At 41.1% G+C, this 288,358-nt stretch overlaps 2 protein-coding genes, 1 non-coding gene and 1 pseudogene across 3 annotated transcripts; 3 read left to right on the top strand and 1 right to left on the bottom strand.

Annotated features, from left to right (window-relative positions):
• Nucleotides 1-15,265: 15,265 nt before the first annotated feature.
• Nucleotides 15,266-21,760, top strand: DHRS9 (dehydrogenase/reductase 9). Its single transcript, XM_068969563.1, has 4 exons — nucleotides 15,266-15,623; nucleotides 16,822-17,080; nucleotides 18,949-19,112; nucleotides 21,537-21,760. The coding sequence occupies exons 1-4, from the start codon at nucleotides 15,311-15,313 to the stop codon at nucleotides 21,758-21,760; spliced, it is 960 nt and encodes a 319-aa protein (XP_068825664.1). The 5' UTR covers nucleotides 15,266-15,310.
• Nucleotides 21,761-24,579: 2,819 nt separating this feature from the next.
• LOC138076871 (solute carrier family 66 member 2 pseudogene) lies at nucleotides 24,580-25,535 on the top strand (annotated as a pseudogene).
• A 1,770-nt stretch (nucleotides 25,536-27,305) lies between these two features.
• TRNAG-CCC (transfer RNA glycine (anticodon CCC)) lies at nucleotides 27,306-27,377 on the top strand. Its single transcript has one exon. It is a non-coding gene; the product is annotated as a tRNA-Gly (tRNA).
• Nucleotides 27,378-60,781: 33,404 nt separating this feature from the next.
• LRP2 (LDL receptor related protein 2) lies at nucleotides 60,782-206,823 on the bottom strand. Its single transcript, XM_068968453.1, has 79 exons — nucleotides 206,730-206,823; nucleotides 205,602-205,709; nucleotides 203,461-203,583; nucleotides 200,368-200,484; nucleotides 188,601-188,711; nucleotides 188,186-188,296; nucleotides 187,367-187,486; nucleotides 186,111-186,263; nucleotides 184,712-184,831; nucleotides 180,372-180,500; nucleotides 178,630-178,799; nucleotides 177,412-177,635; nucleotides 175,444-175,650; nucleotides 173,451-173,653; nucleotides 171,530-171,670; nucleotides 169,965-170,168; nucleotides 161,091-161,283; nucleotides 159,447-159,572; nucleotides 158,271-158,401; nucleotides 156,002-156,136; nucleotides 155,351-155,632; nucleotides 154,167-154,409; nucleotides 152,992-153,111; nucleotides 152,273-152,389; nucleotides 149,883-150,260; nucleotides 148,494-148,742; nucleotides 147,206-147,414; nucleotides 146,142-146,326; nucleotides 144,912-145,140; nucleotides 144,106-144,280; nucleotides 142,399-142,521; nucleotides 137,696-137,862; nucleotides 136,842-136,985; nucleotides 133,619-133,728; nucleotides 131,177-131,354; nucleotides 128,964-129,177; nucleotides 127,947-128,183; nucleotides 126,730-126,918; nucleotides 124,839-125,759; nucleotides 124,540-124,705; nucleotides 124,009-124,167; nucleotides 122,665-122,951; nucleotides 121,530-121,733; nucleotides 120,716-120,955; nucleotides 117,688-117,813; nucleotides 116,498-116,617; nucleotides 113,812-113,943; nucleotides 106,171-106,378; nucleotides 105,237-105,532; nucleotides 103,103-103,619; nucleotides 100,161-100,313; nucleotides 99,485-99,655; nucleotides 97,986-98,212; nucleotides 96,523-96,700; nucleotides 95,283-95,479; nucleotides 94,133-94,378; nucleotides 93,167-93,295; nucleotides 92,032-92,151; nucleotides 91,345-91,461; nucleotides 90,660-90,776; nucleotides 89,674-89,811; nucleotides 87,148-87,270; nucleotides 85,586-85,714; nucleotides 82,315-82,446; nucleotides 81,295-81,426; nucleotides 79,596-79,739; nucleotides 77,925-78,090; nucleotides 76,222-76,350; nucleotides 74,753-74,973; nucleotides 73,659-73,835; nucleotides 72,048-72,167; nucleotides 70,433-70,523; nucleotides 69,475-69,542; nucleotides 69,169-69,286; nucleotides 68,552-68,678; nucleotides 66,985-67,086; nucleotides 65,512-65,616; nucleotides 61,119-61,190; nucleotides 60,782-60,943 (listed from the first exon to the last, which is right to left on the bottom strand). Exons 1-79 carry the CDS (start codon nucleotides 206,821-206,823, stop codon nucleotides 60,782-60,784), a joined length of 13,956 nt encoding a protein of 4,651 aa, XP_068824554.1.
• Nucleotides 206,824-288,358: the final 81,535 nt, after the last annotated feature.

Raw genomic sequence — 288,358 nt, 5'->3', positions numbered from 1 at the left:
TCATAACATGCAAATCAGTCAAAACATCTGATTGTTTTAAAAGTCTATTTGGAAAGTTTTTAAAATGGGGCTGCACTAAACAAGATGACTGAGTCAATAAAACCTACTACTAGTGTTTTCTTGGTCCTTCTTGAGTCTCTACCTCATTACCACCCAGGTGCCTATGGCTGTCTCCACCTCTCAGTAACAGTAACTTGCTCTCATCAAGGGTCAGATGTTAATTGGTTGTATCTTTCTTCATGTGGATGTAAGTCAATGTACTATCTCTCAAAAAAGTTTCCAATTTAAGGCCTACTCTGACTTATGGAATGTCAAAGGGGAAGAACTATATTTGGACATTTTGGACACTCTAAATCTTTCAGTTCAGTTCAGCCACTCAGTTGTGTCCAACTCTTTGCAACCCCATGGACTGCAGCACGCCAGGCTTCCCTGTCCATCACCAACTCCCGGAGCTTACTCAAACTCATGTCCATTGCGTCGGTGATGCCATCCAACCAACTCATCCTCTGTCATCCCCCTCTCCTCCTGCTTTCAATCTTACTCCCAGCATCAGGGTCTTTTCCAGTGAGTCAGTTCTTCACATCAGGTGGCCAATGTACTGGAGTTTCAGCTTCAGCATCAGTCTTCCAATGAATATTCAGGACTGATTTCCTTTAAGACTGATTGGTTGGATCTCCTTGCACTCCAAGGGACTCTCAAGAGTCTTCTCCAACACCACAGTTCAAAACCATCAGTTCTTTGGTGCTCAGCTTTCTTTATGAGTCCAACTCTCATATCCATACATGACTATTGGAAAAACCATAGCTTTGCCTAGACTGACCTTTGTTGGCAAAGTCATGTCTCTGCTTTTAATATCCTGTCTAGGTTGGTCATAGCTTTTCTTCCAAGGAGCAAGTGTCTTAATTTCATGGCTGCAGTCACCATCTACAGTTATTTTGGAGTCCCCCAAAATAGTCTCTCACTGTTTCCATCGTTTCCCCGTCTATTTGCCATGAAGTGATGGCAAAACTTTACCTAAGTAAATTTCAGTTTTAATGTTTGTTCACTTGGAGAAAAAAGGTCCCTGTGTAATCTGAAGAGTGATAGCAGTTATCTAGACTCTACCTAGACAAGTAAGTTCATTCATCCACCCAGCCCAATCACAAGAAACTGCCCTTTTCGAAGAAGGAACACAGAAGCTTGGGGAATCTGAGACATGTAGCAATAAAGTAGTATGTAAAGGGACTGAAACTAAACAATCAGAGGCGTTTGTACCAGCCTGTGTGCCTAAGATATAGGTGGTCAGCTTCGGGGGCAGGGGAGAGGAGGTGGTGGTACATATTAGCACCTGCAGCCTCAGCACTTCCCACTGCATTTCAGGATAGGCCAGGTCAGTTGTGATCGTTTCTAAAATAGACCAATGCTGGGAAAGAAGGGGCATCCTTTCCCATTCCCAGTGGTCTCAGTATCTCCTTGAAAGTGAAAGTGAAATTATTCAATCGTGTCTTACTCTTTGCTACCCCATGACCAGGCTCCTCCATCCATGGGATTTTCCAGGCAAGAGTACTGGAGTGGGTTTCCATTTCCTTCTCCAGGGGATCTTCCCGACCCAGGGATTGAACCCAGGTCTCCCACATTGTAGGCAGACATTTTACCATCTGAGCCACCAGGGTCAGTATCTCCTTGTCGTACCTTAAAATACAAATTAAGACTTATAAGTCCACTCTCTCATTACACTAGTTTTGATCTTCTTGGTTATCAGGGTGTTTTTTTAGGTGGTAAAAAGAGCCATCAGGGACTGATTCCCCCTACCTAGTCTCTTAGAAAGGAAGGAGTACTATTAACAGGATGAAAAAAATAACTAGAGATTATGAACAATCATCATAACTCAAAAGTTAAATAATTAAAACAATGTATCAGGCAATTTACAAAATGTCTCCATGTTAATTATTTCAGTACTCACAATGAAAAAGCTGTCACTGATCATTTTTAAGTCTCTTCTAAAAGTTACTACATTTTATTTGCTAAAGATACTGCAGATTCCTTTGGTAACACATGACCCAGAGCTTCTTGGCTTCCTCCATCTGAAGAAGACAAATTTAGTCATCAACCCTGGTCACAGTGACTCACAGAGCGAGGAGGGAACCTGCAGACTCCTCACACACTTAAGTACTTTGAGCTTGACGGAAGCCCAGGCATCTCTACCTTAAGAGGATCTGCGAGGTCAGGGTGACACAATCCTTCCTTCCCCCAGCACAGCGGCCAGATCAGGCAGACTACAAGCAGCCCAGCAAGGTCTCAACAGCTTCTGTGTCCCAGTTCATCTTAAATAAGGTAACCGTTGATGGAGTTCTGCCACTCACTCCTTCATTTCTCATGTCAGTCTTCAAACTGTCTTGATTTTCCTCACTCTTACATAATAAATCAAATTGCCTTTCATGCTGTGGTCAGCAGTTGCTATTTTTTTTTTTTTTAATGATATGTTAGGAGGCTGTGATGGCCACTGGGTTCATCTCATCACAGAAAAAAGCTCAATGCCACCAGAAACCTTGCCTTGAACTTCCTTCCCCAGGTTTCTCTTTGAATGTTCTCTGTCACCCTAGAGTTACAATTAGATCTCCCTCTAGTTCATCTTTCTGTACCTATCTGACACCATCTATGAATCTTATAATTAATTGGAAACTGGAGTGGGGAAGAGCTCTAAAAAGAGTGGGAATCTCAGCTGAGTTCCTGGTTGGAACAACAGATTTGCTACCAACTGCAGGTCAGGTCTGTTTGTCTACCTGCTTTACCAACACTTTCAGAGGGCAATTTAGGCAAATATACACACACACACTAAGCTGAGTGAGAAAGATGCTGTTTAGTCCAGAAGAAAGCAGGGATATTCCTCAATGCACATTTGATTCCTGGACACTGGGATGACAATAAGTCTGCTTCAGATATTCACTCTGTTTTATTATTCATGGGTTGGAATTTTACCTGAAACTTCCAACGTCCAAATAACAGAGGGAGGAAGTCAGTTTAGTGTCTTCAAGGGCAATCCTTGTTAAAGGCTTTACGATCCAAGTGGTGGTGCGATCTTTCTCAATGGGTTGATTTTTAACAGTTGGGGAAAAAGTTTTTTAAAAAACACATTTTTAAATTAAAATTCAATATAAGTTTGAACAAACAGTTCTGAAATGTCCTGCTATACTCTTAGTTCCAGGGTAAGGACTGTGCTTTATTTAGCTTAGTAGGTGCCCTAAAAATATCCTTGGCTAGACACTGCATAAAATAGAATTAAATGTTGTATCATCTTTGCTTTATTTGTGATATTTGAAAAGTGTCCCCAATTTTTAGAACAAAGTTCAATATCTGAATTCAAGGAAAATTTATTATTTCATATATCAAATGGAAAATAATGGGAACTGGATTTAAAACTCTTAAATTGAATGTCACTTTCTCAAGGTGTTGCCATTAAAAACTGCTCAAAGATAACTGAGATGAAAAGAAATATACTGAAGATTTGAACACACTTTCTGCAACTCTACATAACATTCTCTCTATATTGCAAGCCTCCTTGAAGCTTTGCATAACTGTAAGCTATAATAACATTTAATATATCATGTCTTCCAGTTAGCAGTGCTTACTCAGCAACATAAATAAGGTAACCATGGCTTTAGCAATAATTCTTAACCTGCCAATAATATCAGAAAGCGTACTGGCAAAATAATAAACCTAGAAAAGACTGAGAATATTAAGTATTATTGCAGATGATTTGATGAATTATAATTTTAAAGTTTTGAGAGAAGTCAAAAGAAAATCGGAGATAGGTTTTTTCCTCAGAACTAAAAATGCAAAACATAAACTCATCAGGTCTTCCCTACAAAAGAGTGGGCTGGCACACCTCCAGGCTCAGCCAGGAGACTGAAAGAGCCTGCAAAAGAGGCACTCCCCCCCACACACACACACTTCAGTGTCCCATTACACAAGGCACACTGGGTCCTGAGGGTCACCTCCCTCCTGCAAGAAGCAGGATTCAAGAGGAACGTAACTAATGAAGGAGCTTCTTCATTACACTGTCTGAGGGAACTTACAAGGATGAATATCACCTCAACGATCTCATTGGGACACCATAATCATTCTTATTATTTTAATCTGATGCTCATGTAAGACTGTTTTAGGTGAGATCCCTTGGCTCCATTTAAAATTTTTTTAGATTTCTGGGTGACCAACATGAAGACTTTCTTCACAAAAAATATCATTCATTAGTCATATGCTTAGTTTGTATCATTAGGCACAAATGTCATTTTTCTTAAAGAAATGTGTCACAAAAATCTCAGAATGGCCAGTTAGGTTAAATAGTGACAGAATTTCTTGATTCAATGAAAAGATAAAAATAAAAAGGAGTCTGGCATCAGTTAACCAGGTTTATAATATTTATTTATTTATGTGGCTGTGTCAAGTCAGTTTCAATTTGTGGGATTTTGGTTGCATCATGCAGGGTCTTTCATTGTGGTGTTTGGACTTTGTGTGCAGATAAAAGAGAAAACTAGTTCTTTTTTTATTTCCTTTGTGTTTTGTGGCGTGGTGGAGAATTTTGATAACATATTTTCATTTTCCTATTGACTGGTTGTGGTATACGGGCTCAATTGTTGCACAATGTGGGCTTAATCGCTCTGCAGTATGTGGGATCTTAGTTCCATGACCAGGAATTGAACCCACGTCTCCTGCATTGCAAGGTAGACTCCTAACCACTGGACTACCAGAGAAATCCCAGGTTTACAAGATTTAAATGGACAAGGGACATACATGTCCAAGGAGACTGCTGTCAACCTTAAGAAAGCTTGTGCAAGAGAAACTCAGAAGGAAAATATTTAGAAACCTTTTTGATAAATGTTCTCTATTTGATGTGTTTTGATTTTAAAAGCTTAATTGTTAATTCACCTCAGGTCACACTTGCATCAAATTGAAAAAAATAAAAATAAAGATTCAATAAATACCCTAGCAGACAGTGTGATTGACTAGATTCAGTATTGCTTTCTCTTTGTGAAGTTTTGTGGAAATAAAACCAACTTGATTGGGAGGAAGCAACTACATAGAACTCTACCTCTCTTATAAAAAGTATACCTCATAATGACTCTGAAACATGGAGACATTATTTTTTATCTTATTTTTTTTTAAGAATCTCTCATTTATTTTTAAAGGGTGGAGGAAGATGAATAAGAGAAGTGAAATCAAAGGATCTTATTTTAGATATTTTAACCAAGAAGAGAAACCCAGGAAGAGAAAATTAAAAGAAGCAGAAGTGGACAAGGACAGCAATTGAGTTGTAATATTTTCCAATAGCTGAAGTTACTCTTCAGCCCTTCAAATACAGATCAAAGAGAAACCTAGTTCTCCTTTTTTGAGTCTTTGTGGCGTCATGGAGAATTTTGATAATATATTTTAATTTTTCCTATTGATTAATAATGTGTTCATCTCTTTCTAGTTCCACTTTTCTTTCTCTCTCTGACTTTTTTTTTTTTTTTAAACACAGTTTAGGAGCTCAGAGATGAAATTTTTAGTTCTAGCCACTCTCTGGCAAATGATCTTATGTCTGACACTAACCCTACTTAGCTCACAGAAGTATTTTGATAATTTAATGGGATAAATTTTATAGGAACTTTTTTCAGTAATGTTCAAAGTTATCTAAATGGGAAGTGTGACTATCTGATGACAAGCAGGAGAAGGAGAAGAGGATGCCCTGATGATTCAAAGGGCTCAAAAACCAATCCAGTTATCGCTAGACGCCTGGTGCTCAAGTGAAACTTTCTTCTCTTTCTTTCTTCTTTCCTTCTACATGTATTTACTTAGTATCAAGTATCATTAGGCATGGTGGTATAGAGAAGTGTACACACAGTCCAGACTCCCAGAGTTGAGTGGGAATCCCAGTAACGGTGGAGCAGACAATTAAAGGATGGATGTTGGGACTGAGTGGCCTGAAACAACACAATTCTATCTTGAGCCCATTAACATGCATTTCTGAATTTGTTTCCTCATCCAGAAAATAGAGATTATTTTACTGTAAGGTTTGAATGAGATAAATATTTCTAGATCTTAGCAGAGGGCCTAGACTGTGGTGAAGTGAAGTGAAATTCACTCAGTCGTGTCCAACTCTTTGCGACCCCATGGACTGTATGGTCCATGGAATTCTCCAGGCCAAATGCAGGAGTAGGTAGCCTTTCCCTTCTCCAGGGAATCTTCCCAATCCAGGGATCAAACCCAGGTCTCCCGCACTGCAGGCAGATTCTTTACCAGCTGAGCCACTCAAGAGATCATAGAGTTACTATCATTCCTACCTGGCTTGGTCAACTGGGAATCCCAAGGACCATGGCTTTCTCAGAGCATTCTTTGAATTCTGTAGTCAGTGGTACTCATCTGAAGGGCACCCCAGAGGAGTTCATAGTGGTCCAAACTCAAAAGGCTCAGCTGGAATTTAGGCCTCATAAATGCTGTGAGTGCTCATTCGGTAATTTCCAAATTCACAAATGGTAACATACATAGATTTGGCTTTGCTCACTGCCTCCTATCTTCCTGATGACAAAAAGGCAATTTTCAAAATATGTATATTCATTTATTTTATTTATTTGGCTGCCTCGGCTCTTAGTTGCAGCATGTGAGATCCCTGTGGTGTGATGCACAAACTCTCCAGTTGTATTGCGTGGACTCAAATACACAAGCTCAGTAGTTGCAGTCCATGGGCTTAGTTGCTCCACACAGCATGTGGTATCTTAGTTCCCCAAACAGTGATTGAACCTGAGTGTCCTGCATTTAAAGGCAGATTCTTAACCACTAGACCACCAGCAAGGTTCCTAGGAAACTTTTTAAAATCATAGATATTAATGCTTACTGCAGCAGGCTATGAATTTATTGTTGTTCAATTGCTAAGTCATGTCTGTCTCTTCACAACCAGATAGACTGTGGCACTCCAGGCTTCCCTGTCCTTCACTATCTCCACGAGTTTGCTCAGACTCATGTCCATTGAGCTGATGATGCCATCCAGTATTTATAAATAATAAAAATTTTCTGGTAAGACCATAAAAAATATAAACTTTCATCAATGCGTCACTACTAAGGAAACAAAGACTGAATTTCCAGTCTGGGTTTTCAGCAGTTTCCAGCAGTTCTGAATACTGTACCATTCTGGACCTCTGAGACAAGGAAACACTAGACCAGCAGCTCTCTACTGGGAGGAATTTTATTCCTAGGGGAACATCTGGCAATGTCTGGAGAATTTTCGGTTGTCACAACTGAGGAAGAGGACTACTGGCATCTAAGTGTCAGAGGCCAGGGTGGTGCTAAACATCCTGTAATACACAGGAGAGACCCCCCACGATAAAGAATTATCTGGCCAAAACTGCAAAAATACTGAGGCTGAGAACCCCATGCTAAGACTTGAGCAATGCATACAGCAGCCAATCCTGCCACATGACAAGGGTCTTCCTGTGTGCCCGTCATTTCATTTCACCAGGTACTCTTCAAGGTGGGCTTCCCCGGTGGCTCAGTGGTAAAGAATCTATCTGCCAGTGCAGAATATGCAGGAGACATGAGTCCAATTCCTAGGTCTGGAAGATCCCTTGGAGGAGGAAATGGCAACCCACTTCAGTATTCTTGCCTGGAGAATCCCATGGACAGAAGAGCCTGGCGGGCTATAGTTCATACAGTCATGAGGAGTTGGATAAGACTTAGCGACTAAATAACGACATTCTTCAAGGTAGAAGTTATCTCTACTTTACAGACAGAAAATGGAAATAAAAGTAATATAACAATTCACCCAAAGGCCCTCTGATGGTAGAGGAACTGAACCTGAAACTTGATCTGCCTGATTCCAAGGCTTCAGCACCTAAACCCTGATTTAATGTCTCTTGTGTATGTGTGTGTGTGTGACCTTGGTCCTTGCTTTCTAAATTTTTACTGGCAAATTGGCTAGTGTTGATTTTGGCTGAAGAAAACACTCCATGACCTGTTCAGAGGACGTACGCTCAGAACTGCACCCCACCTCATGCACTGAGCTATAGGGGCTGAAGATCTGCTTTCTCTTACTCTGTTCTTGGCCTTGATGAGTCAATAAGCTCACAGTCCCTGGGTGCTAGAGGGACTCTGACAGACCTAGACACTTCTTGCTGAGAGATTTGTACGCCTACTAAGCAGGGAGATAAATTAGAAATACAATTTCCAATAAATGCTGTGAGATAAATTGGAAAACACACAGAGATGCCAACAACCCAAGCAACCAAAGTCAATGCCCTGACTGAATTGCTGGCACCAAGGACCCATATGGAGGTGACCACAGCTGGCAGAATAAGGCTGATGCGGCCCTGTGAGTTGCTGTTACTCATTTACTTCCCAGTGGTCAATGAACCAATCAACCATCAATCAGCTTCTGTGTACAGGTCATGTTCTCAGCAACTCTGACTGACCGAGGGTTATTACTCAAAGGTGGCACCTTGGCTAAAATTAGAGGACAAAGGTATGTGTTGGTTTGTGGCTGACTTGGTCCAATGACCTAGAGGTGTGTGAGCCTTAGGGACTGAAGAAGAAGCAGTATTTTTGCATGGTAATCTTTGGGGAAAGGGCAGACTTTGCAAAGCTCTAGGTCAAGACTGACAGTCCTTGAATTCAGGCTGCAGGCCGGGACACCAGCATCTGAAATAACCCTCAGCCCAAAGGAGTAACTAATGAGGACAACACATTTTAATGTGAGCCCATCCCTAACAACTGAAACCTCCTCTCTGTTTGTTTGTCACCCGGGAAAAATTGATTTGGCTAGGGAAGGAGGAAGTTGAGGGGGAAGATGGATAAGATGAGGAGGGAGAGGGAGTCTGACTGATTTGGTCTGAGTTTTTGCTTTCCTCCAGTGGTTATGAAGGTGAACTTCCCAAAGAGAAGAAGGTAGAAAACTTGGTGTCCAAGGTCACTAGACTCTGAAGTTCTGGATATGAAACTTCTCACCTATCCTGTGCATGGAACTCAAAGCAGTCAAATGAACACTTTTCTCATTAAAAAAAAAAAAAATCATTTTCCTTTGCCAAATTTTGAACTTTTTGGTTTGAATTAATTTCAAATTTATGGAAAAGTGGAAAGAATAGCACAACCCAGAATCCCCAGATACTGTACCACGCTTACATTCTTATTCTCTCTTTAGAGAATGTACATATTCTTAATGTTTGCTTATATACATATTTTTATTATTTCCTAAACCATTTAAGAGTAAGCTGGAGACATGGTGCTACTTAATCCTTAAATACTTCCATGTGTATTTCCTAAAAAGTAGGACATTTTCTACATAATCATAGAAGTGATCAAAACTGAGAATTTGATATTCATGTAATATTTATTGTTTATCAGATCTACAGAGCTTACTCAAATTTCACCTGTCAACCTAAAAATGTTCTTTTTGACAAAAGAAAAAATGATTTTCCGGTACAGGATCGAAAGTTGCTATTGTCTCCTTCATTTATTTCTGCTCTGATCTTTATGATTTCTTCCCTTGTACAAACTTTAGGGTTTCTTGTTCTTCTTTTTCTAGTTGCTTTAGGTGTAAGGTTAGGTTGCTTATTCAGTGTTTTTCTTGATTCCTAAGGGAGGTTTGTATTGGTATAAGCTTCCCACTTAGCTCTACTTTTAGTGCCTCCTGTAGGTTTTGAATTGTTGTTGTTTTCATTGTCATTTGTTTCTAAGTATACCTGGATTTCTTTTTTGACTTCTTCAATAATACGTTGGTCACTCAGAAGTGTATTGTTTAGTCTCCACGTGTTTGTGTTCTTGGTAGTTTTTTACCCCTGTAGCTGATATCTAGTCTTATAGCGTTGTGGTTGGAAAAGATGATTGAAATGATTTCAATTTTTTAAAATTTACCAAGGCTTGATTTGTGACCCAAAATGTGCTCTATCTTGGAGAAAGTTCCATGTGTGCTTGAGAAAAAGTGAAAGCTGCTGTTTTTGCATAAAAAGCCCTATAAATATCGGTTAGGTCCAACTGATATAATGTATCATTTAAGGCTTGTGTTTTCTTATTAATTTTCTGTCTGGTAGATCTGTCTATTGGTATTAATGGAGTATTAAAGACCTGCACTATTATTGTGTTACTGTCAATTTGCCCTTTAATAGTTATTAGCATTTGCCTTAGTAATGAGGTGCTCCTATGTTAGATGCATATAATTTATAATTTTTATATCTTCTTCTTGGATTGATTCCTGGATCATCATGTAGTGTCCTTCCTTGTCTCTTATAACAGTCTTTATTTTAAAGTTTATTTTATCTGATATGACAATTGCTATTCCTGCTTTCTTTTGATTTCCATCTGCATGGAATATGATATTTCCAGCTCCTCACTTTGAGTCTGTGTGTCCCTAGGTCTGAGGTGGGTCTCTTGTAGACAGCATACATAAGGGTCTTGTTTTTGTATCCATTGTATCTTTTAATTGGAGCATTTAGTCAATTTACATTTAACATAATGATTGATATATACGATATGTATGGGGCTTCCCTGGTGGCTCAGACAGTAAAGAATCTGCCTGCAATGCAGGAGACCTAGATTCAATCCCTGGGTCAGGAAGAGCCCCTGGAGAAGAAAATGGCTATCCACTCCAATATTCTTGCCTGAGGAATTCCATGGACAGAGGAGCCTGGTGGGCTACAGTTCATGGGGTCACAAAGAGTTGGACACGACTGAGCGACTAACACTAATTAACTAATGATCCTATTACTATTTACTTTATTCTTTTGGGTTTGTTTTTGTAGGTCTTTTCTTTCTCTTGTGTTTCCAGCTTAGAGAAGTTTCTTTAGCATTTGTTGTGAAGCTGGTTTGGTGACGCTGAATTCTCTTATCTTTTTTTTTTTTTTTTGCTTATCCATAAAGCTTTTGAATTCTCCTTTGAATCTGAATGAGATCCTTACTAGATAGAGTAATCTTTGTTGTAATTTTGTTTCTTTCATCACTTTGAGTATACCTCGTCACTCCCTTCTGGCCAGAGTTTCTGTTGAAAGATTAGCTGTTAGCCTTATGAGAATCCCCTTGTGTGTTATTTGCTGCTTTTCCCTTGCTGCTTTTAATATTTGTTCTTTGTGTTTAATTTTCATTAGTTTGATTAATATGTGTCTTGGTGTATTTCTCCTTGGGTTTATCCTGTATTGGACTCTGGGCTTCCTGGATTTGGATGGTTATTTCCTTTCCCAAGTTAAGGATATTTTTTGCTATTATCTCCTCAAATATTTTCTCATGCCTTTTTTTCCCCTCTTCTTCTGAGATCCTTATAATTCATATGTTATTGTGCTTAATGTTGGTCCAGAGGTCTCTGAGACTGTCCTCATTTCTTCCTTTTTTTTTTCTTTATTCTGCTCTGCTTCAGTTCTTTCCACCATTCTGTCTTCCAGATCACTTACCCATTTTTCTGCCTCCAATAGTCTGCTATTGGTTCCTTCCCTTACTGTAGCACCAAGACTTCACAGGGATCACAGCACAGAAGACAAAACCTCAAGACTAATGGTGAAAACAACACTCAATTGCCAAGAGCACTCAGAGAAACTCACACATTTACAAAAGGAAGAGAGAAAAAAGAGAATGAAAAAAAGGAAGAAAATGAGAAATATATGAAAAAGAAAAAAGGGGGGGAAAGATTAAAAGGATATAAAAGGGGAAAGGGGGGAGAGAGGGGAAAAGAGGGGAAAGGGGAAAAAAAGAAAAAAAATGCATATAGAGAGCAGTAGCTCCACCTCCACCTCCTAGGAAGCCCTCCTACACTGCACTGTTCTTTGGACATAGCCTCTACTCCTATGTGTACTTGCCTCCAATGTCCACAGTTGCCAGAGCTAGGGTTTTTTTCTTTTATGTGTTTTTTCTTTTTTTCTTTCTCTTATTGTCCTTTTATATATTCCATAGGCACAGAGTCTACCTAGTTGGTTGTGTGGATTTAATCTGCAGCTTGTACAGCTGGTGGAGAGATTTTCAATCCTCTTCCTTAGCCGCTCTGCCCCTGGAGCTCAATTGGGGTTTTATCCCCACCACTGCATGCAGGTTCTCCATGGGAGTTCACTCCTGAGGCTGCCCTGGAGGACTTGGGTCTGCCCCAATGAGGACCAAGAGTGGAGGTATTGCAGCTGCTTGAATTGTGGGGACCCTGGCAGCACCACGCATGCAGGGGAGGCGGCAGCCACAGGAGCAGGAGGTACGGCTCTAGTGAGGCTTTTGCCTTCTAGCCTCTGGCAGCTCTGCACCAGTGAGGACTGGGCATGGAGGTGGCACAGCCGTTCAGAGTGTGGGGAACCTGGAGGGGCCAAAAGTGTAGGGAAGCCGGTGGCCATGGGCATAGGAGATAAAGTGCTATTTGACTCTTTTTCAGGGGCTTCCCAGGTGGTGCTAGTGATAAAGAACCCACCTGCTAATGCAGGAGACATAAGAGACATGGGTTTGATCCTTGGGCTGGGAAGAGCCCCCAGGAGGAGGCATGGCAACCCATTCCAATATTTTTGCTTGGAGAATCCCATGGACAGAGGAGGTTGGCAGGGTGCAGTTCACAGGGTCGCACAGAGTGGGACATAACTGAAGCAATTTAGCACAGACATAGAGTCTTTTTCTAGCCTCTGGAAGCTGGCATTCAAAGGACTTCCCTAGCTGGTCCTTCTTTGTTGCTTGGTGAAGCAGGTGCTCAAAGGGCCCTCCTGGCTCTGATCTTTCTCTGTTGTTTGGTGCATCAGGCCCCCCAAGGACCACCATCTCTGGGGTCTTGCTCTACTGGTCAGCTGCTGGCTCTGGCCTGTGGGGAGAGAGAGAGGCTACAGTGGTGGCTCCACCCCCTGCACATGCTTCAGCAGTAGGGCCCTGCCTCCGTGGCTGCCCAGCTCTCCTTCAAGGGCACTCCCACCGTGATCGCCTCCGTCACATCCCTTCAGGCCATCTCCTGCAGTCACCAGCAGTCCTCACTTCGGGATTGCTCTCTAATCCCAACGGTCCAGCTCCCAGCGACTGCGCGTACAGAGGGACCTGTGTCCTGGACAGGTAGGGCTGTGGTTCTCTGCTCCATTCAGAATGTCACAGATCAATTGATTCACTCTCCAACAGCCTCAAATGCCTCCTCTCTGTCCCTAACTATTGCTCCGGTGTGGGAATCTCACCCCTGCTTTAGTTCCTTCACCCCGAGTGCAGATCCAGTCCTACTCACTCTCCTAATTTTCCCTTCCTTCCTTCCTTCCTTCCTCTTACTGAGTTTTGTGTGGATCCATATTCCTTTCCGGTGGTCAGGCACTCCTGCCAACTCTCAGCTGGTGCTCTGTGAGATCGTTGGATCTGAAGATATATCCCTGATGCATCCATGGAGAGAGAAGTACTCCATGTCCAGCTACTCCTCTGCATTTTGTCATCTCTGTAGCGTTCACTTTTATCACTTGGTTCAAGCAGTATCCGTCAGATTTCTCCACTGTGAGATTACTATTGCTCTCTTTTTGATTAGTACGAGCCTTATGCAGAAATTCTTTGAGATTCTATAGTTACTGTTTCTCATCGGTATTTCCCCCACTAGTTTAGAATTGCCTGGGACAGCTGTTACTTTGTCAGCTGCCACATGATGATTTGCTAATTCCAATTTTCCTTTTACATTTATTAATTGGCATATTAATTATCCTATAAAATGAGGCAAGTAATGAGCCCTTTCTAACTGAAAAGGCTATGAAGAGGATCTAGTGAGACCTATATGCAAAAGTGAAAGGCAGAACGCTTTACGGAAGTAAGCCATTGTTTTACTATTGCTCCCTTAGGCCTGCCTGCCAGCAGCAAAACCCTACAACACAGAGTTTCCACTCGCAGCTCTGCTGCTGCTGCTGCTGCTAAGTCACTTCAGTCATATCCGACTCTGTGCAACCCCATACACAGCAGCCCACCAGGCTCCCCCATCCCTGGGATTCTCTAGGCAAGAACACTGGAGTGGGTTGCCATTTCCTTCTCCAATGCATGAAAGTGAAAAGTGAAAGTGAAGTAGTTCAGTCATGTCTGACTCTTCACAACCCCATGGACTGCAGCCTACCAGGCTCCTCCATCCATGGGATTTTCCAGGCACGAGTACTGGAGTGGGGTGCCATTACCTTCTCTGACTCTCAGCTCTAGGGCACATTAAACCCCATGAATATCTGCAGTTTTCACATAATTCCCTTGGGAGTTTGGATTACCACAAAGGTTACAGAATCCATTTGGTGAATATAGTCAACGTTTAGTTATTCAACAATTTTTTATCAAGACCTAGGCTTGAGCAAAACGCTATACTAATTGAATGTATAAACATGAAATTTCCTTAAAATGTCTAAATATGAAATTTTGCAAGAGTTGGTTACACCACTCCACCCCTCAAAATTATATATTTTAAATGTATTTATTTATTTGAAAAGGGGAAATCTTGCTACATAGACATTGACTTGCAACAAATCAATAATTCCTACAGAGGGAAGATTTGGAAAAACTATACCAAATTTTTAAGTCACAATAGTCTAAAAACCTGACTGCTTTAGAAATAGTCACAGCTATACCACAAGAACCAACTAGTTTGCACAAACCTTCCTTTTACCTCTGACTTATTTTTATTACCCATTTTTTCCTTCTTTAGCTATAGATCTTTCAGCAGGAAAAAAAGATGAAAGCAGAGTCCAAATTTTCCACGATAAGTGAAAATATATTGAATTATTTTTTATCTGAAACAATCTATTCCTTGTAAAATAACAGAAATAGTGTTGTGTGTCTGTGTGCACGAGTGTGTATCATTCTATCTGTGTTTATGTTCATATTCCTTATTAAGCAAAGAAATATTTGCATATATATAGAGAGAAAAAAAGTAAAATCAACCCAATGACCCACGTCAATTTTGCCAGTTACTTTCTCTGCCACTTGGGAAACCCTTGTGGCTTAGTGGTAAAGAATCTGCCTGCAATGCAGGAGACACAGGTTTGATCCCTAAGTCGGGAAGATCCTTTAGAGGAAGAAATGGCAACCCACTCCAGTGTTTTTGCCTGGAATCCCATGGACAGAGGAGCCCGGAGAAAAACAGTCCATGCGGGTCACAAAGAATCAGACACAACTGAGCACACATACGCACATATGATAGGTGTAGTTTAACACTTAAATGGCCATCTTCCCAACCAAACAAGAGTTATTGTATTTTTAACCATCTATGTATCCATCCAAATGCATTAAGATATCTTAAGTTCATCAGTCTGGGTTATTATGCCCTAATGGTTCTAATTTTAATTTTCTTTCTAATGTTGAACACTCAGGACGCCATCTTCTATTGTTCAAGAAAGAAGTGTCCTTGTCATACAACAGGGAAAAAATGCTCTTTTGGCTGTTAGCCCTTCTGATCCTTTGTGGTTTTCTGTGGAATTATAAAAGACAGCTAAAGATCGCAAATATCACTGATAAGTACATTTTCATCACTGGATGTGATACTGGCTTTGGAAACTTGGCAGCCAGAACTTTTGATAAGAAAGGATTTCATGTGATTGCTGCCTGTCTGACTGAATCAGGATCAACAGCTTTAAAGGCAGAAACTTCAGAGAGGCTTCATACCGTGCTTCTGGATGTAACTGACCCAGAAAATGTCAAGAGGGCTGCCCAGTGGGTGAAAAACCAAGTTGGGGAGAAAGGTGAGTGATGTGAAAATGAGGGGAATGGAGGGGGTGTTGAGAAGTAAGCAAAGCTAAATGAAAGTAAATAGTCTGATTTTAAATGGTCTTTCCAAAAAAAAAAATTGTCTGCTAAATACCAGTTGTGTACTGGAGAAGATGGGAGAAAGTTTAGGTTAGCCCTGAATATTTCTACATTGCAAGCTCTCTACATGCATGAGAGACACAGCCCATGTTATCTTCTCATATGTTCACAAGGGTGAATTTAGAACTGAGATGATTGTGTTAACTGATCTTTTTCTGTGAAGTGCTACTCTAGCCACTTACATAGCAAACTTGGGGCCAAAAGCTACAGTAGATCCTGAGGGCAACCCTTGAATTGCCATCTGGATATCCAGGACCATCTTCTGACTGCAAAATGGTTCCAGAGCTCACACAATGTCACTGGGAAAGGAAGAAAATAGTCTGGCGATCTGAGCAAATGTGTCTTAGGCAGTCGTGGTAGAATAGGGAGTCATCGGACCTCATTCTGCATTAGATTCTGCAAAGATAGGAGCACTCTGAACTAGAAGACTTTTTATTTTATTTCCTTGAATGAAGTTTGAAATACTCTCATGGATGAAGATATTTGAATCCACAAAGGAAAAAACAAACAGATATGATTTTTCTTTATCACATCTTCATTATATAGTTGAGACTCTAAACCTCAAAAGCAGTGGTTTGATAAGGCTCCAAATAATATTTTAATGCTTGAATGCCAAACACTTTTAACAATGTTAAATGTTTCCCGTCATAAAATAAGACAGGTGAATGATTGGATTTTTACCAAAAAATAAATGTGAAATAGATCGATGTTGTTCTTTGTCTATAAAAACAGTTCATAAGTATTCTCTGGCTATGCCATCCAGCATGATAGGAAAAATAGAGCAATCTCCTCACATCTGAGATGAGAAAGTCTCACTCAGATAGTGTTTGACATTCTAAGCAGAAACAGAAAAATTGTGAGGTTGGTTTCCAGTAACAAAAGTTCAGCCGTTTCAGTTTAACCTCCCACCCACTGTACTATCACTTCCCCAAACTGCAAGTATTCAAAGCAGGAAGGAATGTGACTGGAAGGAGGAAATGGCACCATCAGATAAGGCAGAGCTGTATTTCCATCAAGGATGCCTATATAAATGTCACCTTGTGCCACACCTCCTTCCCTTCCGCTCTGTTCTAGGTCTCTGGGGTCTGATCAACAACGCTGGCATTCTTGGTGTGCTGGCACCCAACGACTGGCTGACGGTCGAGGACTACAGAGAACCTGTTGAAGTGAACCTGTTTGGACTCATCAGTGTCACGTTAAACATGCTTCCCTTGGTCAAAAAGGCTCGAGGGAGAATTATCAATGTCTCCAGCATTGGGGGTCGGCTTGCATTTGGTGGAGGGGGCTATTCTCCATCTAAATATGCAGTAGAAGGCTTCAATGACAGCTTAAGGTAAAGCAAACATGGGCATCTTAGCAAATAATAACCACTAACACTCACTGAACATTTATCAACCAGACACTCTATTTAGTGCTTTAAACTATTCCCAATTTATGATACTGAAAGTCAGCCCTTGACACAAGGGTTTGAAGCAAAAAATAAGGAAAAAAAAATTCTTTAAGTGAGAAATAAAATATAAATGATACCACTGAAGCTAAGAAAGATGAGATAACTCCCCCAAGGTCACCCAGCTGTCAAGTGGTAGAATAGGATTTGAACCTAAATCTTTTAAAGTCTTTTCTCCTTTTTGCATTAATGCATATGTGAATAGTGGTGGCAAATTTGTATTCAACAGATTAGCTTGTTTAATAGTTAGGGAATCACAGAGAGGAACTAAATCAGGTCTTTCTGTTGGTATTACTGTCAGATGCAGACACAACAGTGATATCTTATTTAAAACCCTCAGTAGAAAATTATCTGATAAAGTAATGACTTAGCGATGCAACATTTTTTCCCGCTTGTTGCAAGTTCTGGACTCAAATTTCACACACTATAGCTGAGTGAATGGTAACCGTCCCACCTCTACCCTAAGGACAAGAAAGACAGCTTTCCTCTGATGCTTCTATTTCCAAATAAAACTTAGAAGCTTGCTACCCTGGAGAAGGGAATGGCAACCCACTCTATTATTCTTGCCTGGAGAATCCCATAGACAGAGGAGCCTGGCGAGCTATAGTCCGTGGGGTGGCAAAGAGTCGGACAAGACTGAGTGACTCACACACACACACACACACACACACACACAAGCTTGCTAATCTAATGTGAAGATTTTGCTACCACAAGAAAGCACTGACTACCTCTTTTTGCTATGGGTCACCAGAGAACTCCAGAGCATAAAACCATTAAGGGACCAATTTAACAAATCCTTCAATTCAGTGCCCCAGGCATTAGTTTGTTTCAGTTTATGATGTCTGAGGTTCACTCTTTGGGTTTATGATGTCTGAGGTTCACTGGGCTTCTCCAATCTGTAGCTTTATGCCTTTTCACATATCTGAGGAGGTTTCAGCCATTGTTTCTCCAAACATTTTTTATCTACAATCCACTCTTTCTCTTCCTTCTGGGATTCTAACACAAATATTAGACCTTTTGATTTTGTCCCACAGATTCCTATGGTTCTGTTCACTTTGTCAATCATTGTTCTCTCTGCTGTTCAAATTAGGAAATTTCTAGTGATCTATCTTCAAATTCATTGACTTTCCTTCATCTTCTTCATTTTACTAATGAGTCTAGCCAGTAAATATTTTATTTTGGTTAATGCATTTTTCAAGTGTAAAATTTTCACTTGGTTCTTCTTTATCTTTTCTCTCTTTTCTGAAGCTTTCTAAATTCCCATTTACTTCAGGAGTATCTCTCTCTTGGAGCATGTCTGTAACAAGCACGTTAAAGACTTTGATAATTCCAACATCTGTGTTACTTCAGCCTTGCTAAACACTTGGTACAGCATGAAACTATGAGTCTTATTAAATTCTGGGGAGAATGTTGATAGGTTTCTGTTGTTATTGTTGTTTTTAGCAGATAATTGACCAGCTTGTGTTCAGGTCACAACTTCCAACCAAACTTCTGTGGTTTGTTCCCAATGTTTGTTCACTTTCAAAGACTTTTCTGTGCTATTCAGATGTGTCCCACATGTATACTGCATAGTAGCCAGTCTGGAATGTGGAAGATGATCCATCCCATAGTTCAGTTCCTCATCTGCAAACTGAGATGGTAGAATACGATGCTCTTTCCTGGGCACACCATTCTGTGATTCCATGAAAATATTTATAAGCAAACATTATTCAAATAAGCCTGAATTAAATGTCTTCAACTGGCTCTTTTCACAGGAGGGACATGAAAGCTTTTGGCGTGCATGTCGCTTGCATTGAACCAGGATTGTTCAAAACCAATTTGTCAGATCCAGAAAAGGCTGCTGAAAAAAAACTTGCCATTTGGAAGCATCTGTCTCCAGACATCAAACAACAATATGGAGAAAGCTACATCAAGAAAAGTGAGGTTTGGGGTGGACCCAGGGTCCTATGGGATTCATTGTCCTAGACAGCTTGAAAGAGACTCGAACAGAAAGGAAAAAATAAGGTTATCATGGTAATACACCAGTAGAGATCTCAAATATAGATCAGGAGTCCCTATTAATTAGTGTCATCTCTTGCTCATGTTTATAAACACTTACTGCGCATTTACTAAGTGGTAAGTTCCATACTAAATGCCTTATGAATTGTATCATTTATTCCTCAAAAGAACTATAGCAGCAAGCAGAGGCTTGGAAAGGGGAAATGCCCTACCCAAGTTTATACAGCTCCTCAGAGCAATGCCTGGACTGGAGCCCATGGCCATTACATCTACACAAACCACCTGTTTTTGGTGATCACCTACCACTCATTCAAAGACTCAGACTCTGACTAACTTACAATCCAGGTGACAACAGAAAGTAACCAGATGACTCTGAACACTGAGATTTACAACATGCAAGAAACTCAATCCTTTATTTCTGAGACACAACCCAACAGCCTAGAAGGAGTGCTAGATAGTACAGTCTCTAACTGCTCAAGAAATTCAGCACAGGATCAAAGCATTTCTGGCTAAGAAACCTTTATAGGAAAGGTCAGGTTTGAACATGACCTAAACAGGAAGAAATTATTAATATTTGGGTGGAAGCTTTCCGCAGCAGGAATGCATGGCAGTGGAGATGGAAGGAGAAATAAGGTAAGTCAGACTGAGTCAAGGCTGGAGGAATAATCATAAAGGTTAGATAACAATGAGTAACACATAGTAAATATTCACTATATACTTGTCACCATTCTAAGCACTTTACACAAACTCTTTCATTTAAAACACCCAAACAAACCCTCTGGATCTTACAGAAGCAGAAGCACAGGGACGTAACTTGCCCAAAGTAGCACAGCTAGTAAGTGGAAGAGCTGGATTTGAACCCAGATGGCCTGACTTGGCCATCTATTCTCTGCCATGCACTGTAATGGGAATGAGGCTTTGAGGAACTGCTGGAACTTCCTGTACTGGGGCTCTTGCCTCCATATCAGTCTTCCCGGCCCTATTAACATTTACTCACTAGTCCTCAAACACTTACTAAGCTCCTGCTTTGAGCCAGGAGCTCCACCTGACGTGGTGTCACCCTAACCCCAGCTGTGATCCTGCCTCTTCTTTGGCGGGCTTAGGTAAGACAGCCAGCTGTGGCAAGGTTCGAGGCCAGGAGTATTCAAGGTGGAGCCAAGCCTAGTCACATCTACTGGGGGAGAATGACTGACTTCTGCAACTACCCCACTGCACACACACACACACACACAGAGACACATGCATACAGGTACATATATGTCAAGTAGAACGTCTGGTTTGACAAACCTCGCAGTGCTGACATGTCACGACATATCAGGTCATGACCACTGCCACTAAATGCTGTTGCTCACTCACCGACTCCGAAGCCTCTAAGTTCGAGAACAAAATCCCTCATTGAAAAGAGCTTTCCCTGTTTGATGTTGAAATTGATATTTTCTAGGTGCCTGAGAATATATCATCAACTTCTATCTCAAATTTTTTTGACTTGTTCTCTGGGTCAGGGGTCCTTTCTCAGAATTACGAAAGGCTTAGAGCCCGATTTTGTCCTGGTTGCTCTTATTAGAGTTCTCCATGCCAAGACTTTGAGATCAGCGAGACTCACAGTTCCAAAGCAGACCACAAATTTAAGCTCACTTTGCTTCGTTTCCCAGACTGGAGTCGTAGGAGTATAAAATAGACTTAAGACTTCTGACCTAACCTCAGTTAGGCTCTTGGAACAGCTTGTGGCTACTGGGAGCTGAAGTCAAAAGATTTAACACAGTAGATTTTCCCTTGAGGATACACAATTTAAAATATGTTTTAAGAGCGTAGGAGGAATGCTTCAAGCCATCACCAGTCACTGCCTCTTTAAAGCTATCTTGGCTCATTACTCAAACAATTCATTTGCTGAGAACCAGGATACCTTTAGCTTCCTGAGTCAGGGCTTTAGTGAATGAGTCTCTCTTTATTCACTGAATTATAGAGGCACATGCTATATTAGTGCACACATACATGCGCAAGCATGTGCACACACATTTCCTATATCAGATTTGTTTTAAGAAGTACTGTGTTTATACTACTACTACCATGTTTATACAAACTACTAACTTCCTGGGTTCTGGCTTCGAACAAGCTCTCTAGGAGATTCTGCTGCTCACTCAAGTCTGAGAGCCAACAATCTAAAGAAATCACTGCTGCTTCCTTTTCTGAGGAATAGATAAAAACCCACCACAAGCGGACCCAGTTATAATGGCAAATTCAAAATAAATTCCCTCACTGCGTCCTCCCCTTTGCAACCTAGCTTCACACTCCCCTACTCCCCTTCTTCCACAGGGTAAATGTGCTTCTGTCTCTTTTTTTACAGGCCTAGAACAATTGAAAGGCACCGCATCCTTTGTGAACGTGGATCTGTCCCTGGTGGTGGAGTGCATGGATCATGCTCTCACAAGTCTCTTCCCTAAAACCCGTTATGCTGCTGGAAAAGATGCCAAAACTTTCTGGATCCCTCTGTCTCACATGCCAGCAGTTTTGCAAGACTTTTTATTGTTGAAACAGAAAGTAGAGCTGGCTAATCCCAAGGCAGTATGACTCAGCTGATGACAAATACCTGCCCCAGGCTGTGAAATTGGCTGATTTCTAGGACACGTCTCCTCATTCTCATTCTTTACCTAATCCAAACAGGACTCATTTAGATCAAACTCCTTTTGGTAAAAAGACGGGCTGCCACCATCACCTTTGAGGTCCCAGGGTCCCTCCTTAAATTTTTCTTGAGAAGATGGGCAGGGATGGCACCTGCCCGATATTTAGTCTTTGCCTGCTGGTTATAATTTTGGAAAGTGGACAGGCTTTCCCATCCAAAATGATTTTTCACCCGTGCCTGTCCCATGCTTCTAATCCATATCACTTAGAGTGACTCCTGAATGTTAAATATTTGTTTCTGATCAAAATATTAAGAGATAAGTAAAATAATTTCTTAAATGGGGATTGGATGTACTATCTTGCTGAGAATAAGATTCTGAAGGACTGGAACCCGGTTCTGTGAGCGTCAATGGGGGCAGGAGAAGAAAGGGTAATGGGGCCTTGTGAAGCTAAGGGGCAGCAGAAAAATACTAGGTAAGAGTGCAAGTAGGAGGGAAGGAAAATGAGAGAAGTAATAAGAGGACTGAAAAAGAGAAACAGGTATAAAAGTGTAGGTAGAGAGATTCCAGGACCACCATCTGCGGATAGATGGTAACAGCAGAGGAACTTGTCATTCCAAAAGAAGAAAAATGTAGAGCCTGTGTGTTTGTCCTGAGGCTTGTAAATGTAACGAGACATAGACTCTTTTACAACTTACACTTGAGATGGTTGGGAAATCCAGTATGTGAGGTGTCTCTAAAGCCCCATGAAAATACAGAGCTAAATTCAGAGACTCTCTTTTACCAGCAGTTACGGTGAGAGCAGGCCTGCTGCTGGCTCGTTTAAGGGTTCTAAACTGGGTTGACTCTGAACCCACACCCCATCCAAAAGAAACTGCCTAAACAGATGCTTCCCCAAACCCCGGCACCCAGTATCACTCACAAAGGTTGGTTAAATATTTATATGAAAAAACCCAAAGTGTCAAATTTTAATATCTGTTGCAGGATAATATGGGCTTCCCTGGTGGCTAAGATGGTAAAGAATCTACCTCTTTGCAGAAGACTGGGATTCAGTCCCTGGATTTGGAAGATCCCCTGGAAAAGGAAATGGCAACCCTCTCCAGTATTCATGCCTGGAGAATCCCATAGACAGAGGAGTCTGTCGGGCTACAGTCCAAGGGGTCGCAAAGAGTCAGGCACAACTGTGCAACTAACATACTTGGGCAACCACAGAATAACACAGAGTGAAAGAGTTGGGGAAATTATCTAGTGTGTATATTTGTGCATGCATGTGCATGCACACACACACACACACACACACACACACTGAATTTACTGTGAAGAAAATATTTAATATCTGCTGCTTAAAACCATGTTCTTTTGAAGATGTCAGTAATCCTATTCATTTTTACTCACCTTTCTGGAAACATCTGCCTATGAAGGAGTTTCCTCCTTTGACATTTACAACATATTGATGACTTTCAAAAACAAATTTCCAATGGTATCAGGTCCATATGTTTCATTATTTTGAGAAAAGATACACTCATCCTTTTTACATGAAAATGAAGACAGTCACAGCAAGAATCATATAGAAAAATTCTAAAAAAAAAAAAAAAGAAAAATTCTCAAGCAAAGTTATCTCAACTATCCTCACTACCTATCAGTGGACTCATCTCCATCTTGGTCCTACAAGGCCCAGAGACCATTCCACCTGTACATCCCTGATTTCTTCTGGTTGGAATTAACACTAGGCAACTGTCACTCATCTTGTCCTTGGAGATGAAGTTCATCCACATCGTTTGCTGAGGCTTCTCTTTCTCACCTTGAATTCCTAGATCTTGGGTTCATTTCATTGCTTTAAAAATATCTAACCTGGGACTTCCCTGGTGGTTCAGTGGCTAAGGCTCCATGCTCTCAATTCAGGTGAGCCTGGGTTTGATGCTTGGTCAGGGAACTGGATCCCACATGGCACAGCTAAAGATCCCACATGCCCACAACTACAACCTGATGCAGCCAAGTAAATAAATATTGTAAAACAAATCTAGCCTGCTGCTCCCCAACCTTCCAGGCCCCTAGGGCTGCCCAGACTTTTAGAATCTTCCAGAACCTCCCTTGCTGAACTTTCCACTGTGTAGTTGAGCTCGTGTGCGTGCATGCTCGGTCATGTGTGACTTAGTGTGACCCCATGGACTGTAGCCCGCCAGGCTCCTCTGTCCTTGGAATTCTCCAGGCAAGAATCCTGGAGTGGGTTGCCATTTCCTTCTCTAGGGGATCTTCCTGACCCAGGAATAGAACCTGGGTCTCCTGCAAGAATCTCTGGCAGATTCTTTACTGTCTGAGCCACCTGGGAAGTCCTGAACTTTCCTAATGGTTATTGCCTTTGTTTTGCATAGACCTGACTTCTTTACTCATTTCTCCATGTAGTTACAATTGATAACTCCCTGTTTCATCCAACTGAAAAAAAATGCTATAGTTAAATAAATGCTGCCAAATTATGGTATCACTTCAAAATAAAACCAAATATATTCACCCAAGCAACTTTTAAAGCTTTTTCAACTAAATGAGGAGATGAGGGTATTTGAAGTAGAAAGGCATAGTCTCAACAAAAGCACATGACCTAGACTGACAGAGGACAGACTGCGGGGATCCGGCCGGAGGGGCCCGCGGCGGAGGATGGTCCCGGGCGGCGGCGGCACGTGGGGGTGACAGCGCGCGCCGGGAGCCCGGGAGCGCGGAGGGCGCGCGGGCCGGGTGGACGTCAGTCAGCCGGCAGGCCGCCGGGCGAGCGGGATGGAAGCGGAAGGTTTGGGCTGGCTTCTGGTCCCGCTGCACCAGCTGGTTTCCTGGGGCGCAGCTGGTGCCATGGTCTTCGGAGGCGTGGTGCCATACATCCCGCAGTACCGGGACATCCGGCGGACTCAGAACGCCGAGGGCTTCTCCACCTACGTGTGTCTGGTGCTCCTGGTGGCCAATATCTTACGGATACTCTTCTGACTTCGACCCCCACCACTTCTGGCACTGGAGCAGCTTTGCAGACTACGTGCAGTGTGTCCTGGCCTTCACTGGCGTGGCGGGCTACATCACCTACCTGTCCATTGAATCGGCCCTCTTTGTGGAGACCCTGGGCTTCCTGGCCGTGCTGACCGAGGCCATGCTGGGTGTGCCGCAGCTCTACCGCAACCACCGCCACCAGTCCACGGAGGGCATGAGCATCAAGATGGTCCTCATGTGGACGAGTGGCGACACCTTCAAGACGGCCTACTTCCTGCTGAACGGGGCGCCCCTGCAGTTCTCAGTGTGTGGGCTGCTGCAGGTACTGGTGGACCTGGCCATCCTGGGGCAGGCCTACGTGTTCACCCGCTACCCTCTGAAGCCAGCCCCCCATGCGGCCCACCCCGCCAGTGCCAAGGCCCTCTGAGGTGGCCAGAGGATGAGGACGCGGGACCAGGGCTTCTGGCCCGGCCACCTGTGCCCCACATGGGCAGTGGGCACCGCAGCCCCAAGATAGGCCCGGCCGTGGGAGACTCGCCTGGCCTCTGGCTCTTGGGTATGGTGGGGCCTGGGGGCCAACGCTGTGCTCTGCCGCCCAGGACTCCACAAGCAGGTCTCCCCAGGTGGGGCTGCTGCACTCTCAAGCTAACGGAAAGCAGGCCTCTCTTCCACTTCAGCTCAGGACACAACTGGGGAACCTGGGGCACCCTGCAGGACCCGGGACCTCTGGGAACCTCCAGGTCTCGGGCCCCGGGGCCCTGATGTGGCAGGTGGGGGGGCTTGCAGCCAGGCCAGGGGGTCTCAGGAGGGGCGAGACGAGGTGGGAGTGAGAAACAGCATTGGGGAGCCCGGGTCCCTGCCCGAGGGGCCTGCGGTCTCAGGCCGGCTGGGGTGATGCACCGCAGCGTCGGGCTCAGCCATGTGGGACGCAGGGCTCCGGCTTCCTCACTCCAGGTTGGCACCTTTCCAGGCCCTGGTGGCCTTGCTGCTCCACCAGCCCCTTCTGGTGAGGCTTCTGTGGACTCAATCGCATCTGGCCAGGCTGTGGCTGGCGTGGGCCCGGGGTGTTGGGAGGGGGGCCTGGGTGCTGGTGGGCCCAAGGCGCACCCAGGAAGGCTGGGGGCCCAGGTCCGGGGTTGGGCTGCCCCAGGCATCCCTTCCCTCTGGGAACTGTGCCCTTGCAGACACAGCCCAAGGCGTCCGTCTTCCAGGCCTGGAGGCGCCTGTGGGTCAGGGCAGGGGGCGGCAGGGCAGGCTTCTCAATGCTGTGCAGAGGCCCCGCTGCTGCCCCCACCTTCTGCGCAGCCCTCTGCGTCTGCTGTGTCTGACATTGGCCCTCTTCAATCTACACAGGCATCTCAGCCTCCCAGGCGAGTGTTCTAGACACTTCTGCAGGCTTCCCACAGGCACTTCCCCTCCTGCTGGGCGGAGGGCCTGTGGCGTCCACGTTCCCTGGGCTGCTACCAAAGCACCCGCGTTTGTGTGGTTGGTGGAAGGCATGCGTAGCCGTCTCCTCCTCCTGACTTTTCCTCAAAAGCTCCTGAATGTTTGAGGATCCCGTGCAGCTCTCTGGCCTGCAAAATGCTCTGAAAATGTTTATTTTTTAAAATGAAAGGAGATGTCTGTCACCGGGTGCGGCGGTGCCGTGCGTGCCCCTTGTGGGAGCCCTGTGGTCCTGTCAGGGTGACTTTAACTCAATAAACTGCTGCGGATCCAAAAAAAAAAAAAAAAAAAAGCACATGACCTAGGAGGAAGGGAGGGAGGGTCACTGCACCAAAGTTCTGAAGTATAGGTTTCTAGACTTCTCCCCATCTCGCCATTGCTTCTTATATTCTGTGCTCTTGGGAAAATATAATATATTTATCAATAATATTTTGGTGGACATATGTGCTGGGCTTTCTGCTAAGCCCTGGCCAACAGTCAAGAAAAAGACATAGTTAGTCCCTTTCTTAACAGAGCTTAAGGTAAACCAGAAGTGGAAGAAACTGGAGCCTATTATACAGAGTGAAGTAAGTCAGAAAGAAAAACACCAATACAGTATATTAATGCATATATATGGAATTTAGAAAGATGGTAATGATGACCCTATATACGAGATAGCAAAAGAGACACAGATGTAAAGAACAGACTTTTGGACTCTGTGGGAAAAGGCAAGGGTGGGATGATTTGAGAGAATAGCATTGAAACATGTACATTACCCTATGTGAAACAGATCGCCAGTCCAAGTTCAGTGCATGAGACAGTGTGCTCAGGGCTGGTGCACTGGGATGACCCTGAGGGATGGGATGGGGAGGGAGGTGGGAAGGAGGTTTAGGATGGTGAACGCATATACATCCATGGTTGATTCATGTCAATGTATGGCAAAAACCACTACAATATTGTATAGTAATTAGCCTCCAATTAAAATTAATAAATTAAATTTTTTTTAAAAAAAAAAAAAAGGTAAACCAAAGACTGAGGCCACTGCTCAGGATACCTTAGAGGGGCTTCTCCAGGAATCCCTGGTCAAGATGAATTGAGGAACTTCCCTGGTGGTTCAGTGGCTAAGACTCTGCACTCCCAATGCAGGGGCCTGGGTTCAATCCCTGGTTAGGGAACTAGATCCCACATGCCACAACTAAGACTTGGCACAGCCAAATAAATTTTTTTAAAAAAGATGAATTGAGAGATCATCTTCTACCACTTCAAGCTAGGGAGGTCCCTCCCCACTTAGTTTAGAGGGATCACGAAAGTGTTCCAGATCTTTCCCTTGATCTGATCTAAAAAGCCAGCTCTGTCTGATGCAGCTCTATGTGAACAATACATTCAAACCTGGAGTTTCTATCTCCCTCACTCCACCAGCTCTTTCTGGGTCCAGCACCAAGTACCATCAATGCTATCTCCTAACTGCAAAGAGACCAACCAGTCCATTCTAAAGGAGATCAGCCCTGGGTGTTCTTTGGAAGGACTGATGCTGAAGCTGAAACTCCAGTACATTGGCCACCTCGTGTGAAGAGTTGACTCACTGGAAAAGACTCTGATGCTGGGAGAGATTGGGGGCAGGAGGAGGAGGAGGGGATGACGGAGGATGAGATGGCTGGATGGCATCACCGACTTGATGGATGTTGATTTGAGTAAACTCTGGGAGTTGGTGATGGACAGGGAGGCCTGGTGTGCTGCGATTCATGGGGTCGCAAAGAGTCAGACACGACTGAGCTACTGAACTGAAGTGAACTGAACTGAAGGAGATCTCGGGTCCATCTACTCCTCTTGACCTCTAGGGCAACCATCTGTCCAAGCTTCTGTCATCTCTTACCTCAACGACAGCATATTTACTCTGCGTGCCTTCGATGGTTTCTCCTCACTGCAGTCAGATTGCTCAAAATTAAAGTCTGATCTTGCTCCTTTTCTCCCCGCTTCCACTCCCCCAAACTCTTCAGTGTGTTCCCATTGCCCTTTGACTAAGATTAAAATACATGACATAAACCACATTGTCCCAGCACACTTCACAAACCTTCATTTTAGGCTACTGTCTTCATTTTGCCACCTGAGGACCTTTGCCCATGCTTCTCCCTAGAACGTTCCCATTTTACCTGCTTGCCTAGTTTCTTCATCCTACAGACTCCTTCTCGGGCAAGCCCATACAATTCCAAATTCCTACCGCCATCTCTTCATTCCAACGACATTCCCATCTTATACATTCTTACCGCAGTCTGTAATTTACTTCAAGGAGCTTATAACACTCTGTAATTATGTATTTGTGTGACAGGTAAGTTAGGTAATATTGGCCTTTCTTATCAAAATTTATAAGTTTCATGAAATCAGGACCCCCGTTGGTTTGCTTATTCCTTTGTCTAGCAGAGTGCTGGCATATAGACCAGTGTTCAGTAAATATGTGTTGAATAAATGCAGAAATAAGCCTGTGTTAATCCTTCCAAGGTGCAGTCTAGCACTTAAGATCAAGCTTGCCAGCTGCATTACATGTGCTGTCAGTGTGTCTTTTCAGACAAAATCCTGTAACTTCCTCAAGCCTTTGAGTATTTCTGCAAGGGGCTCCCTCATGCTGGTTTGTTGCCATAGAGATTTCTCATGACCTGTTGGTCCAGAGACACTGTGAAGGAGCCTGTGTCTAAGTTGAGACTTAGGGTTCAGTGGTCACAGAAAAAGGGGGCATCAGACCTCATTTTGTCCATTTTTCTGCCTGTAGGCAGGGCATGTCTACATCATCCAGGCTGAAGAGAATCCCTTTCTATTTAAAATCTCCCCAGAAACTCTGAAACTTCTGTGGGAAACCCAGCCCAACATTTAATGAGGGAAATTTCCAGGAGCGTCTAAGAAAAATTATCAGTTTCAGTGCTTCTCCATTCTATTAATCCCCAAAATTCTCAAGAACACAAGATATCTCAGTCTCATCAGTGTGGAGGGAAGAGCTAAACATTTTCAAAATTAAAAGTTTTTTTTAATATTTATGAATTATTTGTGACAACTTAATCTACACCACTGTTTATAAAGATAATACTGGCCAACACTTTCATAAGTTTTTGCATGTTGAAAAATAAGACAATTCTGCTGATACACTGCTGGCATTCTTCAACTCTGTGATTCACTTCTTTTTAAAAAATATATAAATTTATTTATTTTAATTGGAGGCTAATTACTTTACAATATTGTATTGGTTTTGCCATACATCAACATGATTCACTTCTTAAAACAAAATATGAGTAAATCCATTCTTCTATATGAGGGATTAAAATTACTAGGGTTCTAACAAAGCTAGTGTAGGTGATGGAATTCCAGTTGAGCTCTTTCAAATCCTGAAAGATGATGCTGTGAAAGTGCTGCACTCAATATGCCAGCACATTTGGAAAACTCAGCAGTGGCCACAGGACTGGAAAAGGTCAGTTTTCATTCCAATCCCAAAGAAAGGCAATAACAAAGAATGCTCAAACTACCGCACAATTGCACTCATCTTACATGCTAGTAAAGTAATGCTCAAAATTCTCCAAGCCAGACTTCAGCAATACATGAACCATGAACTCCCTGATGTTCAAGCTGGTTTTAGAAAAGGCAGAGGAACCAGAGATCAAATTGCCAACATCCGCTGGCATGGAAAAAGCAAGAGAGTTCCAGAAAAACATCTATTTCTGCTTTATTGACTATGCCAAAGCCTTTGACTGTGTGGATCACAAGAAACTGTGGAAAATTCTTCAAGAGATGGAAATAGCAGACCACCTGACCTGCCTCTTGAGAAATCTGTATGAAGGTCAGGAAGCAACAGTTAGAATTGGACATGGAACAACAGACTGGCTCCAAATAGGAAAAGGAGTATGTCAAGGCTATATATTGTCACCCTGCTTATTTAACTTATATGCAAGCTGGAATCAAGATTGCTGGGAGAAATATCAATAACCTCAGATATGCAGATGATACCACCCTGATGGCAGAAAGTGAAGAGGAACTAAAAAGCCTCTTGATGAAAGTGAAAGTGGAGAGTGAAAAAGCTTCCCTAAAGCTCAACATTCAGAAAACGAAGATCATGGCATCTGGTCCCATCACTTCATGGGAAATAGATGGGGAAACAGTGGAAACAGTGTCAGACTTTATTTTTTGGGCTCCAAAATCACTGCAGATGGTGACTGCAGCCATGAAATTAAAAGATGCTTACTCCTTGGAAGAAAAGTTATGACCAACCTAGATAGCATATTCAAAAGCAGAGACATTACTTTGCCGACTAAGGTCCGTCTAGTCAAGGCTATGGTTTTTCCTGTGGTCATGTATGGATTTGAGAGTTGGATTGTGAAGAAGGCTGAGCGCTGAAGAATTGATGCTTTTGAACTGTGGTGTTGGAGAAGACTCTTGAGAGTCCCTTCGACTGCAAGGAGATCCAACCAGTCCATTCTGAAGGAGATCAATCCTGGGATTTCTTTGGAAGGAATGATGCTAAAGCTGAAACTCCAGTACTTTGGCCACCTCATGCGAAGAGTTGACTCATTGGAAAAGACTCTGATGCTGGGAGGGATTTGGGTCAGGAGGAGAAGGGGACGACAGAGGATGAGATGGCTGGATGGCATCACTGACTCAATGGACGTGAGTCTGAGTGAACTCCGGGAGTTGGTGATGGACAGGGAGGCCTGGCATGCTGCGATTCATGGGGTCGCAAAGAGTTGGACACAACTGAGCGACTGAACTGAACTGAGCTGAATGCAGATTCTGGTTTAACAAGCTTTCTAAGCTCATTTTGCACATAGCATCTGCCCAGGAAAGAGCCAGATCACAGCTCTTGCCTGATTCGTCCCTGGAAATAAATAGTGCCCTAGTCTGAAACAGGTCTTGCAAAGCAACACAGCATCCTGTCACACTGTATACCAGCAACTGCCCTGAACAGTTTCATTTCAGCTCCTTTTGAGAAACTGGAGATGGAAAGCAGTCTTTATAGCTGCACAGCATAAGCTCTGACCAAAGCCAACCAGTCAAACACCTAAGTTAAATATTTACTCTCAATCCTCTAGGTCTGTTTTCCCCTCTGATTTATGGTGACTAGAACTTAAGCATGATGCCACCCAACTAATGATGGTAACTTGGATCAAGTAATCCAAGCAACCTGGGTTCCCACTGGTATAATAAAAATATAATAATGGTTATTTAACCCTGAGTGCATGTCAGGTTCTTAAAGCATTTGTACATTGCATGAATGATTTTACCTAACCCTAACCATCTGGATTCCGCCTTACCTGATTTGCTTCCCTGGTGGCTTAGATGGTAAAGAATCCACCTTCAATGTGGGAGACCTGGGTTTAATCCATGGGTTGGGAAGATCCCCTGGAGGAGGGCATGGCAACCCATTTCAGTATTCTTGCCTGGAGAGTCCCCATGGACAGAGGAGCCTGGTGGGCTACGGTCCATGAAGTCTCAAAGAGTCAGACACGACTGAGCGACTAAGCACACAACCATCTCTTAGATACAGGCTTTTGGTGGGTTGTTTTTCTGTGTTTGGTTTTTTTTTTTTTTTTTTTTTTTTGCTTTTCATTTGTTTTTAATGTGGTAAGAACACAACATAAAATCCCCCTTCTTAACAAATGAAGTATACAATACAATATTGTAAACTTAGGCATGATGTTATACAACAGATCTCAGGAGCTCAATCATCTTGCATAAATGAAATTTTATACCAGTTGAAGAACAGCTTCCCATTGCCCAATCCCCTCAGTCCCTGGCAACCCCCATTCTACTCCTGGCTTCTATGAGTTTGACTATTTTATACACCTCATCTAAGTATTAACATGCAATATCTGTCCTTCTGTGACTGGCTTATTTCACTTAGAGTAATGTCTTTTAAGTTCATCCAAGTTGAGGCATATAGAATTCTCTTCTTTTTTAATGCTGAATAATATTGTACTGTGTGTATATACCACATTTTCTTTAATCCATTCATCTACAGGTGAATATTTCATTTGTTTCTCCACATTTTGGCTATTTTAAACAGTGTTACAATAAACATGGAAGCACAAATATCTCTTCATGATTCTGATTTCACTCCTTTTGGATTAAATGCCCAGAAGTGGGACTGCTGGATCATTTTTAATTTTTTGAGGAAACTTTATAGTGTTTTCCAAAGCAACTGTACCATACTACATTCCCATCAACAACGCTTAAGCATTTCAGTTTCTCTACATCCTCACCAACACCTATCTTTTGCCTTCTTGACAACAGCCACCCTAACAGGTGTAAGGTGAAACTTCATTACGGTTTTAATTCACCTTATTTGATGATTAGTGATATTAAGCATCTTTTAAAGTACCTGTAAGTCATTTGAATATCTTCTTCAAAGAAATGTCTATTCAAGTCTTTTGCCCATTTTTAAAATCAGGTTATTTGGTTTTTGGCTATTAGGTTGGAATGGTTCCTTATATATTTTGGAGGTATGTTTTTGGAGACAGTGAAATGAAGTCACAGAGGGGTGAACAATTTGCCCAGGTGTGGGCCAGTGTTCAAACCCAGGCAGGCTGATGCCAGAATTCATGCTCAGAACCACTGTAATTATATAGAAATTGCATCTTACAGAGTAGTTTTCTAAACTTTAATACTGGATCTACAGAAGCAAAATCTCTATTAAATTAATCTAACATGAGTATTGCCTAGCCAATAATGACTGTGCATAGAGAAATGCATAGTTTTTAGCATATATAAATACACACTGTTTTGTTTTCCTAGATTCTATTTAAAAAATTTTCTCACTTATGGTAAAATAACAAAAGCACTTGTACGTCATTCCTCAGGTGCTTGAAATCTTCTATCTAACTGTATTTTGTTCTTTCTTTTTTATTTTTTGTTGTTGATTTTATTTATTGTTGTTGTTTCATATATTTATGTGTAAATAATTTTCACTAATCTTAATAAAGGCCTTAGATGATCTGTTCTGACCCAAGATCAACTCTTTGAATCTCTAGGCTTTTAAGATCAGAAAAAGGAAAAAGGAACGGCAGAGTAAGACCCTGTGAATCCTGTTTCCCTATGGCTGTATTTTTTGCAATGCAGAGAAATAATCCTCTTAATATCACTTGGGGGTAATGGGGTGGACAGTGATCCTGCTGATCCTAGTCACTGTGGCTGCCACTAGCCCTGGAAATACTAATGAGAGAAATGAGGGGATCTTAGCTGGGCCAACGTAGCACCTGGACCTCCTACCACTAACGCACTGAAGATATTACTAGGAATGTAGCTGGACACTCCAACTTGGCTGAGCAGAACATGTAGCTTAGACTGTCTCACAGAGTAATTTCCACTAACAACATTCCCAGTAGGACAAGTTTCTGCTCCAGTACCTCTGAAAAATGGGAAGATCTCCACCTCCAATTACCTTGTTGACTAGCTCTAGTTAATAGAATGTTCTTCATTATTTTTGAGCCAAAAATGATCAGTGTAGAGGAGGGGGGGGGAAAAACAGCCACTGTTTCTACAGCCATCATGATAATAATAGTGTGTCCACTGAGCCTTTCAAATGAGTCAGGGTTCACCCAGAGGACTGTTCCTGCATTTTCTCACCTAATCTTTACAAATATTACACAACAGTCGCTTTTACTGACCCATCTTACAAAAGAGGATCCTAACGTCCAAGTCGCTTTTAACCCTAACAGTTCCTACATTTCCTCTTCAAAAAAAAGAAGAAGAAGAAGAGAGTGAGAGAGAAAAATTAACAGTGGACTTTAATCCCAAAATGTTTTCTTCAAGTTTTTTTCTGGAAAACTCTATAGCCATCCTAAATGAAAAGTGCTAAAGTTCTGAGTACAGAAAGCATAAGGCTGCCTCCTGGCCAGTGAATCCCCTGGCTCCTTCTCCATGTTCTTGAACCCTTGAGGGAAATGCAAGCTCTTCTGATTTTCCTACTTACTCTCTACCACTGCTGCTAATACCCTTCTAAGATGCTTGGGGCTGGTGCACTGAGATGACCCAGAGGGATGGTATGGGGAGGGAAGTGGAAGGGGGTTCAGGATTCACACTGTATACACGTGTATACCTGTGGCGGATTCATGCTGATGCATGGCAAAACCAATACAATATTGTAAAGTAATTAGCTTCCAATTAAAATAAATAAATTTATATTAAAAAATAAAAAAGAAATTCAACTTGTTTTCAAAAGCAGAAATACGGTTATCTCCACACTTTACAAATTTCAGTGCTCATTCTGGATATAAGGGAGTCAGGTCAGAAAACTCTCAAGGGACTTCTCTGGTGGTCCATTGGTTAAGAATTCCAGAGTAGGGAATGCAGTTTCGATCCCGGGCTAAGGAACTAAGATCACACATGCCTTGTACCACAGCTAGATAAGCCTGTGCACCTCAATGGAGAGCCTGTGTGCTTCAAGGAAGGTCAAGTGGAAAAAAGGACAAACACTCCCCAAACACTCAAGTCTTCTTCATGCCCCTCCCTCCACTGGCATGCCTTCCCTTCTAAAGGGAACAGAATCTGACCCAAGTTCTGCCCCAGAGAGAAGCGCTTTTACCATCAACTTAGATGAAGAGATTCGTCAGCCCACCAGAGGAAAACCATAGAACAGAATCTGGGTCCAGAATGCGTCTGTGCGTTTTAACCACGGACTAGCAAGACAAACCGATAAAGAGGAGGAAGCAGGGCCTCACTATGGTTCCAATAAAGCAAGCACGGGACTCAGAGCCACGTCGTGGAAGTGACTGGGGCATTTCATGTAACATCAGCTCAAAGTGAGGCAACAGTGTGACGTAATGATGTGATGATGTAAAAGCCCTCCTCCACCGTCCCTCACAAGGAAGAAAAATGTAAATGATGTTTCAATCTTGGTTTAAACTTTACATTTACAACATAGAGAGTAAGGTTGATGATGGCTGTGTCTCCTCCCGACTGCTCAGAGAGCTAGTAAAACTGAGCCTTCACTGACCTGAACCCCACTCTTGTGTGGCCACAGATATTCTGAAGAGGGGGGCCGGGAAATCGAGTAGGAGCTGGAGCAGAGCTGAAAACTCTCGTGTTGTTTACTTGGAAGGAGAGCCTGAGGGAGGACAACCCACCTGAAGGAGTCTCCCTGTGAAACAAGAATTAAACTCATTTCCAGATGGCAAAGAGAAAGGTCCAGGGTCATGGGTGAAAGTCACATGAAATTCAAGTTCAGCATCATATAAGGAGGTGTTTTCTGCCAGTAAAAGCTTGCCTGAAGCTAAGCACAGCTGGTGGGTGAGCACAGGAAGGACAGCGCTTGCCGGGGAAATGCTGGAGAAGGGATTCAAGTAACAGGGGGTTGGGGCGGCTGACTTGGTTGACGTTTGCAGACTCACAAGCCTAAGAATCTGTGACTGGGGCAAGGGGCTTTCCTCAGATATAGCATATACCAGTAAAGACAGCAAAGAATTCCCAGTCTCCAAAGCCTGAGGAAGCCATAGGGCAAATGTCTCTCACCCAGCTTCTCACAAGGTCTGGAGTACTATTTCTTCAAGCCTTGAAAGCTGTCTTAGCCTCTGACAAGGGGAAAGAAGGGGGGTCGTGCTCAAAGAGGCGCTCACAGACCTCAAGATGAACTGCTGCTGAACTTCATACCATGCCCAGAGCCCGGAAGGATTCTTCGAGGTTCCAAGGAGCTTGAAATGTCCATGGTTTTGAATAGTTCAAATACTCCACTTTCAGGAAGAGATGGAAAGAGAGGGAGAGCTAAGCTATAGTAGGAAAATCACAAGAAGGAGGGACATTCCCTATGGAATATATATTTATCTAGTAACTTTTTAATTGAAGTAGAGTTGATTTACAATGTTGTATTAGTTTCTGCTGCACGACAGTGATATGAGATACATATATATATATTTAATATTATTTTCCTTATGGCTTATCATAGGATAGGGAATATAATTTTCTGTATACAGTAGGACATTGTTGCTTATTTGTTCTTTATATAATAGCTCACATCTGGTAAGCCCAACCTCCCAATCCATCTCTCCCCTAACTCCCCCACCCCACCTTAGCAACCAGAAGTGTGTGCAATTATCCAAAACATGGACTTGCTTTTTATCAATGGATGAAGTTTAAATAAATTAAAGCATTCAGTGTGTATAGTAGAAACCTAGTTTTCTTCCCACCAGGCCTCTAGTAGCTATGGATATAGAGTCCTCCCTGCACCCGTTTTTACACAATGGCAGCAGTGCTGGACTCCACACTCTTTCCTCCACAACACATTCAAACATTAATGAACAAGAGTGCAGAAGCCTTTAAAACAAGCTTTCAGTTTCCTGTGTAAATCTGACCCAGGCTTAGGCAACAGGCAGCTGTGAAGTCAGCATTTCATTTCTTCAGCCTTAAATCAACACATGAATTCATTAAATCATGGTGCTGTGACTGTTTCATTAATACATCTTAAAGTTTGTATTCCCTACAGCCTGGTTTCCTCTCTAATTTAGTTGTAGCAGTGCTCTTTATTTTGAATGAAATAAGAAAGGAGATGATAGTGTTAGTTGTAAATAGTTCTTAAGAACGCTGCTTACCAACATGAGCAGTTCCAAGTGGAATCACCAACACATTAATAAATGGTGCTGAAGGTAAAGTGTTCCTCTACCAGAGGCTAATTAACTCTTTAAGGAAACCAGTTTGAAAACAATACATTCTCTTGGGGGATATCTAATTCCTAAATAGCGTTTGATACACTGAGAGTTCATTCCATTTCAGCAACAGCCAAGGGTTCTAAGGTTAGACACTGACTGAATCCTTCCTTTTCTTCTTTTTTTCTTACTTTTGTAGATGAGAATCTAGAAGTCAGCTAATTGGATTATTGACTAACAGTAGCAAATGAGGCATTAACAAAGTTACTCCACTTGACTCCAAGGCCTGCCGGAGAGTTCCTGTTAAAGTAAACTGCCCCCTTGCTGATTATTACTTCAGAATGACAAAGGGGAGATGTTATGGCATTGAATTAGGTTCCCCTGCAAAAAAGATATGATGGAGTCATAACCTCTGGTACCTCCCAATGTGACCGCATTTAGAGATAAGGTCTTTACAGAGGAAATCAAGTTACAGTGAGGTCATTAGAGTGGGCCCTCATCCAGTATGGCTGATATCCTTATAAATAGGGAAGGTTGGACATAGACCCACACAGAGAGAGAGAAAACAACATAACGTGAAAAGACTCAGGGAGAAGGGCATCTGTAAGCCAAGGGGTGGAGCCTGGAACAGATCCTTCCCTCACAGCCTTTAGAAGGAGACAACCCTGACTCCTGGCCTCTAGAACTCCTGGAAAGACAATACATTTCTGTTGTCTAAGCCATCCAATAGAGCTCACAGTCAGTGCTTAGTCACTCAGTCACATCTAATTCCTTGCGACCCATAGACTGTAGCCTGCCAGGCTCCTCTGTCCATGGAATTCTCCAGGCAAGAATACTGGAGTAGGCTGCCATTCCCTTCTCCAGCGGATCTTCCTGGCCCAGGGATTGAACCCGGTCTCTCACATTTGCAGGCGGATTATTTAGCACTGTGCCAAAGCTACCACCATGGGCTACTTTATTCCAGAACCATGGGATATTCTCAACATGGCATTGGTTTGGCAGAATCTTGGGGTGAAAGTAATATGTAGGCACTCACCTGGTCCACCTTCTTCCCTTTAAGCATCTTTCCCAAGGGAGTACCTTTACAAAATTGTCATAAATCTGTTCAGAAGTGCTTCACAACTGGTTGAGAACAAGGACTCTTGGATCAAGCTGCTGGAGTTAAAACTAAGCTCCAGCCTTCACACTAGATTCACCCTGAGCAGGAACACAGTTTCTCAACCTTAAATTCCTCACCTATAGACTGTCCCTCAGATGGTTATAAGAATTAGTGAATGCATATCAAAGATGATTAGCACAATCCTCAATAAATGTCAGTGATTGTGATTGTTCATTCTGTTCATTTAAAATCTTCTCAAATCAGCCTTGGTTTATGGCAGAACTTAATGTAGGTCAGCCCCCCTCTCAGCCTGTTTGGATCACTGGCCAAAGGCAAGATCGGTGACTTTTGTTTTCCCCAGTTGTTTAAGTTAAGTGTAATAAGAAGGGATTGAAACTACAGCAGAGCCCTCAGAGTAATGAAAGGGGAAAGAAATAAGACATGAGAAAACACACACACACACACACACACAATATCCATTGGTCACTGTTTTCCCAGCACACACCCCATGGAGAGTCCTCGCCAAGGTGCTGGGACTCTAGAGGAAGGCAGTCCAAGGTGCAGGATGGACCTGGCAAAGCTTCAGTTACTAGAAGAGTGTTCCAACAGAGAGAGCAGAGCTTCTAGGCCCTTCAGATCTCTGATCTATTGTCTAAGTTCAAAGAAAAGGGAACAGATGCCCTGAAAGATGAGAAGACTTGAGCAACATTTTCTGTCAGAGTAACCACAGAATGAGGCTCCGATAAGAAATAGGCTGCTTCTCCTGTGAGAAAGATGGGACACCCCAAAGCAGGACTCAATAGAAATCTAAGATCCCTGACTCCAGAAGAGTTGCAGAAACAAGATAGCGATGATAATATTGACGATGATGATGACATCCGTAATGCTGGTACCATATATTGAGCAGCTACTCCACTCACAGCAAGCACTGTTTGCTATGCAAAACTACCTCGTTCATTTCTCACACAACCACCTTGCAATGTGGTTACAAAGAAGATGAGAGCTCAGAAAAGGATTCTCAACTTACGCAGCACCTAGAGCAGCTGGGTAGCAGTGAGGACCATCAGCTTGTATGTAGGACACCTCTTAGACGCAGGCCCCAGCAACAGATGCTGCCAAAGGCCCTTCTCGCTCAAGGAGCATATATTTTTAAATTATCCAAGCCACAGCACTAAATTATATCTCTTACCAGTGAAATCAATCTGCTTGGTCTTCCATACAGAGTTTTGAACTGTGAAAATCATATCAGAAACAACCACCACATTCATCTTGGAAGAATGGGCTCTCAGACAAAATCTTCAGTGGCATTTGGATCTGGTGTTGATTGCTTCTGCACTATCAGAAAACTGCTGAAATCATCGCTTTTCTCCTGGGTAACATAACACCATTTCCTCTTGTACTTTTCTAATACAGTGTAATGAAATGCAGTGGAAACCACAGGAAATGCTGTGGTTGGTTATTGAACCTGAGCCATCATGATCAACTCCAACACTCTGACAAGGGCACTGTGGAAAAAAGTAAGGTGAAAGTGGGCTATGTAACATGATCAGGAGGTCCTGTCTGTTTTTAAGGGACAAGAGAAACATCATTTAGGGGACATGACTTAAAAGTCTTGGTTACAAATATCCATTTAAACCCAAACTAAGTACAAACCAAGGGGACACCACTTGGGACACCCTCCCAGGAGACTTATGCTAGACAGAGGGTATATGAGGGGGTGCCTGCACTTGGCATATTTCCTAGTAAGCATTGTACTGGCTCCAGTTTAGGTGACAAGCGTTTCCTGAGCATCTTCTGGTTTCAGCGCCAAGTTGGGAGCTGGCAGAATGTCCCATTGCAGAAATACAGACCCCTCTCTGTATTTCATCCCTTGTGGTTCAGTTACTAAGTCATGTTTGACTCTTTGTGACCCCAGGGACTAGCCCTTCAGGCTCCTCTATCCAGGGGATTCACCAGGCAAGAATACTGGAGTGGGTTGCCATTTCTTCCCCAGGGGATCTTCCCATCACAGGGATCAAACCAGCATCTCTCATGTCTCCTGCATGGCAGGCAGAGTCTTTACCACTGAGTTACCTGGGAAGCCCCTAGAAGGTTAAAATAACAATTGCCCTTCCATTTCAGCAGGAAGTGAAGTAAGACCACCTGTACTTCTGTAAATTGCCAAGGAAGTTTCCAAAGGTACCAGATGAACCCAAAATCAGTTAAAGGAGAAAGAAAGTGAATGAATAATAGTCCATTAAAAATAGTGGACACACTATTAAACACTTTTTATGTGACTGTGGACTGTAATGCATTATCAGATATAATCTCAACATTATGATAAGTGCTATTAAGATGCCTTAATTTACAGGTGAGAACACTAGAGATTTGGGAGAGGTTGGCTCTCATGCCCAAGGACCCTACATACGCACTCGCACATACACCTCTGACTGGCCCGGACAAGCAGATACTTGCATGTCTCCACGTCTGCTGCTCCTTTCCACACACATGACCAGTTTCCACAATGACCTAGTCATGCGTTCTACTTAATCCTCGTTCAAGTAGTTAAGGCCACAGTCAGACAAGCTATTCTGTGCAGTCTGTAAAGAATTCCCCTCTTACCTTGCCTGTCTAGGCAATCAGTAATCTCCCTTTCTTCCCTCCACAGTGAAAATGGAAGGCAGAAAAGCGTTTTGTGATTAAATCCCAACTCCTCTGTGACAGAAAAGCTGTCCCAAATGAATGACGATAGGAGGAAAACTAGAAGCGAAAAAGACTTGGTATTTGTTGCGAAGATATTCTGATATTACATTAGACTGGGTCACTAGGAAGATCTATTCATGACTTCTAGTGAAGCCGGAAGAAACACATCACCAAGACGAGAGTTTGCTGTCTGGAGGTCCTGGTGCCTCCATGATGGCCATTAATGGATTTCCTCACTGGCCAACAGGCAGGGCATGCCTGAAGGCTCAGCTGTGTCTCATAATTGTCTAAGTGCAATGGCCACATCTCAGATGGAAATGGTCGCATGAGCTACTTTAGGGTCAAATTTAAGTGAGACCGACTTTTAAATAAGGGTTTGGGAAAGAGGTTTAGGGAAAGGGGAGAACCAGGGGTGAGAGAGCCAGGGAGCAGGCGTTTTTCTTTTTTTTAATATTTATTTACTTGGCTGCAGCAAGTGGGACCTTTGTTGCATGGGGGTGGGGGGGGGGTGGTTTTAGTAGTAACACGCTAGGCCTAGTTTCCTAACTAGGGATGGAACCCAGGCGCCCTGCATGGAGAATGCAGAGTCTTAACTGCTGGACCGCCAGGAATGTCTCAAGACCACTTTTTAAAATCAATTAAAGCAGCAAACCTGGTGGCTCGGGTGGTAAAGAATCTGCCTGCCATGCAGGAACCTGGGTTTGATCCCTGGGTTGGGAAGATTTCCTGGAGAAGGTGATGGCACCCCACTCTGGTACTCTTGCCTGGAAAATCCCATGGGTGGAGGAGCCTGGTGGGCTGCAGTCCATGGGGTCATGAAGAGTCGGACACAGCTGAGCAACATCACTTTCACTTTTCACTTTCATGCATCGGAGAAGGAAATGGCAACCCATTCCAGTGTTCTTGCCTGGAGAATCCCAGGGCAGGGGAGCCTGTGGGGCTGCAGTCTATGAGGTCACACAGAGTTGGACACGACTGAAGCGACTTAGCAGCAGCAGCAGCCAATATTCTTGCCTGGAGAATTCCATGGACAGAGGAGCCTGGCAGGCTACAGTCCACGGGGTGGAAACAGCTGGACATGACTGAGCAGCTAACACACAAAGCTACAAAAAACAAAAACCCACAAACCTTTATAATATTTTTATAAAGAAATAGTATATGCATGAAGCCAGCCCACATAGCCAGCCAGCTATGTGTCAAGTGAATTGGACCCAGGGAGCTGTTTCAAATTTGGGATGAGGGACAGGCATGAGGCAAAGGGTGCTGGGGTTTACTGAGAGGCAGCAGGCATTTTGTTGGCATTTATTCCTATCACCATTCTGAAAGTGACTCCATCCAAAAGATTAAGTGTTTAGTCCAAGAAGTTAGGAGTTGAGCTCTAGTCTCTATAATTCCCAAAGTCGATGTCATTCCACTGCGCAGACCTGGTCCCCTCATGTTGATTCTCAGTAAGGATACAGTCAGTCCTTTGTCCAAGTGGTGTGGTGCAGGACACTGGCTTCCCGGTCAGGCGACTGGACAAGCCACTTATTGCAGCCAGCCCCATCCCTGCCTCTACTCCCCGCAACAGCTCTGGCCCCAGGAAACAAATGGAGGCACATTGAGATTCCGCTCCTGACTCCTCACACCTGTGCCCCATGTTGGTCAGGAACAAAGCAAGCAAGGCCAGTACTGCCATTTGGCCACCAGTGGGCGCCAGATACTCATAAAATCCCTGAGATTCCCAGAAAGGACCCTGTTTAAACTGATTGAAAAGGAATACAATCTCTCTACCCCTGAGAAATATCACTTCCAACGGATTAAAATCTCCCGTTTCAAGACGAACTCACTTCTTCGTTTCATAGATTTTCCTACTGAAGAATTCCTCCTTGTAGACTATCTAAATCCGATATGCTGCAGTTCTGTGCTGTGAGAACACCGTAAAAAACAGATTCCCTCTGTCGGACAGAAAAGTACCTTTCTCCCAGCCCCCTATTGCTAGCTTCTAGGATAACCCAGAAGCTTCTAGGGCTTTCCTTGTGGCTCAGATGGTAAAAAATCCACCTGCAATGTGGGAGACCTGAGTTCAATCCCTGAGTCGGGAAGATCCCCTGGAGAAGGGAAAGGCTATCCACTCCAGCATTCTTGCCTGGAGAATCCCATGGACAGAGGAGCCTGACCGGCTACAGTTCACGGGGTCACAAAGAGTCCGACATGATTGAGTGACTAACACTCACTCCCAGGATAACCCAGAATAACACAGAAAACATCCAATGATGGTGATCAAAAACACTACAAGGCATACAGGAAAAACACCTGTCATCTCCAAAGTCCTGTGCCTCTCTGGTGCCCCCAGCTCACGCGCTTACGTGTCTTTAGGAAGAAAGGAGCGTGGACAGGTGAAGTCTGCTCCTTGGAGAAGGTGTCTTTCATTTCACCCGGGGAAGACCAGAGAACCAGCAGAGAAGCGGAGGGAAGGGCAGGGTGCTCTCCCTCCTTAAGCCTCTCACAGCAGCCCCAGGTGCCTCCGACATCCTCAGGCCTTTCAGGGCTGGGCTCTTGGCAACAAGCCTTTGAAATAACCAAGTGCTGGCAACACAGGTTTGACATGAATATGCAAATCAGAATATTCAAGTCTCCCGCTTCGTGCTTTTGGATCTTTTTAAAAATCCAGCCACTAACCGTGACTAACAAGAAAGAAAGAAGAAAGAGAAAGTAGTCTGACCTTCTCTTGGCCTCTCCCACTGACCTCCTTGTGCTGGAGCCAAAGCTCTTTCCAGACCAGAGAGAAAGATGGCTCGAGTCTTGACAAGAGGCCGGGACCACTGCTGTACTAAAGGCATTTGCCTCCCCTTCTCACGCAAGCTTGGGAATGCATAAACGGGCCCTATGAGGTGCTGCCAATCAACCTCAGTGCTCTATTGTTGTCACTCCCAAGATGGATCGGAAGCTAAAGTCTGCTGCAAAGCCCCCATCAGCGTATTAGGGGAAATCTTAACGAGTAGCGTCTGTAGGCTTGCCAGGCTGCTAATTGTGCATATCATTTCTTCACAGTCCCTCCATCCTGTCACTTTGGTCCCAGTAATGACTTGGCTCCCGTGTTTCTTCCTTTGTTTGCCTGCTCCCCAGAGTTGCACCTGGAGGGGGCCCCTCCAGAGCAGGCACGTCTCTGTAACAAGATGTGACAATGAATTTGGGGAATTCTCTGGCTAAGCATAATTATAAACAAGAATCCAGCATCATTATCCACTGCTTTGCAGAGACCCAGAGTGAGTGCTAAGTTTCTCTTGCTCCTCCCTCTCTGAGGTCTGGGCTCACAGCAGGTGATGCGTGATTAACTCAGGGGCAAGTCCACCCTGCCTGTGGGGGAAGACATATTTAGATAAAGCTGGAATCGGCTGTCAAACCAAACCTAATATAAACAGCTGCATGGTGCGGAAACAACAACAAAAACTTCCATTCCTAGAAGATGAATTATACCCACGTTCAAAATTCCTGGCACTCTTTGAAAGGAATCAGAGTTTGTAGATATTTCTTTGCCTTGGTATCCTTGGGAAGCAAGGGAATTCTGTTGTAGGAGATGTAGGGCAGAGACCAGGCAAAGACTATGTTGTATCTGCTAGTGCAGAACCAGGGCTTCCCAGGTGGTGCTCCTGGTAAAGAACCCGTCCACCAATGCCGGAGACATAAGAGACATAGGTTCAATCCCTGGGTCAGGAAGATCCCCCACAGGAGAGCACGGCTATCACTCCAGTATTCTTGCCTGGAGAATCCCATGGACAGAGGAGCCTGGCGGACTACAGTCCATGGGGTCGCAAAGAGTCGGATGCGACTTTCATGCCCTTGCCTTTGGTGTGAAATGCAAACCTTGTGCACCTCCTGCTGCTGGGGCCACCGCCCCTCTGTGGAAACCTTCTCCAAGGCCTTAACACCTTTTAACATTTCTTGGGTTTTAGCTCCTTATTGAGATGGGGGCGGGTATTAGGAGTCACATTTTTTAAGGGCCGGGGGGGTGGGTGGAGGAGGCCCAGGGACTGGGAATGACCTTCCAGAGGCGGCCCAGAGCGGCACAGCAGCCCTGGAGAGTCAGGATCTCCTGGCAGCCCAGTGGGCGTCTTCTGATTGAGCAGACATGCTCCTCTGCTCACTACCTTTGGCCTTTGGCCATCCCCCACCTCCAGTAAGCCATCTGAGGCCCCTTGGGGCCCTCGAGCCCTCGCTGGGCAGGGACAGAAAACAGCCGTTTTCTGACCATTCCCCGTGATGAAGTGATGCCAGGTGAGTTTGGTGAAAACCACCTGCCTAGATTGGGTTTAGGAATTACCTTTTAACATCTCTCAGGCAATGTTTTTTCCCCCTCTGCCTTCCTTCTTGAGGATAATTGGAACATGCTGGCAGGTTTTTTGAAGCTAATCAAATAGTTTATGATCTGTGGAAAGAACTGCAACACTGCCTGGTCAATATCTGGTGTTTGTTTCGTTGCTTGCCATCCTTTGGCAACAATCCCTAGCATTCTTGCTGAGGGCGGGGAGGGGGGTGGAGGCAGTGGGAATGATCTGGCTGCTCTTCGGGTGTGTTAGTCTTTCAGTCGTGTCCGACTCTGCACTCCATGGACTACAGCCCACCAGGCTCCTCTGTCCATGGAATTCTCCAGGCAAGAATACTGGGGTGGGTTGCCATTCCCTTCTCCAGGGGATCTTCCTGACCCAGGGATCAAACCCTGGTCTCCTGCATTGCAGATGGATTCATTACTGTCTGAGCCACCAGGGTTAAATCGGTTTGCCGCACTAACGAGGCAAGGCCGGGAACTCCCTGGAAACAGTTCTATCTTACGTATTATGTTTGGTCCATTAGCATTGGAGCCATCTGGCTGGCTCCTCAAACTCCTCCTCTCTCTTTCTCAGTAGGTGGGAGAAGACCCCCAAACTGAGATCCATTATAGTAAGTCCCCAAATTTCAAAAGTCATGTAATCCGGAAGTGTCTTTATACAGGTAGCTCCAGTTCTGACGGTAGCCAAGGTTATATCCAGGCAGGGTGGGTGAGGTTCAGGGTCCTTCTGGGTGCCAGGAGGCTGTGGGCACCCACAGCCCTGCCAACTGCCCTGTTCCCAGCACTCCCCTTCTCTCAGGTGACCCGCTCAGCCCTTGGATGGTGTAGAAGGATTTGTCATCTTCCCATCTACCCCCACAATGTAACATGGCCTGGTCACTGCTCGCCCAGGAGAAGACCCCTCCCACCAGCACAATCAATCTTTGAGAGCTACTTAAGAAAGGACTTCTCTTTCTGGGCTTCCTTAACACCCCTAGTGTTGCACATCTTACTGTGGCCTTCTGTGCTCGTTTCATAAGTATCTTTCCCAGGACATGTGGCCAGAGCGCCCTTGGGAACATGCCTGGGAGAAAATATGAACACTTTGATGGCCCATCTCACAATGTTCCTTGAAACTCAGCCAAGCTTTGGGCCAGCTGGCGCATGGCCGCCTCTTCAAGTGAAGTTCTTCCCCTGCTAGACCACTTCCTAGCACGTCAAGGAGGTGAAAGCTCTTTGGCCTCCAGTTTGCAATTGGAAACCAACTGGAGACCCTCCGATGTATTCAAGAATTCAAGAATTTTCTGCGCTGGAACCGACTGTCGGCCCAAGAGTGTGCTTCCATTCTGCTTGGGGGTCTGTGAGGTCTCTAGTATGCAAGCAGAACTCCCCAGTGGCCCCACCAAAATCAAGCCCTGATGTGTCTGGACTCCCGAACAGAGCACAGAACGGGTTTCATTCTGAGACCAATGCCATTCATTATCTGCCGGGAACTGAGAATGAATTCCCCATAGAAACAAGGTGCCAGCTGGTGGTCCAAGTCCCTCTCTAGCGAGCAAGAGCCCATGGGCCCAAAATGTGGCTCAGCTATAGAATTAACTGGACTAGGCTCCGTTCTGGGAGAGAGAAGAATACAGAAAAGGGAAAAAGGACTTTCTGCTTTCCTGGCAAATTTCCTAAAACAAACAGCACATATTGTCTTTTGGCTCCCTGCCATTCCACCCCCTCCCCCCAACTCCTCCTCCTCTCCAGCACCTAACAGCCACTCTTCCAGCATTCCAGGATTCTCGCCCTTTGAAATCCCCAACCCCCACCCCTCTGCAGGCACCAGGCAAGAACACTGGAATCTGCCACCACAATCCCACGGTCCCTCTCATAGGTCTGCCATCTGCTGAGTCATCAAAGGAACCCAGCCAGTCAATTCTCGACCAAGTGCGCCTGGGCCCTCCCGTGAGTGTGCACAAGAATGCCTGGCACACGTTGTGACCTGGAAGCAGCAGGCTGGAGGGAGACATTCCCAGCAGAGTAACAGCAGCTGTGTTGCTATGAGCACTGGCTGTAACCCAGGCCGTGTGCTGTGATTGGTCAGTTATTTCAGTGCCAAGAGTGAGCCTTGGGACTACAGCCCCACAATGAACAAATGCCCCTGTCCTCACGAAGCTCGCATTCCTGTCGTCTCAGTTCGTTTTCATGATAACCTAGGAGCCTGCTACTATCACACTGTTTCACTAAGTTAAAAAGAAACAAAAGAATAAAACAAAAATGAAACAAGCCTGAGGTACCTGGAGATTAAATCATGCTCTGCAGGAATACGCTGGGTAAGTAATTAAACCCGGACTCCAGGCCAGGCTTGCTGCAATGCCTGAATCTGTGTCTTCAGCACTGGGCTTGGTGGTCTGGGAACTACAGTTCCTCACCAATATAGATGGGCTCCAAAACCCCGGTTTGATGGCCCGGGCTGTTCACACTTCTGTCTGCCCCTCTTCCTTGTCTTCTGAGCTCACAGACTCGTAAGGGGTCCCGCTTTTCCCACAAGCTGAGGGGTGAGTGTGTTTGTGCTTAGTCACTCAGTCATGTCCGACTCTCTGCAAGCGCATGGACCGTAGCCCACCAGGCTCCTCTGTCTGTGAGATTCTCCGGGCAAGAGTGCTAGAGTGGGTTGCCATTTCCTCCTCCATGGGATCTTCCCGCCCCAGAGATTGAACCTGAGTCTCTTGCGTCTCTTGCATTGGTAGACAGAATGTACCACTAGCACCACCTGCCCTAAGGGGAGAGTAGGGGTGACTGGAAGGCTGGGAGCCCTGGCTCATACGTCAACAAGGTAGGGGTGGGGAGGCTGTCTTTATGACCACGACCTCGTGGATCTAATTAGAGGTTTTCTCAAGCCTCCTTGAAGCCGCAGGAAGCCATAATTATCAAAGGGGTAAGTCGTGTTGTAGATCACTCCATTTCCAATAAAGCATTAGGATAATAGATTCATTCAAAAGCTGTTACCTGGCATCTGAAGCACTGGTATATTTTACGGAAAAAAAAATTAGAAAATGTAAATTTCCTTTGTAATCCAGTATGAAACATGCACACTCACTAGTCAAAGAGCTAAAAACGCAAGTGGACACATAGAGGGACCAAGCTCCCAGCGAGGTCACTAAGTCAAGAACAGTCTCAACCTCAGGAGAAGTAAGAGATGCAGGTTCTATCCCTGGGTTGGGAAGATCCCCTGGAGGAAGGCATGGCAACCCACAAGCAGAATCTCATGGACAGAGGAGCCTGGTGGACTACAGTCCATTGGGTCGCATGGAGTCGGACACGACTGAAGCTACTTAGCAGCAGCAGTAGCAGAACTTCCTAGAACTGAATTTCTGTTTACTTCTTTAGGGTGATTCATTGCTCTCCAAAGACGAAAACAAACAAACAAGCCCAGGACACACCTCTGCTAATACATGGTCTCAGGGAAATACTCTTTAATCTACAAGATCAAAATTCCACTCTTTCAAAAGATAGAATGTTTGGTGCCCACTATGGCAACCCACTCCAGTATTCTTGCCTGGATTGCTCCATGGACAGAGGAGCCTGGCGGGCTACAGTTCATGGAGTTGCAGAGTCGGACACAGCTGAAGCGACTCAGCAGCAGCAGCTCAGTTTTACGTGCTGTATCTCGGAAGGTAGCTGGGCACGTGTGTCATTCTGTCAGCAAAAGGGTTCTGACCCAGAAAGAGGACTCCCACTCCCTTCCCTGCCCCCTAACCTGGAAGGGCAAGCCCCTCCCTGTCCCCTCAACCTCCTTCTCTAAGGACTAACCTCATGCCCATCAAAGGCTGCCACGGACAACTTAGCTGGAAATAAAACTAACAGAGAAGGGGGGAAGGGAAGGTCAGAAGGTGAGGCCAGAGGGAGAGGCGGTTAGGAACCTTCCTCTGGAGATTATTCTTGTGTTGGCTGCCCTGCCAGGAGGTCTGGCAAACGGAGGACCAGGCCATCCTTGTTTCCAGGTTGATTCCTTGTTTGCTGAGCGCAACACAGTCCTGGCAGGGGAAATTGTTTTATCCTATTCCATTCTAACAAATCAAGTATGCTATAGGATATGGTGACAGATGAAAGTTCCCAATCCCCACTAGGGGCCTCTGCACCCACCCCCCAGATGCCGAGGGCCCAGGACTATGGCCTCTGATGGACTTGCCCGCAGCCATTGAGCTGCCTCAGCCAAGGATACGGAGGTGTGATGGAGACTGAATGTTTGTGTTAGGGGACCCCTGACCCCAGTGTGATGGTATCTGGAGGCGTGGCCTTTGAAAGGTGATTAGGTCGTGAGGGTGGAGCCTTCATGAGTGAGACTGCGCTCCTATAAAAGAGACCTCAGAGAATTTTATTCCTTCTGCCGTGTGAGGAGGCAGTGAGAAGACGGCCTCTGTCTGTGAAGCAAGAAGTGGGCTCTCACCAGACACTGAGTGTGCGAGTGCCTTGATCTTGAACTTCCCAGCCTCCAGAACTGAAGCAAGTCAATTTCTATTGTTTGTATGCCACTCGGTCTATGGTGTTCTGTTACAGTGGCCCGAATAGACTAACACAGGGTGGTAGGTGACCAATGCCTGGCTGATGAAGAGACCAAAGGCTTGGCCCCAGCCTCAGTGAAGGCTGACTCGGAAGGACCATTCCCAGCTCCAGAGCATCCTGTGCCATTGGCTGAGGCCTCCACGGCAACTGCATCTGAGCTGAGCTTCTCCCTCTGCCCAGCCTGCCTTCGTCCACCCATCCTTATGACCGTACACATGGCTTTTCCACGACATTCATGAGGTCCCATAATATTAATATGTAGTTTCTTAAAGGGATAGATCCAAGCATCTTTCATATATATATATGAGAGGATAAAGGGAGTCTTTTTCCCAGTTCCTTCAACTTACACATTAAGTGTGTAAAGGAAAAAAAGTGTGTGAGTGGAAAGGGTATAGGTTTCCTATCAGTTTGGATCTTTAAAGAACTTCTACTACCATAAACATCTCTGCACCATGAATACAGTTATGCTACGTCACCTGGCCTTGGGGTGACCCTGCTTGCAGACAGATGGGTATGGCAGGTGGCTCCAGAGTGTTCGCTACTTCACTTGAATTGGGAGAAAGACACCCCCCTGTCCAGTCTTTGGTGAATCTCTCCAGTCATCTTTTCAAGGGAAATCCACTGGGTTGTGAAATTTCAGCAGATGGGAGTTTAGAGGTCATTCCACCCAGCAATATCAAACCCAGAGCCTATAGACTTTTACAGAGCAAAAATGGAGCTCTTCAAGTTATTTTCAATACCTTTAAAGCCATATTACATGGCTTACCCTTCAATAGCCTCAGCTAACAGGCTTGCCAATACCAATAAGTCAGCTTACTCATGAGCCCCAAAACTCATCAAGCACCTGCTAGATGTTAGACCCTGAGGACACAGAGGAGAATAAGGCAGATAAATTGCTGGCCCAGACAGATGAAACCGAGTAAACAGACTTATTGCATAGAAAATGGTGGCTAAGACTAAGAAAAATAATCCGTGGTGGGACACAGGAAAAGAGAAGGTGGAAACTAGGTGACATGGACAAGCAGAACCTCACTGAAACTGAGAGTCTGATTTGACTGGATTAATAAAACGTGGGAAGCAAGGTAACTGTTACTCAATAAATATAATTCTTCTTACAAATAATACATTCAAAGCATGGACCCCATGGAATTAATTAAGGAGGATCTTCTTTTATGAAAGGCTTTAATGTGGTAATGTTCTTTAGAAAATAAAACATTTTTCATTTCTTTATTAAAGTACAATATTTCAGGTGTACAGCAAAGTGAATCAGAGACATATGCAATCTTTTTCACACTCTGTTCCATTTCAGGTTTTTACAAGATACTGAACACAGCTCTGTGTACTATAGAGTAAATACTTGTTTATTTTATGTATAGTGGTTTGTATCTGTTAATCCTGTACTCCCCATTTACCCCTACCCCACTTTTCCCTTTGTAACCTAAGGTAACCTAAGAAAGCACAAGTTTGTTTTCTATGTCTGTGGGTCTGTTTCTGTTGTGTAAATAAGTTCACATGTATTGTATTTTAGATTCTGCACGTAAGTAATTTCATGTGGTATCTGTCTTTGTCTGACTTAGTTCACTTAGTGTGATAATCTCTAGATCCATCCATGTTGCTGCAATGGCATTATTTCATTCTTTTTATGGCTGAGACTGCAAGGAGATCCAACCAGTACATTCTAAAGGAGACCAGTCCTGGGTGTTCTTTGGAAGGAACGATGCTGAAGCTGAAACTCCAGTACTTTGGCCACCTCGTGTGAAGAGTTGACTCATTGGAAAAGACTCTGATGCTGGGAGGGATTGGGGGCAGGAGGAGAAGGGAACGACAGAGGATGAGATGGCTGCATGGCATCACCGACTCGATGGACGTGAGTCTGAGTGAACTCCAGGAGTTGGTGATGGACAGGGAGGCCTGGCGTGCTGCAATTCATGGGGTCACAAAGAGTCGGACACGACTGAGTAACTGAACTGAACTGAATGTTTCACTGTATACATATACCATACCTCCTTAGTCCATTCAACTGTCAATGGACATTTAGGTTGTAAAGCAGTGATCTTCTATCCCCTTTTAAGAAACAACAAAAAGCAGGCAACTTTCTAAGATCACATTGCTAAATTTTGACCAGCTTGGAATAAGACTTGGGTCTCCTCCTGCCTGGAACAGGAGTCTTTCCATTACACTTTGTTTTAGGTAGAGATGAACTGGAAAAAACTCCCGACCAAGGTTAGAGATGTGGCTCTGGGTTGAAGCTCCTGGGTTCAGAGGTTGGCTTTGCCACTACCTAGCTGAGCCATCCTGAGCTGCAGTTTTAATTTTATAACTCAGTTTCCTCCTCCGTAAAATGGGGATGCTAATAACAGTACCTCCCTCAGCTTGGTGTACCCCCTAAACAAGAGCCTGTGTGCAGAACAGATCTTGCTAACTGTTCTGCAGACCCCAGCTATCACAGGCCTGGGGTCCTAGCCAGCATAGGCTCAAAACGCCAGACATCCAGGCTGGTTTTGTGAGTGGCTCTCTGCACCACTGTCCTGTGCAGAACACTGAAGTTTTACAGCGTGAGTGGCATGAGAGGGGTGGAGCCTTCCTACCTACATAAAGGTGAGCTTTCAGTGATGGCTCATTCCCTCTCAGTCATCTTTCTGGAAGAGCATGAGCTTAATTCTTCAGATGTCTTTTACACAACATTTAACCATTCTGTTCAATGAAAAGCCTTTGTGAGTCCTAGGAGCTCAGAAGAAAAAAGTCAAGACACAAATTTAAATGGCACTTGATCGTGACCAACTAACCTCACACGCATGAACCCTGAACCACCCAGCGAAGTAGGCCAAAGACAGACGTGTTTGTAAGAGCACTCTCCTTCCACTGGAGGTTCAGGATTTGATGGATTTCTTTCTTGCCGTAGCCCTTAGGGTTTTTTTTTTCCATTTATTTCCTTAGCTAACATTTGCGTGTGTGCTTAGTCATTCAGTCATGTCCGGCCCTTTGCGACCCCATGGACTGGAGTCGGCTGGCCTCCTCTGTCCATGGGGATTCTCCAGGCAAGAATACTGGAGTGGGTTGCCATGCTCTTCTCCAGGGGATCTTCCCAACCCAGGGATCAAACCCGGGTCTCCTGCATTGCAGGTGGATTCTTTACATCTGAGCCACCATGAAAGCTCACCTAACATTTATTCAGCATTCATTACATGCCAGGTGCTATGTTAGGAGCTATGGATAGAGAAGTGAAAGCTGGTCATGGTCCCTGGGACACTGACATGGGGTTGGAGAGAGAGAGAAATAAGAAAAAGGATTATTAAATGTGCACCAGGACTAGAATGGAGGTGAGCTTAGAAGGTCCTGTGAAGGCAGAAAAAGGGTGTGCATCTTGCTTGATTAAAGAAAGACACACACACGCACACACACCATTCCTCCCTGCCCAGAAAATTACAAATAACAAATAACAATTAGGGTAGGGTTAGCTGTCTGAGCTGTTTGACTCTACCACACATTTGAGGCAGAGCTCAGAAAAATCATTTAGGCTGCTTTTCACATTTTTCTGCCTCTTTTGTTTCTCAGAAACAAGAGCCTTGCCGGGTCAGACACAGCAGGAGACGCACCAGGAATATTGAGCCTGTCCTGGCAGATTTATTTCTCCACAGAATAAATCGAGGCATTGGTTCGTTCTATATTTAAATACTAATGACTGCGTGAAGAAAAGGTTACTGCTGGTGGGCACAGCTGGGCTAGGCCGGTGTGGCCCTTCACAGAGGGAGAAGCCAGCATTGAGCTAGGGAAGGAGTCCAGGAGCCAGCCCAGCACAGGGAGGCCCCTCGTGGGACCTCTCCTCCGGGGGCTCTTATTAAATCACAGTTTCATTACCTGAAGCCAGAATACTAACCCACAGGGGTCAGAGAGCACTGACCTGAATCCAGTAGCATACGAGTCACTGAAGGCTTCCTTTGAACTGGTAGTTTAGACAGGCTTTAGGAAAGGTTTTTAAAAGTAGAAGCTGTTGGGCAGTCAGCGCAGAGTAGGACGGGGATCGAGAGGGACCTAGCTGGGGGTGGAGTGGGGCAGGGTATTTCCTCGCCAGCCTGTGGGAGGACTCAATGAGGCCACAGGGGTGTGGAGTGTGGACTCAGGGGCTGGACTGAGGTAGGGTCTCAGATCCAACACGTAATACCTCTAAGACTTTGTGCAAGTTATTTAACCTCTCTTAGCTCAGTTTCCTCATCTATAAAATGGGGATGATAACCTACTTCATAGAGTTGCTGGGAGGATTATATGAGTTAATGCTTGGAAAGAGCTTAGAAAATGTCCTGGAAACATAGGAAACCTTCAGGAAATACCTGCTCTTATAGTTGTTGGGCTTCCCTTGTGGCTCAGCGGGTAAAGAATCTGCCTGCAATGCTGGAGACCTGGGTTCAGTCCCTGGGTTGGGAAGATCCCCTGGAGAAGGGAAAGGCTGCCCACTCCAGTATTCTGGCCTGGAGAGTTCCATGGAGTGTGTAGCCCACGCAAAGAGTCGGACACGGCTGAGTGACTTTCGCTTTCACTTTCACACAGTTGTCGTTGCTGGACAGTACAGGTCACTAACAATCTACAGAAATAAAATGGAGGAAGTAAAGGAAAATTTTTCCTAGGTCATGATCTTGTGTCAGAGCTTGTTGTTTTGTGCTTTATCATTTACACAAAATCACTGAATTATTTTATAACTATAATTACCAAAATATAATTTTCTAATTTTTTATTAAAAATAAAAAAGCAGCTTGCTATCTGTGGTTTTAGCTGTCTATCTACCCCTCTGTTTTCTGGTCTGTAAAATAGTGAAATAGTACTTTCAGTATAAGGCTTCCAGAATCAAATGAGATACTTTACATAAAGCGCTCTGGAAATGTTAGCTATTACTATTTGATACCATTCCATGGTACCTAGTAGATGCTTGTTCAACATTTGTAGAATGAATAAATAAATACTGTCCTCTTGGTGTCCCTATGGAATTTATCTTCTTTTTTTTTTTTAAGTTAAGAAACAGAAATTTGGAGGAACTCAACAGGTTTTACAAGGTCAGCCAGCTAGTTAGGGAAACAGTCCTGGCTCCAACTTTACTTCACCTTTCCAGATAAGCCAATGCGGCGATTTGCTTAAGTTATTAAGTGGTAGCTTTGCTCTCTGAACACTGCAGCCCAGCCCCTTCTGAGAAGTAATTCCCATGTCTCTCATAGGAGACTAGGGCATTTCCTGTTGGCCTGGACTGAGCTGAGCTCTGGTTTCTGACCTCTTTTCATGGGCCCTGACACAGTCAGAATATCAGAAGGAATACCATGCCTCAGTGATTTTCAAAGCCATTACAGGAAGCCTTCTAAGGCCATCTTGGGGAAAAAAAACAAAAACAAAAACAGCTCCCGATGTCAGATAGATGACTAAAAATCCAAATTTAAAATTTTACGTTATATATATCTTACCACCATTAAAAAGTAAATTCAGGTTTAACATGCAAAGAATTGAAAATCAGAGTTAATTTATTTTACTCCTAGGTTCACCTGTTCTTTCATCCAGAGCCCATTTAAGGGCCTCGCATCTCATCAAAAGTCTGCACGATGCCAGTGGCTCGTCAGAGGTGACTTCCTGGTCCTCCAGCCAGCCTTACTCTCTGACTAGGGTCCCTTCATACACCTTAGGAAACACTCCGTGGGCCTGGGATCCCATGAAAGACCCCCGCGGCCTTGGCTCTACAAAGGATGTTTGCAGGAGTTTCCTGCAAAAATAAATCCCTGGTGGCAACTTTCAGGCCTGAACCTTATCGGCAGGCTTTCAGATACTTCAGAAAAAGAAAAGATTTTCTAAAATGTATCTCTTTGATAGCTCACCTAGAGAGAGACAGCATTTGAGGATAAAAACTAAGAAGCTATAATTGAAGCTGTCTTCTTTGAAGTTGATGTAACAGGCTTAGAACTTACTGAAACAGCGGCAGTGATTTTGAATTGAACCAAATTCCAAATTAAGACTGAAGTAGAGAGAAGTCATTGAACTTGAAAACCAAAGAACTTAGCAATAAACTTGTCCAACCACTTCACTTTCCAGATAGTTACTAACCATCTGGGAGGTGAAACAACTGATCCAAGGTCCCATGGCCACTCAGAGGTTCCCTTTCTCTCAGAGAGGGGTTCCTTGCCCGTATGAGTGTTGTCTGTTTTCGCGAGGCCCTGAGTGAAGGCCAATGACAGGTAAATGGACTTCCTGAGCCCAGAGTCCAAGCACCACCTCCATAATGTGGGGAACATTTCTGTGCAGCAAATGGTAGCATCTCCGTTGACCTCCACTGAATGAATCCAGTCCCTTGAAAATTTGGAAAACAGCGGCAAAGCACTTTTGCCAAGAACAGCTCAAGATTGCTTATCCTTTAAATTTCAAATTTGCAAAAAAAAAAAAAAAAAATCTCGACAAATGAAAACTTAGAAGCAATAAATATACAGTTGCACTCTTGGAAATAGACTGTATCCCACTCATCGTGAGGTAAAAGTCTCTAATGTCAAGAAGACTCAGGATGTTCTCATCTCCTCTTCTCTGGCGCCCAAAAGGCCTCTTGAGGAATCGCAGCCACAGCAGAGTTTAGGGAAACTAAGAGAGCATAATTAAAGTCCTCTGGAGTCTGGAAACATGGGAAGAGATAGAAGAATAGGCTTTAAATATGTTCTATCAAATTCCTACATCAACCTGTTCTTTAATTCAGCGAAAGCCTGGATATGGGGCACCGGGAAAACCTGGGCCATGTTCCCCAGCCTGTGATGGGAGTATGAACTCACCCTTTCTCAGCCTCGGGATCCCCATCTTTCACACCCAGGGCTCTTTACTGCCTTCCCATTACTCTTGCATGACAGTAAAATGAGACTCTACATTTTATCATCTACACTCCAGCCTCATTACATACAAGATCTATGCATTCTTCCACAGGCCCCGGAGAAATTCTTGACCACCCCTATAACATCCATCATTAGAAAAAAGATTAGCGACTTCTATTTAGATTAGTACTTCTATCCTTGGCTTCATGTTAAAATCCCCAAGGAGCTTGTAAAGATACATTTCCCGGAGAACTTCCTGGCTGTCTACGAGTTAGGCCTCTGCACTTGCAGGAGGCACAAGTTCGATCCCTGGTCAGGGAACAAAGATGCCATGTGCTGCGTAGTGTGGCCAAAAGTAATTAATTAATTAAACATGAAATCGCATTCTGCAAAGATTTGAAAAATACGTTTCTATTTTAAAAATTGATGTTATTTATTTGCTCGTTTTGGCCGTGCTGGGTCTTCATTGTCATGTAGGCTTTCCTCTAGTTGTGGTGAACAGGGGCTACTCTCTGGTTGCGGCGCAAGGACTTCTCTTTGCAGTGTCTTCTCTTGCTGCTGAGCGCAGGGTCTAGGGTACCCAGGGTTCAGCAGCTGCAGTTCCTGGGCCCCAGAGCGCAGGCTCAGTAGGTGTGGTGCACAGGCCTAGCCACTCTGCAGCCTGTGGGATCTTCCCAGACCAGGGATTGACCCCATATCCCCTGCATTGGCAGGCAGGTTCTTTACCACTTATGCTACCTGGGAAGCCCAAAGTACATTTCTTCATTAAAAAAAAAAAAAAAAAAAACTCTTCCCTTCTCTTCCATTTAATAATGATCAAAATCATGGCTACTGGGGATTCAGGGCTTGGTGCTAGGCAGTGGGCTGCATATACTCTCTACATATTGATGTATTTTCGCACTGAACTCTCATAGTCCCCATCTCTGTTTTCCACAGAAGCAGCAGCTAAGGCTCAGTGATTAGCAGCAGGAAGATGGCCTAGCCCCTGTGATGGAAGTAATTGGTTGGAAAAGTGTGCTCTTAGCAAATGACGATCATTGGGGGATGCTAATTATCAGAGGAGCAGAAATATGAGCCCTTCCTCTCTAGTCTGCATAAGATGGGACAGCATTCGATGACTATATTGTTAGCTAGTGGACTCAGTGATGTCAGATAATTTCTGGAGACCTGTTTGCTTTGTCTCCTGTAGTTTATTCCAGAATATTATGGACACAAAGTGAATGCAGACACGTGGTTGATTTTCAAACAAAATATTCTGAATTCACTTCCAGGAAGAGGCACATAATTGGTGGGATTAAATGTTCTCCACAAAGCTGGTAACTTTCAGGAGTTGACAAGCCTAGTGATTTTTGTTGATCCTCACCTTGAGATGGCCATGGTTAGGACCACTGGAGGCATGAGGCAATGCTCTCCAGAGCTGGCCTTCCTCTCCCAGATTTTAGACACCTTCCATGTATGTCCAAATTCTTTTCACTGTAAATCAAATATACTCCAAGATAAAATTAGAATTTTTAAAAAAGATGAAACATATAATCATATGTCATCTTCAGTATGACTTATGGCTTCTGACTTTGATGAATGCAAAGGGGAAGACTGAAAAGAGGCTGAGAGTTCAAGGGCAACCCAAGGCTCCAGGCTGTGGGGCCAGGCCTCTTTCCAGAATGTATATCTATAACCAGTTTCCTCAGACCCCTCCCTCACCCCAGGGCCTAACTAGTTCTCATTTTTGAGCCAGCCTAATGTACTCTATCTCAAAAATCAAATATTAGTGATCTTTTCCTAATTCAGGGAAAAAAAAAAAGCTGAGAATTAATGGATGGAATTCCCCACTAAAAGCTGTCCTCTCACACATTTTCCTTAAACTCATAGTTAAGTTTGAGTTTGCAACTGAATGCTGGTAAGAACATAGGCAAGTGAGTGAGTAAGGGATAGTAAAAAAAAAAAAAAATCAATGGGAAGCTCTAGACAGATGACCAGTGTGATCCAACAGCTTCCCATGGACAAACCTTCTCGTGGTTGTGATTTTACACTGTGCAATAGCACATTTCTGCTGGTAAAATTGTTTCCACTTCATGTGATTGTTGTTCAGTCACTAAGCCATGTCTGACTCTTTGTGAACCTATAGACTGCAGCATGCCAGGCTTCCTTGTCTTTCTCTATCTCCTGGAGCTTGCTCAAACTCATGTCCATTGAGTCAGTGATGCCGTTCAACCATCTCATCCTCTGTCACCCCTTTCTCTTTCTGCCGTCAATCTTTCCCAGGATCAGGGTCTTTTCCAATGAGTCAGCTCTTCACATCAGGTGGCCAAAGTATTGGAACTTAAGCTTGAGCATCAGTCTTTCCAATGAACATTCAGGGTTGATTTCCTTTAGGATGGACCTGGCTTCATGTGATGTGATACTGAGTCACATCAGCTTTTCCATCCTCTAAACAGCACCCTGTTTCCCAATCTCCCCCTCCCCCGCCACACACACGCCTGGCATAACTTCTCACCAGGAGAGAATAAAGCAGGGGCAGGACCCCAGCTGGGAGAGCCAACCAAGGAGGGATGAACCACCCACTGACGGTCAGCCGCAAGTACCAGCTCACATGGCTGAGAACAGACACGCAGCAGCATGCTTTCTAGGTCCTTCCGAGGGAGCCCCAGAAATGAAGCTAAGCAGGAAATTAATTCATTTTTTAAATTCCCCAGATTATTTCTTATTGAGCTTAAGGCCTAAGGCAAATACCAAAGCTGGAAATCACAATCGTTTTGAACTCCCTTTGACTCTGACTTTGGGCTGGTATGGCTCACACACCCCATTGGAGCCCAAATGGCAAGCTGAACAAAATCCTCTCCAGCTGTGACCTTGCTGCTGCCTTCCCATCCCCATCAGATCCAAAGTGGGAAACTGGCTGGGGTCCTAGGTTGTGAGGAAGGAAAGGGGAGGGGGATTGGATGATTCTTTAAGGCAACTGAGGGGGCTGCCTGCCCAGAGTTCAGGTGGAAACCTACACTTTATCCTCCTGTGTTCACTCCCACCCCCCAGGCCAGTTTCGGGGCTACATGACCTGTGGATTCCTCTTCCTTCTCCTCCCTTCTTGAACCCCGGGAAATCCTGGTTCCCTGATGCCTAGCCCTCAAAGTCCCAAGCTCCACGCACAGCAAAATACAATCAATTCATAACCTGGATTTATAAAGCACACAGCAGAAGTCTGATAAAATACACCTTTATTAGAAATTTTTCAGCAGCATCATTTCCATTCGCTTTTCTAATCAAAGTACATTTCAAAATAATTACAATAAGCACTCAAAATATGAGCAAAAAATATTTTGAGAACTCGGGAATAAAATCACCAGTAGTACATGTTTCATTCATCCATCTCTCCACTCATACACTCATTCATTCATTGTTGTAAAATGTGCATTATTAGCACAGAGAACCGGGAATGCTACCTAGTGTGGAAACTGTATTCCTGCCACAGTTCCGGCTGTGGAGACTAGAGTCTAGATTCAGGAGGAAGGCTAGACCCTGCAATACATTCTGATACAAACGTATGATTTTGCTAAAGAATCTAAGCCAGGCTCAATAAGAATGGTTTCCCTTTCTATTCATGTTCAATTGAGAAAATAAATAGTCGTTACAAGGAAAATTTTCACACAGAGAAACACAAAATCCAGCTGAGGCTTTGCTCTGCTGGTATTTGCTTCGCACCCTCCTTTCTGAAGACAGATTTGCTTCTCATTCATTCAGCTCCAGTTTCTAGAGTAGGTGACCACCTGAGATGCCAGGAAAGGGTGTCGATCACCCCACGGTCCATCACATGAAAGTTCAGGTGACTAGATTACAAACTCTTTGCAGGATACTTAGACTTAAGGACATGAGCTTTTTCTCAGACATTAACATAAACATGTTGACTTGGTAGCTAGGGAGATAATAGGAACCAGAGTTCTGATTGGATAATGCCAACAGGCAGAAGGATGAAACTGAATAGTTTTTTCAACCTTCTGTATCATCTGCATCTCTAGGGATATACTATTCATCAGGTCAAATTGAACACTAAGTGCTGATGAGTGAAAACAGACCTAAGAGTGGGGCCTGGATTCCCTTCCTTAATAATGCTATAGGGTCTTAGGGTAGTGCCTCTTCTGACATTGCTAAAGGCCCCGAGTCAATTCCTTTCTTCAGTGGATCATTGAATGTAATGATCACCAACCAATTCAGCAGATACTTTCATTAGCAAATTTAATGATGTGATAATCTTTCCAAAATTTACAAATGTACAATATATTTATAGCATTACCTTCAGAGAGTTTCAGTGCAAAGATATACATATAGTACAAGGTGGTAATTAGTTGTAAAAATATGAGATGAGTAAAAAAGACACACAAGGCATTGTTTCCACAAACAGTACCAACTACAGGAGTACAGGGGGGAAAATATATTCTTTTAATAAAGTACTGAATGTTAATTTTTTTCATCTGTTTGTAAAAAAAAAAAATGTGCAAAAGTGTGTTTCTAATTATTCCCTAAATAGCCAGCACAGTTATGCCTCTGAGTCTTCTCTAACAAGATTTGCAGTGTCTTTAAATGTGTCTTCTGTTGCACTGTAGCCTGGAGTTGAGCCTTTTTTCCAAGAAACCGTAGCAGGAGGAGAAGGTGATGGAGGTGGGGTCACAGCAGCACTGACCTTTGGTTCATTCTCCATCTAAAACCACAAAGAAACAAGAATCTGTCACTTACTTCCAACACGATGGAAAATGGCTTTGTGTGGAGAAGACAAATTGTGGCCAATCTGCTCAGAATAATCTGAGTGCATGCCTGATTTAGCAAGTTAATGCTAAGAAAGAATGCCTGGGCTGAGAAAAATTGTTAACAATTACCTCGGAATAGAATGGATTTTCAAAGTTGGTATTTTGTCTCGGTTTTCGTTTGAAGATATTCCATTTTGTTGGCTAAACGAAAAAGAGGGGAACAGAAAACTTTTGGTAATGGAATTTTTTGTTTCTTCCTCCCAGCCTAGGTTTTTAAATTTCTTCCTACAGAGGGAAAAAGCAATTTGGAACTTGGGACCACATGACCTGGCCCATGCAGGAAATTGTTCAATTCTCCCATGGGTGGGCCCTGAAGAGTCACTGAAGAGTCACTGAAACTCTGGGCTCTTGTCATCTAATAATTTCAAAACACTTGCTTGATCTGAAATGTATAGTTCACAGAATCTGTGCCCGAGAATCTGGAAGTTTTGACAGAGACAGGCAAGAGCTTTCTTCAGGGGCTGCCTGAAACTTTAAGGGACAAGCCAGACTGTAACCCTCATCTCGTATCGATCCTTGGTCGACTCCATCATATTCTGTATCCTGTCACCATTTCCACCTGCCATTGTGATGATAACGAAAACAACTAACAGGGGCTTCCCTGGCGGCCCAGCTGTTAAGACGCTGCGCCTCCAAGCAGGGGCTTGGGTGTGATCCCTGATCGGGGAACTCAGATCCCTCATGCCAACTGATCTCAGAACAAAGAGTACATAAAACCAACAATTAACAGCCAAAGTATAAACTACAGTAACACAAAACAACACAAAAATGCAGCCACTTGGAAAGTGATATGCAGATGACACCACCCTTATGGCAAGAAGAACTAAAGAGCCTCTTGATGAAAGAGAAAGAGGAGAGTGAAAAAGTTGGCTTAAAGCTCAACATTCAGAAAACTAAGATCATGGCATCCAGTCCCATCACTTCATGGCAAATAGACGGGGAAACAGTGGAAACAGTGGCTGACTTTATTTTGGGGGGCTCCAAAATCACTGCAGATGGTGACTGCAGCCATGAAATTAAAAGACGCTTACTCCCTGGAAGGAAAGTTATGACCAACCTAGACATATTAAAAAGCAGAGACATTACTTTGTCTACAAAGGTCTGTCTAGTCAAGGCTATGGTTTTTCCAGTGGTCATGTCTGGATGTGAGAGTTGGACTATAAAGAAAGCTGAGTCCTGAAGAATTGATGCTTTTGAACTGTGGTGTTGGAGAAGACTCTTGAGAGTCCCTTGGACTGCAAGGAGATGCAACCAGTCCATCCTAAAGGAGATCAGTCTTGGGTGTTCAGAATTGGAAGGACTGATGTTGAAGCTGAAACTCCAATACTTTGGCTACCCAATGTGAAGAGCTGACTTATTTGAAAAGACCCTGATGCTGGGAAAGATTGAGGGCAGGAGGAGAAGGGGATGACAGAGTATGAGATGGTTGGATGGCATCACTGACTCAATGGACATGAGTTTGGGTGGACTCATGTCCATTGAGGGAGGCTTGGCATGCTGCGGTTCATGGGGTCGCAAAGAATTGGACATGACTGCGTGACTGAACTAAACTGAACATTGATTGAGTGCTTACTATGTGTCAGGGACTATTCTAAGAGCCTTGCACGCTTCTGATTTAATCTTCCCAATGACTCTGCAAGGCAAAGGCTCTGATTATATCTATTTTGCAGATGAGGAAAGGGGGTCTCAGCAAAATCACTGAACTAAATTGTAGGCAGAGGAGCAGACAATGCCTCTAGGATTCAGAGGCCTCAAAGAACCCAGAGAGAAGTCGCCCTGGACTGTGATGAACGGCCCCTGTCTTACAGAAACGCTGCCCATGGTAGAGAGCTGGCCGCAGTTCTGGCTGCCAGCTGGAAGGAGATGAGAGCACAGGAGACCAGGAAACAGACCACGCCCTCCTGCAGGCAGCTAAGGCAGCACGTGTGCTTTGTGAAGTGCCTTCTGCTCTCTGAAAGTAGGGGCCAACAGGTGAAGGGCTAGAGAGCATTTGAATACAGAAGTAGAAGAAGGCATTCACTCACATTTAACTGAGCACCTACTCAGCACACAGCCACCACCAAGAGGAAGATGGAGATACTCAGGTCAAAGCCCGGCCTCTAGAAACCTATCCTTGATGAGGAAGGCCCAAACTCGTTGCTTCAGTGCAGAATGGCCCCATGGACTTGAGTAATCACTAACAAGAGAAGCAGTGATGATTTTCACTGTTCTCTTCTTGGGAAGTCCAATGCACGTCAACACAACTTTTGAAAATGACAGAACTAAACCACAGGAGCTCATGTTTTTCGAGTCCTTTGAGCAGATTTATTGATGAAAGAGAAAAATGTAAGCCTCTCTGGCACATTAATGTCAACCTAAGGTCATCCTACCCAAGGGCTTCTACTGCTTTAAGCCACTCTGGCTGTTATCTCAGTTCCCAGGAGGCAAAGGTCATAGACAAATCCGTGGACTTACCATGGAGGACAGACCTTAGAGCTCAGCCTCAACTGATTAAAAAAAGAAAAAAGTAAGAAGAACCAGTGTATTGCAAAGATGGAGATGAGAAAGAAAAGGTCTGCAATTGGTAAAGGTCTGCTCTACTTGAGAGAGGCTCTCAGTGTTTCTGATGACTGTCATGCAGGGCAGAGGTTGCAGAATCCCCATCATGTTCCCCTTCCTGCTCAGCTGGGAGAGAGCTCTGTCCAAAGAAGGGGATCACTGGACTTGAGAACAGAATGTAGATCTGGCACTGCCGCGAGGCCGAGTCAGACTTGGGGAACCAACACGTGACATTTAGGTATTCTGGTGTCTGTGGAAAAGTAGTCTGCAAAATAAACTTCTCACTGTAGCTTAAAGAAAAATATGCAATCCTTTGAAAATATGAAATATCAAAAATATGAAACTGGAAATTCCTAAGACTAGATTTGTGTGTGCACGCGCGCGTGTGTGTGTGTATAGGAAGAAATTAGTAAATGAAAGATGAAAAGGTGGACAAAGGCACCTTTGTTATAAGCTCTCCTCATTAGCATCAATTTAGTTCAACTTTTATTTTGACCTGAACGAGCAGAACAGGAACCAGTGTGAAGTGCTGAGAATCCAACATGACTTTGCAGACACTAATTTTGTTTATAGATTCTGCAATTTGAGAACAGGGGTTATTCTATAAAATGGTAAGGTTTCTAACTACCCTTGGGCTTTTGTTCCTTTATATTACTTCACAAAAGTCATAGAACCTTAGAACATCCCAGATCCTACTGTTTTCAATGGGGAGTGTATGTTTAGGGGCTGAGGGGAGGGGAGGGATCACAGTGCTCTGGAGAAACTACTGGCACTCGGTGGACAGGGGCCAGAAATACTAGAATGTCCAGCAATGTGTAGCATCGTTTTGTGCCACAAAGGACTGCCCAACCCAAGATGCCAATAGTGCTCCCAGTGAGTAATAGTAAGGACTCTAGTGCCCAGAGGTAAAATAGTTGCCCAGAATCAAACAGCTATATCTGAAATAGCTTCTTCCTATGTGTCTATTAACGGAGAAAGCGATGGCACCCTACTCCAGTACTCTTTCCTGGAAAATCCCATGGATGGAGGAGCCTGGTAGGCTGCAGTCCATGGGGTCGCGAAGAGTTGGACACAACTGAGCGACTTCCCTTTCACTTTTCACTTTCATGCATTGGAGAAGGAAATGGCAACCCACTCCAGTGTTCTTTCCTGGAGAATCCCAGGGACGGGGGATCCTGGTGGGCTGCCGTCTATGGAGTCACACAGAGTCAGACACAACTGAAGTGACTTAGCAACATGTGTCTATTAAAACTAATGATATATTATCCATTCATGTAAAGCTTTGTATCACATTTATTGAATTTCTCTTTGTAGACCACATAGTTTACAAATTTCAAAGGGTCTGCAGACAAGATAGAGAAGCTCCATCTAGTGTTTTTTTTTTTTTCTTTTACTCTTCAGTGTTAAACACTGTGCCTGGCACATTGAGGACAATGATGTTAGATGGAAAGATCAAGCGAGTGTAGATTAGCGCCATCAAGTGGTGAACGTCGGTAACAACAGTAGAGCAAAAGCAACATGCATTATTAAGGGAACAAAGACATACACAGCCGAAAAACTGCAGTGCACAGGAAAGGAAAAGCTTCTCTATATGTATTATTGACACAGTGAGGTCTTTATTCATTTTAAGTTGTTATCTCAAATTAAACGCCTCTGATTTGAAGAGGCTGGGTTCAGAAGTATGCCACCCTTCTTTCCTGCTTTGTCTCCCGTGTCACAAGGAACATCATTCCCAACTCAATGTTAGAATGTAGCTTTACTCAGTAGAATGTTTTCAATTTATTATTTTTAAAATCATCTTTACTAATTGCCTACACATCTTGGGATCTGTGAGCCTATCACGGTCTCTCTAGTTGGCCTAGGATTAATAAACCCAGCAATTCCAAAGTCCTTCCCAAATCCCATATCATTCAGTCACTGTTACCTGAGTTTCATCACTTGAGGAAGTTGGCTTTGTGTCTGTAACTAGTTCAGCAGGGTTTATGGGGCTTCCATAGTTTTTGTTATACACTGTTCCAGATTCAGTTACCTGCGTGCATATTGAAGGCCATTACTCAGGTTTGAAAGATTTTTTTTGCTGTAAAGTTTATCAACTCTTTGATTCTGCTTACCACCTTGCTCCCCTACAAATATGATCAGGCACCATTTTCATTGCATGAAAACAACCCTGTGGTCCAGGAATAAACATCACTCTCATCTCCCCCAAATCAGGAGCGCCAATGACTAAGCTGCCTATCTCATGCCTGATTCTCCCAGGAATCAGGCATGAGATAGAATATTCTTGGGACCATTCATTACTGGTCACACTCTATTTCTGTCATACTAAAATGTACTATATCTCCTGATGCAAAAGCAGTTTAGCTTTAGTGGTTCTGACAAGAGGAAGACAGGCTAACTGACAATTGACAGGTACTGGCAGTGGCATTGGGACTACTGATCCGGACCTAATGAAGAAACGTACCTCCATCCATCTGTCTAATTTATCTCTCTGTTCCTCTTAAAGATAAGTGAGTAACAGGACCGTACCAAAGGAAGTTTTGGTACCTGTCTACCAACCTCAGAGACCTCTGCATTTTCCAGAAAAGTATGAGAAAGGCGAGCAGGGAAGTCACCTCAAATTATACCCTCATGAGCACTGAAGAATTAATGCTTTTGAACTGTGGTGTTGGAGAAGACTCTTGAGAGTCCCTTGGACTGAAAGGAGATCCAACCAGTCCATTCTGAAGGAGATCAGCCCTGGGATTGCTTTGGAAGGAATGATGCTAAAGCTGAAACTCTAGTACTTGGCCACCTCATGCAAAGAGTTGACTCATTGGAAAAGACTCTGATGCTGGGAGGGATTGGGGGCAGGAGGAGGAGGATGAGATGGCTGGATGGCATCACGGACTTGATGGACATGAATCTGAGTGAACTCTGGGAGTTGGTGATGGACAGGGAGGCCTGGCGTGCTGCAATTCATGGGGTCGCAAAGAGCTGGACACGACTGAGTGACTGAACTGAACTGAACTGATACCAGTAAGGACCAGACACAGTGTGTGCCCAGTCCCCCAGGCCTCTGCATAACGGCCTGAGGACTGTCCACTCACTCAGCTCACAGATATTTACAAAGCACCTGCTTGTGCCAGGCACCATGTCCGCCACTGAATGCGCTCAGACCTCTTGCTCTATCACTCAGGATGAAACTGCTCTTGGCTGGCACCCCCAGGATTCTGATTGTTTTCAGGCCTTCTGTCCTTGGGCCAGTCCTGTGACTGCGGAGCATGAAGCTGAGGAAGGGACCACCGTGCTTCCTTCCATGGAGAGAAGTGTGGGAGGATGCTAAAGGCACATTATTCCAAAGAACAAGACTCAACAGCAGCAGCACCTGACAGAAAGGACTGTGGTTTCTCACCGGGGCTGTTGTTGGCTGAGCCACTGTGATAGCAGCATCCTTGGAGGAGTATGTCGGGTTCTCAAATATTATGGGCGGCTTCCCGAAGTCTGTGGCAAAATGTTCATTCTGATGAAGGAAAAAAAGGATTATACCATGCAAACCTGGTTCACACACAGCAGAAGATGCACTCCTTATAGGAGGTATGTGAGGTGCTTTGCCGAACTGACCCCCAAAGAAGAAAAGAAAAGCCAGCAGAGACACAAGACCTCCATACGGCACACACTGCGACATAAATGCCCTAACTCATCAGCTCAGGGAAACAAAAACGCTCTTCCCATTTCTGAGCACTCTATGGGTCCTTAAGGCAAAGCCACTTGGGGGTTGGCTTTGGACATAGAAGGGTGGGAGGTGGAAGAGAAGCAAAGAGAAGAGGCAGAAGGGGAAAGAAGAATGGATAACACTGCGCTTTTAGGCAGGGATGAAAAAGAAAGAAAGATTTGGCGGGGAGAATGGCTTCCCATCACCGAATGTAAACACTGCATGGATCCTAGTCCTCTCATAAAGTGTTTGGTCCTCACAGGGGGGATCACTCTCCAGGTGGGGACAGAAAGTTCAAGCTCCACGCTTCTATCACTTACTTAGAAGCTGGCAGAGCTGGGATTTGAACCAACCACTGACTTAAGGGCTTCCCTGCTGGCTCAGAGGTTAAAGTGGCTGCCTCCAATGTGAGTAGACCCAGGTTCAATCCCTGGGTCGGGAAGATCCCCTGGAGAAGGAAATGGTAACCCACTCCAGTATTCTTGCCTGGAGAATCCCATGGATGGAGAAGCCTGGTAGAGCTACAGTCCACGGGGTCGCAAAGAGTCGGACACGACTGAGCGACTTCACCTTCACCGACTCAAAAACCATGTTTATCCCAACATTACATCGGTGGGAAAATATATGAGACTTGGCAACATGTATCTCCCTGCCTCTTCCTTTAACATATAAAACGTCATCAAATAAAGACGTAATGTCATGGTCCCTCTCCCCTGTTTCCCCCAAACATAGATTGTTTTAAGATTTCAATTAAACTTAAAACTGGGCAAGATTCCAGGTCAACAGTGTGACTTACTTTTAGCTCAGGGGTTCATTTCAGTTTCATTACGAATGTTTTTAGGCACATTTCTGCAACAAGCTCAGAGTTTCCTAACTTTGTAGAGTGAAGATTTTCTTCTGAGGGGCATACTGAATTTCTTTTTTTTTTTTTCAGTAGCTGAATTTTATTCTTTATATAAAGGGTTTCTTGGGCCTTCCCAGGTGGTCCAGCAGTTAAGAATCCACCTTGTGAGGCAAGGAATAGGTTCAATCCCTAATTGGGGAACTAAGATCCACGTGCAGCAGGGCAACTAAGCCCAGGTACCTCAACTACTGAGCCCATGGGCCTCAACTAGAGAGTCCATGTGCCACAGTGAAGATCCCGCATGCTGCAACTAAGACTCGATGCACCCAAATAAATAAATAAATAAATAAATAAATTTTTCTTAAGTATTTCTTTGATAAAACAGTAAAAATGTTAACCTTCAAATAGCCATTTTGTAACCACACTCACCATTGCCAGCGATTTGTCAATAGCAGACTCAGGCCCAAAACCAGTTACTCCAATATCCATGTTCACATCTTCCCCTGATCTGAAGGTCACCCCATTTCCATTTTCAGAGGATTTAAGATGGCTTAAGCTGAAAAGAAATAATCAAACAGTGTCTTGTTTTTTTTTTTTTTTAACCTTTTGCAATAATTGTCTAGCTAGTTTCCTAGCTAACTCTTACTTAATTGAAAGGCTTCAATCCCACTTTTGAATTTACACATCATGTATAGGTGTAAATTCCCTTGGTCACCCGGAAGTGTTCAAGCACATTCCTGAATGCTTAAGAACCAGGAGAGGGCCGGCCCGGCACTAGGGGAAAGCAAGCCTGGCCCCTCAACACAGCCGACATTGTTCTCCAGTATAACCTGGTAGACACAACCATTGGCACTCTAAAATGTGATTTGTACTCAGGCTTTAAAGAAGCAATCAAAGAAGTGACTGCTTTCAGTTCAGCATCTTTTGTTTCTGCAGAGTAGGTGAACACTCTAGGATGATTTTTAATTTAAAACAGAACTAAGTCATTCATGTGGTTACAGATCATCCAGATTTCTAAAATCAACATTCCACATAATGAAACTGACCTTGACAGCTTGGGCAGAGAAGGCAAAATGGAGCCAGTTTTCCGATAGTGGAAAAATCCTAAAGCGGCTAAAGCGGCAATTACGATGATCAAGATGATTGTCAACAGCACGGACGCCGCTGCCGAAGAGGGAAGAAGAAGAAAATGCATGAGCGTGAGAAGAAGGAAAAGAGCGAGCTAGCTGAGCAGCAGGGGCTGGCGGCTAGAACCTTTACTTCTTCCAAAACTGCGTTAAACAGATTATAGACAGCACTCAACTGAGGGGGCATGATGCACTCCCAGATCCCTCACTATCCTTAAAACTTACTTGTTCCTGGAGGAACGCCTTGTGAAAGCCCCATTTCACAATATTCTCCCAGGTAGCCACCAGAACACCTGAAAGGAAAGGAAGAACCATTCATGAGCTGTTGCTTCCTTAGGTTTTGGCTGTAATCTGACCATGGAAATTCACTCTCACAGGGAACAGCTGTGCCATCTACGGAGTCAGACTCTTCAAATTGACCTATTGGTGTCTTCTCTAATCTATGGAATTCTTCCTTGGAGAGTAAACCCGGAAACCTTCATCGTGTTCTTCCCTCGGACATGCTTTCATGAAAATCTCTGTGCACCATGTGAAGACCTTTCTTGATAATTTTCTGCTTTCCAAACCTTTAGCCCAGTCTCTTCCTCTGGAGAGCTCGGAACTGAAGCAGCTCTGCTAATGGCTGCTCTCCCAGTTAAAACTGGCAATTCCAGGTGAGGAGGAAAATTGGGTTGTCATTTCTCTAACTCCTTGCTCCCCAAAATGGGGCACACAATTCTGTGGCATCCCCCCAGGGGCGGGGCTTCCCTGGTAGCTCAGCTGGTAAAGAACCCGCCTACAATGCAGGAAACCCCAGTTCGATTCCTGGGTCTGGAAGATCCCCTGGAGAAGGGATAGGCTATCCACTCCAGTATTCTGGCCTAGAGTATTCCATGGACTGTATAGTCCATGGGGTCACAGAGAGTCAGACACAACGGAGAGACTTTCACTTTCTTTCCCCCCAGGAGTTAGAAATGCAGGATCACTGTGAATGAGATGGGCATTTTTTTCCAAAACCCCAGGTGATTCTAATGCACATGATACACTGAGAAGTACTTCCTTAGTTCTCTGTGGACTCCCCCACTGGAGGGCAAGCTGCTTATGATATGAAAACTGACAAGGCTCTCGTGCTTGTTGTTAAGGGTCTCAACTTCCCCCCAGAAGGGATAAGACCTACAGCTCAGACCTCAACATTCAGACTTACTTGCATTTGGGGAGGTTATTCTCATCAAAATAGCAGTTTCCTCCGTTCATACACCTGCATGGCGGGGGCATGGTGACAGCACCTACAATGGCTGCAGAAAGAAAGAGTCACATATGTGTGAGTTAGCCACACTCAGCAGAGCACCTCCCCAACCTGCAAACTTGTTTCAGCCTAAGCTGGAGTAGGGAGTGAATGGAGTGGGGCTGCTGATTATCCTCTCTATCAAAATGATACCTTGCCCTTAAGTCAGATGAATTCCTTTATCAAGAAGGTCTTGGCAACTAACATATACTTGATAGGGGAAAAAAAAGGCAGTTTATAGCAGCCCTCACCACCCCCCTCAAATAGTGGAGCGATACTAGACTCCCGAAAATACACACTAATAGTTAAAAAGAACATTGTGGTAAATCTCTTAGGACATTCACATTTCATTTGAAGTTTTCAGAATGCTTCTTTTCGAACCCAGTAAAATCAAGAGCTCAATCTAGGCACACCCTGAAACATCCACTGAAGACTTTGAAGCATCAGCAATCCATTGATCAATAAACAGACACACAGATACAGATCAACAGATACTGGATAGACAGCTGACTGGAGATCTCATTTTTTAAGACCTTCAAATTACCTTTGCTAACAATCATAATCTTGCAAATACTTCCCCAGCAGCACTGGGACACAGTGGGGATAGAGAGAGCAGAAGGGGCGGTAACTTGCTGAGTTCTTTCTCTAAACCTGCAACTTTTCAGCCTGATTGGGAAGAGTCAACAGGTGGGGCCTTGCTTCACTGCTTGCTCCCCCTGGTGGCAGAACATGGTTATGCTCTTCATTTCCCCAGAATGTGAGCCATAAAATGGGTGGCTAGTGAACAGGATGATGTTCCTATCATCCTTATCAAGCACTGGATACTAGTTAGGGACACTAACTAGTTACTACCTATGGCTTTTTAATTCCTTAATAAAGTCACTGAAGAAAGGTCTTGCCAAGAATAGGTGATCTATAGCATTTGGGATGAGAATTAAACCACTGCTTACTTATTTCAGCTTCCATCTGTCAATAGCATAAAGTACATTTTAAAACGTGGCCTTTTTTCAGTTGTCAGAACTTTGAAATAAGCAAATGGGAAAAAGAGTGAACTCTCTCTGTGTCTCCCCTCCGTACAGGATAAGCATCACCCCACAACCTCTGGAGCCTGGTTCTCCACTTTGAGGAACTCCCAGTAAGGCTGAATAGATTCTGGGGTGACTGGGATCCAGTATGGGGCAGATTGAGGAGGATGAGGCCTTATAGAAAAGTCACTCTTCAAAATGTCTTTATAAGACAACCTAACAGTCAATTTAGGGGCACTGGATGTAAATCTCTACAGATTTTGGCAAACAATTCTCAGAAATCACAGGGACACAAGTTCCGTTTGGCCCCTTCAGTCCCACTCAGCTCTGTTCATAGTTCCCAGATCTCCCATCCTTCCTTCCAGCCACCCCCACTCTCTTCTGCAAGAGACCAGTACCCAGGGATTCTTCAGGCTCCTGAAAAAGGTGAAGCCTAGGTAAGGGAATCTACTAAAGAGGGCAAAGGAGCTCCCCCCGAGCCCCCACGGCTGCCCAGGCAGCGTCCCTACCTGCATCACACACTGTGACGCTCCCTTCTAGAAATCTGGAGCCTTGGGGACAGGCGCAGGTGTATCCCTTAGGTCTCAGAAGGCACAAGTGGCTGCAGACATTCTTACAGCGGTTGGGCACTGGAAAGCAGATGAGAACAGCAATTAGTTGCTGAGGGAATGAACGCTCCCGCCAGGGACATGTCCATCCGCTGAGTTGTGGCCAGGCGACATCTGAGCTCAGGCAGCATCCTGATACCTTTAGGCCACGTGACACCTGACAACTCACCCCCTTTACACTCCCCTTCCCTGCTACCTCACCAACACGGCATTGTCCCTCCCTGTGCCCTCCACCCCACTTCTGTGCCCCTCACATTTTCTAGTGGCATCGCCTATCTCCCCTATGGCCCTGGCAAGTCTGGATGGTGGGTGTCTGTCTGGCTCACTGCATGACTGCAAAAGTCCATCAGCACTAAGTAATCTGAGATATTTCAAAAGGTCAGTAAGACCCCACTATCATATCAAGATGCGTCAATATCCAAATCTGGACAGATCCAGAAGTGTATTGCAGCCAAAGCACACAGTGGATGCGGCTTTTCACCCCTGCTCTCCAAAGAGAAGTCTTTCTTCTGGGCTTCAGTTTCACTATTTGCAAGGCTAGGGAGTTTAGAGCTCTGATTATCAGCATCGCCTTTATTACAATTACTGAGGCCCTGTCACAGAAATCCAGACTTAAATCGAATTGGGATGGAGCTCACACACAGCCAAAGAATTCAAGCCGGAGCTGGGTTTACTGACAACTGGACCAGAATAGAAAGATGCTGAGCTTTGGGTTGAATGAAATAGAGTTTAAAAATCATCTCTGGGTTTAAAGCTTGTCTACTGCTTGGATGACTTGGGCAGATTTCTAGTTCCTTTCCTCACTTCAAAAATGTCCTTTCCCTTTCACATTACTCCACACAACGATGAAGGATGAATTAGAACACATCCCCCTGGCTCTGCCTGCAATGCAGGAGATGGGTTCGATCCCTGGGTCGGGAAGATCTCTTTGAGAAGGAAATGGCACCCCACTCCAGTATTCTTGCCCTGGGAAATCCCATGGCCAGAGGAGCCCGACGGGGTACAGTCCATGGGGCCACAAAGAGTCAGACACAACTTAGCAACAAAACAACCACCACCACCACCTGAAGAAGCAAGGACCCAGAACTAAGAAAAGAAGAAGGGAGAATGTAAAAAGGCATCCTTCAAGCTTTAAGCTAAGGCTTGCCTAGCTCAGGATGACTTGACTAGCCTGACCTTACAGTTAAGAGTGGGTAAGACTTCTGATGTCCATGAAACCTATTATTATGTGACTTGTCAACCCCACTTACATTTATCAGGGGTCTAACCCATCTTGGATTCTGTGGCCTAAGAAGACATTCCCACACTGCAAGCAACAACAAGGACTGAAGGATTTTTACTTCATATCTGCATCATTTCATTTTGTCTCCAATTTTATCTTCCTCTCATCAAAAGGATTAAAATACACATACACACACACACGTTTCAGGCACAGGGAGGTCAGCTATTATTATCCACCGCCATTTTCCAGAAAGACCATAGCCATTGATTTGAAATAAGGTTTGTGACTACCTGAATGATTATATTTCCGTTGATGGAAGACTCGAACTTGAGTAAGCCAAGGGTTCACTGTCAGCAATTTCTCTTTCTTGTTTCGCCCAAATTTATCTTGGATCCACACTTCCCCCTTATCCTTAGATGTCCAGTATAACTGGCTCTCAAAGATGTCTAGACTATAAGGGTTCACCGCTGTTCACCCACAGGGAAAAAGCAAAAACAAAACAAGGTTATCGAAAAGAAGATACCCAAGCTCCACTCCTAGGTTGGAAGTTAAGCTGCTCAGATCAATCTCTAAGGCAACACCTTAAAATTCCAGCAACATCCATAGACTCTCTGTACACATGGCCGTGAAAGCGTGCCACGCCAGGAGACCAAGATAACAGAAATTAAACTGGACCAGTGCCTACAGGCTGACACCAATCATAGGGGACTTGCTCACTTTCAAGTTGCTGATTTTATTTTACTTTTATTTATTTTTGTTAATATAAATTTATTTATTTTAATTGGAGGTTAATTACTTTACAATATTGTATTGATTTTGCCATACATCAACATGAATCCGCCACAGGTACACACGTGTTCAAAACAATTTGTATGGCAGAGAAATTTTTTTCCTTAAACATAAGATACTACTTATCAGGAAAACTTGATAAGTGCTGGATTTTTCAGGTCTGTAGAATTTAGGCAAGAAAACAAAATGCTACTCTCCTAAATGTTTCCAGTCTTGCATAAAAAGCAATTTAGCATGTTAAAAATGAATGTATCTAGAAGGAATTTAGACCTGGATATAACCACTGTAACACAGGATCATCACCTCTATCAGGGCAACCTAACAAGAAATGGTTATTTTAACATCTGATGCCAAGAGCAGTTTTTTGTTTTGTTTTGTTTTTTTTTTTATGATACAAAAAAGACTTTTATGGTACAAGAAAGAACTCCTAACAGGTTCATTTGCATTTGAATCAGCAGCTGGGATCTGGGCAGAATGGTATCTAAGAAACTATATAAACCGTCTCCTAAGATTAGGATTCCTTCTTGGGAAAAAGGGGGCAAAGAGACTGGAAACACATTAATTAATATATGAAATTGAAAGTGAAATTTCTAACCTGAAGTTACCACAATTCTCCTATCGGTTCCATCATATTTGATGGTTTCAACAATGTTGTCCTTGAGGTCACTCCAGTAGATCCGGTCATCATTCATATAATCTATACAGAGGCCTGTTGGCCAACCAAGATCCTCCTGAACCAAGACTTTCCGACGCTCCCCATCCATCCAAGCGGACTCGATTTTAGGGTTTTCGCCCCAGTCAGTCCAGTACATAAACCTGTAACAGAAGGTTTCCTCGTGGCAGCATTTCATCAGGTGGAAAAACCAACTGATTTTCAAAGAGGCCTGGGTCCTAAAGGATGCTGCTTTTATACCTCCACGGGACAGGGACAGACAGGCGGGAGCTGGCGCATCTGTGAGCTCTCCTTCATGAGAACTGCACATTCCAAATACAACCTGGACAGTCCTGTCCTAGGATATATATTCAGACCCTTCAATATATATAATCATAAAGGCTGTTTCTTGAATGCCCACTGTATAAGAAGGCACGATTCTGTGTTTGGAATGTATCTGAGAAAAAAAAAAAAGATTCCTTTCCTCATCCTAACTCTTTGAAACTGTATTCTTTTGCATCCAATTAATACTTGATTGTAGAAGAACAGAGTAAACCAAGGATTGCACCACGTTAAGTACCGAGAAAGGATCAGGCAAGCAAGATAAATGGATGGTGCAGGGCAGCTGTGAATGCAGAGTGATGGGCAAACACCACATTAAGCCAAGCCCTAGCCTAAGAGTTCCAGGCAATGCTGCACCAAGGAAGGCATATCCACATATGGTTAACAGTTATTCTGATTTTTCAAACCAGAAATACAAATATTTTTTAAAAATTTTAATGTTATCAGGACTTTCCTGGTGGTCCAGTGGTTAAGAACCCACCTTCCAATGCAGGGGACTTGGACTCCATCTGTGGCTGGAGAACTAAGATCCCAAATACTTCAGAGGGGCTACGCCTGTGACTCGCAACTATAAAGAAACCCTCACATTGCAACAAAGAGCCCACATGCTGAAACTAAGACCTGATGCAGCCAATAAATAAATAAATCATCTTTTAAATATGTAATGCTACCAACTACATTTACGTAAAGCTCTGAAGTTCAAGTCCAATAAGTATACGGGCCATATTTAGCCCATCGGCCACCACTTTGCAATCTCGAGTCTAAACCAATCATCCGGTGTTGCTCAATCCCTAAATTCTACTGAGAAATGTGTGGATTTTAGATAAACTGCGGTGTCGAAAAATGTGGCTAAACCCTTCCCCATATGCAGTATTTGTCTACTGAAGCCTGTTTGGTCCTAAATGATCTTTAGGGCATATTATAGTTCTTGAAAACAGTCATAGCTGCCACTCAAAAAAGTGCAAGGACAACTTCAGTACAATTGGGAATAATTGAAAATTATTGAAAATAATTTTTTTTGAGAACCCAGAGGAAAATATTGCACATTAAGGACTCCTTCAAGTACTTACCCTAGTTTGGGATTCACAACTATTGCAGCTGGTTGACCCAGTTCAGTGGAAATCAGCCACTTTCTGTACCTTCCATCAAGTTCAGCCACTTCAATCCGTTGCCTCCTGGCATCTGACCAGTAAATATGCCTGAATTTAGAGAGACAAAGTTAAACAACTGAAAAGTCTAGATTGGACTTCCAGGGTAGAGGTGTGAAGACCAGAGCATTTAGTTTGGAAGTTCTGGCCAGCAAGACAGCTACTCAGACACCAGTGATGAGAGCACAGCCTCTGTCTCTCAGGAATGCCCCAGTCTCTTCAGCCAGGGGACATCTGAGGGAAGTTACAAGTGATGGGGTGTGGGATGAAGGGGTATTCAGTGAAGCAGCTGTATCAGCCAGGACGGGTAATGATGGTGACCCTCACACCTGGCATGATTATGAGACAACTGCTTCTAGGTAGGAGTCGTAAGGCTCTGTGGGCCTTTCATTCTGACTGCCTGTGAGTCAGCTTCTTCCTCAGCCAAGAGTCCACCAGAATCGTTAGGAATCTGGCATCAGCTTCAAGGATGAGTGGAAATAGCCACTCAAAATAGCAAACTCAGCAAAGCCACCCTGCCCTTATTCCTCAGGCTTCAGGTGTCAGTCTCAAGCAGAAAGAGCTGCAGTACTTTCTTAAATTCACTCATTCATTAAGGCTGAGAAAGAGGGAAAACTTCAAACAAGAAGAAAGATCTGCCATTGCCAGGCTGGTTTTCAGAAGGAGGTGCTAAAGTCTAGAGGTGCCATTCGTGACTCTCCGAGGTCTTGTTTCCTGATAGGAGTTGCTGAAATGAGTCTCCGGTTAGCCTGCAGGTACAGTGGGGCTTGCCTAACTTCTGCAAAGATGCTCAAGTCTTCCAGGAGCACTAGAGAAGTGTGCGAAGAGGTGAAAATTAATACGACAGCTGACTCTCTGCTGTCTCAGAGGGCAGCAAACATTTTCCACTACTACTTCATTAGAAGGACATAATGGTTCTACAAATGATTGAGTTCTGACTGTACTGTAGTCACTTTCCTGTAAATGTTATTCCAACCCAGGGCTCTTCCTTGAAGAAGGCTTTTTCCACATCAGTTTGGATCTCCTGAATCTATCGGATGATAAGCCCACTTAAGGTTCTTATTTAGACATCATTTAAACTGGTTCTGGTTCCTGAAGTTCTAGAAGAGCACCCCTATTAGCTCAAACCCAAACCTTAAACAGGAAAGTCAAACTTCCAATATGTTCAGCCAACACAGCCTGCCAGGAACACAACGTGTGGACTGCTCCCCCTCAAAATAATCAGCATCAAGGAAAGTGTTTCATCTCAACTGCTTTGGTGGTAGAATGCCAGGCTGTCCCTTTCTTCACCAAATGAGCAGTGCTGCCATTCTGAAAGTTCATTTTGGAATCCAGAATTCTGTTGACAAAAATGCTCTCCTAGATAGAATATAAAATCTTGACCTTGGGGCTTTCCTCACATTTTTGAGGCACACAGAAAACAGGAAGTGATAAAGTTTACCCCATTACCCCACTGGGTAAGCAGAGGTAGGTGCTGGGACGGGAGTAAGTCCAGGTATCACTCAGCTGCCCCGAGGCTGAGTGCACCCATAATCTGGGTCAATTCAATTCATGTGCCAAGCTGAGCAGAGGGGAGCTCTGGCCAGAAAAGTAGAATAGGCAGAAGGAAATGAAGCTAAACTTACCTTCCAACCCAGTCCACTGCTAGCCCATCAGGCTGCACTATGTATTTCAGGTCCAGGTTAATTTCCATCACGGGATTATTGTTTCCAGATTCAAAGTTGGGAATGTAGGCACGTTTGATAGCACCGGAATTAGAGCGCTCCCCTAGCACAGTGTAATAGACAACACCTGCAGAGGTGAGACACAGAGATCAGGCGCGTGTAACCAGCATCAGGTAAGGGAAGAACTGGAGTCTAATCAGGTGAAGCGCTGTTCATTCATTCATGTCTCTGCCTCCTCAGTGTTCCTGTAATACTAATAGATCAATGAAACCACTATGATCAAACCTCAAAATCTATCGTACTTGAGATATTAGCTATAAAAGCTTCAATGATAACCTACTGATAATTAGTCATCTCTATTTAACGGTAATTCATTAAAATATATTTCAGCCAAGAGCCTGTTTACCCTCATTAAGATCATGTTCTAGTTTCGAAAAAAGAATATATAGATTAACTAGGGGCAAATTGTTAACAGTTTAAGTCCATACTGGCAATAATGAAGCTGTGTAGAAGAGAAGTCTTATTTTATGTATATACTAAAAGATATTGGATAGCAGGCACTTTAAACAGCACAGGAAGGGACTTTCCTATGGTCCAGCAATTAAGACTCCACCTTCCAAGAAGGCGAACAGGGGTTCGATCCCTGGTCAGGGAACTAAGATCCCACATGTCACATACTGTGGCCAAAAAAAATAAAATTTTCTTTTTAAAAGCATAGGAAGACTGTGCCTTTCAGGGCACACACTTCCCTAGGTAGGAACCATTCTTGAAAAGTTTACTGCCCTGTATGATGAAATGTGAAATAAATCTTACATAGTTAGTTTGCAAAGCATGTTCATATCTATCATCTCATTTGACTTTCAAAACAACTCTTAGAGGGAGCCAGGCTGAGCAAGATTACTGCTCTTATTTTACAGATAAGAAATAGAGATCCAGAGAGTTGTTACAATTATTTAAGGTCATAAAGCCAGTAGACGAGGGAGACAGGCATACAATATAAGTTTTCCTGCCCAACAACCATCTCCCGCATGCCATACAGAACCATAAGAGACTCGGCAGTAAGCATCACGTATTTTTCCTTCATCAACACGCACCGCATACACTAAACTAGATGCTGGGTCAGATGCCAGGCATGTGGAGATGAATTTGATTCAATCTCTGTCTCCAAAGAGCACGTGGTTAAGGTGTAGGGAGAAAGATGTGTTGACAGCTAGCTGTAAACTCAATCCAATGTGGATAAGATGCTACAGGTTCATAGACCCGAGATTATCAAAGATTTACCAGAAGGGAGGTGACTTTGAACTGGGTCTTTGAGTAGAAATGTTCCAACCATACAGCGGTGGGGAAGAACAGTCTTGGCAAGAGCAAAGACAAGGAGACAGTGAACAAAGGGATGTGAGGCAGTCCTGAAAGTACAGTCCCCAGAGATGGGAGAAGGTTCAGTGAGAAGTTGGGAAACAGGCTGGGCACACAGCCACGCTAAGCGGTCTAGAGCATGCCGGGTGGGAGGAGCGTCCTCTTCCACTCAGGCAGCAACACTCGCTCATTAAAAATCCATTCCCCAAAGTTCAACACCTTATCATACAGTGGACTCAGCTGATACTGGTGGCAGATGCCAGGGTCCATACTCACTGAGGCCTGTGCCCTCCGGATCCCAGTCGTAATCCATAGCCTGAATGCGCTCCTGGTCTTCAAGGTACTCTGAGAACTGAAGCGATGAGAGGTTGTATTTTCGAATTCTCACATTTTCAGGCAGTAGCAGCAAAGGAGGACTGCCTGGAAACAAAAGAAGGGCTGATTAATCTATTTGAATTCTACCTGAATTTTGGATATAAAACAGCAGATATCCTCCCTGTCCTTAAACACACACACACACATTTTTCTAGGAACTGAACTCTGCTAATCAGGGGAGCTGACCATAAACTGGGTTGCAAAATCTGTGACATTCTTGTCTCCATTTCCGTTAGGGATATAATCAGTTCTTTATCTTTAGGTAACAGTTTAAAGCAAAGTAAAGACTGAGATCCCTGGATAGTTACCTCTTTTTCACTGATTGTTTTTTCACTGACAATAAAACAAATAAGATTGTAGACATTCAGTCTCACAGAAGAAATTCAATATACAGAGTCTTACTAAAAGTTTACCCAGAAGTCTTCATTTCTCATTCTTTACTGACAGATTTTAACGATTCTTTTAGCAGGTAATCAGCTCCGTGACCTAGTTTCGCTTCTAGCTAATGACAAAAAACCAGCTTGTTCTTATTTTCTTCTTTTTCCAGTTAAAGCAGCTATGTAAATGGTTGACTATTCCAAGATACACTGTCTAGAATTTTTTTTTAATTTACTTGCATAATGTCAATCAAACCCAATTTAAGTAACTTTTAAAAGTTCATTTTATGTATTTCCTTTATCTTGATATAATGTTCTACATCAATTTCTCATTTCAGTCATCTCTTTGGTTAAAAGAGTTGAAGATTTTCTAATTTGCTGCTTAATTACCACACCAACTGTTCAAATGCCTAGTTTGCATTCAGAGTCAAAAATGCTTAGAGGGTAAAATATTTAAGTATGCTAGTCAAATGTATGCTTTGTACAAAAACTCAATTTGTACAAAAACTCAATTTGTACAAAGAAATTGAACAGCCATTTTACCCTTAATATGCAAAATAAAAATGTCACCTTCTTATCAAGTCCTTAAACTCAATTACAAACTTTAAATTCAAATCCATAAGATTATAAAGACTCCTAACTGAGATATGCTGATTTATGTCAGAACTCTGGACTGTGATACTTCTGACTTTCTTTTGCCGTTTTTATGTAGTCTCTATTTCTGCTTTTACTCAGGGCTGATTCACAGATACTGGCATTAACCAAAAATGCAGAGCTAATGATTGAAGTCGTAAATAAGCCAGACTCTTTCTGTCTGTGATCAGTAGTCCATGAACAATTAAAAAAAAAGGTTTGTCAACAGAATGTTCCTGATCTGCCCCAACTGACTATGACCCATTGAATGGGATGTGTTTTGTGACCTATTTTGGATTACTGGACCTCAAACTTGACCTCAGTGGAGTGGAAGGCTTTGCTGACCACCATCCTACACAGAGGCATTTGTTGTCTGAATCCTCTGGAGAGGGATATCTTGTCCACTTTTTGAAGTTTTTATCCAGGTGGACCAGAGGCTAAACCCAGAATAATAACACTTGACTCTTGTTTCAGTGTCTATGTATTTGTTGGGGGTTCTGGTTATTGTCTTGATTTGGCAGGGGAGAGGAGAAGAGAGTGGGTTGGGTGTTGGAAGAGAAATAGCTGGTGAATTTAAAAAAACATCATACCGTCAGCCGCACACCGTTCTCCATATCTGTCACTCAGAGACGTGAACCCTTCGGCGCAGGAACACTCATAACTTCCTTTGGTGTTATGGCAGATCTGAGGACAACTCCCGAACTGCATACATTCATTGATGTCTGCAGGCAAAATAAAACCAAGTGGGCAATATCTGCTTAGACCCCATCCCTTCCTTAGAGATCCTGCTTCTGTTTAAATCCATATTCACAAGCAATAAGGATGAGAAAAGTGCAGATGAACACAAGTCATGATGCCAGCATCTGCAGAACACTGACCAAACTTCAGATACTATTTCACATGCATTTCAGGTTGTTCCCTCTTTTGATCTTCCAAAACGACTCTCTCAAGTGTGGACTGTAATTGAACCCAAAGTCCCAAAGACCAGATTTAAACAGAAGCAGTCTGACTCAGCAGAATAAGATTTTCCTTTTGGGGAAGAAGCTGTTGGGCCACTGGTATTTGGTACCACTTCCCTCCTGCTAACTAGTTCCAGGAAGGGGCAACACTGATTTGTCTTTTTCAATTGAGTTCTTAGGCATCAGCCCTCAAAAGAACTATTCTAATCATCTGAGTATGGTACCTCGTGAAATAGGAACCGTAAATTCAAATGATCAAATACACCTAAAATCCTACTTGATATTTACCATCTTGGTAAGCGCCCCATCTTAGAACTCATTTACCTAAGTCTGACATAAGAAAGGTTGTAATAAATACGTATTGTCTGAAGAAAGGCAGACTTGTGCTTGTTAAAAAGAAATTTTGATCTCACATACTGATACAATAAGGAGCCATCATCAGCCAAGCCTTCATTCATCACATCAATTTCACAGACATTACTGAAGATGAACTATCACCCAGTGCTATGCCAGACACTGGTGAGACAGCACGGAAAAAACGCAACTGGCATGAGCTTAGCCCCATGAAGAGAATTAAACCATGTTTAATAAAAGGGAATGAGTGGAGAGTACACGGTTCTCCTAATAGGAACTGGAGGAAATATACTCTACCTTCACAGAGGTTTCTGTCAATACTGTTGGGTTTGAATCCAGGTCTACAGGAGCAGATGAATCCTCCTTCACGTAACTGGGTACAGTTGTGTTCACACAGACTTTCAGCACATGATCTGTCTTTTCCTCTATCTGAAATGCAAAATCCCACCATTACAAATGAAAGGTACAAAGCAGATGAAGCACAAGCGAACACTCAAGTGGCCTATCAGAAAAACACCTACAGATGGCCATCAGAGAACAGAAAGTCTTGAGACGACCCCTTCCCATAAGCTTTTTTGAGTATCAGAGACCTCTCTACAGGTCTATCTGCCAATGCCCTGAATTCCATTTGTACAAATATATGTAATGTTAGATCCTTGAGGCAATTTTCTGATTATACTCTGCACTGCCAAGATCACCCTCCAAGCATCCATTTCTGGACAGAATCAAAAAGCCAGGGACCCTTTACAACTGTCACCACTTGCCCCACTATCTTACTCTTATACAATGATATCAATATATAAATAATATTTGTGTGCATGCATGCTAAGTCACTTCAGTACTGCCTGATTCCTTGTGACCCTATGGACTGTAGCCCATCAGGCTCCTCTGTCCATGGGATTCTCCAGGTAAGAATACTGAAGTAGGTTGCCATGCCCTCCTCAGGGGCTCTTCCTGACCCAGGGATCAAACTCGCATCCCTTACATCTTCTGCATTGGCAGGCAGGCAGGTTCTTCACCACTAGGGCCACCTGGGAAGCCCAAATAATATATATATATATATCTCATGTGTGTATACATGTATATATAACATATATATACACACACATATAAATAGAAGGCATTGATCCTGTTTAAAAGAAAAGGAGGAGGAGAAAGGGAAATGAAAAGGAAAGCAAGCAGATGAGCAGCACCCAAGAACTGGTATTTAAATGAGAATTCTGTATCTTCGTCAAAGTAGCCCAATGCAGTAAGACTGAATTCCATCACAGATCCGCTTAATATCTGAAAAGAAATGTTGCTTCCATACCACATTAATGCCTGGGCTACCTAGTTCCCTTAAATAAACCCTGCTTTAAACTCAATGTCATTTGAATTAAAAGTACTATGGTGAAGAAACTGCCTTGCAGTGTAGGAGACACCAGTTCGATTTCTGGTCCAGGAAGATTCCACATGCCATGGGGCAAGCAAGCCTCTACTCCACAACCACTGAGCCCGTGCTCTAGAGCCTTTGAGCAGCAACTACTGAAGCCTCCGAGCCTAGAGCCCACACTCCAAAACAGTAGCCCCTGATCGCTGCAAAAATGAAGACCCAGCACAACCAAAAATATAAATAAACAATTCCTCAGCAAGGAAGTTACCTTAAAAAGAAAAGGTACTATGGCTGATTTTAAGCCTTTTAATTTGCATGGGCAACTACAAAAGAAACCAATGCTTGATCCAAGCCTAATTTGGAAACACCCCAAAGTTCTGGAACCATTCACATTATCAGTTAGTCTCCAGGCATCAGAACCCAAATCAACCTTTTGGTTCTGCAAATCCCCTCATGTTTATGCCTTTTAAATATTTAATTTCAGCCACATTATTATGTCAAAAACTCCAATCCTATTGAGAAAGTGTGTGAAACAAATGTTAAATCAACTAAATATGGTTGGTTCTTCATCTTCCTTTGTAGCCCACACAGGAGAAAAATTTGCCAGGAAATCCTTGAGAGGCCTCAGAAAAAGGCTACTAAAGCCCAGAAAGTTGGAAGCACGCGGAGCTAACTAATGTTACCACGTCCAGACTTGTAGGCTTTGAAGAACTCCCTCCTTTTCCTAAAGAGAAATTGAGGCCTGGCAATGTTAGTATGTACTCTAAGTGGCACAGCTAGTGGCAGAGGAAGTGGGAGCCAGTTCTTCCAGTCTGCAGTCCCAGGACTGTTCCAATTCTGCCCCTGCCACTCTGTGTGACTTCACACAGAGTAATCTCCTGGAGCTAATTTGAGTAACAAACTCAAGAATGTATGTGGGGCTTCCCTGGTGGCTCAGTGGCGCAGAACCTATTTGCTAATGCAGGAAACACAGGTTCAATCCCTGGTTGGGGAGGATCCCACATACCGTGGAGAAACTAAGCCCACGTGCCACAACCAACTACTGAGCCTGTGTGCTAGCCCGGAAGCTTCAGCTAGTGAAGCCCACACACCCTACAGCTTGTGCTCCGCAACAAGAGAAGCCCCTGCAACAAGAAGCCCACACACTGCAATGAAGAGGAGCCCCCTCTCCCTACAACTAGAGGAAAGCCCCCGCACAGAAATGAAGACCTAGTGTAGCCAAAAATACATAAATAGATAAAAATTATACATATAAAAAAAGAACGTATGTGAAAGCATTTCACAAACACTATACAGGACTGCTGCTGCTGCTGCTGCTGCTGCTGCTGCTAAGTCACTTCAGTCGTGTCCGACTCTGCGACCCCATAGATGGCAGCCCACCAGGCTCCCCCATCCCTGGGCAAATTATTAGCATGCCATTCCAACATTCACTTCCTGTTAAGCTAGAATCATCCCTTGTTTGTGTACATCATATTTTTCCTATACAAAAATCCTCTCTTAAAAATCTGTGCTCCTTCCAAGGTCCCCTGTGACATTTCTATTCTTTTAAAAATATATATTTTAAATTCATTGGCAGTGCCAGGTCTTAGTTGCAGCGTATGGGATCTTTAGTTGCAGCATGTGGGTTCTAGTTCCCCAACCAGGGATCGAACCAGGCCCCCTGCATTGGGAGCACAGAGTCTTAACCACTGGACCACTAAGAATGTCCTGACATTTCCATTCTTACCAACTACTCTTCCCCTCTGTGCCAAAGATACTGCATTCGGCTTAAGACGAAAAATAAAGTGCAAACTTAGAAACAAAATATATAGCTTAAAGGTGCTGACAGCTACCTAGTGAACTAGGAAGAGGACCTGCCTTGCAGTTAGGAGACTAGAGTTCAAATCCTGACTCAATTTCTTAATGACAGGAAGACACAGCCAATTTATTTAACCTGTAGGGTGGTTTCCTCATTTGTTTAAAAGAGAGTGACAGAGAGACAAACAATACCTAACTCACAGGATTGTTACATGGATAAAATGAAATAGTCCATGTAGTATTCAGCACAATGTCTGATATAGAAAAAGTGTTCAGTAAAGAAACACAACATGTAAACTAAAGACCAATGTGGTTACCATTTACTTTATGTTATTGCAAGTTTTTCAGTAAGGTAACCTGAGTTACTACCATGAAATACAAAAATAATTATTTACTTACTGCATCCCGTCTCATCGAAATTGTCACCACAGTCATTAATATGATCACACACCCGGTGCTGCGGAATGCAATGCCCATTGCTACACTTAAATTCATCCGGGGTACAAGGTCTAGGAGTCGGTTCTACACCTGTAATTTAAGAATAAGCTCAAGTCAAAACATTCTCTTCTGCGAAACAAGATGCTTCCTTCTGTGGCAGAGACAGTGTTCCTCACAAATAAGCTGGTGCTTCCCTACAATGCCTGGTCTCCCCTGCAGTTAGCTTGGGGCCAGATCCAGCCAATGGATGATGAGCATAATGGACACCTGTCACTTCCAGGCCTAGGAAGTAAGGAAACTGTCTCCTCCATTTCTCTCTTCTCTCGCCTCAGCAACCTTGAAGACTATGTGTTCCGGATGGCTTAATACAGGATGAAGGGGGCTGCCTGACCTTCATCCAACTTTAGGCCTCTGCTGGTGTAAGCCGCTGAAATGTTGCAGTTCGTCTACTGTGATGCCTAGCAGTGATTCCTCTAACAATTCCTCCTTGGGAGGAATTTTAGCTTCCTATCCCTTTTTTCCTCTCTGGGATTTGATCACATCCTACAAATGTCTGGCAGGCTTAACAGAGAAAGTATAAACAGAAGACGAAAAGATGTAAACCTGCCCCAATTTTTAAAAAAATGTTTTATTTCTAGGTTTTCTTTTTTTTTGTATTATGCTTCAAACAAACATATTAACAATGTTATAACCATTGGCTCATCTCTGTCCCAAAAAGGGGAAGGAGAGGGAGGGTACAAGTGTGAACATGGCGATAGTATCAAAGTCTGCCTGACACAGGACGGCAACTGGCAGTAAGCATTCTAAGGCCACATCAATATCAGCAATAGAGACTAGAAAAGCATTTATCCAAATTTCCCCAGATAATATCCTTTTTGGAAAAAAAGTAATTGGACTCAGGATAAATAACCTTCCTGACTGACTTTTTCTAGGTAAACTAAATTGCCCAGAAAATTAATCAGCTCTTTCCTTCAATGGATAGATGAAAAACGATCTCAAAATGGAAAAGATTTCTCAATACCTAAAATATTAAATGCAGCCATTTATCTCTTAAAATAATCTATCATTTTTCTCTTCTGGGAAATGCATTTTCACTTTAAAGAAGGATATTAGCTAAGCCCTGTGAACACTAGTGCAGCCTTAACATGAGCTTTTCAGCGGGACATTGAGAAGTTCCCATCCCCAGAAGCTCTAGGCTGAAGAGTGACCGAACCTCATCTTGGAAAAGAGATAAACCATTAGTTTTTCAAGTGGGACTCAAACCACTATTTAGTATTTGTTCTCACTTCCTTAAGGAACTTTCCAACATCTGGTTCAAATGAAATAGGAAGAATGGGGGAAGGGCTGCATCTGAGTACTGTGTGTTTAGCGAGTCTTGCAAACATTAATGTCCATGGATATCTGCAGTCATACACACAGCTCAAGCCTCTATAGAACAGACTGAAATCCCTGAGGTGCATTTTGCGGACTGCAGACAATTGGGGGCCTTTCTTTTTCCCTTCCCCCTTTTGACTTTTGCTTACAGAGCTCCTCTTTCTCATCACTTCCATCTCCACAGTCATCCTCCTGGTTGCACACCTCATGACGATAAATGCAGCGATTGTTGTCACACCGGAAACGGTATGGTGAGTCACAGGCAACATTTACTAGAGCACAAGATGAAAAAGCAAGAGTCTACGTTAAGAGTAGAACATAAGGGTCAGCATCTAAAAACACTCCTGTTGCCAGCACCAGGCTTGGGCTTGCTTGGTTCGCCCCTTATTGGCTTATTAGTTTAACCAATCGACAAACTCATCTTGAGTGTCTTGTTGACACCCTGGTGCTGCGCTGTGCACCAGGTTCAACTGGGGAAAAGAAAGACACAGTCCTTATCCTCATGGGACTTTTATTCTAGCAGACAAACCAACTTCACAAGTTAACTATTCAACTACAACTGTGGTAAGAGCCCCAAAGGAAACATGCTATGAAAGCATCTACTGGGAAGATCTGATATAGATCTAGGGGAGGAGGGATCGGAAGAGGCTTCACATGGGAAGAGTCTGGGTCAGGAAGAAGATGGCAGGCTTCTGGACCTCAATAGAAGATCTCTGTGGCTGGAGCTAGAGTGAGGAGGACAAGGGTGGCCAGGAGGTTGGAGACCAGCAGGACTATACATGAACTCTCATCCTAACAGCCAGGAGCTCACTGTGTGTCCCTCCGACTACAGTCCAGAGAATGAAGTCTTTTCATTAAAGTTCTACACCATGATGGAATTTCCTTCCTCAATTTCCTCACCTATTACTTTCAAAGTTGACATCTCAAAGCAAACACAGATTCATTCTTCTGCCCAGAGTTAGATCTCTGGCTGATGCTCATGCCCCTGTGAAGAACCTACAGGTAAAACCCAGGGCCCTTGGTTAGAATAGGGACACGGTCCTCTATACATGTACCAGGAATTCAGAATTCAACACACAGGTGTCTTCCTCTTTCCCATGGACATGGGCTGTTTAATTTTCCTTCTGCCTTGGTACCACACACAGGAAGCAAGAGGAGAGATTTTTAATGAGGTTGAGGGGAAAAAAAGAACAGCTGCAAAAGTTGGCTCTTGGAAGTATTGTTAATAGAACTTCACAAGGATTATCTGTGGTGAGAGGAAAATGTAACATTATAAAACAGCGCTGATCACTGTTTCACGTAGCTGTGTCTCTGTCTCCCCAAAGTTTAATCTTACTAACTATGGGCACTTTATCTTATAGTGGGAAACAACTTTTCCAGGATTTTTTATTAGACAGTTACACATGTTTAAGCTCTTTTTCAAGACTCTTCAAGTGAAAAACAAAACCAACTACTGTTAGTTCCTTAGAAGAAAAGCTGGGGCAAGGGAAATATTGGGATGCCACTGGGAAAATATAATATAATTTATATTTTAATTATATAATATAATTAAATTCTCCTGATGGAAGGACTATTCTGATTTATTATTTTCTAGAGTCAAATCCTAAAAATGAATAGTGAGGGCTAAAATGAATAGTGAGGAATCTAGGAAATTGAATGGAAGAGGTGATGAGAATCTCAGAAGCGAATTACAGCTAAATGAGAATAAGAATTAAGAGTTTCAAGAGGAATGGAGGGCTTCTACTCACATGACATTCTTAACCTTGGCTTGCATCTGAATCACATGGTGGGTGAGGGAGGGATTGGGGAGGTGGGTGGGCAGCTTACTGATGCAGAGATTGCTGGCCTCCACTGCCAGAGATTCTGATTGGGTAGACGTGGGATGGGCCCATGAATCTGTGTTTCTAACAGGTCCCCAGGTGACACTGACTCTCTTAGTAATAGAGATGACGTCTGAGATCTCCAATGACTCAAGGCATGGAGCAAAATGATCAAAACAAACTTATGTTCATTTACTTTGCTAAAATGCAGTAGTTCTCAACCAAGAGACCAAATCAAAACCTAAGGAGCTTTTTCAATATATTTTTGCCCAGACCCAAAATGTCCTTGGACATTTGATAGGTCTAATGGGACCAGAGCATGTGCTTCCAAAGCACCTTTCCCCAAGAGATTCGGATGGGTACCCACATTGAGACTGACTGTTTAAAAAATAAATATGCATCATACAACAGAAAGGAATTAGATGGGCTTGAATTATGATGTAAAGTGAAGTGAGTTTAAACATTAAGTGGTTTTAATATTTCCTAAAGGTGTTCTGTGAAGCTCCAGGGATTTGGCAGAAGTACTCTGAGGGGCACTGAAAGTGGGGTGGAGCAGGAGAGAGACACACTCCACCCTAACTCAGACTTCGACCACAACAGACCCGCCTTTAGTTATGCGTATTGGTTTTCCAACTATTTCTTTTAAGGCCACTGTTTTCAAAGGCCACAAAAATGTTTAAAACTATGGATGTCTGCCCAACTTTCTCATGTTCCAAGTAGAGAACTAAGCAGGAAGGCCAAGGAAAGTGCACTAATCAGATCATGTGTCCAATACACAAAAACTGTACAAATGCCCTCCCACTTATGCTCCACATAAGAAACATTGACAACACCACCCCTCAATCTCTCACTCACAGCACAGATGGAGTTCTTCATCGGAACCATCACCACAGTCATTATCACCATCACATTTCCAAGATGAATGGATACAAACATGATTTTTACATTCAAACATAGTAGCCGGGCAGTATGCACCATTGGGAAAGCGGGTGGCTGTGGGTGGGGAGAAGACATATTCAAATTATTAGAAAAAGATACTTTTTGGAAAGCTAGCTGGCTATTTCTCCTTTTATAGAAAGAATTCTCCTAATAGAAAGCGTTCCATTATAGCCTGCTCTTTCCTGATTCAACCACAAGTACTGCGGCCTTAAACCGTCTTGAAATTCTAATAGAATGTTTCTTAAGGGTAATTGACTAAGCCCAGTATTTAATGACATGAGTCATTCTATGGTCAGCACTGGGTTTTTTCTTTTTCAGGTAAGTGAAACTTTTCAGCAGTGCCAGCACTGGCTTTTCCTATCATACATTTAAAGTCTCTTGGAAACCAAGGTTTTAAGATGTGGCAAACCCATGATCAACAAAATCCATCATAGATAAGCATCAACAGTTAATATTTATTCAGTGGTTCAAAAAGACTAAAATACAAATGATCATATAGGCTTTATACTTTCAAACAGTTTTATATGCCTTTATTACAATTCAGAAAATGCTTAATGCTGGAACTTCAATATGGTTGAATACCCATTTATTCATTGCTTGAATATTCTTTTCCTGCCAAGTTTTTATCCAATTAATGATTTGTAGAGTAGTTGATGACATATAAATACTTTCATTAGCACAGACATAATATATTCTCTCTACATAAATAATATTTGAAATATTATTAGTGAAATGTACTTGAATAACTATTGTGAAATATATAGACATGTTGACTCAAGCCCCATGTAAATTGATAATTATCAATGAATGCTGAATAGAAAATATCTATGACCTTTCAATCTAAGAAGTGGTGGCTAATGGGTCTAAACAGCTATAACCATACCAATTGTCTGGAAACTTACGACAGTTGGCTTCATCAGAGGCATCGCGACAGTCAGCCAACCCATTGCACTTCATATGTTCAGAAATACAGTGCCCACTATCACACTGAAAATATCCAGGACGGCAGGTCATCATCTCTGAAAAGGAAAGAATGTTATTTCCAAGGTGCCTTGGAATTCTCAGACAAGTTTTAGCTCTGTGGAGGGTAGTAAGTATTCTATCACATTCCTATCCATACCCAGTGACTGGCTCACAACAAACCCACAACTTGTGGTGAGTGAGTGAATAAACTCTCTATTCAAGATATGGAGATGGAAGTACCAATCTCTCCTCTAGTTAAAATGAGATTTTTAAAACTCTCTTGGGATTTTCCCCTATTATTGATCTAGAATGCTCTAAGGTAATCATAATGCATAGAAGTACAGAGAAGAAGGTACTGTAATGCTAAGGTTTATATATTACCTAAAATACACAAAAGTCATCTTACTCTATAAAACCTTACAAACACACATTGGAAGTCCCTGTTGTTGTTGTTTCATGGCTAAGGGATGTCCAACTCTTTGTGACCCTATGGACTGTAGCTCACCAGGTTCCTCTATCCATGGGATTTCCCAAGAAAGAATACCGAATTCCCTACTCCCCTTCAATGTGCTGATCCTAGTACGAGACTCTGTGGGAAGCCCCTCAAATTGCTGTAACAGTTACCGCAGTCCCGCTCATCTGAGTTGTCCCCACAGTCATTGGTTTGGTCACAGACCCATCGAGAAGGAATACAGCTCTGATCATCACATCGAAACTCGCTCTCTGTGCATTTCCGGGGGGCTGAAAAGAAAAGCCACATGGCCATTAGAGGGCACCAGGAATCATACACAGTGGACTGGCCTAAGTGTCCTCTGTGCCCAGCCCCCTCCTGTGCCCCAAGTCCCAGACCATCCAACCTGCAAAAATAGACTTTTCACTTCAATTGTAAGTCTGTTTTTAGTCAGTTATAATTGCAGGTGAAACCAGCACCCTGATTCTCTCCACAGCCCATACTTTCTCATTTCCAAAAGGAGACAAAAGTTAGAGTATATTTCATATTAGTTAATCTGAAATTGATACATAGCATAAGGCAATGATGTAAGTCACCTCAAGTTCTTTTTCAAAAAAAAAAAAATGTTGTTGAGTGTAAATAAATTAACAGACAAATACTTGGGTAAATATTCTTTTCCTAGAGCGTGATTACAATCTGCTAAGAAGAAGATGAAAAGTAGAAATGTACCAGTCAGAAAGCAAGAGATCAGACAGCCATCATCCTACCCTTTGAGGATGAATGGCATTGACAAGTGAGTTACAAAGAGCAGACATCACCACTCCAGTGGCACATGGGAAAGAAGGACCTTGAACACTCACCACAGTTTTCCTCGTCGGAGCGGTCTCCACAGTCATTTTGCCCATCACATCTCCAGCGAAGAGGGATGCAGCGGTGATTTGTACACCGAAATTCCCCAGAAGGTTTGCATGTCATCGACTCTGCAAATCACAGTCATTGCAAATACTTCAGAAGCCCATGGTCAAGGAATGCCAAAGTAGTACTGGCTCTCTTGAGATGGTCTGATGCTTATGCTACCATAGTCTCGAAACTCCCAGAAAGAGGAATGCCAGCCACATTCACTGCCAATACTCCTCTTTAGGCTAAACTGAACCTATCCTACTATTTGAAACTAAATCCATTCTCGGAGAAGGAAATGGCAACCCACTCCAGTACTCTTGCCTGGAAAATCCCATGGACAGAGAAGCCTGGTAGACTACAGTCCATGAGAGCGACAAAAAAAAAAAAAAATCCATTCTCTTTTGTAGAAACAGTTCAAAAACTGATTTGGTCCCTGGCTTGTAATTTGAAACAAAGGCCTGAAAAGGAAAATTAAGTGATGCTGCCAGCAAACAAAACATATTACATTGTCTCTAGGTGATTAGATTCAGTGTTATTAAAATAACTCATTATCTTTCCTACCTCTCTTCCAACTAAACACAACACACACTGTTTTTCAGCTAGAGAATATGCCTAATCTTGGAAAATTCTATTAATTCATTTGGCCTTTTGTTCATAGATTCTTTCTATATTGCCAAACACAAAAGATGTGGAAGGTCAGAGACACATTGGAAATACCAAAACCTCCAAATAAGAAATATTCTGATTTTGAAATATCCTTTTTAGAGATACATATCAAATCTTTTCTCTGCCTCCTCCCTCCCATCCATTTCAATCAATCTGTAAGACAAGACAAACTTGTCAAATGTAAATAAGACTTTCCCATTTGTGAGAAATTACACAAATTCCTAACAGCTTCACATTTTGGGAAAGATTTCATTTAAGATGATACAAATGAACCTCCCAGTACCCCTGTAAAATGCTGGGATCCCTATAAAATTGCTATAAAATGCAACATGTTATTAGAGGCAAACAAAGGAAGGATGATATGGGAAATCCAGCCTCCCCTCCTGGTAAGTTGCTCGCCCCTCCCCCCTCCACTGCTACCCCTCCTACCACAGTCCTGCTCATCACTGTTGTCCCTGCAGTCATTGACACCGTTGCACACGGCCCACTTCGGGATGCAGCGGTAGTTTGTTTTACAGCTGAATTCTGTATAGTTATCACAGCGATAGGAGGGGCCCACTGAAAAGACAGGAGGGAGCAAAGTAAGAACTGAAGTCGTGGTCCAGCCAGGAAACCAAAGACACCTTTCCGCAGTGACCATGTTATCAACCAAGCAGACTCTGTCTTTTTGGCAACTGTGTCTCTTTTGTGCTTAGTTGCTCAGTCATGTGGCTGACTCTCTGCAGCCCCATGGACTGTAGCCCACCAGGCTTCTCTGTCCATGGAATTTTCCAGGCAAGAATACTGGAGTGGGTTGCCAGTTCCTACTCCAGGGGATCTCCCCAGCCCAGGGATCGAACCCGCCTCTCTTGCACTGGCAGGTGGGTTCTTCACCACTGAGTCACCTGGAAAGCCTGTGTCTCCTTTAGGTGTGATTTGTTCCCTCAGAGTAGAAAGACAGAGACCTTAGGTTTTCTCAACACATCATTATCACTCATTTATGTTGTGGTCAGACTGTTGGGGGGTGGGGAATGGGGTGGGATGGGGGAAAAGGTATGCTGGTACATTTTTTTACTGGGTTTGAAGTTAAAAAAAATCACTTCACATGAGGTTCAGGTCCCTCATTCACCTTCGCTGTCTCTCACCAACTTTCTCTGAGGCTCGAAACAGAAGGTGCAAGATAAAAATGTAAGTTCTTTTATCATACTCTGTAGTTAGTCATCCCGTGGGCAGAGACCAGGAATCCTCCATTTGAGACCCAGGGATGTGGTTCAAGCTGCAGGCTGAGCGTGCGGCTCTCCTCTGCATTCTTGGGGAGAGCGAAGAGGGTGCATGCCACAGGGCTACAGCAGGGGCCATGCACTCTCTCCAGCCACACAGAGCTGCTCTCAGGCTAGACCTGCACACAGAACTCACAGCATTCCTGCAAGGGCTCGTCTGAGTAGTCTCCGCAGTCGTTGTCTACGTCACACTTCCACGTCTGAGGGATGCAGTGGCCGTTGGCACACTTGAAGTAGCCGGGCCGGCAGGTCCTGTTGGCGCAGTGGGAGCTGTCTTCGTCTGAGTTATCGTCACAGTCGTCCTCCATGTCACACTGCCAGGATTCCGGAATGCAGCGTTTGTTGGCGCACTGCCATTCGTAGGGCTCACACTGGTGATGCTCTGCAAGCGGTGGCATTTGGTTATCAGTTTGGAAGCCTTCAGGAACTTCTAATTTACACTAAAGCCCATAACTTACACTAAGGGATCCTGTAGAACTCCACTACACTTTCCTTTTAGAGGACTTATGGCCTAATGTACTCATTATTAACCAGTAACGCTACATGGGCAGATAGTCCTTTGACTATTACCGTCTCTTACATTCTTAAAGATCTTTTTCTTGCATATAACATTAAAGGATGAGGATTGACAGCCTACTAAATTCACTTTCTCCGGTACCTGTTGCTCTAATGGACAATGGTTTTCAAACTTTGTGTTTGTTGCTACTGTTGATGTGCTACTTTTGGTTTGGAGGGTTGTTTTTTGGGTTTTATTTATTTATATTTTTTTAAATTTTATTTATTTTTTTAAAATTTTACTTTACAATGCTGTATTGGTTTTGCCATACATTGACATGAATCCACCATGGGTGTACATGAATTCCCAATCCTGAACCCCCCTCCCACCTCTCTCCCCATATCATCTCTATGGGTTATCCCAGGGCTTTGGGGGTTTTAGTGGAGGTTTTTTTGTTTTGTTTTGTTTTGTTTTGTTTTTTTTGAGAGGGTGCTTTTTAAAACTGGAGACATAAATAAATATCACAACTGAGAGTCCCTATTTGAAATGTGGGAATCCCTGATTTCACCCTCAATATTAGCCCTTAAAGAAGACTCTATACACAGTACACAGCAAAGAACCACCAATATAGACAACTTATAGATGTGGGATGGACTCTGAGTTGTCTTTTTTCTCCCCTAGGATTTTGGACCAGATTTTGATTTGACATTCAGAAAACCCCCACAGAACCATGACTGTACATGATCAACTCCAGAAGTGGGCAAAGAACGTAGAGAGGGATTCCACTCACCACAAAGCACAGGGTCTTCATCCGACCCATCAGGGCAGTCCCGACGCAGATTGCATAGGGAGTGTGAGCTGGTGCAGTTGCCATCGGTGCACTGGAACATTCCTAATGCGCAGAAGCGCTGTGGGCAAGTGACAGGTTCATCAGAACCGTCCAAGCAGTCTCTCCGCCCATCACATTTCCACCAGATAGGAATACACCTGCACAAAGGAAACAGCACTTCTCTTAGCAAAGCAACAGGCAGTTAGAGGAGCAGGCAATGACCGTCCAGAGAGAAGAAGGCAAAGCTGAATTTCAAGCAATGATATGCGAGCGTTTTATCATGGCCCAAGAAGAGGATCGATTCAACCCTGGTTACTGTAGCATAATCTTCAGAGAAAACATAACTAGGTTAGATAGAACAGGTGTGTTAAGACCCACCACATGCTGAAAAAGTGCTTTGAGCATCATGACCAAATTCCTGCCACAGCCAACAGTGAAATATGTGTTCTGGGTACCAGAAGGCTGGTTAGAGCTATCAGTCAGAGGTAGAGATGACATTAGGCTATGGGCTGGGAAGCTGGAGGCACTACCATTTGTTGAGAGTCTACATCGTGATGGGGTATGCTAGATTCTTACTCTAGGATTCTTTACTCAATCATCAAAATAATCTGGCACTGAATCTTAGATGCTATGGTTTGCATAACACCTCCTCTTAATCTCACTCTCTGACTCTGAACCCCTACTCATCCAGGGCTGTACCCACTGTGAGGGAAATAATCTGTGACCATGTTTTATAACAAATACAAATGATCAAAAATAGATTTGTGTGACCCTCGATCCTCTAGCATAGTTAACTGAGGAGCTAGGCCAGCATGTGTTTGAAAAAGATGGGGAAATTCTATCATTGCTAAGGGCTGTTTCTCAGTGTACACCCATGTACATTCTTGACCCTGAGACTTTGGGCAATTCATTAGAAATAAAACACACACGGTTTGCTTCCTTGTTACAGATATGAAAATTTGCATGCCTGGGTGTAACTATTTGGTTCCCAAAATGCCTCCTTTCATGGAAGAAATTATCTGAAGCTGGAGACTTCAGACTGAAGTTGGACAGTTGGAGACAGTCTTGGTGTATCCTAAATGAGCCATGTTAATTAGTCAAAATCTTGTTCATTAGAAAACTCCCATCCCCAGGGGCCTTGAAGTTCAATGTGTGTCCAAAGGCTGGAGAGGCAGTGGAGAGAGGCAGGAGCGAGGCTTACATTTCGCTGTTGGCACACAGGAATTGGGTGCTAGAGCACATGGGCAGGCACTGGGTGTTGTGACCACGCTGGACGGTATAGAAGTTATCTGGACACTCGCAAGTGAATCCAACACCTCCTTCTTTGATGAGGCAGAGATGAGAACAGCCACCATTGTTCATACCACAGGGATTAGCCACTAGTGAAAGAAGGGAGAAAACATATATTCATTCACTTAAAGCATGGAAGAGCTGATTACCTGCCACATAAAACTCATCATTACACTAGAAACATGCTTTTTCAAAAAGTTCATAAAGAAGACATATGGCAGAGCTGTGTTAGCAACCCTGTTGCTGATACCATAAACTGATTTATGTGCAGAAGTGAGGCTTCCTCACTGCTAGAAAAGATCTCTCAAAGTTCCCTGGTGGTCCAGTGGTTAGGACTCCACACTCCCAGTGCAGGGGGCACAGGTTTGATTCTTGTTTAAGGAACTAGATCCCACATTCCATTAAAAAAGAACGTTCTTGGAGAGCAAGTGGGAGGTTTAGCTTACCTCCATGCACCCAGAACGTAAGTTAAAGTTTTACTTTCCAACAGATGCTATATTCTCTCCTCCTAAGGATACAGGCAACAGAAGGCAACAGGCAACTCGGCCCAGAATCAAGATGACAGATAAACTGGGCAACATCTATACTAATTTTCTGGGCTGCCATTCAGAGGTAAAGATGAATTGGAACTTCTGCTAAATAATATGAAGAATATTACCTTCCAGTAAAAAATAGTTTGCCAGTTCTCATATATCCTAACTTCCAAGTTTATCATATGTTTATGATATGTTTCCTAACTTCCAAGTTTAAGACAACATGACCTAGCAGGCCCACAAAATGTACTCTATCCCCAAAGAATATTCCAGAACTTGGCTAGATAACAAATGCAAATAGCCATTTAATAAATTATATTTTATGGTTACTGTAACTTTCCTTGAAGCATTTCTTTTGATCATTTCAGTAGATCAGTCTTAGTAAAGAAATGATTTATATATACACATCCATGTGATTATAATACACCTCTTAGGTATTACAATTTATTGTGGTTATACAGGAAAGTCCTTATTTTTCAAAGGTGCTTTCTTAAGTAGGACTGAAATGTCAAGGCAACATACAATAACTGTTGATTCTTATTAAAACAAAAACAAAAACACCCAAGATCTTTAAGAATATAGCAGGTACTATGAAAAAAGAATCATCAGCAGCCTTTTCCAGAAACAGGGGAATAAACTCTATACCTTTAATTTCCATCCCCTCAACTCTCAACATTTGTTTCATAGAAAACACTAACAAGTAACATCATTTCCAGTATAAATTATGATATTAATGATTAAAAAAATGAAAAAAAAATAAGAGCAGTATGCACAAGACCCTAAAGTAACTGTGCAAAAGCCTCTGAGTAACTGTGCAAAAACTTCTGAATCAACTACTCACCAATTGGCTGCCTGTAAGGATGATAGACATGGATGTCATACGGCCTGTGTGTTACGTTCAACAGCACCACTCTATTTGACCCATTGTATTTGTTTCCCTTTTCAACTGTCTTTGTATTCCAATCTGTCCAATAAATGGTGTCTTCAAAAATGGTAATAGCAAAGGGGTGAGACAGTGTGCCAGTTTCGTATACCGTGTGCCGATGGCGGCCGTCCAAATCAGAGTACCTAGGATCAAAGGAAGAAAGAGTGACTCAGTGAAGATCATGCCTCTCCTCTAATGCCTTTAAGGATGGAGGAGCTAGCAAATCAATGAATATCATGGAATTTGGCTAGGAAATTATATCAGAATATTGTTACTTTGGGGCTTCCCTGGTGGCTCAGATGGTAAAGAATCCACCTGCAATGTGGGAGACCTGAGTTTGATCCCTGAGCTGGGAAGATCCCCTGGAGAAGGGAATGGCTACCCACTCCAGTATTCTGGCCTGGAGAATTTCATGGACTGTTTAGTCCATGGGGTCACAAAGAGTCGGACATGACTGAGTGACTTTCACTTCACTGTTACTTTAATATTTAAAAATCTGGGCACAGACCCTAAAACTCCCACAAGAGGTGGAATGATCTAGCAACTACAAAGTTGATAACATTAGCCATGGGATGTCAGGAAATTTTCCAAAATATCTTAATTTATGAAAACTTAAAGAAGGCATAGGAAAACCAGAGGTCAATCTTCTGGATCTCTGTTGCTAAGACTGCAGACAAATGACCAGAACATAGTTATTATCTGTTTCTTTTTTAAAAATTCATAAACCAGAAAGCAGTCTTGATCTCTTCTCTTTCACTTCTTGCATGATCTCTACATAGATAGTCAGACACTTTTATGAGTATTTTTTCTCAAGTGAAATTTTTTTCAAGATAAATTTAACAGAATGCCACAATTTTTAAAGATCTTGCTTTTTGCATGCAATAAGCTGCGTATCTGGGTACGAATTCATAAATACCCAGAAGACATCACCATCGTCTAACTATGCCATAATTAGCAATGCCTCCGAAATAAACACATATTGCTTAGCCAAAAATTTGCATGACCTTTTTTACAAGGAGTATTCTTCATTGAACAGTATAATGTTTCCAAGTCTATTTATCATATATTTGGAAGGGAAGGGCAGAGTAAAGGGATAAGGAAATTAAGATGAGTTGAGCACTAGGCTGACTACCATAGTGGAGAGATTACTAGCTGCTTTTTTAGGAGTGTAAGAAGTAAAAGCACCAAGACAAAACTGTGATCTGGATGGCTTCAAAGTTCACACTCTTTCTCTTGTACCATGTCTCAGAGCTCGGCGAGCTGCCTATAGGCACTGTAGTTAGAAGCGACCTCAGAGTGACTTTTAACAAACAGGCCAATTAGAACCTGCCTAGGAATAATGCACTGGCAACACAAACCCTGGTGCTTGAAATGAAGAGTTATACGGTTTGCTTTATTCTTTTCTATGTACGTACTCAATGTAACCCAGGTGGGCATCTGCCCAGTAGAGTAGATCATTGGTGTAATCAATGGTGAGGCCATTGGGCCACATGATCTTGGTAGAGATAATCAGAGACTTATGGGTTCCGTCCATGCCTACTCTCCCAATGTATGCTCGGTCACCCCAGTCTGCCCAGTAGACGTGCCTGTTGGAGCAAACACAACATGTCAGTCCCTGAAGCCAGAGGAACTCAGTGGCAAAGACACAAGCTTTTTCCAATTAGAGAAACAGAATTTACATCCTACAGAGCATTTCATAAAGGAAAGAGAACTAACAGAAAGGAATCTAAAAGGGGATAATGTGTAGGAAATTCTCAGGAATGAACATGATAAACTAGAGATTTCAGTATATTTGACATGGAAAATCCAAAAAAGGTGAGTTGTTTTCTTAACCATGATTTACTTGCATGCAGCCAAAATATGTACCTTTATAAGTGAAGTGATATATCATGGCAAAGAAAATAGCATATGAATATTATTTGAACAAGTCGTGCTTCTAGCCATTATACTAAGCCATTTACCAGGTAGAAAAAGGAGAAGACAAATTCCAGCAAGATACTGGCCTTGAGATCACTACGTGAACAGCCTTTTTGGTAACAGAGGTGGAAGAAGGGCGTAAAAGAAGAGCCTGAGATTACAGGAAGACAATACCCATATTGAGGGTGAAGTACAAGTCCTCTAGGATTCTCAAAGCAGAAGGTGTTGTTGGCATCCACACAGTGCTCAGCCAACTTGCGGCGGTATCGACCACTGAGGTCAGAGACAGAAAGGCAATGCAGGTAGGAATCCACCCAATAGAGCTTTCTGCAAATGGAGAGGCAGGAGTTAGAGCCATTTTACTTGTAAAACAATGTACATTTAGCCACACAATGTCCTATCCAAGCACTTTTCCCCCATGCAAAAAATGACAAGAGGAAAACAGTTGACCTTCCTACAATGAAGCAAAAAAAGACGCAATAATGTGTACTTTGCAACCCTATGGACTATAGCCCACCAGTCTCCTCTGTCTTGGGATTTTGCTGTTAAGTATACTGGATTGAGTTTTCATTGAGTTTTCAAGGGGATGTCACCTTACAGTAGAGAATTGTGGGGCCACAGAAGGATTTTGGCTTTACTTGCTTCATACAGCAAAAGGCATCTTTCCAGGTAATGATCCAGGCTTCACAGGAGCAAGGAAGCAGAAATGAGAGCAATCAATAAGTATCGTGAATTACAGTTTATATGTGGAGTCAAGGAAACTTGTCTAAAGTGCAGCCTTGAGACTGCAAAAGGGAACTCTGAATGCTGGCATCCTTAAGATAAAGAAAAACTTGACACCTCCCTGGCCTTGTCCCACTAGGCTGGCAAAATGACTTTCTTAACCTGTGCCAAATTTCATTTAATCAAATCACCAGTCTTAAAGTATCCATAACCTTCCAAAGTTCAATACTCCTAGAATGTCTGATAGTCAATTTCCACTGAAATGATTTCTCTTCCAAAAGCTTCAACGTCTCCTTGCCAGAGGTAAACACAATCCAATCATACTAAGGTGTCGGAGTAACTGTCAGGACAGTAGTACCATCTTAGGCTTGTGGATGAGGAAAGGAGTATGCAAAAATGTACAAGCCTTGCTCACTTGGGTGAGTACTGATGACTGAGATGGCTACAATTTTGGATTCTATCACTGTAGAGGGTAATAATAGCAACAATAATAGTAACTATCTATTCAGTGCCAGGTTTCCCGGGGGGCTCAGTGGTAAAGAATCTTCCTGCCAATGCAGGAGACACAGGAGACTTGGGTTTGATCCCTGGGTCTGGAAGATCCACTGGAGGAGGAAATGAAAACTCAATCCAGTATACTTACCAGCAAAATCCCAAGACAGAGGAGACTGGTGGGCTATAGTCCATAGGGTTGCAAAGAGTAGGATATAACTTAGGGACTGAACACGCTCATATTCAGTGCCAGGCCCTGGGCTAAGATCACAACAACTGCCAGAGTAAGTTCTACTGTTACTCTTGTTTTCTTGATAAGGCTGCTGAGACCCAGAGGTTAGTAAGAGCTAGAGCAGGAATTAATTCAAGACTGGCTATACCATAGGGCACTCTACTCTGTGGAGCTCACTGCCAACTCACTAATTCCTCTTTATTCAATGATCAAAACACTGACATGTGAACAGAATATGGAGAAGACACTCCATCCCCATATAGGGAAAAATTAAGAGGACTGACAGCCAGTCCAATTTTCCACTGTGAAATTTTGCACTGTGCTTTGAAAAACTAGTATATCAAGTTTAAGGGCTTTGGGAACCAAACATCTTTGAGTTTATTGTGGACATCTTTATTGATACTGGGAAGATTAGTTCAAATTTCCAAGTAATTGTATCTTAGAACTGCCCCCTCTAAGCCTAAATGTGACTAGGTTCTATTCTGCCTTGTGTTTTAAGGAATGTTTAATCTGGTTGGAATCTTTCTTGAACATCTGAGGAAATGCTTCAGTCATAAGATATTTTATCCTACAATCACCCTAGACTTTTTCACTCCGTCTTCCTGACTACCACACATGTATCTAATTCTTTCCCCTGGTCAAGCACATGCCTAGAACAAGAGGAAAGCAGCTAAAGTCCAGGGGAAAATACCATCCTACCAGTTTTGGGGAGAGAGGGCTGAATGACAATATCAAGGTTAAAATATTATCTATCTTTCCCTGCATTGAAGCAAAGGACAAGATAAGAAGAGGTACCACAGTTAGTTCTGTTCCTGCAAATCATTAGTTGCTATGCTTTTTGACACCCCACAGAGTCATTATATACAAAATATTTGTATTCACATCAATATTTCATTGATTATTCTGCAGGCAGTTTTGGAGCAGGCAGGCTATTATTCAACTAGAACTAGGAAGTCAATTCTCCATCCCCCATCTTTACTCTTAAGACGATAAAACAGAAAAGATGTGGAAGCATCCTCTGTGTGTCTGGGGTGACCAAAGCAATAATATTTGCAGCCTAAGTGCATGCAGCTTCCTGTCAACCACAAAGCCAAGTGTCTGATTCAATAGAGATGTGAGAAGTGTGATTGAACTGGTAGAGTTGAATTAAAATACCACTGTCTACCATAAAGATGCTCAGAGTTTCAAGCTAGCCATTCTTTAATTTATAACCAGCCCAAGTTGGGAATGACTAGCATTGTTAAGGAGCCTGTGAATTCCAGGAAAGCAGGGGCTGTGTCTGTCTTGTTTACCTCCAAACCCCAGTCCCTAGAATAGCATCGCACTTAGGCAACAGCTTTAAATGACTGAACCAACCAAAGCATGAATCATCCCTTCACATACCTCCAGTAATAACAGAGCTCTTTCTTCCTTTGTGATGAGCCCCCCCATAAAATTCATATCATAAATTCTTAAAAGTCACTAGATTTTAGATTCTGTGGTATCCCATTTGATTATTAGGTACACACCAGAAAATAGCAACAACAAAAACAAAACATGCAGAAGCATTAAAATGTTTCTACCTGGTAACCCAAGTGGGAAAGATCAATTCCCTATTAAGATGAAAGCCTGGCTAGAACACTTTTTAAAAAACAAAAACTTGTTAACTTTTAAATAGCTTTTTTCTTACCTGGTAACCCAGTCGACAGCCAGACTTTCCGCACCTGGTAGATTGTGCTTTAGGACCGTCTCCCTGTTTGTCTTATTCACAAACATTCTCTCAATGACTTTATTCTCTATATCAAGCCAGTACAATCTCTTTTCTACTCGGTCAAAATCCAATGCCACAACGTTACCCAATCCTTGCAAGATGAGGGAGTATAAATTGTCATAGATAGTTAGATTTCTCAAATAGTAACGGTTGCTAAAAATGAGATCAGGCTCGATGTTGCTGTTCTGCCGGCAGGTCTTTCCATCTGGTTCACGGATGTAGCCTGGGGCACATTTGCAGATGTAAGTGCCAGGTAAATTCTCACACTTTTGGCTACAGATGAAGGGCGTCTCCTTGCATTCATCAATATCAACACAAGTCCTCTTGTCAGACAACAGCTTGTAACCAGGGTTACAAGAACAATAGAAACTGGTTAAGGTGTCTGTGCAGTTTTGGTTACAACCACTCAGTGTAGGGTCATTGCACTCATTAATGCCTGTAAGGTAAAAGACAGTTATCAGAGAACCTAAGTTGTCAGTAATGGACCCACCATAATGGTCAAAAAAGTCAGCTTTTTCGGTTGGGTTTGGACAGAGCCAAGTTCTTAAGCAACAGTTAGAACTGGACATGGAACAACAGACTGGTTCCAAATAGGAAAAGGAGTACATCAAGGCTGTATATTGTCACTCTGCTTATTTAACTTATATGCAGAGTACGTCATGAGAAACGCCAGACTGGAAGAAACACAAGCTGGAATCAAGATTGCCGGGAGAAATATCAATAACCTCACATATGCAGATGACACCACCCTTATGGCAGAAAGTGAAGAGGAACTAAAAAGCCTCTTGATGAAAGTGAAAGTGGAGAGTGAAAAAGTTGGCTTAAAGCTCAACGTTCAGAAAATGAAGATCATGGCATCCGGTTCCATCACTTCATGGGAAATAGATGGGGAAACAGTGTCAAACTATTTTTTGGGCTCCAAAATCACTGTAGATGGTGACTGCACCCATGAAATTAAAAGATGCTTACTCCTTGGAAGAAAAGTTATGACCAACCTAGATAGCATATTCAAAAGTAGAGACATTACTTTGCCAACAAAGGTCCGTCTAGTCAAGGCTATGGTTGGTTTTCCCGGTGATCATGTATGGATGTGAGAGTTGGACTGTGAAGAAGGCTGAGCGCTGAAGAATTGATGCGTTTGAACTGTGGTGTTGGAGAAGACTCTTGAGAGTCCCTTGGACTCCAAGGAGATCCAACCAGTCCATTCTGAAGGAGATCAGCCCTGGGATTTCTTTGGAAGGAATGATGCTATAGCTGAAACTCCAGTACTGTGGCCACCTCATGCCAAGAGTTGACTCATTGGAAAAGACTCTGATGCTGGGAGGGATTGGAGGCAGGAGGAGAAGGGGACGACAGATGAGATGGCTGGATGGCATCATGGACTCGATGGATGTGATTCTGAGTGAACTCCGGGAGTTGGTGATGGACAGGGAGGCCTGGCGTGCTGCGATTCATGGGGTCGCAAAGAGTCGGACACGACTGAGCGACTGAACTGAACTGAACTGAACTGAAGTTCTTAATGAATCATGCTAAAAAAGACAAATAAACAGGGACATAAAAAGGGATTTCTAAAGGCCCTACATTATTCAAAAGTCACTCTTACTCAACTTCCTTCCTTGATCCTTCACCAATGGTTTTAACAACTAGTACAACCAGGGTGGGGTTAGGGGCGGGGTGGGAGGGGGACTTCCAGTTAAACCTTCCCCTTTAGTCACCTGAGGATGAAAATTAAGAACAGATTAAGGAATGCAGGAGGGGCAGTTAAAGCAACAAGTCATTGCATGATCACCACTGTCTGCTCTTAGATAGATGGCCTTAATTTGTTTATCTCCTATTCTCTACAATGAATGACTAACTGATGATTAGTCGAAAAATGTGTGTGACTGACCTTATAGACCAAGAAATCCTTGCTTCTTCATAGACAAACAACAGTAATTTTCTGGCAGTGTGCTACTTAGAGAACCAACTGAAAGGTCCTACTAAGTCAGAAAGGGTTGAGAATCCACATTCAGTCCCCCTCATTTCCTTTTCCCTAATTTTCCATTATACTCACCACATCCTTTCTCATCACTGCTGTCTAAGCAGTCAGGGAAGTGGTTACAGACTTTCACCATCTCAATGCAGTTCCCATTGTCACACCTGAACTGATGAGGGGGACATGTGGTTTCTGGGGTGTGACAGAGGTGCTCCAGCTCATCAGAGTTATCTCTACAGTCATTGTCCCCATCACAGACATAGGCCTTATTAATGCAGAGTCCGTTCTGACACGTAAAAAGGGTCTCGCCGCAGGTAGGGTACACACAGCCCCTCTCATCACTGTAGTCACCACAGTCATTGTTCCGGTCACACCTGTGTCATGAGACCCAGTACCACTTAAAATCAGAATATTTCAGGTGAAAATCCAGATCCCCAATTTCTCTCCAAACACATGATGCTGACTGGTGTCTGTGTCTCTTAGCTGGAGCACACGCCCACAGTCCACCTCACCTGCCTCTCTCTGTTGTCAGGCTGACCCTGAGCCACAGCACGCAGTCCCATTTATCATCCTGCTCACACTGCTACTTTTCTTATAGCAGAAAGAATTGAATGAAGTATTTCTTACGCCCATGCCTCTATTCCAGGTGGCAAACCCTGAGCGTCAGCTGCCTCAAGAAAGAATTTTCTTCTACTAAGCCCACTTCACTCATCTCTCTGATCCTCTGTGCAAGGTCACGTTATGACCTTCATGGACCCCAGGCACTTCTGCTCTCATGGGCCCCTTCCTCCATAAAAATATTTAAAATTATATTTAAGGACTACGTTGGTATAAAGGCATATATATTATTATTTAGTATGTAAACACTTTCTTTGAAGTTCTCTTTATTTTTTTTCTTTTGATTTTAAAAGAAGTCCAAACATTTTCAGAGGCCATGAAAAGTATCATGGGCCCCAGCCCTGCCTCATGGACATTTAAGGTTTGTTAATAAGTTTTTTAATCCCCAATTCACCTGAAGTGGTTGGGGATACACAAGCCATTGTTACAGACGAACTCCGTTCCAAAGCAGGATCTCCTGGTGCAATTCTGGTGCTCATCAGAGGCATCAAGGCAATCCGCTTCACCATCACAAACCCATGATTCAGGGATACACCCTCTGTGTGGACGCACACCAACTGCACAGGCAAACTCAGAACTTGAGCAGTTGCGATTCTCAGAAGCTAAGGCACAAAGAGAATCAGGAATCATATGAGAGCTCATTCCAGCAGTCAAGTTCATTTTGAATCAATATTTATCTTGCTTTACATTACATAATAGTCTAAGGGATGAAAGGAAATGAAGGGAAAATAGGAAGACAAATTACTCTCCCAAATTTTCATTTTAAATGCTTACAATCTTGAATTTTTTTCAGAAGTAAAAAGTAAAGATAAACACCTCATAATTTAATTTCCATAAAATTAATGTAAGGTCATATTTTTCCCTTAGGGATATAGAAAACTACTTGCATTTTATTAATTGGATACTAAAAATCCCATACATTTGGTAATTATTTTTATTTTATAAAGTATAATCACACAAACACAATGTGAGATAGGCATTTTTATGCCAGTTTTACGAGAAAAGTGAAACCCACAATGGTTATCTAGACAGCAAAAAATCACAGAATTTTCTAAAAAGCTAGTGCTTCTTTCCTAGATATATAGGAAGAGTACTTGTTAATAAGAGTCAACAGAGGTCAGCTCCTAGCTCGGTGCCTGCCCGGATTCCTGACGTGGTGTAGGGCCGAGAGGGTGGGAAAGGCGGGAGCAGGGCAAGAGAGGGCAGCCAGCCTGCAATGGGGCCGGAGTGCTGGCGCTTTGAACTCTGGGCAAAGGTGAAGCACAACTTTTGCAACTCATGCTGGCAACTCTCCTCCCCCCAGGATAATGAATGCTGTTTTCTAACTGCAGAAGCCATCTTGTCACCAAATTCAAGACGCTTGAAGGGTGCCGTACAGGAGGAGAAGTCTTGAGACTACTGTAAAAATAAGACTGAAAACCAGAAGCAGGAAGCTTAAGTCCAAATCCTGAGAACACCAGAGAACTCCTGACTCCAGGGAACATTAATTGACAGGAGCTCATCAAACGCCTCCATACCTACACTGAAACCAAGCACCAACTAAGGGCCAACAAGTTCCAGAGTAAGACATACCACACAAATTCTCCAGCAACACAGGAACACAGCCCTGAGCTTCAATATACAGGCTGCCCAAAGTTACTCCAAACCCACTGACAGCTCATAATTCATTACTAGACACTTATTTGCACTCCAGAGAGAAGAAATCCAGCTCCACCCACCAGAACACAAGCTTCCCTAACCAAGAAACTTTGACAAGCCTCCCATACAACCTCACCCACAGCAAGGAGACTCCACAAAAAAGAAAACTCCACAAACTGCCAGAATACAGAAAGACCACCCCAAACTCAACAATATAAACAAGATGAAGAGACAGAGGAATACCCAGCAGGTAAAGGAACAGGATAAATGTCCACCAAACCAAACAAAAGAGGAAGAGATAGGGAATCTACCTGATAAAGAAATCCGAATAATGATAGTGAAAATGATCCAAAACCTTGAAATCAAAATGGAATCACAGATAAATAGCCTGGAAACAAGGATTGAGAAGATGCAAGAAAGGTTTAACAGGGACCTAGAAGAAATAAAAAAAGAGTCAATATATAATGAATAATGCAATAAATGAGATCAAAAACACTCTGGAGGCAACAAATAGTAAAATAACAGAGGCAGAAGATGGATTAGTGAAGTAGAAGATAGAATGGTAGAAATTAATGAATCAGAGAGGAAAAAAGAAAAACGAATTAAAAGAAATGAGGACAATCTCAGAGACCTCCAGGACAATATTAAACGCCCCAACATTCAAATCATAGGAGTCCCAGAAGAAGAAGACAAAAAGAAAGACCATGAGAAAATCCTTGAGGAGATAATAGTTGAAAACTTCCCTAAAATGGGGAAGGAAATAATCACCCAAGTCCAAGAAACCCAGAGAGTCCCAAACAGGATAAACCCAAGGCAAAACACCCCAAGACACATATTAATCAAATTAACAAAGATCAAACACAAAGAATAAATATTAAAAGGAGCAAGGGGAAAACAACAAGTAACACATAAGGCGATTCCCATCAGGATAACAGCTGATCTTTCAATAGAAACTCTTCAGGCCCAGAGAGAATGGCAAGACATACTTAAAGTGATAAAAGAAAATAACCTACAGCCCAGATTACTGTACCCAGCAAGGATCTCATTCAAATATGAAGGAGAAATCAAAAGCTTTACAGACAAGCAAAAGCTGAGAGAATTCAGCACCACCAAACCAGCTCTCCAACAAATGCTAAAGGATCTTCTCTAGACAGGAAACACAAAAAAGGTGTATAAACTTGAACCCAAAACAATAAAGTAAATGGCAATGGGATCATACTTAGTAATAATTACCTTAAACGTAAAAAGGTTGAATGCCCCAACCAAAAGACAAAGACTGGCTGAATGGATATAAAAACAAGACCCCTATATATGTTGTCTACAAGAGACCCACCTCAAAACACGGGACACATACAGACTGAAAGTGTAGGGCTGGAAAAAGATATTCTGCGCAAATAGAGACCAAAAGAAAGCAGGAGTAGCAATACTCATATCAGATAAAAGAGACTTTAAAACAAAGGCTGTGAAGAGACAAAGAAGGACACTACATAATGATCAAAGGGTCAATCCAAGAAAAAGATATAACAATTATAAATATATATGCACCCAACATAGGAGCACCGCAATATGTAAGACAAATGCTCACAAGTATGAAAGGGGAAATTAACAATAACACAATAATAGTGGGAGACTTTAATACCCCACTCACACCTATGGAAGGATCAACTAAACAGAAAATTAACAAAGAACAGAAACTTTAAATGCTACAATAGACCAGTTAGACCTAATTGATATCTATAGGACATTTCACCCCAAAACAATGAATTTCACCTTTTTCTCAAGTGCACACAGAACCTTCTCCAGGATAGATCACATCCTGGGCCATAAATCTAGCCTTGGTAAATTCAAAAAACTTGAAATCATTTCAAGCATCTTTTCTGACCACAATGCAGTAAGATTAGATCTCAATTACAGGAGAAAAACTATTAAAAATTTCAACATATGAAGGCTGAACAACACGCTGTTGAATAACCAACAAATCACAGAAGAAATCAAAAAAGAAATCAAAATATGCATAGAAATGAATGACAATGAAAACACAATAAAAGCAGTGCTAAGGGGAAAGTTCATAGCAATACAGGCATACCTCAAGAAACAAGAAAAAAGTCAAACAAATAACCTAACTGTACACCTAAAGCAACTAGAGAAGGAAGAAATGAAGAACCTCAGGGTTAGTAGAAGGAAATAAATCTTAAAAATTAGGGCAGAAATAAATGCAAAAGAAACAAAAGAGACCATAGCAAAAATCAACAAAGCCAAAAGCTGGTTCTTTGAAAGTATAAATAAAATTGACAACTATTAGCCAGACTCATCACAAAACAAAGGGAGAAAAATCAAATCAATAAAATTAGATATGAAAATGAAGAGATCACAACAGACAACACAGAAATACAAAGGATCATAAGAGACTACTATCAGCAATTATATGCCAATAAAATGGACAACGTGGAAGAAATGCACAAATTCTTAGAAAAGTACAACTTTCCAAAACTGAACCAGGAAGAAATAGAAAATCTTAACAGACCATCACAAGCATGGAAATTGAAACTGTAATTAGAAATCTTCCAGCAAACAAAAGCCCAGGTCCAGACGGCTTCACAGATGAATTCTACCAAAAATTTAGAGAAGAACTGACACCTATCCTACTCAGACTCTTCCAGAAAATTGCAGAGGAGGGTAAACGCCCAAACTCATTCTGTGAGGCCACCATCACCCTAATACCAAAACCTGACAAAGATGCCACAAAAAAGAAAACTATAGGCCAATATCACTGATGAACATAGATGCAAAAACCCTTAACAAAATTCTAGCAATCAGAATCCAACAATACATTAAAAAGATCATACACCATGACCAAGTGGGCTTTATCCCAGGGATGCAAGGATTCTTCAATATCTGAAAATCAATCAATATAATACACCACATTAACAAATTGAAAAATAGAAGCCATATGATTATCTCAATAGATGCAGAGAAAGCCTTGGACAAAATTCAACATCCATTTATGATAATAACTCTCCAGAAAGCAGGAATAGAAGGAACATACCTCAACATAATAAAAGCTATATATGACAAACCCATAGCAAACATTATCCTCAATGGCGAAAAATTGAAAGCATTTCCCCTAAAGTCAGGAACAAGACAAGGGTGCCCACTCTCACCACTACTATTCAACATAGTTTTGGAAGTTTTGACCACAGCAATCAGAGCAGAAAAAGAAATAAAAGGAATCCAAATTGGAAAAGAAGAAGTAAAACTCTCACTGTTTGCAGATGACATGATCCTCTACATAGAAAACCCTAAAGACTCCACCAGAAAACTACTAGAGCTAATTAATGAACATAGTAGAGTTGCAGGATATAAAATCAACACACAGAAATCCCTTGCATTCCTATACACTAATGAGAAAATAGAAAGAGAAATTAAGGAAACAATTCCATTCACCATTGCAACAAAAAGAATAAAATACTTAGGAATATATCTCCCTAAAGAACAAAAGACCTATATATAGAAAACTATAAAACACTGGTGAAAGAAATCAAAAAGGACACTAATAGATGGAGAAATATACTATGTTCATGGATCAGAAGAATCAATATAGTGAAAATGAGTATACTACCCAAAGCAATCCATAGATTCAATGCAATCCCTATCAAGCTACCAATGGTATTTTTCACAGAGCTAGAACAAATAATTTCACAATTTGTATGCAAATACAAAAAACCTTGAATAGCCAAAGCAATCTTGAGAAAGAAGAATGGAACTGGAGGAATCAACCTGCCTGACTTCAGGCTGTACTACAAAGCCACAGTCATCAAGACAGTATGGTACTGGCACAAAGACAGAAATATAGATCAGTGGAAAATAGAAAGCCCAGAGATAAATCCACACACCTATGGACACCTTATCTTTGACAAAGGAGGCAAGAATATAATATAGATTAAAGACAATCTCTTTAACAAGTGGTGCTGGAAAAACTGGTCAACCACTTGTAAAAGAATGAAACTAGAACACTTTCTAACACCATACACAAAAATAAACTCAAAATGGATTAAAGATCTAAACATAAGACCATAAACTATAAAACTGCTAGAGGAGAACAAAGGCAAAACACTCTCCCACATAAATCACTGCAGGATCCTCTATGACCCACCTCCCAGAATATTGGAAATAAAAGCAGAAATAAACAAATGGAAACTAATTAAAATTAAAAGCTTCTGCACAACATAGGAAACTATAAGCAAGGTGAAAAGACATCCTTCAGAAGGGGAGAAAATAATAGCAAATGAAGCAACTGACAAACAACTAATCTCAAAAATATACAAGCAACTCCTACAGCTCAATTCCAGAAAAATAAACGACCCAATCAAAAAATGGGCCAAAGAACTAAATAGACATTTCTCCAAAGGAGACATACAGATGGCTAACACACACATGAAAAGATGCTCAATATCACTCATTATTAGAGAAATGCAAATCAAAACCACAATGAAGTACCATTTCACGCCAGTCAGAATGGCTGTGATCCAAAAGTCTACAAGCAATAAATGCTGGAGAGGGTATGGAGAAAAGGAAACCCTCTTACACTGTTGGTGGGAATGCAAACTAGTACAGCCACTATGGAGAACAGTGTGGAGATTCCTTAAAAAACTGGAAATAGAACTGCCTTATGACCCAGCAATCCCAGTGCTGGCCATACACACTGAAGAAACCAGAATTGAAATAGACACGTGTATCCCAATGTTCATCGCAGCACTGTTTATAATAGCCAGGACATGGAAGCAACCTAGATGTCCATCAGCAGATGAATGGATAAGAAAGCTGTGGTACATATAAACAATGCAGTATCACTCAGCCATTAAAAAGAATACATTTGAATCAGTTCAAATGAGGTGAATGAAACTGGAGCCGATTATACAGAGTGAAGTAAGCCAGAAAGAAAAACACCAATACAGTATGCTGCTGCTGCTGCTGCTAAGTCGCTTCAGTCGTGTCCGACTCTATGAGACCCCATAGATGGCAGCCCACCAGGCTCCCCCGTCCCTGGGATTCTCCAGGCAAGAACACTGGAGTGGGTTGCCATTTCCTTCTCCAATACATGAAAGTAAAGTGAAAGTGAAGTCGCTCAGTCGTGCCCAACTCTTCGCGACCCCATGGACTGCAGCCCACCAGGCTCCTCCGTCCATGGGATTTTCCAGGCAAGAGTACTGGAGTGGGGTGCCATCGCCTTCTCCACCAATACAGTATACCAATGCATATATATGGAATTTAGAAAGATGGTAACGATAACCCTGTATGTGAGACAGCAAAAGTGACACAGATGTATAGAACAGTCTTTTGGACTCTGTGGGAGAGGGCAAGGGTGGGATGATTTGGGAGAATGGCATTGAAACATGTATAATATCATATATGAAACGAATCGCCAGTCCAGGTTCGATGCAGGATACAGGATGCTTGGGGCTGGTGCACTGGGATGACCCAGAGGGATGGTACGGGGAAGGAGGTGGGAGGGGGTTCAGGATGGGGAGCACGTGTACACCCGTGGTGGTGTTGATGTATGGCAAAACCAATACAATATTGTAAAGTAATTAGCCTTCAATTAAAATAAATAAATTTAAATTTTTTTAAAAAAGAGTTGACAGAAACCATGACACTTTAGGAAAGAGCTAAAATGCTAACATGTAATCATGAAACTCTGCAGAATAGAATAGAGATATTTTATCTGAGGGTGAAGAGGAGACAAAAGGAAGGGGGTCTTGAAGAAGAGATATGGGAGAAAAGTACACACTACAGTCTAGATTTGAGCAGCTGCCAATCCATTTCATAGAGGATATGGAGAAACAGGGGCCATCACCAAAGTCATGGACATATGAGGTAACAATCAAATGCAAAGATCATTGAGTCACTGTTTTTATTATCCTACCATGGAAAGATACTCTAAGACACCTGAATTTAGAGTTCTATGCTCTGCTGGTAATGGGAAATGTTGTTTCATAGTCTGTTCCATAATTCACTTAAAAGAATGACCCCTGCCCCGCCCCCCTTAACAACTCTAGGATAATGGATAAAACTAGAGGCACAATTAATTGCAACAGTATTAAAGCTGCTAACTCAGTGGCCAACTGAGCTCTCTTTATCTGTTCTAGAAATGTAGGACACTATTTCCATTACCTAAATGCAACACAAAAAGAAACATTAAAATCATTTTTCATCATTTAAAAGCATTTATGTAGATAATATAAAACATTCCTGAGCAGAAAAATAAAGATAACATTCTATCTGTGTATTTTCAATAAAGAAGAACCTGTGTGACAACCATATTCTCCAAAGACAGAAAAATAAAGCTACTGTTTCCCTGAAATGTGACTCTATAGAGGAATTAATTGTTTTCACTTACTGCAGCTGTGTCTTTCATCCTCATCACTCATGTCTCCACAGTCATTATCACCATCACAGACCCACATCATTGGGATGCACCTGTTATTGTCACACTTGAAATAATCACTGGCGCATGTTGACTGAGAAAACTCTGGGGAAAAAAAAAAGCACTCTTGGTGAGACGAATCATGTGCAGTCAGGAATCCTGAGAGAAACACACTATAACAAAGGCTTCCTAGAACACCAATTAGAATTCTTTAATCATATCCCACATGTTAACGAATCAAGTTGTCATATGCCCAGAATCCCAGAGATCCCTCAAAATTAGCCTAAGCTAAAAGAATATTTAATTTTAACTATCAAAATACAGCACAATGACAACAGTAAGGAGAAAACGTGAACTTCCATGAGCTGGTAAGAATGGAGTATGTATCGATACAGCCTTTGAAAGGCTTTAACACAGGAAACCTACTCCCAGAGATCGAGCCTTCCCACATACACAGGATGTTCATTCCAGCATTACATCTTACAAGGAAAAAATGGAAACAAGCTAAATGCTCAGCAGTTGGGAAAGGGATAAAAACACATGAAACATCTACACTTTACAGCACTATTCAGCAGTACAAAGATAAGATGGAGGAGTATTTTCTGTTTTTATTAATTTATTTTTTAATTGAAGGACAATGCTTTACAGAATTTTGTTGTTTTCTATTACCACATATAAAAGAGACAGACAATGGGAATTTGCTGTGTAACTCAGGAAACTCAAACAGAGGCTCTGTAATAACCTAGAGGGGTGGGGTGGGGAGGGAGATGGCAGGGAGGTTCAAGAGGGAGAGGAGTATTTTCTAACTGATAAGATATTGTTAGGATAAAAAAAAAGTGGGAGGGGGACAGCAGAAAGATATATATATATAGTAAATTCCCTATATGTAAGGATATATAGATAAAGAATTCACATAGCAGTTATGTCTGGAGGTGAGGGGATTGTAAAAGGGTGAAAGAATGGGGATTTCATTCTTTTATATACATCTTATTATTTCTTTAAAATAATATCTGTGTATTGGATGTTCATAAACTTACTGTGATAATCGTTTCATGATGTATGTAAATCATTATGTTCTACACTTTAAATTTACACAGTTCTATATGTCAATCTCAATAAAACTAGAAGAAAAAATACCTCTGTATATTATGAAAATCCATTAATATTAGATTGTGTTTTTACTTCTATTTAAATATGTCAGATAGTTGGTACTAATTGATAATACTAATTGATAATGACTTTGGTTCCCATGGAGAAGTTTGGAAACTATTTATTCTTCATATATCTGAACCAATAGTTCATATATTTAAAATAATCTCTAAGACCTTTCTACTCACCCAACAGTTACTATTTCTTTTACAGCTCCTTAAAACTCTGTGTGCCCTTTGTTTTCTACAAAACTTTTAGTGTTGGGGAAAAAGAAATTGTCAAGGAGCTTCTAATACTACTCTCTATTAGCCACAGAATTTGAGCCCAAGGGAAAACAAGAATAAGAAAATACCCCTCCAAAAAAAGGGATGGTACTTACTACAGTGATATTTATAATACCAGAAAAAATAAAGCAATCTAAATACTTAAAATAGAGGCAGTTAACTCAATGATCATATAGCCACTCAATGGAATATCACACAGCCATTAAACAAGGGTATGAAGATGACAACATGGGTTAGAGAAGTCTCTCTTAACCAGACAGTATATACATATTTAAGCTTCAGGCCATATGTTCTTTCTCACAACTACTTGATACTATAACGCAGCTGTATTTTAATGAAACTTTATAAAGACAAGCATGACAGACTTCCCTGGCGGCCCAGTGATCAAGACTTCACCTTCCAATTCAGAGGGTGTGGGTTCGATACCTGGGCAGGGAGCTAAGATCCCACATTCCTCATGGCCAAGAAAAAAGAAAACATAAAACAGAAGCAATACTGTAACAAATTCAATAAAAACTTTTTTTTAATGGTCAATGTCAAAAAAATCTTTAAAAAAAAAAAAAAAGAAAAGACAAGCATGGCCACATACAACAATATTGCCAGACCCCCTAAAAAAAGCAATATAGAAGACTGTACATTCATATATTTACAATTATGTTAAAAAAATTATGCATAGATACAGATTTGGATTTGCAAAGGTAAATAACAGCCTTCAAACACAAGTAACAGACAACTGCCTCCAAGAATATAACTAGGTCCTTGGAACATCTCAGGAGGCTCAGATGGCCTTGGGACCCTAACCCCTCAGCTGGTACACAGAGCAGGAAGAAACATGTGCCCCTCACCTGCCCCCTCGGCATGTACATCATGCTCTCAATAACCTTTAGATCCTCCCATAGTCTTACGGGTGAGAACTCACCCAAATTCAGAAATTCCAATTCAGAGTCAATTACAGTTAACTGAGTTCCACAAACCAGGCAGGTAGTAGGTGCATCACCAACTGTTGGTAGGTGCAACTTTTTGTCTGCATCAATCAGCAACTTCCATATCCTGCCCAACAACCCACCCAGTGCCCTACATGACCAGGCTTTTAATGAATATCTGCTGAGGGGTATCAGCAAGGAGTGCAAACATTCCCCAGCCAGAACCATAGTTTACATTTGAAGTAGTTGGAAGAGGGGTGCCAGCTGCATCACAGTGCTTTTAATGCTGGCTCACTCTCTTACCACAAGTGGGAGGTTCGTCAGAGCCGTCAGAACAGTCTTTTTCATGATCACAATACCAACGTGCAGGAATACAGGGCCCAGAGGTGCAATGGAACTCATCGCTCTTACACGACCTAGTGGCTGCAGTAGGTAAAGAAGATAAAATCCATGAGCAACACACAAGCTTGTTCCTAATAACCTGCCTATATCTCTGAATGGGGTAGGAGTTGCTAAGACAGGAAGACTGAGGCCTGAGTTTTTATAGAAGTTTTCCAGCCAGAGGAAAGGACATGGGAGAGCAATACTTTTCCAGTGTCCTAGAATTTTTTTCCTAAGTTCCAGAGATTCAGAAAATGAATTGCACCTATTAGAAATACCAGAAAGACTATTTTTTGATACATGAAATCAAATTATAGATAAAAGAAAACATGGTTCTATGTTTTCTGCCATAACACAAAATAAATTCTACTGAAAAGAAAAAATAACCAAATCACCCTACACACAATCTTTTAAGCCATAATAGACCATGATTCTAGAGAATTATCAAAGTTTTGCTCTTATTCATCCTTGTAACTTATTTGAGTAAATGATTCTGCCTATGTGTAAACTTTTCTCACATAACCTGAGGTTATGGTCTGATGTGTTTTCTAGATTTTCTATTTCCTCTTGTTGCTGGATTCTTGGATTGTAACCTGGCCTGGTGACCATTACTAAATTCTTAAAGGATGCATCTATTTACACTAATGGTTTCAAAGTTATTAAACTTAAGAATTTGAGCTATAAATATAAGAAATTATTTGATTGAACCAAACAGCTAAATATGAAATTAAGGTTTCTGAAAGTCAAACATATGAAAAAGACAAAAATTCTTTCAGTTACTAATGGCTATTATAAACATATTGAGAATAAATATGAGGGCTTATTTTGCAAATTCTGCCTGTAGTTCCTGAAGACAAAAGACCTTTAATTATAGGAGGTTATGCATTACAGTTGATCCCTGGAAGAAATATATGGAGTCAGGCATCCAGCCAGGGAACAGAGAGAAGGGATTTCTTATGCCCCTCCAATTACATCCTAAATAACTGCCTACTGTATCTATTTACAAGGTCAACTTGAAAGGACAAATTTAAATTAGCTGAAACACACAAGGCATGTGTCTTTATGAGCTCAAGACATGCATGCCTGGAACCACAAAAAGAGGTTTTTCTTACCACAGAAAATGGGGTTTTCATCACTCATATCTCCACAATCATCGTCTCCATCACACAAGAAAGAACGTGGAATACAAATCGTTGAATTTGTACATTTTGTGTATCCAGGATGGCACGTGCGTTCAGCTTGAAAAAGACAACCAGATAAACAATTTGGAACATATTCATCACATGTACATCATACACGTCCATGCTAACCGATCTACTGCACAATCAAACCAGCAGAAGGGAAGCAGAGAGGCATAATTCATGACAGTTATGTGATGCCATATAGTCTCTAGCAAAAAGAGCATTTCCTGTTTTCATTATTAAATAGCATCAGCAAGACTTCCCACTCTCCTCACTCCCCATACAATGGAGTAACATGAATGAAGAAGATCTCTATATATTGAAAAGGAAAGATGGCATGACCTCCAGGATGCATTAACAGCAGGAAAGCACAACACTAGGCTATCTTTTGTGTAACTGTGTGTGTCCAGCAAGAAAGAAATGCTTACATTTAAAACAAAAATGCAAAGATAAACTAACGAAAACTGTCACTCCTATGAACAGATTGAGAAGAGTATGGAGGGAACAGGGTGGAGAGGGCAAGCATGAAGGACGTCTGTGAATGTACCTTGTCATACAATTTTTATATGACTATGAATCCACGCACATGATTTTTTATAAATGAACACAATGAAATAAAGATGCATAAAGAAAAGCAATTTCCAACATTTGGAAACAGTAACAAATGACTGCATATTTCTAGCAGGAAATAATCTAAGAACAAGAAGGACATAAAATGTTTAATTACATTTGTATGGTTACTTTGAAAGTATTATAAAATAAAGCAAATAAGTGACTATGTCACCTATTACAAACTAAGATTTTAAGTGTAAGAGATGTGATTATAAAATCTAAAAGGTTAAAAACCTGTTTATCTTAAATTAAAATGGAAAATACCAATATCATTTTTTTCCCTTTAGAACTGTATTTCCTAGTTCTGTCCAGAAGCAATAAAGGCCAAATAGGAATAGGTAACCCAACACTGTGGTAATTTTAATTTTTTTTAAAGTCTATTAAATTACAATATTGCTTCTGTTTTATGTGTTGGTCTTTTGGCCATGAGGTATGTGGGATCTTTGTTCCCCAACTAGAGACTGAATCCATACCCTCTGTGTCGGAAGTCTTAACCACTGGACTTCGAGGGAAGTCCCAGTAATTTTTAAATACCACACACAAAAGGAATGAGAGAAATTCCAGGTCTGAGACAAGACATGCACAAGTCTGAAATGCACTATGGAAGATTGAATAGGATCAAGTCAAAATAAAAAAGGACCCAACTTAGCAGCATTCCCACTGCCAAAAATAGGACAATTAAGCACCGAAAGCTATAAATTACTTCATCTCATTAAAACTCAAATATGTAAAAATCCATGAGTTTAATACAATAGTAAAAACAAAACAAAGCCAAAGCTTAATGCTCACTGGTCACCAACTTACTACTCTGAAAACTGAAAAGAGAAAGAAAGAATCAAACATTTCCTCCACAGAATTGTATTTCAGAGTAACAAAATAGCTGATAAGGGAAATTTCTTCTTTAGAGAACCTGAGCTAATAAATGTGGATGGAATAGTAAAAATTTTAAATATCTGATTTGTAATCCTTAAAGTAATAATAAATTCATGGAACAACCATCCATGGTTAAAAACCACTGGGTGAAAGATTGATGGGAACTTCCTAAAGGGAAGATTCAAACTGACTTCAAAATTAATATCGTCCTCACTTAAAGTGGAACAATCAAGCATTATGTGCTTCATGATGTGATACAACAAGAAACAGACAGCTCCACCTATGAAGTGTTCTTGCCCAAAGAACTAAGTCTAATGTAATCAAAGGTCTAGGTCTCAATTCCAGCCTAAATCAATGTGTAGACTTTGAATCCTGATGTGAACAGATGAACTGTTGACATTCTGGGGTTAAGTGATACAATTTGAATATGGACTTAGTACTAGAGGACATTAAGTAAGTATTGTTGATTTTGTTGAGCATAATGCTAGAATAGTAGCTGTTTTTCAAAATGTATATCACCATGTATAAAACAGATAACTAGTGGGAGCGTAGCCTGGTACTTTGTGAAGATCTAGAGGGATGAGATGGTGTGGGAAGGGAGGGAGGCTCAAGGAAGGGGTATATGTATACTTACGGCTGATTTACCTTGTTGTATGGCAGAAACCAACATAACATTGTAAAGCAGATTATCCTCCAATTAAAAATTTAAAAACATTTTTTAAATTTGAAAACAAATGTCTTTATCATTGACATGTGTTTCTGGAAGTTGCTTTAAAATACTCAGGAAAAAAGTTGGAGGACATGGATGAAACATATTGACCACTTGTTAAAAAAAAGAACAACAAAAAAGCATGGGTGCATGCTCTGGATGTCATCCAGTCATGTCTGGATCTTTGTGACCCCATGGACTGTAGCCCACCAGGCTCCTCTGTCTATAGGATTATCCAGGCAATAATACTGCCACACCCAAATAAATATTGTGTATAACCACATACAAAGACAGAAGAGCATGTCGATGTACCCGAACTGAAAAGGCATTTTTGCTCATACTCTGTGCTACTGTTTTCTCAAGATGCTAAACTGTAAGTTCCAGAAATTTGGGAAAAGCAACTCACTAAAAAGCAATTTACCAAATCATTTCAGTCAACACTGTGCTACATAGCTTTGTGCATAACAAACATTAACCACACACATTAATCAATTAATTTTGTCAGTAATCATTGGTAAAGCTTCACAATAATCAGAAACGCAAACCAAAGATAAAATATAGAAGGGGAAAGTAGTAAAAGATTGTATGAATAAATCAAATATTAGGTCGAATTATTTTTAAAAATCACTAGTAGACATGTAAAATGAAATGTACGTTTTAGACGAATACTGTCAGTTTTTTAATCAGAAAGGCATCGTCTTTACATCTCCCAGGCTCTGAGAGTTCAAGGCTCCAAAGCCCATTAAGAACGTAAGATGAACTTACAGCAATTTTTCTCATCTGAAGCATTGCCATCGTGGCAGTTGTCTATCCCGTCGCAGACTAATTCAGAAGGGATGCACCTTCCGTTACTGCAAGTAAATTCTGTTTTGTTACAAGCCCTGAAACGGCAGCCTGCCTCATCACTGTTGTCGCCACAGTCATTGTAGTGATCACAGCGATCACTGTATGGGACACATCGCCCATTGGCACAGGTGAAGCTTGTCGAAGGGCAGCTGTGAAACGCTAAGAGGAGGGGAACAAAATATTGAAAACAACATTGAAGAAGCTCGCAGATTAAAGCATCATCCCGTTTTCTAAAAAGATACAATCAAGTAAAATAAGACACTTTGGGTTGACCTTCCAAGGCAAAAGCTGCCACATGTACTGCATGCAAAGTGAGCTCAAACTTTAAATTAGTTAAATTAAGCAAATATGTTGTATACTTTTTTTTAAGCAAATGGAGGATTTGACGCAAATGGCAAAGTCACTCCATTCCTCCACCATCTCAATGTATAAGTTTATCTCAGCTTCATTAAAGCATGCAAACACAATGCTTTCATGGGACTGAAGCTCAGAGAAGTTAAGTAATTTTCCCAGAGCTCCCCAGACATGCATGCAGCATCTCTGCTCCTTCTTAGGTGCACTTCAGAGGTGCTTCCTAATAAAGCATCGAACACTACTTCACAGCGCATGGATCAGCTGTTGCGTGATTTAAGCAAAGTGCAGTCTAGATTCTCAGGGTACATGATCTTCGCTTGTAAAAGGAACAAACACAAGGTACACCGTGAACTTCAAAAGTTCCAAGAGTCCAGCTCACCACAGAGAGTTTCCAGCTCATCACTGCTGTCACCACAGTCATCGATGTCATTACATTGCAGCTGGTCAGGGATGCACTTCCCACTGAGGCAGGTGAACTTGGAACTGTCACACCGGGTACCGTTATCCTGGATGCAGTACTTATTGTTGTTGGCCAGGTACCAGCGGCCCTCATGCGGACACTGGCACTCAGGGCCATTTGGACCTGAAGAAAGGTAAGCCCAGAAAAAAGCAAAATATTTCTGTAGCAAACACTGATATTTTCTCCCCCTGAAGATCACTGGCAACAGCTTCTATATTATTAAACACACTCTAAGACATGGAAACTCTGCTCTATGTTATGTTTTCATCAATGTGAACAACCACCAATTTCTAATGAATGTGGCTAATTCACCCTAATCTTTAAACCACTATTTCTTATCTTCACTGAAACATTAACAATGATTCTCAGCAAAATCTGCACAGCAATAGTCTCAAAAGGCACATCCTCTTATGAATTTATTATTCTCTATAAAACACACTTCTGAGGCACACTCTGTTTATTCAACCATAAACAGTACCTCCTAAGTGAAAGTATTAAATCCTTTAATGAGGAACATTAGTTCATTGATGAAATTTCTATTCAAGACATGATATGCAGCAGCCAAACCTGCATATTTCTTTCTACCTCCATCAAGCTTGATTTAAAAGTATCATTGTAAGAAGGCTCCATATGGAATAGGAAAGAAAAAAAAAACCTTCAGTCTTCTTCTTAACATACAAACCCTGAAATCTATTTTAGAAATTCCTCTGAAAACAAAGAGCTGAATATTCCCTCAGCCTTCCCTACTAGTGGTCATCATTATTATCACTCTCCATGATTCTATCTTTGTGCCCAATGCTTTTGGTTCAGTTCAGTTCAGTTCAGTTGCTCAGTCATGTCTGACTCTTTGCGACCCCATGAATTGCTGCACGCCAGGCCTCCCTGTCCATCACCAACTCCCGGAGTTCACCCAAACTCATGTGCATCGAGTCGGTGATGCCATCCAGCCATCTCATCCTCTGTCGTCTCCTTCTCCTCCTGCCCCCAATCCCTCCCAGCATCAGGGTCTTTTCCAATGAGTCAACTCTTCACAAGAGGTGGCCAAAGTATTTACCTGGTGCACAAATATGGCTACAGCCCCCATTAAACCGATCACAAGGACTGTGACATTGTTGTTGGCCCTTCACAACAGCACAAATACCCTTAGGCCGAAAGGGAAGGGTCATAGTCACTGCAGTCTGATCTGACCCATCAACTTTGTTAGCTCGATAAATTTTCTGAGTGAGCATGTCAGTCCAGTAAATATACTGGCCATAAAGAGCCAAGCCAAAAGGACTGTTGGCTCTGCTGACAATGACCTCCCGCAGATAGCGCTCCAGATCCATGCGCTCAATCTTCTCCCTAAAATGAAGATGGAAAAAGAAAAAAGAAAATACTAGACTCTAGAAGGATTAAGGTCCTCAACTGGCACCCAATGCCTCAGCGCAATTACACAAGCCCCCAACTTTCCTTTCAAGTGGACCGTATGGCAGCAAGAAATGTTTCTTCTGGTAATGGGAGAACTTCATCTCCTTATTAAACAATGGCCTATATAAATGATATCCAAATATTAATATAACCCACAAGTAATCTTACTAAATGAAACAGGAAAAAGAAACGAACAGTGGGGTGTATTGTGAAATAATACACCTCTTGCTTGGAAATAATACCTGTCTTGGTGTTTGGCACATAGTAGTCACTCAATAAAATGTGAATTAGTTTTCCCTTCCCACCCACTTAATGAGTTTTTCCATTTGTCATTGACTTTGAGATATCTTCCTAATTTAGACACAAAACATCCCTGCTTTATTTCAAGTGAGAAAATAAAGTTCTTAGGTGCTCAGCATCATGAGACCAAAATCATAAGAAAATAAGCAAGGAAAGTTTAAGATTCCCAACATGCAGATACCAGTCATAATAAACAAAATCATCTCATATCTTCAATCATTAGGATGATGGGAATATGTGTAATTTCAGAAGTGATTGGAGAGTTACATGCAAAAATTAGAGCTGACAGAAGTTTATAAAGAAAATATTGTGAAATGGACTGAGAAGAAGCTGGCACAAGAAATAATTTGTTTTTTGAGAAGATGATCAAAAGACAAAGACTGAAGGAAAATGCTTTTAGAAGACACTGAATGTTAAAACCCAGAGAAAAGTTACTATCAGTGTACATTTAAAGTCATTCATTTTCTGAGGTAGTTACATGATTATAAACTGAATGATTATATTTTTAACCATAGTTGAAATTAACTTGTCCAGTAATGCATCTTTAGGTGTCTGTCAGTTCATAATTACTCAGTCTCATGATAGAGATCAATTTTCACAGGTATATTCACCAGCATTGCACCATATTATGCATATCCCTCTTCTTTCGAACAGGGAGGAAGAAATCTCATCAATACCCACAGACACGTACAGATTAGCATCTGCCCAGTAGAGAAGGTTTTGTTCATAGTCCATAGTGAGCCCGTTGGGCCAGACCAGGCCCCTGTCCACCAAGCTTCTTCGGGAGTATCCACCCATTGTGGCAGTCTCGATTTTGGCATTGGTACCCCAGTCGGTCCAATACATGTACCTAGTGATCCAAAAGGAGTCGTAATTCACCACAAGGAACTCACACTTCTTTTTACTTAAGAAAGACAGCAGCATTCTTTAACTGCAAATATAACAGTTATATTTGACACCAATAGAGCAAATGGAAGCTTACTCCATTCCCACCCATACAACTTGTCCAACAGGGATTTACTGAGTCAGGGCATTAATTCCCTAGTATGCGGCCAAACTTCCTAGGAGCACCAACCAGAGTTCCTTCCCAAGTAAGGTCACTCATGCTCTTTCACCCCTTAATCTGTCCTACAGTATTACAAGTCCACGAAACACTGGCTCTCTATTAACATAAGATAATTTCAGACCCCACTCCCTCCAGAAATAAGCAATCATGACATACCCTTGGCAAGGATCTAACACAATTCCTCTTGGCTTTGGAACTTGGGCTATCACAGCGTGTCTAGACCCATCCGTGGCAATGGACTTAATCATCTGATTGGTGTAGTCACTGTAATAAATTCTTTTATTGACCCAGTCAAAGGCAATGCCCTCAGGACTCCCTATGCCTGGACATACAACCAACAAACACACAAAAAGAAGTCAGAATCTCAATAAGCATTTTAGAATCCCTGGGTCACCCATGCATGTTGATCCCATTGCGTCTCCTTCCAAGATAAGCTACACTTAGAGTGCACTTACCCGAAACAACAACAGTGGGAGGACTGCTCCTTGAATTCAGGTTGATATAGGAAATCTGGCCTTTCCCAGATGGCAAAAGTTGTGTGAAGTAGATTCTGTTATCTATGCTGTCATAGTCTAGGGCCACAGCCATTTTTTCCACACTTATTGCTGGGAAAGGTTGGCTATAGTCTTTGGGGTCAAAATGTAAGCTCCTCAAGGAATCATCCAAGGCAAAGATGAGGAAATTTTCTGATGAAATGGCACAGCTCTTGCCATCAGCTTGCAGGGTCCCAAAGGCACAGTCACATTTAGGGGTTTGTGATTTAGGCAGAGCAAAGCAGAAATGGGTGCATCCTCCGTTATTTCCCAAGCAAGGGTTGTTGTTGACCTCTGCTGGTGACCGAGGCTGGATACTCTGGTCAAAGATGGTCACATCTCTTAGCCAATCAATATTGTCCCTTATCACTGTTGGTCGATCTGCTCTATTTGGTTCCTTGCTGGCTTGGAGGATTTTCTTTAAATTCCTGTCTACCCATATGATAGAATTTCCAAATACAGTGATGGCATAAGGAGCTGGGTAATGACTGCCGAAACGAATCACTTCAGATTCCCCTCCCTCAATGCTGATCCTTGCAATTAAATCCACAGCGTCATCAACCCAATAAATGTAGTTACTGCTGTGATCCAATGCCAAGCCCCGTGGTGTGGCAGTGATGTCTGATACAAGCACAGTTCGATTGGTACAGTCAAGAAAAGACCGTTCAATCTTTGGGTTCTGCCCATAGTCAGACCAGAAGAGATATCGATTCTTGGGGTCCACAACAATGTCTCTGGGCATATCTACTATGGTTTTAAGGAGAATGTGGCGGTGGGTGGTATTGATCCTTAGAACTTCTATCAGTGTTTCAGATCTAAAAGCATTGGTGAAATAAAGATTTCCTGCAGGAAAATGAAAGAGCACGCTGATTAATGGCAAACCAAGAAAACAGAAGAAGATAGCTCTTGTAAGATAGAGGTTTGAGCCAGTAAATGTTGTCTTTCCCAGGAGGATAAATATCTCAGTTTAGGCTTAGAAAAATAAATATTTCTTCTTAGGGACTAAATAGGTTGTTTCTAACTAGTGTAGATGTTTTCATCCCATGGACCTTCTAAAGTCACCAGAATTTGGGCATTACAGAACAAAGTAAATGCTAGAGCAAAAAGTATGGTGGGAAGATAGTTTACAATACATAAATGAATGGGCATGGCTGTGTTCCAACAAAACCACGTAGCACGGGCTACATTTGGCCCATAGACTGTTGTTTTTCAATGTATCATTAAAAACTGGATGGTAATTCAAAATTAAGTATATAAATCAGTATAGAAAATATAATATTAGGTCAGGCATTTCAATTAACTACAACAAAGTACCTAATAATCAAAGGTATCATAAATAACACAAGGAAGCAACTAAGAATTCAGCAACTAAAATTGCTCAGCTTTAAAATAAATGATTGAAAAAAGAAAAAATAAAATAAAATAAAATAAATGCCATTTTATGGTTTATATTATATTTTGACATTCCTTTCTCTTTGAAAATTTAGACATTTCTAATTTAGAAAATAGATGTTCCTTTAAGGGTGAAATAAGTCCACATAATTAAATATTTCTTTCCATTTTGCCAACAACTCAGTAAATAATCTATAATGAGATCATCTATAATGAATCTGTCAACTGAAACACTATCGTTAACAGGCACAAGGCTATTACATTTATTCTAAAAACTCAATTCAACTTACCTTAAATAATCTCAATAAACATCTAGGAAAATAGATCTGCCACATGTATGTTAAACTTTATAGTATAAATAAGATGACAGAAATGCAAACACAAAAAGCTTTTCAATAAAATCACTATACAGCTTACCCACCTGCTACCCAATCCACTGCAATACCCCGGATTCCGTTTACTCCTATCCCATCTGTAACAATGTTTGTAAAATTAGACCCATCGGGTTTGATTCTACGGATTGCATTATTAGATGTCACAGAGAGGTTAAAATCACACCAATAAATAAAGCCAGAGGATACGTCCACATCCACATGCAGTGCGTTTCGTCCTGGAACGTTAAAGAAAGATCGTTAAACTATGCTCTAGCTTGAACTAGAACTTTTAAAAATGTTTGCCCTTCCTCTCTAACCCTCATTCCAAATCCCCTTTGCTCAAACCACGCCCCGATTATGAAATAAAACTATTTATTTCCCGGATGCAATGAGCACAACTACCCCCAGATCTTAGTTTCTTCTTCCCACTATGAAAAGTACTCCCATTTCTGGGAGAAATGGTTAAGCATAGGTTTGGGAAGGGAAGGTATAAGGTAAGCCTGGAACATATTTATTAGGCCAGGAAGCAAGGAAGCATTCAAACACTAATGGAATCGTGTCCAAAGAATACAGACAGCAATATGAGAGGCTCTTCCCAGACAAAATGGATCAATTGCCGCATCAAAAGAACAATTATGTGAAATGATTTTACACTGAATTAAAGAAATAAAAACTTGAGTGTATGTGATAATAAAAAGGAGAGAAGAATGAATGTAGAAGGAATGATAAAACAAGAAAAAGAACCATTTTGCAATTCCCAATTAAATCGTCATTTCAGACAAAGATAAAAACCAATGAATAAAAGATGCTTGGGGGAAAAGATATTCATAGGGTATCAAAGTATAAACCCAAAAATTTCATATAAATTGTAGAGGGGCAAAAAGGCAGAGATTTCGTGGTGATCACCATTACGAGGTGATCAAACTTAATCAGTCGTAGCAAAATGTTAACAATGGTTGAATCTAGCAAGTATAACGGTGTTCACTACACATACCAACTTTTCTGCATTTGATATTTTTCAAAATGCAGAGCTGGATGAAAAACTTGCTGACTGTATAACATATTTACAAGATGGTAACTTAGATGACTTTTTAGACACAGGAAAGCAGAGATCAATCATGAGCACATGTGAATATGGTTATCAAGCAGAATAAACATGCTTCCTTACGCACTGAATCCAAACGTGGAGAAATGCTATATGGCACCAAGGACTTCAACATGGCATCACATGGGGTCAAATGTTACTTGTATTGGAGGAACGTACCTGGGCCTGCCACTGGCACCATGGCTTCTGAATGGTCTGACAATTGCAAGCTAAAGCCCCTGATTGTCCTCAGCGTGGAAACAACAATGAAAGAATTATATGGAGAGCAGGTCCGCTGATCAGGATTCAGTTTAAATCCAGTGGCGCAGGCACAGGAGAACAGTCTTCCTGGTACAGGCAGGCAAATTTGCTGACAGACATTCATGTTGTTGCTGCAGCCATTTGAGGATTCGGAGCCTAAATGAAATCACAATTAGTTTGTAACTTTTCACCCCATCTATTTGCCACTCAGTGTCAAATTCTGGGGTCATTATAAAAGTCAATAACAAAATATGGAATCTGAGTTAACCTAAGAACAATATTGGAGAGTCTAGTGCTTCTAGAACTAACACACAGAGGTTTAAAATAGGACCACAACCATGTAACAGTTTATGTTATATCATAAGTAGAGAATGGAGCACCGATTGTTTTTCTTCCACCAATCATTCAAGAGTTAGAAGAATAACCTATGTGCTACCATTTAAAATTCTATCAATTTTAATTATACGATCAAACATTATGGATATTTGATTTAATGTATATTAAATAAGAATACTTGAAGTTTTTTTGAATATGCAATAAAATATCAAGTGACAAACCTAGGTTATGGGACAACAAACAAATTACTTGGTAATCTTAGGCCAGATATTTCAAAATAAAAAAATATTTTTAAAATATTAATATTTTTAAAAATATTTTAAATCTCTTACTATTTTAAAAATATTTTAAAAATATTAAGCATGGCTTAATACTAATAGCTTTAATATTGGCTTTATTAATAGCTTTAATATTAATAGTTTTACAGCATGGCTTTAATATTAAAATTAATATTAATTTTATCTATTAAAATTAATAGATAATTTCTATTTCTGTATGCACACAGGTTTCTGTGTGTGATGGGGTTATATGCAGACATGTAAGTACATAGATATATTCATTGAACACATATGAACGTATGCTTCAGTGACAAATACTCACCACGGCTTTGGTAAATTTTAAGGCCCCTGAGATCTGGGAGATTATTTCTCAAGACTATTTTGTTGGCCCCCGTAGCCTTGTCAACTCTTTCAATGACCTCGTATTCTTCATCGGAGTAATAAAGGAAGGGGCCATGGACAGCAAGTCCCCAGGGGTATGAAAGATGGTTTACCAGGATCATTCGATTTGTTCCGTCCACACTTCCTCTTTCAATCTGAAAGGTTAGAATTTTTGCTATTGACTGATTCATGGTGAAATGAGGCAAATGTTTAAAACTAATATTCACTTAATATTCACACGTAGAGAGCATTCCATCCTTTCCAGGGGTGTTTCCCTGGAAAGGGAAGCCAAGTAAGCCAGTCAACCTTCTCAGATGGCATAGTGAAAAATAGGGAACTAATCCCTGCATGTGATATTCTGGTCAAGGATACTGTATGCTAACTGGCCCTGAGTTTAACATCTTCACCAACCATTTCTGCAATGGAGATAGGAAACGTACTCAACACACACAGAAGACAGCAAGACAGCGCTATTAAATCAGCATAGTAATAAGTCAGCCTCAAAATGACTCTGGTGAACTAGAGAAGAACTCAAGAATGAAGTTCCTAACAGGAAGTGATAAGCAGTCTGCTCTGGAAGAAAAAAAAAATTATAGACATGGCTGGTTTGATCTTCCTCTGTATCAGGATCTGAACTGATGGCGAGAGAGACAAATGGGTGTCACTCCCTGCCTCTCTTGACAAGGGAATCCAGCAGTTACAAGAGCAGGCTATGTCCTGGAAACCAACAAAAATTCCAGAAGGGTGCAGCACAAGGGAGATAATCTCTGAGGAGAGCTGCTGAGGGAGTAACTGGGACCAGATGAGCTGACCACACTTGGCTCAGGAATCTGGAGCTACTTATCTGGGCCAGGGCTCAGGGTTCCTTGTAGTTTTATGAAGACCACATGCCTCCATCATGAAAGCAATTTCATTACCGAGATAGCTAGAGAGAAGTGGTTCAGAATGGTGCAGGTGGCAGAAAAGGCTGGACTTAAGTAAGAGAAGACTCAGGGACAAACTGCCGGGATTTTTGTGATGATTAAATAGAGTGAAGGAGGAATATGAGGGTTCTAGCTTAGGAGAAAGGATGGAAGTCACACCACCAACCGGCTCACAGATTGCGGAGAGCAGAGCAGATGTGGAAACAGGAAGTGGGAGCTGCTGGGTAGTCTGGTCTGGGACATCCTAACTTGTATGCAGAAATCACAGCATGCGGCAAGTACTTCTGTAAAGGGCTTTCACACACATCACTACATTTCTTCATTATAATCACATATTAAGAGTGAGATGAGTCCTCGTCAAGCTATCATGAACTGAAAATCAAATCTACTGGACCACTTTTTGAAAAGCGTCTATGTCATAAACAGACCTGAAATCACTCCTGTTCTCTAAAGCAAGGAAGCAACTAGCACACATTCAACAACCAAAACAATACTGTAGCTGATCAATAATTATTACTGAGTACCTTCTTTGTGCCTAGTTCCAGATCGGCCACATAAGCACAGTAGTAAAGATCAAATGTTATTTCTGTGAATGAATGAAATTGTATACTTCCTATTTTTTATTGCAGATTATAATGAACTTCATCTTGAAGTTTAAAATGACCAAGAAAGGGAGACCTCACACACACATTACAACTACCAGAAAACAACAGGCATCTGTGAACAGATGCCTATTGAGCTCAGAAGCTTTCTGTTTAAAAAGAAAAGGCTCTTAGAAGACAAATGTAGAATGAGAAATGGAATTTATCTTGAAGAAAAAGAAAGAAAAAGGGAAAAAATAACATTCTGTAAAGAACTGGACTTCAAGGAAAGAAGTTATGGAGAGAAAGGGCAATAAGTCCTCTGGTGCATGTGCGTGCATGCTAAGTCGCTTCAGTCGTGATGTTATGGACTGTAGCCCACCAGGCTCCTCTGTCCAAGGGTTTCTCTAGGCAAGAATAGTGGAGTGGGTCGCCATGCCCTCTCCAGATCTTCCCAACCCAGAGATCGAACCCACATCTCTTCCACGTCTCCTGCACTGGTAGGTGGGTTCTTTACAACTAGTGCCACCTGGGAAGCCCCCAAAAGTGGCCGAGATTGTTTGAGAACCACTGCCAGACAACTCAGAACAATGGATGTCAACTGCCCAAGTTCCGCAACGAAGACCAACAGACTAGAATGGGGCACATACCACTCCCGTGCTGCTGACTGCCCAGTAGAGTTTCTGCTCCTCAATATCAAGGGTGATGAATGCCACATTTTCAAGGCTCCCAGTAAAGAGAGTTCTTGGAGATTTGCCATCCATGTTGGCACTGGCAATCTTAGGGGGAAGGCCATTGTTGGTTCCTCGGTCTGACCAGTACAGTTTCCTACAACCATGAAAAATAAAGGTATTTAGTGAAACATTTTCACTATATATTTAAATGAAAAACAAATCTTTCTTGTCCTCAGGAGGCACACCATTCAATGGAGGAAGTCTGAAATATCAATATCCTGTTACATACAGCATGGAGGAGTTCATAACTAGTGTTCTCTAATGTCTGTATACTTCCCAGTTATTATTGGGAGAGAAGCCACTTAAAATGAAATCTGACACAGGACACCATTTTCCACTGATGGACAATCCTTTAGCTTGGTCACACAGGAAGTTCATGGACTAAAAAGCCTGTATCAACCATCAGTTCCAGACTCACATACTGCTAAGCACACCAGAAAAGAAAGAGCTAATGCAAAAACATTCAGGTACCTCCCTGATCACCTCTCAGCCTTCTTTATTTCTTTTCCAAATCTATTACCACAAGATAAGCTACTTAATTTTCCAATTTTCATGATGGAAAATGCATTGTATACACATGAATCCCAATCAGCACACAGAATTACCAATTTCATTAAACTATGTGAAGGTTGCTTTCCATTTCCATTGAGGACATAACTTCTAGACATGAGTTTTCTAGAAGTGTTCATTCCTTTCGAACTCACCTCCTGCTTCACCAGACAGCCCTCTCAAACTCTTCTACGATTCCTCAAACCCCTAATTCCAATCATCTTTATTGGCATCTTTCTTTCACCATCAATCCAATATACCCTTCCCATGAACCTACTCTTCAATTCTAAACTTCTTTACCTCTAAGTTTTCAAACTCTGAAATTCAACCAAACTCTTCCATCTCTTCCTTTCTCCTATTTTAATTCTTCCATTGAACCTATCCTCTGCCCTTAAAATTCATCTGAGCTCTCAAACCTTCAATCCCTCTATACCTGGACCTCATACCATTTTAACTGTTTTAACAGTACTCTTATTTATTCTCATGATCTCCTTTACTTGCTAACTGCTCACCATAAGTACCTGTCATTATTCTCTTTCTCCTCTCCCACTCCAGGTTGCCAAAAAGTTTTCTGGACAAAGTCCAGTCTTATGAATTCTGAGTTCACTAAAAATTTAAGCTACATAACCTTAGCTAAGAACTCTCATCACTAGCTAAACATTTTCTTTTTCCCCTGACTCTTGCCACTCCAATCCTGATTAATCTTTCTAAAATACAGATTAGATTCTATCATTCCTTTCCTCCAAATTTCCTGCTGGCTCCTTATTTCTAAAAAAAAAAAAAATACAGTACAACTCCTTAGCATGACATTAATTAGCCCCTCCCTGATTCATCTCCAAGTGGCTTTAGCTGCTGTATCTCTCCCATCTAGTCAACTGTCCCTTACTCAAAGTCTCTGGTTCCCGCCCTCTACACAACCATGCTAAGTACCACCATGCTTCTGGGCCTCCACTGCTCTTTGGCCTCAAGTACCACTTCTCAGCTGCAAGCCATCCTCCATCTGCTGGTGGTCTTCTCACCCTTCAAGGTCTATTTCAAGCTTTCCACATTCATTCAAAGTCAAAATATATAATTGTTCACTCTATTTTAAAATGCCTGAAATTCTTGCCTGTTTGAAATACAGGGTTATTAATTTGAAAGATACATATCACATATAACTTAACAGTTATTTCTTTTGTACCAAGATCTATATTTTCTTTTTTATATGGTGGTGGTGGTTTAGTCACCAAGTCGTATCTGACTCTTGCGACCCCATGAACTGTAGCCAGCCAGGTTCCTCTGTCCATGAGATCCTCCAGGCAAGAATACTGGGGTGGGTTGCCATTTCCTTCTCCTTCTTGTTTATATAATTTCTTTCTCTTTTTCCTGGCCGTGCTGGGGCTTTGCTGCATGCGCGCTTTACTCTAGTTGGGGCGAGCAGGGGCTAGTCTGTAGTTGTGGTACACAGGCTTCTTTCTCATTGCCGTGGCTTCTCTTGCTGCAGAGTGCAGGCTCTAGGGCAGGCAGGCTTCAGTAGTTGAGGCCCCCAGGCTCTAGAGCACAGGCTCCATTGTTGTGGCACAAAGGTGTAGCTGCTCTGCGGCACGTGGGATCCTCCCAGATCAGGGATCAAACCCGCATCTCCCACACTGGCAGACAGATTCTTTACCACGGAGCTACTAGAGAAGCCCTGGGATCTATATTTTTCAAATGCTGGCATATGAAATCAGAAGAGGTCCTATGTTTGAAATCTTCTATTTTATCAGATCATAATACTAACAAAAGTGTTGCTGTATAGAAGACATATGCTATTTCTGAATGAACACTCACCCATTAATAGGATCGACAGTTATGCCAACTGGCAAACCAACTCCAAGACTCGTACCATCATTGGTAATCAGGGTTTTCCCGTAACTGACATCTCCTCCAAGTGTCACAACCTGTATAAGAGGAAAATAAGAAAGCTAAGATGAAGGAAAACTGAAACACACAACAAATTCAAACTATGATTGGGGTGAATGAGAGGGTTTGCATGGTAGATAATCCCTAATTGCATCTCAGAGCTATGAGAAAAATCAGCTCAATGGAAAATGGGAGTAAGAAAATGATATCGCCTCTCAAATTTCTATTTGCAATTTATCTAAAAATTCAGGAAAAGCTATTTATGCAGATCACTGCCTGGGTGAAACTACAAAATGCCTTCAGAAGAAGATAAGAACCGTCCAAAGGGAGCCCCACAGGTTTCCTGTGCCCTGATGAATGGACCAGAGCACCCAGTGGTCCATCACTGCAAACACAGTTGAGCAAACCATCTAATTCACTTGAGTGAGTTCTGTGCCATGTTAATGGCCTGTGTGCCAGTGCCAGCCCTGCCAGATCCTACATGACTGACTACAGGACCTGAAGCAAGTAAATTCACCTCTCTGAACTGTGTTAGTCAAGTGTGGAAGATAATGGTCCCTTCTGCGTAGAGGTCCCAGCAATATGGGACAATCCATGTAAAGTGCTTTGCACAGCACCTGGCACAACTAAAGTCAATGTTTTTTATCGACCTGTTTATAGGAACCCACTATATAGCAGGCATTATATTAAGCACTATCGGATTTAATCCTCACAGTGACTTTATGAGATGGATGCCATTATTATGCCCATATAAGGTAATAAAGAAGAGGCCTAGAGAGGATTTGTGGTTTTCCTATTGTTATGTTTTTAAGCAATCTTGCTTGAATTGTAACTACAGTGTTATACCACTGTGAAACACCACTGAGAGATATGCATTGCTGGACCAGAAGCAGTTTCCTATAGAAACAAGGCTATTTTAGTATGCACTTGAGACAGTCTGAGGTGAGAAACACTTGTAAGAAATAAGAAAACGCCTCTTGATTTGCACAAAGCCTTTTCTATAAAATCGTATTTCAATACAAACTGATTAATGTTTGTTTCTATCTTTGCCTTTCTATCTATATACATCTTCCTCCCTCACTCTTTCACATACACACACAAACACACACATCCTTCTCTCTCTCACTCTTTCTATTTTTCTCTCTCCTGTGTAACAGCTTTTTCTCCTATTTGGATTAAAAAGAAGGTTTTCAATTTGCCTCTTTCGGCTACAATTTCTCTCCTTTTCCTAAGGATGTCTTTGGTTCAAAGGAAAGTCTCCTTGGTTTTTTGGAATAGCTGGAGCTCTCTCACAGACAGCCTTTCTGTATGTTTCACTTTTCAGTTACAAAATTGCTTTCAGTGAGTGAGCACACAGCTACCCCTAGTGGAAAAGCTGGAATCCAACATGAGTTACTCCGACTCTGGTAGCTCAGTCAGTCAAGACTCTGCCAGCAATGCAGGAGATCAGGGTTCAATCCCTGGGTCAGGAAGATACTCTGGAGAAGGAAATGGCAACCCCCTCCTGTATGCTTGACTAGAACATTCCATGGACAGAGGAGCCTGAGGCTACAGTCCTGGGACTGTATGGGATCTTTAGTCAGACATGACTGAGCGACTGAACATACACACCACCATGGCACTGCTCCACGGAAAGCATTTACTAGTGTTTGTTGAATGAATGGAAAAATGAGCAAACAAGCCAAACTCGAAGCCAGGACTCCAAAGCAAGCTTTCTTTCCTCTGGACCCTGCTGCATTTGGGGCACAATTTAAGTTTCCATGGTTAAAGTAGCCTCACCAATACATACACATGCACACACACACACATACATACTCAGTTCTTCAACCGGTGCTATCTAACCCCGATGGAGGAGACAAGTGCCCTGCTCTTGAAAGACTATCAGTCCACAAGAGAAGACCCTCTTTACAAAACAGGAGCAGATTAATTGCCATTTGGAAAGAAGACAGTTTTGTACTGAGTGGCCTCTAGAGAATGTGAGTTTGGTACTAAAGGTCTTGGGCAGTATATATTGCCTTGTCTTGGGCCAGTGATATTTTTAGTTGAAGTTGTGCAAAATACCTTCTGTCACTGTCCAAGGGGGTTAAAGCAGGATGGACTGCTGAACTTGTGGTTTACAACAAGTTAAAATCAGACCACCCACCCCTTCCCACCCCACCTCCCGGAATCAGGGTAGTGAAGCTGACTTCTGTGGGCTTAACATTCTTACCAAATGAAGACCTTCAACCAGATGAGCCTCAAAGTTTCCCTTCATGTTAGGAGCTGCTGATTCTACTTGGCTTGAGATTAGGATACTGAGTACATATGGTGAATATCCCTGTCACTGTGACCGTTTACTGCTCATGTCGGCCCTCAGCAATGTTGTAAGGTTTGGATGGCTACTGGAGGCTACTGAGGAAGGCTACTGTGCAGCTTCCTCATTGTTAACATCAGTCTTTCTGAATGTCCCAAAGAGAACCGACTGACTAACTGATGCTTCATCCAGAGCAGTGGACTGTCACCTTACTGTCACATTCCCAAGACTGCCTCTTTGCATTAGGAATTCTCATTCTCACTCTGAATTAATAATCCCTCACATGTCTTAACCTCATCCCAGACTGGAGTAAACCAACACTAGTCAAGTTACCTCTGAGTTACTTCATGTGATTTCATACTTGTGCCCCTATAGAATTTCTTCTGGGAATTAGAGTGAAAAGAACACTTATCTCACTAAGGAAAGCATCAAAGGAATTAGAATCAAGTTTCTACTTTCTGTTTCACTGTTAGAGTCATAGATTTCCATCTCAGAACAATGGCAATCTATAAATTTGGCTTAGAACTGAAATAGCATTGGATACTTGACGGGGAAAGATGATGAAAATGGGCCTTGCTTACTATAAGCTTCCCTTTACACTGAATTCGTTACATAATTTTTATTTATCTTTGTGTACATTTTAATACATTGTTATTTATTAAATTATTAACAGGCTGCCATTGATACTCAGGTGGAGACAAAATAGCCCAGTAGAAAGTTTCAGTTTTTAGGTTTCTCCTTGTCTTCAGAGAACTATTACTAATTTCCCTTTTTCCTTCCTCCATATGACAGCATTCCCTGAAATTTTACATGAATCAGAAACCAGTGTTTGTGTCAATAGTTTTACGGAATTACTACCTTAATTGATCGAGACACGTGATCAGTAAAATAAAGGTTTCTTGATAGCCAGTCTAAGGCCAGGCTCGCAGAAGCCCCCAAACTTGACAGAGGAGCAAACACTGTCCTGTTGGTTCCATCTGTCTTCACTCTGTGAATTTCACCCTGGTGAGAAAGACAAGGAATGGTGAGCTGTTTCAAGGTCACAGCTTCTTCACTGCAGTGGCTTTAAGATACTTCATGCGTGGAAGAAATGCAAAGTGCCAGCGCCATTGGGTGGGCTCACTGTGTAAAACACTAACGCCAGCAACGCTGAATCATTCATGTTCTCCTTGCCCCTTCCCCATTCTCACAGGTTTCTTCTCTAATAGGTAAAGAAAGAGTCCCAGTGGGAAGGAAATTGGAGGAATGTTCTCTTTTCTCCTAGGGACAAAGATTCTGAGTGAAGGCCACAGCAGCCACATCAGATGTTTTCCTGAAATTCCCTTAGGGAATTATTGCCTTTGGTCATAAGTGAAGATCATTCTTATGTTGGCCTAATATCTTCCGCTAGATTAAAGCTCAAGAGCAAACTTGGTTACTGCTTCCTCTGCAGTTGGAAGCAGCCAGTTCACTGCAGGGAAAGTAGTAGTCACTTAATACTTGATGAATGAATAAATGCACCCAAGAGCTTAAACGTCTTTATTATTGGGTCTTTGCTCCAGGCCAACTTCCCACTGACGTCCCTCACTGAATTTAAAAAGGCTTAGTGTTAAACTAATTTCTGTATGGGTCATTCCCACCCCAACACCCACAAGCAAAAATGTAAGAAGGCCTCCGTGAAGGTAGGCTCTTCAAGAACAAGCTACCTACTTGGAATGTTATTCGAAACTTACTGGATTTTCAAGCCAATAGATGAATTGCTCTGAGTAATCAACTGCAACATCATAACCATTGCGTACCCCTGATATGGGCACCATACCATCAAAGGTCTTCACGTCAGGATTAAGGGAAATTCCAAAAATTATACTGTTTCTTACAACTATTAGGAATGCTTGATCATCTGTGAAAATAACAGAATATCACTCAAAATTATATCCCAGATATTTAGACTAACAGAGGGCAAAGGATTATTACCATTTGATAGGATAAAATGCCACCGAAGGATCATGGCAATAATTATAATGCATGATAGATATTTCACCAGAAAATTCAGGTTTTTCCATTGGGTTTCACAGTGGGTGGTTGGGTCACCAGATCACCAATTTCACATAAAAGACTTCTGGAATCACCCAAGGTAGATCAGCATTTCCCTTAAACTTCATTAATTCCTTATTCACACTGCTAAACTATCCATGTTTGGATAGTCACAGACAAAAAGTTCTTCCATTTCTAGATGCAGAATGCCTCAGGCAAGGGAGAGTTGGATTTTCACATTTTGGGGCAAAAGAAAATTTGTAGTCTCTTCTTGGTGAATGGCAGTTCATTAGTTTTAAGTATTTTTAGAAAATAATACCACAAAGTGTTGCCTAGTGTTTATGAAAGAGTCTAATTACTAAGTAAATCTAATTTATAACTGCACCAATTATTGTTTGACTAATGTCTATCTTTGGGAGTTAGAGGGCAGTGACCCCCTTCAATTTACTCACTCTTATGTCCCCAGAGCTCGGAATAGTTGTCTAATAAATATTTGCTAACTGAATGACCCCATACATGAATAAATGGATGCACAGATAAATAAATATGTAGAGTGTCTTCTGAAGTTCTCAAAAGTATCTATACATTGCAATTTAAACATCTTCACAATATCTTATTTAAACTGTCACTTTATGTAGGCTCTTTAATAGATAATGAGGTCCTTTCTCAGAGATCATCTTCTCCAGACTGTAGGCCCATTATGAAAAAACTAATAAAGTTCATGAGTAGGGTTTTATTATCATTCCTCTGTGAGAAAAGGAAAACTTTGAAATGTGAGTTTGTGTTATTGAGACATCACCTATTAAGACAAAGTATAAAATGATTAATTACTGCATAATCTTCATGGGCTAAAAATGGTGTTTGCATTATTTTGATCATGCGGGAAGCTTTGCATCTTCAGCAGGATTATTTTGACAATTTTTTTACTTTCTTTTACATTCGATTAGCTTTTCCTTGTTCCTGACATTTCCATTACTGAGAAATGAATTGACTCAATTGATTAACCTAGTACAGATTTGAAATTTGCAACTATTCCTGAAAAGTACTACAATATATAGCATTTAGTCTTTCACAGCAACCAGCAATGCTGTTTTCAAAAACAACTGAGGCCAAGGAGCCTCCCACAGCTATGGAACTCTTGCAGGAAACAATGCAATGAGATTAACTCCCAAACCTTGCCTCGCTCAGCTGCTTTTCCTCTTTTCTGAACAACTGCAATAATCAAAATAGCAATCCTCATTTATTGAGAATGCATGCTATACAATATGCAGCAAACAAATTCTTATCCTTTTAATTTCTCTCCCTAAAGCCTTTTGTTGTTGTTGCAAAATAACCAAGGTCACTTGGAATCTAAAACCTATGTTCTTAATCACTGTTCTGCAAAAAGTACACACTGGGTACTATTTATTGAATATCTAATCACTCCTGAATACATTTGATTTAAATACAGAAATTAAAAATTATGAGTTTCAAATGTACCCTGAAATTATTCTGAGATCATATTTAATGATTAATTATATATTATAAATGCTCAATTGTTCAGAGAAATAAGAAATATTTCTCAATTTCACAGGGGAATTTTTACTTACTCAAAATCTGATTCTGCTCTTTTTAGGGTAATTGGAAGAACTGTTAACTAAAGCACTGTTTAAGGCTGAAAAATCTTCATCTCTTATCCACCAAACATGGGCCTCCCGGACTCCTCCTCTAATAAGCTCTTCCTCCAGCGCTACTCCTTCAGCCAATTCTCCTCCCTAGGGATAGGTCTCAGCACCTCCGTCTGTTTACTGTGCGTGTGTCTGAGAGGGTTTACAACCAATGAGCATTTGCGGGCCATAGATTAGAGGTGGGGTATCATTTAACGCTGCACTGGCAGAAGTGACCACCAAGACAGCAGGTGGCATAGGAAGGTGCATGACAAGTGCTCTGTGGCGAAGAAAAAAGGACTACTTTCATAACTCTCCATATCAATAAAGGCAAAAACATGCGAAAAACACATGAACGGAAAATAAACAAAAAATGATACTGAAAGGCTTGTCATCCATTCAACATTCCCTGAGTGACACTGTGTGCCATGGGCATCTGTGAAGGAATCGGGTTTATCCTCAAGGAACTTGGACTCTGGGGGACCAGACAGAGGATATGGACCATGGCCATGAAAGAGTAGGCACAGCAGCATCTAGGGTTGGCTGGAAAGGAGATCAGGAGAAAAGAAAGTGTCCTCATTTTTATTTTCCATGCCATTCTCTTATTAAGAATTAAGATTAGTGTTAGCAGAGCAAAGAAGTGAAAAGACAACCGTCGGGAATGAAAAATTTACGCTGTCATTAGCGGTGGCATTTATGACTCCCAAGCATAGTTCCTCCCAGAGTCAGACCTTATACAACCCTATTTTGGATGTGCAGCTCTTAATATTAGGGGGTGCTGGGAAGATGGTTTGAGTTTGGGGGGCTTTTGGGCACTTGGAGAACATATTTGATAAATAATAAAAAAACTATTTTATATAGAGAAAGCTCTCCCATTAAAATTTTATAACATAAAATTAGGAAAAAATAGAAATACTTCATAATCTCCCTTCCCAACAGTAAGCACTATTGACATTTGTGTATCCTGTCCTCCAGATTTTTTAATGCATGATTTTATGAATATATAGCCAATATTAAACAATCTGTGCTTTTTCACTTAATCTTATGCAAGAACTTCCAAAGATATTCTAGACATTGGACAGACAAAATTTTAAAGGTGATCAAATATTTAAATAAACTATTTTCATCTATAAATGTTGCCTTCTAAGCTTCTTGTTGAAAAAAAAAGCATTTTTTTTTTTTTTAGTTCACATATATTAGCACTCAGTAACCCAACCGGTGCTCAGAAGCCTGTTGGGAAATGTTGAAAAAGTTCCACCTCAGTAAAAATCAGTCCATGGGAAACCACTAGTGGAACTATTTGTGAAATAAGAAAAGGTATTTTTTAGGGTTGACACTTATCAATCACTATCAGATAGTAATGTAGATGACACCAATCCCCAATGCACAGTTCAACAATCTTTCCGTGGTGAAAGAATGTTTTATACAAAGAATGTCTATAGCCCCGTTTAATCTTCTGCTGAAAGACTCTGAGGACACACTAAATTAAACAATGTCAACAAGGATTAGGTTCAGAATAAATCTCTGAAGAAACATTGCAAATGCCAATCCCTTTGTAAGCATTACCAATAATTAAAATCTTTCATCACAAAAGTATCACTGCAAAATATTACATGCTGATGGAATTAAATTTTCAGTAACCTTGCATCTGTATATCCTGTAAACACCATAAATTTCCTGGATTCAGGAATATATTTTCCTTTTGAGAACTAAATTTTTCTCTAGGATTAAGACTACTTTTCTCTTAATTTAGGAATTTTTCACCATTAAACATTTACTTTTAACTTGTCCACAGCCATTTTTATCAGTATGAAAATATGTTTACTCCTCTTCACTGAGTAGTGAAAGAAACTTGTTTATACTGCCTCTTTAGATTTTTAAGCAAAGGAAAATAATTTCTTAGAAATTCCCTTTGTGGATTGACTATATCTTATCCTTCCTTTCTTGATCCCTAAAGTACTTAGTATAATAGTCACATACTCTTCAATCAACCCAGTAAGATATCTAGGATGAGATGAAGAATAAATTGCTCAAATAATCACTCAAAGTATTTCATACAAAGAAAAGTTTCATTTTTAGAGCACCTTAAAATAATAAATAGTAAAGGTACTGAAACTGGAGTCAGAACACTCATACTGTAACACTCTTTATTGACTACTGGTTATGAGAATAAAAAATGAAACAAGGAGGCACTTTCCTTGTGGTCCAAGGTTAAGACTCCACACACTCAATGCAGGAGTCCAGGTCTGATCCCAGGTCAGGAACCTAGATCCCACATGCCACGCAACTGTGAGGTCACATGCTGCAGAGTTCACATGCCACAGCTAAAAAACCCCATGTGCCACAGCCAAACAAATAAATAAAAATAAATATTTTTTTAAATGAGATAACTATCCACAAATATCCACGATTTTTATTTCTAAATGCAGAATCTGGAATTTCCCATTATCACAGCTTGCCTGCCTATAACCAGGTGAGAAAAAGTTTGAGGTTAAAGAATCCTGAACCGCAGGCACACATAATATTGGCTCCATATATAGAAACTGTTTCAATTACAACTCATTTGTAATGGAGTTTCTGTATATGGTTGATTGTAAATCAATTTTTGTTTATGGTGCTCAATTAACTCACCCCATACGGCACACACCCCACAGATACCTGCTGATCAGAGGAAACAGCACACACTCCATCAGCAAGTGCCTTAGAGTTCGATGGCAAGTTCCACCTTCAGAGCGTACTTAAAGGACATACTCTACCTCTCACGCAAGTCACAGAATCACGAGCAAGACTCCACCCGGAAGGACAAGCACAGGAGTAAAGACTCTTTGAGGAAAGCAGGCACAGATGGCTGCATCGAGTATTGCTGCATGGATTTGAGGCTGTAATACAAAGAGAAGAAAACCAGGTGAATGGAAAACTGCCCACATTAAAGTGAACAGAATGAATGGACAAAGACGATACAGTGTGTATATAAACATGCATATAATCAAATATTAATCAGCCACCAAAAAAAGAAGAAAATACTCCATTTGCAACAACATAGACAGACCTGGAGGGTATAATATCATTTTCATATGAAATCTAAATTAAAAAATAAAAAACAGATTGGTGCTTCCCAGAAGCAGGGAATGCAAGGTAGCAAAAAGCGTGAAGGTGGTCAAAAGGTGGAAACTTCCAGTTACAACATAAAGCAGTCTTGTGGATGTAATGTACAGCATGAAGACTAAAGAGTTGATCTTAAAAGTTCTAATCACAGAAAAATATGTGGTGATGGATGTTCACTAATCTCACATTGATCACTTCACAATATATATAAATATCCAATCATTATGTTGCACACCTAAAACAAATGCAATGTCATTTGTCAATTATATCTCGATTAAAAAATGTAATCCCAGAAGTCTCCAATATTTGGATACCCAAATATATGTTACCTTGGCTAGTTCGGTTTTTGCCCTTAACTACTTCACCCTTCCCCAACATCATCTTTCAACATAAGGTTCTTAAGAGGCATAAGAGAGAAGAATGACTTACCCAAGGTCACAGATCAATCCAGTCTGTAAATGGATTATGAACAAACAGCCCCTGAGTAACCCAGAGCTTAGAAGTAGAAATTTGATGCTACATAAGATGTGTCTCCTTGGCTGACCCCCAAAAGATCTTTTTACGTTAAATGAAACCAAGTTGTGTTCTCTATGTGACCTTACCTACTGTTGTGAAAGTTCTGGTTCGGTAATAATCTTTCTTTTTTTAATTGGTGATACCTTTGTGTTGTGTTTCTATTCCTTGAAGTAAAGAGATTTGGTGTGCATCCTGTGCTGATAGGATATTCTCTAGATCTTATATATTCTCATTACATACACTTTGTCAGATGCAGTAATCCATTCGTTCACTCAAAACCTAGTAAAGCCAAACAGGCTTTCAAGGTGGTGCTAGTGGTAAAGAACCTAACTGCCAATGCAGGAGACTGGGAATACTGTGAAGATGAGGCCGTTATTATGACAAAGGGAACCAGAACTAAACTCACAAATTGTGTGACTTCAGAATGTGAAAACAAAGAACAAAAGAATTATGAAAGAGAGGATGGTCAAGAGCCATCTGAGAGAATGAAGGCACCAAGGACCATCTGAGAGTAACAGAAGGAGCACCTCAGAGATCTGGGCAAGGAGCACCCCAGGGCAGAGGGAAGAGCCAGTGCAGACATTCAGTGATGGGAAGACGCCTGATATGCTTCTGCACCGAAAGGAAGTCTAGTGAAGCCCAGTGTGGCAAGAGCAAGTGAGAGAAAAAAACCAGGGAGACTTTGAGTATGTAGAGACAAAAAAGATTTGTGTTTTCCATGACAAAATAAAAATCATGGAAATACACTGTCCAAACAAATGAGTCTGCAAAATTACACATTTTACAATCCCAGAATCAATGTTTTCCAAGCTATACCCAGGAAAGATATGTCTATCACTTACAAACTGGTTGTTTTGCAGGATGAACCACAACAATGCCAAGAGGCTGGTGAAGAGTCATCACCACTGACTGGTTCCCCCCATGCCACTTATTGGCTTTCATAACCTCATGAGTAGCACGGTCACTCCAGTACACAGTATCTTCAAAGAGACTTAGGGAATAAGGATGGCGCAGGATCTGTGAAGCAGAAGAGAACAGTGAGACCTAGAAATAAAAACTAAGATGAACAAAGTAGGAAGGGATACCTACCCAAGAAGACGGTTTCCTTTAGCATTTCACTTAATAAAGACATAGCCAAATCCTTGCTCAAGAGATAGAAAAAAATATACTTCTTGACCTATATCCCACTGACAAATCAAAAATACTTTCATGGACCTGTGTCATTTAGCCTTCATCTTTACTCTGAAGGATTCAAAAGCTCTTTAGTAAAATATATTTTTTCTTCATTTTTGCATTTAACTTGTGAAAATAAATTCACCAGAATTTCCTGAATAAAAATACAAAATATGCAACAAACTATGATTTCTTTGAGGAATTTACATATAATTAAATCATTATTTACATGGAAAACAACAGATTGGCATCAGCTAAATAACAGATCAACTAAATCACGCAAGCTATTAATCCTTCCTGGACCATGAACAGGAATAATGATTTTCTGTGAAAAAAGATGGACCGGCCCTCCTTCCTGTTGATATTTTCTGGATGTCTATGACACAGAAGTGAATTTCTTACTTTTCTTTTACTCCATATGCTTCCGACTAAACCATGATCGTGCTTTAATTTCCTTTCTTTGCTACCAACTTACCAAATCACTGGCTATCACCTGCCTCCGGTTGCTTCCATCGTAGTGACAAAAGTCTATGAAATCAAGATAGCCATCCATGAAATAGAGTAGCCTATTGGGGTGGTCGAGAGCTAATCCATTGGGCCAGTAGATCTTCTCCTGTACAATGACGGTGCGCTGACTGCCATCCATGCTAGCTCGCTCAATGCGAGGGTGACTGCCCCAGTCAGACCAGAACATCACGCGGTCACTGAAAAGAAACGAGTTACCAATCAGACAGGACATGTTTCTACATGGAAACTAGTTGTCATTTAGTAGAATATTCATGTTGGTGTATGGCAAAGCCAATACAGTATTGTAAAGTAAAATAATAAAATAATGAAATAAAAATAAATAAATAAATAATAGAATATCATGTTTATGCTCTGCTTAAAATAACACATCTTCAGTTTAGAGTATATGCAAGAGCTTAGTATGTCACAAAGTAAAACTGCAATCATAATGCAATCACAAGCCATCTGGGTGTTTTTATAACGTTCATAAAACATGCAGTACAGTGTGACACACTGAAGTGTCTCCATGCTGATTTGTGTTTCTGTACAATCCACATACAGTTGATCTAGAAAAGTCTATCTGTCCTTGTTTATCTACCCTGTCATTTTTAAGAAGGTCGTTATTCATCATCAGATTCATCATAAATTTCACTGGTGTGTAATACTGTACAATATTTAGCACGGCTACACTGCATTGAACATGATTTGCCTAACTCATCTTCCTGCAGAAGACAACCTAAGGAAATTCAAGGAAAGAAGCCCTCAAAGATCTCTAAGCGTGAGAGAATTTCTTCTTTCCTTTAGGGCCAGGAGGCAAAAATCTCCTTACATGACCTAAAAGGAAGTTGTAGTAAACAATATGAAACTGAAGCAAGAACACCTGGGTTTTGGTTGTATAAATATGAAGTGTTTTACTGCATGCATGTGTTAGAGACTTCATCATATACTTGCAAGCTAAAAAGTAACGTGATCTTTCATTTAAGTGAACAATCAATTGCTCTTGTGTACTTTATGAAGACTACTCAGATAAAGGAAGACAGCAACAACTAGCTGTATGGCTAACATTTATATAGAGACGTCTAAACAAGGGATCATTTAAAATACTGTGATATGAGTATTAGCCATATCACGTTACTGTTATTTCTTCTCATACAATGTTAAGGCAACATGATATTTAAGAAAAAAAAAAATGTCTTACGTAGCTCTGGGATCTACTACTAGTCCCCCTAGATTTGTTACGTTTTCACTAAGCAGCACAGTCCTGTGGCTCCCATCCAGTTTCGCGACTTCAATTGTTCGCAGGGAAATGTCTGTCCAGTAAAGATTGCGTCCTATCCAATCGACTGCAATGTCTCCAGTCATGCTGACACCACTGTCGAGTACCTAAAGACGAAAGTGAATAATAAGTGACCTCTCAAGAAATAATCCAAACATAGAAATAAAATGAAAATTGAGAATAAGGCATCATCTAACTTGTCCTACGCTTTCATGTGAGGACTAGAAAATGTGGTCTTCCCATGTAGAAACAGTAGGGTTTTCTAGGGAAAAGCTACAAGATTGTGCAGAATTGAATACTCTATTGTTGGATTAGTGTGGAGTTTTGATTTCAGAATTTTTTCAATTAAACAAAAACTGTATCCATTTGCTAAGTTGGCCACCCTATGAAACTTTACAGTGTTCTCATGGCAAAAGTAATGCCTTTATTGATTGAGAGCCAACAATTACAAAATAAAGTTCTAAGGGGCAGAGGAAACATAACCACCAAGGATGAAGAAACTGAAACTCTGGGATACTGATCAAGAAACATAACTGAATTAAAGCTAAGAAAAGCAACTTCAACTACAAGGTCCTATTATATAGCACAGGGAACTATATTCACTATCCTATATAATAAACCACAATAGAAAAGAAATAACAAATTAAAAAAATAATTTTAAAAGACAAAAGAAAGAAAAGCAACCTCCCCTGTGTCTCCCTTGTTTTTTACCCACTAGAAAAAAAAAATGCAGAAGGGACTTCCAAGATGCAATCAGGTCTCTGTATCATATAGCCTGGTATTCAGATTCAAGTCTCTCCCTTCAGATCCCATCAGATAGGAGTCAGGAACATCCAGGGCTTTTAAGTATGAATGGCCCAGAGGGAGACATGAGAACCACTTAAGATAAGGTAGGACCTTCTCTCACTGGTGATTAACAGCAAATAGACCTGAGACTGGGGAACTAGTCAGATCAAAGGCCAGTAGACATGTACTTATGTACTTACTAGTTTTCTATCTGTTCCATTTTGAAACGCACTCCAGATTTTACCCTGAGTTCCATCAGACCAAAAGATACGACCACTGACTGAATCAAAATCAACAGCCACAATGTGAGAACCGTGTTGGATAACCGGGTAGACAAAATACCCGTTCTGGGTCATATTGCCAGCAACAAGCTGGCTCTGACTCGCCACCAGTAACAGACTTTGAGATTCTGTCCAAGAAGAAAATACGAAGTGTCAACGATTATGGGAGAAACAACAATATTTGATGCAATACCTTTGATAAAAGAAAGAAGATGCCATTCCAAACTAGAGTAATGGGGAAAAACAAACAAAAACTCCTATAAGAATGATGTTACCTTAATAGCTGATTTTCATAAGTACTGAAAGTAAGCTTTCAAAATTTCATCCTTGAATTACACTTCAGTGTTTATCTATCAACCTGGAGTGAACTATTCTTGCATTCTTCCTGTTACTATAGTTACTTTTGTACTTGCTTATTTTGTACTCTGCATTCAGCTGTGGCAGAGATTTCTAATCATTCCCATGTCCTCTCTCTTCTTCCTTTTTAGTAATAAATTATGCTAAGTTTTAGCAAAGCACAGGACCTAAGAGCTAGAGGTGTTTCTCCATTTCCATTTCAATTTGGAGAGAATATATGACTAAATTTCCATCAATAAAATGCAAACACAAATGATGTGTCAAATTCCTGGTATCATCCTTAAAAGGAAGCTGCTCGCCCCTTTCATACTTCCTGGGAGCTGGCAAACTCTGGAGCAAGATCACTGGATTCCTGGATGGAAGGCACACCAGTTTTTACCCCCAAACCCTCTACCCTCCAGACTCCTACCTGAAAATAAGAAACTGCCTCTTTGGTTTTAGTATTATTTATTTGGTCACATTTAAAGCAGCCACATCAATACCCTAACACATAGTACAAACACTTTCATGTCACAGAAACTGAATTAATACTATGTGTGTGCTGTGCTCAGTCGTGTCCAACTCTTTGCCACCCCATGGACTGTAGCCCGTCAAGCTCCTCTGTCCATGGAATTTGCCAGGCAAGAATACTGGAGTGGGTTGCCATTTCCAATTCCAGGGGATCTTCCTGAGTCAGGTATTGAACCTGCGTTTCTTACATCTACCTGCATTGGCAGGCAGATTCTTTACCACTGCACCCTCTGGGAAGCCCAGAATTAATACTGGTTGAATTTAACTCATTAAGCATTATACAAAGATGGTGTCTGGAGTATGCCTGTTAAATTAGCTGGAGTTAGTTCACTTTCATTACCTGTAACTTTACAAGTCCTCTGATCAGCGTCTAGCCTGTATTCTGAATCACACCAGCACCGGAAAGAACCTCTCATGTTGTAACAGTACTGGCTACAAAAGCCTGGAGTACGACATTCATCTATGTCTTCACAGGTCTTAGAGTCATTGCCAAGCAGGTATCCCAATGGACACTGGCATTGGGCCCCATAAGGCCCTTGAATACACTGGTGAGTACAACCACCATTGGAATCTGAGCAGCTATTCTGGTCTAGAATAAAGAAAAAGAAATCACAAAGGGGAAAAGTCAGGAATCTTTGCTTCTTTGGTTCACTCTGTTATATTACATGTCATACAGTCTCATCACCCTCAACACAATACCCAACTATGAGCTATGAGCAGAATCCACATGGATGAGGTCCATATGATGTCCAGTGCTCTGACTTGCTTAAGGATTTACCATCTTTCACATCCACTGGACTTGGACCACTTTCTTCACTACAACCTTCTAATATAACTCCATTTAGTGCAATGAGAGAAATGTGGAAGAAATATAAACATAAAGAAAATAACTGTCATTGGTAAAGCATGCAAAGAGACCTAAATTACTTCCCATTTGTTTTCTGTCATTCTTCTACCTACATAGATATGGAAGATAAGACTTTGACATTGAAGAACAGAGTTAAAAGGTTTACAAAGGGGAAAGACAACTGAAAGACTAGAGGGCATAGATACACTAACATACCATCATCCTCACTTTCAGGGCTAAAAATGACTATGCCCAAGGCACCCAAGATAGTTATCTGCCTGTAGATGCAAATACCCTCTACTTCCATGTGTACTCTTATATAACAGTCATGGTATGAAACGTGTACCAGAAGGGGAAGTAAGTCAAAATGATTAGGACATTTTCAGCACAAACGCAATGCAAATAAAATCATAAGAATCTAAAACACTTTGCAGTCATACCTGGCTGGGGTTCATCTGAGAGTGAGCATTGATTAAAGAGCAAAGAAAGAAAGGACAGTAATTAGGATGATATGCCAATCACAGGATTTTAATCACAGCAAACACAAATCCCTGGACTTTACTTGTTTTGTGGCAAGTTCTGATTGAAATTAGGAAATATGAAAGTTAGAAAAACTTATGAGCGCATTACCCAACAGAACCAAATTTAATTTGATGATCTAATGAAGTAAAAACACAGAACTGGGTGCAAAGGATTAAATGAGAAATACTATCCAGTGATGATTTATTTGAATTCCATGAGGGCTATCCCTACACAGGTTGAAATTCAGAGAACTGAGATTCCTTCCTCAAGAACTACATGGTGATTGTGACAATGATGACACACAGCTGGCCACTGCTCAGGATGAGTTCATGGCCAGCAAACTGTGGTCAGGAGACTTACTGCAAAGTGGGGACTCATCTGTCCCACCGGGGCAGTCAGGGACACCATCACACACTGCACTCAGATTCACACAGATGCTATGGCCGGGGCATTGCCACTGCCAACTGGGACACTGAAAGGGCTGAGTAGGGCAGTCCTTCTCATCACTCATGTCTCCGCAATCATTGTCCCCATCACAGAGCCAACTTCTATAGATGCAGTTTCCATTTTGACAGACAAAATGAGATGGATGGCAGGTTTTGGGGGGACAGCCATTGTGCTCATCAGATCCCTGGAGGCAGTCCTCATGTCCATCACACTCCCAGGTCTTCGGAATGCAGATCCCATCTTCTTGGCACTGGAATTCATCTTGGTGGCACATACCAGGAGGCCTGGTTGCTAAGAGAACAGCATGGGGAAAATGCGTTTGTGAATGTGATCCATAATCCCTTTTACATAACTCCTAGGTTCAGAAGAAATCACTTTGGATCAATGGCGAGTTTCTAATAATGATTATGACAAATGCAATATTAACATCTAAATACATGGTTGTCTTCTCTGTCTGATCTGATTAATGGATCTGATAACAAAAAAACGGATGTACAATGGATAGAAGTCCCTGAGTCAAAAGAAAATTATATTTCCTGTGTTTCTAACTTTGGATTAAATAATAAAAAATCATCAGAGAATTTAATAGAGGTTAAACAGCTATGGTGACATGGAATTCATGTATTTCATATATTTGGATGTTATCATTTTCCCTCAAATGAATTATACTAAATGAAGCCAAGTAGGAAGTCAAGAAATACCTGGAGTAACATGCAAATTGGAGAAGGCAATGGCACCCCACTCCAGTACTCTTGCCTGGAAAATCCCATGGATGGAGGAGCCTGGTAGGCTGCAGTCCACGGGGTTGCAAAAAGTCGGACATGACTAAGCGACTTCACTTTCACTTTTCACTTTCATGCATTGAAGAAGGAAATGGCAACCCACTCCAGTGTTCTTGCCTGGAGAATCCCAGGGATGGGGGAACCTGGTGGGCTGCCGTCTATGGGGTCACACAGAGTCGGACATGACTGAAGCGACTTAGCAGCAGCAGCAGCAGCAGCCGGGAGTTGATGATGGACAAGGAGGCCTGGTGTGCTGCAGTTCATGCGGTCGCAAAGAGTCGGACATGACTGAGTGACTGAAATGATGATGAAGCCAAGATGACTGTAAATCTTCCATTCTTTGCAAACTTTCCACTATTCATCAAGCACTTCTATTGAATGCTTGCCTATTTCACAGGAGTAAACCCAAACTCTCTCCCAGGGACCTTGTAAGGTAATAGAAAGCTACAGGCAATGGCACTTCAACCTCAGATCACCTGAGAAGAATTCCATGCTTTCAATGTGAAACATAAACTTCGGTGATTAAGAATTTCTGGGTGTTGTACACACTTATTAAGTATGCAAGCATTTATATTTTCTTTTATCCATAGATTTAAACCATGCTTTTCTGATTGTTGTTATAGTCACTCAGTCGTGTCCTGGGTTCTTTGCAACCCCAGGGACTATAACCCACCAGGCTCCATGGCCCACGGGATTCTCTAGGCAAGAATAGTGGAGTGGGTTGCCATTACCTTCTCCAGGGATCTTCTGGACCTAGGGATCAAACCCTCATCTCCTGCATTGGCAGGTGGATTCTGTACCACTGAGCCATCAGGGAAACCCTATTTTCTGATTAGGGAGGAGAATTGATAGAAACCTACTTTTTATGATCCACCTCACCTTGTTTAATATAAAAATGGCAATAACAAATCCTTTCCATTATTAGGTCTACAGCCTGTGAAGTTTATAAGGTCCATCAGATTTATAGTCCATGAAGTCCTCCTTGAACCCTCAAAAAATGTCTTTTCTCGGAACCTTCATTGAATTTTATCTGTACCATTTCTACAAAGCCCTTATAATTATCTGCCTTGCTTTGTTTCTTACTTTCTATCAGATTCCCAGAACAAAGACCACAGAAAACATGTTAGCAGATACTAAACAAATGATTTGCTTGATGTGACCTCCCTATTGAGACTTAAAATAAACCATTAAAATATCTTTATATATGGCAAACCTCATTGAAACCCACTAATTTTGAATGCCCCAGGTAATACTGAAAAGAAAAATACCTGAGAAATAGTTAACCTACTCAAAAGACAATTTGAAAGTGCCCATTTACAATTACTTGATTCACAGTTTATCCCTATTTGGTGATGTTGATTTTATTTTCTTATACAATCAATACTGCGGTCCTTGGACAATGTTTTGTTAATTAGGCTGCCTTCCCTCTAGCTTATCTAAGAGAAAATCTGTGGTAAGAGCAATCCTGGTAAATAAGAAATGACCCTGTCACCTGAAACATGCTAGGTATATGGTACTTACAACAATCTGTCTCATCAGAGTGGTCATCGCAGTCAAAAACACCATCACAACGATATGTCTTGCTAATACACTGACCATTACTAACACATGTGAATTGAGAAGCAGTGCAGTTAATTACTGAAAATGAGAGAAAAATATTAGAAATTAACCCAAGGAACAACTGAACATCGAAATTTTTCTAAACATCATGAATAAAAATAAACCCTTATTACAATAGCCAAGATAGGTAAGCAGCTTATTTGTCCATAAACAGAGGAATAGATAAAGAAAATGTGAGATATATATATTTACACACACAATGGAGCACCACTCAGCCATGAAAAAGAATGAAATTTTGCCATTTGCAACAACGTGGATGGACTTAGTCATTAAGAAAAAGACAAATACCATATAATGCCACTTATATGTGGAATCTAAAAACTAAAACAAACTAATGAAAATAACCAAAAAGAAACAGACTCACAGACATAGAAAACAAGCAAGTGGTTAACAGTGGGCAGAAGGAAGGAGACAGGGGCAAGATAGGGATAAGCTACAGGAATATATTACACAACAAAGGGAATATAGCTGATATTTTACAATTATAAATGAGTTTAATCTTTGAATGTTAATTAGTATATTGTACACCTGAAACATATAAATCAGTTATGGACTTATAACCTCAGTGGATTAATTAAGCAATTAGTTAATTAATTAAAAAAGTAAAACAGTGTACTTACTACAACCAATCTCATCAGACCCATCAGCACAGTCCTTGGTCCCATCACAGACAAAAGATAGGGCAATACATCGGTGACCAGGGCATTGAAACTGAGTAGGTGAACATGTCTGTGTATAATCTAATGTCATCCAAAAACAAAACCAAGTTAATAGTTTATTTCTTGTCCAATGTGTACCAGAGCCAAACTGTACAATGCTTAGGAAATACATAAATTATCTCAGTTGTATGTGTGCTCAAAATTCCTGCACATCAGGCAGATCGTGTTCTTGGAGAGAGGAACAGAAATAATATAGGTCAGAGTCAGAAACTGTGAGGATACTTTGAAAAACAGACCATACGTAGAAGATAAGCATCATGGCCTTGGTTTGGACTACACCTCATGAATACTATGAAGTCCAAGACTCTTCTGCACAGCTAAGCAATGAAATCCAGCCCACAAGACAGGATGGCCTGTGGTCATGGAGCATGGTCCACATGATAACTGGATTTAACTGGATCATGACAACTGAATTTAATCCAAAGTCTAAGCAGAACTATCCTCAAAACCAGGACCCTAGCTGGCTGAAGAGACATAGCCTTAGGGTCAGACGGACTGCCTCCACGACCCAAAATAGGAATCATAATATAGTCTCACAGAATGTGAAAGCTAGAGGGGATCTTAAAGCTTATCTAGTCCTGAAAAAAAAGGGACTAGCCAAATCATGCAACCAAAACAGAACTTAGTCCAGGGAACTCTGTACCCCCTCTGTGCAGGTGGGTAAGATTTAATGAAATTGAAATGTTCTTTGCCTTTTTATTCTATTGTCTTTTTGCCTGTATAAATGACAAGAAAAACCAGTAGCTAAACATCTGGGTGTGTTTATATGATTTAGAAAGTGGAATTGTTTTAAATATCTGAACAGTTGGTTGTGGGATTTTTATTTTCCAGTTTCCATCGGGATATTAGTTAGATATCAAAGACAGTCCTTGTTTTGCTTCCACAGAAAATATTTAGCAAGACTTCCCATGTCTTTGCTTTTACAGCCTATTAATACACTGGTTGGCAGATGGAACAGAAGTGGCTAAGATACAATGAAAATTATATGAGCATTCAAGGAAAGTACTCAAGGCCTACTCATGGTTCAAATCTATTTACTAGGCTGACCAGCCAAGAGAAATCAGTTCAAAACTTACTGCATGACTTTTCATCTGATCCATCCCTACAATCATTATCTGTGTCACAGACCCAGCTCCTTGGGATACAGAAGTTATTGTCACAGGTGAACTGATTAGCACGGCAGGAAGTGGGTGCTCGAGTGGGGCAGTTCTGCTCATCGCTGCCATCCAGACAGTCATTCTCTCCATCACATCGCCACATTGAGGGAATGCAGTGTCCTTCGCGTTTACACTCAAATGCTAAAGGTGAACAGGTAGCATCTACAATAGAAACAAATTGGTCCTAAAGACATTGGTTTTTACAGCCTTTTAAATGAGATCTTACCTTTCAATGGGAGCATTATACAAAATGTGAAAGTCATCATCATTTGCTGATGTTTATTTGGCAACTATTATTTACATATTTCTTTTCTCTCTGAATCTTCACAAGGATACTGCCAGGTACATATAATTATCTGCATTTTTACAGATGAGGAAATTGAGGCTTTGAGAGGCTTAGGCATCTGCCCAAGACCAAAACTCTAGTTGTCACGACTGTAAGGCCCATCCTTTGCTTCTAAGCTATGCTTCCTCTCATCATATGGCTCATTTGAAATTGATAAAACATTTATGTAAAAATCTGCACTTTTAAAAAAGTGCAAAATAAAACAAAACAAAATAAACCTTTAGAAATTTCAAAAATGTACAAACGAGCACTTTTATTTTCAAATGTCATTTCTATTAATGTCTCCTTGATAGAAATTTCTGAGATCACAATAGTATTTATTATAAATTGGATTACCATCAAAAGATTATAAAGGTTAAAATCACCATTTCACCCATAATCCATTTTACACCTACAGGAGGAAAAAGGAATACAGTACTTGAGATTTTCAAAAGCCATTTTTGCAAACATTTATTCCATGATACCATTCTCTCCAGTACTATAGATTAGATCCCGTTTATTTGGGGTAGGAGAGGCCAAGATGCAGTGATTCTGCATGTCCATCCAATGTCAGAGAAAAATTTTATTGAGGATAGTCCAAATAATGCTAGAAATCATCTGTAACATTATCTATGCATAATATTCATCGTCTAGCTTTCTAAAACCCTTTAGAGTACATATTCCTTTTTTCCTATAGAGATAACCTAAGCCGTTTTTTTAAAGCGCACCTCTCTCCATATAGATCATAGGACGTATCACTAATGTATAAGCTACTTACTAGATGTGGTACATTGAACCTCATCACTGTTATCCAGACAGTCATCAAATCCATCACAGCGATACCGAAGGGGCACGCATCTGCCGTTGTGACAGGAGAAGGAAAGAGGCCCACACTGCTCCACCGGCGGCTCTTGGGAGGCGTTCTCCACACATGTCAAATGGTCAGAAGCCAGACTCATTCCGTAGGGGCAACCACACACCCGCTGGGAACTCGGCACTGGGAAGCAGAAGTGGCTGCAGTCGCCATTTGGGTTGGTGGGTCGGTTACAGGCATTAGACCCTGAAAAAGCAATGCCCCCAAACAGGGGAGTTAAGCGCATTCCTTTTAGGTTGATCACAGGTTTGGTTTGTGATGAAAAATGAATGGAAAAGAATACTTGTCAGACCCAATATTAGAAACTGACTTCTTCTTGGAAAGGAACACGCCAAATGACACATTCAATTTAAATACAGAGAAGTGCTGAAATGTGTTTTTCCTCCCATATGCTTAAAGTTAGTAGAGTTGAATAGAAATTCTCACACATTAAAATTATCTCAGTGACAGGAAGATAAAACTATCAGGAGTTATAGTAAATAAGAAGTATTTAAAGGTAAAAGGAGCCATCGTATTAAATACATCCATACAAAACAACCTGGCAACATTACTCACCTGTCTGGACTCTAGAATCATATACTTTCGCACGCATTACAGAACCAACACCACTTCGGAGAATAACCGATTGTCCAGTATTGTATTTCCCGAATCGAATAATACCACGTCTCCAATCAGTAACATATATATAGTCTAAGAAGAAATATGGTGATAAGTTTATTTGCCACAGGTCACCTGGGAAAATGCAATATGTTTGTAATGCTTCTTCTAAATGTGGGAAGCTTCTTTCATAAGTATCTGTTTAAATAAATATGTTTCTGTTTTCCATAACTTGCAATTCTAGAAATGACTCTTTAGAACCTTATATATATATATATATTTTTTTTTTTTTTCTTAAAGAAAAAATTTATTTGTTGACTTTTGAGCCTCTGAAGCTAAGGACCTTTAAAAAACAGTAGAAAGAGTTGCTAGTATAGATATCTGAGAGAGATTTTACCTAGAAGAAGCCTATATTTTTAATAATAGTAGTGTTCAGATTCAGGGAAGAATATTGGAATATGGAATATTGTGATGGTACTTAATAGTAATTGGGCTTAGACTTCTATGGGTAAAAACTGTTTTAATCTCAGGATTCTTTTATACAATATGAGATGATGCCTCAGGAGACTGAGTTCTTATCCTAGCTTGAGCACTAAACTGCTGAGTGATCTTCACTCTGTGGGGGCTCATGTTTCTAGTAAAATTCATCTCTAAGTTCTCTTCCAGGTCAAACATTTTATATCCCATGTTTAATGAGAACATTTTTTTCTTTAATTTGACTCTCAAATTTCAAAATGAGCTTTGAGAAGGCAAAACATAGACATAGTTCAAGAAGGAAATGTTAGTGCATGTTTAGGGATCAATAAAATTTTATCCACATAAGTGTTCCTACACCTTAAAAGACAATAATGCTCCACAAAGCTGAAAATGGAAGAGGCCATACAAGATTTTAAACATCAAAAATTCAATTGAGTTCTTTTTACCTAAGATACTAAAGCAGGGAAATAAATGCATATTTCAATAGAGTTTTCCAACGGAAAAAGCAATAACCAACTAAAAATTCCAACTCACCAGAAAATGACTAAGATGTCACAAATTTTATCATAAAATCCGTTTTCCTTATCTATGGTCTAATCAATGACTAATCAGTCATTGGACTCACTAAATCATATTTAGCCTAACTGGCAATCAAACTGCAAACCAGCAATTAAATAAAAACTGCATTTTCATTTAATTGCTAAATATTCCAGCAAACAGCAGAGAAAATTTAACATGTTTATACTGTTCCTATGTGAGAACAAATAGGGTGTGTTGGACAGCATTAGTAGAAAGGGGAAAAGAATGCACAGGCTGGGGAGAGGGGGGCTGCATATTTATAACTGACTCAAAAATCTCACAAGAGCACTTAAAATATTTTAAAATAACATGCACTCCTCCACAGAAAACAGGGGGGGAATATGGAATATATTTACTAGTTATTCATTCCATACTACATGTGTATGAGAAAGTCTTTGAATTATAGTCAATGTCCACTTTTTTTTTAAAGCAGTATGACAGTTATTCACAGTACAAAATTTCAGGACTTCCCTGGTGGCTCAATGGAAAAGAATTCACCTGCAATGCAGGAGACGTGGGTTCAATCCCTGGGTCGGGAAGATCCCCTGGGCGGAGGGCATGGCAACCACTCCTGTATTCTTCCCTGGAGAATTCCATGGACAGAGGAGCCTGGAGGGCTATAGTCCGTAGAGCCGCAAAGAGTCAGATACTTTGTGAGTCAAACTGAGTGACTTAGCACGCATGCAGGAAGTCTCAACCTGAGACACAACTAGCGTAAGTGTAGGGCCTTTGGTGGATCACAAAATGGCACCTCTCTAACTAGATTAATTATGGTTTGTCAAGCAGAACCAGGGTAGATTTTAGTTTCTCCTTACTCTCTTGGCCTGGCACATGCTACACAATCATTCACAGAACCTCTACTATCAAGAATAAGCAAACCACCTGTTTCGTGGTGCCAAGCTAGATTCTTATTCCCAGCAACTGAACCCACAAGAACATGCCTATACTCACAAGAGGGGAGATGGGAGAAAGAAAACAGATGCACTGTTATATAAAAATGTCTCAAACAGAAAAAAAATTAATATTTCATCAACAAACCAAATGTTTTATTTAGACATAAGAGCACCATTTCATAAGTGACCAGTTTTTCTGAATTATGAGATTGCCAAATGAGGATGAGTTTTATACAGCTTGCACAGTATAAATAAAACACCTTTGCTTCAAAACATACCTTGAGAGACAGCAAGTCCAAACGGATTTGTCAACTGAGGTATATTGGTCAGGGCTTTTCTGTCTGAACCATCAAAGGTACTGTGCTCAATTTTATCAAAAAAGGCATCTATCCAGTACAATCGTGAAGAACTAGAATAACAAAATACTTGGTTATTGGTTATTCAGAAACTAAAAAAGCACACCTTATACTAAGGGCATTCAAATCAGGGGCTTCCCTGGTGGAACAGCAGTAAAGAATCCGTCTGCAACGCAGGAGACATGGGTTAGATCCCTGGGTCAGGAAGACTCCCTGAAGAAGGAAATGGCAACCCAGGCCAGTATTCTTGCCTGGGAAATCCCATGGACAGAGGAACCTGGTGGGCTACAGTCCATGGGGTGGAAAGAGTTGGACACGACTAAGAGCTGGACAGTCCATGGGGCCGCAGAAGAGTCATACACGACTTAGCAACTAAACAACAGCAATTCATTCATTAAGCAAAGTTTAATAGTCTTATGTTCCCCAGAAAAACAAAGCAACTTTCATGAAGTGATTTTCAAATGTCTTAGAAAACCTGAAATGTTATCTTCAAGTTAAGAATTTTAGTTTTTGCCTTATTAAATTCACATTTAGGAAAAATACTGTTAGTGACTTATGTTTAAAAGGTTAAACACATCTCTTCCTATTTTTTCTCCTATGAACTGCTTTTGTATTTGATATCTCTAAGCTTGTTTACCCTGTTGCTGCTGCTGCTGCTGCTAAGTCGCTTCAGTCGTGTCTGACTCTGTGCGACCCCATAGACGGCAGCCCACCAGGCTCCCCCGTCCCTGGGATTCTCCAGGCAAGAACACTGGAGTGGGTTGCCATTTCCTTCTCCACCTTTTCCTATATTCCTTGACAGATCAATATCTTAAAATTTAAAATCTGATATTCTAAAAATCCTCCCATAGTACATATAGGCAAATATATATTTGTTGACACCAAAGATTTCCTATCCTCAAGATGGCCCCTGTAAAAATTACACATGACCAGTACTTCATCAAATCCTTCTTCTATTTCCCTGAGTCTTGCCCTAACTTCTGCTTCATCTAACAATTTTCAGAATATTCATTTTAATGCATACATTTTCATCCCAGCAGAAGCTGGCCAACTACAATATGTCTCCCTTAGCAGCAATTTGGGATGATTACTACTTACCTCCAATCAATGGACAGCCCACTGGGCCACCCAAGAGTAGTGTTTACTATAGGTAAAATGTTAGATCCATCAGCCCATGCTCTCAGGATTTTAGCAGGACGGTACCAAACTGAGAAGAATATATACCTAGAAAAGAAGTTAATAAATCAAAGATGTTAACATTGACACAAACTACATAACTTAGATCTAACACAAACACAGATTCTCCAGAGAATTGCTGCAAACCAGTTTTCTGTAGGGTTTATATAAAAAAAAAATATATATAGAAAATACAAATAGCATTAAAATGAGCATCCAGGGCAGAGAACCATTGTGATAGACTTCAAGACTATTGTCACCAAGTAGGTTCTTTAAAAAGACACAATTCAGATTATTAATACTAAATGTCCTTGAAATAAAATAAACGATGAGCAAAACAAAAGCAAAAACAGACTTTATATTCTCTCATTTTCTTTCTAGATTAAACATCCAGGATCCACTAGATGACTCTTCAATCATCTTCCACAAGGAATTTGCAGCAAAGCATTTCATTCCTGATTAAAAATGCACCCAAATCAATGTACCCAATATGTCTTACCCAAGACATCTTTTTTATGCTTTTCTTTTTTAATTTCAAAGGGTAGCAAAAATATAAGTATAGGGGAGGAAAGCTCTTCTGTTTCATGTGAGCCTTAAGAACTAAAATGAGTCTTTTCCAAAAGGTAACTTTCTGAAATGTGACTTCATATTGTTTTAAATGAATGACTGATTAGGAAAGGAATTTAATGCCTTTTTAAAACCCACTGCCAAAGACTTAGCTTAAGATAAATTCACTAGAAAATCAACATTTAACTCTCTATCGGGCAATAAAACTTATCAATACCACCGTCAGTTTTAAAATATGTTAGACACACAGGCTTTGCAGTCAGATAGGTCTGGAATTTTAATACTAACTGTTGCTTAATAGCTGTGGGTCCTTGAGCAAGTTACTTTATCTTTCTGAGGTCCAAAACAGGTCTTGTATATACTCACTCACAAACCAGCTTTTGGATTAGATGAGATTATGCACTATGTAAAGTGTTTGCTATGTACCCTCAATCAGGCTTTAGTAAGTTACCAGTTATCACTTTTTTATTACTCTATTAAAACATAACTACCTAGCTTTCGACTTTATGGTACACTATCAAACATATTTAAATAAAAAAGGTAAGAACTAGAAGGAATGATGTGAAATGCTCTGTCTTTTCTTGCCTGACTCCATCAACAATGCAGTGGTTAAACACTTCGTGGTCCGAAAGACTTTTCGTTCTGAAAACTACTGAACGATTTAGAAAGCTTTGGTAAGTTTTGCATCAATGCATTAAAGCTGGGAAGGAATTTGAGCCTTTCCTGATAATTCTGCTGCATATTCATTCCTTCTCCACAGAATCTGTGACTCACTGTTTGGTCCTATGTGACTATGAAAAAAACACAGTTCAGGGAAGGCTGGGAAAGCCAAAACTTAGGAGAAAGTGTTTGAAAGGAGGTAAAGTGATAATTTCAGCATAAGCTAAAAGGATACAATCTAAGGTGATTTCAATTTACATGGTTCAATCTTGTATTTACTAAATTTGTCAAATACCTATGGGATCACTTGTTTTCTTAAGAAAACATGAACATACTTACCCAGCAGTAGGATGAACTACGATTGACCGTGGGTTATTTAAATTCTGGATGATTGTACGTCTTGATTTATCAGCTAGCTTTATGACACTGACACTCCTATAAGAAGAATCTGTCCAATAGAGATTCCTCGAAATCCAATCAAAACTCAAACTTTGAACACCTGGCACCCTGTTAGCTGTGATAATTTCTCTTCCTGTAAATTAAAATATGGACATGGTTTAAAGTAAGCATATTTTATATGATATACATTTTCCTATCACTGCATATTTAAACTTTGTGTGAGCATGCAAAGAATATTTCAGTAACATGAAATTCTTTAAAAAAAAAAAAAAAGCAACTGTAAACTGCAAAGCAACACATGAGATAAACCTAGAATCTACTCATCTCCAAACGTCTGGATCTCAAAGAATAGATATGATTCTGTTAAACAGAACCAGCAGTGGTATGGCCTGGATTTACTCCCTTGTTCAACCTTTCAGAAAAAATTTCTCAGTACAGAACATCTGAAGAAGAGATACCTGAGTTCACATACTCACAACCACCACCCACAGACAGCACTGATAAGCTGACACTGCCAGGTACGACTGGGGGTATCTGTGAGGCATTCCCGCCCAACCTTCTCATCAACAATCCTTTCATAGCCACAAAGTTGCCAAGTTTGGGAAAGCCCAGCAGCCAGAAAGGAAATCAGAACTGGGTATGAGGAGAAACAAAGACCACTTTTTCCTTTGTGAATTTTTATGCCTTTCCCCCTCCTTTTACTTAAAAAAAAAAAAAAAAATGTGAATCAGAGTAAACAATCACGCCTCTTTCTTTTGATGGAACAAGTCTAGTCTTTTTTCCATTTATTAAGTCCTCTGTGTGCTAAACACCATACTAGACATTGAGGAAACATGATATTGCTAATAGTATTACTAACAGCAGCTTATACTGAGCACTTACTATGAGCCACCACTTCCCTGATGGCTCAGACAGTAAAGAGTCTGCCTACAGTGCGGGAGACCAGGGTTCAATCCCGGGTCAGGAAGATCTCCTAGAGAAGGAAATGGCAACCCACTTCAGTATTCTTGCCTGGACATTCCCATGGATGGAGGAGCCTGGTAGGCTACAATCCATGGGGTCACAAAGAGTCAGGCACAACTGAGCGACTTCACTTCACTTCACTTCATGAGCCTGAAAGGAGCCCAAGTACTTGACATGAATTCATCCATCCTCACAACAGCTCAAGAGCAGGAATTACTATTATCTCTACTTTCCACATGCGGAAACTGAGTCATATAAAATTGAAGTATCTTGACAGAAATGTGGACACTGTCTTCAAGATATCTATAATGAAGTAGGAGAGGTGAGGGGAGGCAATTAGGGCAAGAGGGAAAGCAATAGAAGAATACTGGCTGCTGTGATAGAGGTATGCACAGGATGGTACGGAAATTATGGCAGGAAGTACAGGCGGATGAGATGGTTAACCAGCATCACTGACATGAATGTGAGCAAACTCCAGGAGATGGTGAAAGAAAGGGTAGCCTGGTGTGCTGCAATCCATGGGTTGCAAAGAGTCAGACACGACTTAGCAACTGAACAATGACAATAGGTGTAGAGAGGTGTTTTGCTTTTATTTATTTACTTATCTTGACCCAACCACATGGCATGCAGGATCATAATTCCCTAACCACAGATTTAACCAATGCCCCATGAAGTGGAAGCAAAGCCTTAACCACTGGACCACCAGCGAAGTCCTACGGAGAGGTTTCCCAAAGGAAGTGGTGAATGAAGGGCGGTAGAAAAGATGTGGAAGTGGGAAGGAGAGACCCTGAGGATTCCACATGTTCAGAAGCATGGCTAGAGGTTAACAAGTTAATGATAGAGGCTAAACGAAAGGAAGAAGTTTGGGTGACCACCAGATTTGGGGAGGGTGGGGCAGCAGGTAAGAGGTAACACCTTTCCCTTGGGGCAGGAGGTCTGGAGAGGAGGAAGAATGGTGAATATTTAGACACATTGGTTTTCAGGTGGTCTGCGGGATATCCAGGTGAAGTATCCAAGAGGCAATTGGTGCAATGGATGTGAACACCAGAATGTGGGCTTGGTTTGAGACTTTTAGCACTTTCTGCAAGAATCCTTCCCTGACCTTTCCCTTCATTCTCCAGGTTAGGAGGAAAAGCATTCAGGAAATGGCCTATCATATGTTTCCCTACACTAATTTATACTTAATACATTAGATGGTAATGAAAGACACAGAAGGTGCAGAATTATGTGGAAGAAAACGCACAATTAGAAGAGAGGACCCATGTTGAACACTAGAGATCACAATTGCATATAGGACAGATAAAGAAAAGACAAAACTAGCGGAGGTGATGGAATTCAGTTGAGCTATTTCAAATACTGGACAATGATGCTGTGAAAGTGCTGCACTCAATATGCCGGCAAATTTGGAAAACTCAGCAGTGGCCACAGGGCTGGAAAAGGTCAGTTTTCATTGAAATCCCAAAGAAAGGCAATGCCAAAGAATGCTCGAACTACTGCAAAATTGTACTCATCTCACATGCTAGTAAAGTAATGCTTAAAATTCTCCAAGCTAGGCTTCAGCAATATGTGAACCATGAACTTCCAGAAGTTCAAGGTGGTTTTAGAAAAGGCAGAGGAACCAGAGATCAAATCGCCAACATCCGCTGGATCATCAAAAAAGCAAGAGAATTCCAGAAAAACATCTATTTCTGCTTTATTGACTACGCCAAAGCCTTTGACTGTGTGGATCACAAGAAACTGTGTAAAATTCTTCAAGAGATGGGAATACCAGACCACCTGACCTGCCTCTTGAGAAACCTGTATGCAGGTCAGGAGCAACAGTTAGAACTAACTGGACATGGAACAATAGACTGGTTTCAAATAGGAAAAGGAGTACGTCAAGGCTGTATATTGTCACCCTGCTTATTTAAATTATATGCAGAGTACATCATGAGAAATGCTGGGCTGGAGGAAGCACAAGCTGGAATCAAGATTGTCGGGAGAAATATCAGTAACCTCAGATATGCAGATGACACCACCCTTGTGGCAGAAAGTGAAGAAGAACTAAAGAGCCTCTTGATGAAAGTGAAAGAGGAGAGTGAAAAAGTTGGCTTAAAGCTCAACATTCAGAAAACTAAGATCATGGCATCCGGTCCCATCACTTCAGGCAAATAGATGGGGAAATAGTGGAAACAATGTCGGATTTTATTTTGGGGGGCTCCAAAATCACTGCAGATGGTGATTGCAACCATGAAATTAAAAGACGTTTTCCTTGGAAGGAAAGTTATGACCAACCTAGACAGCATATTCAAAAGCAGAGACATTACTTTGTCAACAAAGGTCCATCTAGTCAAAGCTATGGTTTTTCCAGTGGTCATGTATGGAGGTGAGAGGTGGAGTATAAAGAAAGCTGAGCGCTGAAGAATTGATGCTTGTGAACTGTGGTGTTGGAGAAGACTCTTGAGAGTCCCTTGGACTGCAAGGAGATCCAACCAGTACATCCTAAAGCAGATCAGTACTGGGTGTTCATCGGTAGAACTGATGTTGAAGCTGAAACTCCAATACTTTGGCCACCTGATGCGAACAGCTGACTCATTTGAAACGACCCTGATGCTGGAAAAGATTGAGGGCAGGAGGAGAAGGGGACGACAGAGGATGAGATCATTGGATGGCATCACTGACTCAATGGACATGGGTTGGGTGGACTCTGGCAGCTGGTGATGAACAGGGAGGCCTGGCGTGCTGTGGTTCATGGCATCGCCAAGAGTCAGGCAGGACTGAGTGACTGAACTGAACTGAACTGAAAGAATAAATGTTTAAGGAACAGTAGAAATAATGGTCAAGAAACAGAAGGAAATTCGGGAGTGTGTTGTCAAGGGGAAAAAACATTTAAGAAAATGACTAAGGTGCCAAAGATAAGAACTGAAAGTTTATAGCAAAGTGACTGGAGATGACTAGGATAAGACTGGTTTCAAGAAAGTGACATAGTGCAAAGAGGTGAGAAATGTAGATATGGAAGTAGGGCTTAAAAAATGTACACCAAACTTTCAAGGTGCTTGTCCACAAACTTGAGGACAGAAGACTGCAATCAAAGAGGAACATGAAATAGAGGGTGGGTGGAAGGATTTTTAGGATGAGAGAGACTTCAGCATATCTGATGAAGATAAGTCAATAGAACAAAAAAAGTTGAAGAAGAGAAAGGATCACTGATGGGGCAAGTTCCCTGAGGGTCAGCCCATATTGACTTCAATTTGACTTCGAACAGTTTTTGCACATAAACTCATTGAATTTCACTTCTCACTGGGAAAAACAGCAAACATAATATCTCCCTAACCAAAGTGCAAAGAGTTTAACCACTACTTTAAAAGGCAATTTTCTCAGCATGCGGGCTTGAAGTTTATTTTTTTTAAAAAAAGAAGAAAGAAAACCATGATGAGAACTGCAGTTGCCACAACTATAGGAAGCTGACCCGTGGAGGCACCCACGGGAGACAGCCTGTGAGCAGTAGCTCTGCAGATGTAATTCCAGTCCCCAGAAAAAAGGTCTTCTGGTTCAAAATAACAGATTAACCACAAGTTTATCTCCTCTTCCTTCTCGTAGAAGAACAGAAAGAAGAGAAAGAAACTGGAGAAGGGATAACTAACTAAATAAAAGGTGAGATATACCAGCAGAGGTGAGCACCAACACCCACACATGCAGAAGCCTCAGCTTATCTGCATGCAGAGGCAGCAGATTCTGAAAAAGGCAGGGGTGAGTAACTACCCTGGTATAGAGGCTTCCCTGGTGGTCCAGTGGTTAAGAATCTGCCTTGTAATGCAAGGGACACCAGTTTGATCCCTGGTCAGGGAAGATCCCACAAGCCATGGAGCAACTATGCCCGTGCGCCACAACTCCTGAGCCAACACTCTAGAGCCCAAGGGCAGCAAATACTGAAGCCTGCACACCTAGAGCTTGTGTGCTGGAACAAGAGACGCTACCGCAATGAGAAGCCCACACATCACAAGCAAGAGTAGCCCTTGCTCGCTGCAACAAGAGAAAGCCCACATGCAACAGTGAAGACTCACCGCAGCCAATAAATAAATCAAAAAGGTGGTACGGGGAACAGCTGAACCCAAGACCCCGAGCATCTGAGACACTCCTCTCCTCTGCCCCCTCTAAGAGATCTGAGATTTTTTTCCTTGGAGGAAACTCAAGCAGAGAGGCTGTGGGCTGAGGACGTGTGGCATGACAGAGGACTGGGTTCTGCACAGAACTGAACACAGGAGGATTCTGCCTGCGAACACCGAACTGAAGGGGCCTCCGCCCCCTCTCATCTGCACTGCTCCCAGAGCACAGATACCAGCTTCCCCCTCTTACTCCTCACCCCAACAGGGAGAAGGAGAAATTGACTATCTCCAGAAAGGATTTGCTGATACTGACATTTGGAAACTTCTCAACAAAAAGGCTGCTTGATAACTAACTGATGAGGCCCATTCATACCTATAGCTTTCTGGCCAGCACTTTATAGCTTTGCTCTTACTATCAAACAAGGCTCAAAGAAACTTAAGTTTCCTTCATAAAAAGGACATCTGAAAACAACCCCAAAAGAAAAAGCAACCCAAAGGAAATGGAAAGAGAAAAATTAATCATTTAATGTAATTAATACCTTCATAGACTAAGAAAAGATTAAATTTATTTTCCAATTTATTTATTTATTTATTTATTTGCACTGGGTCTTAGTTGAGGAATGTGGGGTCTGGTTCCTTGACCAGGGATCACATCTGAGCCCCCTGCTTTGGGAGCATGGAGTTCTAGCCACTGAACCACCAGGGAAGTCCAAGGCTTTATTTTTAAAAAGAGATAATCAGAGAGCAAGAAGGAGCTCTTCAACACTGAAAATTAAATATCTGATAGACTAAAACTAAAATGCCAAAAAAAGTCTCACTGAAAGTAGAACGAAATGATAGAGATGAAAACTAGGAAAGGAAAGATAAGAAAACAGATGAGTAACCTAACATGCTTGCATAGAAAAAGCAGGGGCAAGAAAACTCCCAGAATAGGAGAGAAATCTCAAGATGAAAAGGATCACAAAAAGATTCTAAAAGCTTCCAAAAAGAAACAAAAAGACTCTCCCCCCAGAAAGGTCATATACACTGAAAGGCTACTGCTGACGGCATAGGCCTTCCGACATGGGCTACTAGAAGAGAGTGCATCAGTGTCTTCAAATTTCTAAGGTAAAACTGCTTTCACCCTACACCTTGTCAAATGATCGAATTGCAGGACAAAATAAAAGTAGATTCAGACTCAAATTATATGCCACCCTACCCATTCAAAGCTATGATATAATGTGTTTCAGCAAAGTATGGAAATAAGTCTGGAAAGAGAAATAAATGGCTTGCCAGAAACAGGAAAACCAACAGAGAGAAAGAGCAGATGGAGGTCAGAAGAGCTGTGTGCCAGATTCAACTATACAGCAGAGGGGAAAAAAAAAATCACAGATTTTGCATTTGATAAATATGTAGATACACAGATAAGCACTTGATAGATCTGTTTGGGGAAAATATAATAGCTATAGAAGAAACTAAGCAAATTAAGATGGAGCAATTGTTAAACTCCGGAGGGGGGGGTGGGGGGGATCAACATTTGTTCAAGAAATGTCATTATGAAAGACTACTTGATTTAGCAGTGAACAAAAAATTACGTTCTAGCTTTTTAGGGAGAAGAGGAGGGAAAAGCAGAGTTGATTCCTTATCTGTAACAAGGAAAATAAATGTCTAAAATGACAAATCAAAAAAAGGTACTGCAACAGAGAAGAATAACCCTGATTCCATATTGCATCTATTCCTTTAGCTCTAACCTTTGTTCTCTGCTGCCTGTGGTTAGTCGGGCAGGCTCGGCACCTTTTGTAAAGGAATGTTGCCTATGGGATAATATACACAGGATAGCCCATTCTCAAGGCTGTGACACTTAAAGGTATATTTTCCTTTCATGTAGAGATAAAACCCTAGAGTAGGAAACAGCAACCCACTCCACTCTTCTTTTCTGGAGAATTCCTTGGACAGAGGAGCCTGGGAGGCTATAGTTCATTAGGTCACAAAGAGTTGGACAAGACTGAGTGACTGAACACACACACACACACACACACACACACACACACAGATACAAGGCTTCCCAGGGGGCCCTAGTGGTAAAGAATCTGTCTGTGATGCAGGAGACGTGGGTTTGATCCCTGGGTCAGGAAGATACCTGGAGAAGGGAATGGCAACCCACTCCAGTATTCTTGTCTGGAGAATTTCTTGGACAGTGGAGTCTAGTGGGCTACAGTCTATGGGGTCTCAAAGAGTCAGACATGACTGAGTGACTAATACTTTCTACTTTCTTTCTGTAGAGATAAAAAGTTGCAGAACAGAGAACAGCTTTTGCTTTGTTGGTAGTTTATAGCAACACGGTAAACAGATTACATGGATAGCTCCAAGGACAAAAGATTCACCAGCCAAATCCTCTCTGCTTTTAATATAAAAGAGGCCTGAATTCTAACTTGGGTAAGATTGTTTTTTGGGATACTAGTCCACCAATTTCTTGGTCTGTTGGCTTTCCAAATAAAGTTGCTATTCCTGGCTGGAACAACTTATCTCTAGGTTTACTAGCCTGCCTTGCAGTGAGTTGTATGACCTTGGACTCAGTAACAGTATAAACATTAGTAAGTATTAGTAACTTACTAATTACTAATACTTACTAATAACTGTATTAGTAAGTATTAGTAACAGTATAAGTATTAGTAAGTGTAAGTATTTAGAAACATGGGGATAAAAGAATGGTAAGGAATTACCTCTAGTGAGCAAGTCTGAGTTGGGCAGGGTGGAGCAGAGTAATAGAGTTTTTCATTGATAACAGCTACAATAATAGCTTTTGTCATTCTTCAGTTGCTAAGTCATGTCCAACTCTTTGTGACTCCATGAATTGCAGCACACCAGGTTTCCCTGGCCTTCACTATTTCCCAGAGTTTGCTCAAACTCACGTCCATTGAGTCAGTGGTGCTATCCAACTATCTAGCTAACACTTACTGAAAATATTTAATATTTTCCAGGCATCATTCTAGGTGTTTTAAATGCATTAACCTAAAATCCTATCAAAAACATTGAGTTATGTAGTGCCTTTATTATTATTCCTATTTCACAGTAACATTCCCAAGATTATACAACTAAGAAATGTGAGAAGTCAGGTTTTGAAACTAAGCAGTGGGCTCCTGAGCTGGCCCTCTTAGTTGCTATGTTATTCTGGCTACTCTTTTTTTTCAGACTTCAGTTTTCGACCCATTAGTGGATGGTAAAATCAAAGTACTGGATCATGATAGTACCCAACTGATAAGGTCTGACTGACTAGAATTTATCTTTCTGTGAGGATTATGAAGATTTTAACAGAATTCCAATTAACTAGAAACTTACAGTAAATCTATATTTACATATAATTCATATATTGTAAAAATAAATATTCTTATTCCATTTAGGTAGTGTAGCAACCCTAGACAGAGATCATTCCATTGGCTCAATTTGGCGGCTGGAAAAGGGAACAGCCTCTAGTCAGTTAACCCATTAACAGCTTTCATACATTTAACCCTCCTTTTATTAAGTGTCAGTATGGCAATATTTGTAGCTGTCCAATTACATCAATAAATGTTTTAAAATGCAGTCTCATTTGTAACTTATTTTGAAAATAAAGGAAGTGTTCGCTTAGACCTAATTTACAGATTTCCCTATTTAAAAATATTTAGCAAGCTTAGTAAAATATCCTGCTTAAGAAGTGAATGCAAAAGTTTTATAGGGCAAATGATTTGTATTATTATTTAAAACAGACAAAACAAGAGAGAAAAAAAAACTTTAAAACCATTCTTACCTGTACCATCAAGCTTTTGTCTATAAATAATGTTTTTCTTTGTATCTGAAAAAAAGATAGCCTTCTCGCGGGCATCAAAATCAATCCCAAGGAAGACGGAAGAAGATCCTGCCACTGGAAGGATGACATCCGTCTGGTGAGAGAGGGTGAGTGGGATGCCACGAACAGCCAGATTAGATGAAAAGAGCAGAAACCGTTCAGCAGCTGTAGAAAGAAGGACACACACAGTCAACCACAGCATGGTTCTTACCTTCTCCCAGTTCCAGAGAAATTACTTTTACCCCCCTAAGTCACATCTGATAATTCTGAAATAAATACAAAAAATAAGTAAAAAACATAGTTAGAAATAATGGAAAGAAGGAAAATACTACAAAGGCAGTAAGTATTACAATCTTACTTCTCCCTGAGAAATTTATTCTTAGGATTAAACTTATATAACACATGGTGTCCATACGCTGAATTTCCAAATTGGTATTAACTGAATAATGATTCCATCAAAATTCTCAAGTTACATTAACTTTTGTGTAGAGATCTATATCAAGAATCCTACTGCAGTTTAGGAGATGCGAAGACCAGCAGAAAAGATTAACAGCAACCAGGTAAATTATTTAGAAAGAAACAAAGGAAGGAAAGCAGAAAGAGAGGAGAGGAATGAAGGAAACAGGAAAGAAGAAATGATGTGTAGAATCAAAGAAGAAGGCAGAGACAATGGACCAGGTAATCAAAAAGGAGAACATGGTTTTTGCAGTGAGGGTGATTTTTATCTGAATCTAGGACGACCTACAAAGTGAACAAATTTGTTCAAGTTAAAATAAGAGAATTTACATACTAATCCAGAAGTAACAGCAGGGAGTAAGAATGTATCAAAAGCACTAATTAAAAAGGAGAGTTGTCAAAGGGACAATAAATGAGAGAAACAAAAATTGTAGGAGTGCATTTCATCATCAGATGAAAATGAGGTAGCATTATTTTAATGTGAGTAGATGTGTAGGTGATCAAAGAGGAAGACTATGCATTTAAGGCACGAATGAAAACCAGAGCATAGAAGCAGATACAGAGAGAAAATCTAAACTGAGGAGTAAACACCAGATGAAGAAATGAGCTACCCCAACATTTAGGAGTTTAGTTTGGAATACAGCCGTAAAGCGAGGTGGGATCAAGATGTGATTACCTGACTGGCAAAGTGGTGAGCTAAAAGAAGTCAATAAAAGTGATGGCAAGTGCTTCCCACTAGGGTTAAGACTAACATCTAAAGGTATACATGTGGTAGAGTAAAAGGCTCAAAATTAAATTATGAATTTCAAGAGCATAGTTTAAAGAAAGAAAGTGATTTCAGGAATGACAGTCACCCAAGGAAACCCTGAATGTGTCCCAAATGATGGAAATTTACATCTTCAAACACGTTCTTTGTACAAAAGAAATGGTGCCTACAAAGGAAGATGCCCATGGGCTACCAAAAGCTTATTCGCTGTGAAGAAGTGCTACAGGGAGCTGGCCCAGTCCCAAAGCAGTGCACGCACAGCCCTGTGCTGACTGTCAGAAAGATAGTCCAAAAGTGATCTTACCAACACAGTGATAGTCATCCCAATCCGGAATGTAGCCAAGCCTACACTTGCAACGGTAACCCAAACCACCATTGAATGTCCTGTGGCTGAGGACACAGATGTGCTGACAGCCCCCATTTTCATGTGCACATGGATTTATTGCTGGAAGGAAAAATGTGCACTGTTAAATCTCAATTAGAAATGCTTATTTATCCAAGACATGCGAAGCCATTTTGCAACCTACGGGTGAAATGGGTTTGCAACTCCTTGGAGACATCACTACTGGTTATTACTGTATACATCCATTTAACTGCTCCCAATCCCATTGCTGCTCTTGAATCTACTCTTAAACTGATAGTGGCGATGCACACACAAAAAATTGAAATTGAATAGCCTTGAGGGTTCTTATCCTCCCAGTAACTGTATCACTTTGTCTGCTAGCATCAGTGATTAAAATTTGACTTCCCCCAAATGACCTCCCTGGATACTTACTTTGTGAGACAATTTACCACCAAAGATTCTAAGAGGTAAACATTATTATCCCAATTTTACAGAAAAGGAAACCGAAGTTCCAAAAGGTTTGACAACTTCCTCAAGATTATTTAGTTGTTAAACAACTAAACTAATATCTAATTCCAAAATCCTACATGTCTGAAACACAAACCAGTCTATACATCTAAAAACAATTCTCAAGGCAATGACTTTAGAAAGTTCATAATACGCAAGGCTGTCAAAGTTAAAAATGTCTGCTTTTGAAATTGTTTTCTTATCCTTTAACTTACTCTTTAAAATAGTCTCTTTACCTTCTCAAGTAGATTCATTTTGAGAAACATAGGCAGATATCACTCTGAGGCAAATAATATAATTTAGATGATGAAACTGGGTTATACTTTTGGTCAAGGGCAGATGTGAGTTTAGTAGCCATGAATTGATCATTCCAAATAGATATTTTCTAATATAGTATATACTTTCATATAGATATATAATATAGATATAAAGTATATATAATATAGATGTATATTATATATAGTATATCTATATTATATATCTATAGTACATATTTTCCAATGAAGTGTTTGTTTATGTAGGAAGGGTAGTCATCCGAAACTATCAGTTCTAGAGGTTGGTTTGTTTGGGTTTTTAAAGCAGCCTAATAACTTTATAGTCTTTCTCCAGAAAGCCAGACTCATCACTTAGCATTAGAGATTTAAAGTTAAATCTTTCTTTCTCTGAATTACTGTTCACTGATATTAAGCTTTCTTCCAACATAGCCTAGTTTGTGTTTTTTTTTTCCTCTGATGCATAAGCAAATGCAGAAAAGAGCTATGGACACAGTCCAGTCATGTCAGTTTAAAACCTTGAAACAAAACTTATTATAAAATAACATAAGACTTAACAGTGTCTGAATCAAAATATTTCATTTCTTTGATTAGTGACTATCCTGAGAGACACCAAACCCAATGCTAAACAGGTGTCATACAAGGAAGAAGAAGAGAAAAAAAAAGCTCTGGCACTACTCAAATGAAATGGCGGCTTAGGCATGTCATTTCCTTCTTCTGGGTCCGACTTGTTTGACTGTAATATTAGAAAGTTGAATTAGGAGATTTCTCCCAGTAGACAAAGGATGGGTAATTTTAGTGTATTTGGTGTATTTGCTGCTCTTTCTCCAGCCTGTAGACAGGATCTGGTACACTGCATATGCCAATAAACGTCTGTTAAACACATCTCTATGTTCTTTGTAGACTGGGCATTTTAATTCTGAAATACATCAACTTCTCTAAAATACCCATGACCTGCAAAGCTAATTTCAGCTAGTTTAACTCTCTAGATAATCCATCAAACATTTGAGAACACCTCCCAAATCTCATGAGAACTTTGAGAAGACCTTTCTAACCAAGGCCTGTACCAAGCAGGGTTTTTCCTCTGTTGGGGGGGAGCCTACCATCGGGCTGCCTGAGGCCATGGTAAACAGTCACTCCAAACGGCTTCAGGGAAGAGCGGTAGTACAATCTGGGGTTAGTCTCCTTGAACTTGTTTGCCTTCAATACAGCCATCTTTGTCCAATCAGTGAAGAACAACTGTTCTTCAAACAAGCTTATTGAAAAGGGATGAGGAATGTCTGCACCTCCATGAATTACTGTCATCCTGTTACAAAAGAGATACACCATACAGTTTTGATTAAAGGTGGAATTAGTTCACATTGAACCCGGGTCTCCCGCACTGTAGGCAGTTGCTTTACCATCTGAGCCACCAGGGAAGTCTCAAAAAAAAAAAAAAAAGTTGCTAGCTACTACTATAGAATATATAGTCAAGATACATTTTAAGATGCAAGTGTATTGCTGTCAATCCTTGCTAGAAGGACTTCCATGTTGCCTCTTAGAAAAGAGCCTTGGCACTTCTAGAACAGTCCCTGCCCTAGCTAAATTTTTTGAGAAATTACTGCTTTCCCACCTATTTGTTCTTCATTCTTTTAAGGTTGCCCCGCATATAAAAGGGCTAAGATGTGAAACATCATTTTGAAATTCCTAGGGGAAAGAGTGTAACAAGGGATGGGAAATCTGGTAGAAGATGCCTTCAACACTCACTTCACTCACAACACTGCACCACTGACAATTTCTCAGCCACTAGGGAACAAGACAGCAAGTTGGAAAATTCGACACATGGCAAACACACACCTATTTCTGATGTCACTAGAGAGCAGAAAGCACAGGGCTACCACTGACATGCCTTTGCTTGATTAAACTGTCAGCTAATCACATGATAGTGGAGACAGAGTGCCCAGAACTGCTTAAATGGAAGACAAGAGAGGTAAGAAGTACCGGACAAGGGGAAGAAATCAACATTGCTGCCATGACTACATCTACGGAATCAGTCATTCACTGAGGCCACACAAAGTGAGGTGGAGGATGGTTCATGAATGAGAAAAAAGGTAGGCAATTTCTCAGTCATCTCATTCATATGACTATTTTCGTCATTAGGTTAATTCATATTCTCACTTTGGGAACCAGTTTCAGTAATAAAAAGTCATAACCTTAATACTCAATCTCTTCATTTAAACAAATAGAGATTGTGGCAAACTGTGATACCATCCTTACAAATAAAGGAGAAACAAAAGTATCATGGTCTTTTAATTGAGAAAATAAGATCATGTCATTCGGAAAAATCAAATTGACATGAGTAATTTTTCTTGGTCAAAAGTTAAAGGCTGTTTTAACCAGTTTTTGAAAACACCAAAAGAAGAGGATGTAAAATAGTTAACAATTAAATTAATCTATGGCCAACTCTAATCTGACTAAGAAGATGAAGGAAAAAAGTATGCCATAGTCTGCATTCAAAGGTTGTTTAAATGCCTTTGAAGGATATCAGGTAAAAAGTCAGAATTTCTCTTTAAGGTTTGAAAAATATATAAGAGCAGTATAATCCAGTTAATTCCCACCAGATAATGTTAAACCTATTTACTAGGGGGAAAATAGAAAACTAAACTATAAAATGACCTTTGGAAACAAACCCTACTGCTAAGTCGCTTCAGTCATGTCCGACTCTTAGCGACCCCCATGGACTGCAGCCTACCAGGCTCCTCCATCCATGGGATTTTCCAGGCAAGAGTACTGGAGTGGGGTGCCATTGCCTTCTCCGAAACAAACCCTAAGGGACCCAGAAAAATGAACCCAGGAGTTAATGAAAATAATGTGCTTCATCATCTGGGAGTGGGGGAGGGTTTGGAGAAGAGAAATCAAATTTGAGTGTTAACATGGAACAAGTTAAAACTCAGAGCAGGTCACATCATGCAAATATCAACACAAAGATCATTCAAGTTATGCCAACCAACAAAGCAGTCTTTTAATTCTAGTTCTTCAGTATCCCTCCCCATAAATTTTACATACTTCTCCCAAACTTATAAAGATGTATTAAAAAAAAAAAAAACAACTTCTTACCTTTTAAGTCCATCGTAAGTTACAGTCTCAATGTAATCAAATCGGGAGTCAACCCAGTAAACACGCTTTGATACCAAATCCAGGGTTATCCCACCAGGCCATCCCAGCTTTGTTGTTACCAAGTCTTTACGGTTGGAGCCATCCATGTAAGCTCTTTCTATGCTCGGTACTCCAAAAACATTCTGCCAATCTGAGAAAAATAAATAACTACAAAAAAAAACAAAAGATGAGAGAATCAGCTATTTTACAAGTTTACTTAGTAAGTATCTTTTGAGATTGTGTGTTTGGATCAATGGAAATCTCTTCTAGCTGATAAGAGAACCACGGAGGTTTAAAACAAAAGAGAAATTTTAAAGCATTAAAAATCAGAGACTGTGAGGACCAATTGTGGAGGCGGGGGTTCGAAAACTCCAAATAGCAACTATGAAAATGCACAATTTGCAGGCAAAAAAAAGAAAAAAAAGCTTATCTACTTTCTAACCTTCTTAATTTTTCTCCCCTGTTCCCTGACCCCATCTTTCACTTCTCTATTTACAGCCAGCAAAAACGCTAGCAGGAAAAAAATCTATCAAGCCATTTCCCTCCTTAATTCCTCATTCTAAGGCACAGTCTAGACATCATTTTCAAGGAAGGACAGATCATGAAATAGAAATGAATCATCACCAGCACTTAAGCGGCCTCAAGTTCACCCAACACTTCTAAGACCCAACTGTGAAAATCTAGGCAAAAGCTAGTCTCTACATAACTGGTCTTAAATGTGAAGATCGGGAAAATTTTAATTTATACCTGGAGAAAACACTGACATCTCAATACTGGTCTCTAACAGGAAATCACTAAAAGGGATAGGTCTGGTAGGGACAGGGTAGAGTCTTCAGACTGTTAGCTTAGAAACTCCATTAGGGATTGCAGATAGAGAAGGAACTTTAGGGAGGCTTTGGAAGACCACAGTAAGTTAAAGAGCACTCAAGAAAGTAGTGGAAAAATCATCAAACAATGCGGGTTTGCTTGACTTATAAAGCAGAGCAAGTGGCATAGTATCAAAGCCAGACTGGTGTGCTTACCAACAAAACCAAGCTAAATTGCTTACCAACAAAACCATGCAACAGAAGCATGAGACATGCCTCAAAACAGCAAAACAATCATGCAAAATAAGGCCTACAACCTGCCCAGTGACGTCAACAAGTTAATGACACCTAGGGCATGTTCTTTGCGTGTACAAAAATACTAATTTAGGGAAAGGTGATATTTCAAAGTGAAAGACACTCGTTCTGAGATCTGAATTTTTTCCATAGTACCATGATGATCCTAGATACATCTCAAAAACTCTCCCACCCAACAAATAGGAGGAATTAATGACCAAAGACTCAAAGAATGAAAAAGAAGGTGGTCTTATCCACCTCCTCTCTCTTCCTTTGATTATAAAAATGTAACCCACTAAGTACTCGGGGCAGGGCAACACTAACATCCTATGCTAATAAATCACTTATCTATTACTTTGCCTCTATGCTAAATTCTTTCTGTACTGAGGCATAAAGAACTGGGGTTCTTCAAAGCCCTCCAAAACACCACCTAGTGGTTTTAGAACTATCCACTGCTTAAAACAACTTCACAACTTTAGAGTGATCACATTAATAATGGTTTAGTTGTGACAATACTATTAGAGTGAGTCAGAAAAAAGAATTCAATCTCTCAGCCAGGAAAACATGGCAAACACTAAGCATAAAATTCACACCCCAATAACATTACATATATTTAGGACATTGGTAGGTATATTTGGACTGCACATCCTCAAATTGGATTTTATTTAGCTAACCCCTTTAAAGCTGCTATGAAAAGAGATATGAAATAAACAAGGATTCTACAGTACAGAGCATAAAGAATCTTCAACTATGCCAATGGATGTTTTATCTAAAGGGGAGAAATGAAACTCAAAAAATGCTGAAATCAGTATGTTTGCAAATAACTTACCCAACAGTTGGGTCCACAGCAATTCCTCTAGGATGTCCCAAATGTTCACTTATAAGGGTAATCCGATGGCTTCCATCCAAATTTACCACATCTATGCAGTTGACTCTGGTCTCCACAATATAAAGTTTATTATTTACCCAATCCACAGCCAGATTCTCTGGGTCTTCGATAGAAACACCGAGAACTTCTCTGATACGTGAACCAGAGATGTCAACTGAAAAAACCTGAAAGAAAAACCAAAATTATTAAACCTCTTAAGCATAACTAGTTGGGAGAGTTTTCCAGGGACTTATCTTTGGTGTTGAAATCAGTCATGTGAACTAAAAAAAAATTTACTAGAGACATTTTATTTTATATCATGGGTTAATAGGAGGTGGTGGGGCATTTTATTAAAAGCATGTGAGGCATATATAAAAAGTTGAGTTTTTTTTTTTAAAGCCTGCATCTCTAATTCTTAAGTAGTTAGTGAAAGTTTAATTCAATGTGGATTTTTGGTGGCACAGGTGGAAATGGTTTGTTTTGATTTCTAGCTGTTATTAAATCAGACCTACTAATAATCCAAAGTTTCAATTTTTGGAAAATTTATGGAATTTATCCATTAACTGAATTAAAATTGTATTAATCGTACAAGGAAATGTAAGAAGAAATAAAATATCTTTAACTCTTTAAGAATCTCTAAAATTTATGTTTTAAAAATCTCCGTTGCATTACTCAAAGTTGAAATCAGATCCATCACGTTTTCCAAATAAGAGAGCATAATGAAATTTTGGCTGTTAAACAAAATACTGTCAATATTTGTTACCCAATGCTCAATTACAGTTCCATTTAGAAGATGCAGGTAAAATCTGATTTTTATCATCCAGGAAAGCAGAATAGTTTTTACATTTTAAATGATCAAGTTTCAAAAATTACTACCAAATATCTATCCAGTTTTGAAAGAATGTCTACTATTTCTTTTAATTAGGCTTTTGGACTCCATTTCGAATAAAATTAAAAGTTGCTCAAGGCTAATCCATATAATAGACTGCTTTGTTTAATAGGTCACATGTAATACTATAGCTGTAAAAGGTGCTGATTAACATAAAATATCTCAAGGGCCTTTTTTGTTAGAAAACAAAGGAACTTCCCTCCCTACTCCTCCCAAAATGAAAAACTCTCAACACTTTGTGCTTGGAGTTCCATCAGGTCCCAAGCTATACTCCAGAAATTTCTATTTACCTTATTTTGCACAATGTCAGTCCAAAAGACTCTGCGTAGCCGATAGTGAAAATCCACACCCACAGCCAATCCACGATTTTGAGACTCTGCCAAAATCTGAAAGTTGTTTCCATGAATGCTACCCTTTAGCAAATCTCGACCATCGGAGAAGATCACAAAGGCCTCACCAACTAAATGTGAAGAAGGAAGGCATTGTCAGTCCTTCAAGTGAACAGAGATGATGAAGCAACTTACAACTATGTTTTCTTATTTGGTTTTAAACCTTCAGAAAATACATATCAGAATGTGTATGTAGAAATACATATCATTTTACCCATTTTACAGGTGGGCAAATTAAGGCACAAAGAGGTTTAATGAAATGTCCCAAATCACAGTAAGTTAGAAACAGAGTCTGTCAAGAACTCAAGTGTCCTAAATGCTGGTTCAATGACACTGAGGTATCTTTGATGATATGGGCACCTTTCCCCAGGTGCAACTTAAGATTGTGTAAAACACAAAACCCATTTTAAAGATTAATGGGAAACCACCCCATGTGGAAAACATGGCAATGGTGGATCCAAACCTGCTACACGCATATACTTACAAGAATGCAAAATGAATACAGTTATTCATTGAAGTCTGATTTGCTAATGTCAAAGGATAAGAAATAATATAAAAGTTCATCACTAAAGGACTAGTTAAATTATATACATCCAAAAAACGGATTCTGCCACCATTAAAAAACACTGTAGACCTGAAACACTGGAAATCAACTATACTTCAGATAAAAATAAAATTAAATTAAAGTAGAGTTCTCCATATTGATATGGTAAGCCCTTAAAAATATAATATGCAACATTAGCAAAATGAAGAACTGTATGTGTAGTTTACTACCATATATGTAAAAATAGAGTTAAATGTCTATATTTGCATATTCTTAATTATGCATTTAATAATCTCTAGAATTAAAATAAACAGTGATTATCCATAGGAGAGGTGAAGTGGGAAACTGGGCAGAGTGGAACGGGTAATAGGGGGTGGGGAGGTGGTCATATAACTTCTCAATAATGTGAAATTTTTGAAAATATGAGTATGCACCTGTTCAAAAATAAATAAGTAACTAAAGTTAGTCCACAGCATATCAGGTATTTTCTACACAAAAACAACTAGAAAATAGTCTACTCATAGATGGGCAAATCAGTTTCAGAAAGACACCAATGGCAGTTTAAACAGGTGTGGGAAAAAAATAATAATAACTAGGAAAAGAGAGTGAAGTCAAGATCTTATTACCCAGAAATCCACAGTGACAAAAATTTTCCTGACTTTTCTATACCACAGTATTCTTATAATGAAGGCATTTTCACAAGCTGTAATCCAAATTTAGCAGGTCCATTTTGAACCACCTCTAAAAAAATTTTGCATAAACAGTGCCTATTGATATTTGTCACCCTGTGGTAGGTACATTAACTAAAAATAGGTCAAATGTACTCATAAAATTTATGTGGTAGATGATATACTATTTCAGGCCCAAAGTGAACAAGCAATCAATAAAATTTAAAAAACCCAACCACTATTAATCCACAAGTTGGTCCCTAACAGCATGAAATTAATGTTGACCCATTCTTCCAACAGCAGGGGCCACATCTGATTTGTGGTAATCAAACCCGCCATCTGCCTTAATGCTGATATTTCTTTTGACTTCTGCTATGCAAAGAGGATAGACGTTTACCGGTCAGAAACACGAGTGTCTTTAATTTACTCACAAGAAGAATTAGCTCTGCAGTGCTTCTCGCGCTCCAAGACATACCCCTCTACACAGTGACACCGGTGATGGCCAATTCGGTCTTCACATATCTGGTCACAAACTCCCCATATCTGGCAATCATCAAAATCTGCCACATAGGAAACAACCAGTTATAATAATGTTGAACAACATGGGTTGAGCACTTTCTGAAAAAAATCTTGGACAAGCTATACAGGAATCTGGTGATGCAACTGCCTAAGAAAGTACCCCTTGGGGAGGCAGGCCATAGGCATTGTCATACTAAGGAAAAACACAAGTTCTTTAAAATCTACATAAAGGATAACATTGCAGGTGATGCACAACACTGCTTGGACTCCTTGCCTTTGCATTTCATTTACTAATGATGGTTTACAAAATACCTGATACAAAATTTTGCTATAATACAAAAATTTAATTTTAATTAAAAAAATATAAAATTTTTGTATAAATGTATCCTTTTAAAATTGTGCTTTCCAATGTGGTAGACACTAGCTCTCTGCAGCTTCTCTAAGTTATATTTAAATGAACTAAATTGAAATAAACTTAATAATGCAATTTCTCAGTCACACTTGCCACATTTCAAATGCTGACAGCCACATGTGATTAGTGGTTACCATACTGGAGGACACAGACATCTCCATCACTGCAGAAAGAACTGCCTTATATCCAACTGCTCAATGAGACACAAATAAAGTATGAAACAAAGTATCTGGAAAGGTCTGTTTATCCTTTTCTCTGATGTCAAAAGTCATCACCAAAATTAAAATCATTTTTAAGTCATGAAAAATACATTCTCTTCTGCTTACTCATTAGCATTATTCATTCATTTAATATGTAGTTGTTGAAAATCCATTACACAATAGAGCTCTGTTCAATGGCCAAGTAGTCCCAGTTCTATCAGATAGTAAAAAGACTTTCCATATAATTGACACATAAACAATACAACATGGGGGCAGGGAAGAAAAACACACATGTCTTTCTTTAAGATTATGAAGCTTAAAGGGCACAGAAATTGTCCTATCCTTGGATAACTGGTGCCAAATATTTCATTTGACCCTCGAAGTTCATATTCACTCTTCACCCTCGTTCGCCCTGCTCTCTTTCTTTGGAGAATGAGGTCCACAGCCTAAATCAACAGGCTCCTATCCCCTAGGGCTTCAGAAAATTCTCAAGTAAATTATAACTCCTGAGACTCACAGGTCTGGGGTTCTCTAGAATTTCTGGGATCTGAGAACATTTGCAAAGCTGTGAGTTGAATTCTACCACGGCCTGCTGCATGCCCCACCATCCTGTGACTCCCCAACAAGAAAGACCAAGAAGGAATTTCCTGGCGGTCCAGTGGTTAAGAATCTGCTTTCCAGTGCAAGGGACATGGGTTTGATGCCTGGTGGGGGAACTAAGATCCCACAGCTACTGAGCCCTTGCACTCTAGGGCCCAGGCTCCACAACTAGAGAAGCCCCCAAGTGCCATTAACTAGACAGAAAGCCCATGTGCCACAACGAAGACCCAGCACAGTCAAAATCTAAAAAAGAAAAAAATTTTAATTCAAAAAAAGACCAAGAAAGTCCTGGGATCAAGATAATGGTTCCCGTTTTCCCTCCAGATCAAGTATAACAACACAGACCAGCACATCTTTCATCCCCCGGACAGTGACAAAGAAAAAATTAATCCAATTTGGACATGACAAGGTAAAAGGACATGTGGGTATAGACCAAAAGCCAACATTTGATCTATTTCTTCTGTGCCCTAACTTCCTTTCTGAGAAAACACCACGTGAGGCTTTGCTTCAGTAGGAATGTATAGGACATTCGCCCTTAAACTCCCAGGGTATCATGACCTCATTCTGAATCCAAGACACTATGACTATGTCTAAGGATCTGGAGTTACCCTGGAAACAGGAGTTCTCATGTCAAAAAGAGGGTGGAGAAGTCATAACTAGGAATTCTTGGGTGCAAATGCCCTTCCTACCATCTGGGTTACAAGTACTGCACAGGTTTAAATGAGTAAATAAACACTGTCACTTTTAAAGACTGAGTAAGAGTCTGTTCATCATTACAAAGAAGAATAAAGGCTAATTAATATCCATCCATTGTCAGCCAAAAGAAAGACAAGAAAAATGAAAGGGACACCTGAGGATTTTAAAGAGAGTAGCAAAGGTAATGGAAACTACAAAACAATAAAATGCTGCTTCAAAATCCTCCTTTCCAGCCCAAGTCACCTTCATTTACTTTCCTTTTTTACTCTTTGTCCCCTCTTACCAACAAATACTGCTTTGAGAGTAATTTAAAAAAAAAATCCTGCTTGGATACCCTCTGATCCAGCTGGCTGTCCAATCCCACCATGCTAAATGACCTTCCTGCCCTAAGGCTGCACCACGATGTCATTCCCTCAACAAACAGCATGTCCTTGTCAATCAAAAACAATAGTCCAGTAAACTGCTCTGGTGGCTTGCCTTAAGAGTCTCCACAGCTAGGTCAAGACTACCAGGAGCAGAGAATGGTAGAAGGAAAGATTTCCTGTCATGATTATTCCATTTTATTCTTAACAATCACTGAGGCATCCCCTGGGGAGCCATGGCTAAGCTGATAAACATTGCATGGGTTTCCAACACCTGAAGCTTCGGTGGTAACTCAGGCATGCAGAGGATTACAGGCATACAGAGAGTGTTTGTTCAACTGAAATGCTTGAAAGAGCAGACCTAAACAATTCTCTAAAAGCTCAGCTGAAGTGAGTGTAACTGGTTTCATAATGGCATGTATTGAAACTAATAGGTTCTCTTTACCAAGAAAGCAAAATATAGTCTTCTTGAAAAGAAATGTGAAATAAACATTAATCCAGCTTCAAAACTCAGAGGCAAAGGTACATTCTTAAAGGACAAGAAAGGTCACAGAGAAAGTCTCTGCAGGTAGCAGAGGGCCTCACATTCACAAAACTCAAAATTGCAGACTTTTGAGCTTGTATCCAAAAGAGGTCATCTGTACTAAAGTCTAGGTACGTCGTAAAGGGACTGAAAGATGTTTGTGGACCTTAGAATTAGTGCCCAAGTATCGGACTACTTCCAGTAGTAGTAGAACCAAATGTGTTCTTGAATTCTGAAATGATCCTGTGTACAGCATAACACTGCAAAATTCTGTTACGTTCATTAATAGATTTAAATGTAAAAATCTTGTTATGAAAGTTTTTCATATCTTAAAGGATGCAAAAAATTGAAGCAGCCTGGACCTCTCTCTGACCTACAACTCAAACCTCATCACAGGCTTAAGTATTAGAAAAGATGTTGCAAAACATGTTAGAAAATGTGGCTCTAGAAGGAGGGCGGAGGGGAGGTTGTGGAGAGACTAAAGACTAGGTTGCAAGGTATCACAAGAATGAACCAGGGATTCTTAAAGAGCAAATCCCTTTTCCTGAAAACATTTCATGGCCTACTGAGTTCCAACTACAAGGCAGCCCAGCCCAAATTTCTCTTTAGGATTGAGAGGAAAAAGAGAGAAAAACAAATGTAACACTGAGGATGTGGCTTCCGGTATCTCTACTGGAATTCCTTTTCTAGTAAGAGAAAGGGGAAAGGCCTGGAGAACTAAGACTGGAAATCGGGTTGGCAGCTGGGTGGCAGTATGACAAGCGTCAGACAGCCGGAGCAGTCTCACACTTACAGAAGAGAGCTTCAGCAGGGTTTCCGTGTCAGAAACTCAGGAAATAGACTTTCTCCAGAGTTTGTAAACCAGAGTGTTTCTTTGGTGCTTGTTTATTTTATTTATTCATTTATTCATTTTTGCCCACACCACACGCCTTGTGGGATCTTAGTTCCCTGACCAGGGAACCCTGGCCCTTGGCAGTGAAAGCTTGGAGTCCTAAGTGCTATGTAAATAGCTGCTTGCACACAGAAAGTTCAAGTTTTGCTTTTGGGAACTTTCTGCCCCACCCCACTCCCCTTCTTATTTGATTCCCCAGTTGACTGAACTGGAGATTGAAGAATTCACAGATAAGGAGGGCCAACTGTATTTAACAAGTATGGCTATATAATTCTGCTTCCAAATATATAAAACAGCAATACACAATGTATCAAAAGAACAAGCTCCATCATTAGGTACTGGACAGACATATAAGTAGCTAGTTTACCCACTCATCATCCAACCACTCTTTTGCCATGGGCACCTCACAAAAGCTTCTCAGAGTTAAAACTTCATAGTGGCCAGGTTTTCAGTGAAGACTGTGTTACTCTTTGTTAACAGATCCTCCTCTCCACAAATACAAACTCCTTGATGTTAAAGGGAGTGCCCGCAGTGCTGTAAGTACTGTGATGAAAGACTGTCACTTACCGACGCAGTTATTGGTTCTATTTTGGTTGACAATAAAACCTGGGGGGCAGTAACACATCCCTCCACCTGGTGACTTGTGGCATTGGTATTCACATCCCAAGGACGGACACAGATTCACATCTAAACAGAGAAAAAGACTTTCTGAAATGAAAGGTGATCTCTGGACAAGGCTGATTTATAAGAAGTAAGAACTTTCCAAAGTAAAAGCTCAGTAAGTATGCAGTAATACAGAAAATCTGTCCCCATTCAAGCCTGCAATATGATGCAATAAAAACTCAGGACATATTTTTAAAAATTCATTATAACTAAGTGTAAGCACAAGGCATCAGAAGTGCTGTTCATGAAAAAAATCTGGTCAAAAGTCTATCTTTGTGTCTAGAAAGATATTAGGATATCTAAATAGAAAGATATCTATCTAGATATTTATTTCTTCTATCTAGAAAGAATAGAAGGATATTCCCAATTTCCAAGCCACTGAACACTAAACACTAAACTTTTAACTTAAAAAGCTAATTAATCCAAGCTAGCTTCAACTAATTTTTGTTTTCTAACTTTCGCACTAGGACTATTTAAAAGGGCTCCCAAAGAAATGGGGGGGACAAAAAAGAAGCCTCTTTTTTTCATGGAAAAGAAATCACCAAAACTTTCGGGTTATAGTTCACAGTCACTGCCAAGCAACTACAAGATAATTCAGAGAGAAATCAAGGCCATGAATTGCATTTTCCTACAGGACAGCCAGCTGTCCACAGACGTGATGGCTTATAGTGGGGAAATATTCTACGGCTACGGAGTGAGGGTAGGGGGGTGGGTAACTCCAAGTATAGTTCCCTGAAACCAGAAGTTTTTGAGTAAAGCCAGCAACACTTTTTCCAGGTATAATCCAGGGAATAAAATCTCCAGAATACTTTTAGAGTCATCACAATTAGCATTAAAACCATTCTTTCTGGGAAGGAGATGCGGGGGGAGGGGGAGGAAGAGTCACAGATATTTATAAACTCCTCCCATCAAGAAATGGAGTCTATTTCTTCAGTCCATTAAATCTGGGATCAGTGTGACTTCTTTTGGCCAATAGAACACTTAGGAAACATGACATAAGTCGAGGCTTAGAAGAGCTTGTTCACTGGGGTTTGCCCTTTCCACGACCAGGCAAACACGCCTGGACTAGCCATGCTTTTGCTGGAGCATCCTGAGATGTGAGTGACCTGGTTCAGGCCAAAAGAATAATGTAGCCAACCCACAGGACTGTGAGAAACAGCAAATGTTTGTTGGTTAGAGCTACTAAGTCTTGGAATTGTTCATTCTGCAAACACCAACTGATACTCTCTATATATGGCAATCTGTTATAGAAAAACAGAGACACCATTATCTGAAAGATGTCCAGATAAATTTCCATACTCACCACACTGTTGTCCTGCAGTGATATTGCTTTCGTCTTCTCCTCCTGGACAATCTAAAGTCCCATCACAAACTTTAGAAATTGGGATGCATTTTCCAGACTTTGGACAGGCCCATTCATTTGGGTAACATTCAAAGGTACGATTAATTTTGCTTTCTGTGGGGTAAAAAGAGAGTTACAATAGGCCACATAAGAGGTAGAGCCAGCCATTTTTCAATACATGGTTAAGAGGGGATAGAGATCAGGTAAACAAGAAACCTACAAATGACCAATATTTCACAATAAACAAGTAGTTTCTAACGCTACAACTGACCTTTTATTCAGATTCTAAGAATGGTAAATGTTATTATTTAGGTTCCAGTCTTTCTAGGGGAGGCAACTCCCAGCCAAATTATAAGAGTAAGAAGCAGAAATGGGCCTGAGTTATCAACAAACTATATGAATAACCTGTAGGAGAACATTCAGTTATTAAATTATGAACAATAGAACTAGAGCTATCTAATGCCAGGATTCCTGAGTTTGTGTGTGTGTGTATGTGTGATTTTTGGTTGGTTTTGTTCTGTTTCTTTAGTGAATTGTCAACAGTACAAGAAAGATTATAACCCAGAAGTTGGAACACAACTTCTTGCAATACTGAAACATGAAACCAATGGATGCTCCCAACCAGAACAAGCAACATTATTAATATATCCGGGCTAGAATCATAAAGGTAACTTGCTTTACGTGTGGGTGTTAGCAGTTTCCAAGCTGTTGGAGGTACTGCTGATAACTGCCCAGGGAAGGGGATGAATATCACTGACAATTTCCTTCTCACTTCTCCCAATAGTGGCCTCTCCTACATCTACCAATCTTCAGCTCAGTCGTTCTTCATGGTTGTAAGGTCTTAAGACAAATCACATTTTCCCCTATTTTTGCTCCTTCCGCAGACTACTTCTTTTATATAGATAAATCTAATTAAGATAAAAGTCTTAAAAAGAAAACTTCAGATAGGGCTGTAAAGGGGGAGATACTGTCCTATCTATTTGGCCTTACTGTTAGGAAAGGATTACAATTTATGCTATATTTGAATTGTGTCTTTTTAGAAAAAGCTAGGGGAACCACTCTTCCTCACCCAAAATACCCTGTCAGTCTAGCCAATCTGGAAACTTGCATGTCACACAGATAATTTCTAACAAGGAAAGTAGGAAAAGCAAGACCTGGAAAACGCTTGCTTGAAAATTGGAAAATACTTTCCAATCAGAAGCTCTTCCCCTCCTTACCACATCCATCTTCATCAGCGTTATCTGCACAGTCACCTTCTCCATCACAAACCCAACTCTGTGCAATGCAGACGCCATTAGGGCAAGTGAATTCATTGCCTTTGCAGGTCCGATAAGCACCTGGAAGAAAATAAAATGACAGCTACACTCCAAAGATACAAAGAAATCAAAGTGCTCACCCTGCCACCTAAACTGAGCTCCAAGAAACTGAAATTTCTACGCCCATTTAGTCCCTTAACTATCTTGACAAAAATGAGAAAGAGAAGAAGAGAGAAGGGGGAGAAGAAAACAGTAGCTTTGGGTTCAGGACATGAAAATCAAGTGCATCGAGATGAAAAACAAAATAGCTATAAATGGACACAGAGCAAAAAATACAGACTGACAAAGATGCTACAGAAATGCCAATGGCTGACATTCTCTCACTTGACCACAAGCACGGTAATTGCTGTCTAGGACTCAATGATTCTGAGTAACTCATTCCATGATATCACATTCCTCTCAATTTAGCACTGAAATAAGCCCAGGTGCCAGAAAGGAAATCCAGTAATACAATATGCCCTATATCTTTGTGGCCTAAGAAAAGAATGCAAACTGTCCATGAGCAACACTTCAACTCTGCACAGATCTTTGGAAGGTAAAGAAGTCTAAGTTCAGCAACACTGCTGAGGCTCATGCCATGGGCCCTAAATGATATTCTGGCCCCCTCTGCCAGAGGTGACTCTTTCATTTGAAAAGAATAATACATCAGTAGGGGTGAAAAATACAAAGACAAGAGCATTCCTAACAGCATGCCCCAAAATGAGGAAGTCACCGTACTGCAAGAACGTTCATCACTGCCATCTTCACAGTCAATTTCATGGTCACAGACGTAGGTTCTAGGAATGCACTGCCCACTGCCACACTGAAACTCAGTGCGCGAGCATAGGTGAGCTGGGACACAAGGTTAAAAGGGAAAAGAAAAGAGAATTTCAATTTCACTGTAGCCACTTCATTTCATAGGAAGAGTCTATCTCAAGTTTCAAAAGATTCTTACCACGTAGCAATGTGCTGGTAAATGTTTAATAACCAGTTCTCCAGGAACATAAAAGTCCTCACTTATTCTATCTGCCAATTTCCACAGTGTAAAATACTCCACCACGGCTGACTTTCAAGCCACCAACATGAATTCACTGAACAAAACTTGAGAAGAAATGTGCATAACTGGCCTGTAAACCAGCTTCAGCATATTACTTACTGCAGTTGCGTTCATCAGAGGCATCTCTGCAATCAACCTGCCCATTACATCTCTGACTGGTGTTATAGCAGGCTCCGCTGGCACAAGTTAGCTGCTCACATACTGGGTATCCTGAAAGAATGGAAATAGCACACAAATCTTAAATGAAGATGTTGCCTAGCAATCGCTTCTTGAATGACTACCATATCCTAGACACTAACTGCTGAACATATATTGGTAAACAAAAGGGACATTCTTTGGATAACCTAAGAATGACACAAACAGCAAATTACAAACTGGACTATGTGCTTAATGTTGTAAGTACAGAGTGCTTTGAGAGGGCATAGTAGGGGGGAATGGAAGCCCAGGGAACTGGGCTCTAAAGCGACTTGTGAACTCCAAGCCGAAGAATGAGAAGAAATTTTAACTTGTCAAAATGAACATTCTTTTACATAATATAAATAACACCCCAGGAAAGCAACGTACCATCACACATGGTTCGGGAGATGAAGGGCTGGTTCTTTGGCTGCAGGGTCAAAGAAAGAAAACAGGCCAAGAAGCCAGGAAACCTGGGACCTGGGGTGCCACTCCATACCTATTTACTCTTACTTGAATTATTCATCTTTTCTGTGTCACCATTTTCTCATCCACACATACAGGAACCTCCAAAAGACAATGTCTAGTAAAGCACTCTGAAAAGCATAATGTGCTCTGCAAAAGCACGATATGAGCTACCAGCCCAAATCATTGTTACCACATTATGTACTGATGATCACTTCACTGCCGTTAGCCAAATGCTTTTTAGCCCTGGTTTTCTCTCAGTGGAAAAATCAGGATGTTCCCTTGAAGGAAAAAGATACTATCAGCCCCTCCCTTGTGCTTCCCCAGACTTGGACCATATCTCATGACCCCCTTACTATAGGCTCCATTCTATTCACTGATTATCTGTTTCCCCCATGACATTATGAAATCCTCTGAGATCAAGGATCCTGTCTTACTCACATCCCCATCATTCAGTACAGAGACTAGGTCATTTACCCATTGTGCTCAAGAAATGCTTGGGAGTGCAAGAGTTATCACAGCTGAACTTTTTAGGTTGAAAAGTTTTTTAAAATAGTGTGAACTTCTGCCCTTTACGGTCTTTTAAGAGTCTCCCTCTCACAAGTATGATATCTTTCTTGGTCTATTTTTTGTTTCATTAAAGCTTGTTTTCATAGTGATTCTCAGATTCTCCTCTAATTTCTTTTTCAGTAAGAAAAGGGTACATCTCCAAGATCAGACAGCAGTCCCACTTCATGATGTTCCACAGTAAAAGAGTAAGCACAAATATTCTCACCTCCAGAAGCTCAAAGCTAGTCTATTAAGTGTCTATAAATGCTTTAACTGCCAAGTTGCACACAAACAACTGTATACTAAAATGGGAGGCATTTCATAACTGATAAAATTTAATTTCTTTGCAAATTTTATTTGTTTAATCAACCAAGAACCAGTTAGTGTTTAGGATTATTGCTGTCTTTTCATCATAAGGCACACATCCCAAATGCATCTTCAAAGGGTCACATAGCTCAGTTTATTCATTCTCCCTTCAAGAGATGCCTAGAAGCCAGCTGACTCCAGCAAGTGATTCCTTTCCCCCTTGCGCTGGATAGTCGTATGCCATCTAGGCTATTCAGAGAGCAGCAAGCAGGAAGGAAATCTTAGAAAACCCAACCTCTTTACAATAAAGGAGATATCTATCAGGAAGAAATTTTATGTGGGCATGGACTGTGACTCTTTCATTTAAGGTGATTATTGTAGATATGAAGGCACTGAGGCCAATATTCTGGGCAGATCTCTTGTTCTCCCCATCCTTTCTGAGGGCCATTCCCACACTGAAAACTAGTATCCACTAATATAACTGAAGTTTGCTGACACGATACATCAGCACCACAAACAAGGCCAGCTTGATGTCATCAAGCTGATATGTCAACCATATTGGTAAGGTTAGAGGTCAGTAGTTTGACACTTGGAATGAAGTATGAACAGCTTTCTTGTCTCTGACCAAGCTGATAGTAAATCTGTCAGTCAGCTGAGGATTTGCCCTACACACCTTCTGGTCTCTGCTGTGCCTGACTAGATGTACAGGGATACCCATAGGAAGGACTGCACGGAGCCAAAACACAAAATATACAGAAGATTTGGCAAACTGTTTCTAAAAGCTTTTCCCTCTTTGAACACCCCTCAGAGGGAAAAGGTCCAAGTTGTACACTGAGCAAAGTTAAGAAATGAGCAAATCCTATTTCCTTTAAAGATTTCTACTGCTAACAGTATTACTAAGTTTCAATCTACCCCAGAAAACAGGAAGTCACAATACTTGGTGATAATGTATCTCTCTGAAGTCTAACTTTTTGGTTTATTTGCTTGGATGGAGTCTGAGTCTAACCCTGTAAACTTTTTCCCATGGGACAAATCCATCATGTAGTTGAAATGTCCTACAGGACTTCCAGCAAAGGGGAAGGGTAGTAAGAGAAGATACTGTATAAGAATACCGGAGAATATCATCCTTGTAAGTTTTGTTTTAATGGAAAGATTGACAAGTACCTATTAACTAAGCCCCAGACTACTAAAGTTGACCTGATACAAAAAATTCTTGCATTGTTTTGGCTCCGTCTTTTTATATTTTGTGTTTTGGCTCCGTGCGATCCTTCCTATGGGTGTCCCCGTACATCTAGTCAGGCACAGCAGAGACCAGAAGGTGTGCAGGGCAAATCCTCAGCTGATTGACAGATTTATTATCAGCTTGGTCAGAGACAAGAAAGCTGTTCATACTTCATTCCAAGTGTCAAAAAATGCATCCTCTTTCATCTCCCTTCCTTTCTCCAATTTTCAAAATGATTCATGTCCAGGTTTGCTCCTCGAAATTGGGAGCTGCCTCCAAATATACATGTAGGATTGGTACTTGACAGTGTTTTAAGTGTTTTCTCTGCTAATGATCTGGCTTGGAGCAAGAAATTTCCATGGTATAGCTCTATTTGCATAATCAAGGAGGAAGATGTGGTTTGAGAAACTCACTGACTTTCCTGAATGAAAATCATCCACAGCAGAGTAAGACACAGATATTAGGCACTACTCTTCATTATCTTCATAGAAAGGTTCTAAATACATTCTATTCTCAGAATTTGACAAAATAGCCAAGAAGACAAACTGATTCTAAAGAAAGAGAAGGTATCTTAAAGGTATATTATGATGCTTAAGCCAAGATTAAAAGGAAAACAAGAAATAAGTCCTGAATAGCACCTGGGATTTTCCAAGGTCCTAGAGTCATCCTTTATAAGTAACTTTGTTAGTTCAGTTCCAAGGCAGGATAATCCAGTCAGAGTAATGATTTGCCAGAAAAAGTTTACTAGTTTGACTGCCAGCATTTAGTAAAAGTACTATCCCCAGAGTTAAATAAGCAAAAACAACAATAATCATCAAAAACACATATTGAAAATGATGTGCCAGAAGCCTGTTCAAGTACTCAATACATATGAACTTATTTTGTCCTTGTAACATCCCAATGAGGTAGTTACTACTATTATTCCCATTTCATAGATCTTATATCTGTGCCTCTCTGAGGTATAAGGAGGTTGAACAATTTGAAAAAAAGTCATATGACTGGTAAGCTGTAGAATTAGAATTCAAATTCAGTCAACCTGGCCCCACAGTGCATATTCCTAACCACTATAATAGGTACTTCTAGTACTTACAGACTTCAGAGTAATAGGAAGAGGAATTTATAGGGAAAAGAATGAAACGGAATGAAAGGAAGAGATTTTAAAAAATCATATGAAAAGAAAGAGAAGAAGAAAACCCAAGAAAAAAGTTTGTGGTTTTTTTTTTTTTTCCCCCCCATTTAGTTTCTCATTTCACTTTGGTAAGTCTGGAGAAGTGAGGTCAAATATAAATTTCATCAGATTATTTTATATTCTACTAAGGACTTCAATCTGATATAATCTAGGGATTCCAGGAAACCCTACGCTAAGAAACAGCTTTTCAAGAGTACAGGACAAACAAGAGAGTCCATACCAAAAAAACAGACCACGTGACTTCCCTTGCGGTCTAGTGGTTAAGACTTTGCCTTCCAATGCAGGGGGTGTGTGTTTGATCCCTGGTAGGGAGCTAAGATTTCTATGTCTCATGGCCAAAAAACCAAAACATAAAACAGAAGCAATACTGTAACAAATTCAATAAAGACTTGAAAAATGGTCCACATTAGGGACTTTATGGGAGAATGGATCATGTATATGTATGAGTGAGTCCCTTCACTGTCCACCTGAAACTATCACAACATTGTTACCCAGCTATACTGGAATATAAAATTAAAAATTTTTTTAAAAAATAGTCTACGTCAAAAAACCGAAAACAGACCACAAAGTGGCAGAAGACCAGCCTACTCCCCTCCCTGGCCCCCTCCCACCTCCTGTGTCAGTTTAATCCAGTCCCTGAAGTAAGTCACCATGGATAAAGGAGTGCAAGTGGGCAACAGAGAAGCATTTCCTGCCTCTTTGTAAAAATAATTAGAAGCATCTTTCAATGAAAAGCATACATATAGTAATATTTATAAAATGGAAATAGCAATTCAGTACCTTGGAAAGAGAAAGCAAATATGATCTTCCCAAGGGCTACTAAAATTGGGCTAACATCAAGTTTAGTCTGAGCAGCTTTTTAGGAACCTGAAGCAAAAAAAGGGAAGACATCAACTTACCTAGTTTCTTTACTACCGTCCCTTTAAGCTACTAGGTCCTAAGCCCTAAATCCCTACCTGGTTTCAGTTCGTGGTGAACTGATCTCAGACCTAAGTTTTAAAAACCACCCAAGAGGGCTGCTCCAAAGATTTTGGATCTGCAGTACCTTCTTCTCATACACAGAGCTATCACCAAAATCTGCAAACGAGATAAGACTTGACAGAGTAGGAATTTTTTAAATAATAAAAATCTCACATGAGCACTGGGGATGGAATAACTGAGAAACAGAATGGAAAATTGTGCCTCAAATGTCCCAAGGAATAATGCAACATATATTTATTGAAATTCATCTTCCTAGACACCACGGTAAGAATTGGATAAAGAGATTATAAGTGAAATTATAAGTAGCACAGCTTTTTGAAAGTATTTCACGGTGATGATAAAGAATCTGCCTGCAATATAGGAGACCCATTTCCTGGGTTGGGAAGATCTCCTGGAGAAGAGAGATCAGTATTCTTGCCTGGAGAATTCCATGCACAGAGGAGTCTAGCGGGCTACAGTCCACGGGGTTGCAAAAAGTCAGACATAACTGAATGGCTTTGTATGCATGCAAAGTACTAGAGAGAAAGTGATGAACTTCATAAAATCTTCGCTCTCATAGAACTTTATTTATTTATTTAGGAGAGTAGGAGGACAGACATTAAAATAAATGAGAAAGAGTGACAGTGAGGAGTAGCTCTCTGATAAGGTGATGTTCAAACAAGAACCATTGGGTTTAGCAAAATGGAGGTCATTGGTGACATTTTCAAGAATGTTTTTGTATACATATGTACATATGTATACCTATGGCTGATTCATGTTGAGGTTTGACAGAAAACAAAATTCTGTAAAGCAATTATCCTTCATTTAAAAAATAAACAAATTTTTAAAAAAAAAAGAAGAATGTTTTGGGGAGAAGGAGATGGACAGTTTTCAGTGAGTTCAAAGAAGAAAGAGGAAATGGAGACAGTTATTAAACACAACTCTATGTAATGGCTGAAACAGATCTTAACATCTTTTAAGAGAAGAGAGATATTTATAATGTGCTTACAAGATCTCTTTCCTCAAGAAATCAGGGTTCTGAATCCTATCTCAAACTGCGAGAATCATTAAAAAAAAAAAAAAAGGCTCCATCTCTCTGCTTCTTCCTTCTCGCCTGAAGTAGAGAAAACAGTAAGAGCAAGGCTGAATTTGATGGACATGTCTGTCACCAGGTATCACTGTTCACAGAATGACTTATCTCTCTGCTTCACCGCTGCTGCTGCTGCTAAGTCGCTTCAGTCGTGTCCGACTCTGTGCGACCCCATAGACGGCAGCCCACTAGGCTCCTCTGTCCCTGGGATTCTCCAGGCAAGAACACTGGAGTGCCTTGCCATTTCCTTCTCCAATGCATGAAAGTGAAAAGTGAAAGTGAAGTCGCTCAGTCGTGCCCGACTCTTAGCGACCCCATGGCCTGCAGCCTACCAGGCTCCTCTGTCCATGGGATTTTCCAGGCAAGAATACTGGAGTGGGGTGCCATTGCCTTCTCCTCTCTGCTTCACTACCCACCCTCAATTATGCCCCCAGTTGGCATTTCAGCAGTTAGACATATATAGAGTAAGGTATGTGTTCAGTTGCTCAGTCATGTTCAACTCTTTGCGACCCCATGGACTGTAACCCATCAGGGTCCTCAGCCCATGGAATTTTTCAGAATACTGGAGTGGGCTGCCATTTCCTACACCTGGGATCTTCCCCACCCAGGGACTGAATCATGTTTCTTGTGTCTCCTATATTGGCAGCTGGATTCTCTACCACTGAGCCACCTGGGAAGCCCAAAGTATACAAAATTCTAAAGAACAGAACGTCAATGGAAATAAAACGTCAGAGACAAAGCCACCCCAGTGGCAGGGAGACCAAACACTGCTGATTACCAGCAAGAAAGCCTTCATTGTAACAGGGATTTGACCCTTTCTTTGGCATTCCTAAGGAACAAAAGAGAAGGCTGCAAACCAATGATAATTAGCACTAGTTTTACTCACACCAAAAGCATGCTAATATGGCACTTGATAAAAATGAAATAATCTGTTTACTTCACCAGAAAAAAATTATACTATTTTTGAACAACCAAAAGTCAGTGCATGACCCATGATTCAATGACCCATAATTGCTGCACTGTTCTGATGCTTATCTTGGACTCTGAGTGACTGGGTTTCCCTTGATGCTAATCTCATTAAAAGCAACATGGATGGCAGTTGAATCTCTGTTCCTTAAAAAATAACAATTAATAAGCTGTTTAATAGAAAGTGCCACTTTACAGGTGGCCAGCTTGAAGAGCTAAATAACTTAGGGAAAATGAACTTTTACCTATTTCACAGCTATACACATACGCGCGCACACACACGCGCACGCGTGAGCACACACACACACAAACACACACAATTCAGAAAGTTCCCAAACAGCAGAATAACCATAAATATCTGTGACTTGTGCATATAGGAATACAGCAGACAAAAAGATCAGATATAATAAGAAATTTATTTATAAATTTATTTATTTTACTCACTTATTTACTCACTTATTTATTTCTTATTACAATTTATTTCAAGGATAATCCTTTTATTGGGACCTTCATACCCTTGCCTTCCTCATCATCTCACTCATTCTTTCCCCTCCCTTCTCCCTGCCTCCCTGAGTGGACCTTTATACACCACTCTTTGTTCTGTAAAAAGAGTGCCTGGAATGGACACAGCTCAAGATCTTGACCTTAAAAGTTTGAAGGAGTAAGAACTATATCCCTAGGGGTCTGAGCTGACAGGACTATGAACTACAGAGTCAAGTTTCCTGATCCTTTCAAATATTTGGGGAAAAGAAATAAGTCCTTCTTGGCAATTTTCCAACATCCATCACTATATTTAAGTGTTTCTAGTGCCTAGAACACTCATTCCTACAGACAATATTATTCCTGAGAAACAGACAACGCCATATTCATAAACTGATTCTGTCTGTACATGAGCAATTTTCCTATGCATCATGACTGCAGAAACAATAGAACAAAGTGTCACAAAAATGATTTCTGGCAAAGCCTCACTTAATCCTTCATCATGTGGAAACATTCTAATTTAAAATAACCAATAAACAGCTGCTATATATTTGAAGTGATGTTTAAAATAGCTACGTAACCCTATGACTAAATGGATCTTAACATGACCATCAATGGCTGCTAACCTCACAAAGGGACAGTTAGACATTAGGTGCCTTCTGATGGAAATACATACCTTTATATACAAAGCGCTGTTGCCCTTACCCACATACAGACATACACATCCTTGCCACTGTACAAGTTTCTAGATAGTGCTGTCTTCAGATAGAGCAGGGGAAGGAATTCTGCTCCCAGAGGACAATTGACACTGTTTGGAAACACTTTTGGTTCTCACAGTTGGGAGGTGCTGCTGGCTTCTAGTGAACACAGGCCACTAGAGGGATACTGAGAGCCATTTTACAATGCACGAGACAGCTCCCCACCATAATTATTGGACACAAATGTCATTATTTTTAAGACTAAAGAAACTTACTTTAGATCTAACTACCAATTTTCAGGAAGTACAGTTCTGGGGCAGTTTAAAAACATTAGAAAGTGCAATAAGCAAAAAATAAAAATATAGGAAACTCCAGGAAAAGTCAGTTGCTAACTGACTTGTCTAAAGAAAATATAAATTTTCTTTGGGTTTTTATTTCAAATAAAAAATAATAAGCCACTTGGAGAACTTTTTAAAACTGGATGGATATCTGATTACTTGCTTCCCAGGTGGTGCAGTGGTAAAGACTCTGCCTGCCAATGCAGGAGATGTGGGAAACGTGGGTTCTATCACTGGTTCGGGAAGATCCCCTGCAGTAGGAAATGGCAACCCACTCCAGTATTCTTGCCTGAGAAATCCCATGGACATGGATGGAGGAGCCTGGTGGGCTACAGTCCACGGGTCACAAAGAGTCATACATGATGGAGTACACACACACAGAGCTGACAGCATTACGTTTTAGTCTTTCCTTGAATGTTAGCAATTAGATATGGAATTACCTAAAGACAAAACTGATCTGAGAACTGCTTCAAAATAATGGAAAGAAAAACAAGGAAACATAGGTAAGACAAAATTAGCTATAAGCTGATGCAATCACTCTGCTTTTGATGATGTTTAAAACTTTCCATAATAAAAAGCTTTTAATGTATCATTTTAATAATAAAATAGCTATGTAATCTGGAGGCAAAATGTTCTGTAAACATCTTATACAAAGACAAATATTCCAAGGGCACGGGCATAGGATTTAGACCTAGGTTAATATCTTGGTTCATCCACCCTTACTTCTTGATGATATTTAAGGATCTCTGTAAAGTACCTTGTAGTACTGATGTGAAAACTGAATAAGATAGTGCCTGATGCCCTCTCACTTCCCACAGGATCTCCAAACAAAGAGGAAAAATAAAGTAAGGCCAATCCTGCCCCTGCATGCTGGCACTTATTAAACACTTTGATCCAGGTCATTCCTTTCCTTCTTATACGAACCTGGCTATGGCCAGGAGACCAAGGCACTAACAAGGAAGTACGAAGATTCTTTTTTCATTTCCTCTGCTTTGTTAAATTTCTTTTATACTAGTCCTTAAATAACATGTAGCAATAAATAAACAAGGTAGAGAAAAATAGGAAGAAAGAAATCTCATTGCAAAACCCCCTTACGTGGTGAGATTCACTTTAGGGCCATGAACCCTGAAGGATTCATGACTTGTATGATTCCAGAAACAATGAGCTTTAACTCTAGTTCGACAATTATTTGTATGTACTTAAAAAATATATAAACAAAATCTTGATTATGAACTCCAGCCCAGACATTTTACAAAACTCACTTCCTTTCCTTCATTCCTACAAGAGCTACCTGAACCCTGCCAGCTTTTTTCCAGAAGGCCCATTGGCAAAGTCATGAGGCAGTTGTATTGGTGACTTGAGACTTGGCTGCAGGGTGTTCACATGGAATAAGTCCAAATAGTCTGTTTTGGCTGCCTTTTATTTTGCCTAAAATAGCATTTCCGCAAGTCCCACTGCATTTGCAATAAAGCATTCATTTTTTATCCATTCGTAAATAAGGGATAAAGATGCAGGCCGGTGGCACAGGTCACCCATTTTGTTCTTGCACAAGGTAGGACTTCCTCCTTCTGTAAATAAAGTCCTTCATGAACACCAATCACCAGACTTGGACCAGAAGACGAGCTGAACTCTAGCCGTGCCACACACCACTTACCCTTGAACAAGCCACTCTGTCCTTGCTGGTTCAGTTACTTTATTCATAAGACAGTACTGTAATACTGGTGCTATTGTTCTCTGTGAGCGGCCTAATAAGAGTAACCACTGGAATTTACATAACACTTTGAAGTTTACACAATACAGCAAAATATAATGTATGATTTGTCTCTATTCTTAATGAAAAATATTTTCTTCACTTGCCACCATAAAGGATTTATTGTTTGCTTTACAAAGTACTCAAAGGGGAGCCCTTGATTCTGGACTTACATTTGTGACCTCCAGACATACACCGCTGTCTCTAAAATTGCCAGAATTAAATTAAGTCTAAATTTTACATTAATTTTCTCAAGTTAAAGAAGATCCGAAATAGAAGCAACATAATCTCTTTCAAAAGAAAACATGTAAGTTGGAAATTACAACAGAACTTCACCAGAAACTGCTAGGAAATAGAGACATAAAGACAAATAGCAGAGCCTCCTCTGAAAGCAAAGTAACCTACAAGGGAGGAAAGCACTGGAGAAGTTTTTTGTTTTGTTTATTGTACTGTGTGATGATAGGCTGCAGCATGGATCTGGCATACACACCAGTATTTCTTCCATCAAGAGCACAGTTTCTACAGTAAATACAAACAATGTGCTCATAACCAGTTTATGTCAGCTCCCACTCCAGGCATGGTGCCCTATTGGAAAGTGTAAGCTTCTCATACAGTCTACCGAAAGAAAGAACTTAGGGACAGTCCAGAGAACTAAAATCATATCAAAATGGGCAAATAATTAAAGACTTGCCTCAGGAGAATAGACTAAAACTTAAATTTTTAGGTGAAGACACAATAACCAAGAAGTTTATGATCAAGATTTCTAAGGTGCAAAATCTATCCACTGATTATTAAAATACGAAATATTAAATAACTCCTTGAAGTTTAAAATGCAGTCTACCAGAAGGAATGTCAGGAGAAAAGACATAAAAACTCAAGGAAGCTCTGGAAAAATGTATGAAATGATAGACTTATAAGGGCTTTGAGAGAAAATGGGTATGTCTGAGACTAAAGACAGAGTTTGATGGACTAGAGGAAGGACACAACAGAATAATTAGTATATTCTCATATTCTAAAAATTCTACATTAATCTCAAAAGAGGCAGATTACTCTTTACTTATTTGTAAGAAGTAAATCATGCACATGATTTCACTTTCTTATTTTGCTTATGGTAATAATTGAATATTCATTATATGCAGAACACTGCGATTTGTAGGCTTTATCTTGTGGTGATCAGTTACAAACTGATGTATTCTTCCATTACAGAAAGCCATTTTCAACATGTAACACATTTCCAAAGGTAAGCTGGAAAACATTGAGTCCACAGGAACAGAAAAACTCTTATTGGCCAAAGACATTTGACCTAGAAGCTCACCATCGTAATGTAATAAAAGTTAAAATTGATCAGACTGGGTTTTGTACTCACCAACTTTTTGTGACTCTATGTTAAAGTTTATTTTAAAAAGAAAGAAAGAAAAACAAGCCGAAAAAAATAAAGTTAAAAGTTTCTTACTTCAAGACATACAGAAACTTAATGTGCTAAGGCAGGACACACTCGGAATGTCTTGCTAAAAATAGACTCCTATCAGAACATCACCTCTAATCCACAAAAGAATCTGCCAAGAGATTTCAATAACAAGAGGCATATTGTAGGCATTTTTATCCATCAACAAATTGATTAAAATGCCAAAGGGACAAAGGCGAAACTAAATACAGGGCAAAGGCTTTAAGAAACTCACGGCAGTTCTTCTCATCGGTTCCATCTAAGCAGTCTGTGGAATGGTCGCATCTGAACTCCCCTGGGATACATTCACCATTCTCACAGGTAAACTGACGGCTGGAGCATGTTATCCCAGCTGTGAAAGGAAAACAAAATTACTGAAGAACACAAATCAATTAACAAATGTGACAACATTAACAAATACGAATGAGGAAATTTAAAAGTAAAGGCAAGTAACCCATACACTGAGCATAAAATTCATAGGGTCACCAGGTAGAGTACCTGGCTACCCTAAGGGAGACATCTTACAATGTGAAAGCAAGGGTGTTAGGACAAGCATACTATCAAAATACCCAAAACACTCAAGTTTGTGAGTGTAGACAATTATATTATCAACATGTATTGAGAATACAATATAGCTTGAAAACCTACACAGTAAAAAGGATGGATGAAATAAGAATTTTGCAAGTATAGGTATTAATCAAGGTCCCCCTTGCAAGGAGATCAAACCAGTCAATTCTAAAGGAAATCCACCCTGACTATTTACTGGAAGGACTGATACTGAAGCTAAGGCTCCAGGACTTTGGCCACCTGATGCAAAGGAGCCGACTCATTGGAAAAGGCCCCAATGCTGGGAGAAACTGAAGCCAGGGGAAGAAAGGAGCAACAGAGGATGAGACGGTTTGACAGAATCATTGATTCAATGGACATGAGTTAGAGAAAACTCAAGGAGATAGTGAAGGATAAGGAAGCCTGGCATGCTACAGTCCATGGGATCACAAAGAGTCGGACACAACTTAGCGACTGAACAACAACAAAAATTCCCCTCAGAAGGAAATATGCCAAAGGGTGAACAGTAATTATATCAGAAATGTAAGTGATGTTTTTCTTTAGAGTCTTAGAGAAGACTTATTTTACAAGCTTTCTACACTGAATATGTGTCAGTTTTATAAACAGACATTTAAGCTGGCTTAAATGGTAGGTGATTATGGTAGGTGAAGGCAGAACATCAGTAGCTTATCAAATTTGTCTCTGGATAAATCGGACAAAATCGAATGAATGGTTGTTTCATGTGAATTCTATTCTGTGAGTTTGATGCAGGAAATATGATGGGACTTTTTAAAATTATCCACATAAAAAGAGAAGCATCTGGGGGAAATATGATGTGATGAAAACACAATACAAAATTTTAAATGTAAGAGTTACCTTATGAAATCCATACCCATTTAAAATAGTATGGAGCATCGCTTACAAATTATAGACTCTCCCCGAGCCGTGGCCCTTGGCAGTTCCCATGCCCTCTATGCAGTATTAGCAACAGGTCATCCACCACACACTGCATCACAACCTACAGCTCAGCTTTCTTCCTACTCTGTGCCAGCAGCAAGGGGAAATGGAACTAAATGGCATATGAAGCCAAAAGATAAATAACCAGTCATTCATTCATTCAGTGTCCATTTATCAAGAACTTACTACCTGTGACACAGAATAGCAATCCTTAGGGATAGAAGCTGACTAAAGCATAGTCACTGCTCTCGGGAGCTTCACCATCAAGCACGGAGGTCATCCTTTTCCTCTAGGACCTTTGAGAGGCCAGTCAGAGAATATCAGAGCCCAGACAGATTTCCTAGAAACAAGGATTTCTTCCTGCTCCCCATTATCCCTGGTATGTTTCCTTCCTCCTTTCAGTACTGCTGAACCATTTTCCCGCTCCTATTTTGCTAATCCACCTTAAGTCCTGATTCATAGCTGGACCTGATTTAGATACGCCATGCTCCCATTTGGCCTTGAGCAGCTCCTGTCTGTACCTTCCTCAAGACTGCAATCTGTCACCACCACACCACCACCGTTCACAGTTATACATATTTCACTGGTTTCTTCTTAACCACTTTGTCCCAAGGACCACCATCTCTTTGTTGCTGGATGGCAGACCACATGATCAGCACTGACAAGCCCTAACAGATTGTTTAATACAGTCTACGTTTAACTTTACACCAAAGTCAAACTCATGAGTATTGAGAATTTCCACTACTTTCCTCAAAAGAAGGCATCTAGTGGCCCAACTGAGAAGAGTTCATACTCCGTGCTGGCCTCAAAATTCCTGGACTAAATTCCATTTTTTTAATAAATACACCCAGAACCCACTGAAGCTCATAGCATCTCCACTTCTAGTCACCTAACAACTAAACAAGCTCTCACATGAAGTACTCATCAAAACATCTGTTTCTTCTGTGATGTTTGTGGGCAATGACTATGAGAAAATGCCAACAGGATCATGGCTATCTCAAAACCAACACAGAGTGATGATAGATGGCCACTGATTTGTGGGATGTAGTGATGACAGATGGCCACTGATTTGTGGGATGTGCATGTAATGAAACAGAATGTGGGAAAGTACAAAGATGAATGCTACACAGTAATCAGAGCTGGATAGTTCCAGGGGACACCTGAGGTCAAGAGCTAGAGGTGGTTCATTACAGCCTTGTATCTTCTCTCCATCTCAATCCATCAAGATGTTGATGCTTTCTCTTCTAGATATTGAAATGTGAATTATAGGAATGTAAAATTCAGGACTTCTACAGCTTTCATGCAATCATGAAAAGCCAACAGACTAAAAAGACAGGAGGGCAGAACAGTGGAAGAAAATTGGATGATGTTATTAATTCAAGGAACTGAGATTTTCCATTATCTTCCAGTCAATCCTGGAACAATGCTACATTTATATTTGTTGTGTGGATAATAAATTCCCTTTTTGTTTAAATTTTTTGAGTTACATTTTTTCATTCTTTGCAGCCAAAACATCCAACTGCCAGACAAATGAAGACCCTCACATATAGACACCAAAAAGTGTTTTGTTTCACTCTTAAATGTAACATAACCTGAATTTAACGCTGGGAATCTAAATCACAGGGATGTATTGATAAATCTTCAGCACATTCACACTTTAAGTATCATCCAACCCCTGGGTGAGATGGCTGGCACAGGTTTCCTTGTCCTTCAAGGTTCAACTTCTTTCACTTACAAAGAATCATTTCATTGTGTTTTGTATTTGTAAAGGTTAGAATTTAAGGTGGCCAAAGGGCCAAAGCAAGACTCCTCTACAAGCACTTACGGCAATGCCGACGTTCATCTGCACCATCATTGCAGTCATCTTCCCCATCACACACCCAGCTCTCAGGGATACAGAGCTGTTCATTCGGACACAGGAACTGGTTGGAATGGCAACTACTGGTGGCTAAAATAAACCAGAAAGGAACTCATTGTGTCAAACATCCACCCTATTATACCAACAAGCAATACTCCTTTTAAAGGAAGTACGTCAACTACTGCTCAATATATTTGATAGCAAATATTAAAACACCTTAGAGTCTGTGGACCTTAGCCAGTGTTCACTGTCAAATAATCTCAATGGTATCACAACAAATGATGATCCAAAGAGATACAAAATTCCAGAGAATAAAACAAATAGCATACATACATACAAAAACACACATACAAAGTTATGACCAAAACAATATTAAATTTTAATTTTAATTACATTTTTAATTTTAATAAAATCAACCATTAGTTTATAAGTATTACATTACTTGAAGTGTGTTGTATTGTAACAATAATAGTAAAGCATGAGGATAAATTGTAAAATCCATGAGATTTGGAAAATAAGACCCCCAAATCAAATCATTTTATTATTTCCACAATTTATTTGCTTTAAAATCTTGAGCAGGGTCTCTGAATCTCAATGTATGCATCATAAAATGGGGTCTATACTTTTCTCACACTGCTGTAAAAAATAAGAAGAGTAACATATGTGAAGTGTTGGCTCCTCAGTCATGTCTGACTTTCTTCTACCCCATGGACTGTAGCCTTCCAGGCTCCTCTGTTGATAGACTTCTCCAGGCAAGAAATCTGAAGTGGGTTGCCATTCCCTTCTCCAGGGGATCTTCCTGACCCAGGGATCAAACCCAGGTATTCTGAATTGCAGGCAGATCCTTCACCTTCTGATCCACTGGGGAAGCCCCATCATATGTGAAAGTGCCATGCGAATTAGTTACAATCACTATTGTCGTTGGTATGTTGCTATTATCATTGCTATGGGACATTGACAAATCTGTTGGTGTAACTGTTATTCCTTTATATCAGAATACACTCTTAACTTTCTGTTCCTAGTGTTTAACCTAAAATGAACTCAGTAAGCCCAGGAGGCAAATAGATAACACATGACCATGTCTCTACAAATAGAACTACTCGCTTACTCAAAGTGTGGTTTCCAGACTAGCAACGTCAGCATCTCCTGGGAGCTTCCAGAATGCCAAATCTCAGACCCCACCTCAAGCATGTGGAATTAAACCCTACACTTTAACAAGCTCTCAAGGTGATCCATTACTGCATGAAAATTTGAGAAGTACCTCCAACACCTATGCCCCACACTTCTCCCATTCTCAAAGTGCACTGTCATCCAAACAATACACCGAAGTTTGTTCTGTTGTGCCAAAGGATGGCAAACAACTCAAATTTTCACCTGCCTTCTTGGTTTTTGGATTATAATCATCGCCTATTCACCTATCAAAATGGATGAAACTGCAATAGTGTGATAGATCTTCTATGGCGAGGTGGGAGAAAAATGGATATAAGGGTTGGAATTAGTACAGCAAGCAGGAAGCCTTCAGTAGATAACAGCTTCTTTATGCCTCAGTTTCCTCATCTGAAGCCTACTTCAGAATATTATGGACAGAAATAAACAAAGAAATAACGTGGAAAATGATTTTCATAATTACTTGTAAGTTAAAAAGTTAAAGTTGGTGTCTATATCATGTTTTTAACTGAAATTTTTAAGAATATAAGCCGCACTAGCCACTTCTATGACCTTTTTATAGTAATTCACACAAGTTCCTCCACATCCTACTACATCCTGTTTGTGAAAACAGACTCCCTGAATTACAAATCACAGCAGTACAGACTTTATTTTTTTGTTCTTGTTCGTGCACAAAATTTGCAGACTGCATAATATGAAATAATCGCTTATACGCTTCAGAAAACAACTCAGAAAGTTGGTTCCGTACCAAGGTGTTTGGATAAGACACAAACTGATGTGAACGGAACCTCTTCCTCAAAAGGGTCTGAATTTTAATGCCACTTTAACGCTGAAGATTGGAGCTCAGTACAAACTATTAAAGTCACAACTCTTGTCTTTGTTACAGCTGAAATCACTTCTGTCACTCAGAACAGTGCTGAGCCCCGCCCCTCTTCACTTACGGCAGCCAATTTCATCCGCGCCATTTGGGCAGTCTCGGGTCCCATCACACCGCCAGGACGCAGTAATACACAGCCCAGGTTGGCACAGGAACTCATTACTGCGACATCCTGTAATCCCACAAGCCAGAGAAAGCCAGTTTAAAAAGTTATCCACACAGATATTTCAGAGAAATACAAATTTTTGATGAAATAAAAAAGTATCCCACTAATTAGTAATCAAAGGATGTAAATTACTTATATATACAATTAGGAAAACATTTTTATGATTATATTCTGTTTTGGGGTTTGCAGGAAGGTCATTTTCACACACAGCTAACTAGAAGGCACCTTGATGTAAGGAATCTGGAAAGCAATTTAACAACAGTTATCCTGCTTTCTAAAAGCACTTATTCTTTAATTTAATTTAATACTTTTCTACACTTTAACAAGCTTCTAGGTCTTTTTTTATCCCTTAAGGAACGAGGCAGAGAATTTAAAAATTTATGTGTGGAGATTTTCATCTTAGTATTATTTATGATAAATGAAATTGCAAGCCTCCTAAATATCCAATGTGAAAATGATTAAATTTTCATGTATCTATATCTATATATTATATTAGGAACTCATTAAAATAGTTATGAGGAACTAAATGATTTGGAGAAATATTTGTAATATAATGTAACAAAGACAAAGGAACAAAATTTTACCAAAAGTATATATAAAAGAAAAAAAGCACAGAAAAGACCAGAATGCTAAGGGTAGCTATCGCTGATTAATAACGTCATGAGTAACTTTTTCATATGTGTGATAGTGCTTTTTTTTTTCAGTTTCACATGCTACAGTTTTTTTAAGTCCCTTTTTATTACTAAATCATGTACAGCAATTTATGGTTCTTTGTTCTTAGATACAGACCAACATCTTGGCTTTTTGTTTGTAACTTATTTGTAAGATGTCAGGTACAGCTCTTCTCCGGCAATAAACAAAGGCCAAAAAAACAAAAAAATCTCTGCAGCCAATCTTGAGTACACAAACTTGGCATCAAAGTTGCCACATTTCCAAGTGGCAGTGATACCCCTGATGACACCAGAAAGAGAATATAACTTAAAGAAATTAATTAAATTCAACCAGTATATCCTGCAGTTTTCCTACTTCTCCCTGGGGGACTGATCTGGCAGTTGGAGGTCCTCAGAGTTTTCCCAAATACGTGACCAGCGACCTCGCCATACATTATGTGCTGTATCATTATCGTGTTTTTTTGTAAGAGAGCAGCCAACATCAGCCCAACTTGGAGAAGACTCAAAATTATTCTTTCACAAGCCCATGGTGGTAGAGGAATAATTTGGGGGGTTGGAAGAATAATTATACTTTCCCCAGGCATTTAAGCAATCGTGCTAAATTATCCATTTCAATGTTTGACTAACTAACCTGAAATTAAGTAAATATACAGATCAATTACCTACTCCCAAAATAAATAAGCAACGTGCTATCCTGTCTTGTGTAAAGGCAGGCATATCAACAGCATGACATAAACATAGTTAAGTGATCTATTCGTAGGGGATATAGGCTACTTTGTTCATGGAATGTTCAAATCTGATTGTCTGGTAGTGACATCCTGATTTATAATGTATGCTGCAAATGGTCAGAAACTTTCCTTGACTAAATGGTGGTACCGAGTGGTACAGGAATACGTACACCCAAATACCTTCTATAGACTAATGCATGATGGTGGTTGGTGGTGCAGGTCTGGGGTTGGTGGTGCAGGTCTCTTATCAACTACCTTTAAAACACAACAACCTCCCTTGCAAAAATGCCCCTAAGGAATGTACAAATTCACTCTGGAATCCCAGAACTTCTCATTGGATTTTGTTCTACAAAGCAATATTTCCATGAGAGATTAGAGGCTTTGGAGGTTTAGCTATTAACACAACATATATTAAATCACTTTTATCAATTAGGTCTATTGTTAGCAATCCAACATAATACATTTGTAAATTCAGTACATTCGTTTCCCTTAGTATCTAATAATTTCTGGTTGAAAAAGTGTAGCTGTCTAAAGGTCAGTCGACTTACAAAGAGTTTCCTATTGCTAGAAAAATCATACACTTAGAAACTGAGCATACTGAAGCAAATTCTCAGTACTGCCTGTTTTAAACACACACACATATATTATATACGTAGTTATTTCTTAATCAACCTTTTTTCTCTTTTCATTTAAGCAACTTTTATTACAAGTCAAATGTTGAGGTTGTTCTTTGTTTTTGCTAAATATGAAGTTAAGCATATCATGAAAAAATACAAAATAGATACACAAGATTAATTTCTTAAGCACTTAAAAGGCAATTGTTAAATATCACACATTAAAAATTTTTTTAATTGATAGGGGAAGTTTTGCAATTAAGTAACACTTTCTAGTTCATATTTTTCACAGTTGACCTCCCAAATACTCAATCATCTAAATATATGAAGCCCAATTCACTCAACTTATAGATAATTCTTATAACAATAGATCCATGATAATTCACCAAGTTCATCTTTTCAATGTCAACTTCCATGTCTGTTATAAGTCCCAAATGACTATTATTTGGAAACACCTCTCAAGAAAAGCAAATGGGTAGTCTATCATTGCTGGGTGATAACTTATCAACCAAATGCTCCACTATTGTTAGAAAACTGTCATCCATTCTATTAATATTACACAGGGAATATGTACTGTGATAAACATAATGGAAAAGAATATAAATGTGTATATATGAAATATATATGAAAAGAAAGAATGTGTGTATATATATATATATATAACTGAATCACTTTGCTATACAGTAGAAATTAACACATTACAAATCAAATATACTTCAATTAAAAAAAATTTTTTTTAATTTTTTTTTAAAAAAGCAATGCAGGGAAATTTTTAAAGTTTCAATCTCTTCAAGAAAAATTACAGTGGACATAGGAATAACCTGTTTTTTAACCTTACAGAGCTCCAAGCTGGAGAAAAACAGGAGTAATCCTTTCTTCATAAATAGCCATAGAGTTTCCTGGTTTAAGTGTTGGGCTAAGAATGTGTTAAGATAAGATACTAGAGTAACAGATAATGCCTCAAGGAGGAAAGAAGTTTGTTTTTCCCGAAAGGGCACAGCACAGAATTGAGAGCACCACTTCTGTATCCTTCACAGCCTCTAAGCACAGTGCTGGGCACATGAGACAGTAAACACATTTACCAGTAAAGGAGGATTTCTCTTTGTAAAATTCAGTCTGTTGGGATCATTACAGACAAGAGATTCATAAAAGCATCAAGGCAAACAATGTCTTTTAATTGAAACTTACTATCTTAAATCTATAGAAAGAAAAATGAAACCTGGTTTAATCTGAAATAGGAGGACTATCTAAACGTTTTAAAAGAAAGAGAAAAATATTACCATATTAATGTTTCATTCGTTTGCTCTTTCCCTATAACAGTTTCTTTTTCCCCTCATGAATTCTCTTCTTGGAAGAAAAGGGCAAGTTGTAGTCAATGGAACATTGTCCAAAGTTAACAGAGTAAGGTAATTTCTATGGCAAATCCTATTTTCCTACTCGATCCTCTAACACATGCTGTTCTGTCCAGACACTTTTGGTCTACCTGAGGAGGTGCATGTGCTCTTTTTAAAAACATTTAACACTATGTGGCATTTTAATAATCCTACCTTCCCTGAACTCAAATACACTCCTCAATTCACCCATAATTTTTACCTTACTTTTTTGGTATTTACTTTTACTCCTTTGGTGCAGACAAACATATTTGTGATGTTTATAAACTGGTGATGGTTTACTACAATTTTCACACCTTATCCATAGCAACAAGGCCTGTCCCCTTTGGAAGATTTAAAGTCACTTGCTGATTTCCAAACTTGACACTGCAGCCGTGATACCGAAGGGTAACAAATTGTCTGGTGACCTTGCCCTGGCTAATGTCAACTAGTGGAACAGCCAACTCAACTGATGGAACTGAAGCAAGACAGGTACAGCAAACCAACACTACTCTTCACGTGCAGCATTTTAGCTGCCTGGCTTTCAGAACAGGCCGCCAAATAAGTGGACAGAATTACTTTTTTTTTAAACCCAGTTTACAAACAAATTGAGTTGACTGCTTCCTCAAATTGTTTCAGAGCCCTGACGTTTTGATAGAGGGAAACAATATTGGTATTAAAAGGATATTTCAAGGGACTTCCCTGGTGGTGCAGTGGTTAAGACTTCACCTCCCAGTGGAGAGGGGTATGGGTTTGATTCCTGATCAGGGAGTTAAGATTCCACATGCCTCACGACCAAAAAACCAGAACATAAAACTGAAGTAATATTGTAATAAAGTCTTTTTAACAATGAAAAACAAAGCAAAAAGTATATTTCAAAAAGTCAAGGGCCCTGAGGGAAAACCACAAAGCCAGTTGATGAGTGATCATGTACACACATTACTTAAATGCAGTTTCTTTTTAAAAAAAAGACCAAAAGAATATGATGTCAGATTCAAAAAAGCCACACAAAAAATTATACCCACTATGTGCAAGACTTTGTTTAAGGTTTGTGAAAGAAACAAAGAATGATAAGCTATGATCTTTCTTATATAGAGTTTATAAATTTATTGGGAACAAAAGTTATTTATGGATTATAAATTACATAACCATATAACAACAATAGCTGGTATTTGTTAAGTACCTACTATGTACTGATGATATAAAAATGATGATATAGATGATATAAAAATCTTTATACACATCCATTAGATTACTTTAGAAATAGATGAAGTGAGAGTTCTATTTCCTTAGTAGGAGAACTTGCACCTCAGAGACATCAGTCAAATTCCCACAGATGCAGAAAATGAATTTTTTGCAGAAAATGATTCAGACCCAGGACCTATATTCTACTCTTCATCTCACATCCCACAAAACAAATGACAGTTTTCAATTACTCATAATTTACTTATTAAGTGCCAGCAGTATTTTAAGTGTTTCCCACAGATGATCTTACTTATCCTCACAACTATGAGATAATACTGCTATAATACTATGAGATAGTATTAATAGCCCCATTTCATAGATGAGAAAACTGAGGCTTGACCAAATCTCACAACTGGTAGATGGAGAAGCAGGGATTCACACAGCAGGTAGTATGACCCCAGAGCTGTACCATATGACAGTAGATGATTTGGTTCCAAATAAGCACCAGAGACAGTAAGAACCAATTGGTCTCACGGAGGAAAAAAATGAACACCATAAGATGGTGTGATGAAAGAAGGCTTCTTGAAGGAGAAAAGACTGCACTGGGCCTGTGTGAAAGACCAGGACTTGGGTGGATGTCGGAGAGACCAGCCTTTGTATAGGGTCCAAACAACTTGAAGGAGGCCCAGCTTGGTTGAAGTCTAATGAGCAGGCCTCCAAAGCCCAAGCACGGGAACCTCTTCAAACATGGGGGACAACGACGCTGGGTGATGGAGAAGAAAGGGCCTTGAATGTCAAGAACAGAGTGACATGGTCAAGTGGTTGAGAGTGAGGAAACTAAGAAATCTTTACTGCAAGTAACTCTATTGGGCTTCCCTACTGGCTCAGACTGTAAAGAATCTGCCTGCCATGCAGGAGACCTGGGTTTGATCCCTGGGTCAGGAAGATACCCTGGAGAAGGGAATGGCATCCCATTCCAGTATTCTTGCCTGGAGAATTCCATGGACAAAGGAGCCTGGTGGGCTACAGTCCATGGGGTCACAAAGAGTCGGACACAATTGAACATTTTCACTTTCACTTCAGTAACTATTAAAACTAAAAGGCTCTCTGGGTGGATGCAAATCTGAATGAAGATACAGATTTGGCCATGAGAAGCCCTTGGGCTCCTCAGAACCTTGCCCAGAGCAAGAGCTTGCTGAACAAGGCAGTGGGTGGTTAACTCAAAGGCTCCGGTAGGCATGGGGCTCACCCTGCAGCCCTTCCAGTTGCCCCACAACTGATTCAATGCCTGGCAGATGGCCAGCAGTTTCCACAGGTACCACCCAAGGCCTCCTAGTGTTCTGTCTTTTCCAAGCTGAATGGATGTGTCTGAGCATCCAGCATGTGGAATGCAGCCAGTCCTTGTGAGATAGCAGGTTGCAAAGACTGCTGAAAGACTTAGTAATTTTTAAAGTGTCTTTTCAATGGTCAAAAGGCAGCAGAATAGCATGATACACTATCAGAGAAGCCTCTCAATTCTGGGAAGTGGGAAGTTACATTTCCACCTTTTCTAACTGAGCTATTCCTCCCTCATCTTGTTTAAACACTAGCTACCAGCCGTTCTCCTCTACCCTCATCTCTTCCACACCACTTCTTTTTCCTTAAGCACCTCTTAGCCCTACAATCAGACTGTCCATCAGCACGGCACTGAAATATAAATAAAACCACACTTCCCAGGGACTCTTGACAGGAACGCAATGGGCATGTAGGGTAGGAAAATTATTCAACTGCGCTGGGCACAGCAGGTAGTATGACCCCAAAGCTGTACCACATGACAGTAGATGGCCCCTTACAAGTGGAATGACAAGAGTGCCCATCCCCTGTGATGTAACATGCATGTCCAAACACCCTTGAGAGTGGTGGTACCACCCCCGGTGGAGAACAACTTAGAACATCTAAGCGGCTTGGACGTTCAGAGCTCAAAATGTCTTACTCCACATGAAAGAGATCATCTAAGAAAACCCCTATAATAAATTCTTCCCTACTAAAGATAATAAAATTTCTTTATTGGTAATCATACTCCCTCCCACCCATCAATAAGAGGGCCTGGGGTTGGGCAATATCATGCCCCAGCTACTAGTACCAGCACCTTGAAATGAACTTCCATGGGAGTGTGATAAAGAATCCCAGTTCCAGCAAAGCCTGTTTCACCCTGGAGTGCTCTATCAGGAGTCCACAGACTTACCCATTCAAGGGTGAGGGGAGTCACAGGAAAAAAAAAAACAACAAGCCAAAACCTTAAGTCCTCAGGCAGTTGTTCTTCACTAATGGAAAGGATCACTGCTGTGAAAAGCAAAGTCAGAAACACACCTGCTTCTGGTGCAACCTTTTCCCATCTGTGTAATTATTAGAACAAAATATATATGTATATATACTTTTCTCAAACACCCTCTCCTCACCCTGCCACACTTATAAAGAAAGAAAGATATTAATTGACAATCATCTGAGTGCCTAAAACATTCAAAAGAAGCTATTTTGACCAAGAACACTCAGCAGTGAAAACTTCCTGCCAGCCAGTACCAAACACTGAAACTGTGTTTGTTTTAGTCTTTCCTGTATTTTCTCATATAATCCATGCTGTTTTCTTTAGCAGCTGAGTCACTGAGGTTCCTACAGAGGGACGCATACTCCACCTGGGAGAAAACTAAGCCCAAGAACTTTGTCCCCAATCCCCACCAAGGAACTAACTGGTTATCTGATAGCCAAAGAGCTACATGTATAGGATGCTGAAAGAACACTATCCAAACCAAAGAAGATAGTCCCCTGCTCTGGTTAATAAGAACCCAGTGAATCCAGCTCCATCAGGAAAGAGTCCAGCCTCCTTCAACACCATGTCTTAACATGACTTGTCCAAAAACTATAAATAACCCCCATTTAAGAGCTGATTTCCAACCCCAGCTGCCCAAGGTATTCCTACATGGCTTATTGATTAGCAATCTAAATTATTGGGGAAATAGTTCAATGGAATAAAAAACTAAAAAGGAAAATCACACACTTCTGAGAAATAAGGGACTACACAGATCCAGGCAAACTGCTTTCCTGCTTAAGGCTTTTATAGGGTGTGATAGACCCACTCTCACACCGAATGCAGAGTTTATAAATAGCACCAAACCAGGGTTTCTCTCATGAATTAGTCCCAAGTGTTGAATCATTAGTCAAATCAATACACGTGTGGTAAAGATACAGGCCTCATTGCTGTTTTGGTCATCTTAAGTAAATTAGATCACAGGTTATCAAATGATCAATGGCTTAAAACTGGAAATTAGGACAATAGCAGGAGAAGAAATTGACCCCCAGTTGATGGATTTGGTGATTCTCTACAGTCACAGGGGAAATCATTTGTAACTACAAAACAGGTCTTCTGGACTGAATCACACAAATACTTTCTTGTTCTGATCTTATTTTTTTTTAACTTTTATTATTAACTTTAATTGACCGACAATACTGTTTCAGGTGTTCAATATAGTGAATCAACATTTGTGTAGCTTATACTCCACTTAAAGTTATTAGAGGAGTTCCCTGATGGTACTATGGATAAGAATCCACCTGCCAGTGTAGGGGACCCAGGTTTGATCCCAGATCCAGGAAGATCCAACATGCCATGAAGCAACTAAGCCCGTGCGCCACAGTAAGCCCAAGTGCCACAACCACTGCAGCCCACATGCCCAAGAGCCCATGCTCCACAACAAGAGATGCCACCGCAGTGAGAAGCCCTAGCACCACAGGGAAGAATAGGCCCTGCTCTCTGCAACTGGAGAAAGCCCGCACACAGCAACAAAAACCCAGCTCAACCAATAAATAAATAAAGTTACTACAAAACATGGGAATTCCTAGTAGCTCAGATGGTAAAGCATCTGCCTACAATGCTGGGAGAGCCAGGTTTGATCCCTGGGTCAGGAAGACCCCCTGGAGAAGAAATGGCAACCCACTCCAGTATTCTTGCCTGGAAAATCCCATGGACTGAGGAGCCTGGCAGGCTACAGTCCCTGGGGTCACAAAGAGTCGGACATAACTGAGCGACTTCACTTCACTTTATTACAAAATAATGGCGATATTCCTTTGTGCTGTACACTTTTTCCTTGTTTTTATTTAACAAACCCTTTGCTGTACTTAGTCCCTTACTCTATGCTATTTAGTTCTTGACTGTTCACAATAGTTACACCAATATGCTCTCAAGACATGAAAAGGGATAAAAGCAGAAATAGAGGAAGAAGGAGAAAAGGGGAAGAAAAAGGAAGAGAGAGGGGGAGGAAAGGAGAGATACCAAAGTCAACCAATATCAGTGTCCAAATGCTAAATATAATGAGACCTAGTATTGTACCCTAACCTCAGTGGTACAAAATGGTAACTCATTCTTCTTTAACAGTGGCCCAAATCCAGGCTGGACCAGTTTGTAACTGCTAAGTGGGTTTATAGGTCACAAATTTCATGCTAGGAACTCTGAGCTCTCACTTGAAATCTGTACATTTTCAGAAAGTGGAGATTAGGTATAGTTGTATATATATTGTGTATAATATATATAATTGTATATATATGCATGAAATTTACTCTGAAGCAACCAATGCTTACACATCAATAAGCAAGTCTAATGACAACTCTGGCCAGAAATATTGATCACTGTGAGGCTTATGGTGGGGCTTACTATAGTGTTTACACAAACACTGACCTTTTTTCCCTTCTAGTCACCTTATATCTCAGAAAGGGTTTTATAAGCAGCTCAAAATTCTCCCACCATGACCTGATATATATATGAAAAATAAAGGACAGAAAAAGTAAATGAGAATAAGAGACCAAAAGAAGAGTGATACCAAGGTGATAGGAATTTATTATGATTCTATCAAGAACAGCACATTATTCTAAAGTGTGAGCTCCTAAAAGCAGGAATAAACACCTCTGTAATCCCAGAGCCTAGCACAGAACCTCCTAGTAACCAAATCAATAAACAAACGATATGAGACGCATTAGAATAATGTGGGTGAAGCTGATTTCCAAAAGATTGATAAAGCCTTGAGATCATGATGATTTGTGTACTTTTATAACAGATCCTGCCATTTTTCTTCCAATCTAACTACCAATGGAACAATTATCTTCCATATTGACTCTCTTGAGAGTCCAAAAGACTCTTTAGATGTCAACCTCAAACCCCTGGGAGCCTCTTTATGTGTCTGGGTCATTCTCTGCTAATTCAATAAACGATGGAACTCCCCCCTTCCCCTGACCTCGACCCATATTATACAAATTATTTATGTGCAGCATTACTCTGGAGTACTCCGTACCCGCCCCTATAAAAAAAAAAATAGGGGGAAAAGGAAGCCACAAGAGAAGATCTGATTCCACAAATCAAAATGTGTAATTGTTATAGCACATGGATCTCTGCTCAATGTTATATAGTACATGCTGGATCACAGGGAAGTTTGAGGAGTAATGGATACATGTTTCCGAATCCTGAGTCCCTTGCTGTTCACCTGAAATGATCACAACATTGTTAATCGGTTATTCCTCAATACAAAAAGTTTTTTAAAAATTTGTAATTTTTACTATAGGCGATTTGCTAACCTGTGCATAAAGTTAGTTTCCCTGCAGAGTCAAAGGTAAAGGTGTATTTGGTAACTTGAGGAGCCATAAAATAGGATCTGTTACATTTGCAAAGACTTTCATGGTAGAATGATATAAAATTTCCTGCGTCTCCTCTACTACAGTGATTTTAGCAGACTGAACAAAAAGAACTTCAGGACATGCCTCACCAGCAGGCTATCTGTTAAACCAGGAGTCCTTTGGCCCTGGTTTGTTATGCCTGGGCTTAAATAGCACTTATGGGTCTCCAAATCACTTCCAAGCTCCATAAATGTCATCACCTCATGTTATAATGTGAAACTCAATAGCTTGTTGACACAGAATCAACAATATTATATTATCACCCACTAATATCCATGTGTAATGAAATAGTATTTGGGTTTCTGACTAAATACAGTGAATTTATAATTCCCCATTATTAAGAGAAGCTTAAATAAAATTATAAGTTTATCTGCAGTGATGGTCAAAAGCAGGAAGAAAAAGGTAACATGTGTTTCCTAAGAATTCACCTAATCTGTATTTAAGTATCAATAAGTAATGACCGTAAGAATCTATTTTCATAAAAAAGTGTTAACCATGCAATAAAATAGAATTTAGAATTTTAATGATGGAAAAAAATAATGGTTTCAGTAATAAACTATACTAGGAAGTACATACAACAAAATCTCTGACACAAAAAATTAAAACTATTGCTTACTGGAATTTTGCCTGTATTACACTTTTTAAAAAACTACAAGAAAATAAACTGGTATTAGGAGTTTTGGTCAAGAATGGAGTTTTTATTTATCATCTTAATTCTGAAAATTAGACATCTAGAATTATACAGTGCTGACTTAGACAATGAATGAATAAGTTGAGATTCCAAATACAGCTATTATTTAAAGACAATTTTAATTAAATTTAGTAAGAAAGTCAGATTTTTCAATTAGGGCTAAAATAAGATAGTGATAGAGAAAACACCAGACTAAGATCCAAGACACACGGGTAGCACAGACTACTGTTCCCATATCATTCAAAAAGTTCCATGAAGGCTGGAATTCTGTTTTATTCACCATTAAATTTTCAGTTGGTAACGATTTCTTGCTTAACTGACTTAGATTGGTGAACATGGATTTAAACTCTGATATGGAGTTCCCTGGGTTTCCCAGGTAGCTCAGTGCAAAAGAATCTTCCTGCTGAAGCAGGAGACACAGGTTTGATCCCCTGGTCAGGAAGATCCCCTGGAGAAGGAAATGTCAACCCACTCCAGTGTTCTTGCCTGGAGATTCTATGGACAAAGGAGCCTGGAAGGCTACAGTTCATGGGATTGAAAAGAGTTGGACACAACTGACTAACACTTTCACACTTTTTTCATGCTGTTACCTTACCTGCAAAATTTCTGACCTGCAAAACCAAGTTCTGATGAGGATTAAAGAGGTCCCTGTAAACCACAAGTACAAAGCCTGAAGGACAGCAGTCCCTCTGTGAAGGGTGACTCCCTCCTGGGCATACCCACTTCTCATCCATCTCAAATATTCTAACAGCCTACAAAGTAAAATATTCAGGAACCAGTGCCTCCACCAGATAAGACCTGTCTGTTCCCCTAACAAATTGAGAGAAAACTCCCAGAGCCTGAGCCCCCTTGCTTGTGAGAAGCTCAGCATTTAGAGCAAGGTGGTTGGTTGCCTGCCCATGAACAAAGTAGCCACTGCCCCAGTCTGAGATTAAGGACAAGACTGAAAATCCAGATTTATCCTAGGAAACACAGGTCAAGCTGGGGCCAAAACCAAGCTTGCCACTGGTTTTCTATTTTATTCTCAATGCATTTTCCTACAATAAACATTTTTATTCTTCATCTATTTCAAATCACTCAATCTCAGGTGAGCCTCTGGAGTTTTTATGCAAACTCCCATAAGTGTATAATTTCAACACACACAGAAAAATTTGATGATAAATATAGAGGCTTTCCCAGAGTGGATTTTAAATCATTATATTAACTTGGACACAGCAACTTTTTTATGGTCATAAAAGTATTCCCCTTGACCTCAGCACTTCCCTCAACATATGGCATAGAACTGAGGACATAAAAGAAATTCAGGATTTTAATCAACTGAAGCTAAGCTAAAAAGCTTTTCATTGAGAAAGTTCATAAATTCTCCAGGGCCTAGGTTCAAAAACATGAAATTCCAAATTCTTCCTTAGAATGCTTAAGATATTCGGTATCTGAATTCTCTAAATGTTCACTTACACAATATAAAAATGCTACAAATGTACATATTCTTTGACTAAAATCATATGTGATTTATGACTTGCAATATATCCAAAGGAGAACTTTATCATCTTCAGTTATTACCTTCTCTCTGGTCCAACCCTTCCAAAAGGAGGAATAAAGTACCCCGTCGTTGCCATGACCCCAGCCCCTGGTAATGTGTTTCCTGGTAATGAAACACAATTCTCATCACCCTCCGAAATAGTCTCCACCTCATACAGCAAGCACTCCAAACTCAATTCAATCCAACAGCATGTGTTGAGGCTCTGGCAGAACACCTATTTGTATGCTTGAGGAAACAGAATAACAACTGTCAGGACACAACAGCAAAGACAGAAAGTCCAGGACAATTTGGCTGTCCTCAGTCAAGCCCATACAACCAGCCCACTCCTGCCAGGACTAAGTGAGGCCAGTTCTTCCCTGAATAAGAGTATGTTCACTGTTTGTTAAGAGCACTCAACACTTCACTAAGTTTGGTAGGTAAAGTTACAAAGAGGGAAAAGCAACTTAAACCTAAAAGGTTCCTCTGATAGTCCAGGAATGAGGCGATTAAGGCCTTATCTAGTTAGAGTCCCAACTCTGCTTCATTTCCCCCACCCAAGTCTAAAAATCCTTTCCTTCTCTTCCCGTTAGATCCCCATGACGTGGCCAAAGTGTTCTGAGCCTCAAAACCTGCGCCTAAGTGAACTTACAGCAAAGTTTAAGTGAGTTTTAAAGCTTTCTGTAGATACTGGTACTTTCAGCAGAAAACAGGAAGCCCTCAAAGAAGTGAAATTTCTAATTGTGGCATTTTAGGCTTCCCTGGTAGCTCAGACAGTAAAGAATCTGCCTTCAATGCAGGAGACCCAGGATCCATCCCTGGGTCAGGAAGAGCCCCTGGAGAAGGAAATGGCAACCCACTCGAGTATTCTTGCCTGGAGAATCCCATGGACAGAGGAGCCTGGTGGGCTGCAGTCCATGGGATCCCAAAGAGTCGGACACGATTGAGCGACTAACACTTTCACTTTCAGTGCCCAAATATCTTCTTCACCAGAATGATGACACAGATTTTAGGATCTTAATAGGACTCCAAATGTGGTACATGATCAGCTATCTTTGCTGATAGCAGAAATGTCATCAGCACTGAGATAGCATTTTTCCATAAAAGCACAGGCCATCAAAAATACAGTCCAGGGGTTTCCCAGGAGAACTGGTAACATCTCTGAATCACTGTATTGTGTTTTAGATTAATCTGGGATTTAGAAAAAGGCCCTAAAATGAATGATGCCAAAACCCAAGAGAATCAAGTAATGAATATGATTTACTGAAATACTGTAGCTTTGGTTCTTTTGTAAACCAAAACCCCTTGCTCTACTGTTTGTAACTCAGAGATTTCTTTCCATTGGAAATGTAAGATTTACCAACTCCACCCAATGTGTATGTGTATATCTGTGTACATATGCATGTACACACACACACACACACACACACACACACAGAAGCCCAGTGTTTCAAAGCTTGCCGTTAAGGAATGGAGCTGATACACTTTCCTGAAGGAATACTTTCCACTACACCTGTAGGAATGCATCTCAAGTAGAGGAGTCTACTTTTCCCATCTTCCATTCGACCCAGCATGTCTAAAAGCCAACAGCTTTTCGACAGAAGTTTAAAAGACAAAGTCTGAATAACCAGATGGCTGTGTTCTTGATATATTACTCTAAAATGGGGGTGGGAGGAGTAGGGTGAGGAAAGAGAGAGAAGAGGGAAGATTAGAAACCCAGTGACTTTCCAGAGAGAAACCCCTGACATCCACACCTGGGTTCAAACCTCTAGCTCCACCTCTTACTAACACTATGGTACGTGAGCATCTTACTTAATTTCTATGCCTCAGTTTCCTCATCTAAAAATGAGAATAAGAGCTCCTACTCTTAAAGTTAAAATGAAGATAGGGTAAGAAGTATGGGCCTGGGACTTTCCTGGCAGTCCAGTGGTTAGGAATCTGCCTAACAATGTAGGGGACGCAGGGTTGGATCCCTGGCTGGAGAACAAAGACCCCACATGCTCCAAGGTAACTAAACCTGAATGCCACAATGAGGCAACTAAGAACCTGACAAAAAAAATAATAATTTTTTTTTAAAGTATGGGCCTGAAAAAAATAATAAATAAATAAATAAATAAAAAGTATGGGCCTGGCACATAAGGACATGGTCCGCAAAAGTTAGCCATGGTTACTATTTTTAAGCAGGTGTCTTCTGACCCTTTAAACTCTATATATGGTCTCCCTTTGAATTTTTCAGTGTTTGTTTGTTCCATACATATTTGCTTATACTCTAGCACTTCTGTGTTCATAATCTGCAACCCAGTTCTAAATTACCCTAATTAGAATCATAGTTTATACTCTCCAAAAAGCTGATTTAATACAGAAATTTCATATCATATTATTAAATTATCACTTCTATTTTAAAGTACATGTGTGTGTGCTCAGTTAGTCTGTTTGTGATCCGCTGGAGTATAGCCCGCCAGGCTCCTCTGTCCATGGAATTTTTCAGGCAAGAATACTAGAGTGCTTTGCCATTTCCAGCTCCAGGGAGTCTTCGCAATCCAGGGATCAAACCCACATCTCTTGTGTCTCCTACATTGGCAGGTGGATTCTTTACTACTGTGCCACCTGGGAAGCCTTTTAAAAATTACACTCTCTCCTTAACTAAGTATTTCTTATATCCGAGGTTCACAAAAGAACGTATGTATATTCAAAATAAAACTGAATTAGAACAACAGAACTTAATTTACAAAGATAGGCAAGTTTTCAGATTTAAATCTATGCACTTCCAAAAATAAATCTATTTAGTAAGATAAATTAACTCTTCTAGTTTATTTCTTTGCTTGACAATGTCTCTGTTTTCATGGAGCAACTATATCCCAATTTTTTTAAAAGACGCTGTAGCAATTACATTTCTGGCGTTTAAAACGTTTAGTGATAATTTAAAAGAATTCATGTTTAACTAATAACATTAACCAGTCACCTAAGCACAGATATCTTAGTCCAAAGAAGTTGTTGGTGACAATATTTACTGAATTACTAAGTTAAACAATATGCAATTATTAAGCCCTGAGATTAGTATCTACAGTCTAAGAATTCTCATTTCAGCCTGCACGTGGAAATTGTTTCTGACTGTCAATGACATTTTGAAAAAGATCACGCGTAAAGCAAACGAGTCCTGAGCTTTTCAAAATGTAAACTGCAATGCAGTAGCACCATTACAGCAACCACTGAAAAGGGGATTCTGCACAAGAACTATTTCTAACTGCAAAATCAGACTCACAGATGCATATATATGGTATACATTTCAATAAGGTCAACGGTTAAAAGAGACCGTAAAGACTCTAGAGAGAAACCCCTAAAGTCTACACCTGGGTTCAAAACCCCAGCCTTCTTTTGGTGCATCCTATGTGCCTACAACTCCCTTCTTACCCCTTAGAATCATTAGAAATAGGCTTTAGGGACTTCCTTGGGAAACCTCTCCAGGGGATCTCCCTGGCGGTCCAGTGGTTAGGACACCACACTTCCACTGCAGGGGTAACAGGTTCCAACCCTGATGAGGGAACTAAGATCCCACAATGCCATGAAGCATAACCACAAAAAAAAAAAAAAAAAGGCTTTATCCTTCTTCCATATGATAGTCCTTTGAATATTTGAAGAGAGAGCTAACCATTGTTCCTCTGATTCTTTTCTTCTCCAAAAGAAACATCAAGTTTTTCTATCATTTCTCCCAAAACATGCTTCCAGTTCTCTCATCTTCCTTGCATCTATCCTCCAAATCCAGTTCAAGTATCTTAACAAAAGTGTGGTCCTCGAAGTAGAACAAATGCCCAGGGTCACCTGACTGTCCACGGCCAGGACCACAATAGCCTACCACAATGCTCATTCCTCTTCCTCCTTCAGACACAGAATCCCAGTTTTATTCAGGTGAACAGTGTATTTGGCCAAAAGGCTGTATTTCCCAGACTTCAGCTAAGTCTGGTCACTGGAGCAAGTTTTAACCAATGAGATGAAATGCAAGCAATAGGATTGTGCAGGACTTCTGGGAAGTCTCTTTTAAAGAGAGAGAGCAGGTCCTTCTTTTTCATCCTCCATTTCCACACCTAACATAGAGCAGAGGTAGCCACGGCTACAGGCACTACTTTGGACATTGAGGTGACCTTAGGGATGGAAGCCACCTGCAGAGGCTGGTGGAGCAGGAAGATAGGTACGTAGGTCCCTGATGATACCATGGAAGTACCAAGTCAGCCTCCTACTGCTGGTTATGTAAGGGAGAAACAAAGCCAAACACAATCCTCTCCGTAACAGCAGTCTGCAGTAGAGCATGCCTGTCACCTACCCTGGAGGACAGAGGTGCTTTACTATAACTCAGAGAACTTTCCACTAAAAGATCTCTTGAGTTTCCTGCTTACACATGGCTCTGTGCCAGACAGAGGATACCAGAGGAGGCAAGCATAACTCAGCATCAGTGGTTCTGTGCTAGAGAAAGAGATAAAATGCATAAATAATTTTAATTCATGGTGTGATGATAAGTGTTGTGAGAGAGGCTCAGATAACATTCACTGGAGACCAAGAAAAGCCCTGTGGAGAAAGGTGCATTTAAGCTTCAATATGTGGGTCTGAGGGAAGGGTGTCCCTGGCAGAAGGAACAAACTGGAACTGGCACAGAGGCAGAAATGTATAGGGCATGACCAAGAAAAAAACACACTCTTCATCCTATGTCACTGACGCATGACTTCAAATTACCAAGAGAGTACTTGAAGCAGGTTTCCTTTGATGTAAAGAAAAAAGAAATTTTGTAAGATCCTGGCACCCTCTAAAGCCACTGAGTGCTTCCTTGTTGTCAATTCAACTCACCAGGCATTTATGGAGCACTAACAGGTCGCACAGAGTCGGTCGCAACTGAGCGCTTTCACTTTCACTTTTCACTTTTATGCATTGGAGAAGGAAATGGCAACCCACTCCAGTGTTCTTGCCTGGAAAATCCTAGGGACCGGGAAGCCTGGTGGGCTGCCGTCTATGGGGTTGCACAGAGTCGGACACGACTGAGGCGACTTAGCAGCAGCAGCAGCAATGGACCATTGTCTATTTTTACAGAATAAGAAACTATTAAAAGAGGGGAAAAAAATCACTATTTATGATCCTTACACAGTCTGCTTAAAAGCCAAGGGTTCATCTTTGAACACACTCCTCCCTCTGAAAAGCTTTCTCCTTGACCAGAGGGCACATCTGAGCTCTACTTAGACCCATGTGTCCATCACTCTTGTTCTCAGAGTTACAAAGACATCACCAGTCAACTCTGCAGAGGACCAGATTTACAGGAAGTAGGTACAAGACACACAAAATGGAAACACTGAGCCTATTGAGAAGTTTGAAATACTACATAACATGACATTTTGGGTCTGTGATTTCAAGCCCTAGAGGGGAAAGCCCAAATAAATGTTCTTGGGGGTAGAAAAGCAAGGTACAATGGCTGTCTTCTAATGCTTCCTTGACTTCCCTCTCCTTATAAAAAAATTTTTTTAATATTTTTCCCCCAACAAGTTCTATGGATAGAGAATGTGACAAGTGGTTCCTTTATTTCAAAAGACACAGCATGGTGGCTGCTCTGCTGCATTGACCTAAGCAAGAGCTGGTCAACTATGAATGATTTAGCACCAGGTTCCCTGTGGGGCCAAAGGTTTACTGAATGCTCACCAAGTACCGGACCCTGCATGCTCACAATGTCCTTTAAATATTCTCAGGAACCTGTGGAGTAGAAATCACTAAGTAGTCCAGGAAACTGAAGCTCAGAGAGGTCAAGCAGTCTAGAGGTACATCTCTGGAACTTACCACCAGGCAGGGTTCCAGCACCAGGCAGTGTTCCAGCACCAGACAGGGTTCAACCACAGGTGAACTGTGTCCAGAGGAGACCCTTCAGACTGAGGATCCTTGGGTGGGTGGAGAAGGGGGCAGGGGGCAGGACCAGAGAGCTTCCATAATAGTGGAAAGAGCCCAACATTTTGCTCAGCGGCCAGAAATGTAAATTTATATCACTGGCTTCAGCTCATCCCCAAAATTTAGGCTGCCTTCAAGGAAACTGTAGGAATTTTCTCCTTATAAAATCTGATTGATGTTAGCACTGAATTTTTGCAAATTCATAAATATATTCTCACTTCTCATACATTATTCAAGATGCCAAATATTCCTTCTGGAAGGAATCCTAAATAACCCTCTATCACCTGTCCTACAAATGCAAATCCCCTGAGTGTTCAATGCCTTTCAGAAACTGCAGTGGGATGGGGGACAGTTTGGTTATGTTCATCTCATTGTTTGGAGACCAAGACATAATCATGTAAGTAAGGAAGAGAATTTTCAACTATAAAGGTTCTAAAAATAAAAACATTTTAGTTGTATATTTGTATGGCACTTTAAACCTGCAGTCGAGCTTTACTGACTAATGCAGTCACTACATCCCAACATTTTGGTAAGTTCCTTCTCAATAGTATATCTAAAGTGAAAGTGAAGTCGCTCAGTCATGTCCGACTCTTTGCGACCCGTGGACTGTAGCCCACCAAGCTCCTCCGTCCATGGGATTCTCCAGGCAAGAATACTGGAGTGGGTTGCCATTTCCTTCTCCATTTAGAATATCTAAATATCCACTCAAATTTATTTCTAGCTAAAAAACAAATTGTTATATCACTCATTCATTTTTCACTTAGAAAAAAGAAAACAAAACATTAAAGACTTCATAGTTAAAAGCTTATCCTAAAGTGAGTTTTATCATTACTTGCTACCCCCATCCTCCCTTAATGTTGCTATGTATATGCTGGTTAAGTTTCATTCCCCTAAATCTTTTCAAGTGTCCTGTCACCTGACTTTTCCTTAAAGCCATACATTAACAGTTACTCTGGTGCATTCCTCTCAAACTATAACCAGCTAGTTCTCATTTGTAAGGATGGCAGGAAGAGAATGAGATGAGAAAATTCTCTAATTTGTCATCAATAAAATAAATCAGGAAATATAGCCTTTAATCTTGAGTATAATTTACTGATTCAGTCATTTATTTACAAAATTGATGGAAACTGTTAACAAGGAGTTAATTAAGTTAAGTCACCTGATTACCACAGTTAATTAACCACACTGACTTAATCTTCTTTGAAAACATCAACTAATCATTTCCCAGGTGTCAAGGGGTAAATCGTTAAATATAAAATAAACCTCTGTCCTCTGCTTCAAGGGAGACTTCTTGAGTGTGTTTTCTTTGCAGATTCCAATCTAGCGACAAGCCAAGTTTAGGCCAACTTTTTTCCTATATGGCTATACTGAAAGAGTATACTGAAAAGAGCTATCTTTCCAGAGTTTTTTCCTCCATGTAATAGGGGGAAGCCAAGCTTGCAACCTTACCATTCACCCATGTCATTTTGAATTACTTCAAAAATGAGTTAGAAATACTTCTTGCATTAAAGTGAACAAATAAAAGGCAGAAATTGAGGCTTTCATATGGGAAAGTGAGTTTTCAAAAAAAAAAAGAACTGAGAAACTTTATTTGGAGAGTGTAACTACAGCAATAGCATATGGGAATCGAGGGGGTTGGGGGCTATTGAACTGTTCTAATCCCAGTCATGGTGCTGGTTACACAAATATATACATGTATGAAAATTTATAAAGCGATACATGCACAATTTAAGTCTACGTTAATTTAAATGATAAAGCTCTTCATTAAGGCTAATATTCAAGCTTACCCATAGGAAAACTGTAAAATCTTTTTCTCTTTTTTTACAGATAAAAAAATTAAGACCAACCACCTCAAAAAAGTGGAGACGGTGTGGAGAGTAAGAAAACCAACTCTGAAAGAGAAAATCAGAAAGAATCCATCCTATGTGTCTTGTGTTAATCCAGCTCTCAATTCATAGATCCACTGCTTCTCGGGAAGAAAAAGTAAAACCAATTGTCTTTGATCTACCCATGCGCGCCCAGTGCTAGGTGGTGGTCCTGAAGGGAACCAAAGTCCCAGGTCACTGTGACAAACCACACTTGGGCCTCCTAGAGAGAAAGAGTGCTAAAGGGCCTCAATCAAACAGTTCCTCTTCTCTTCCCTTTCTCATTCCTTCAATCACAGCAAAATGCTTGAGAAGTAAATCTGGATTAAGGATTTTGTTGCACATATTCACAATCAGCAACAACTATTAAAGACCTCTTTGACTGCCCTCACAGGGAAGTGAAAGTGTTCAATACCCTATGCATCCTTCTTAGCTCAAGCCCCATGTTCTCTCTTGTCTGCCCTGCTGGGTTTAATTATTTACAGAAAGAAGCATCTAATCTTTGCTCTCTCCCAGTTAGTACGTTCAATTTTTAAACCATGCATTTTGTTTTTCACTAGAATCTCAGCTTCCAGTGATTACTTAGCAAATTCTTTCAACACCTCACTGAACCAAATATTAGGGAAGAAGTAAATTTTTATGTCAGAAGTGAACTAGAAAAATAATTCAGAGAGGTGGTACATAAAAGTTAACCATTTAGCAATTGACTTAAGAAATCTGTGGCTTTTACCTTATCCACATGAAAACTGTTGTTTTATTGCATACTAAGGAATAAAACTGGATTTCCTATTAATAGTCATCATTATGGTCTAGAAAAATTGTAACTTCCATTTACACTAAATCCAAAAGCTTCCTCTCGACCTTACCTGATGCCAATAAATCCCTAAGGAATGACTGATTGAGCGCTGTGACTTTGTTGCTTTTAGGGTCAACCTTCCCTTTTGTTCTAACAATCTTATTTCTACTAAGCTAATTAGAGGAAGGAGAAAGTGAAGTTGCTCAGTCGTGCCCGACTCTTTGTGACCCGTGGACTGTAGCCCACCAAGCTCCTCCATCCATGGGAGTCTCCAGGCAAGAATACTGGAGTGGGTTGCCATTTCCTTCTCCAGGGGATCTTCCCGATCCAGGGATCAAACCCAGGCCTCCCACATTGCAGGCAGACGCTTTAACCTCTGCACCACCAGGGAAGCCTTAGAAAGTAAGACGTTCAATCTTTGATGTCAATTGAACAGATTCACAGCAGAAACTCCCCATAATGTCATCCTAAGGAAAAAGTACAAGCAATAACATCTCTGTTATCTAGAAAAGCTGATTTAAGCAAAACAATTAATTAGGAGATGAAGTCAGCTCCCTTCCAAGACTCTCACCTTCAAATACCTTCTTCCTTTCTTCGTCCCCACCCCTATCAAACTATCAACTTTGCATCTCCTTCTCTCTGAACCTCACTCAGGAATGTTTTCTGTGCATTATTATCTCAGCTAACTACTTGGCGAGACAAGGGTAAACATTTCTGCACTTTAACCAGAGTTTCAAGGGGAAGAATGTATTCCTCTAAAGAACTGGTGCTAATGGCAGACATTTCTGGCCAGGGTGAGAGACACTTTGGAGCCAAGAGACATTCCAGCCCTTCTAACCATATGCAAATGCCTTCCCCATCTCTCCAGGAACAACCTTTTTGGCTGCCAAGAGTCTCAGTTCTCACTTGGTTGTTCATTACTTTCTTCTAGGACTTTGAATGAGGGAACTTAGTAGGAATTTTTCCATCAAGTAGGAAGCAACAGACAACTTTCAATATCTGCACTGCCATCCCTAAAAGGAAGTTAAAATAGAACTCTCTCTGATAGTCAAAGGGTCTTTTGAATTAAAAGATGTGTAATTATAGAAAAGACATTCTTAGATAATGGAAGGGTAGCAGAGGAGAAAGTCAGCAAGCAGTTATCAGCCAGTACCTAAAAAGAACAGAGGGAAAACTGGGTTACAATGGAAATGTACTCTTTCAGGGTAAGATGCTTTGGACAGGCCCATGTGGCAGGAATCTATCCTTTGTTGTTTCCAGTTACTTGATGTCAAAACATGATATGGCCTCCATCAACAAGGAATGAATGCAAAAATAGCACAAAAATGTCCAAGAGTTGAGTTGCAAAGGTACCAGCTTCTGAAATGAGGTCACCTGATCATAATATAAGCCATTAAATGAGGCTTTGATGGACACAGAGGCACTATCTTTCACTTGATCCTATCTACCCAGTGATAACACATAAGAATAAGCACTCTGGGGTCAAATTTTGGTTTCACCACTTACTAATTAGATGGCTATGGGCAAACTACCTAGCCTATCTTTGTCTTGTTTCTTCTGTTTTATTTATCTATTTATTTTTTTTGCTGTAAGACATGTGGGACCTTAGTTCCCCAGTCAGGGATCAAACCTGTACCCTTTGCATCGGAAGCACCAAGTCTTAACCAGGGAAGTCCCTGCCTTAGTTCTTTATCCATAGAATTCAAACTGTTAATAATAAAGAAGTGGGTAAAGTTACACCTGTAAACACTTAGGACTGTATCAGGCACATAGAAAACACACAAAAATTTTACCAATAATTATTTCAGGTCACTCTCCCAACTTCTTCACTCTCCTGCTTTCCTTCCTTCCTTGCTGGCCTCTCCTTGTTCCCTCATGCTTACTCCCATCTACCTTTCTGATTACTTTTCATCTCTATTTGCATTGCTTTGGTAGTTTCATCCTATCTCGTGACTTTAAATACCATCTGTATGCCAACAACTGACAGGCATGTCACTGAGTCATTCCTCTGCCTCTGAACTACTCGGTCATGCTTGCATTACAAAGCCATCAAAAGAATGGGGTCTAGGGACTTCACTGGTGGTCCAGTGGCTGAGACTCTGTGCTCCCAATGCAGGGTGCCTCGGTTCAATCCCTGGTTAGGGAACTGGATCCCACATGCCACCACGAAGACCAGGCATAGCCAAATAAATAACCTTTTTCGATTTAAAAAAAGGGTCTAAAGTGAGAAAGACTGCACCCAGGGACGAGCAGCCATGGGCAGTTTTCAGCAGTCTGGCCCTCTTCAACTGGGCCCATTTTTTCTTCATTCATCAGGAACAAGACCCATGAATGTCCTGACTTGACATGTGATGTTCTTTCCTCCCCAGTCCACGCCGCCTCCCCGACTTGGGAAACCACTCCCCTCTTCAGAGGGCCTTTTGTCTGATCAAGGCTGTTTTCACTGGGCTGTGGTCTCAGACAGATTTCTTTTGTGTTCTGTTTAAACACAGAGTGACAGTCCACTAACATAAAGTCTAAAAACTTTGGCTTATCTTTTTGTAAAAGCTACTGTATCAAATCTGTCCTTAAAATAGCAGAATGACCCATTCTGTATGTACAGGGGATTCTCACAGAGTAGCCAAGTGTCTGGGGTGGAAGTTTAAAAGGCCGATGCAGAATACGCTACAATCAAATGTGTTGGGAGTCATCAGCAGTTGGGGGGCAGTGAGGCGGAGGAAGGGGGAGAGTCAAATGGAAAGAAATAGCGTTGCTAAGCCACTTGTTTTGATAGAGACAGCAATTTTCTTTTTTCCTCCATCAGAACCTTGATGGGGCCTCCAGGAGCCTGGCGGAATTAACGGCTGGCAATACCAGGGACATAGTGATGAGCGGAGGCTGCCCTTCTTAGTTTTAGTACCCATGGTGGCATCTATCCATCATTCATTCAAGTTAGATTTATTTAGTTATCCCAATTCTTGGTACTAGGAATAGGACAATGAATAAGAGACACAAAAATGTCTGCGGTCCTGGAATTTATATCTTAGAAAAGAGAAACAAAGTAAATAAACAACAACAACAACAAAAAAAACAATGTCCATTACGTCAGAGGGTGATAAGTGCAGTGAAGAAAGAGCAAAGAATCTGAGAAATCAACACTAAGAAAGTGACCTATAAGCAATGACCTGTACAAGGTGAGGGGCAGGTCATGCATAGTCTGAGGCAAGAGTGTTCAAGAGAGGAAACAAGTACGAAGGCCTTAATGTGCTCACTATGTTGGGAATAAAGCAAGAATACCTAGACAGTGTATTAAAAAGCACAGACATTACTTTGCTGACAAAGGTCCATCTACCCAAAGCTATGGCTTTTCCAGTTGTCGTGTACAATGTGAGAGATGGATTATAAAGAAGGTTGTGTGCCAAAGAATTGATGCTTTCCAACTGTGGTGCTGGAGAAGACTCTTGAGAGTCCCTTGGACTGCAAGGATATCAAACCAGGCAGTCCTAAAGGAAATAAACCCTGAATACTCATTTGAAGGACTAATGCTAAAGCTGAAGCTCTAATACTTTGCCACTGGATGCAAAGAGCTGATTCATTAGAAAAGACCCTGATGCTGGGAAAGATTGAAGGCAGGAGAAGGGGACAACAGAGGACGAGATGGTTGGATGGCATCACCGACTCAACGTACACGAGTTTGGGCAACCTCCAGGAGACGGTGAAGGACAGGGAAGCCTGGCGTGCTTCAGTCCATGAGGTCGCCAAGAGCTGGACTCGACTGAGCAACTGAACAATAACCGTTGCACTGTGAGCGGCAGGAGAGAAGGAGACAGTTCAGGGGATGTCCAAGCTAACAGTTAGGGTCCACCTGGACTCTGACTCTGTATGAGCTGGGGAGCAATGGTAGCCAGGGAGACGCAGAGATGCACCACCGAGACTCCCCTGCAAGGAAGGGCCGGCTGCAAGGAAGGACTCTCTGCCTACACTCAACTCCTCCAAGGTCCACCTCAGTTGTATCAATAGAAAGGTACCTTGCTAGGGTAGGCCACATCCAGCAACTGAGGAAAGCCAATTCAGCCTGACACAGAACATTCTTCTTGCCAGCTGCAGCTCCAGAACTCGCCACTGGGTCAATCGAGGCCTTACCCACCTCAGTTTCTTCCTCTGCCTGTTCCCGCTTCCTCCCCTTCCCTCCACAGACACTGATCCTCATTAATGTCTCACACTCCAAAGTCCATCTCAGCCTCTGTTTCTGAAAAATCCACTTCATGTGTGACAGAAGCCTTCGGTGCTTTTGAGTAGAGGAGTGACAAGATCCAACTGGTTTTTAAAGGGGGCTGAGAGTTGACAGGAGGGGGACCGAAGAGCACCCGGTGATCAGTTAGGGAAGGCATTGCAATAATCCAGGTAACAGGTGATCATGACCCGAGTCAACACAGCGGTGGTAAAGACCAGTTACCAGTTTCAAAACTGTTTGGATTCTACATATATTCCGATGATTGAAATGATGGGATTTTCTGATGGGTATAAAAAGAAAGAGTCCAAAGTTTGGAGTCTAAGCAAAGATGGAGTAGTCACTTTCTAAGACGGGGAAATCAGTGGATAAAGCAGGTTTGGGGCATTAGTGGAGATAGGGAGTTCAGTTTTTGGATGTAAGTCTGAAATGACTCTTGTACAACCAAGTTATCAAATAAGCAGTTGGACATACAGGACTAGAGCTTAGGGTAGGGCCTGGATTATCGTCCTAAATGTATAAGTTAGCACACGAGACAGAATGAGCCCAAAGCAATGCAGATAGAGATGAAAAGTAATCAGAAAGGTGGATGGAAGGAAGCATGAGGGAACAAGGGGAGGCCAACAAGGAAGGAAGGAAGCCAGGAGAATGCAGTTTCTCGGAAGCCAAACTGTTTCACGGTGGAAGGCAGGATACACTGTGTGCAGTGTTGCTAGTTAGCTAAACAAGATGAGAGCTGAGAATGGGCCTTTGGATTTAACAAAATGGAAGTCACCAGTGACCCTGGCCAAAGAAACACCTTGGTCGAGGGTGGTGGAGAAAAAAACACCTGAAAGGCATGGATATGAGAAAAACTGAGCAAAATTACAGTGGATAAAGATAAATCTGCCAAGGAATTTTGCCAAGGTACAGAGGAAATAGGTGACAGCAAGAAGGGAATGTGGGGAAAATGAAGATTTGATGAGAGGAGACAAATGGTGAGAGGTGAGACAGAGTATGATCTGGAACGTGAGTGAACTGGCTGGACTACAGAGCATGGGGAGTTTGTCCCGAGGAACAGGAGGAAAGACAAAATATACAGGCCACTGCTGCTGCTGCTAAGTCGCTTCAGTCGTGTCCGACTCTGTGCGACCCCGTAGACGGCAGCCCACCAGGCTCCCCCGTCCCTGGGATTCTCCAGGCAAGAACACTGGAGTGGGTTGCCATTGCCTTCTCCAATGCATGAAAGTGAAAAGTGAAAGTGAAGTCGCTCAGTCGTGTCCGACCCTCAGCGACCCCACGGACTGCAGCCTACCAGGCTCCTCCATCCATGGGATTTTCCAAGCAGAAGTACTGGAGTGGGGTGCCATTGCCTTCTCCATATACAGGCTGAGGTGCAAATGATGATGGTTGAGTTATGAGAATTTGCGTCCTTCTGTTGATTGCTTCTGTTTTCATATCTATAAGAAGCAATGTTGTTTGAGCAGGTGGTGTTGGAGGCCTGAGAAAAGAGGACCAGACTGCTGAGGGTGGAGGCAAGGAAGTGATGCTAACGATGGGCCATATCAGCTAAGGAGGTAAATAACTGAGGGATTTGAGGGACAGTGAAGAGGTGGCAGGATCAATGGACTCTAAGTCCCAGTGGGATCAACAAAGAGTTGGGCAATAAGATTTTCTAATAACTCCCAATGCCATAATGGGATAGATGCCAGTGAGCTCTGCCAGGCGATGCTCTTGAGATGAATTCCCGACTTGGGTCAGCTCAAAGAACCTCAGATTCTTAACAGTGGGAGGAAGGACATCAAGGGTGTCCAAGGAAAAAGCAGAGAAAGCAAAGAATCCAATTAAGACACAAACAGTGGCTACAGGGAGGGACTGTCATATTGGCCAGGAAAGGAGACTGCCAGAAATGGGGGCAGTACTTCATATCACCCTTGGATGTAAATGAGTAGTTTTCCTTGTTACCGTAGCTACCTTGTAACATCCCCATCCAAAAGAAAGAATAGATATAACTGGAGTACTCTTCACTGCTAGTGGAAGGAATTTGCCATGGCAAGTTAGTTTCAGTTTACAAAACTAAACATGAGACAGGTTACCCAGATCAGTTGTTTCCAAATCATCTGACTCTCAGAATTACTTAAAATACAGATTCCATACTCCTGATATAGTATGTGTGAGTTTTGGCCTAAGAATAGATATTTAAAGTTCCCCAGGTAATTTTTATGATATGCCAAGCTTAAGAATCTAGCTTATTTCCATGTAGGGACCCTAGAGATTATCACATTCTATAAATTGTGATGAAGTAATACTTTTGAGAACACAGCTGAAATCTCAAAGTCGTCCCTAGATAGGATCAAGAAAACATGTAGCCCCATTTGCCCGGGCAGCTCTAATATAATATGGGAAGCCAGCCTGAAAACAAAGCTGAAACCTAGAGGGGAGTAGAGTCAAGAAGAACACAAAGAAAGAGAACTGGAGCCCTGAATGCACCTTACCTGAATCCCACTCTGCCTCAGAAGTTTTTGCTTACATGAGTCAATAAATACCCTTAATTGTTTAAGCCAACTGGAGGTGGGTTTTCTGTTTCTTAACAACAAAAAGTATCCTCCACAGCCTTCCCACATCAAAATCAAACCAGTGTGGAAGTACACACTAGCATTTTCTCCTTCCCTTTAGTGACAGTAAAAGATTAGGACTTGCTGAAAAATGAAATCTTACAAAGGACTCAAGAGTTTCCGTACTTTGATCTCTCAGATCATTTTCCAGAACATTCCAGTCCATCACAAAGTAAAGCTCCAAATAAGAATCCCTTAGTCTATAAAACAACCTTCTAGTTGCCACATGATCACAAGAACACAACATCACGTGTCTTGCTTTAATATTTGCAAGACTTTTCCCTCTTCAATTATTGAGTTATCCCAGGATCCCCTACTCTTAAGAAATTTCAAGTCTGTCTTCATACACAAAATGGAAAACTGGTTTTATCTGATAAGGTGTTCCAGATATCTGTTGTTTCTACAACTCCACATCTATTCACCATTCTCCTGGGGGCCTTATCTCATTTTCCCTCTGGGGTCTAGACTTCAGTCTGTGACTTCAGAGATGAAGCATGTGACTCAAGTCTAAGCCAGAGGCACATTTCATATCCCTGGATATAGTGACTGGTTCTCCAATGAGCTTATGACGTAAGAGGAGTCCCTGAAATGCAACTGAGACTTTTGCAGAGTATAATTAAAACAAAACTTTTTTTTTTTTCCATCGGACATAACATTAAAGGATGTGACACCAGAGAAGAACACGCTAGAGTACACAGTCATCTCAGAACCAGGAGATAGAGAAACCAATCAACATGGAGTAGCCTGAGCACCCAACTATACTGCTGCTGCTGCTAAGTCGTGTCCGACCCTGTGCGACCCCACAGACAGCAGCCCACCAGGCTCCCCCATCCCTGGGATTCTCCAGGCAAGAACACTAGAGTGTGTTGCCATGTCCTTCTCCAATGCATGAAAGTGAAAAGTGAAAGTGAAAGTGAAGTCGCTCAGTCGTGTCCGACTCCTAGCGACCCCATGGACCGCAGCCTACCAGGCTCCTCCGTCCATGGAATTTTCCAGGCAAGAGTACTGGAGTGGGGTGCCATTGCCTTCTCCGGCCCAACTGTACTAGGTTGAACCAAATTGCCAAATTTGACTGCTTCTGACCTAGGAAAACAACAATCCCATATGATTCAACCTAATAGCTCTATCTTTCAACTATATATTTCAATACTCCTTCCTTTTGGCTTCAAGCAGTTTAACTGAGTTTTCTGTCATTTACAAACATGAGAATTCAGACTAATGTGTAAAGTTGCTGTAGCCAATAAAGCACTGTGTCAAAGATGCACAAGAAAATCATTTAAAGATCCCTTGTACTAAAAAGGGGGCGAGGGTTGATACCAAGATACAATATCTTCTCCACAAGTTTAGAAAAAGTTAAATTCTTGAAAAGGGCAGTCATGATGGATAGAAATACATGAGACCTCACAGTCTAAAAAGCATTTCACTCTCTTTTCAGTTAACTGGCATAACTACCCTATGAGGTAAACATGTGCCCATTTTATAGATAAAACCAACCTAGAGCAGTTGAGTATGTTGTAATGAATCTCCCAGATAGAAAATGGCAGAGGCAACTTTCAAATCCAGATCCTCTAATCCCCAAATTTACACTTTTCCTACTTTCTCTCACAATGCTAAGATGGTCAAGAAATCAATTAGGAAACATTTGTACAGGCCCTTTATAAACATGGGAAACATCAAAGAAATATCTCTGACATTTCAAAACATCTACCAATCCGATCATTCTAAAAGCAGCCCAAAACACTGAGGCTGGAATGTGTCAAATCTAATATTGGTGAAATCCTAGCCAGAGTTATTAGGAACTAGAAAATGACTATCTCAGAATCTTAAACACCAAGTTGCCCCCCATTTTAACTGTGGAATCTAGACTCCTCTTTTCAGTTCTCATCTTCCTTAACCTTTCTGTTATATTGATACTGCTATCTTACTAGCACACTGTAGATGCTTATTAATAAATGTCTGTGGATTGCCACAGTGTAATGATTTTTTTAATTCTTCAAGATCACAAAATTAATAGACTATAACTATTAATATCTGAGTTTTATCAGCTCTTCAGAAATGTGCTCTGATGGTCCACAATTTTTAAAAAATGGATCCAGAGGCACAGACTTTGGGAGTTCTGGATCAAGCTAAAAACACATGGTTATATCAATCTATCATAAGATTCAGCTTAGGCTTGAGACAGGTAACCCACCCAGCTAAAGATTCGCCCAAGATAATCTTTTCATCATACTTTGCCTCAACTGATAATTCAGGATCAACACAAAAGGAATCTAGAGATCTCAATGTGGGGACATTCAGAGGACATGCATCTAAAAGAGGTCTTGTAGAAGAATGAGGAGTCTCCGGTTCAGACCCTGGCTCTATCAATGCCCTTTAGGTAAGGCACTTAATCCCCACCCTTTCACTCCTTTCAGTCTCCCTCCAGGCTTTAGTTGCAGCTAAGTCGCTTCAGTCATGTCCAACTCTGTGCGACCCCATAGACAGCAGCCCACCAGGCTCCCCCATCCCTGGGATTCTCCAGGCAAGAACATTGGAGTGGGTTGCCATTTCCTTCTCCACCAGGGTTTAGTAACTTAGCTATAAAATAATGCCAAGCAGTCCAAATGATATATCTAAAGGTTATAAAAGTTTATATTAAAATAGGGCAGGGACAGGAAGTTTAAGCAGAAGCCCCAAAGACTGGCAAGGAAGAACTTCACTAAGAGAAAGAAAAGCCAATTGCTGTGAAATAAAAGCAGCAACAGATAATAGAGACGTAATAGAACCAAAATGTTGCCTGTTTGCTACTGGCCACACAACACTTCTAAGCATATAAACTGTACCCAAAGATGTAATTGTCATAAAACCTGATCCTATTAAGGGCGAATCAAACTTCTATTGGATGAAAGAATATCATTGTCCTGAGAAACCATAACATTTTCTGAAAAACTTCAAATCACATCCTGGAATCTGGGAATTCTTCAGAGAAATGTTAGGTGGAAAATACTTAAAAATATTCTCATGTGCATTTTGAAATTAGAAATATGATCAGTAAGCAAGAAAAGGTATTGTGAATCAAAGTAATAAAAAGAGCTATCAGTTCATGATCATTGTCTACAATGCCTTACACTACGCCTACGGCACACTTACCACTTTATGTTCACAAAATGTCACAGAATAGATTCTCCCAGTTTTACAGATAAGCAATCTGAGCCATGCAAAGTTAAAGGACTTCCCCAAGGTCACACAGCTAGAATGAGGTGAAGCCATTGCTTCAGGCCCTCCCGTATTTTTTAAAAAGCATTATGCAAAATAGAGGGCAGTGCAAATAATTTTTAGCCACAGATATGCAGTATTTTTTAAAAGACTAACTGCAAAACACTTTCCAGTTTCTAATGATATGAAGTTTACAGGGTGATCTTACCTAAAATATTTTATGCTAAAATAAGGGCACTTACAATGTCATCATACTTCTTCATCTAAGTCAAAAATCAATACAACAGGAATCTAGAAATCTTAAAGCCCCAGGTTGACAATATTCAGAGGACATGTATGTAAAAATGATCAATTGGGAAGACTAAGAGTGAGGATAGAAACATGCAAAGAGCTTCTGGAAATATCCAGTTATGAGCAGCAAGCAAATTCTACAGTATGTGGCAAAGACTTGCAAAAAGTCCCTTGGCTTCTTTAGTAACTTCACACGTGGACAGTAACTAAGGGGGTATGACATTTCTAGTACAAAAGAGCCATATACTAGAACAGTTTAGTTAAAGCCTCTGGAATCAGAATCTCTGGCAATTGTCTCACAGTGATTTGCTAGCCATATGACCTTAAGGAAGTTAACTGGTCTATGCCTTCACTTTCCATCTGTAAAATAGAAACAGTAAGAGTGCTTACTTAAAAAGGGGCATGATAAAAGACTAAATTTCAACAAGTGTAAAATACTTAGAACAGGGGCTGCCACATAAAAGTATATGATATATACTATACATATTATTATTATGTGATTATTATGAACATAGTAAAACTTGTGGCTATAATTAGGACAAACCCTCCACAATAATAATAATAATAAATTCTCTTTCTCTGTTACCAACCCTAAGAAAAGGTTTTCAACGTTATAATTATTAACGTTCTCTTCCTGCCTCCCCTCCTTTTCCAAAGATTTTTACACGACCAGTGAGGTTTGTTGGCGTTTCCAAACTTCTTCCCAGGAAGTCTGCAATGTGTACTGCTAGGAGTTGCTGTATAATTACTTAGTTGATTCCCTCTAAGGAGCTTACTCTAAGAATTGAGGAAAGAAAGCAGATTAACCATTTGAATACATGCCACTGGCCCATCCCCTCTCTCTGCCATAAATGGGGGCTTCTGCAGTCCCCACTCTTCAACCCTAATATGTGATCCAGGAAAATCAATGTATTGCTTTGGCTAATCCTACAACAATAGGGGCTTCATTTTCATTGTAGGGCAATTAAGTTGTCCGAGAAGGAAGAAGCGGGAGGAAGGGGTGGTGGGGGAGAGGGTGGTCTCCCGTCCCCACAGACAGATTAGTCCCCTTGGAGGCAGCAGCGTCCGCTCTGTCTGTCTGGTGGTCGGTCACACGCAGCTCTTCGCTGCTACCTAGCAACGCAAAGCCAGGGAGAGAGCTCGCTTGTTCCCCTGCCTCCTCGCCTCTCCCATTCATCCCTAGCTTCCTCTCTCTCTCTCCTTCTCCCCGACCCCAGCCCCCGATCTCTCTCTTTCCCCTCCTTCTCTCCCTTTTACTCTCTACTTGTCTTCTCTCCTCCTCCCGTCTTACTCTTTTTATTCTCTCCACTACTCCCTCCTCTTCCCCTCGCCTCCGTTCCTGTGAAAAACTAAAACTCTCCCGACAACTTGAGAGAAGTTTACAGCGCTTCATCGCAGAAACTTTCTCCATTCGAGCCCTCAAAACTCTGGCCGCGCAGACGAGCCCCATTCATCAACACAAAAGCCTCTACTTCCCGGCTGGAAAGGGAAACCCTTCAAGAAAATGCTGCAGCGTATCAGCCGTTCTCTCGGCCAATCCCACCTCCCGGCCTTATCTCGGCTAGAGAATGATCTTTATCGAGATGCGGTCTCTTGGGGGTCACGGCGAGACCAAGTTTCGCTGCTGCGGAAAGGCGGGGTGCTCGAGCCCGCAGCCTGGGCGCGCGAAGGGATTCCCGGGCGGGGCGCTGCAGGTGGAAAACTGCGCACCGAGCAGCGCGGAGGACCGCTTGGCCCCGGAGAGAAGAAACCAGCCGCGGGGAGCAGGCTGCGGACTCACAGGGAGAGCAGCAAAGGACCTTCCAGGAGGGTTGGGACAAACCTCCGTGGGAACAAAGGCGGGGTCCTTGTGGGGTGTGCTGTCACCGAAACCGCAGGGGCTGCTTTCTCAAGTTTGGGACAGCTCACTGCCGGGGCGGGCGAAGGAGGTGCGCTCCTGCTGGCCCCACGCAGGGCAACCTGAGTGCCCCACAGGGAGCTGTCCGGCCGCCTCCCGCTCTTGGCCTCTGCCGGGCGCAGCCCCCTCGGCTCGCCCGCGGACCCGACCCTGCCGCAGCCAGGGAAGTCCCGCACTCGGCGTGGAGCTCGGACCGGTGGGCGCTTACCTCCGCCACTGGCCGGCGCCAGGCAGGCGGCGAAAGCCAGCAGCAGCGTGCTCGCTGCCGCCGCCGCCCAGCGCTCCATCCCAGCGACTGTCCGGGTCCCCGGCCTCGCCGTTCCTTCCCCGGGAGGTGGGCGCACGTCGCACTCGGCACTGCAGCGCCTCCACTGGGGAGCGCTCTTTCAGGGCCGCACCTCTGCGGGCTTCTAGTGGCAGAAAGCCGGGACCCGCGCCCGAGCAATCGCGTTTTCTACCGGCGCCAGTCCCCACCCTCCAGACCATGCATAAAGCCCTTTAGACCCGCCCGCCCCGGAACTAGCCTGCGGGAATCCCGCGGGGCAGGCCCCCTGCCGCCCGGCCCGCCCCCTGCACTTTGCAGCTTCGAGAGGAGTCGGGACCCGAACACACGCGTGCACTCTCACGCATGCACTCCTACAGACACAGCCGCGCGCGCACACGCACCCGCTCACACGTGCACGCACACTTCCCAGGTACACACTCATTCATACGCGCACACACGCTCATCACCGTCACACACTTACACTGACACAATCACACGCGGGCAGGATTGGTCTCCTCACAGAAGTAGGCTAGGCGGTCCACAAGGATGTCGGCCACCTATACAGGTTTTGAAAAGGGAAAATAAGGGAAGGAGGAGGAGGGAAGGGGAAAGAGGAATGGAGAGCTTGCTCGATCGAGACTTGTGGCTATTTTATTCTCTAGTCTACAATCCTCAAGCTCCCTCAGACACCCGGGTTTCCCCTGTAGATCTGGGCGCTGAGATGGCGTTCGCTATGTTTTCACGAGTTACGGGGGGAGTTAGATCAATGTTGGGGTGATGGGGGCGCGTCGGATCCTTGTTGAGATTTTCTTACGCACCACGTCTACAGGTGTCACGGCCAGGTCGTGCTTCTTACAAATCTGATCATTTTGAAGCAAAACTGAAAGAATAAACGTCTTCTCGACGGTGCAGGCGCCCTTTCATGTGAGGGAGAAACTAAAGGGGTTCAGAGAATCCCGCCACTCCTTTCTTTGGGGGCAGCGTTAGCCAGGCTGGCGGGGCCTGGAGGAGGGAGCCCCAAAGAGCACTGTGAGAGAAACTTGAGCATCGTCCTCAGCCGATACCTGGCTCCAGTGCCCACAGAAAGAAGGAGGATCCGTGCAACGTCTTTCCTGGCCACGTGGAGCCCTATGTGAGAAGGAACCGTTTCTAGGCCAAGGGTCACCCCGGAATTTCCTTACCCCGGAGCCAGGCCCTGGTCCTGGAGCCCTTTCAGTCAGGAGCCCTTTCTCTCGGAGGAGCCATGGCCGTCAAGACGACAGCCCAGCACCCACGTAGTCCCCGACCCAGATACTGCCACCCCTTCTCCCCGAGCCTGCATCTTGAGAGACTCTGTGGAACTCTACTGACCCCAAACAGTCCAGGATTTAGTGGCTGGTGAAGCTTTGAGCGGAAGGGGAAGGGAAAATAGATATTACTTTTGAAAGACAAGACGAGAGAAATAGACCCAGATAGAGAAAACTTTGACTTAAAAAAGAGTAAGATGCGAGCAGGGGCGGGAGAGATTTAGCAGCTTTCTTCTCAAGAACTGGGAATCCAGAGTTCTCGGCCCCGACCGAAGTCACTGGGACGCTATTTGCCTCCCTGCGCAGCCTCTGGCGCTGGGCGGCGCCGCGGAGGAGGCAGGATTGGGGACCCGAAGGGCATGGGGGGCTGGGAAGTCAGGGGGACGAGGCGAGCGGGAGGAGGGAGGCGGCGAGGGGGCGAGAAGCTGCATTTTAGTCTCGGTGGGTGATTTATGCCGGTTCCGGGCGGCCGGGGCGATGGTACGAGACCGCGCCGGGGTCAGAGCACTCCGACGCCCGCCGGGGCCGCCCTGCATAGTCAATGAGCGTCCCCGCACTACAATTACAAAGAGCCGCTGCGGGCGCTGGGGAGGCGCGCGCCCCAGGCGGTGCGCGGGTGGGGCTCCCGGGGCGCCGGAGGGGCTGCGTCCAGCCCGGGGCGCGCGTGGGGTGCTGGAGGTGCGGGAGAGGGAGCGCAGGCGCGATCGGGGGCGAGGGGGCGGGCGTGGGGGCGGTGTTTGTGTCCTTTCTCTGTGTAGCAGCGCGGGCTCCAAACATTCCTTTCTGCACTGAAGGGTTTCCCTCATTGTTGTTGTCTTTGTGCTGCAGTGTTGCCAACTTACTGGAATTCCTGACGTGGTTGCACAGCAGGGCTCAGGCTGACCGTACGAACCAGCTGCGTTTGTGTATAGGGCCGACCCCGCCGTTAATCCCAGAAAAACGCCAGAGAAGAGGGGAAGAATGGAGGGAGGACTGGAGGGAGGGGAGCAGATGAAGGGGTGGGGATAGAGGATGAGGGACCAATAATGAAACACAGCCTATCAATCCCAACACTATATGTAAACTCGCACATCTACACTCTTTCCCACTAGGAAACCCCAATTTTTCAGTGCAGTACCAAACTCATGCCACTTAAAACCAGACATGTTTTTACAGCCTGCACCGTACGCCAGTTTTTATCTCGGTATCTATACCTGAGAATGCCTGTTGTTAGATTTGGGGGATTAAAACTAAGGACTAGCATCCGGGAAAGCGCAGGCTAGCTCAGTTTTGATTTACGGCAGCACTGTTTCTATGTAACACAAGTTTCTATATAATGCAAAATTTCTTTATGTTCCACATCTCTCTCTACATCTGTACAAAGAGGACTTTACAGTGCCGTTAACCAAAAGAGAGGAAAGTGCTGAAAAGTGAGATTTATTCTACTAAATTTGTATTCATTGATTTCCTAAGTATATTTTTGACTTTATTTTTTATGCATCTCAGTGCCAAACTACTGGAAATATTTTCAAAGCATTTGTTACTATTCTGACTTAACTTCTGCTTCCTGTAGTGGACAGGGAGTGGAAAAACTTCTTGAGTACAGTCCAACTCCAGCTTGCTAATAATCTAACCCAGATTTGCCTCTTGGTGCCACAGAGCTAACTGTTCACTGGACAGTTCCAATCCAATGTCTATAAGAGTTCAAACTTAGCATGATGGAGCCTGAACTATAAACCTTTAGTGTTTCTTATCTCAGTAAGGGGCACCACCATCTACCCCACAGGCCAAGGCTAAAATTATCATTTTTTAAAAAATATTTATTTTTATTTTGCTGTGATAGGTCTTAATTGCACCATGTGGGATCTTTTTAGTTGTGGCTTCTGAGATCTAGTTCCTCCAACCAGGGATCAAACTTGGGCCCCCTGCATTGGGAGCTTGCAGTGCTAGCCACTGGACCACCAGGGAAGTCCGAGAAATTGTTCTTTTTGACCCCTTTCTCTTCGGTACTCCATATACAAGTTCCTCAATCCAATCACTTCTTCTCAAATCAATCATTTTTCTCAGTCTCGTTGCCAATAGCACAACTCTCTCACCTGAATTATGGCTAGATCCTTATAATGGAGTCCTTGCTGTCAGTCTGCCCTGTCACATCTATTTTCCATTCCACAGATGGGAATGGAAGCAGATGATCAGAGTGATACTTCCACCAGACTAGTGCTTTCAGACAAAGGTAATTAACTATTAGAGGGTTATGAAATCAATGTAGTAGGTCAGACAAGAATTATTTTCAAATAAAACAGAGCAGAATAGAAATTAAAATAACTTTCATATGGAGAGGATATGTGGTTTCACAAAACTCTTGTGAAACAGACATTCCACAATGTAAAATATATTTCTTGTTATGCATCTCAGTCAAAAAAGTTTGAAGTATCTCTCCATAAACTACTTATTAATTAGAGTAATAGTAACAAGTTTAGAACCTGGCAGGTGTTTTAATGTGTATGTGTTGTGTGTTAGTCACTCAGTCATGTCCAACTCTTTGTGACCCCATGGACTATAGCCCACCAGGCTCCTTTGTTCATGGGATTCTCCAGGCAGAATACTGGAGTGGATTGCCATTCCTTTCTCCAGGGGATCTTCCTGACTCACGAATCGAACCCTGGTTGCCTACATTGTAGGCAGATTCTTTACCATCTGAGCTACCATTACTTAGGTATGTTAAGGTCAACAGATCAGGAGACAGCCATTGAAAACACAGTTCATTATACTCACAGATCCCAGAAGAGGGAATACAGGTCAGGACATTGGAACCCATCCAGGCAACCGCCAAAGTCATCACTCCGAGAGCAAAAGGAGGGAACTGGGGGCAAGCACCTTTACTGTTTCCACAGGAAGGAATTGGGAATAGACAGGCCAGGTAAGCAGGCTTAGGATAGTATAGTTAGTATTTGAACATAATGTCCTTGTATTTGAACATAACACCCTCCCCCACCCCCAACTCTGGAGGAGGCAGGAGATCAAGGCAAGGTGACTCACGTATATTATTAGGACAAGGTGTATCCAGCAAATGCAGGCAAGGGCAGATGCATCAAGATTACAGAAGCTAGACATAGGGTAAACAAAGCAGATACCACAGGGTATACCTACACAAACGCACAACACAGTCATGAGAAAGCATCAGAAGAATCCAAACAGGGACATACTGTAAGCTGAGGGGATTTTTAGAGATAAGACAATTAAGTGCAATGCACAGGCTTGGGTTGGACTTGGACTAGCAGGGGAAATAGCTCCAAAGGACATTATTGGGAAAATCAGAGGCATTTTAACGTGGGCTATAGATTGAATAATAATATCCTATAATGTCTCATATTGGTTGTAAAAGATAATGTCCTTGTTTATAGGGAACATATCCTAAAATATTTAAGGGTTCAGGAATGGGAATTCCTTGTGGTCCAATGTTTCAGACTCTGCACCTTCCCTGCTGGGGCTGGGATTCAATCCCTGGTCTGGGAAGTAAGATCCCACCTGAGAGACACAGACAAAATATAAATACATCCAGAAACATAATTTCAAAATTTATAAATTAGGAAGAGAGAAAGTGAGCACATGGGCAAAGGGCAATGTCTGTTGCACTACTGCAACATTTCTGTGAGCTTAAAATTATATTTAAATGATTTTTTTTCAAGTTTTAAAAACTTTGCATCAAGTCAGAAATTCCACAAGGACAATTCCTCTCTTGTCTCCCAGGATTTGCTCCTACTATTCCCTCTGTCTAAAGTATTATTCTCCTACCAATCCTTCCCTTCATCTGGTTAGGTCTTACTCGACTTTCTCAAATTTCCAGTCTCATCTGAAATATCTCTTCTTCCAGGAAGCCTTCCCTAACTACCCCTACTGCCTTAGGAGACTCTTCAATACCCCTCATAGCTCTCTTGATTTCCCCAGCCCAGCTCTTTGACACAACACTTGTTGTATTCCCTTAGCCTCCTCAAATTTTTTCACTCTGATGCCAGAGTAATTTTTTGCAGTCATCCAGACCATATCAGCTTCCACTGTGGCTCAGCTCGTAAAGAATCTGCCTCCAATGCGGCAGACCTAGGTTCGATCCCTGGGTTAGGAAGATCCCCTGGAGAAGGGAAAGGCTACCCACTCCCGTATTCTGGCCTAGAGAATTCCACGGACTGTATAGTCCAGGGCATCGCAAAGAATTGGACACAACTGAGCGACTTCCACAAGACTGTATCAATCACTTGGTCTTAACACTTCAATAGTTTCCCCATTCTCACTGGAATAAAATTCAAAGATTTTCGCATTGCTACAAGCTCTTGAATGATCTGGCCACTGGCTATCTCGTGACCCTCATGTGACAATCTGTCCACAGCAACATTGGCTTCCATCTGGTTTCGCAAACATACTGTCTGCTTTCCCACCCTTGAGGGTGAGATTAAGGCGCCTAAGGGGGATAAGGCAGAGTTTCACGGGGCTATCTAAATTCCTGACAGCACTCCAGGTCTAGTTCCTAACCTAGATTACCCTTAAAATCATCCTCCTTTTCCCTGAGGAAGCTTGAATGGATTTCTGCCCTCTGTAAAACAGAGCCAGACCAAAACCATACAAAAGTGCCAAAAAGACACCGCAGGTATCTCACCAATCAAGCAGTTCCAGTATGCTTCTGATGTAATAATAACTGCCGCTCACAAAGAAAGGACATCATTCGTTTGTTTTCTCCAACTTTTTATTTGCCAGTCTTAGAACTGCATCCTGAGCCATGAGCCATAAGCAGTCCTGAGTCAACACTTTTTCTTGTGGGTAACCAGGCCTGGAAAAGCCACAGCAAGACCTAAAAGGACAACTAAGGCAGCAGCCATGTCTTCTAAACCAAAGACAGAGATACCAGGTATAATATGACAAGGCAATCCTCTTTCTTTGAAAATACAGTCATAGGGAACATCTTGGCAGAGGTTTAAAGAAACAGTTGAGAATCTAATGAGTCTCATTGATTGAAAAAAAAAAATTCAATAGAATTAGGACTTGCCTGAAAAATTTAGGATTTAAAGACAGGATGGCTGGAAGCCCTGAGAATCAGGTGGGCCTAAGGCAGGCATACCTGTTCAGATGGTGATGGTACCACAAGCGCCAGTCAAGAGTATGTGCAGAGGTACTTGATAGTGCATTGTGAGGAGGGCTAGAAATACAGTAGCAGGGTCAACTTGGTTAGCCTCCCACTTTCAAATTCCTCTCTCTCAGGAGCAATTTCCATAGAAAAAGTTCAGTGAAAACAGCTGCCTGGATAATGACTCTTCAGAGCCCAGTTCAGTTCAGTTCAGTCGCTCAGTCGTGTCCGACTCTTTGCGACCCCATGAATCGCAGCACGCCAGGCCTCCCTGGCTATCACCAACTCCTGGAGTTCACTCAGACACACGTCCATCGAGTCCATGATGCCATCCAGCCATCTCATCCTCTATTGTCCCCTTCTCCTCCTGCCCCCAATCCCTCCCAGCATCAGAGTCTTTTCCAGTGAGTCAACTCTTCGCATGAGGTGGCCAAAGTACTGGAGTTTCAGCTTTACCATCATTCCTTCCAAAGAAATCCCAGGGCTGATCTCCTTCAGAATGGACTGGTTGGATCTCCTTGCAGTCCAAGGGACTCTCAAGAGTCTTCTCCAACACCACAGTTCAAAAGCATCAATTCTTCGGCGCTCAGCCTTCTTCACAGTCCAACTTTCACATCCATACATGACCACAGGAAAAACCATAGCCTTGACTAGATGGACCTTAGTCGGCAAAGTAATGTCTCTGCTTTTGAATATACCCAAGACCAATACAATTCCCAAGGTGCATCTCTAATCTCAGGGGTTATGAAAGGGCTGGAGGGCCACAGAGAGGTCTGTGATAAGGAGTACTACATGCATGAAGAAAGAGCCTATATAAAGTCAGAATCCATGCATCATGCTTCAGGTGAAATCAAGTAGGACAGCTATCTCAGTATCACCATTAGACATAATTCCAGTCTTCCATAAACAACTTTGCTTGGAGACCTGCTTCAGAATTCAGCCAGGTTCCCTATTAAGGGACTCTTGAGAGTCCCTTGGATTACAAGGAGATCAAACCAGTCGAACCTAAAGGAAATCAACCCTGAATATCTATTGGAATGTCTGATACTGAAGCTGAAGCTCCAGTAATTTGTTCACCTGATGCAAAGAGCCAACTCATTGGAAAAGAGATGGTAGATGGCATCACCGACTTGATGGACATGAGTTTGAGCAAGCTCCAGAATATAGTGAAGGTCAGGAAGCCTGACACGCAACAGTCCATAGGGTCACAGAGTTGGACATGACAGCGACTGAACTGAACTGAAGACAATCCAACTCCTTTATAGCCTGTTGTTGTTCCGTTGCTCAGTCATGTCCAACTCTTTGCAACCCCATGGACTGCAGCACACCAGGCTTCCCTGTCCTTCACTATCTGCTGGAGCTTGCTCAGACTTCATGTTCATCAATGGAAATGCCATTCAACCATCTCATCCTGTGTCGTTCCCTTTTCCTCCTGCCTTCAGTCTTTCCCAACATCAGCGTCTTTTCCAATGAGTCAGTTAACACCAAATTCTCAGAACTTGACTTGGGATCTGATACATGGCAAGCCAATCAATAAATGTATGCAGATTAAATAAGTGAACAAACGAAATAAAACAGTATAAGATGCAACTTACTCTGAAGAGATCTTGAGATCTTGCATGCTATTAGAAGCATCCTCAAGGTATATCAGAGTTTTAACCTCTCTAGCTATCCTTGCCTTGAAGGCCTACAATTAAAGTTGCAATCTGAGTTATAAAATGAGCATTATTTCTGTAATGTCCCAGGGGGGTGTGTGCTTAGTTACTCAGTCGTGTCCAGCTCTTTGCAGACCCACAGACTAATCCGCCAGACTCCTCTGTCCATGGAATTTTCCAGGCAAGAATACTGCAGTGGGTTGTCATTTCTCACTCCAAAGGATCCTCCTGACCCAAGGATCGAACCAGCATCTCTGGCATCTCCTGAATTAGCAGGTGAATTCTTTACCACTAGTGACACCTGAGAAGTTGGCAATATTTGCAGACCTTTTTGGTTGCTGTGGCTTCCCTGCTGACTCAGATGGCAAAGAATCTACCTGGCATTGTGGGAGACCTGGGTTCGATCCCTGGGTCAGGAAGATCCCCTGGAAAAGGGAATGGCAACCCACTCCAGTATTCTTGTCTGGAGAATTCCATGGACAGAGGAGCCTGGAGGGCTACAGTCCATGGGGTCACAAAGAGTTGGACATGATTGAGCAACTGATAATTTCACTTTCTTTCACTTAGTTGCTGTAACTGGAAGTTGTACTGTCATCTAGTGGGTAGAAACGAGGGATGTTGCTCAACATCCTACAAGGAACAGGACAAACCTTTCCTTCCACCTTATCCTCTCTCCCATCTTATAACAAAGAATCATCTGCTCTCAAATTTCACTAGTTCAAGGATGAGAAACCGAAAGTGCAATCAAAAGGTCTGTAGCAACTAAACCTTGAAGATAGAATTCAGGCCTTTAGATCAAGAACAGAATCAAAAATTCATCTAAAACCTACTTCTGCTAGTATCATCTTCTTAATAACTGGACAATGCCATAGGCAAAGGACTATAAGAGTTCAGTCAAGAGAAACAGACATTAAGATGGGGCATGCTAAGAAGTATTTCAAAATGCAGAATATGCATCTCAGTTCTTATGCTTCAGCAATGTTTAAGTAGATGCAAACTGAACGAGAAAAGTACTTAATTTCTCTCTTCTCTCCAGTTGACCAACTGCTATTTTCTCCTCAAGCCTCAGCTCAAATATTTTCTCCTTTGTGAGAAAATCACCTCTTTCTTTCCCAGAGCGTCTCTTTCCTGTAATCCTATTCCATCAGACACTCACCTTCATTAACATTTTCACTTCGTGGTAGTAGGTCTTTGATTACGGTCATAACTCCTCCAATAAACTTTGTATTTCTCAAAGTCTTTTTAAAATAAACTTTTTAATTGTAGAATAGATTTACATAAAAATTGCAAAGATAGTACAGAGAGCTCCCATACATCCTACAACCGTTTTAGCGTATTATAAACAACTTAGATTAGTATGGTGCATTTGTAACAATCAATGAGCCATTATTGATATTGATTTAGGAACTAAAGTCCATACTTTTTTGGATTTTCTTTTGCCTAATGCCCTCTTTCTATTCCAGGATCCCATCCAGGGTTACATTATACTTAGTCATCATGTCTCCTTAAACACTCATTGGCTGGGACAGTTTTTCAGACGTTATTTTTGGTTTGGGTGACTTTGACAGCTCTGAAGAGTACTAGTCAGATGCTTTGTACAATGCCCCTCAATTAAGATTTGTCTAATTTTTTTTTCATTATTTGACTAGGGTTTCGCGGGGGCAAGATGACAGAGATAAACAGCCATAATCCTCACATCATATCAACAGTACATACTGTCAACACGACTTATGCTGATGTTAATTTTGACCATCTGGCTGAAGTCATGTTTGTCATGTTGCTACATAGCAATCACTCCTTTCCCTGATTTTCATCCTGTCCTCTTTAGAAGGAAGTATTTATGCACATCCCACACTCCACTTCTTTAAGGGCAAAGTAAGGGAATTCTTCTGCATGAATGCATTTATCTATTTGTCCCTAATTATGTACTTTTTTGTTTTTTTAATTTTTTTAACACCAAAGCCATTTTGTATTGGGGTAAAGCCAACCTAATTATTTCTTTATACAAGTATTTACTTATATCACTATGGAATTATGGATATTTATTTTATAGTTTGGATCATAATCCGATACTGTATTATTTTATTGCTCAAACTGTTTTAGGTTGTTTCGTCTCTTGGAACTCTTTCATTTCATTCCTTCGTCCCTTTAACATACTCTCATCATTGTGGGGTTTGGGGTTTTTTTGTTTGTTTGTTTTGAACACTTCCTTACTTTTCAGCCCCACAAGATTCTTCAGGTTCAGCTTCTAAAATCTCTGACTCAGTCCTATAATCAGTCAAGGTCTCTTCTTTATTTTGTTTTATGAACACATTTTTAAAAAATAATAAAATTAGTAACTAAAATTTTCTGAATATTCAATATATGTCAGAAATTATCTAAGAGTGGTAAAGAATCCGCCTGCCAATGCACGAGATGCAGGAGACAGGAGTTCAATCCCTGGGTCAGGAAGATCCCCCGGAGAAGGAAATGGCAATCCACTCTGCTATTCTATTCTCCCGTGGACAGAGGAGCCTAGCGTGCTGCAGTCCATGGGGTCACACAGAATGGGACACGATTGAGTGAGTAAGCATGAAAGAATCTTATATGCATATGAAAACTTGCTGACATCAAGCAAAGTTCCAGCTAACTAGCATGCAAATACTGATACACCTTGTTTTGAATGAGTTGCCTGGAGAAATTCTTTTTATTACATTTTATTTTTATAATAATAGAATGGGGAAGCCTAATATTATAAAACATGAAGATAGAATGGAAAGAATTGACACCTATAGTAAAACTATAGGAATAGTTTTACCTATAAAAATCAAGTGATTTTGTTAGTGAAAAACACAATAACACAATAAACAATTTAAAGACAAATTGGAAAATTCACACCCATGACCAAAAAAATTATTTAATAATATAGAAAGTTTCCTAGAAATTAATAGAAAGTTGAGTACCTCATTGGAAAAAAATGATCCTCGAGCAAGTAATAGCTAACATTTATGTAATGCTTACTACATGCTAAACACAGTTCAAAGTGCTTGTGGAACATCAGGTTATTTTATCACAGCAACTCAATGAAGTAGTTACTATAATCACTCCTACTATCCAGAAAAGGAAGCTAAGCCCAGAGAAGTTAAGTGATTTTCCAAATGTCACACAGTTATTAGACCTACAACTTGAATCCAGTATGATCAGCTTCACCTAAGCTTGTACTTTCCCTGAAAGAAGAGTCTTGAAACAAACACTTGAGTGCAAGTCATTTATTTGAGAAATAACTTCAAGGAGGAAAGCTATAAACAGGCGCTGTATCAATGTGACCACTGTGATGTCTGGCATTTAGTTTTCCCAGAGCCTTCTAAACAGAGTAGTAAAGGCTTTTCAGAATTATCCACCTGACTATCAAGCAGAAGTATTTCTCTATCAGCTTCCATTTGCTGTTGGTAAAAAGTTACATTCATGGGCATTACTTTCCCTTTAACCTGTAATCTGCATTTATGCTTGCTGAGCCAGCCAATGTCTGCAGCAATGGAGAAGCTCCAGGGCAAAAAGTAAAAGGCATGCTGCAGAAGATTCCTGGAGCATAATTCTTCCGGTATAAGGTGAGGTGAAGCCTGGATGAGGAGCCAAGTGCCCAGGCAGTTGTCATACCTAAATGTTTTGTGGTACTTTTATTGTGTCCCTTAGTGGAATCTTGTCAAGGAACAAGACCCTCTAAACCAGGGAGCTTAATTACATTCCTGTCATTTAGCAAATTCTTGAGATAATGGTGAGAGACACCAGTTTTCCTTCCTCTCCTTGGGGACAGAGTATCATCTATCTGCACATACTACATCTTGGCTGACAGTACCCCAATCCCATAGTTTTGTTATTGAGCTGCTCATTTAAATGAGAATTTAATAGATCATCATAATTATAGTGTTGGTGGGGCAGTTTGGGAAGGGAAAAGAAACGCATATTTAGAGGATCTGTTGATTCTAGGAAGGACAAATCATTTCTCCCTTCATATGAAAAGCTCCATTGTAATCAGCATGCCACCAAGAGGTTGATTTTTCTGCTTTTTCCTCATGTTGGTGTTAGCAATTTGTGCTTTTCCAGGAATCTTTCCATTTAATTCAAAATTTTAAACATACTGGCATAAACTTGTTCATTACATCCTCTTATCATCTTTTTAGAATCTGCATGATTTGTTATATGATCTCTCTCTTCATTACTGCATGGGGCTTCCCTGGTGGTTCAGACTGTAAAGAATCTGCCTGCAATGCAGGAGACCTGGGTTCGATCCCTGGGTTGGGAAGATCCCCTGGAGAAGGGCATGGCAACCCACTCCAGTATTCTTCCCTGGAGAATTCCATGGACAGAAGAGCCTAGAGGGCTACAGTCCATGGGGTCACAAAGAGTCAGACACGACTGAGTGACTAACACTTTTATCCTTGTCAGTTATCAATTTTGTTGGTCTTTTCAAAGAACCAACTTTGGATTTGTTTTTAATTAATTGTATTTTTGTCTTCAGTCTTTCCATTCTAGCTCCTGGCAAATTTTAACTGAATACTTTATATTGACTATGAAACATTGTGCAGGCTGTAGATGATGAAATCTTCTCCAAAGGGGATTTATTTCCTTCAAGTAGGCAGTTAGAATAGGGGTGAATCCTTGATCCAGTTAGACTGAGGTGTCTCAAGACGAGATTTAAGTCTTCTTGAGAGCTGAGCTGGTGCTGCTCTGCCCTACTGCTAGGGTGCAGCCCCTCGGGTATCTCAATGGAAATATATGAGATATGAACTCCGGTATTTACCTCATCAGCACCATCATATTACCAAAGCTCTGGGTAATCTTTAACATCTTAGCATCCACTTTACATTAGACCTTTTAGTTCAGTGCAACTTACAAAGTGGAAATGCCTTGAGAAGAAAAGCAGTAGATTTGGGGGCTTACCTCAATGTTTTCTTTCTTTTTTATATCTCAGTCTCTCAAGTTGTTGAATGTCTTAATGCTCTCCAGTGCCTTTAAATGGTTCTTTTATAATTAAATTTTTAAAATATATTTTTATATACTTGTGACTATTCTCTGATGCTACACTAAAACTCAACAAGTTGTAGTTTCTTAAAGGTCAATTACAAATAATGAATCTGAAACCATATCAATGAAATTTTCATCTTTGTTTCTATTAAAGTCTGTTGGTCTACCTTACAGTTTTGAATTGATTTTGTGAAATTATGCACTAGTCATTTGAAAAATACCAACTTACTGTTACTCAGTTCTTCTAAAAGTTGATATATTTCATTACAGAATTTTTTAAATCACATTGGTTAGAATCACCACAAAACTCAAGCAAAAATAAAGGACTGTTAAGTTATCAAGCTCCACTGACAGATACAAGTTATCCAAAATTCTAATTTTTTTAGCTGAAAGCATAGTATGTTCTACCTAATGATTGCAGGGCACCCTGTTGTTACAGGAACTTCTTTAGTAACAAATACGTCACAAGAAGAATAACTTGTTATATTTGAATATATTGCAAGACAACATTTGGATGATATATCATCAACAGTAGAAATAAAAATGTACCTATGTTCTTCAGAACTTGTATGTTCTATCAATAAAAAGGTGATGATCTCATAAAATAATACTTAAACCTAGAAATACCACAATCTGAAAGGCAAATAATGCTAAATAGAAAAGGTTTTAAAATTACAGTAAAAATAAAAATACAACCTAGCATTAACAATGTTTGGTGAGCAGCAGAGGGACATTGATCCAGCTGCCTTCTGATTACTGATTGTGATAACTGTGGGCAAAATGACAGAAACCTGTTGAACTAGTAGCTTCAAAAATCATTCTTTAAAAACCAATTTACCACTTATGTGACTTCTTCTAATAAAACCATTACTATTTCTCAAACTGGAAAAATTGGAGGTACTTTATAACAGAAGTTTTAGAAGAGAAATTTGCAATTTTTTTTTTTCCTCCAGCATAGCCCACTCCAGAGGGTGAATGAAGACAAGTACATCTTCCATACCTGAGTGCCTTTGCCTCTGTGTCCTCAGAGTTGGCAGATTTTCACTTGGTCTCCCGTCTTCATTCACCAATCATGGGAAGACTTCTATTATCTTTCTTGTTCATATGGTTATTTCAATCAATAATTAGATAATTATCTATATACAGGTCAGGAAGCAACAGTTAGAACTGGACATGGAACAACAGACTGGTTCCAAATAGGAAAAGGAGTACATCAAGGCTATATATTGTCACCCTGCTTATTTAACTTATATGCAGAGTACATCATGAGAAACGCTGGGCTGGAAGAAGCACAAGCTGGAATCAAGATTGCTGGGAGAAATATCAATAACCTCAGCTATGCAGATGACACCACCCTTAAGGCAGAAAGTGAAGAGGAACTAAAGAGCCTCTTGATGAAAGTGAAAGAGGAGACTGGAAAAAGTTGGCTTAAAGCTCAACATTCAGAAAACTAAGATAATGGCATCTGGTCCCATCGCTTCATGGGAAATAGGTGGGGAAACAGTGGAAACAGTGTCAGACTTTATTTTTTTGGGCTCCAAAATCACTGCAGATGGTGATTGCAGCCAGTAAATTAAAAGACGCTTACTCCTTGGAAGGCGAGTTATGACCAACCTAGATAGCATATTAAAAAGCAGAGACATTACTTTGCCAACAAAGATCTCTCTAGTCAAGGCTACGGTTTTTCCAGTGGTCATGTATGGATGTGAGAGTTGGACTGTGAAGAAAGCTGAGCGCCAAAGAATTGATGCTTTTGAACGATGGTGTTGGAGAAGACTCTTGAGAGTCCCTTGGACTGCAAGGAGATCTAACCAGTCCATTCTGAAGGAGATCAGTCCTGGGTGTTCTTTGGAAGGAATGATGCTGAAGCTGAAACTCCAATACTTTGGCCACCTCATGCGAAGAGTTGACTCATTGGAAAAGACTCTGATGCTGGGAGGGATTGGGGGCAGGAGGAAAAGGGGATGACAGAGGATGAGATGGCTGGATGGCATCACCGACTTGATGGACATGAGTTTGAGTGAACTCCGGGAGTTGGTGATGGACAGGGAGGCCTGGCGTGCTGTGATTCATGGGGTTGCAAAGAGTTGGACACGACTCAGTGACTGAACTGAACTGAACTGAACTGAACTCAGTTAGAAGAGAAAGGGTATTAGAAAGAGATAGCTTAGGGGATAAGACACTTCAATGCCACAGTCAAAAAGAATTATTGGGAGCAAAGAATATGAATAACCTAGTGGTTGCTTCTTCTTCTTCTTTTTTTTTTTTTTGCTTCTTCTTAATTACATGCTAAAAATCATTAATAATCACAAACATCAAATTTTAAATATAGTAATACTTTAAATCTTACTCCACACTGTCATCTGGAATTCAGTACACTGCACAAACTACTGAGCAAAGCGTGTTAAAAAAATTATATAGCCTGAAAAGTAGAAGATATTTGGATTAGATTGGTCATAGTCATACTATTGGTGTTTTGAATAAAACAGACATAAACTTGCATGATTTTATTCTTCAGATGTGCCCCTCTACACCCAAAACACCCCAGCATTTTATGACTGTATTTCAGTATGTCGAGTCTACATTTGCATGTCTGGTGGCTTAACAGACAGTTAATAAAAAATGTGCCAGTCCCTCAAAGTCCTATATGACTGTCAAAGTAGATGAACTTTGTCAGTAATCCAAAAGTCCTGAACCTCCTGGATTGAGAGTCACTAAATAGTCATTTTTTTACCCTTTTGCCAAGGTGTTTTCTTAGTTAGGAAACTTCTCACAAATCATCTTTTAGGATAAAGCAAAGTTCCAACCCTTGGACCTTGAGACGATTAAGGTAACTCTTTTACCTAATAAACCCCGGGGGAGGTTAGAAAAGGAAATGTTTAGCTCTTACTGCTGTCTTTGTACACGTTCAAGGCATAAGAGGTTTCACAGGCAATCTTGGCTGGGCAACACTGCCAACCAACTTTAGGGCTGGCAGCACTTACCAGGGGAGCATTGCTGGTATTACAGAAAGATGGTATTTTTAGCAAGTTTCCCTCAGATTCTTCCAATAATAAAGAACAATGAGCCTGACACGGGCAACCATCATAACTGACAGCTACGTTACCTGAGTTCATTCTTCCCCTCTACTCCCCTCGCCATCACTATGTAACCTTGGCAACACAACCTCATCTTGGAACGTCCCTGGGACTCAGTCTCTTCCTCTGCAAAGTGGGACTAATAATGGTGCTTACGGCATACAGTTTTGGTAAGAATTAATGTTCAGTAAGTATCAGTTATTTTTATGGACAACTACAAGGTAGAAGTTCCTCTAGAAAATCAAGATACCACTCTTCTCTTCTTCAGTCTTTCTCAGAGTCCATGCAATTAATGACCTCACATTTTTCACCATGTAGTATAAACCTCACTGCTGTGTACGTTCATTTCTTACCACCATTCATCAGAGTCCACTGTGGTTCTTTATGAGATGTAATAACTTCAGCCTCACAAAGGCCTATCTTTTTAATTTGCAAGAAAGAGAAACAGGTAGAACTCTCCTGTTAGAAGTCTCTGTTACTGGAGGGTAGAACTAGAGACCATCTGAACTGTATTATATTGACAGCTAAGGTCTCCACAGCTGAGAGCAAGGCCATAAGAAGTCCTTAAATTGTCCAGGGTTCTCCTCAGATCTATAAGCACTTTTTGACTAAAGATACTCTTTTGGCCCAAGAACTAGGTATGTGACTATCAGAGCAAGAATCAGTGGAAAAAGCACTAACTCTTAGTACTCAAAATGTCTCACAAAAACAAAGCCAAAAAGATGGGGAATGGGGTACTGTTGAAGAATTGTCCATGAGAAATCAGCTGTTTCAAAGGACCTTCATTAAAGACTGAAGTTTTGTCTTCACTTATCAAAGACCTGATCTTCCCTGTAGCTCAGACAGTAAAGAATCTGCTTTAATGCAGGAGACCTGGGTTTGATCCCTGGGTTGGGAAGGTCTCCTGGAGAAGGGAATGGCAATCTACTCCAGTATTCTTGCCTGGAGAATCCCATGGACAGAGGAGCCCGGTGGGCTACAGTCTGTGGAGTCTAAGAGTTGGACCCGACTGAGCATCTAACACTACTGATACTACTATCAAAGACCTACTAGAGTGTCCAATTTCAGATGTGTTCAGTGAAGCTATCAGGGTTTTTTTTTTGGACCTATGAAATGTCAATGGGTTAATTCTGATGAAAGAGAAACTCCCAGAAAGCAGGTCTCACTTGCTTTGAAAGCTTTCTAGTACTGCTCCAGCATGGACTATAAATAATTAGTGTTTTGGGGGCTGCTGTGAATTCATCAACAAAAAAGAAAACAAATGTTCCTTTCCTATTTCCCATTCAAAAAATACAGCCAGGCCCCTATGGTCCAAGTTTGGGGTTCATTTGCCTCAGGAAAGATAACAATGTTTTATGTTTCCTAAGCTTCCTTTCAGGAAGGCTCAGCCCATGCAAGGAAAGGAGAGCGTTTGCCTGGGCCCTCAGGCATTGCTGGATCCCTGAAAGACTGGGAGAGGATAGGGGTGGATCTCTGAGGAAGGGAAGCCTCCACTAGCTTCCCCACAGGGAACCTGAATGTCGAATGGTACAGGGATACCAGTGGAGGGCCACAGCCTTGGGAACAGGAATGGGGCTGTCCACGGCCAAGCCTGCAAAAGCTAGAGAGGACCCTGGGAAAGGATGTCATTTACCTGGAGCGGAACAGTGAATGGGCTGGGTGTTACAGGGCACCATGTAGCGGGAGGAGTAGACTGATAATAGTGACCACCATAGTTGAAAGACCCAGCCCTCCCATCCCGTCCACAAGACCAGAGTACTTGCAAGCCAAGGTGAGTGCTTTATTTTGAGTTGTTTACTGACCTCGGCAAACAAGAATTCTGAAACAGATTCAATTTTATTTCAAAAATTAAAACAGAGACTTCCCTGGTGGTCCAGAGGCTAAGGCTCCAAGCTCCCAATGCAAGGGGCCCAGGTTCGAGCCCTGCTCGGGGAACTAGATACCACATGCCACAATTAAGACCCGGCACAGCCAATAAATAAATACATTTTTTAAATTAAAACAATGTGGCAAGATGTTATGGAAAAAATCATACCTCTTATAGATTGCTTCATTCTCCCATAAAGAGGGAATGTTAATAACATCCATTTCAGAGGCTATTGATATGATCCAATGAGACATACTGTGTAAAGTACAAAGTGCGCTTCAAATGTTTCTCATATTGTTGTAGATAACCTTAGAAACGTTATACAGCCAATTATTGTTCTGCAAGTTAGTCCTGTTACTCTCAGTGCCTAATTTTGTAACAGAAGCCAGAAATCTGGGTTTTCATTACAAACAATTTTCAAATGTTGGCATTTGAATGTCATCAGTTCAGTTCAGTTCAGTCGCTCAGTCATGTCCAACTTTTTGCAACCACATGAACCAAAGCACGCCAGGGCCTCCCTGTCCATCACCAACTTCCAGAGTTTACCCAAACTCATGTCCATTGAGTCAGTGATGCTATCCAACCATCTCATCCTCTGTCATCCCCTTCTCCTCCTGCCCCCAATCCCTCCCAGCATCAAGGTCTTTTCCAATGAGTCAGCTCTTCGCATCAGGTGGCCAAAGGATTGGAGTTTCAGCTTCAACATCAGTCCTTCCAATGAACACCCAGGGCTGATCTCCTTTAGGATGGACTGATTGGATTTCCTTGCAGTCCACGGGACTCTCAAGAGTCTTCTCTAGCACCACAGTTCAAACGCATCAATTCTTCGGTGCTCAGCTTTCTTCACAGTCCAACTCTCACATCCATACATGACCACTGGAAAAACCATAGCCTTGACTAGACGGACCTTTGTAGACAAAGTAATGTCTCTGCTTTTGAATATGCTGTCTAGGCTGGTCATAACTTTCCTTCCAAGGAGTAAGTGTCTTTTAATTTCATGGCTGCAATCACCATCTGCAGTGATTTTGGAGCCCCCCAAAATAAAGCCTGACACTGTTGACACTGTTTCCACTGTTTCCCCATCTATTTCTCATGAAGTGATGGGACCAGATGCCATGATCTTCGTTTTCTGAATGTTGAGCTTTAAGCCAACTTTTTCACTCTCCTCTTTCACTTTCATCAAGAGGCTTTTTAGTTCCTCTTCACTTTCTGCCATAAGGGTGGTGTCATCTGCATATCTAAGGTTATTGATATTTCTCCCAGCAATCTTGACTCCAGCTTGTGCTTCTTCCAGCCCAGTGTTTCTCATGATGACTCTGCATAGAAGTTAAATATGCAGGGTGACAATATACAGCCTTGACGTACTCTTTTTCCTGTTTGGAACCAGTCTGTTGTTCCATGTCCAGTTCTAACTGTTGCTCCTGACCTGCATACAGGTTTCTCAAGAGGCAGGTCAGGCTTCCCTGGTAGCTCAGATGGTAAAGCATCTGCCTGCAATGTGGGAGACCTGGCTTCGATTCCTGGGTCAGGAAGATCCCCTGGAGAAGGAAATGGCAATCTACTCCAGCACTCTTGCCTGGAAAATCCCATAATGGAGGATCCTGATAGGCTACAGTCCATGGGGTCTCAAAGAGTCGGACACGACTGAGTGACTTCACTTTCACTTTCACTTTCAAGAGGCAGGTCAGGTGGTCTGGTATTCCCATCTCTTGAAGAATTTTCCACAGTTTCTTGTGATCCACACAGTCAAAGGCTCTGGCATAGTCAATAAAGCAGAAATAGATGTTTTTCTTGAACTCTCTGGCTTTTTTGATGATCCAGCAGATGTTAGCAGTTTGATCTCTGGTTCCTCTGCCTTTTCTAAAACCAGCTTGAACATCTGGAAGTTTGCGTTTCACATATTGCTGAAGCTTCGCTTGGAGAATTTTGAGCATTACTTTACTAGTGTGTGAGATGAGTGCAATTGTGCGGTGGTTTGAGCATTCTTTGGCATTGCCTTTCTTTGGGATTGGAATCAAAACTGACCTTTTCCAGTCCTGTGGCCACTGTTGAGTTTTCCAAATTTGCCGGCATATTGAGTGCAGCACTTTCACAGCATCATCTTTCAGGATTTGAAATAGCTCAACTGGAATTCCATCACCTCCACTAGCTTTGTTCGTAGTGATGCTTCCTAAGGCCCACTTGACTTCACATTCCAGGATGTCTGGCTCTAGGAGAGCGATCACAACATCGTGATTATCTGGGTCATGAAGGTCTTTTTTGTACAGTTCTTCTGTGTATTCTTGCCACCTCTTCTTAATATCTTCTGCTTCTGTTAGGTCCATACCATTTCTGTCCTTTATTGAGCCCATCTTTGCATGAAATATTCCCTTGGTATCTTTAATTTTCTTGAAGAGATCTCTAATCTTTCCCATTCTATTGTTTTCCTCTATTTCTTTGCATTGATCGCTGAAGAAGGCTTTCTTATCTCTCCTTGCTATTCTTTGGAACTCTGCATTCAGATGCTTATATCTTTCCTTTTCTTCTTTGCTTTTCTCTTCTTTTCACAGCTATTTGTAAGGCCTCCTCAGACAGCCATTTTGCTTTTTTGCATTTCTTTTTCTTGGGGATGGTCTTGATCCCTGTCTCCTGTACAATGTCATGAACCTCCATCCATAGTTCATTAGGCACTCTGTCTATCAGATCTAGTCCCTTAAATCTATTTCTCACTTTCAGTGTATAATCATAAGGGATTTGATTTAGATCATACCTGAATGGTCTAGTTGGTTTCCCTACTTTCTTTGATTTAAGTCTGAATTTGGCAATAAGGAGTTCATGATCTGAGCCACAGTCAGCTCCCAGTCTTGTTTTTGCTGACTATATAGAGCTTCTCCATTTTGGCTACAAAGAATATAATCAATCTGATTTCAGTGTTGACCATCTGGTGATGTCCATGTGTAGATCTTCTCTTGTGTTGTTGGAAGAGGGTGTTTGCTATGACCAGTGCGTTCTCTTAGGAAAACTCTATTAGCCTTTGCCCTGCTTCATTCTGTACTCCAAGGCCAATTTTGCCTGTGGTTCCATGTGTTTCTTGACTTCCTACTTTTGCATTCCAGGTCCTGTAATGAAAAGGACATCTTTTTTAAGTGTTAGTTCTAAAAGGTCTTGTAAGTCTTCATAGAACTGTTCAACTTCAGCTTCTTCAGCATTACAGCTTGGGGCATAGACTTGGATTACTGTGATACTGAATGGTTTGCCTTGGAAACAAATAGAGATCATTCTGTTGTTTTTGAGATTGCATCCAAATACTGCATCTCAGACTCTTTTGTTGACCATGATGGCTACTCCATTTCTTCTGAGGGATTCCTGCCCGCAGTAGTAGATATAATGGTCATCTGAGTTAAATTCACCCATTCCAGTCCATCTTAGTTCGCTGATTCCTAGAATGTTGACGTTCATTCTCGCCATCTCCTGTTTGACCACTTCCAATTTGCCTTGATTCATGGACCTAACATTCCAAGTTCCTATGCAATATTGCTCTTTACAGGATCGGACCTTGCTTCTATCACCAGTCACATCCACAATTGGGTGTTGTTTTTGCCTTGGCTCCATCCCTTCATTCTTTCTGGAGTTATCTCTCCACTGATCTCCAGTAGCATACTGGGCACCTACTGACCTGGGGAGTTCATCTTTCAGTGTCCTATCTTTTTGCCTTTTCATACTGTTCTTGCAGTTTTCAAGGCAAGAATATTGAAGTGGTTTGCCATTCCCTTCTCCAGTGGACCACATTCTGTCAGACCTCTCCACCATGACCCATCAGTCTTGGGTGGCCCAACATGGCATGGCTTAGTTTCATTGAGTTAGACAAGGCTGTGGTCCATGTGATCAGATTGGCTAGTTGTCTGTGATTGTGGTTTCAGTCTGTCTGCCCTCTGAATGTCATCAAATGTCATCAAATGTTTTCTTCTTCCAGTTTTATTGCGATATAATTGACATATAACACTGTATACATTTAAGGTGTACAGTGTAATGATTTGACTTACATCATGAGATGATTAAACGATTAAACAGAAAGTTTGGTGAACACTCATTTCATATTGAAATAAAATTTTAAAAATAGAAAAAAATATTTTTCCTTGTGATGAGAATTCACAACACCTTTCATATATAACAGCAGTGTTAATTGTATTTATCATGTGGTACATTACATTCCAAGTAATCACTACTTATTTATAACTGTATGTTTAAATGTACCTGGTTTTTGTTTTTTGGCCACACTGTGCAGTTTGTGGGGTCTTATCTTAGCTCCCCAAACAGGGATCAAACTCAGGCCTCTGCAGGGAAAGGGCCAAGTCCTAACCACTAGATCACCAGGGAAGTCCCTATAAACATATTTGTATTTGAAAGAACACTAGATGGGACCAGGCTTCCCTGGTAGCTCAGACAGTAAAGACTTTGACTGCAACGCAGAAGACATGGGTTCTATCCCTGGGTTGGGAAGATCCCCTGGAGAAGGGAATGGCTACCCACTCCAGTATTCTTGCCTGGGGAATTCCATGGACAGAGGAGCTTCCCAGTGGCACTAGTGGTAAAGAATCCATCTGCCAAAGCAAGCGACCTAAGAGATGTGAGTTTGATCCCTGGGTTGGGAAGATCCCCTGGAGGAGGGCATGGCAACCCACTCCAGTATTCTTGCCTGGAGAATCCCATGGACAGAGGAACCTGACAGGCTACAGTCCATAGGGTCTCACAGAGTCGGACATGACTGAAGTGACTTAGCATGGCATGGCTACACAGGACTGCATTAAGCAGGCTAAACTATATGAGCCACTATTAGGGGAGAAAAGAGAGACTCATATAATACTCTTATCTTCTGATTTCCTATAGATGTTAGTTAATTTAGGTACAAGTAAATGACTCTCTAGACAACAAAATAAGAGAAAAGAGTATGCCCATAAGTCCATGGTAGGGAAAAAGAACAGTCAGTTCATTAATTAATCAGAATCTCACTTACACATATACCATGAAAACAACCTTTGGTGATCTTAAATCAGACTTCATTCCTTGACAACAAGGGTAAATATGTAAAAGTGCTATATGCCAATTATTGAAAATAAAGATATGAAATTTATGCAAAGATATTACATCTCCTTTGACAACAAATTCACTGGAGTAATTTTAAACTATTCAAAGTCAACTTTATGGCAAAAATACTGTTATCTGCAGTCAGCCAAGGAAGTATTACCAGGTTTGAAGGTAGGTCTTTGTTTTCCCCCAGGAATGACAACTTAGATGAAAAGCCCTCAGGTTGAGTTACAGTGAAAAGAAAAAAAAATTATAATTTTGTAAAATCTCTTTAAGTAAAATCTCTTTAACTCAGACTCTCAGATCTCTGAACTAGAGATAGGATTGGAATGTGGCTGCAGGCAGGAATAGTAGCGTCGGAATCTTTTCAATGGAAGTCCTCCTAAGCATGGCATTTTTTTAAAAGAAGTTTCCTGATATCACTCAATGGAAAAAATTTACTCATTTAATATCTGGGTCTCAAAATAAGTACTGCGTCAATACCTGTGTCTTAATTTCACTTACAGCAGTCTTTCACAATAGCAACCACAGTGTTTCACTTGTGTGTTTTTGTTTTCTCCTCTCGGCTACATATAATTTTTTAATAGTGGCTGTGTTTGAAGCTTTGTCATTTAATTTATTTTGAATGCATCACTGCATTTCTAAAGACATGGCTTTCAAATAACATATTGAAAGATGGAAAGATCAAAAGAGTGAATATGCAGCACAAAACAAATCTCAGAGACCATTTTCTGTTTGAGTTTCTGTCTGATACAACTGTTTCATTCTCCAACTGAGGAAGATTCACACCACTTCTATCCAAATGCAACGTTGAATGTCATTGTGTTGTGTAATGCCTGACTTGGAGCTTGATACATAATGAACAGACCATAAGTGGGACTGCTGAACTATATGGCAAACTACATTTTGTAAAATCTGAACTTTAAATAGCACTAAGTCAAGATGTTTGCTCTTTGAACTTTAATCTGTTTTTATTTACTCATAAATGTCTTTGGACTGACTTTGAGATGCACAGAGCTGAGACCAAGGAGTTTTAGCACACTTTAAATAGGGAACTAAATAGTGTGCTAAATGAAATCAGCCAGTTAGAAGATGAGTATACTGCATGGCATCATTTACACATGCAATCTAAAAAAAAAAGTCAAATTCAGAGAAACAAAGAATAGAAAAGTGAAATAAGGAAAGATTGATAAAAAGACTAAAACTTTCAGTTATAAGATGAATGAGGTCAGAGGATCAAACGATCCAATGTGTAACATGATCCCTTTAGTGTGTAACTGAAATCTGCTAAGAGAGTAAAACTTAGATGTTCTCACAAAAAAAAAAAAGAGAGAGAGAGAGAGGATGGATGCGTTAATTAATGCAATGTATGCATTTTTTCACAATGTATCAGTTCAGTTCAGTTCAGTCGCTCAGTTGTGTCCAACTCTTTGTCACCCCATGAATCGCAGTATACCAGGCCTCCCTGTCCATCACCAACTCCCGGAGTTCACTCAAACTCATGTCCATCAAGTTGGTAATGCCATCCAGCCATCTCATCCTCTGTCATCCCCTTCTCCTCCTGCCCCCAATATTTCCCAGCATCAGAGTCTTTTCCAATGAGTCAACTCTTGGCATGAGGTAGCCAAAGTATTGGAGTTTCAGCTTTAGCATCATTCCTTCCAAAGAAATCCCAGGGCTGATCTGCTTTAGGATGGACTGGTTGGATCTCCTTGCAGTCCAAGGGACTCTCAAGAGTCTTCTCCAACACCACAGTTCAAAAGCATCAATTCTTCAGCACTCAGCTTTCTCCACAGTCCAACTCTCACATCCATACATGACCACTGGAAAAACTGTAGCCTTGACTAGATGGACCTTTGTAGACAAAGTAATGTCCCTGCTTTTGAATATGCTATCTAGGTTGGTCATAACTTTCCTTCCAAGGAGTAAGCGTCTTTTAATTTCATGGCTGCAATCACCATCTGCAGTGATTTTGGAGCCCAAAAAAATAAAGTCTGACACTGTTTCCACTGTTTCCCCATCTATTTCTCATGAAGTGATGGGACCAGATGCCATGACCATCGTTTTCTGAATGTTGAGCTTTAAGCCAACTTTTTCACTCTCCTCTTTCACTTTCATCTAGAGGCTTTTTAGCGCCTCTTCACTTTCTGCCATAAGGGTGGTGTCATCTACATAACTGAGGTTATTGATATTTCTCCCAGCAATCTTGATTCCAGCTTGTGCTTCTTCCAGCCCAGTGTTTCTCATAATGTACTCTGCCTATAAGTTAAATAAGCAGGGTGACAATATACAGCCTTGACGTACTCCTTTTCCTATTTGGAACCAGTCTGTTCCATGTCCAGTTCTAACTGTTGCTCCCTGACCTGCATATAGGTTTCACAATGTATACATGTATCAAATCATTAGATTGCACAGTTTAAATATCTTATTATTTTTTTTGTCAGTCATACCTGGAAAAAACTGAAAAAATATAGGGAGCCAAAGGGGGCAAATGATTATATGAACCAAATTAGAATGTTGACAAGGTTCTTGCCATTTTTGACTGTTTCAAGTGATATAAGAACAGTTTTCGTTGCTAAAGCTGACATGTATATTTTTTAAATTAATGTTTTTTATTTCAACCAAAAAAGGGAAAGTGAAATTGAGGGAATTCCCACTACATTTCAAAAGAATGTTTTAGCAACTCTGGATGAAAAAAAAAAGCATCATACAGTGAGTTGTCATATTAACAAAAATGTAGCTAACACATGAGAACACAGAACCTGGAGATAATTGTTATTACATTTCTAGAAAACTGATAGTTATTTTTAAATATAAAATGTCCCAGGTTGCCTACAATTAATTTAGATGGTAAAATTTATAAAACTTCAGGGATTGAACATACTCCAGTGGGCCCATAAGGTTGCCATATTTTCCATGGCAAAGCCTTAATTAAAACTTTTAAAGGTGGAAATCATGGCAAAAGATCAAAGGATGAGAAATAGGTGGCAGGCCGTAGTCAGCTCCACATCAATAGCATTCAGCCGCCTCCTCCTCCTATTTCTTGATAAAAACCCATTAATTCCCACTCCCTTCTATGCTAACATTCATTTCAAGAAAAATATGCTTGGACCTGCCCTGTACAAGCCTTCTCACTGTGAGGAGCAGAAGCAGAGAAACGTGCTGAACACCTAAAAAGCTCTCCTCAACTCAGGGTTTTACATCTAGCACCTCTGCCCCCTCCTCCATCCGTAAGCGCTGTCCTTGCAAGGATCAGATGAGGAACTGTCATGTCCTTTCTGAGGGGGTGGAAAGACAATCAGAGAAGTGCACTTAAAAAGACGATAAACATTTCTAACCTGTGGCTCATGGTAATAATCATAAACCTACAAACCTGTGTATCTTCCAACACAATTTAGTCAAAAGATGCCCAAGAGGTAGATTTTTATCTGTTATGTTTCTTAAATAAATTTAGCTCTTTTGGTCTCCTAGGTAGCTCAGCGGTGAAAGAATTCACCAGCCCATGTAGGAGACTCAGGAGGCTTGGGTTTGATCCCTGACTTGGGAAGATCCTCTGGAGGAGGAAAAGGCAACCCATTCCAGTATTCTTGCCTGGAAAATCCCATGGAAAGAGGAACCTGGTGGGCTGCAGTCCATGGGATTGCAAAGAGTCAGACACGACTGAGCAAGCATGCATGGACTTCCAAGGAGACAATAAAAGAACAACAGTGGAGGATTAAATACAATCATTACACCTCTGCCTTCCCACTACTTGCTTCAATTTTTACTTTAATCAAAGTATAAAATATAACACCTAAAGGTCTTTCATATAGATGGTAACTAGACAATCTATATTCTTCTAAGTAAACTTTTTTTAAAATTAAAGAATAAAAAACACACAAAAATCATTAAGTATACAGTTAGATGAATTTTTCATAAGTTAATTCATGTAGTCAGCACCAGACCAAGAAATATAACATTACCAACATCACAGAAAGCTCCCCATTAACCCTTTTGGTTACTTCCCCCAAGGGTAACCTCCTATTCTGACTTCTAATCAGATAGGTTCATTTTAGGAAGTATAAATATTCATGCAATTGAACTGTGTCTTTTCTGAGTAATTAGCTCCAGATAAAATCTGCAGATATGTATTGGTCTTACCTATCTGCTATCCCAGGCATTTATTGTTTGACAACTCAGCTATGTTGAATATTATTCAATAAGCACCATATTGGAACAAAAGGGGGCCTTCCTGTGGCTCAGGCATTAAAGAATCTGCCTGCAATGTAGGAGACCCGGGTTTGATTCCTGGATTGGGAAGGGCAAGGCAACCCACTCCAGTATTCTTTCTTGGAGAATTCCATGGACAGAGAAGCCTGGTTGGGCTACAGTCTATAGGGTTGCAAAGAGTCAGACAAAACTGAGTGACTAACACATATATAGAGACAGAGGGAGAGAGTTTGTGTACATATAGGTATATGTGTGTGTATCTGTGTATATATATATATATATATATATATATAAAATGCTTATTGGAGAAGGCAATAGCACCCCACTCCAGTACTCTTGCCTGGAAAATCCCATGGGCGGAGGAGCCCTTAGGCTGCAGTCCATGGGGTCGCTAAGAGTCGGACACGACTCAGTGACTTCACTTTCACTTTTCGCTTTCATGCATTGGAGAAGGAAATGGCAACCCACTCCACTGTTCTTGCCTGGAGAATCCCAGGGACGGGGGAGCCTGGTGGGCTGCCGTCTATGGGGTCACACAGAGTCGGACACGACTGAAGCAACTTAGCAGCAGCATAACACCTATTATATTCCTTCAAAGACAAATATTATGACATTATACCTGTGCTAAAGAGAGCAGATCTGGGCTCCCTGCTCCCACACTGTTTCAGTCTTGCTCTAAGTTAAGCAAATAGGTTAATGAGTGATTAATAATGGAGCGAGGGAACCATGAGACTAAATACGCGTAGATCACTCGATGACATTTCTCTTCAAAGGGGCACAGACATCAAGCAAATAGAGGAACTCTGCATGTAACTCTAAAGTCGAAGAAGTTTGTCTGTAGGGACCAGAGCCTTAATAATCTTTGCTTTGCCTCTACTCAGTGCGAAATCTTTTCTCTTCTCCAAAGGACCCAGTGCCCCTATCACTCCCTATCAAAATAAGATTAGTTTACTCTGACTAACGTGTAAATGGCTGCCAGTTTTCCGTGTCCTCTCTCACGGAAGTGTTTCCACTTACCAAGACATTTTGATTTTTAAAAGTAATTTTTTGGCTGTACTGGGTCTTTGTTGCTGCACAGGCTCTTCACTAGTTGCAGTGAGTGGGAGCCACTCTCTGGTTGTGATGTACAGGCTTCTCATTGCAGTGGCTTCTCTTGTTGCTGAGCACTTGGACTCCAGGGTGCACGGGCTTCAGTAGTTGCAGCTGCCAGGCTCTGGAGCACAGGTTCAATAGTCATGGTGCACAGGCTAAATTGCTCTGTAGCATGTGAGATCTTCCTGGATCAGGGATCAAACCCATGTCTCCTGCACTGGCAGGTGGATTCTCTACCACCGAGCCACCAGTCATGTGTCATGTGTTAGTCGCTCAGTTGTGTCCAACTCTCTGCAACCCCTGGACTTAGCCTGCCAGGCTCCTCTGTCCATGGGATTCTCCAGGCAAAAGTATTGGAGTGGGCTGGCATTTCCTTCTCTAGGGGATCTTCCCAACCCATGGATCAAACCTGGGTCTTAAAGAACACAAAGTCTTTCTCAAAACTCTTGTATACCTCTTCAGTATCAAATATGTATAAATTAGTTAATTTATTAGTCACAGAATTTTACTGTTGGATGGGACCATAGAGGTCTTTAGTCAGTTCCTAAACTGTCTAGGCAGGAATCCCTCATTCTGGTTCCCCACTACCAGGCTTTCCTGCCTATGCTTAAATACCTCCAATGCACTCAGTGTCTCATAAAAAGGCTGTTCTCCAAAAAAACCTCTAATGTTTGGAACATTCTTCTTTTTATTAGAATCTACCTCCTTGTTATTGTCGTCCCTTACCCTGAGTTCTTCAGCACTTTGGATTAATTCAATAGGTGTCTTCTTTGTATCCAAATACACTCAATATTTATACTTGGGTTACCAAAAAATAAACCTTTAAAGACTGCTGGTAAGGAGATCAGTCCTGGGTGTTCTTTGGAAGAAATGATGCTAAAGCTGAAACTCCAGTACTTTGGCCACCTCATGCGAAGAGTTGACTCATTGGAAAAGACCCTGATGCTGGGAGGGATTGGGGGCAAGAGGAGAAGGGGACGACAGAGGATGAGATGGCTGGATGGCATCACTGACTCGATGGACGTGAGTCTGAGTGAACTCCGGGAGATGGTGATGGGCAGGGAGGCCTGGCGTGCTGCGATTCATGGGGTCACAAAGAGTTGGACACGACTGAGCGACTGAACTGAACTGAACTGATACTAGAGGAGCAGAAAAGGGAACGTTACAGAGTTGAAGGCGTGAGAAAATTCACCCTTACGTATGAGCTGTTTAAAATTATTATAGTTTATAGTCCTTACTATTGTGATATCCAAAATGGTAGTTCTGTTAGAATTCTGTTAGGTAGTTCTGTAAAATGTTTACTGTTAAGCAAAAAGGTGTGGTTAATTCTAATTATATGTGAGATTTGTGACTAATGTCCCAAAGCAAAACAAAAAAAAAATCACTACAAAGCCTGAATAAATGCCTTTTTAGCTCCCATTCCCCATCTAAAGGCTTCCTTATTTTCAGGCAAACTTACATTAACTTTTACCACATTAAGTTATTCAAAATTGCTATTATATTGGGAAACTATTTTTAAGAAATTTACTTCATATTCCATTTTAAAAGTTATTTAACAATTTTATAGATGCTGCAATACACATATACACACACACAAACTCCTCAAAGTTACTATTTTGCTTTTAATAAAAGCATTTTAAGGTCTCAATTTTTCTTCAACCAGTACCTCAAACTAACCAATAAATAAACCTGGCAATTTACATGTACCTAAGAAATATAACCTTTCAGGACCAATACCTGATTCAGATATAAGGAATACTATATACGCGTGTTATGAAATTCAAAAAAGTACCTCTCAAAATGCATCAAGAAAATATTTGCAACAATTTAGACTCTGGGGCTGTTTGAATGAAATAGATTAATATAGTACATTCAAAACCCTAAAACCAAATTCTATATCTAACAATTTTCAGAGTCCCTTTTGAGACTATTTCCTTAAATTTTTATTTAAAAGTGACAGCCTGCACATGATATGCAGGTAAAAATGTATGGGTAGCTACTAATTAGATTGAGAATACCTAAATGTCAAAAAAACTTCACCTATTTTTAAAAATGACGTTTTAGATAAATTGAGTTTTACCTTTACTGTAGCAGGCAGCATTTAAATTACAAAGCAGTAATGTATTACTGTGGAAGTCCCCCATCTATGTGACAATTTGGGTCATCTTTTTCTCAGTTTGATTTTTATTAACACTACCCCAAAACATGTATATAGCCTTTTGGTTCTGCAAAGAACAGTTCCGGTTTTCCTGTTTGTAATTTTTACATACAGCTTTATCCAGTGGCTCCATTTTATCAAATTATGACAAATTGTTATTTTGATAGTTTTTATATTGTTGACATGATTTTTTAATCTCATCCAAACTCTAGAAATTACTGGCCCAGTGTTCTCAAACACTGGAAGAGTAATGTAACATTTATATACTTGAGTGAGTTTGGACTTTCCGTCCCTTAATCTCCAAGTATGCCTCTGCCTACCAGCATCACATCCATCTTGTCTGCTTTGAACCTCAACCAGTTGGTTCTTAACCACGTCCAAAACTCAGCCAGGCACTGGGAGAATCGAGCCACCACACCATCTGTATCAAAGGAAAGACAGCCTCAGTAGTAACGAGACTGGAGACGATCCTACAAGCTCAGCATTCACCCCATCTCGAATTTTTAAAGACAGCCAGGAATTAGGACAGGAATCCCATGATAATTTTAGAAAAACATTAATGAGCCTTGAGTCATGCAATTTGCAACTGATGATAAAGGAATACAAGTGACTCAATAAATAGGTCGCCTCATTCCACCTATGACTGAAGAAAGGTTCACTCAAGTCCGGTCACCTCGGCTAAGTGGCCTGAGTAGATCGACCAGTCTTGTAACTGCACAGCTTTTCTGGAAAATTAAAGAGTTTTAGCATTGGTGGAAGTTTTAGGGATAACTGGGGCCCAGAGAGAAGTAGTGACTAGCCCAAGGTCATAAAGCAAACGAGGACTAGAGATGGTCTCCAGGCCAGAGATCTTTCCACCAAAAGCTGAAAGAACAAGGCCATTCAAAGGTGGGGGAGGCATCTGTCCCCAGGGATCTTCCCACGGGCTGTGAGGACCTCTTTCCCTCACATCAGTGGCCTTTTTGGGCCTCTCTTCCCTCCTTTACTCCCTCCGAAAAGGGCTGGTTTGCCCAGGACCCTGCTCACCACCAGGGATCCTGAGCCACAAGGGAAGCCCCCAAAGTGAATTTTTAGTTATAAAATGTTATGCATCACATCAGGAGGGCAGGTCCTCTTTTAGACAAGGAACAACTAAAATTACCCTGTTCAGGTAACTACTAAAGCAACTTTCTTAATGCCAGTGACCTCTATTTGTTGAGTTGTGCCAAATTCTTTACAAACATCCCATTGCTTCCATGGACAGTGCAATTATCATTTTTTATTTCACAGATGAACAAACTGTTACCACCTAGCCCAGAGGCATGTAAGAAATGACACTAATTCTCATACTTGTCTTTCCAAAAGGCTAATCTGACCCTGGTTTTGGCAGCAGTTACCAGCTGAAGGCAGAAGAAGAAGCTAGAGAACAAAGTTCCCCTGAGCAATCCAGAAAGGAAACTCATTCTTCTGCATCACTGGTGGTGGGGACCTGAGAGCCACTCTGTGCTGCTGGCACCTCTGGCCCTCCTCATTTGTGCTGGACTCTTTCAGAAGCTGTGTTAATGCTTTCAAGGTCTGATAAGTTAAACAGTAGCAAAGTTTAAAGATGCATTGAAACACTGCTCCGGAAGCCTGCTTATCAACCTACTGGGCTGCATTGACTTAAAGTTATTCCCAGTCAAGGTGTAACGGATGCTTTGGAGGCCACTAGAGACTTTAGCTGCAAATCAAGGGCAGCCTCTGAACATCCTAACAGGGCCTTGCTACTGCTGCTGCTAAGTCACTTCAGTCGTGTCCGACTCTGTGCGACACCATAGACAGCAGCCCACCAGGCTCCCCCGTCCCTGGGATTCTCCAGGCAGAATACTGGAGTAGGTTGCCATTTCCTTCTCCAGGGCCTTAAACATCCAATAGTCCCCTCTGGACACAAGAGCCAACCATGTGTCCTAATTCTTAGAGGGCAAAGCAACAGAGTTGCTCCAAATAGGCCAGTTTTATACCATTTATGGAAGCCCTGAGTCTTTTCAAAGGTCCTTTTACCAACCAAGGGACCTGTACTGAGAAAGAGAACACAGCTTGGTAAAAAAAGTACACCCCAGTACTTAACTCCCAGGGTACTCTAATGATCCCAAGGGATACGGAACAAGACTGAAAGTGCTCAAAACCAAATGAATTCAAAACCTAGAGATAGTCTCCCAAGGAGATTGGGATGGGAGGGGATACTGAAACCCAAGAACTGAGTAGAGCAAGGCCAGAAAGTCAGGAATCATCGGCTACCTGTTAAGACTATCTCAACACATCTCAATTCCACTGGTTTTGGAAATATTACTGACACTTTGTCCAGAATGGTTTCAATGTCAGTCTAACTTAATGAAAGGGTAAATCTGGGGCCACAGCAACCCACCATAATTATAGAGACTCATTTTGGATAACCCTGTTTACAGGATAACAGACTTAAGTCAAACTACTAAATTTGAGAAGATGAAAATGCTCAGTCCAGTTCAGCAGTCCAGAGATGAATGAAATCAAGCTCCATTGTTTTAATGCAAATGAGAGGGCTTTTTAAAATGTTATTTGCAAATATCTAGCTTTATCTAATTTTATGTTATCTTTTCTTCTGCTATGGTATGTCTTGAGGACCATCATATGGATGTGGCTTGGCATAAGTAGACCATCAGCTTCTAAAAAGACTTATCAGGGAGTGTAAGATAACAGAAGTCAGAGTTCTGTTCAGGATTGTTGGAGGGGTTTGGAAGGAGGAGGAGGAAAAGGGGCATCAAAGACTTGCAGACCATCAGAGGTAAGGGTTTCGAACTTTTCTGCGTTCCATTTCCTCTAATCTGGATTGGCACATCCAACCAGATTCTTGCCTTCAGTGCCACTTTTAAATCCTAAGATATGAGAACATCAGAGCACTGATTACTATTTTTTTTTTTTTGAAAAGTAAAAGTGTTAATCACTCAGTCATGTCTGACTCTGCAACCCCATGGACTGTAACCCGCCAGGCTCCTCTGCCCATAATTCTCCATATAAGAATACTGGAGTGGGTAGCTATTCCCTTCTCCAGGGAATCTTCCCGATCCAAGGATCAAACTCTGGTCTCCTGCACTGCAAGTGAATTTTCTACCATCTGAGCCACCAGGGAAGCCCCATCTTAAAAAAAGTATGATCTCAATTCAGAATGAGGCAGACCTATATTAACTAACCTGAAGCAACTTCCAAGGTACACTAATAACTTTTTTTTAAGTTTCAGAATGGCATGTATTTTGTGCACCCGCATGTATTTTGTATCTTGTGTACCCGCAAATGGAAGGAGATATATACAGAAAGTGTTTATGTATGTATAGAGTATATCCAGATTCTAGGATACATTCAAGTCAGTTCAGTTCAGTCATTAGTCATGTCCGACTCTTTGCAACCCCATGGACTGAAGCATGCCAGGCCTCCCTGTCCATCACCAACTCCCGGACCATGCTCAAATTGATGTCTATCAAGTTGGTGATGCCATCCAACCATCTCGTCCTCTGTCATCTCCTTCTCCTCCTGCCTTCAATTTTTCCAGCATTTTGGTCTTTTTCAATGAGTCAGTTCTTCTCATCAGGTGGCCAGAGTAGCGGAGCTTCAGCTTCAGTGTTAGTCCTTCCAACGAATATTCAGGACTGATTTATATCCATCTCCTTGTAGTCCAACGGACTCTCAAGAGTCTTCTCTAAAACTACAGTTCAAAGTATCAGTTCTTCAGCGTTCAGCCTTCTTTATGGTCCAACTCTCATATCCATACATGACTACTGGAAAAACCATAGCTTTGACTAGATGGATCTTTGTCAGCAAAGTAATGTCTCTGCTTTTTAATATGCTGTTTAAGTTGGTCATAGCTTTTCTTCCAAGGAGCAAGCATCTTTTAATTTCATGGCTGCAGTTACCATCTGCAGTGATTTTGGAGCCCCAAAAAATAATATCTGTCACTGTTTCCACTGTTTCCCCACCTATTTCCCATGAAGTGATGGGACTGGATGCCTTGATCTTACTTTCCTGAATGTTGAGTTTTAAGTCAGTTTTTTCACTCTCCTCTTTCACTGTCATCAAGAGGCTCTTTAGTTCCTCTTCATTTTCTGCCATGACGGTGGTGTCATCTGCATATCCAAAGTTATTAATATTTCTCCAGGCAGTCTTGATTCCAGCCTGTGCTTCATCCAGCCCAGCATTTCTCATGATGTACTCTGCATAGAAGTTAAATAAGCAGGGTGTCAATACACAGCCTTGATGTACTCCTAGGATACATTAGAAAGAGGCAAATGTAAGGCAATTGTGGGGGCGATGTCTCCCTCACACTATATATCTTTTGTAGTTCTACTTTTTTCCAAGTTTGGAAAAGTAATAATGAAAAAAAATGCACCATTTCACTAAGAAACTATATTTTCCACACCAATATATGACCTATAAGACTTAGAAATTTTATATGGTGAGAGTAGTGTGCAGAAATAAAGTGACCCAGGGCTGTCTTACACAGTCAGTCAAGACACAGCTTAGCCCCCAAAGATTCCATTTTTGTTAAAGGGGTTCTTTTGGTGCTTTTTTTAAGTCTTTTTTTCTCTTCGGATTTTATGAAGATTCTTCATGGTGGTGAAAGAAATCACAAAGACTTTGAAAGAGAAAATGTGTTACTGCGTTAGTTATTAAATAAAAGCATTCCTTTAACTCTCTGGAAAGAGAACTACAAAGAAAAGCTGAAGTCACTTAAAAGATTTATTTCTCTTGCCCTAACTACTAGTGAATATGGATCAACATGGACACCCAGTGGCCAAATTTAATTTTCTTTATACCTGAAATTCTTTTCTATGTGATTTGCCATTTTCCAAAATCTCCATTGAGTATTACTTAAGTCTATGACTTGTTCACTGAAAGTGAATTATATCTTACAAAGCCAGATTAAATTAGTAAATATTACTTCACACATAATTAATAGATTTTTTTTCTGTATCTTTGTTTGCTTTTTGTTAACCTAACATTAGAAAGTAATTTGCCTTCTGTTGACAAAACAATGTATTCAATTTCTGATAGAAACTAATGGGACAAATTGAAATTATGTAGCAAACCTAAATAGACAATAAAATAATTTACAGCCTTAACTCTTCTTATATCAAACAGAAAAATCACCTATTTTATGTTATTTCTAATAATTCAATATTTAATACTTTTAGAATCTTGAGAGTGATATAGTTGTTCATAAAATATGCTAATTAGGTAACCCTTTCAGAGTTAGTTTTATCTCTATTTAAGGAGTAGCAAAAGAAATAAAATATATAATTTTTTAGAATGATCTCTTATATGAGTACTTTGGAAATTTTTTGTTAAGGTTTAGATGAGATGTATTGTAGGATCCATTTTAATGACTCTAAAGGAGAAACAAAAAAATCTTGATTTTTATAAAATTAATATTTTAGCAAATATATCTAACCTGTTTAACAGAGATTACCAAACAAGAAAGAAGTGAATTATGGAGTCAGAAAAATCAAAGTCCAACCTCTAAATGGGTAATCTGGAGCAAGTCTCAGCACTTTACTAAATTTCAATTTTCTCCTCTATAAAATGGAACTATTATTCCTGACTTACAGAGCCATGGTGAGGATTAAATAAGGTACAACTTTAAATGCTTATGACTATACCTGGCACAGATATATAAACAGCAGCTATTATTACTACTATAATAAAAGCAAGATTATGAAAGTCAAGTAGGGGCTTCCCCAGTGATCCAGTGGGTAGGACGCCACTGCAGGGGTCACAGGTTCAGTCCATAGTTAGGAGCTAAGATCCCACATGCTGAGCAGTGAGGCCAAAAGGAAAAAAAAAAAAAAGAAAGTCAAATAATACCCACACAAAGCACACAAAGCAGACATCTCTTCTTCAATCAGCCTTCTGGCATCTGCTCTGATGTAAAATAGTGGCCCCAGATAATCTAAAAGTATAAATAATCCAAAAGGTCAAATAATCCAAATTAGAACTATCTGCAACTGCGTTTCTATTAGACAATATTTTTATGGCCTATTTATTTTCACAATAACTTTTTAATGAAAAATTAAAATTAGATTGACAATCAGGGCTCTCTAAAAAATTTTTCTTTCAGGAAAAAAACATGTTTACTGACTACCCCACAAACCTCCATGTGTGATGTGTGTAAATCAATGTATTTTTACATCATATACATTTTAAAAATACACCCCCAAAATAGAAAAGCTTCAAGTATGAGAAAAATGTAAATCAAAGTGGAGACATTCTTCCGTGTTCTTCAATAGGTATCCTACACATGCCTGAGGGGGAACCTCCATGCTAGAGGCTGCTACTCTGACAATTCTTTGACTTCTCACCAGTAAACGAAGAAAGACAAACTCATGGGTGACCTGGCACAGGAGAACAGCAAGGACTTTGAGGTTCCCGTCCTGCACTGAAAACTGGTCTTCCATTTGCAACCTTGGCAAATCTGTTCATCTCTTTGAGCGTCAGGGTCCTCTGCTATCAAGGAGGGTGATACCCATAAATGATACTGTCTGTAACATACAGTGTTTGGAGCACAGTATTATTATTACTCAGAGCTGAAGGAACTCTTCACAGATATTTGCTCAGTTGTGTCTGATTCTTTGCGACCCCGTGGACTGTAGCCCACCAGGCTCCTCTGTCCATGGAATCTCCCAGGCAAAAATACTTGAGTGGATTGCCATTTCCTCCTCCAAAGGATCTTCCCGACCCAGGGATCAAACCAGACCTCCTGCATTGCAGATGGATTCTTTGCAATAAACCCGTCTGAGTCACCAGGGAAGCCCACAGAATGACAAGTCTTTTTAAAGACTAGGAAACTTGCCTAAAGCCACACAGCTAGCGTCAGACAAATCCAGAACCATCCCGTTTATTAACTGTTTGCTATGTCAAAACGTGCACAGTTGGGCAAGGTTTCCCTGGGACTGGGTACGTAAATTCTGCCATAAAATTTTATTCTGTGTGTAATCTACATAGAGATACAATTAAAAGTTACCCATATGCTGTTGTACAGCTTTAAAAATCCCACAAGTCGATTTACAGGGCAGAAATAGAGACGCAGACACAGAGAACAGACTTGTGGGTCACAGCGGGGGCAAGAAAAGGGTGGAAGGAATTGAGAGAGTAGCACTGAAACCTGTACATTACCATATGTAAGACAGATGAAAGTGAAAGTTGCCCAGTCGTGTCCGACTCTTTGTGACCCCGTGGACTTTACAGTCCACGAAATTCTCCAGGCAAGAATACTGGAGTGGTAGGCTTTCTCTTCTCCAGGGGATCTTCCCAACCCAGGGATCGAACCCAGGTCTCCCACATTTGCAGGCGGATTCTTTACCAGCTGAGCCACAAAGGAAGCCCAAGAATACTGGAGTGGGTAGCCTATCCCTTCTCCAGGAGATCTTCCCGACCCAGGAATCGAACCAGAGTCTCCTACATTGCAGACGGATTCTTTACCAACTAAGCTATTAGTGAAACTAGTGGGAAATTGCTATATAGCACAAGATGCTCAACCAGGTGCTTTGTGACAACCTAGAGGGATGGGGTGGGGTGGGGGTTGGGAAGGAGGTTCAGGAGGCGGGGGATATATGCATACTTATGGCTGTTTCATGTTTATATATGGCAGAAACCAATACAACATTGTAAAGCAATTATCCTTCAATTAGAAACAAATTTTAAAAATATCCCACAGTCACAGAGGAAAATAAGCCCTACTATCAGTACCAAAAATCTCTTCAATACATTTTAGTTTTAAACCTATACAAATGGGAAATGCTCTGCCCTAGGAGAAAGGCTGTCTAGATTCTAGTCCCAAATGTAACATGGCCCAGTCATCTGATTACTCTCTACATTCTTTTCCTCATGTACTAAGCAAAAATGACAATATTCACATTTGCGGCAGAATCACATGTAATAATACATGTGGAAGGAGTCTATGAATAAATGTCATGATTGCTAATGTCCTCTCCTCCTGCAACAGTAAAACTGCAAGACATATAACTCCCCTACACACATTTGAGAATTCAGTATCCTCCCAAAAGATCTGGTCTCCTTAGAGAAAAGACCAAAGACCACTCCACTAGATCACAAGTGAATCTTACCAACAAAGAGTACTGACATTTTCTGCCTTCTCCGAATGCCCTTTTTGTCCTCTGACCTCCATAGGAGGTAGCCTCAGTCCTAGGCCTGTTCTGAGCCAGTCCTTATCAGCAGCCCCAGGCCCTTCAGCCTGTAGACCAGGTGTACTCTGCTAGGCATGAGCCCTGGAATTTCAAGTAGCCAGGATCTACGTGACCTCCCCCTGACCCAAGTCATGGAAGTCCTTCGGACAGCATCTGTCTTGGGTCACAAGGCTGGAGCTCTTATCCTTTACTGGGACTTACATCTTAACCAGTTTAGAGTAGATGCCATATTATGGGCCTACTATCTGGGTAGTTTACATACAGTATTTTAAATACTTAAAGCAATCTATGAAGTGGTGATTACTATTCCACTTTACAGTTATGGAAACTGAGGTGGTAAACAAAGCCACCTCCAACGTAGGAACTTCAGTGATGATCCCAATCATGTAAATTTAGGAATCACTTAATCAAAATTTGGAGCCGTAGCAGAAGATAGGCACAAGGCTCTTACAAAGTGGCTTCAACTTCCAGATTAACAAATGAAACATGAATGTGTTCCATATGAAGCAACTGTGCAACAATTATTTAAATAATTATTATCAAGGTTAGATGGGGGTAACTCTCTTCTCATCACCAAGAAAGTGTCAGGCTTATGTGACATCTCTGCTCTAATTAGACTTTAAGGTGACCACACATGACACTTTCTCCCTTCCTGTCCGAGTATCAAAAGTGGAGTTGATAAATGAGGCCAATAGATGGGGAAAACACAACTCCTTAGAATGTGTTTATACTTCAACAAGTGACTATGCTACACTTTAGTTGGCATTGTTTTCTTCTGTGTCAAAAACTATAAAGCCAAGTATGTGACCGTATTTGTGAGGAATGGTAGCACATGCCCCTGGAAGCACTTGTGCAGCAGCCAAATTGGTAAGAGAATCTTAAAGGGGAGAGATCAGAACAAATCAGTGTCAGCGCCCTAGCAAAGCAGCTAGAGTCTACTCAAACCTTCAGACTTCAAAGAGGACAACAGTTGGTTTCCACACAAGTTCCCATCAATGTTGACAAGGTCATGGATGTCAACCTATGTCAGACCTTTTTCATGACTTGCTGCTATAATAATATTCTGTGTTTGGAGAAGATTTTCATGCCAGGGAACCACTCTGATTTTTTTTTTAATTTGCCATCAGAAAACATCAGAAGTCTCCTAGTTAAATACAGAAACCAGCCTTTACATTTTTCTAAGCTTCTAGGAGATGATCTCCACTGATATTATCAGAAAAGAACTTCTGGATGCCCTGAAGTAGAGAGATGTATGGGCGGCCTTGCCTGCTGTAATTTGATGTTGACTTTTTGGTGCCTTCATTCTGGTTCAGTAATGGAAAGGTGACCAGAGGGAGTTTCACAGTCATCAGAATTCTCTTGCCCCAAACATGCACATTCCTTGCCTTTTTATCTGTTGCCCATAAATAACAGGCTACACAGCATAATCACCAAAGCCACTGATTTTCCAAGATAAATGATTTCAAACTTATTGTTCCATATCAAATCTCTGCTGCAATAATCACCATTGGATTGCCAGACACTAAAATTTTTGACAATACATTGTCAAAAGATAATTTTTAAGGTAAAATCATCTCATACAGTTATGAAAATGAATGTGTTAAAGATTTTATTTAACTCAATGAGGAAAGTGAGGAGGTGTTACAACCAATTCAAAGAAGTCAAAAAGCACAAATTTCCATGGAGTAAAGAAATGGTGAAAAGAACATGCAAACAGAGGCAAAACTAGCTTTTTCTGTAGTGGGAGAGAATAGTCAACTGCACCTCTACTAGACAGGATAGAATTTGCATGTCTATGGACAAGAACTGTTTTACACTACAATCAATTTTTAATAATTTATAGAATTGTGAAAAGCTCATAAAAACAAAACCAGAAAACATGGAAGGATATCCCCTAGAGAATGTATTGTTTTTGACTGAAGCACAAAGATATAAATACAGTATCTGTATTTATAACAAATTGAGTTTAAGGAATCAACCAATAAGTGACCGTAAATGAATAGCCTGGAAGAATGGTACAAATTATCAAAGATCTTTCAAAGAGTGTGGCCAATAAGATTTTCCCAGTTTCTAGTCATTAAAATGTTACCCCATCTTCAAGAATAAAAGCAAATACTATACTATGTGGAGCATACAGTTGATTCCAGAATACTGATTGAATCATGTTATTCCATGTTCCTTAAGGAACTGCAGTCCAAAACTTTATTTGAGATATTATTCTATCTGTACCTAAACTTCACTCTTTCTTTTTTTAACCACAAGGGTAAGATTTGTGGAACTGAATATAAAAAGAGCTTCTGGTCACATAACTCAGATAATGATGACTCTAACATACAACGTTGCAAGTTGAGGTGAGATTTAAAATTGCCATATCAAAAAAAAAATTAAAAAAAATAAAATTGCCATATCATATTGACCAATAATAAAGGTCTTTCCCTAGCACCTCCTCTAGTGCCGTTTGACTTTGATTTTACTTTATTTTGCTTCACCAGCTGAGATCTCACAAATCCACAAATTGAAGGAAGCAATAATTCCTGAAAGTGAAAGAAGAGAGTGAAAAAGTTGGTTTAAAGCTCATTAATTTATCTGCAAAGATCCATCTAGTCAAGGCTATGGTTTTTCCAGTAGTCATGTATGGATGTGAGACTTGGACTATAAAGAAAGGTGAGTCCCGAAGAGTTGATGCTTTTGAACTGTGGTGTTGGAGAAGACTCTTGAGAGTCCCTTGGACTGCAAGGAGATCCAATCAGTCCATCCTAAAGGAGATCAGTCCTGGGTGTTCATTGGAAGGACTGATGTTGAAGCTGAAACTCCAATACTTTGGCCACCTGAATTGGAAAAGACCCTGATACTGGGAAAGATTGAGGGCAGGAGGAGAAGGGGACGACAGAGAATGAGATGGTTGGATGGGCATCACTGACTCAATGGACATGAGTTTGGGTTAACTCTGGGAGTTGGTGATGGACAGGGAGGCTTGGTGTGTGGCGGTTCATGGGGTCATGAACAGTCGGACATGACTGAGCAACTGAACTGAACTGAAATGAATCACCACAATTGCTGAAATGGTATTTCTATACCTGATATTTCAACTGATATTTCTACACCTGCTCGTATAACTCAGAAACATCACATGGTACCGCCGACCTTCTGGTCCCATCACTTCATGGCAAATAGATGGGGAAAAAGTGCAAACAGTGACAGACTTTATTTTCTAGGGCTCCCAAATTGCTGCAGATGGTGACTGCAACCACGAAATTAAGATGCTTGCGCCTTGGAAGAAAAGCTATGACAAACCTAGACAGAGTATTAAAAAGCAAAAACATCACTTTGCCAACAGAGGTCCGTATAGTCTGACTCTTTGTGACCCCATGGACTGTAGCTCACAAGGCTCCTCTGTTCATGGGATTTTTCCAGGCAAGAATACAGAAATGGGTTGCCATTTCCTCCTCCAGAAAATCTTCCTGACCCAGGGATCAAACTCGCCTCTCCACTTTTGCAGGCAGATTCTCTACTGCTGAGCCCACCTGGGAAGCCCCTACCTTAGTACGTTATAAGCCAAATGGAGACCAGTGGAACTACATGCCATGGGCCTGACTAATATTGGTGTGAGGCGGGATAACATTTTTTTAAATAGTGAACAAATGCAATTTTGGTTTCCTGCTGCTGCTGCTAAGTCACTTCAGTCGTGTCCGACTCTGTGCGACCCCATAGACGGCAGCCCACCAGGCTCCCCGTCCCTGGGATTCTCCAGGCAAAAACCCTGAAGTGGGTTACCGTTTCCTTCTCCAATGCATGAAAGTGAAAAGTGAAAGTGAAGTCGGTCAGGCACATCTGACCCTCAGCGACCCCATGGACTGCAGCCTAACTGGTAGTAATTCCTAGTTTCCCTGAGGCTACCTATCTACCTAGCCTAGAATAAGGAAACTAATTAAGTTGCTCTCTCAGCTCACAGAAGAGACAGTCTGAAAACAAAAGCAAAGGGCCTGAGTTACAAGTCCTTGAGAAAATACAGTGATTAATTTGTTTTGAAATGCAACAGGACTTGACTTGCAAGATTTCAGCTAAAACCTAAAAGACTAATCAGAGAATTTTGTGATACCCATAGCAATGGTTCCATATTGAAAGAAAGGGCATCTTTTTAACCCTAAAAGGATACAAGATCTTTCTAGGTTGGGACAAGATGGGAAGTAAAAATTCCAAGTGAAGAGTCTGCTCCTTGGTTCCCTCCTCCTTTCACCCAGAATGAAATTCAGGTAGTCCTAGACTTTTCTGGTCATTCTTAGGTGATAAAACCCCAAATGGTCACACTGAGTTGCAAACAAAGTCTCACGAGAAATATGAAACTATGCAATCTCAAGTAACCACCAAAACATTAAATTTAACTTCTCCCCTCTTCCAACTGAGGTGTTTGTAGGTAAGTCAACCAACAACTGGAATATGATTTCATTTCTCCACCCTAAGCTTTTACTCCTTCTCACCTATGTCTTATTTTGCTATGTGTTACTCAACTTTTCAAGGGTCAAAGCAGGAGGAGAGAAGGAAAAGGGGAGCAGGGAGGGAGAACAGGAAAGTTATTAGCTAATTGAAACTGTCATGAAATGGTCCTTGCCCTCTGATCCAATAGATGTTTAAAGCTGGCTTTAAGTGTATGGTCCCTTTCAGGACTCTAGAAATCCTCACTGGGAACATTCTATTTTGTTTCTGGTCCTAGTGGATGCATCTCTCCCACCCCCCACCCTGCTAGTTGCTCCCCCTTGACATTCCACAGTCCATTCTTTCCCTTGGGTTCCCATCATTCAGTCCAGGCTTGGGATTTCAAAGAACCTCAATTCAGTTCAGTCACTCAGTCGTGACTCTTTTCGACCCCATGGACTGCAGCACACCAGGCCTCCCTGGCCTCAGGCCTCAGGGAGCCTCAGGCCTGTCTTTTCTCCCAGTGATCACATCTGATTGAGAAAACACACAAACACATCCTTTGCTCCCACCTTGGATCGGCTGGATAGCCCACATTCCTGTCTTTTACATTTTTCCCTCAGAAGTCAGACATCAGTTCACAGGGCTACACTCTGCCTCACCCCACCCTCAACTACATGAATCTCATAGCAAGATTCCTGAGGAACTTTTCCCACCAGGTTTAGTTGAACAGCAAGGAGGCAGGGAGGGCTCACAACAGAGCTCTCTTCAAAGACATCCTCCATCCAATCCTCTCTTCCCATCTCCAACCCTATCCTTTAGAACTTGGATATGAAAAAGATTTAGAAATTTCCCTTGAAATTTTACAAATCCTCACAATCCACTCTGACAGCTGGCATTTGTCATTTAGGATCTTAGCTTAAATTTTCATTTATAGATCCCGTTACAAGTGTTTTCTACTATCAGAGGAAATAAGGACTCATCGACAACATGGGTTCAGTTACGGAGAATAAAAGAAAGTTCAATTTTAACTCATTTAATGGGCTTCCCTGGTGGCTCAGAGGTTAAAGCGTCTGCCTCCAATGCAGGAGACCTGGGTTTGATCCCTGGGTCAGGAAGATCCCCTGGAGAAGGAAATGGTAACCCACTCCAGTATTCTTGCCTGGAGAATCCCATGGATGGAGAAGCCTGGTAGGCTACAGTCCACGGGGTTGCAAAGAGTCGGACACGACTGAGCGACTTCACTCACACTAAGTTATCATTAAATGTTGGCCCAGCTTGATTCTTATTTACTCTCGGTACAATACATGCATGTCATAAGAGAGTCCTGAAAAACAGGACTCCTGTTTTTCTTCCCCCAAAGAACCCAATGGAAACAAGAGCAACTCTTTGGCCAAGAAAGGAAAGCAATACAGTAAAGGGATAAACAAGTTGGCAACCATCTGCAAAAACTTCAGGTTTCCTCTCCCCCATCAATATCAAAAAACGTTTGTGTAGGGACTTCCCTGGTGGTCCAGTGACTAGGACTCCGAGCTCCCAGTACAGGGGGCCCAGGTTAGAACCCTAGTCAGGGAACTAGTTCCCATATGCTGCAGCTTGGAGTTCACACGCTGCAACTAAAAGATGTGCACGCTGAAAGATCAAAGATCCTGTGTGCCGCCACTAAGACCCAGCACAGCCAAATAAAAATATTTAAAGAAGTTTGTGCACCCATGGCTCTACAGCCTCAGAAAGTTATACAGAGAATAATTTCAACAGTTGGTGGCTACTGCTTGGTCTGTATCACTGAAGATGATCGGAAGCAAGAGGTAAAAATGTTCACAGCCAAAAAACAGACAGAGGAGGCAGGGGCAATGGTGAAGAGAGACAATAGCTCACCTGGGCTTGAACTCGAAGATTTGCCGCTTGCTCCACATTTCAGGAAATGCAAGATGACTGAGCACAGACTAAACGTGCTCAGGGGCTTATCTACCCCCTACAAGAGGAGTTAAGTGGTATTATTGAATATTTGCAAACTAGATCAACGGTGTAGAGTTTGTAGTCACACACGTTCTATGTGAAGTTAACTTCTAGTGTTTGATGTAGTTACTTTTCCTAATCTTCTTAACACAACTTCATGTCAGTATTATTAATAACATACTTCAGGTGTCACCAAGAGTACTAGGAAAGGGAACTGTGCCACCCAGCAATATTCCATAGAAGCTGGAGGAACTCATGAAAGACTGTACAGAATAAGAGAATGGGTGCACTTGCCCTCTACGATGGCCCACACTCTGGAGTGTGCGTCTCTCTGTATCTGAATAAATCCGTTTCTTACCTCTTCGGAAAAAAAAATAATAAGAAAACATTAGTATTTCAATTCTATTACATTCTTGTGTTTGTTACTATATCTGAAGAATTCCTAGGGTGATACCAGAACAGTTAAGGGCTGTCACCTGAGGCTCACTCACGATCTAACTGTGTGTTTAGAAAATTTGCTTCTGTTCAGCACAGTCATCTCACAACCCAGCTTTCTTCCCCTAGAACCTGACTAATCTATTCCCTTTTGTCCATTCTTTTTTATCACTATTGCCACGTAGCAAATTACTCTAAAACTTAGAGGCTTAAAACAACCATTTCAGTATGCTTGTGAATTTTGTGGATCAGAAATTTTAACAGGGCACAGCAAATATGACTTGTCTCTGCTCTGTGACACTTGAGGCTTCAATCGAAAAGATTCAACAGCTGGCATTGATTATGGCATGGGAGGAAGAGATGTGCTGGAATCATCTGGAGGTATATTCACTCAAATGGCTAATAGGTGACACCGCCTATCAGCTGAGACCCTTACTGGTTCTGAGCACCTACACATGGCCTCTTGTGTGATATGGATTTTCTCTCAATATGGCAGTATGGGAACTTACATGGTGGCTCAGGGTTCCAAAAGCTGAATCTATATCACCTTTCTCGCCTTGCCTCAGGAGGCACACAGCATCACTTCTGCTCCATCTATGGGTTATTGAGGGGGTCAGAAGCCAGCCGAGATTCAAAGGGAGAGGGTATATACTCCTTGATGGGAGGCATGTCAAAGAAATAGCAGCCAATTCTTAAAACTACCATACCTTTTTTCACCATTCTTTTAGTACCCACATTAATGTTCTAAGTACGCCTCTACTTTTTGCCATTATTTTCCCATTTGGGGTTATCAGGCAAAGGTAAGGCTTCTCTGGGATCAAGCACCCTGCTTTCTTCCCCTTCTACCACTTCACCAAGCCAAGTACACACACAAGCACAGAAACATACATACTCACACACCACAGATTTCAGGGAATTGTCCGTGCTTGCATGCCAAGTCGTTTCAGTTGTGTGCAACCCGTGTGACCTATAGATGTAGCCTGCCACATCCTCTATCTGTCGGCTCCTCTATCTGTGGGATTCTCCAGAATAAGGAGAATTCATCTTCTCAAGAATACTGGAGTGGGTTGCCATGCCCTCTTCCAGGGGATCTTCCCAACTCTGGGATTAAACTCGAGTCTATTATGTCTCATGCGTTGGCAGGCAGGTTCTTGGTGGCTCAGATAGTAAAGAATCTGCCTTCAATGCAGGAGACCTGGGTTCAACCCCTGGTTTGGGAAGATCCCCCAGAGAAGGGAATGGCAACCCACTCTAGTATTCTTGCCTGGAAAACCCCATGAAGAGAGTAGCCTGGCAGGCTATAGTTCATGGGGTCACAAAGAGTTGGACATGACTGAGGAACTAAGCAAGTGCCACCCGGGAAGCCCTTCAGGGAATTAACTAAGCAAACAAATCTCTGTTACACTTAAGATTCAGGAAAATTGTCAAGAGTCAACTTTTTTTTTTTGTTTAGTTGCAAAGGGAAACAAACTGTGACTTGTTCACCATCAACATAGATTAAGCTTTCACTTTTTACACCTTTCAGAAAATTTTAGTAAGCTTTGCATCAACTCTTTTATATCAGTTCACTTGATTTTTTTTAAACCATCATTTTGCACACTAGCAATTTTTTCATGATATATAATTATATGGCAATGTTTCAAGGTAAATGTTCTTTTTAGTTCATAACAGAGATGTAAAATACATAATCTATTAGCACTAAAATAATTATCTTCTTAAAAACTATATATTCTTGATAGTTAATTAAACAATGACTATTGCTAAGGAAGTTGACAAAAATGTATTCACTTTCACTATACTTCTTAGAAGCCCTTCACCATCTTTAAAAGAAATATTCCTTTTCTAATCACACTTTAGTTTGAGTTGAGAGTCATTTATTACACATCACTCTTTGATTCAGTAGATGTTTACAAATCACTCCAGGTTTTACCAAGCTATTTTTTGTGAGTTCTTGGGGTATCATCTCCCTGATGACTGACAGACCCGACACCTTGGAGGATAACTATGCTGCCCACAAATCAGTGAAAATACAAAAATAAAATACTGATAGATGATTTTTAATTATTAAATTTGTCAAACAATTCTAAGGCTGTTTTTCCCAGATTGTGCAAAGTTAATCCAGGAATTTCAACCATGTTCCTGATTAACAAGAATTGACAATAATAAATAGCATTGACAGTGAAATAGAAGAAAGAAAATGTTCCAAAGTTATCCAGGCTGGTTTAATGCAACTTATCCCAGGAGAATGAATCCATATCTCATAGAAGAGTTTACATGTATAAGACTAGGTTAGAGGTAACTGATATAAAGCAGAAAGTGAATGCCATAAGAGAGATTCAGAGTGCTTTGGGGATTAAAAGACTAAAAGCGCAGAGGTTAGAGGAATCATGAAAGATTCCATAGGAGAAGTGGCTACAAACAAACTTCCAACCAACTGCTTGGCATTCCACCCTTAAATATAACTGAATGCTCTATCAGATTTTAAACAGCTATTTCTGGAAGACAACAACATGGAAGAGAGAATTCACAACAAGCAAGCGTGAAAAGAAAGGGAGAAACAACAGAAAAACTCAAGGAGTGGAAAGGGAAAAGGGGATAAACAATACAGGAAAGAGATAAAAACTTACAAAGAGAATAACCTTAGCTAGAAGGTATCCTTAAAAACAATGCATCAAAAACAAGTAATCCAGGAACAAGAAAGAGCTCTTAAAATCTATACACTGAAAAAGTTGTAATTAAATAGAAAGGTTGGAAAACAGTCTTCCCAGAAAGTATGAAAAAAAGGGATCAGGGGAACAAGGGAAAGATGAAAAATACAAAAGATAAGAAAATCAGAATATTAGTCCAGATTATGGAATCTGATCATTCTAAGTGCCCGAAAGAGAAGAAAAGAAAAAAATTAAAGAGTGATAATCTAAGAAATAGTTCAAGATAACTAGCGGAGCTCAGGGCTTTCCTGGTAGCTAGCTGGTAAAGAATCCGCCTGCAATGCAGGAGATCTGATTTTGATCCCTCGGGTTAGAAAGATTCTCTGGAGAAGGGAAAGGCTACCCACTCCAGTATTCTGGCCTGGGGAATTCCACTGACAGCAGCCTGGTGGGCCACAGTCCATGGGGTCACAAAGAGTTGGACGTGACTGAGCAACTTACACTTCACATCACTTTACTTCACTTCAGTGGAGCTGAAGGACCCAAATCTATAGCTTTAAAAGACTCACCAAATGATTAGGACTATTAATTTCAGATGTCTCACTCCAAGGACAGCATCCTATAGTTACTGATCATTGGGAATAACATGAAAATCCTTTAAGTCTTCAGAAGAGAGAATAAAAGATCACACACAAGTGAACAGGAATGAGAATGGCTTGAACTTCTCAGTAATGACCTTGTTGTTGTTTTTATAGTTGTTATTGTTGCTGCTGTTCAGTCACTCAGTCGTGTCTGACTCTTTGTGACCCCATGGACTGCAGCAAGCCAAGCTTCCCATTCCTTCACCATCTCCCAGAGCTTGCTCAAACTCATGTCCATTGAGTCGGTGATGCCATACAACCATCTCATCCTCTTTCATCCCCTTCTCCTCCTGCCTTCAATCTTTCCCAGCATCAGGGTCTTTTTTAATGAATCAGCTCTTCCCATCAGGTGGCCAAAGTATTGG

The sequence above is a fragment of the Capricornis sumatraensis genome, chromosome 3, assembly GCF_032405125.1.
Source record: "Capricornis sumatraensis isolate serow.1 chromosome 3, serow.2, whole genome shotgun sequence".
In the NCBI taxonomy this organism is placed as follows: domain Eukaryota; kingdom Metazoa; phylum Chordata; class Mammalia; order Artiodactyla; family Bovidae; genus Capricornis; species Capricornis sumatraensis.
This window is presented reverse-complemented; position numbering and strand designations above follow the sequence as displayed.

What these genes read in the sequence shown, in the direction of transcription:
- LRP2 (XM_068968453.1), bottom strand. Translation starts at nt 206,823, where the DNA reads ATGATACAGCACATAATGTATGGCGAGGTCGCTGGTCACGTATTTGGG. An exon ending in AACCGATGAGAAGAACTGCC is followed by an intron (nt 188,712 to 200,367) that starts GTGAGTTTCTTA and finishes CCATTCTTTCAG; the next exon opens with GATACCCAGTATGTGAGCAG. An exon ending in GGATGAAAGACACAGCTGCA is followed by an intron (nt 106,379 to 113,811) that starts GTAAGTGAAAAC and finishes TTTGTGCCTTAG; the next exon opens with CTTCTGAGAATCGCAACTGC.
- DHRS9 (XM_068969563.1), top strand. Translation starts at nt 15,311, where the DNA reads ATGCTCTTTTGGCTGTTAGCCCTTCTGATCCTTTGTGGTTTTCTGTGG. An exon ending in AAACCAAGTTGGGGAGAAAG is followed by an intron (nt 15,624 to 16,821) that starts GTGAGTGATGTG and finishes GCTCTGTTCTAG; the next exon opens with GTCTCTGGGGTCTGATCAAC. An exon ending in AGAAAGCTACATCAAGAAAA is followed by an intron (nt 19,113 to 21,536) that starts GTGAGGTTTGGG and finishes CTTTTTTTACAG; the next exon opens with GCCTAGAACAATTGAAAGGC.